This window comes from Diaporthe amygdali, assembly GCF_026229845.1.
Source record: "Diaporthe amygdali strain CAA958 chromosome Unknown NODE_8_length_1307975_cov_65_857355, whole genome shotgun sequence".
NCBI classification, from domain to species: Eukaryota; Fungi; Ascomycota; class Sordariomycetes; order Diaporthales; family Diaporthaceae; genus Diaporthe; species Diaporthe amygdali.
The window spans coordinates 912,308-1,185,547 of record NW_026517028.1 but is presented as its reverse complement, the minus strand read 5'-3'; the positions used below and the strand labels follow the sequence as shown (position 1 = coordinate 1,185,547).

The 273,240-nt window shown below is 54.3% G+C and overlaps 69 protein-coding genes across 69 annotated transcripts in view; 33 read left to right on the top strand and 36 right to left on the bottom strand.

The window, feature by feature from the left end:
- The window catches only part of J7T55_013591 (polyketide synthase 28), a gene marked incomplete at both ends in the record, with an annotated part of 6,675 nt that extends 96 nt beyond the window's left edge, over positions 1-6,579 (top strand). The window contains 4 exons of the mRNA XM_053141400.1: positions 1-197; positions 255-546; positions 602-6,478; positions 6,538-6,579. The exon at positions 1-197 is cut by the window's left edge and continues 96 nt beyond it. Coding sequence (XP_052995930.1) covers positions 1-197; positions 255-546; positions 602-6,478; positions 6,538-6,579 — 6,408 coding nt within the window. The remainder of the gene's footprint in view (positions 198-254; positions 547-601; positions 6,479-6,537) is intronic.
- A 7,267-nt stretch (positions 6,580-13,846) lies between these two features.
- J7T55_013590 (uncharacterized protein) lies at positions 13,847-15,197 on the top strand (the record flags this gene model as incomplete). Its single annotated transcript, XM_053141399.1, has 2 exons — positions 13,847-14,711; positions 14,767-15,197. 2 exons carry the CDS (start codon positions 13,847-13,849, stop codon positions 15,195-15,197), a joined length of 1,296 nt encoding a protein of 431 aa, XP_052995929.1.
- A 3,882-nt stretch (positions 15,198-19,079) lies between these two features.
- J7T55_013589 (uncharacterized protein) lies at positions 19,080-20,557 on the bottom strand (the record flags this gene model as incomplete). Its single annotated transcript, XM_053141398.1, has 3 exons — positions 19,080-19,149; positions 19,473-19,586; positions 19,644-20,557. 3 exons carry the CDS (start codon positions 20,555-20,557, stop codon positions 19,080-19,082), a joined length of 1,098 nt encoding a protein of 365 aa, XP_052995928.1.
- Positions 20,558-22,937: 2,380 nt separating this feature from the next.
- Positions 22,938-23,857, bottom strand: J7T55_013588 (versicolorin reductase; the record flags this gene model as incomplete). Its single annotated transcript, XM_053141397.1, has 2 exons — positions 22,938-22,975; positions 23,053-23,857. 2 exons carry the CDS (start codon positions 23,855-23,857, stop codon positions 22,938-22,940), a joined length of 843 nt encoding a protein of 280 aa, XP_052995927.1.
- Positions 23,858-27,708: 3,851 nt separating this feature from the next.
- J7T55_013587 (uncharacterized protein) lies at positions 27,709-30,295 on the bottom strand (the record flags this gene model as incomplete). The annotated part of the gene is made up of 3 exons (XM_053141396.1): positions 27,709-28,828; positions 28,888-29,003; positions 29,057-30,295. 3 exons carry the CDS (start codon positions 30,293-30,295, stop codon positions 27,709-27,711), a joined length of 2,475 nt encoding a protein of 824 aa, XP_052995926.1.
- An 11,587-nt stretch (positions 30,296-41,882) lies between these two features.
- On the bottom strand, positions 41,883-44,027 carry J7T55_013586 (uncharacterized protein; the record flags this gene model as incomplete). The annotated part of the gene is made up of 1 exon (XM_053141395.1): positions 41,883-44,027. One exon carries the CDS (start codon positions 44,025-44,027, stop codon positions 41,883-41,885), a length of 2,145 nt encoding a protein of 714 aa, XP_052995925.1.
- Positions 44,028-49,312: 5,285 nt separating this feature from the next.
- Positions 49,313-53,366, bottom strand: J7T55_013584 (uncharacterized protein; the record flags this gene model as incomplete). The annotated part of the gene is made up of 7 exons (XM_053141394.1): positions 49,313-50,126; positions 50,186-51,077; positions 51,142-51,376; positions 51,496-52,413; positions 52,471-53,021; positions 53,075-53,145; positions 53,332-53,366. The coding sequence occupies 7 exons, from the start codon at positions 53,364-53,366 to the stop codon at positions 49,313-49,315; spliced, it is 3,516 nt and encodes a 1,171-aa protein (XP_052995924.1).
- A 2,918-nt stretch (positions 53,367-56,284) lies between these two features.
- Positions 56,285-58,993, bottom strand: J7T55_013583 (uncharacterized protein; the record flags this gene model as incomplete). The annotated part of the gene is made up of 1 exon (XM_053141393.1): positions 56,285-58,993. One exon carries the CDS (start codon positions 58,991-58,993, stop codon positions 56,285-56,287), a length of 2,709 nt encoding a protein of 902 aa, XP_052995923.1.
- A 6,344-nt stretch (positions 58,994-65,337) lies between these two features.
- Positions 65,338-67,778, bottom strand: J7T55_013582 (protein kinase-10; the record flags this gene model as incomplete). The annotated part of the gene is made up of 3 exons (XM_053141391.1): positions 65,338-66,278; positions 66,417-67,252; positions 67,342-67,778. The coding sequence occupies 3 exons, from the start codon at positions 67,776-67,778 to the stop codon at positions 65,338-65,340; spliced, it is 2,214 nt and encodes a 737-aa protein (XP_052995922.1).
- Positions 67,779-69,160: 1,382 nt separating this feature from the next.
- Positions 69,161-69,418, top strand: J7T55_013581 (uncharacterized protein; the record flags this gene model as incomplete). The annotated part of the gene is made up of 1 exon (XM_053141390.1): positions 69,161-69,418. The coding sequence occupies one exon, from the start codon at positions 69,161-69,163 to the stop codon at positions 69,416-69,418; it is 258 nt and encodes an 85-aa protein (XP_052995921.1).
- Positions 69,419-69,967: 549 nt separating this feature from the next.
- J7T55_013580 (vacuolar fusion protein ccz1) lies at positions 69,968-72,379 on the bottom strand (the record flags this gene model as incomplete). The annotated part of the gene is made up of 1 exon (XM_053141389.1): positions 69,968-72,379. One exon carries the CDS (start codon positions 72,377-72,379, stop codon positions 69,968-69,970), a length of 2,412 nt encoding a protein of 803 aa, XP_052995920.1.
- An 869-nt stretch (positions 72,380-73,248) lies between these two features.
- J7T55_013579 (MatE family transporter) lies at positions 73,249-74,846 on the bottom strand (the record flags this gene model as incomplete). The annotated part of the gene is made up of 2 exons (XM_053141388.1): positions 73,249-74,177; positions 74,237-74,846. 2 exons carry the CDS (start codon positions 74,844-74,846, stop codon positions 73,249-73,251), a joined length of 1,539 nt encoding a protein of 512 aa, XP_052995919.1.
- A 1,335-nt stretch (positions 74,847-76,181) lies between these two features.
- J7T55_013578 (uncharacterized protein) lies at positions 76,182-79,183 on the bottom strand (the record flags this gene model as incomplete). The annotated part of the gene is made up of 8 exons (XM_053141387.1): positions 76,182-77,553; positions 77,604-77,813; positions 77,948-78,051; positions 78,102-78,190; positions 78,347-78,381; positions 78,489-78,652; positions 78,715-78,797; positions 78,883-79,183. The coding sequence occupies 8 exons, from the start codon at positions 79,181-79,183 to the stop codon at positions 76,182-76,184; spliced, it is 2,358 nt and encodes a 785-aa protein (XP_052995918.1).
- Positions 79,184-82,764: 3,581 nt separating this feature from the next.
- J7T55_013577 (guanine nucleotide-binding protein alpha-2 subunit) lies at positions 82,765-84,133 on the bottom strand (the record flags this gene model as incomplete). Its single annotated transcript, XM_053141386.1, has 5 exons — positions 82,765-83,109; positions 83,163-83,421; positions 83,472-83,629; positions 83,724-83,908; positions 84,016-84,133. 5 exons carry the CDS (start codon positions 84,131-84,133, stop codon positions 82,765-82,767), a joined length of 1,065 nt encoding a protein of 354 aa, XP_052995917.1.
- A 4,969-nt stretch (positions 84,134-89,102) lies between these two features.
- On the top strand, positions 89,103-90,810 carry J7T55_013576 (spermidine synthase; the record flags this gene model as incomplete). The annotated part of the gene is made up of 5 exons (XM_053141385.1): positions 89,103-89,133; positions 89,554-89,589; positions 89,660-89,952; positions 90,030-90,270; positions 90,533-90,810. 5 exons carry the CDS (start codon positions 89,103-89,105, stop codon positions 90,808-90,810), a joined length of 879 nt encoding a protein of 292 aa, XP_052995916.1.
- A 249-nt stretch (positions 90,811-91,059) lies between these two features.
- Positions 91,060-91,992, bottom strand: J7T55_013575 (carbon-nitrogen hydrolase; the record flags this gene model as incomplete). The annotated part of the gene is made up of 1 exon (XM_053141384.1): positions 91,060-91,992. The coding sequence occupies one exon, from the start codon at positions 91,990-91,992 to the stop codon at positions 91,060-91,062; it is 933 nt and encodes a 310-aa protein (XP_052995915.1).
- Positions 91,993-92,640: 648 nt separating this feature from the next.
- Positions 92,641-95,063, top strand: J7T55_013574 (uncharacterized protein; the record flags this gene model as incomplete). The annotated part of the gene is made up of 2 exons (XM_053141383.1): positions 92,641-93,298; positions 93,556-95,063. 2 exons carry the CDS (start codon positions 92,641-92,643, stop codon positions 95,061-95,063), a joined length of 2,166 nt encoding a protein of 721 aa, XP_052995914.1.
- Positions 95,064-95,893: 830 nt separating this feature from the next.
- Positions 95,894-97,804, top strand: J7T55_013573 (transcriptional regulatory protein; the record flags this gene model as incomplete). The annotated part of the gene is made up of 1 exon (XM_053141382.1): positions 95,894-97,804. One exon carries the CDS (start codon positions 95,894-95,896, stop codon positions 97,802-97,804), a length of 1,911 nt encoding a protein of 636 aa, XP_052995913.1.
- Positions 97,805-98,144: 340 nt separating this feature from the next.
- J7T55_013572 (uncharacterized protein) lies at positions 98,145-102,310 on the bottom strand (the record flags this gene model as incomplete). Its single annotated transcript, XM_053141379.1, has 4 exons — positions 98,145-98,171; positions 98,228-100,504; positions 100,588-101,379; positions 101,444-102,310. 4 exons carry the CDS (start codon positions 102,308-102,310, stop codon positions 98,145-98,147), a joined length of 3,963 nt encoding a protein of 1,320 aa, XP_052995912.1.
- Positions 102,311-103,702: 1,392 nt separating this feature from the next.
- On the top strand, positions 103,703-106,010 carry J7T55_013571 (nucleolar protein NOP2; the record flags this gene model as incomplete). The annotated part of the gene is made up of 3 exons (XM_053141378.1): positions 103,703-103,820; positions 103,928-104,250; positions 104,727-106,010. The coding sequence occupies 3 exons, from the start codon at positions 103,703-103,705 to the stop codon at positions 106,008-106,010; spliced, it is 1,725 nt and encodes a 574-aa protein (XP_052995911.1).
- A 413-nt stretch (positions 106,011-106,423) lies between these two features.
- J7T55_013570 (uncharacterized protein) lies at positions 106,424-108,046 on the bottom strand (the record flags this gene model as incomplete). The annotated part of the gene is made up of 3 exons (XM_053141377.1): positions 106,424-107,060; positions 107,415-107,758; positions 107,840-108,046. 3 exons carry the CDS (start codon positions 108,044-108,046, stop codon positions 106,424-106,426), a joined length of 1,188 nt encoding a protein of 395 aa, XP_052995910.1.
- Positions 108,047-108,547: 501 nt separating this feature from the next.
- Positions 108,548-109,937, bottom strand: J7T55_0135695 (uncharacterized protein; the record flags this gene model as incomplete). Its single annotated transcript, XM_053141376.1, has 2 exons — positions 108,548-109,306; positions 109,392-109,937. The coding sequence occupies 2 exons, from the start codon at positions 109,935-109,937 to the stop codon at positions 108,548-108,550; spliced, it is 1,305 nt and encodes a 434-aa protein (XP_052995909.1).
- A 1,413-nt stretch (positions 109,938-111,350) lies between these two features.
- Positions 111,351-111,854, bottom strand: J7T55_013568 (sulfotransferase domain-containing protein; the record flags this gene model as incomplete). The annotated part of the gene is made up of 1 exon (XM_053141375.1): positions 111,351-111,854. The coding sequence occupies one exon, from the start codon at positions 111,852-111,854 to the stop codon at positions 111,351-111,353; it is 504 nt and encodes a 167-aa protein (XP_052995908.1).
- Positions 111,855-113,198: 1,344 nt separating this feature from the next.
- Positions 113,199-116,495, bottom strand: J7T55_013567 (tp-dependent helicase nam7; the record flags this gene model as incomplete). The annotated part of the gene is made up of 1 exon (XM_053141374.1): positions 113,199-116,495. One exon carries the CDS (start codon positions 116,493-116,495, stop codon positions 113,199-113,201), a length of 3,297 nt encoding a protein of 1,098 aa, XP_052995907.1.
- A 653-nt stretch (positions 116,496-117,148) lies between these two features.
- On the top strand, positions 117,149-118,389 carry J7T55_013566 (U3 small nucleolar ribonucleoprotein IMP4; the record flags this gene model as incomplete). The annotated part of the gene is made up of 4 exons (XM_053141373.1): positions 117,149-117,154; positions 117,216-117,432; positions 117,500-117,852; positions 118,078-118,389. 4 exons carry the CDS (start codon positions 117,149-117,151, stop codon positions 118,387-118,389), a joined length of 888 nt encoding a protein of 295 aa, XP_052995906.1.
- A 3,021-nt stretch (positions 118,390-121,410) lies between these two features.
- On the top strand, positions 121,411-122,538 carry J7T55_013565 (syntaxin-like protein psy1; the record flags this gene model as incomplete). The annotated part of the gene is made up of 3 exons (XM_053141372.1): positions 121,411-121,500; positions 121,576-122,088; positions 122,167-122,538. The coding sequence occupies 3 exons, from the start codon at positions 121,411-121,413 to the stop codon at positions 122,536-122,538; spliced, it is 975 nt and encodes a 324-aa protein (XP_052995905.1).
- A 999-nt stretch (positions 122,539-123,537) lies between these two features.
- Positions 123,538-125,652, bottom strand: J7T55_013564 (mitochondrial precursor protein import receptor tom70; the record flags this gene model as incomplete). Its single annotated transcript, XM_053141371.1, has 4 exons — positions 123,538-123,770; positions 123,823-124,296; positions 124,355-125,324; positions 125,458-125,652. The coding sequence occupies 4 exons, from the start codon at positions 125,650-125,652 to the stop codon at positions 123,538-123,540; spliced, it is 1,872 nt and encodes a 623-aa protein (XP_052995904.1).
- Positions 125,653-126,483: 831 nt separating this feature from the next.
- J7T55_013563 (uncharacterized protein) lies at positions 126,484-127,335 on the top strand (the record flags this gene model as incomplete). The annotated part of the gene is made up of 1 exon (XM_053141370.1): positions 126,484-127,335. The coding sequence occupies one exon, from the start codon at positions 126,484-126,486 to the stop codon at positions 127,333-127,335; it is 852 nt and encodes a 283-aa protein (XP_052995903.1).
- A 2,578-nt stretch (positions 127,336-129,913) lies between these two features.
- Positions 129,914-131,295, top strand: J7T55_013562 (spartic endopeptidase; the record flags this gene model as incomplete). The annotated part of the gene is made up of 2 exons (XM_053141368.1): positions 129,914-130,297; positions 130,351-131,295. 2 exons carry the CDS (start codon positions 129,914-129,916, stop codon positions 131,293-131,295), a joined length of 1,329 nt encoding a protein of 442 aa, XP_052995902.1.
- A 3,544-nt stretch (positions 131,296-134,839) lies between these two features.
- On the top strand, positions 134,840-137,067 carry J7T55_013561 (uncharacterized protein; the record flags this gene model as incomplete). Its single annotated transcript, XM_053141367.1, has 2 exons — positions 134,840-135,504; positions 135,570-137,067. The coding sequence occupies 2 exons, from the start codon at positions 134,840-134,842 to the stop codon at positions 137,065-137,067; spliced, it is 2,163 nt and encodes a 720-aa protein (XP_052995901.1).
- A 1,832-nt stretch (positions 137,068-138,899) lies between these two features.
- Positions 138,900-140,544, top strand: J7T55_013560 (lppg:fo 2-phospho-l-lactate transferase; the record flags this gene model as incomplete). Its single annotated transcript, XM_053141366.1, has 4 exons — positions 138,900-139,164; positions 139,223-139,240; positions 139,318-139,600; positions 139,674-140,544. The coding sequence occupies 4 exons, from the start codon at positions 138,900-138,902 to the stop codon at positions 140,542-140,544; spliced, it is 1,437 nt and encodes a 478-aa protein (XP_052995900.1).
- Positions 140,545-143,397: 2,853 nt separating this feature from the next.
- Positions 143,398-146,226, top strand: J7T55_013559 (uncharacterized protein; the record flags this gene model as incomplete). Its single annotated transcript, XM_053141365.1, has 2 exons — positions 143,398-143,520; positions 143,722-146,226. 2 exons carry the CDS (start codon positions 143,398-143,400, stop codon positions 146,224-146,226), a joined length of 2,628 nt encoding a protein of 875 aa, XP_052995899.1.
- Positions 146,227-146,726: 500 nt separating this feature from the next.
- J7T55_013558 (rna-binding protein rnp24-like protein) lies at positions 146,727-148,136 on the bottom strand (the record flags this gene model as incomplete). The annotated part of the gene is made up of 1 exon (XM_053141364.1): positions 146,727-148,136. The coding sequence occupies one exon, from the start codon at positions 148,134-148,136 to the stop codon at positions 146,727-146,729; it is 1,410 nt and encodes a 469-aa protein (XP_052995898.1).
- A 794-nt stretch (positions 148,137-148,930) lies between these two features.
- J7T55_013557 (homoserine kinase) lies at positions 148,931-150,132 on the top strand (the record flags this gene model as incomplete). Its single annotated transcript, XM_053141363.1, has 3 exons — positions 148,931-149,360; positions 149,423-149,721; positions 149,791-150,132. 3 exons carry the CDS (start codon positions 148,931-148,933, stop codon positions 150,130-150,132), a joined length of 1,071 nt encoding a protein of 356 aa, XP_052995897.1.
- A 1,957-nt stretch (positions 150,133-152,089) lies between these two features.
- On the top strand, positions 152,090-152,917 carry J7T55_013556 (tethering factor for nuclear proteasome sts1; the record flags this gene model as incomplete). Its single annotated transcript, XM_053141362.1, has 1 exon — positions 152,090-152,917. One exon carries the CDS (start codon positions 152,090-152,092, stop codon positions 152,915-152,917), a length of 828 nt encoding a protein of 275 aa, XP_052995896.1.
- Positions 152,918-153,918: 1,001 nt separating this feature from the next.
- On the top strand, positions 153,919-155,705 carry J7T55_013555 (recombination protein rad52; the record flags this gene model as incomplete). Its single annotated transcript, XM_053141361.1, has 3 exons — positions 153,919-153,926; positions 154,044-154,669; positions 154,723-155,705. The coding sequence occupies 3 exons, from the start codon at positions 153,919-153,921 to the stop codon at positions 155,703-155,705; spliced, it is 1,617 nt and encodes a 538-aa protein (XP_052995895.1).
- A 7,221-nt stretch (positions 155,706-162,926) lies between these two features.
- On the top strand, positions 162,927-164,132 carry J7T55_013554 (wd-repeat protein pop3; the record flags this gene model as incomplete). The annotated part of the gene is made up of 4 exons (XM_053141360.1): positions 162,927-162,948; positions 163,030-163,051; positions 163,137-163,632; positions 163,710-164,132. 4 exons carry the CDS (start codon positions 162,927-162,929, stop codon positions 164,130-164,132), a joined length of 963 nt encoding a protein of 320 aa, XP_052995894.1.
- A 463-nt stretch (positions 164,133-164,595) lies between these two features.
- J7T55_013553 (uncharacterized protein) lies at positions 164,596-167,268 on the bottom strand (the record flags this gene model as incomplete). Its single annotated transcript, XM_053141359.1, has 7 exons — positions 164,596-165,744; positions 165,928-166,090; positions 166,146-166,516; positions 166,575-166,721; positions 166,780-166,890; positions 166,947-167,084; positions 167,146-167,268. 7 exons carry the CDS (start codon positions 167,266-167,268, stop codon positions 164,596-164,598), a joined length of 2,202 nt encoding a protein of 733 aa, XP_052995893.1.
- A 2,132-nt stretch (positions 167,269-169,400) lies between these two features.
- Positions 169,401-170,966, top strand: J7T55_013552 (uncharacterized protein; the record flags this gene model as incomplete). The annotated part of the gene is made up of 1 exon (XM_053141357.1): positions 169,401-170,966. The coding sequence occupies one exon, from the start codon at positions 169,401-169,403 to the stop codon at positions 170,964-170,966; it is 1,566 nt and encodes a 521-aa protein (XP_052995892.1).
- Positions 170,967-172,180: 1,214 nt separating this feature from the next.
- J7T55_013551 (conitate hydratase) lies at positions 172,181-174,714 on the bottom strand (the record flags this gene model as incomplete). The annotated part of the gene is made up of 3 exons (XM_053141356.1): positions 172,181-173,711; positions 173,769-174,613; positions 174,670-174,714. The coding sequence occupies 3 exons, from the start codon at positions 174,712-174,714 to the stop codon at positions 172,181-172,183; spliced, it is 2,421 nt and encodes an 806-aa protein (XP_052995891.1).
- Positions 174,715-176,978: 2,264 nt separating this feature from the next.
- On the bottom strand, positions 176,979-179,381 carry J7T55_013550 (uncharacterized protein; the record flags this gene model as incomplete). Its single annotated transcript, XM_053141355.1, has 4 exons — positions 176,979-178,719; positions 178,777-178,958; positions 179,012-179,172; positions 179,351-179,381. The coding sequence occupies 4 exons, from the start codon at positions 179,379-179,381 to the stop codon at positions 176,979-176,981; spliced, it is 2,115 nt and encodes a 704-aa protein (XP_052995890.1).
- Positions 179,382-181,408: 2,027 nt separating this feature from the next.
- On the top strand, positions 181,409-182,722 carry J7T55_013549 (ifrd domain-containing protein; the record flags this gene model as incomplete). The annotated part of the gene is made up of 1 exon (XM_053141354.1): positions 181,409-182,722. One exon carries the CDS (start codon positions 181,409-181,411, stop codon positions 182,720-182,722), a length of 1,314 nt encoding a protein of 437 aa, XP_052995889.1.
- A 3,265-nt stretch (positions 182,723-185,987) lies between these two features.
- J7T55_013548 (uncharacterized protein) lies at positions 185,988-191,316 on the top strand (the record flags this gene model as incomplete). The annotated part of the gene is made up of 2 exons (XM_053141353.1): positions 185,988-191,199; positions 191,273-191,316. The coding sequence occupies 2 exons, from the start codon at positions 185,988-185,990 to the stop codon at positions 191,314-191,316; spliced, it is 5,256 nt and encodes a 1,751-aa protein (XP_052995888.1).
- Positions 191,317-192,710: 1,394 nt separating this feature from the next.
- Positions 192,711-193,637, top strand: J7T55_013547 (short-chain dehydrogenase reductase sdr; the record flags this gene model as incomplete). The annotated part of the gene is made up of 2 exons (XM_053141352.1): positions 192,711-193,255; positions 193,478-193,637. The coding sequence occupies 2 exons, from the start codon at positions 192,711-192,713 to the stop codon at positions 193,635-193,637; spliced, it is 705 nt and encodes a 234-aa protein (XP_052995887.1).
- Positions 193,638-196,525: 2,888 nt separating this feature from the next.
- On the top strand, positions 196,526-197,042 carry J7T55_013546 (uncharacterized protein; the record flags this gene model as incomplete). Its single annotated transcript, XM_053141351.1, has 2 exons — positions 196,526-196,596; positions 196,655-197,042. The coding sequence occupies 2 exons, from the start codon at positions 196,526-196,528 to the stop codon at positions 197,040-197,042; spliced, it is 459 nt and encodes a 152-aa protein (XP_052995886.1).
- Positions 197,043-198,159: 1,117 nt separating this feature from the next.
- On the bottom strand, positions 198,160-199,545 carry J7T55_013545 (ropy-4; the record flags this gene model as incomplete). The annotated part of the gene is made up of 4 exons (XM_053141350.1): positions 198,160-198,222; positions 198,287-198,601; positions 198,691-199,146; positions 199,237-199,545. 4 exons carry the CDS (start codon positions 199,543-199,545, stop codon positions 198,160-198,162), a joined length of 1,143 nt encoding a protein of 380 aa, XP_052995885.1.
- A 1,211-nt stretch (positions 199,546-200,756) lies between these two features.
- J7T55_013544 (uncharacterized protein) lies at positions 200,757-201,107 on the bottom strand (the record flags this gene model as incomplete). Its single annotated transcript, XM_053141349.1, has 2 exons — positions 200,757-200,838; positions 200,908-201,107. 2 exons carry the CDS (start codon positions 201,105-201,107, stop codon positions 200,757-200,759), a joined length of 282 nt encoding a protein of 93 aa, XP_052995884.1.
- A 1,504-nt stretch (positions 201,108-202,611) lies between these two features.
- J7T55_013543 (uncharacterized protein) lies at positions 202,612-202,914 on the bottom strand (the record flags this gene model as incomplete). The annotated part of the gene is made up of 1 exon (XM_053141348.1): positions 202,612-202,914. One exon carries the CDS (start codon positions 202,912-202,914, stop codon positions 202,612-202,614), a length of 303 nt encoding a protein of 100 aa, XP_052995883.1.
- A 462-nt stretch (positions 202,915-203,376) lies between these two features.
- On the top strand, positions 203,377-203,823 carry J7T55_013542 (uncharacterized protein; the record flags this gene model as incomplete). The annotated part of the gene is made up of 1 exon (XM_053141346.1): positions 203,377-203,823. The coding sequence occupies one exon, from the start codon at positions 203,377-203,379 to the stop codon at positions 203,821-203,823; it is 447 nt and encodes a 148-aa protein (XP_052995882.1).
- Positions 203,824-205,754: 1,931 nt separating this feature from the next.
- On the bottom strand, positions 205,755-207,587 carry J7T55_013541 (uncharacterized protein; the record flags this gene model as incomplete). The annotated part of the gene is made up of 1 exon (XM_053141345.1): positions 205,755-207,587. The coding sequence occupies one exon, from the start codon at positions 207,585-207,587 to the stop codon at positions 205,755-205,757; it is 1,833 nt and encodes a 610-aa protein (XP_052995881.1).
- Positions 207,588-211,776: 4,189 nt separating this feature from the next.
- On the top strand, positions 211,777-214,572 carry J7T55_013540 (chitin synthase I; the record flags this gene model as incomplete). The annotated part of the gene is made up of 3 exons (XM_053141344.1): positions 211,777-211,953; positions 212,007-213,778; positions 213,834-214,572. The coding sequence occupies 3 exons, from the start codon at positions 211,777-211,779 to the stop codon at positions 214,570-214,572; spliced, it is 2,688 nt and encodes an 895-aa protein (XP_052995880.1).
- Positions 214,573-218,049: 3,477 nt separating this feature from the next.
- On the top strand, positions 218,050-219,480 carry J7T55_013539 (uncharacterized protein; the record flags this gene model as incomplete). The annotated part of the gene is made up of 4 exons (XM_053141343.1): positions 218,050-218,292; positions 218,354-218,699; positions 218,774-218,891; positions 218,958-219,480. 4 exons carry the CDS (start codon positions 218,050-218,052, stop codon positions 219,478-219,480), a joined length of 1,230 nt encoding a protein of 409 aa, XP_052995879.1.
- A 1,155-nt stretch (positions 219,481-220,635) lies between these two features.
- J7T55_013538 (snare docking complex subunit) lies at positions 220,636-222,984 on the bottom strand (the record flags this gene model as incomplete). Its single annotated transcript, XM_053141342.1, has 5 exons — positions 220,636-221,281; positions 221,342-221,565; positions 221,620-222,628; positions 222,692-222,751; positions 222,815-222,984. The coding sequence occupies 5 exons, from the start codon at positions 222,982-222,984 to the stop codon at positions 220,636-220,638; spliced, it is 2,109 nt and encodes a 702-aa protein (XP_052995878.1).
- A 2,732-nt stretch (positions 222,985-225,716) lies between these two features.
- J7T55_013537 (uncharacterized protein) lies at positions 225,717-230,327 on the top strand (the record flags this gene model as incomplete). Its single annotated transcript, XM_053141341.1, has 1 exon — positions 225,717-230,327. The coding sequence occupies one exon, from the start codon at positions 225,717-225,719 to the stop codon at positions 230,325-230,327; it is 4,611 nt and encodes a 1,536-aa protein (XP_052995877.1).
- A 663-nt stretch (positions 230,328-230,990) lies between these two features.
- On the bottom strand, positions 230,991-231,835 carry J7T55_013536 (phosphopantothenoylcysteine decarboxylase; the record flags this gene model as incomplete). The annotated part of the gene is made up of 2 exons (XM_053141340.1): positions 230,991-231,218; positions 231,308-231,835. 2 exons carry the CDS (start codon positions 231,833-231,835, stop codon positions 230,991-230,993), a joined length of 756 nt encoding a protein of 251 aa, XP_052995876.1.
- Positions 231,836-232,608: 773 nt separating this feature from the next.
- On the top strand, positions 232,609-233,246 carry J7T55_013535 (monothiol glutaredoxin-5; the record flags this gene model as incomplete). The annotated part of the gene is made up of 3 exons (XM_053141339.1): positions 232,609-232,635; positions 232,699-233,002; positions 233,074-233,246. 3 exons carry the CDS (start codon positions 232,609-232,611, stop codon positions 233,244-233,246), a joined length of 504 nt encoding a protein of 167 aa, XP_052995875.1.
- Positions 233,247-233,521: 275 nt separating this feature from the next.
- J7T55_013534 (gamma-glutamyltranspeptidase) lies at positions 233,522-235,427 on the bottom strand (the record flags this gene model as incomplete). Its single annotated transcript, XM_053141338.1, has 2 exons — positions 233,522-235,189; positions 235,263-235,427. The coding sequence occupies 2 exons, from the start codon at positions 235,425-235,427 to the stop codon at positions 233,522-233,524; spliced, it is 1,833 nt and encodes a 610-aa protein (XP_052995874.1).
- Positions 235,428-236,475: 1,048 nt separating this feature from the next.
- Positions 236,476-237,912, bottom strand: J7T55_013533 (tryptophanyl-trna synthetase; the record flags this gene model as incomplete). Its single annotated transcript, XM_053141337.1, has 1 exon — positions 236,476-237,912. The coding sequence occupies one exon, from the start codon at positions 237,910-237,912 to the stop codon at positions 236,476-236,478; it is 1,437 nt and encodes a 478-aa protein (XP_052995873.1).
- Positions 237,913-238,471: 559 nt separating this feature from the next.
- J7T55_013532 (peptide chain release factor 1) lies at positions 238,472-239,831 on the top strand (the record flags this gene model as incomplete). The annotated part of the gene is made up of 2 exons (XM_053141335.1): positions 238,472-238,559; positions 238,630-239,831. The coding sequence occupies 2 exons, from the start codon at positions 238,472-238,474 to the stop codon at positions 239,829-239,831; spliced, it is 1,290 nt and encodes a 429-aa protein (XP_052995872.1).
- A 1,147-nt stretch (positions 239,832-240,978) lies between these two features.
- On the bottom strand, positions 240,979-242,068 carry J7T55_013531 (short chain dehydrogenase; the record flags this gene model as incomplete). The annotated part of the gene is made up of 5 exons (XM_053141334.1): positions 240,979-241,169; positions 241,236-241,552; positions 241,632-241,738; positions 241,810-241,968; positions 242,027-242,068. 5 exons carry the CDS (start codon positions 242,066-242,068, stop codon positions 240,979-240,981), a joined length of 816 nt encoding a protein of 271 aa, XP_052995871.1.
- Positions 242,069-246,802: 4,734 nt separating this feature from the next.
- Positions 246,803-248,765, top strand: J7T55_013529 (carboxypeptidase precursor; the record flags this gene model as incomplete). Its single annotated transcript, XM_053141333.1, has 5 exons — positions 246,803-247,010; positions 247,082-247,260; positions 247,323-248,013; positions 248,102-248,330; positions 248,408-248,765. The coding sequence occupies 5 exons, from the start codon at positions 246,803-246,805 to the stop codon at positions 248,763-248,765; spliced, it is 1,665 nt and encodes a 554-aa protein (XP_052995870.1).
- Positions 248,766-249,728: 963 nt separating this feature from the next.
- Positions 249,729-250,409, bottom strand: J7T55_013528 (msf1 domain-containing protein; the record flags this gene model as incomplete). The annotated part of the gene is made up of 1 exon (XM_053141332.1): positions 249,729-250,409. One exon carries the CDS (start codon positions 250,407-250,409, stop codon positions 249,729-249,731), a length of 681 nt encoding a protein of 226 aa, XP_052995869.1.
- A 1,921-nt stretch (positions 250,410-252,330) lies between these two features.
- Positions 252,331-254,293, top strand: J7T55_013527 (retinoblastoma-binding protein; the record flags this gene model as incomplete). Its single annotated transcript, XM_053141331.1, has 2 exons — positions 252,331-252,505; positions 252,558-254,293. The coding sequence occupies 2 exons, from the start codon at positions 252,331-252,333 to the stop codon at positions 254,291-254,293; spliced, it is 1,911 nt and encodes a 636-aa protein (XP_052995868.1).
- Positions 254,294-255,154: 861 nt separating this feature from the next.
- Positions 255,155-256,183, bottom strand: J7T55_013526 (rsenite translocating atpase; the record flags this gene model as incomplete). Its single annotated transcript, XM_053141330.1, has 1 exon — positions 255,155-256,183. The coding sequence occupies one exon, from the start codon at positions 256,181-256,183 to the stop codon at positions 255,155-255,157; it is 1,029 nt and encodes a 342-aa protein (XP_052995867.1).
- A 973-nt stretch (positions 256,184-257,156) lies between these two features.
- On the top strand, positions 257,157-257,621 carry J7T55_013525 (hydroxyisourate hydrolase; the record flags this gene model as incomplete). Its single annotated transcript, XM_053141329.1, has 1 exon — positions 257,157-257,621. The coding sequence occupies one exon, from the start codon at positions 257,157-257,159 to the stop codon at positions 257,619-257,621; it is 465 nt and encodes a 154-aa protein (XP_052995866.1).
- A 671-nt stretch (positions 257,622-258,292) lies between these two features.
- On the bottom strand, positions 258,293-258,955 carry J7T55_013524 (uncharacterized protein; the record flags this gene model as incomplete). Its single annotated transcript, XM_053141328.1, has 2 exons — positions 258,293-258,750; positions 258,808-258,955. 2 exons carry the CDS (start codon positions 258,953-258,955, stop codon positions 258,293-258,295), a joined length of 606 nt encoding a protein of 201 aa, XP_052995865.1.
- Positions 258,956-262,230: 3,275 nt separating this feature from the next.
- On the top strand, positions 262,231-265,482 carry J7T55_013523 (gamma-tocopherol methyltransferase; the record flags this gene model as incomplete). Its single annotated transcript, XM_053141327.1, has 7 exons — positions 262,231-262,376; positions 262,525-263,090; positions 263,190-263,307; positions 263,381-263,509; positions 264,256-264,791; positions 264,870-265,360; positions 265,417-265,482. The coding sequence occupies 7 exons, from the start codon at positions 262,231-262,233 to the stop codon at positions 265,480-265,482; spliced, it is 2,052 nt and encodes a 683-aa protein (XP_052995864.1).
- A 407-nt stretch (positions 265,483-265,889) lies between these two features.
- J7T55_013522 (branched-chain-amino-acid aminotransferase) lies at positions 265,890-267,204 on the bottom strand (the record flags this gene model as incomplete). Its single annotated transcript, XM_053141325.1, has 2 exons — positions 265,890-266,060; positions 266,128-267,204. The coding sequence occupies 2 exons, from the start codon at positions 267,202-267,204 to the stop codon at positions 265,890-265,892; spliced, it is 1,248 nt and encodes a 415-aa protein (XP_052995863.1).
- Positions 267,205-270,881: 3,677 nt separating this feature from the next.
- Positions 270,882-272,253, bottom strand: J7T55_013521 (ethanolamine-phosphate cytidylyltransferase; the record flags this gene model as incomplete). Its single annotated transcript, XM_053141324.1, has 2 exons — positions 270,882-271,974; positions 272,036-272,253. 2 exons carry the CDS (start codon positions 272,251-272,253, stop codon positions 270,882-270,884), a joined length of 1,311 nt encoding a protein of 436 aa, XP_052995862.1.
- Between the last annotated feature and the right edge of the window lie 987 nt (positions 272,254-273,240).

Here is a 273,240-nt window from a genome sequence, read left to right as displayed (position 1 = left end):
CTGGCCAACGCATTCCTCGAGCAAGTCTGGCACGCATTGAGGAAGGAGATCGAGGGCCTGCCTAGGGTGGAGAGATCCAAGTTGCCCAAGTTTCTCAGTATCCAGAACCTCAATGAGAGATATCATGCGCAAGGCTTGAAGCACCCTGGAGTCGACGGAGCCCTACTATGTATTTCTCAGTTGGCTCATTATATCGAGTACGTGCCACACAGGTAGTAGACACACAAAGCGTCTTGAAGCTAATTGGATTATAGCCATGCGGAAAAGCATCATGAAGATATCGTTCACCATGACAACACCTACTTCCTCGGTCTCTGCTCAGGCATGTTTGCTGCAGCTGCCATCAACTCCACACCAACCCTCTCAACTCTTGTCCCCGTTGCTGTCCAAGTTGTCTTGATGGCTTTCCGCACGGGCAGACATGTTGCTGCCTTGGCTGAACGACTATGCCCGCCGGTCGAGCATTCTGAGAGCTGGACCTATATCTTCCCCGGCATCAAGGAAGAGGTGGCCCAGTCAAAAATTGATGAGTTCCACCAGTCCAACGTGAGTTACTTTTTCGTATCATGCAATATAGTCCCGACACTGACACCTCGGAAAGCACATTCCAATTCCTAGTCAAGCCTACATTAGCGCTGTCTCGGTTAGCAACATCGCAATCTCTGGCCCGCCAAGCACGTTGAGGGCGCTCATCGAGTCACACTGTCTGCCGGCAAAGGCGACATCGATACCAGTCTACGGACCCTACCATGCAGCACATCTTCACTCATCAGTCGACATTGCGAGGATTCTGCGGCTAGAAGACCCAGCAGTCAAGGATGTGTTTCACAAGACAAAGCCGAGATCGCCCATCATTTCTTGCAGCACTGGCAAGCCGTTGGCCGAATCCGATACATTCCCGCTTCTTCAGGCAGTTGTTCATGAAATTCTTAATGATACCCTGGTTTTCAGCAAAGTCCTCGATGGATGTCTTGAGACGGCTAAGAGTTTCAACGGCAAGACAGTCCTCATCATGCCGTTTGGCCCAACACAGAACGCCGGCACCTTGGCCAGCCTCCTAAAGTCGACAACCAAGCACGAAATCGTTCTTCGAAACCCGCCACAAATCTCGAGAGAGAGCATCAACTCGTCGATCGGAAACCATGGATCCTCTGGAAGGGGTAAGCTGGCCATAGTTGGAATGGCTGGACGGTTCCCTGATGCCGCAAGCCACGAAAAGCTATGGGAGCTCCTTGAAAAGGGGCTGGATGTCCATCGCGTCGTTCCTGCGGACCGTTTCCCCGTCGCCACCCACGTTGACCCAACGGGGAAGGCTATCAACACCAGCCACACACCGTACGGATGCTGGATCGAGAAGCCTGGTCACTTCGACCCGCGATTCTTCAACATGTCTCCCCGGGAGGCGTTCCAGACAGATCCTATGCAGAGAATGGCGCTGACAACCGCCTACGAGGCTCTGGAGATGTCTGGATATGTGCCAAACAGGACACCCTCCACGAGGTTGGACCGAATCGGTACTTTCTACGGTCAGACCTCGGACGACTGGCGTGAGATCAACGCTGCTCAAGAAGTCGACACCTACTTTATCACTGGTGGTGTTCGAGCCTTTGGACCCGGTAGAATCAACTACCATTTCGGTTTCAGTGGGCCCAGTCTCAATATCGACACTGCATGCTCATCGAGCGCTGCTGCTATGAACGTAGCCTGTTCTTCACTTTGGGCACGCGACTGCGACACCGCCATTGTGGGTGGTCTTTCTTGCATGACCAACTCCGACATTTTTGCCGGCTTGAGTCGAGGACAATTCCTCTCCAAGAAGGGCCCATGCGCTACCTTCGATAATGAGGCAGATGGTTATTGCAGAGGTGATGGCTGCGCCTCGGTTGTTGTCAAGCGCTTAGAGGATGCCGAAGCGGATCAAGATCGTATCCTTGCCGTCATTCTCGGCACTGCGACCAATCACTCGGCCGATGCTATTTCCATCACGCACCCGCACGGCCCTACTCAGTCGATTCTGTCATCCGCCATCCTTGATCAAGCCGGAGTCGACCCCATCGATGTCGATTACGTCGAAATGCATGGCACTGGTACCCAGGCTGGGGACGGAACGGAGATGCTGTCTGTCACGAATGTGTTTGCTCCACCTGCTCGGAAGCGACCTGCAGATCGACCTCTGTATCTTGGCGCGGTAAAGGCGAATGTAGGGCACGGCGAGGCCGCGTCCGGAGTGACTGCCCTTTGCAAAGTCCTCATGATGTTCCAAAAGAACGCCATTCCGCCACACGTTGGTATCAAGGGTGAAATCAACAAGGGCTTCCCCAAGGACCTCTCCGATCGTAACGTTAACGTTGCGTTCCATACCACCCCCTTCAAGAGACGGGACGGCAAGCCCAGAAGGGTCTTTATCAACAACTTCAGCGCAGCTGGTGGAAACACTGGCTTGCTTTTGGAAGACGCTCCAAAGCTGAACCCAGCAACAGAGGATCCCAGGAGCCATCACGTTGTGACGGTCACTGCAAAGTCCAAGGCCGCCATGATTCGCAATGCTGAAAGGCTTGTCGCCTGGATGCAGGAGCACCCGAACACTCCTCTATCTCACGTTGCTTATAGCACAACTGCTCGCAAGATTCAACACTATTGGCGGATGAACGTGGCCGTGTCTGATCTGTCCGAGGCCCAAAGTGCTATCAACAATAGGCTAAAGGAGCAATTCTCCCCTGTCAACACACAACAGCCCAAGGTTGCTTTCTTGTTCACTGGCCAGGGGTCTCACTATGCTGGCCTAGGCAAGGAATTTTACGCGCACTACTCTGTCTTCCGTCAAAACATAGACGAGTTTGATCAGATCGCACGCGTGCACGGCTTCCCCTCATTCATGCCGTTGATTGATGGAAGTGAGCAGGACATGACGAAGCTGTCCCCAGTTGTTATTCAACTCGGACTATGCTCATTCGAGATGGCTCTAGCCAGGCTGTGGGCATCATGGGGAGTCGAGCCTAGTGTTGTGCTTGGACACAGCCTTGGCGAGTACGCTGCGCTCAATATCGCTGGCGTTCTGTCTGCTAGCGACACAATCTACCTTGTCGGTGCTCGTGCTCGTCTCCTCACCGAGAAGTGTACCGCTTATACACATGCCATGCTTGCCATTCAAGGCGCTGTTGACACCGTCAAGGAGGCGCTTGGCGAGAAAGGAAAGTGTGTCACGGTGGCATGCATCAACGGCCCGCGGGAGACTGTCCTAGGCGGTGAAGCCGCACAGATGACTGAGATCTCCTATCAGTTGAGTGCTGCTGGCTTCAAGTGCACTCAATTGAACGTGCCGTACGCCTTCCACTCTGCACAGGTTGATTCAATTCTCCACGATTTTGAGACTTTGGCTCAGTCAGTCACCTTCCACGCCCCTAAGGTTCCCATCATCTCGCCTCTTCTGGGTAAAATAGTCGAGTCTGAGCCCATTGACGCCACATATCTTCGAAATCACGCCCGGGATGCTGTCAACTTCTTGGGTGGCCTGGTTCACGGGCAACAGTCTGGAGTGATTGATGAGCAGACAGTTTGGCTAGAGGTTGGACCTCACCCTGTCTGTGCAAACATGGTCAAAGCTGCTTTTGGGGTGGCAACGATTGCGGTTGCAACCCTGCGTCGCAACGAAACTGCCTACAAGACTCTCAGCTCTTCACTCTGCACGCTGCACTCGGCTGGCTTGAACATGGACTGGAACGAGTTTCACCTTGACTTCCACTCATCGGTGCGCATTCTGGATCTGCCCAGCTACTCGTTCGATGAGAAGAACTACTGGCTGCAGTACACTGGCGACTGGTCTCTCACCAAGAACCGTGGTGCTCTGACTGCCGGCCCCGCTACAGTTGAGCCTGCCAAGCCGAAGCTGTCTACAAGTTCGGTTCATCAAATTCTCAGTGAAGAGGTCAAGGGTGACATTGTCACCATGGAGACTGAATCCAACCTTTCTCGAGATGATTTGCGTCTTGTTGTTACCGGCCACTTGGTCAACGGCGCGCCTCTGTGCCCATCATCTCTCTACGGTGACATGGCCATGACTGTCTGCGACTATGCTTACAAGTTGGCTCGGCCAGACGCGGAGAAGATGAGCTGCAACGTTGCTCACATGGAAGTTCCCAAGAGTCTCATCTTTGACGAGACCCTTGAGAAGCATGTCCTTCGTGTCAAGGCTACAGCTAATGTAGCCGCTGGCTATGCTGATCTTGTCTTCTCCACCGGAGAAGGAGCAAAGAAGACTGATCACGCGATTTGCAAGGTCATCTACGGACGTGCTGAGGAGTGGGCCAATGAGTTCGAGCGTGCTGATTACCTCATTAAAGGCCGCATCGAATCGCTCAAGGCAGCTGAGAAGGTTGGCCAGGCGTCCAAGATTGGGCGAGGCCTCGCTTACAAGCTCTTCGCGGCTCTTGTCGACTATGACCGCCGCTATAGAGGCATGGAAGAGGTTATCCTCGATAGCGATACTTGCGAAGCCACAGCCAAGGTCGTCTTCCAAACATCTGAAAAAGAGGGCTCCTACAACTTCAGTCCCTTCTGGATTGACAGCCTGTGTCACATCTCTGGTTTCATCATCAATGGCACTGATGCCGTTGACTCTAGGGAACAAGTCTTCATTTCCCACGGCTGGGGCTCAATGAGATTCATTGAAACCCCAGTGGCTGGCAAGGAGTATCGCACATACATCCGAATGCAGCCTGTGAAGGGCACCAAGATGATGGCAGGTGACTCGTACGTCTTCGATGGTGAGAGACTGATCGGCATCACTGGCGATATCCGCTTCCAAGCCATCCCTCGCAAGGTCCTCAACATAGTTTTGCCACCCCGTGGGGCCGCGGCCATTGGCGCTCGATCTGCTCCCGTCGCTAAGCCGGCTGCCAGGCCCGTTCCAGTCAAGGAGAAGAAGATGCTTACCCCATCCAACATTTCCCAAGTCAATAAGAAGCTAGCATCCGTCGTCTCTCAGGTGATGGACATCTTGGCGAAGGAGGTTGGTGTCAGCCATGACGAGCTCGCTGACAACATCGCTTTTGCTGACCTGGGTGTCGACTCTCTGATGGGTCTGACCGTGTCTGGTCGTATTCGTGAGGAGTTGGACCTGGACATTGACTCCCACGTGTTTGTGGAACATTCGTCGATCGGCAGCTTCAAGACTTATCTCCAGCAATTCGAGAGGTCTGGTTCCACAGAGATCCACTCATCTGGGGACTCTGCTGATTCCAGCTCCGAGACTGAGACGCCCGAGCTGATGGACTCTGATTCCGATGTGACCACACCTGACGACGAGTCAGAGAGCACCGAAGTCAAACCCGAGACTATTTCCAAGGGCGGCAATGGCAATGCTAGTCTGCGGTCAGCCATCCGGGAGACAATCTCTTCGGAAATGGGTGTTGAGGTTGAGGAGATCATCGCAGCCCCTGACTTGGCAAACCTCGGCATGGACTCTCTGATGAGCCTTTCTATTCTCGGAACGCTGAGAGAAAGGACTGGTCTCGACATTCCATCAGATCTGTTCGTCGCCAACCCCTCTCTCAAAGATGTTGAGCGCTCTCTAGGAATCAGTGAGGCACCAAAGAAGCCGGTTGCCCCAAAGCCTGCTGTGAAGCAGGTCAAGTTTGAGGCCCCGCAGCCGTCTATGTCCCCTAAGTCTTTGCCCCCTTCAATGGTCACCGCCACCATCCCCAAGCCGCCTCGTCCTTCGCGCATTGTTGACGATTTCCCAAACCGCAAGGCGTCCTCTGTGCTATTGCAAGGAAGCCACCGCACTGCCACAAAACACCTCTTCATGGTACCGGATGGTAGCGGGAGTGCAACATCGTACACCGAAATCTCAAATGTCTCACCAAGTTGGGCTGTTTGGGGCCTGTTCTCTCCATTCATGAAGACCCCCGAAGAGTATCATTGTGGTGTTTACGGGATGGCGACCAAATTCATCGAGGAGATGAAGCGTCGGCAGCCTTCAGGCCCCTACAACCTTGCAGGATGGTCAGCAGGAGGTGTGATCGCTTACGAAATCGTTGTGCAGCTGACACAGGCCGGTGAGCGCGTCGACAACCTTGTCATCATCGATGCGCCTTGCCCCGTCACCATCGAGCCACTCCCGGCGGGCTTGCATGCCTGGTTTGCCAGCATTGGTCTTCTCGGCGATGGTGATGAGAAAAAGATCCCCTCATGGCTGCTTCCGCATTTCGCGGCGTCGGTCACCGCCTTGAGCAACTACACCGCGGAGCCAATCCCTAAAGACAGATGCCCCAACGTCATGGCGATCTGGTGCGAGGATGGAGTCTGCCACTTGCCTTCAGACCCAAGACCTGACCCATACCCAACCGGACATGCCTTGTTCTTGCTAGACAACAGGTCAGATTTTGGACCAAATCGGTGGGATGAGTACCTTGATGTAAACAAGATGACCATGAGGCATATGCCTGGGAACCACTTCTCGATGATGCATGGTGATCTGGTGAGTAACATATGCTCCTATTTCTTTGATCCGCAACAGAATGCTAATGTACCTCACAGGCCAAGCAACTAGGCTCGTTCCTCAGGGAAGCTCTCCTGTAGAGTCGTCATGCCATCATTACATCAAATGTATATGTAGACCGTCGGGAAGACAGCGCAAACTCACTGCGAACAAAGCGTTTTCCAACACTGGAGACGCAGACGATTGGCACCACAGAGCCCAACCAATCACGTTCCTTTTTTTGTTATTTGTCTGTATTTTGTCTAGCACAGCGATAAGGATGGGGGAACTTGGTCTTGTTACATTTCCGTATAGATGTCTTCCTCGATTATATTTCTTCGGTGGAATTATGCACTGTCATGGACTGCGATGCTAATGGAGGGGTTTTGAAATTGGTGGCATCATGTCGGTCTTAGTTCCTACACACCAGAATGAAATATTTGCTTAGATTTACAACAAATCGGTTCACTCTTCCACTTGTTTGAGATGCTAATCGTCGGGCGTGTGGTAGCCTCGGAGGCGTGAGTCCAGCCTTCCACACAGTCAACTGAACTGGTGATCACCTCGGGAATCTTTTTAACCTCCAGTAACACTTACCTTCTCGGAGGTACCGAATCAGATCTAGAGATTCCAGAGTGAGTATTGTGAACTGCAGTCTTGGTTTGTGAGATCAGGTCTTCTCTCGGGCAGATCACTCGGAAAGACAGCCCGGCTGAGGATGTCGCTCACGGTGGGCGCCAGCTGGCTGAGTTCTGACACGCGTACTGACCCATTGATGTTGACGATAGCTTCAAAGAGAGACCCATGAAGAATAGTGATGGAATTGTTCTTGAATGAAGCGAGCCTCTTTCGACTGTCTGTTGGTCTTCAAGTGATGTCTGCGTGCATCACAATTGCCACGGGACGACTGCCACGTCTGGGTGACGGTATGACTTTATATTTACATGGCCGAGAAGTCTTTTCCTGACTTTTTATGGATTCAAAATATAATTAGAATAATGAGTAGACAGTCAAAAGCATTCTTGAGGGCTTTTAGGGGCTTTCAGGTCATTTGAAGACCTGGTTCCGAAAGTGTCAACTGCTGGGGGGTGCAGTGTCAGGTTCAGATATGTCGCATTCCGCTCTGTATGTACAAGTAATTCATCTTCGCATCTATACTGGAATCTAGATTGATTTCATTGAATGCTCAAGTTAGGAAGGTGGAAATACTAGGAACCTTGAGAGGCATATATTGTAGAATCACACATCCCCGATGGATTCAGTTCATCACATGGGACTCAAGGGCGGCTATATGCTATGGGGGTGCGACTGCACAATACTATAGCTATGTGGTCTGTCTATATAAAGAGCGGCTGAAAGTGTATAGTAAGACTCACCACTCGACTATAATATATAGAGGCTTCATAGGACAGGCGGCGAGATTCACTAACACTTTGCGACGACATTGACAGCACTTTCTACTGCCAATTTACCTCTTTTAAATCAGAGAAATGTGAAGCACTTTCTCGAATTAAACTTTGAGATACTCTTATACATTGGAATCTTATTTTACATTCGGTTTTATCTCCCGAGCATGTGCAGTGGTGCGCGAGCGGGAGCTCTGAATGCCCTCACTTCAGGACTCATCGGACCCTAACCCACCCAGCCCACCCAGGTCACCAGCCAGTATCGCAGCAATATGTTTCAAGTCAGGAAGAAAGCTAACGCCATCATTTGCAGATGTTTCATTCACATGTTGCTTTCGCACGAGCATCAAGGAGACAGACTCGGTCCGCCAACAGGGGTAAAAAGCCCACGGACTGAGAACTAGGCTCCGGCACCGAGACGGCGAAACAGCCACGAGAACGCCGAGGGGCTTTAGCGCCTAGTCGATCTCATACGTATTAGTTTAGCTCCCCGTTGAAAATAACATGCTCGTTCTTCACTCCATTTGCACAGACTCATGTGCGACGCGAAATACGAGTGGTCCTTCCGCCCATGGCCGCACCGAAGCCGTGAGCGGAACCAGGTACTTTTATCCAAAACACGAGACCGTGAACGTGGCTTCCAACACATCGGGCTGACCATCTTCTTACCTAGACAGCCCGTGTCAAAGTCACAGAATCATGACGCAACCGCGAAGGAAAAGCAGACAGCGCTAGAGGGGGTCGTGAGTCTCAGACTCCCACAGCTTTGCCGCTACACAAGTTGGGTTCCATGGACTATCGAATTGCTGTATTCGTGAGGGGCTACCTTACCCGAGACACCGCTCACCTGAAAGGCTGTTCTGTTGCTCAAACTTTGTATATCCCACCCATCCTGATCATGCAGCGGAGCAAGCGATGAAGAAGAAAAGCAGAGACAGACGCCCCGCACGGCTGGGTCCAAAAGTGACACGGGGCCCAATAATTGGTTTCTCCCAGTCCACGGCTTGCGGCCTCTGTCCAAGATTCCGCGTGCTCACTCATGCATGTCGGGAACGCGGGCGATGCTTTCGCTGGAGCGATAAGGGCGTGGCCACCGCATGGCAGCAAGACAAGATTCCCGCCTGGGGTAGCGCGGGCTTTCGATGATCATGAGACTTATTTTATTTCTTCTCTTCGACTGTGACACGGCGTGCTCAATTGTGGATTTGGTCTCTGCGCTGGCCCTTCTCTCGGCGCCTGCCAGGTTTCCATGTCCATGTTCATGACCCCAGAATCGCAAGGCCAGCGGAGAGCTGCTAATGCAGTCAGAGATGACTCTCAACACGAGAAACAAGGGAGCTAGGAGAGGGAAGGAGCTTGGAGCCTTGGTCTTCTCTCCTCTGGTTGCTATCCTTATTTTGCTATTCGCATTACTGAGCACACCATCTTATCAGGACGTAGGAATCGTGAGCCTGTCGATATTCGGACAGCAGCCCATCTGCACGGCCCTTGATTTAACCCCGATACCAGTATTCTTTCGCGACCTACACGGTAAATTGCGAACACGGCGCGTAGATGGCTCGGGCACAGATACGCAGCGCTTTTGGGCGTTAAATCCTTTGCTGCAGTTGAGCACAGCTCGAGCACGGCCGCCATCGGGTAAACTTCATTCCCTGAAATTTATGGATTATCGGCCTGTCCCACCCGCTCTCTAGATTTCGCCTCGTATACTCCCTCGTATACCAGAGCATAGTGACGTGGGAGAGCGTGTATTTGCCCATGGAATTTCCTGGCCGGAAGGACGGGTATGGAACTGCTAAGTTGGAATTGACTCCCCCTTGGGTACGAATACGGCCTGGTTCGGGGAACTGCATTAGGGAACAAGATTGTGGACTGGATCGAGACGACGGCAGATTCATCCACGGAGATCAAGGGTCCGATTGCCAGTGTCGAGTGGCCACGAGATGGGCGCAGGGAGTGAAACTTCAGGCATATTAGTCGGATGTCGTGATGTCCGAGCTCGCCATCCTGTCTTGGCTGCAGGGACTTTGTCTGTGGTTGTGTTGTGAGGTCGTTGGCCGTCCCGGTTCTGGATCGTGAAGTCGAATTAAGGTTGCTTTTCATTGAAGCAGGGGTCTCATAATGAGTCTGTTAGCCAGCCTCGCCCCTTCACTGCCGTGACATTAACATTTTCAGCGAGTGGGTGCCGTGCCCAGGCTGCTTCCCCACTCCGAGGTGCTATGCATTGTCGACGCGACGAGGACGATTGTTCTGCATCCTCCCTTTTCCCCCTCCTCTTTCGTCCTCGAGCCCTCCGGGCAGCCCAGATCCGACGCACGGTACACCCCACCACGTCGAGCTGCTGCGGCTGAAGATTTCGCGTGTTCAATCCAAGAGCATGGGTTGTCAACTCCACCACCCTAGTGCAACTCTCTGCAGCCTGCGCATGCAAGAAACTGTCGTGCTTCGCGTCGACTTGCCCAGCACACAGCATCCAGACCCAAGGAATGGAGGATCCTTCGCAGTGCCTTGTCCCATAGGGGAAATTGGGCGTTGCGTACGAACCGGAACCGTCGCCAGAACTGCCCTGATCGCGTAGCGGGCCCACTCGCGAAGCCTGCCTGCATGTGCATATGCAGAACGCAGGATAACACGAGCAAGCACGCATCTACAGCACAGCACTCACCTCACTCTCAGCATCGTGGGACATCGACGTCAGCTTACCGGCCTGGGCGGCATCACTCAGTCCACAGCCCAGGTGTCGAGGCGCAAAAGGCCGGCCGCTCGCGCGTCTTATCACTGCTTACACATTAGCAAAGCTGACGCCGGCATCATTAGCAATCCGCCAGCGCCACAGAGCGCTCTCCAGGCCTGCCTCCTGGAACGCAATGCCTCCACTTCCTAGCCCAGCTAGGCCCTGGTGTCGATCACTGCCACTTCTCCACGACCGATAGGTTATGCTTGTGGCCACGAGGCGACTTCAGGTTCGACCAGGCAGGACAATTCAGCTTCACAAGCTGGCCCGCCCTAGTCTACTTCAGCCTTGGGCATTGTTCTTAGTGGGTACCCAGCGCACGGGTACGGGCTGCGGGAACTGAACAGGACCAACCTGGCACTCGAGGGCTATGGAACGTCACCCGCGAGAGGATCGACAATCGGCCAGCCCCAACAGCCTCACAGAGCATCACCCCACCACCAGGCAACCTTTATCCCACGGGACATTTACACCCCTGTCATGCTGTGAAATTAGCCGGCTTGCATTGGTGGGGGAGAAGAGGATGTGTTTTATCTCTATTAACAGTAGCAGCAACATAGGGCATCGGAATTCGGTACCTCAGTCTCGTTCGAGCACTGGTCCTCTGCCCCGTCCAGGTCGAGACACCAAGACTGGCCAGCGCGCTATCACACGAGAGCATTTGTACTTTCCCTCAATGGGCTTGTCGCTCCTTGGCTCACGTCTTACCCGCGCTGAACGGAGACCTCGGCAAGGCAGCTATGCTGCACCGCCCAACCAGCTCCGAATGTGTCATTCGCACGATATCTGGGGTCTCGCAGCCTGTACGGTGGGCTGTCAGCTCGATGAGCTGGAGAAAGATGCAAGGTTATGCACACACGCTCATGTTCCCTCACTCTGGGTTCTTCCTTGAAGGAGCTTCATCGCATGTCCTACACTGCAGGTTCTCCATTGCAGCGCCTTCATTGCAAGACTGAAGCTTGACACCCATCCTGGACTTCAGGGCACTGGAAGACAGGGGTCCGATATGCTGCAGCATGTGGTGGTGGATGCTGACTGCTTACCTGAACAACCTCGACGATTCAAGCCCCGTCATCTTGGGCAATTTGGGCGTGGCAGCTCCCAGGCCACAATAACTGCACTCGGCCAATTGTGGCGCTGATTGGTGAATGCACGCAGAAGACGAGGAAAGCGTCCAGATGCCACCAAGCTCTTAGCACGGGTGCCCGTTCGACGATAACAGCCAAGGGGACTGATAGATAATCTCGGAAAGCATCCGGGACATTGTTGTATTGGCGAAGCGGCAGAGGCACTAGCTCCAGCGGAAGCTCCAAGACCAGCACACCACCGGCCCTCTTCGCGTAGTATTTGGGACCAATTGGGTCCCCGTCCACTTGACCCGATACAGAATGCGGCGACGCGCGCGATAGCGATCGTCGTTGGGGGCGCCCTATTCTGCTTGGACTTCTCAACATCACCCACCGCTCGTTTTACCAGACCTGTGGACGCCTCGCCGCTCAAACCAAAAACCCATCCAAGCGGTGCAGGCTAATGTGCAAAGAACCAATTGCCGAACAACCTGAGACACCTCAATGGTGTCGGCGGCATTTCTGCCGAACTGCTGCGAACCAAGAGAGGTGACTGTCGGGCACCTATGCGACTTCGCGCCCACTGTGACGGGCACAATGCAATCCGGCGGTGGCCGTTGTCCACGCACAGATGTCCCCGAGTCTCATATGCAAACAAGAAGAAAGCCGTTGCAACATGGTCCTGCCCACTGTTCGTTGTTGCATCAAAAGCAATGTGAATCAAAAGACGGGGGTCAGACGTATACCGAATCAAGTAGGGGTCCACCCAGCGCGGCCACTCTGTGGCTTTTTCTTTTAAACCACCTCTTCCAGGGGCAGATCATTCCCTCCTTTGGCATCCAGGAGTCTCGCTCTGGCAGCCACCTTGGGCAGATCTCAATATCATTGGGAGGAGACGACATGGTAGCTAACCGTCAAATTGGTACTATCAAATCGTCCAGACTCCGACCTTGTCTAGGAGATCAAGTTCCTTGCGTCTTTGATGCTCGTGAGGGCCACAGCACTCCGAGGAGAACAAATCGAAAAGTGGAAATACCGGGGGTGGGACAGACTTACATTCTAGCCTCACGCCAGTCTCGAAGTCGGGGCTGATATGGATGACGGGCAGTGCGGAACCGTGGGATGGAGGTACTGGAGCCCGGTGAGTGCTAGTCCTCGTAGTCCGAGGTACTTGCAGTCTGCATCATGTTGTCACACACCTGAGCATGTCAAGTGTCCCCTGCTACACCTCCCTTCCCTGTCACGTATTTTCGACTTAGACCTCGACCTTTTTGCTCGAGGGCCCCTTGCCCGTCTCCCTCGCTTCTCGGATACATGTTCACTTTTCCCCCATGGCACCCAACACGCTTGTCGGATTTCTCAGCACAATTTCCCACGACGGATTGGCCGTTCAGCAGAGCCAAACTCCCGATTTAGTATCAAAATTGACCCTCTCGACCCGCAGTGGCCGATTCGAGACTGCTTCGAGAAGGCGGCTGGCTGTTCACGCAGGGGACGCTCAAGGGACCAAGTTCTGCGACGCATACCCGACCACCCCACAGCGTTGAACACTTCAACGCATAGCTAGCGGTAATACCCCATCTCTTACGTTCGATTCCTCATCCTTCTAGGGTGCCACCTGCGTAGGGGCTGTTCAAAGAGTGTGGCCGAGCGTTAACGTTCGTTGCCTGGGCCCCAGTTCCGACCACCAAGTGGACTAGCCTACCTGGGGTATCCAGATCCTGAATTACAATCATAAGACGGTCTCTGCTCTCAAGTCGGGGTCTGTGTTTCTCTCGCGCTATCTATTCAAGCTTCTTCCTCACTCTTGAGCTACCGGTTCCCATTTAACTTCACTCCTGGTGTTTCTTGCCTGGCTGATAAACTTCTGGGATTCACTCTCGCCACCCGCTTCTATATCTCTCTCGCGCTCGTATCGCAGTTCCACTTGCTCACTGCTGAAGTAGACTTCTCTCGTACATCCACATTTCAACCCGCTTTTGATCCTTCGTCGCTTCGGACACGCAGCAATCTGAACCAGATTTATATTTCGAGGCCTTGCCTTCCACTCCACGTCTTATCTTACTCACGTTGACTCTTACTTCGACTTGGAAAATTGCCCTCACCGTCATCCACAACAGCAACAACCACGATACCTAGTGAGCGGCGACCCGTTCTCACCATGGCTACCGCTACTAAACAACGCCAGCCTCGCCTTCGAGCATCTTGTGACGGATGCTTCCTCGCCAAAGTCAAGTGCTCCAAGGCAAGGCCAATATGTTCCAGATGCCTCACCTGTGGCATAGAATGTCGATACTCGCCATCAAGCAGAGCGGGAAAGCCGAAGGCTTCGGAGAGCTCCAAGGAACAACCAGTACGCCAAGATTCAGCCGGAAGCCCCACAGTCCCCAGCAATAACAACAACAATAACAACATGATGTATGGCATCCCCGCTAGCATGCCGGGCATGTATGAGTTCGAGGGAGGCTGGGTCACCCCACCCACCAGCATTGATGGATCTATGAGCCGTACCCATTCAATATCATCTGGTCTCGCATTCATAGGAGTCGATGGCAGCCCGCCAGCGAATGTGGACCCCAGCATGGCCACTGAAATGTATGGCCCTGGAATACCGTGGACACCACCGAGTGAGATACCTGCTTCATTCACCGACACCACTCTCACAAACAACATTGCGAACGATCACAGCCATCGTCGTTCCCAATCTTACGACATGGGTGGAGGCACTATGGGTTGGGTGGAAGCAAAAGGGACAGAGCTTTTCGCTTTCAACCAGGTTTCGACACCAACAACAAGCATGGCGCCAAACTGCTTTCCCAGCCCGACAGTGACACCTCATCATAGACAAACTTCGCCGAGGTCAAAGTCAACGCCATCCAACTCAGCGGGCGGCTCTTGCACGTGTTTTACAGTGTGTCTGCAGTCGCTGCAGGCTCTACATAATGCATCTTCTCCTGCGGCCCCGCCCTTTGACTTGGTGCTTTCCCTCAACCGGAAAGCAGTTGAGGGGTGCGCAGCTATGCTAGGTATGCCTGTCTCCGCAGAAAGCTCACAAATTCTCAGATACTAACATCCGCCTAGCCTGCACACGATGCATGAGGAGATCAGGTACTCACACAGCTGCCATGCTGCTGGCGACGGTCATAGGCACCATTACATCTTTCTACAAGAATGCCTCACAATCTTATTTCGATCATGAGGGGCCGTCAAACGGCCATATGACGGCGCAGATTCCCATCCCGTCGATGACAACAAGCAACGGTATGACGGGGCTCGGCGTGAGTCTCGGCGCCTACACGGTCAATAGCGAGGACAGCCGCTGGTTGGAGCTCGAGATCCTCGCACGTGAGCTTCGGAAGCTCGAAGAGGTGTATGCGAATTTCCGGGAGGTGTGCTCGGAGTTGTCAGAGGACCCCGAGGTCAGCAAGGCGATGCTCGGGTATCTGGGCCAGAACTTGGGATCTACAATGCAAGTTGTCACGCATCGGAAGGGCGACATTCATTTCTCGTGACGATCCGATCCGGGGTCCTCCCCACCCTTGTCGGGGGTTGGGGTAGAACACTGCACAACCCACGCAAAGCAGTTCTTCAAAACATGGAACTCCGAACTCCGGCATGATACGACACATTGATGTTTTTTCCCTCGCCGACCACAGAATCCTTCGCCGTTCAGCGGGAAAAGAAAGAAATAATTGCTACTCTTTAATTCAGGTCCCCGCCACTTTGTAGGTCGGGAGATGCGGCGCAACGGCTTTCGCTTACTCTTGACCAATCATTTACAGCCACAGCACGGGCAATGTGCTGGGTTCATTTGGTGTACGAAGTCATCACTCTGACAAGGGTCACAAAGACGGAACAAGGTGGAAGAAGCTGTTACGAAAGAACTCACAGGCTGCCATTCAAGGACAGTATCGTTATGCCACGCGATAGGGAAGGCAAGCAGGATGGGAGCAAATGCCCAGGGCTGGCCTTGGGACCAACACAGGATCATGCCAGTCGATCCATCGAACTCTTACTTGGGAGAAGGAGGGAGCGAGCTGGGATAGACATTGCCACCAGGGCCATGAGCGAAAAGACGGAACGGCGTACGGGGCTCGATGGGGTGTCTTTCCTCACACCGGTTCAGTAAGGGGAACAGATAGCGATTCTATAATTGGAATGATACGTTCTATCACCTATCAATGCCACTTCTGTATCTTTGTTCCTGAACTAATCTGCCTTGTGGTGAGTGCGGAAATCTGTGTGGGTTGTTGTACGATATGACTGTATTTCACACTCCTGTCTGGAGAATTTGGCATTGGTCGGAGCCTGACCCTGGTGCTTCTTGTCGCACCTGAGAGGAACGTTCGGGAAGGGAGAGCTGCTGTAGGTGTATGCGAGATTGGTTGGCCAGTCCGTGGGCTCCAGGGCGCACAACATGAGTACCATGTGCTCGACGTACACTGGGTGGGTGTCACGGAGGCTCATCACAAACGTACACCTTATCGGCGTTAAACTCACTGGGCGGTGCTCAACAGCCCTGAGCAGCCATTTTTACCCCAGGCAGGGGACAGGGGACATTCTTCCCAGACGGCCCAGCTGAAACTGCCATTCCCAAGCACCTGGGAAGCCTCCAATAGCCCCGTCAGCCCGGATATAAGGCGCCGGCAGCTGTCTACAGCCCTTCTGTGCTTGCCGAGAAACGGACCGAGTCCAAGGCTAGGGATCTGGTGCAGACAGCGGGTCCTCTGGGATTACATCATGAAGTGGAGATGTCCGAAGCCAGACAGGCAACGGGGTAAGAACTAGGGCTGAACTAGGAGAGGATTTAAGGAATAAGCTTTCGGGAGCCGTCACGGCGGAACCGGCCAATGGGTAAATTTGTATGGAATGTTTGTTTGCCCACGTAGTTTCACATGTGGATGTGTCCGCGGCGGATGGGCCCCCAACCCGCACGACGGTACCTGTGCCCGTGCCACAGGGGTCCTGTCTGTGAGGAGACCTCTCACAACGTTGATCGCTATGCCCTTTTACTGGTGGTCGAGCAAGGCTCGTGTCCATCCAGCCTCCCGCTCCCGCTCCCCGCTCCCCCCCCCCCTCCCCCACTTCACCCACGGAAAGGAGTCTGATGGTAGTCACTAAAAGATGAGACGTGCTAGCAAGTCCATGATGCTTCAGATATCAGCTCGGCCGAGGTGAGAAGCGCTCCTATTTGATAGCGGAAGCCCACGGAGGAGGCGAGGTACTACGCTCGGGATCCCACAGCATCTTGGCACTTGTGACAGCGGGTATCGGAGTCGCCCTCAAAGATACTAGGCTCTCGCTACTTCGCTCAGCGCAGCTAAAAGAGGGCACCCGACACTCTGGTACCACTTTTGCCCGTGGTGGACAAAGTTCAGTCCATCACTCATGCACGGCCACGCACTTGACTTTCAACATGTGTTCTACCACCTCGGTCTCGCGTCAACGGCCCCGGCGCACAGAGATCGGCACAGACCTTCACCAAACTAGGTGACACTATTGTTCCTCCCGGGCAAGCCTTGAGAGTGTTGAAGATATCATTCATCCGAGTTTAAGCCTTTCCTGAAGGCGCGATGCTGTGAATGCAAACAGGCGTCGCCAAGTGTCCCTATCAAACATAATCAACAGCGACGTATGCAGTCCTTGTCAAACCCCTGATCCCTGGACCTATAGCAGAGACCCCAGCCCGTATATGCGCCTGGACATTCGATGCAAGGTGACCTGTCGTATGCAGGACTGGAGGTATTGGAGTGCGAGAGGACATCAGCCACACATGTCAGCGCTTGCCTTCATCGGCTTTGGCGGCGCGACTTCACGCCCCAGTTTACCACTGACCATCGAACAGTACTGGAACAAGTCGCCAAAGGAGCGGACGTAGCGCGCCGGGGCACGCCACGAGGGACCCCCTCCCCCTCTCCTTCAACAGCGCCTTCGCATTGTTCAAGTTTCGGGCGACTGAAAAACGCCCGCGGGTATTTCAACGCTTGCCGCACAGATTCGGCGGGTCTTTCAGGGCGGATTGCACTCCCTGGGCCGCTAGGGCAAGGGAGTAAGACATGCCGGAGACGGTTCGTCCTTAGTTAGGAACGGGCTTGAGTCCCTACATGGTCTTGCATGTCATGTCACCGCACGTACATTCGTACCCCAGGACATAGTGCCGTCGATCATTTTGGTACCCAGGTTCATGGTTCTGCCAACGGGCGACCCTAACAACCTCAGCTACTTAGTAACTCCCTTGCCCATGTCAACGGAAGCTCAGGGCCAGTCTCGATACGGGAAGCCGACGACGCCGTGCGTTACTAATGGGCAGGGCGCAAATGCTCCAAAACATCGGCTGAGTGCTGACGATATGGTTTGGGAGGTCTGAAAGACACCGGAAAATGACCGAGCAAGACGACGGCGAGTATCATACAAATTGCAATGCTTCGGATGGATGGTTGCGCGGGAGTCGGCAAATTAGCTCAGGCCTTGAGGACTGTCCGTGTGTGCCGTACGGACTTCGAGGTCACTTCTGAGATAGAGGGCAGCCTCGGGACAATTTTCCCGCTTGATCCTGCCCACACAGCACCCTTCGGGATGACCAACAGACCTTGGCTCATCTTGATCGCATGCTCGCATAGGTTGGCGAGTCTAGCCCATCGTCAGGGACCTGTGATAGGAGCTGAAGATTAGGCACAGAGCTTCTGCGCGACGCACTCCACTAAGGAAGATCACTGTCCTATTTTGGTGATCCTCTGGCTGCCTTGAGGTTGGTCATTGGTCGTCTCAAGACTCCACAGCCTGCCACACCTAGTGCTCAAGGTTGGCGTGATGGCCGTCTGACAGCATCAAACAAGGATTGAGCCCAGCCAGCCCTTACCCAGCGATCTGTTGCAACCCTTGGCTGAACACAACTGGCAGTTTGTGACTGATCCTTCAGCCTCGAAACCTTGGGCTTCCAAGAGAGACTCCATCAACATCTGGGCGACGTGTCTGAAGACTGGCCATCACACAATCAAGCCACAACTCTGATAGTTGTATGCTGCTGTAAGACGTGCAGAATATCTAATGCAGCCCAGAGCAGAACGACAGTTGCGTTGTGCAACGTGGGCCAATTCCTGTTCTGGCCTCCCTCGAGCCGACTCCCCCGGCCAGTCGGCACATCCACGGCTGAAAAGCATCAGCACTTGTTAGCTTCGACGAAAATCGAAAACCTCTTCTCTCCTCGGAGTGCCGGTGTTGGTCGGTCCCGGCGTGGGACCGGTTCTCACCGCCAAGGCACGTCTTACATTCTGTTATCAAGATCTCCCAAGTCGCTGGAAATACGGGCCCAGGTATAAACTCGCTCAGCTTCTGGTCACTGATGAGCTTACCAGAAGTCAGCCTTACGTCTTGGTCATCGGGGTGCAGCGATGCTAAAGAGTGATATCCAGGTAATCCTTGCGCATGTTGCGAAGTCCCTCATTGGCTATCGTGTAGTCAGAGCTGTGATGTTGCCTCTGTCCACGTATCCGGGTCTCTCGGACGCGAGTGTCCATTTTCGGGCTGCCGCTGCTACTGCTCCTGCTTTTGCTGCTGCCTGCCTGCAGCTACCCTTGAGCCCCAGCCAGATCTTGGCTCATCGGTGAGCTTGTTAAAATGATCAACGTCACACGCGTCAGATCGGCAACCGGAACTAGGACTAATGCGTCCCCATGGGCGACCTTCTGTATCACACATCGTTGTAGAATATCACCCTTGGTGACTGCTCCCCAGAGACCATCCATGACCATGCAGCACTCAGTGCATAGCCTGCAATAGTGGCATACCTATTTCCATAGTCTGCCGGCTCGAACACAGCCCCGTCCTTCTTTCTGATCTCAGCGACAGCCTCTGGCGTCGCCATGGCCAGGAAATGTTGTCTCTCAGGATCACGTAAAGTGCTTGTTTTTCAGTTCAGCTTGGCTTCTGCCGATTTCACTGGTTACGGAACGACTCACAGGGCATTGCCAAATATTCCGTGGCATATGGACGGCTCCTTTCGAAGCAGGCCTTCCTTCCAAACGCAAAGACGGCCCTGTTCAATGCTCGCGTCGATCTCTTGCTGGAGGCCGGGGAAGTAGGGCCGGAGTGAGACTAGAGAATGCAGGAACCCTGGTGCACCGTGGCAGAACTGCACGAGCGAGGCACTTGTCTTGCCAACAGAGGTCGGCCAATTCCCACCAGCCAACTGGAACCCCAACAGCTCCCTCATCTTTCCCTCCAGGCGGCCTGCCAGCGACGGTGTCGTGAGGACAAGCTGTGTGACGATGCCAATGTCACCGTGGACAGCCCCCAGATAACGCGTCCCGTGCCACTTCCACTCTGGGCCTCCCGCCAAGATGGTCGTGGTGACGGCGTCGATTGACCGGTCTAGCAGGACCGCGCTGTCGGGGACCCAGTGGCGGATCATTCGCAGCAAGTAGAGCGTCCCGGCACGACCCTGCAGAAGCTCGTCCGGCCAGCCGCCCGGCCCTAGAATCTCAGGCAGGCTAGAGAGGAAGGCATTGACGTAGGCTATATCCTTGGTGATGCATGCCTGGACCGCCTCGTAGGCCAGCTTCTCACACGATAACCCGCACCTCGAGTTGAGGCCCAGGTCGCCTCTGGCGCCCTCCATGTACCTGCGCGCCCAGGTGAGGGCGTGATGTCCAGCCACCTTCAGGTGTGGATACAGCGAGGAGGCCTCGAGAAACAGGTATGCGAATCCAGTTGGACCTGCCCAGAGGCCTTTGAGCACGTCATTGCTGCCAGTGTAACGGTCTTGAGGAGGCAGGTTGGTGATGATGTTTTCCAGCGCCTCTTTCAAGTGGCGGTCCGGCTCGTCTATTGTCAAGCTCGGTGTATCGCTATTCGGCAGGTACCTAGACTCCATCCTGCACTGTACTTGTCACAGGAAGTCCTTTGAGCTCAATCAATCGTGGTAGGTGATGAGAATTGATCGTTGTTCGCCACGGGCTGGGCAGCACGATGCTGTGACGCAAGCTGACGGCGCGTGATTGCAAGGGGTCGGCGTTTAGTCTCTCCACAGCGCGTTTACGCAATGTCTGTCATACTATTGAGTCAGACTACGTCGTGTTCAAGCGCTGCATACTGGGGCTGCGTTCAGTGGGTATTTCTCACAGGCACATTGTCTTCCACCGCGAACACACACCGGGGGTTACACGGCAAAAACCGAGCCAGCTCTGAAGAACCTCCACGAACAACGCTCACGTGAGATTGGAAACAGTGGGCTATCTCTTACAGCTCCTGTGAGATCGCCCGGTCGTTTATCTTGAAACTCGACGGGCTGCCATCGTCGACCTCGAAAGGTAAGCTGACCACCTCTAGCATCTGAACTCTAAAGGAGCAAATGCGACGATGGTACGATTTCGTGCTGACTGTGTTACACAAGTCTCCATTCCCACCCACACCCACCTTGCATAGCCTCAAGAGCATGTGAACACACAGCTGACATTATACCAGGGCCCCTGGCAGGACGTTGGCAGAATGGAGGCTGCCCGACCTGTTTGGCAGCGCACAGTCTCGAAAGCTGCGCTGTACGTACCACAGGGGGACGGGGAATAGGACTTGGCTTCTTCCTCATGGGGAAACTAGACCTCTGTCTACGGCACGACTTGCCCAATGGTAAGAATTCACGCATGCGACCTGCCTGTCCTACTGTTCGGACGATATCCCGTGGGATGCAGGATGGGCTGGGCACCTCACCTCATACTTCCGGCCGGGTCGTCTTGCTGTGCATAAGGGCTCGCAAGAGAGCAGTATTTTGCGACTTACTCATTTTGAAGTATGTTCTCGAGGACACATACAGGGAGAGGCCCTTGCAGACGGATGTCATGAGATGAGGCCTGCGTGGCTTGTGGCCTGCTTCCAACTGCCGAGACTCCCACCCCCCGTTTCGGCGGAGTGGGTGTGAGAATGCTTCTTCACATAAGTAAAATATTCCAAACAACTGCTACGGAAATATCACGGAAATTGTAGTCTTGCTTCAGCTCTTACAGAAGTCAAGGGCTGAACCTCTCTTCCTAGTGCCAGGTCGTTCGACGTAATCTACTGGCGAAGCAAGGCAAAGGCAGTGCCTCCTATCAGCATAAGCTCACGTCAAAGTGAGAACCACAGCCCTGGAATGGTTCAAGCCCGGGAGGAAGATGCGAGCGTTGATTCGTCCTCGATGGCCCGCTTCTGTCAGCCCCCCCCCTCCCGGCGGGGGATCCTCTGGACATCACAGGAGAATGAGGCAAAGGTCCACCAGACAGGCTAATAAGGGACTGTGTACATTCTCAAAAGGCACTTAGGCTATATTTGGTATCTTTTATTTCGTGCCTAACATCTGAGTCAGTAAGGTACGTGATGATGTACAAGTCCGGGGAGCTGGACGCACCTAGGCATGTAGTCATCCACCTACCTCAACACACCATGAGTCCGAGGCCAGCTACCCATGGAAGCTGTAATCGCTTCATTCTTTACGACACGATCCATGACGCATATATTATTTGTTGAGATCATGGACCTGCCCAGACTCCCGGCGTGACGAGTGTGATGTCGCGTGGGACCGCCAGCTGGCCCAATTTGTATGTACAACGCAGTGGGACGTATCTCGATGCCAATCATGGCTCCACGAAAAGGCGGACTCTCGAGGTGTTCTCTCAGTAAATAGTATGAGTTGTCACATGTGGTCTAGAAGGTGACCACAGACTCGCAGGCTTTGCAGCGGCCAGAGCCCCAGGCATGCAGCTGCGGTCGAGACTGAGTGGCCTCTCGTAAAGAGCGTGCAGGCTTGTGTCGCTTTCCGAAATCAGACTCGAAGAAGCGGTGTCTCTAACAAAGCTTTTCGTGTGTATCGTGTCGTAATGTAGGAGAGCCAAGAGTGCTCCGTGTGCGACAATGTCGTACAACATGCACACTTTGACCAGAACTATACGCGAAGCTATTGGGAACTACATGGTCAACATTCGTTTCTCAACTGAGAGCGTATAAGTTTCGCGTGGGGACAAACAAGTTGTGATAAATGAAGAATTCATGTGGCTTGATTAACTATATGTAAATGTGAAACCTTCTCCACGCCTTGTACTGCACTAGACGCTCGCTATCAATTGATCAGGAGACCCATTCGTCCGAGCAACCGGTTTACATGAGGTTTGTTAAAGAAAATCATGTGTCACGCTCGTTTCCCCCAGGTCAAAATGCAGCCATATGTTGGAAAAGCAAGACAAAGCAATGCTGCTGGCAGTGCAGATCATGGCGTCTGTACTGCCTTACACAGCGTTTCCTCCGGTCAGCTTGATCACTTGACCTACGCCACGAGTTAGCACATCTCGAATCACCAAAGAACATCATGAGGGATATTTAAGTGCGAAATTTCATGCATACCATTGATCCACTCGCCCTCATCACTGCAGAGGGTGAAAACAGCCTTGCCAATGTCGGCGGGGGTACCGACGCGCTTGAGTGGGCACATGTTGGCCAGGCCCTGGTCGATGATGTCCATGGGCATGCCCTTGTAGCCGTTGGGGACGTAGTGCCAGGCGTTCTCGTCGAACATGTCGGTCTTGACGCCGCCGGGGGCAATGGCGTTGACGGTCATGCCCTTCTCGCCACAGTCGACGGCGAAGGCGCGCGTGAAGCCCTCGATGGCGGCCTTGGAGCCGGCGTAAAGGGCGTGGTTGGGGATACCGCCGATGCTGGCGGCGATGGAAGAGGTGAGGATGAGCCTGCCGCCACGCCTGCAGTGCTTGAGCGCCTGCTGCGCGACGAAGAACTGGCCGCGGCAGTTGAGCCCGAACACCTTGTCGAACAGCTCGGGCGTGACGTCCACCTCGGGGCACCAGACCTCCATGCCCGAGTTGGAGATGACAAAGTCGATGTAACCGAAGTGCTCGATGGCCTTCTCGAACAGACCGCTCACTGAGGCCGGGTCGCTGATGTCTGCCTGGAGGGCAACGCCCTTAGAGCCGAGCTTGGCGAGCTCTGAGACGACCTCCTCGGCCGACTTGGCTGAGCTTCCGTAGTTGACAACAATGTTAGCACCGCGGCGGCCGAGCTCGATTGCGATGCCCCTGCCGATTCCACGGCCGGCACCTGTGATCAGTGCAACCTTGCCAGCGAGAGGGCGTGCAGGGTCGAAAGTGGTTGTGGCGGCCTCCGAGGAGGAAACATCTACTGCTGAGGGAGCCATTTTAGATCGGGCTGGTTGTGCTTTTGATGCCGTGACAATGCTATTCAATACAACGAAGGTAAATCTCAGATAAGTCTATCTTCGATAAGATGAAAGATGGAGTATGGCTTCAAAGCTTCCATGTCGTCGGTAGACACGGGAGCCGATGAATATAAAGGCCAGGTCCGGACAAACTTGTTTCTAAAACTTTACCCCCAAAGTCCGTGGCCAGCGAGCTCCGTAGTTGGGGTAAAACGACGGGCAAGGGGCCGCCGGTGCTGAGGCGAGCAAGGGACTCCGTGCCGCAGCTCGGATACCGGCCCTGACATTGCGCGCCATCGGTCCTGTTTCGGTGGCTTCTGGCACGGTCCCAAGAGCCAGTCTTTGGTGGGATTGGGGCCCATGAGCTCGGTGCCCACGAAGCAAACAATGGACCGAACGTGGCAGCCCCAGCCGCAAATAGAAACACGCCAAGATTTGCAGCCCCTTCTAAGGACTGCTATTGAATTGAGGTTCGGGGCGCTCTCAGATCACGAACCGTCTGGCCGGCTGTATCAGGAAGTGTGGTCCCTGCTTGCTTAGTGCTCGTTACCCCATCGGATGTCCGGACACACTACACTGAGTATTTGGGCCACTCTGATTACCATAGCAGTTCAGAACTTCAGTAAACCTCCCAAATTCTGACGATAGGACGATTTTCTCTGCTTCTTATCGTCATGCAGTAAGTCTGTGTATTATCTGAAGATGGTTTTCAGACTGCCCACATAGGCGTACCGCATGAATCTGTCGACAACACATGCGCGACTGGTTCGGATGGTGTTTTCCATCAATTCTTTCGTCTCTCATGTTCTTCGGTTTATTCGAGAATAATCGAGAATTCATCTCGTTCATTCCATCTGGTCCCATCTGTCAATGTTGTGGGGTTTGATGCCTCGTGAACTCCATTTATTTTGAGAGCGCGGATGAGAGCTTTTCTGCAAAGTCAATAAAGTGCTCCAAGCGCGTAGTGCCAGCCGCTGTCGATGCAACACCTGCCTCGCACAAATCAGTCTCCATGAAAATGTCTGTAATACCAGTTGAAGAGGGTAATGGTCTCGTGATGGGCAACGTTCTGGGAATATTCCTAGATGAGAGGCTTGGATTGTGATGTAGGTACAGAGATTAGGTAAGTCGATCATTGCAACTAATTGGTGATCTTCCTGAAGGAGTGGAGGACATCTCATGCTCACCTCAGCCGGCAACACTATCCGTCCGAGACGGGCCATTTCGAACGGGTCGTGCCGCTCAACCACCATGTATGGATCAACATACTACGATCTTTAGACTGAACCTTGGTTGTTTAATAATGCCCTATTTGTCTCCCTATCTTTCTCCCTACCGGCGCTTCCGAGGTGTGGTAGCCTTCAAACCGATTCGAAATCCAATCTCTAACAAGAAATGAAACACCCACGATACGAACATACTCTTATCGAGGGCCGTGTCGACGTGATGCCTTGAATTTTGAGCTTAGCACACACCAATATACGTCTCTCGAGCTGCACCCCTGTGTGTCCCGAGAACTTGGGGCGCCTTACAGTGCCGCAGTTCTGCCGCATTCGTAATGATCCGAGAGAACCATGCAGGTACTCAAAGATAGTCTTTTTGCTGCTACCTTGACCCAAGAAAGGATCTGGGGGCCGAGAAACCCGGCTCATATGCATTGTCAAGATCATCCCGGAGGAGCTGGTTCCTCCCGGGAGGCGGGAACTGTCGGGCTGCCGCACCCCTTTTCTATGCCGAGCAAACCAATCGGCTGCCTTAGCCGAATGATACATTCGTCTACAAGGGGCGTATTTGCTCTGCATATCAAAAGCAAAAAAGTTGGGCGTGAGCACTCGGTGAACTACTCCAAAGCCACAACGTCCCGTCAGCATGGCAAAGGATCGTGGCGAGGTCTCAAAAACAAGAGCACGCAGAGATCCCGACCTGTGTCAGTTCGGTGCGATTCCGCAAGCCAGACGCCGACATTCACAGCGGGGCCAGGCGTTCGGATCGCCGACTGAGAGTGGAAAAAAGCAACTATTGACAAGCCCAGCGGGTTGTCTTGGTGATTCATCAGGCGCAAGAGGTCCGTCTGAGCTTGCCCATGCCATGCACGCGTGGCTCGGAAAGACCACGGCGCCGACGGCGGCGGGGGTTCCAGCCACCGTGTGTGACATAGTTTTTCCCAGATTCTGAATCAAGAGCTCTCGCCCAAACCAGTTGTGGAGATTTGATTACCTTGTGTTTCGCAGCCTTTTCTTTTTTGCCCATTATGGGTTCGCAAGAGGGCCAGGCTGGCGCGGCCCGCATGATGCCGTGCCATTGTGACGCAACCTGTGCTTCCAGAAATTAAGCACGTACGACAGACCTGGGCACACTGGGCCGGCACCGTGCAGGAATCACCGCAGAGTATCATCGATCAGTGGCAAGCTGCTGTGAGAACTCGGTCCCGATGGAGGATGGAGGATGGATGCTGGGTCAAGTGAGAAGGAATCGCGAGCTTGTTTGCTTCCACAGCATAGGCCCGGGCCGCAGCCATAGAACATATAGAGTGGATGTAGAGTGAGTACAGTACGATGCGTACCTAGGCAGAGGTCAAGTACGTACTCTGAGGAGCACATATCCTGGTTGTGTAAGACGAGGCGAGGTACAAAGGTACGGCTAAACACATGTTGTCTTTTTCTATCAGAGCCGCCCCCCTCCCAAGCGGGCTGAATCCAGGCCCTGTACCCTGCAAGCACAACTGCTGCATATGGCAAGTGGGGAACGGGATCGAGGGCTTTGATTCGTTGGGGCGTTTATATGGGGCACCCCAGTCGCTTGGCTTGGGGGTGGGGGGAAGATGAGGAGGAGGGTGGGGACGTGGGTACTCGCTCCACATTCTTATTCTGACCCATCACCAAGACCGTGGCGCGCATAAATCCGACCCAACAAAACCAGCCTGTAGCGTAATTCCACCACATCTCACCACCTCAAACAACTCTTTCCCAGGCACCAGCTTGCACGATCTGATCTGGGCCCCGAATTCTCCGCCATGGCTGTGTGTCGGGAGGGCTCAATCAGTCAGTCAGATAAACCTCATCGAACGGAGCTGCGGCTTGGGGATCCCCACACACATCTCGCCTCCAAGCGGCCGCACATCTCAGCCTTTGCTAGGGCTGAGGGCGCTGCTGCGCGGAGCTGAACTGGCTGTAGATCGCCATCTCGGCCGTGGCTGGTTCATGCGCGGGAGGCAACAGCCCTCCATCGTGAACCAGGGAAGCCAACCGCCACTCTGATTCGCGATCGTGAATGAAGCTTTTATGCGTTGGGCGCTATAATCTGGGTGGTGAGCAGTCAGAAGACCGCCACTGCCTCGTAGGGCGCGCAACTACGCGGCGGGAGCTTGTCAGCGTTACATGTCAAAGTGAAGCTTGGTATTCAACTTAATCACACGATCAATGTTTAAATCCTACTACTGTCTGGTGCGACAGTAGTGGACATTGTCAAGCCACGCCCTGGGGGTAACGACAAGATCTCTCCGATCCGGGTCGAAACAATAGATTCATGAGACCAAACTTGGCGATGGTATATCCAGCAGTGAAATTGTGCGTGAAATATGTACTTCATTGTGTTGCGCCGTATCAAAAGAAAAAAGAAAGGCACCGCCTTCATGAATCATCACGTGTGATGTGCGTCGAGCCCGAATACCCATAAACGCCGAACAATCAGTAGCTCCTGCCCGAAGCCAACCAGCCCCTAAGCCCTGTCTAGATATCCAGTGCAACACCTGGCCTGTGACCCAGCGTGACCAACTGTCTAAGCACCGACAAGAAAAAGAGAATTAAAATAGAAACTCCAGCAATCCGGCATCAAGCAGCCACAGCGCTAATCATATCCGAATTCCAGTTATCCGCCAGCGTGACCAGCTTCCTTCTGATCCCATCACCCATCCGTGTGCTTATCCCATTTTCGATAGTCTTGATTCCCAAGTCCAAGATGTTAGCCGGGCTGTCCAGGCTCACGGGTGTGCCGTTGTCACGCGAGAGCACAGCTATCCCATCGCCGCTCCAGAGGTACGCGATCACCGCAGGGTCCTCGGGGGTCACTCGGTCAACTGCCACCACGGAGCTGCTAGTATTGGTGCCGCTCTCGGGGCTTGAGCCATCGTTCAGTGCCGTCTTGAAGCTCGGGTCGAGCCGCCCGATAGCGTCCGTCCAAAGAATCAGCGTCGCCCTGTATGTTGCTGTGCTCCACCACGGCGGTAGCTTGCCTGCCGGCATGGATCGTAGAAGCCTTAGCACCTGGCCGCAGTGGAAAATGGCCTCCTCTCGCTGGTAGATGCATCTCTTGTGCCTCAGGCTCAGCTCCCAGTAGGTGGGTCCACCGGCCTCGAAGCCCTCCTTACGGGCAAGCCTCTCGATCTCGGGGAAGTTGGTCACGGCGTTCAAAGAGATCAGGTGGTACAAAATGATGTTGCACTGCGTCATTGTGCAGTTCGGGTTGGCCTTGTGCTGGACAATGGCAAGCTCGTACCACTTCTGAAGCAAAGCCTGGACTTCTTCCAGTCGTTGGAAGGTTGAGGCCCTTGTCACAGTGCGGGCTGTCGATCGCCTGGCCCCAAGGATGTCCGAAAAGCAAGAGAGCATCTGACGCAGGTGACAGAGGAGAGACTGAATGGGGTGTAGAAGAAGGCGAAGCTGCTGGGGTGTGAGGCTAGACTGTCGACGGGAAAGATTATCGTGCAAGAAATCTTGGAAGAGGTCGAACAGGGATGGGGTAAGAGAAGGCGGGGTAAGAAGCTGTGGGTTGACATTATTGGTGCAGCCGTAAAGAGACTGAATCCCAGCCAACCATTGCTCAGAATTGGGTGAGAGCCAAAGAAGTTCAGAGCCTGGCAAAGGACAGTGAAGCTCAGAAATAGATAGAATTGGAGCAGTGTCATGGAACAGGCTCAACTCTTGGTCTACCATCACCCAGTTGTAGACAAGTCTGGAAAGTAGAAGTCAGCTTCTGAGGGTTTCGGAATATGAGATTGACGAGGTCCCTACCTGTTTTGTGTCTCGCGATGCATCCATGCCCTCCACTGAAGCTCAGTGCTGGTCGAGTCGTTGAAGGCCGGTATCATCGATGGTTGTGGCTCTAACATGCCAGCATGTTTCAACATCTGAGTTTTGTCAGTGACGGCTCAATATGGGAAATCACTTTTTGGATTCTCACCGTGAGATACATGCCACGTTGGCCCATGGCAATATCCATTTGCCATTTGTCTCCGCTCCATGCGCCCAGTAGTGTGAAAAGCAACGCGCATCGCAACGCAATCGGATCGGCTGACAATTCGACGTCCTTTTCGATAATATCAAACAGTGAAATTCGACACGTCTCTGTGAGGCCGGCAGACAGGTATCTTGCCTCTGCCATCGGCACGGCCGCTGCGCCCCTTGCAATCATGAGTAGAACAAGCAGTGTCGCGGCCTGGGTGTTCTGAACCATCTCATTTGGGTCGAGGCTCATAGCGAAGATCATTGGGTAATATCCGCACAAGCTCCGCACGTAGCTCTTGAGGAAGTACTCTAGGACGCTTGATGGCGGGAGCATTATGAAGTTGCACATGCCGCCTGGGCTGGCGTACCCTGTTTTAGAGTAGCCATTGACACCTGCTCTGTGCACGCCAAGGGCCTTGTGTAAGAATGACTGGGTGATGGCCGTCATCTTATCACGTGTCCGAGAGCTGATCGGAACGACTGCAGGCATGTGAGGTGCTTCGTTGCCAAATTGTCCTAGGTACTTGTCCAGGGCGTCCCATGTGCCTTCTTGCTGGCACTTCTGTTCGAGGGCCTCGAGATGGACGATCGCGGTCCGTGGGCAGTTGCCAGAGAAAGTGGGCGGGTTACATCTCGCCAATGGCCACGAGTTTTCTGAAGCAATGACGACTTCAAATTCTGGGATGCTGGTATCCTTCGGGGTCTGCATTGTCATGTCTATGCACTTTGTGGGATCAAAGCTCGCAGTGGACATGATACTTGTCCCTCTCGTGTGGACCGATGCGCGCGATGAAGTTGCTGTCATGGGCTCAGAATTGGAACACGAGTCGCTGATGTCCGCAAAGGAGGGCATACCATGGCCCAAATCTGGTCGCATAGCCATGGCGCTCGAATAAATGTCCAGCTCCATGGGATACTCAGGCCAGACGAGCAGATCTGAGTAGTTTTGGTCGTGCGTCACGAAGTCTGTGCCAAGCTGCATAAAGTCGTTCATAACATCAAGTTTTGTGTGAGGTGATGAAAATCCGACGGGGCTGAAGTGGTTTTCCTCTTGAGGCGACTTTTGCTGGGGGCTGGAGAGCAATTTCAGGTCGGCGCATGCGACCTCTTCTGGCGGAGAGCCTTTGCTCGGCGAGCCTGACGTAGCGAGGGTCTGATCCATATCCATCATCGAGGATGTGACAGCTGTTGGCATTGCTGGTGTTGGTGCTCCAGGTAAGACCTGGCTACTCATCGCAGCGCTGGCTTGTGCTGCTCTCACAGCAGCCTTGGATGACCTTCGCGCAAATCGAGCAGCGCATGGCAGGTTTTTCTCAGCACATCGACTGCAGGGAACCCTCTTATCACATCCAGTCTTCGCGCTCGCGCAGTTCTGGCACGCTATAGGCGTTCTGCCAGCAACCGTGGGGACTCCGCCAGGAAGAGGCTCCATTGGATCTCTTGCTTCATGGTACGTGGAATGGTGTCTTTGGAGGAGGTCCCTATCATGATGATCGTCAGCGGGAAGACTCAAGCTGCCAGCTCGAATTGGGGTGTCTCACCTGCGAGCGAAGGATAGCTGGCAAGCACTACATCTGTGAGGCTTTACATTGGTGTCTGTGGGGGTGAGTTAGTTAAGAACGCCCCCAGGCGCTGCAGGAAGGAGGCAGAGGCTTACGACTTGGAATGTGCCTCTCCAGGTGTTCTTTGCGGGTGAAGCTCTTCCCGCAATATGCGCAGAAGACCATGGTGCCACGACTTGATCAACAAGTGAGACAATGACGAGCACAGGTAGCGAGACGCGTAATTTGCTTCGAGCGAAGAGACGGACGCGGCTGGAGACAGTGGTAGATGTTGTGATCGGTGTGGTGTAAGTGCTGCTGAAGCTTGTCACCAGGCACAGGCACGCGGAATAGTATCAAGGCAGTGAGGAGAGATGAAAGATGGTTGGAAGGAGGGGTCCAAGCCAGGAAGAAGAAGGAAAAGGAAATTGTTTAATGAACAGACGTGTCCGAGTTGGGAAGCGGAGAACAATAGTTTCCCGATCATGGAAATCTTGCATCAAAACTTGTTCCCTGAACGGCGTTATGAAGAGAGAGGATGAGATGGAACTCGGTCCATGTCACATCGGGAAAATTGAGGAGATACACATACATAGGCCTTACCATTCCTGAGGCGGTGCCTCTGAGCAGGGAGCTCAACAGATAAGGGGAGCCATCCTTGTCTGTGTGGTGATGAGCATGTCTAGGGCGCCTAGCAGGCAAGCTGACATGCCCAGGGGTTGCAATCTCAGCCGCGAGCGAGGACATGGGTCGGGGGATATGAGCCGCGGAGTGGGTCTGTCCTCATAGTCGATGGGAGCCGGTAAGACGGATCAAGGTACATGATCAAGCTCACTTGGGATGGAGGCAGCGAAGGAGACTAGAAAATCCCCATCGTTTCGAATGCGGTCTAACGATGACACAGATAATCCTCGATGTTGGTCAGCGAGCCAGTGCCTGGGTTGGGAACTTGGTCCACAGCATGCACGGCTGTGGGCGTTCGACGTTACGAGTAAGGATACGAGGCGGCTGCTAATGGTGAGGGAGTAGCTACTCGAGCGTTGATCGCACAGACACCCGCGATGACGATGGGCGGACGGTTAGAGAGGCCCACACGGCAACCGGTTGGGCTAGGTCCCGAAGCTTCTTAGAAGGGTGGAAATACTGGGGCGAGATCAGATGCCTCAAGACCTTCCAAGAAGATAGAAGTGCGCCTACGCGTCGAAACCTGTGGACGTTAGCTGACACGAGTTTCAGTAGGGACAAGGCCCAATCACTAGATGACACAGGGTAAATTTACTCTGTCAAATTGTGGGATGAAAGTTTGGTAACGGACGAATGCCACCATGCCAGAGGCTGAGAACCTCGAGGGAGCGCCCGTGCATGCCTTGCGTAACTGCATTGGGGTCCTTCATGTGAAAGATTGGAGCTGTCTGCCCAGCCATCCGCTGGTTGGGACGGCGTGGGAGGAGGAGACCCCCTGGTGGCAGAGACACAGAGAGCGAGCATGGGTCGGTCTGCCCAATCATGGCCCGAATCCAACTGCTCGGAACAGGAAGCACGTCGTTATATTCCCGCCTGGGACATGCTGTGCTCTCGAAGGAGGAGGATAGTCAAGAGGACTGGCTGAACATGCAAGGAGCCCCTCGGATCTCTCGGTTGGGACACAACATACTTGATGCAGGCCTCTGTGCAGGAAAGGCTTATGGTGACTGGATATCCTCGAGCCAGGTGTGGTCGGCGTGGTGGGTCGGCCGGTGCAGGTGAGGGTGATGGGGACTAGGTTCCTGCAAGGCTCGGCGGTCATGCAAGCAAACTGTAAATGATCGTCAGGCCGCAGGGCCAGGCCTTTGGCAGACCGACTAACGCCACGCCTTTCACGATGCCATGTTCTGCGGCGTGTACGCCCCCTCCCTCAGCGGCTACCGCTCAGATTTTTGCCCGTTTGGGCGTAGCCGGGGCCACCAGACGGCGCCACCTGGACCCCTGCCCGTGACTGAAGGGAAGACGGGCTCAGACCATCCCAAGTTGCTGGTTGTTCGCCTTGTAACCTTTCGTCTGAAGTCATCCGTAAAGGGTAGTTGATCAGATATCAGAAACCATATATGGTGGGAAGACCTGGACGTTGAACTTGAGACGCGACCGCAAGGCAGACTCGAGAATCAAATAGCTGTTGACCATACGTGTACTCTATGCAATGGAAGACTCTGGAAATCATCTCAAGGGGCGGCTGGTCGGCCGGTGCAGCGCTCGGACTGGGGCTCGCTGGTCGTGGGCCCACCGTACACAGAAGCAACATTGGCCACGGGTGTACCAGAGACTAGAGTCAGGGATCTGCGATGAGGAGATCTCAGGACCGACATGGCATCTAGGTCCAGCTTGCTGGTCTGCACGTATTGATGATATGTGGTATGCGGATGAGAGGGGGGGGAGGGGCGCAACCTCTCGGAAGGTGAGAGAGGTCGGGTGAGGCTGTGAGATGATGACCGCAGGCGCGCGTTGCGGGTTGGGCTGGGTCGATGGCGATGGCGATGGCGATGGCAATGTGTCGATGTCGATGAGGCCGATTCGCTGATGTTACGGGAGGAATGGACGACGAAGGAACAGCAAAGTTTCACAATAAGGTTCCGTCGCGATAAGCTCGCGGGGATTTTCTCCAGGTTCAAGTTTGGGTGTAGGCGTGTGCCGGTGCCGGTGTAGGCGTGCGGGCGAGTGGGCCTATGGGCCTATGGGGCCTATGTGCCCGCGGCCAAGACTCAAGACTCGGGATGCAAGCACCAGGCTAACACCGAGCACCCGTCAACACCCTGGCAGGCTTGGTTGGCCCTGGACACGCTCGCTTCGGTTTCAAGAAACAGATTTCCCAGACCAGCATCGCGTCACTCTCCACTCCGTCTGATATCAGAGGCAGAAAGAGGGCAGTGTCGTCGTCTGCACGTCGTCCCTTCCGCCATCCCGCGGGTGGCCTCACCTGTACTTGATGCCAAACCTTAAGCTGCACTGCCAGTTCGGTTCGCATGGGAACTGCGTTGTTGGTAGAAGGAGCGCCTGTTGACGGCCGGCCCGGTCGCGAACTTCAACTTGACACATCTCGACTCGCTTGAACCCGAGTCTGTACGAACTCACTTGTACAGACTCGGGTTCATGTTACCCCCCAGGCTGACTTGACTTGACCTGAGTTGAGTTGAATGCTTACGTCCAGCGATAGGGCGCAGGTACGGCACAACAAGCAGCCCAGAAAGTTGGTTCGCCCCAGATCCTTTGTCAAGCACGTCTTGCAGACCCCGCAAGAAGTCACCCCACCACCGGCCGAGAATCGAGTGCAATCTTGGGAATCAATCACCCGCGCGGCCGATTCAGCCTCGGGTGTGACATGACAGCTCTTGGTACAGTAAGCTGAGTGTACACTACAATCTCCCAGCAGACCAGGCTGCTGTTATACGCAGCGTGGTACGTACTCGCCCCGTCTGTAGGATTTAGAGTTTGTCATAGGTCATACCCCCCGACTGTCAGAGGGTCTTGACAGCCACAGCAGCGTATCATATCCCTTCCAGGGTCACCAGCCTCCTGCAAGTCATTCTGGCCCGAGGTGACCGAGACCGAGGCTCCATCAATATCTGGACAAAGCGACTCATCAGCTGCCGAAGCAGGAGATGGGCATTGAATGGGTTGCCAAAAAAAGACCGTTGTCAATAGTTGGACCATATATGAGAGAGGCGTTATTAGTATTCGACATCCCTCGTGGGTGTTGATTCTTCCATCAGCAAATCGGTCGGGAATAATGTCTTAATATCCGCGGCATGGACGCTCGCCCGGTGTGTTTCAGAATCGTGTGGTAGCCTTGTGGCTGAGTAAGGTTGAGCACCTGGTTACTACCTACACAATTGCATTGATCAGCCACGAAAAGATGCTAAATAGGCGAACCAAATGTCAGAGCTAACTTGCAGAACAGAGGAATCCAGCACGTTGGGTAGCATGCATCGACTCGACTGAACGCAAGCGCATGCACGCGCGCACATACATACAAGAGTTTATATATAGGACGCCAATCGCCATGGACGAATCTCAATCTAGCATCAGTTGGGAAGATAGGCTCGGGGCGTTCGGTCGACTGCCTTTCTCATGCCCGAGCAGAAGGGCTCTCTGTACGTCAGTGGCTGCCCCTCCCGGGACGCCGGTGCGTGATGTAGGGACGGTTCGGCGTTGGCGACGCCAAGAGGGCAGATAAACATCAAGAGAAACGTGCAAGCCCAGCCCGTGCCGTGTCTGATGCCTCGTCGGCCCAATAGTCTAGATTGAGTCATTGAGATCGTCAGGAGTCCCAGCTCGCTTCGGTACTTAGTTGAGCACCCCGTGCGTCGCCATCTGTGCACCAAGACGAGTCCTGGTGCCGTCCGATGCGATATCTTGGGGCTTCTACTGTGTCCAGTTCGGGGATCTGCTCGGGACCGGTGGGCAGGGCCTAGGGCCCAGGCACGCCGTGTAGCCAAAGCTTGGCTCGACGGACCGACCGAACCACACACAGAGAGAGCAACTGCCGGGGAGATAGCGCCAACTCTAGGATCTGATCTCATCGTTTGGGCCCCTTCTGTCCTATTTCGAATTTGTTTCAATCACCAAGCCCGTCGCAGCACTGACACTGTTTCGCCCCGTCTTTTGACCGGCCCCTTCAACTGCTTCGGGAAACCCATGGCGACGTGCTTCAAGACGTCAGATCCAAACATCGGCTGAAATTTCTCCGATGCGTTGCGAGGCAGTGTCACCGCGTGATTGGTCTCCCAGCAAGCGGAGCGGGGATTGCCTGCCCGTCTTGGCCGGTGTGGTATGAGTGTAGGAATTGATAGTGTGGTGTTGCCCGACGATGAAGCAACCGGAACACCATCGTCAATATTGTGCACTCTATGTGCCTGCCGTCACCCACTGGATGCTACGTGTGGTAGCAGGCCCCGGCGTTGCGAGACGCGATGCGCAATACGCATCCACCGACCCGCTGTGTCACTCGCCAGAATGCAATGCCAGTGTGAAGCCAGTCGGCGTTCAGAAAACAGTGCGCTGTCTCCACAATCGAGCCTCAGAACACCGCTCAGTCTAAATCCTGCAGATCTTCGTCCAGGCAGATGGCGGCCCGAGAACTGCATACGCATACGCAGCCATCATACGAGTGTATTGGCTGGGGTTGTCGCCCCGAAACCAGCCGCCAAGTGTGGCCCGTCCCACAGCCTTTTTGCCGTGTTGACCGTGGCTGAACGCGTTGTGTTTGGGATTTGATTGGCCTCGAGGTGGATCTTGGTGAGATGCTTTACTTGCAGCCTGTTGAGTGAGCCTGAGTGAGAAGTCTTCAGGCGGCCGCTGCCGGAGCTGCCATGACAGGCTTCAGGGGCAAGCCTGTGTAGGTCGAGGATTCTCTAGAAGTCGAAGAAATGACATGTGGTGATTCCACGTGTTTGTCAGTTTCTCTGGGAAATGATCGCCCGTTATACAGCATCAAGCGAGGCTTGAGCTGTAGGTGAGGCCTTCCCTCTTTTGGATTCACCATCAGCTTTCCCCTCCCCGGTCTGATGAGGCGCTCAGGCTTGACAACCTTTCCAAGCCTTTGTGTTCAGGAGTTGCCGCAAAAAGTTGCAAAATCTCTCACCGTCTTATGCTGTCCTACCATTTCCACCATGTTCTCGTATCCCTCGCACTCGGCACATTCGGTCAACTCAGCAGCCCGATGACCGAGCTTAAGCACAGTCAGAATCGGCAAGCCTCAGCGCTGGTCCGACACTGGTTAGTTCTTGGTACGGTCTTGCATTTCCATACTCATTTTTCCTGGCTCGTATTTAGAGTGGAGATTTGTTAGGTCGTGAACAGAGGGTCCAGAGCCTGGAGAAAGAACAGTCTGTTCCCGTTTCAGTGAACCAACTGGGCTGTGATCACCATGGGCTTTCCTGATGGTCCCTGGCTTGGACTTCGGCGGCTTTCTGCTGTGTTTCTCGGACCTCCAGCTCACAATATGGGCACTAAGTTCACGTACCGTGGATGCTGTCGGCCAATCTCTGGCCAAGAGTCAAGACGTGTGCATTTTGAGAAATATTGGTTGCCTAGCTGGGAAATCTGTCAGCTATTGGCCCGTGGAAGTTGACGTGCAACGGTATGGCACATATCATAACACCCAGTGGTTACTGCCGGAGTGACCAACCTGTTGTGACTGCTGCAAACATATTATGCGAGTCTTTGGGTCCACTACAATTCGTCGGACTGGCAGATTGAGCAAGTGCCGGTCCGCCAGAGCCGCTCAACAGGGTGTGGATCGACGATTCCACATATCAGAGCCTGTGTTGCACGATGCTTTTGAGCCTCGAGGTACATGAACTCGTCCAGCAACGGAATGCTTGCATTACTATGACGTTAGTCCCAGGTGGCATCGAAAGCACCGCATTGCTTCCCTGGCATCTAACAAGCTCGTTGTCAATCATGCATAACAAGCCATTTGTTTATCTCCTGGAATGCGTCGGCAAGGATCATGGTCTAGACCATGTCCGAATGGCTCTTCCAGTGTCCGCAGACGATGTCTTGTTCTTTCACTGTATGAACAAGCTTCTCATGGCCTGAGTTCCGTGTTACTCAACGCAATGACTTTTTCGGTACTGATGGGATGACCGAGGAATGCATATACAGTCTCGTCAGCAGCCATGGTATTCCTTGACTGTAGTTGACGACGAGGCAGACGATACAATGCCCTTGGCCAACGGCTGTGATCTGCGGATTTGTTTCTTCTTTTTCTTTCCCTCGCGTTCTATATCCCTCTCTACTGCGCCATACCTTTATCCGGTCCAAGTGGACATGACTACGGTGTCTCGTTCGGTCCCGAGATAAATTGCTTTCTTCGTGATTTATCTCCGTCGAAGCTGTGTGGCTTCGGGCATCACGTTCGGCGCTTCATCGAAGCACTCTGGAGATGAAAACATCCCCACGGTTGTCCTAGTTTCGCCGGACGCAAACAGCATGTAGCAACTCACGAAGCAAGGCTTCGAGAGTCATCTGATATTGCTGACAGATTTAGGCCAAGGTGTCAGATGCTGCAAGCAGACAGAGACCGGCCAATATCATTGCTCAGATTTACGGCAAGATCTTGGACTCCGGGGCAGGAAGGTGGCCGGATAGACGCTGGGTCCAGTAGGAGACCAGATGAGCATCCACCACTTGCTGTCATTGAATCAATTCGTCAAAGGATAGGCTCTGAGCAACCTTGAGGACAGAAACGGCTCTGTGAGCCCTTCCTCTTTTGGCAGATCCGCCGGAGCCCAACCCTAAGTAGGCGAGACGAAACAGCTGCATGACCGAGATCGAGTCCACCGAGACTATCTTCGGCACCGACGGTACTCCTCCTTGTCCGACAATAGTCAAGCATCATGTGGAATCGCCCAGGCGAGACAAATCGGTTGTATCAGCGCTTTCCTGGACGGATATCACAGAAACAATGATTATTTTGACTTATTTTGCTTCTGTTGGGCAAGGGCGCATGGTCCTTCGGTGGGGTTTCATCCTTGTCCGTTCGAGTGTCCGTCGTTTGAAGCGGTCTTCTGGTCTGAGAAAGAGCTGCCTGACTCAGAATTGGCTCTGAAGATCTCACCGCCGGCGTTCTTCTAGGAAGAGTGGTTCGCGCATGACTTCTTGCTTCTTTAGGTGAGGCTCCACAGTTTCGGGGTTGTCTGTAAGGAGGTCCGTCAGCTCTTTCTGATATAAGATCTTGCCTGACCACACTGCTCCGCTTGCCATCCCACGACTTGAGACCTAGCCGGCTCGACGACAAACACTGCTGCTCATGGCGAAGTACCCCTTAAATGTTTGGCGACGTGCTTGATCTCGGACCCCACCTCGTTGGTATAGTGAGGCCCGTTATGGACGACATCTATGGCACCTAGGGAAGGATTGGCAAGGGAAGATGGAACGACGATGCCTTGATGGGATAAAGCTAGCCACAGACATTGGTCTCCGAATCCGGATCAGTTCAGAGACCATCCCGAAGCACTGAAGAATATCTCGACCATGGTATCAATGGCTATCGACACACATGGCCATAGAGAAGATCCCTCAAAGCAGTTGAAAGAAGGGACGGACAATGGCAGAGAACTGTAGGAGAAGCCTCCAGTGGCAGGGTACTGGTCTGGACTGGAAGAAAACGGCCGAAGACATACGTGGTACTACCGAGACTCAAGTCCGAGGAGGAACAAGCCAACTCGACGGCAACAGAGCAGGTACGGGGACCATTGCGACTTGACCGACCATAAAGATCTCAACCGGTGCGCAAGCGGTGTCATCGAGCTAGAGGACCTCGAAGAAGACACAACGAAGCCGAAAGTCGAAGGAGCGAAAGTGATGGCTGGCCGTCGCACTAAAGGTCGGAATCTTGCAAGATGTAAGCCCGGGGACATTGGATGCATCGCCACGGAAGTCGGGAGTCAGTCTTCTGTCGCGCGGTCTGAGAAGTATGAGCACGGTTCGACTGAATGAAGATACACCTGCCGTTGGGAACGCAGACGACTGCGACAACTGGACCAAGCTCTGCTCCTTCACACCAGGTACGGATAAGTAGATGCTGACCTATGGCGGAGGCACCGTTTTCGCGAAGATTCCATATGAGAAGGACTGACATGCAAAGTAAAAGGAGACTGGGCCTCAGTCGGACAAGGTCATGCTGGTTGTCTCCAAGTACTGAGAGAGCTTGAAGCTTGCCTTGACATTGATGAGAGGGTTCTTGCCTTCGAGAAGAGGGACACAAAAATGAAAACCCCTCAAAAGCTTGGCAGATGCTCAAAGCAGACGTGCTCATTTTGTGTTGCTCAAAGTGAGGAGTTGGTTCCAGCATCGTGGTCAAGGCCCCTAAGGTGAGGTCCTACGCCGCAATTTACTCATTGGCATGCCAACCAACGTATGATATCTGCTTCTTGTACAGAGAAACCGCAACCTATGATGTCAGCAGTTCGTAGCAGCTGCCTTGGTTGAATGTGAACAATGGCGATAATGCTAAACCCAGTAATGCATCGTGGCACGTTGATAGGAGTCGACGCAAGAACACGACAGCAGGTGCAGTTGCCCCTTATGCTGGAGGTCAGCAAATGCTGCACGTTTCGGAAAATGGTGATTCCCAGAGTCAAGCATCACAGCAGTTCGACATTTCAGATGCAAGACTACGGATGAAGGAATACATGTCGTCAAACCACCGTTTGGCCTCAGAAACGGAGGCACCGTATGCCCGATGCCCGGCCCCTTCCTGCTCCTGCAATCTCCATGCAGCCGTGATCCTTCCCTCAGGAGGAGGAGGAAAAGAGAGTGATGTCAGCCCAGTCGCAGGTAAAGTTTATCAGACGTGAAAGCCTTGGAAAGAGTTCGGCCAAAGTGAGCACCAACGCAACGGAAACATCCTCCCGCCAACCCACCACCACCACCACCACCCGCCCGCCCCGAACCCAAGTCCATGATGCCCTCACGACGAACCCTGCCGCTGACAATTATCTCACCGAGCCCCCCACCGACCTGACATATCCTGGTCCGAACTCTCGACTAATCACTGCCGCCTAGACTACGCCACAACCGACCTGATGGCGAAGGCCAGCCCGCCAACCCGCTCCTCCCGCCCACGAAGGACTTAACCTTGACGGCTTCCAGGCCAAGTAAGGGGCCCGAAGCCCATATGAGTCAGACGGACAAGCCTCACACCATTACCTTGCGGCGAGAGGGAGGTCAGCACTTGGTGCCTGCAGATGCGCCACACAGAACCAAGTGCCCCTGCCTAAACACCTTCACCACCACCTCATCAAACACCGGCTCCATATCAACACAAACAGGCACACGATATTGTCCTTCTAGGCCAGAGATGCGGTCCCGCATTCCTCACTCCCCGACCACTCACACAGGACGCGCGCCCGCGCCCGAGCGCGCTTGTCATACACATCTCATTAACTCACTCGCTCACCGGCAGGGCCGGATGTCCGTCTGGGCAAAAGACCACATGGGAAGCAGGATTCAAGTATCAAATCGCGATCGAAAATTGTGACGATTATTATGCTGAATAAGAGAATCCATCCGTCTTCACCCCGGGTCCTTGCTATGGCAGCTTGAGCACTGGCGCCTCCGCCCTCCCCCGGGGGCCAAAATACCTAGGACCACTCTCACCCCTATACGCACATAGTTACATAGAAGGAATACACATAATATCGATGACTGAAGTGGTGTGAAGTGTTGCCTAAGAGTCAAAGTCAAAGGGACTTCTGACCACAGTACGTAGACATGTACCAGATACAATCCTCAGTATCTAGGAGGCTCCCACCTTCCACGCGTTCCACCGCATTAGGACGGACCGGAAACTGCCCAATCAGGGTGTCATAAGGGAAGGTGAACTTGTCCATCCTTCAAGGTGAGCTTCCGGCTCACCCTTCGATTTAGCTGCATAGGCCGGAGGGGCGGGTGGGGGGCCATGAACGACAAGAACAACGTGCTCCCGCATCACATTTCACATGCAAGGGCAAGTTTGTGCCTGGGCTTGGCGGTTTGTAGTGTGGTGTGATGTGGTGTGCCTGCCACGTAATTCCGCGTATACGGCCTGACTTAGAAGGAATTCGTGGTAACGTTGTCTCAGCAGGACACGGCATGCTCATGTCTTGAGGAAGACATGGGCGACTCTCACAATGAGCACCTATCTACGTCCCTCTAGGCCAGGAGTATCACTCAACTCAGTAGAGGAACATGTAGGTCACAGATTTTGAAATTGAACTGAAACAGAATGACATTGCTGTTATTGAGACTTTAACGATGCCGACATCTCATCCTATCTCATTGTTTTTGTAGTTTTCGATTTCTTTACCGTCTTCCTCTCCTTCTTCCAAGGAGATAGCCTGGTTTCCAGCGTAGCCATCATCGTAAAGGCACAATTCATTGCCATCCATTGCTTAGAAACAAAATAAAAATACGAGAAACACCACAGAATCATCAATGTGATAGACGACTGACCTCAGTCCCATCTGTCATCTGTCGATATGTGATAAGTACACCTGGTTCCGAGCTCAAAGGCTGAGTAGCCTGCGAGAGTCGAAATGATGCAGCCATAATTGCTCAATCACTCCCATAAGAACCGGTGCGTGGGACGTTGCTGTCGACCTCTTTTTAGCCCACCACCGCGGTTTTGCCATCCGTTGGTTCTGTAGAAGCGCTGTGTGATTTTTGTGCGCCGTTCGCTTGTTCCTTCTTCCCATCCGGCATGCTCGAACACCCGCCCTTCTCCTAAGACTGGTCCGCCGAGCCACCGCTCTTGTGAACCTGCTGCTTCATGTACCGCTTCTGCTGGTTTTGCTTTGACTTTTGAGCGTATCCGGGCTCAAATGTTCGTCGTAGCTCGTGCCAGTACTCCCAGTACTGCTGACCAGTAGTGTTAGGTACCTTCGGCTTCGGCACATTCTTCCTAAAAAGGGGGTTGACAACGGGAGCTACTGGTGCCATCGGAGGCGTCACGGAAACGCCATGGCCAGGACTGAAGACGGAAGGCGGGGGCGCAGGAGGCGCGAGCTGCGGCGTCGTGGGCGCTTGAAAGCCTTGAGTGGCGCTGAATGCTGGAACGCTCTGGTGTGCTGGGTTGTTGCATGAGGGAAAAGAAGGCAGCTGCTGATGAAAGGCGCCCGCGAACTCTGAGCAAATTGGTCCAGATGCCGGCACAAGTCCTGGTGAATTCGCCAGCCCTGGTAGACCCGTCACGGAGGGGGGTGAAAGAACTGGCAGACCAGGCATGATTCCAGGACGTGGAATTGCCGGAGGGATGTTTGCAGATAGGCCGAAACCAGGTGGAGGCGGCAGGGCAGCGTGAGAAAAAGGATTGGCTTGAGGAAGCATGGCCGGAGACAGCTGTAGCAGCCCTGGCTGTGTAAAACCCAAGTTTGCGAGAGGGCTACTGAGACTGGGTAGGGTAGTAAATCCAACGCCTGGAGCTTGAATGTTTGCGCCAAAATGTGCTTGGGCCTGTGGGGGTGTAAAGAAGGCATGATCGGGAACAGGAGGAGGCGCGATCCCGTCTCGCTTCCTCGAGGGAACACTGTGGGAATTTGTCGATGAGAATTCTTTTGCTGCAGGATTAAGCGCTGAGGATTTCGAGGACCTATCCAGGCTAGAATCTTTGGAGTCGAACTTTTCATGTTGAATAGTAATGGGTTCAGGTCCAACATCATCCGATGTGCCATGTCTGCTCCTCGACTGGGCGCGAGTGCTTGGTCTCGAATGTACCGTGGGAGACGCATAACCAGAATCAGAAGGAGCGTGATGTTTTTTCGTCTGCAGAGATTTCCTCTCTGCAGCATCAGACTGAGCTACAAGATTCTTGCTAGAATAATGCTGGTCGCTCGTCTTGGGTGCAAAAGAGACGATTGCCGGATCGTTCAGGGTGGGCTGGTTCGTTCGACCATCGTCCAACGCCTCAATCTCGCATTGAAGTCTGCCCAGCAAATCCCGAAAGCGTTGTTTATCCTCCGGATCAGACCGACCACGGAGGCGCGGCGATGCATGCTGGGAGTTGATGATCTTGATGGCCTCATCTTGCGCCATGAGCCGGTGAATATCACGTTGCTTGTCATGATTCACTTCCTCGCCTTGGAACAGATCTTCCTCATTGAGTGACTCCCCGCTTTGAGGATGAGTAGGTGACTGACTGTGTATTTGAGGTGGGCTCTGAAAACTCGATTCGTGATTTCCCAGAAATTGATCCTCTGGGTCCAGCTCGAAGGAAAGCTCATCTTCTGCCGTGTTGAGTCGGATTGACGACCTCGTCCTGTGAGTCAGGACGGGCTGGAGGTTGCCAAATACGATGTTCTCGGGGAGAGCAGATCCACAAGACACTGCGGCCGAAATGATGAAGGTATTGCTCGGGCTCTCTGGTATCTCTGAGAAGGGATGGATCCCGACGATGCTCATAGCCTCCCCGTCCTGACTCAGATAAATGCCACTATCAGCATGACGACGACCTTGATTCCGTCGTGTCACGAGGTCAGCGGAGCTTCCATTGCCAATCTTGTGCTCCTCCAATGAGTGGGAATTTCTGTCGTTTTCCAAAATGTATGTCAGAGGACTCGGACTCGGACTCGGATCGTAGGCATCGTGGGAATTCAATGGCTTGTAAGGAGAATCGTCGTCAACAGAACTAAGCCCGGGACGTCGACTGCGCCAAGTTGGCGAATTCATCATCTCGGCAACTTTCGCACAATGTCTATCAACAGCCTGGTGCATGGGCGGAATACCTCTTTCTTGGCGGGTGCCAACTGGTGCGCTCTGGGTGGAATTCTGGTCGATGCCCGGCTTAGGAGGAGCTCGAGTGTCTATGGTGAGCTTGGGCTTCAACGGCCGCGATCTGGCCGTATTGCCGTGAGCTTGTTGCAAGGTAGACATCTTGTTCTCCGCTTAGGGTATGAGTCCGGACTGGCCAGCTGCGCGAATAAAGTCGACTTCGTGGGTATGTCACAGAGGGTGTAAAGTGGCAGCCAATTGAAAGGGCTTTGAGCGAATTTGCTCTGTCGCTGCACATAATCATAACACATCAGTGTCAAGTCTCAATCAACAGGGATGAACAATGGAGACCGATGAGTAAATGACTGTTGGGAAAGAAAAATGGGTATGATGTCCATGATACGTACTCACCTAATGACAAGGTACTGGGATTTCCTACAGCAGACAAGGTAGTTGAATTTCGGCTGCTCTCAGGTGTCAAGCACGAACTTTTCGCCGTCAACAGCAAAAAGTAATGCCTATGCTGAAGCTCGAGGGGAGTACAAGTGGCTGAGAGCAAAGGACGTCTGCAGTCAGGGTGTAGATCTTCTGACAATCCACACGAAGACTTTCTGGAAGGGTGGTCTCCCAGTCGCAAATCACTGCCCGTGAGTGTCGCTGTGCACAAGTATGTCAGTGACAGTGTCATGCATACTGAATGGATGGTGTCGGGGAGGTAGATCGTGACTTGATGAGGAACTTCTCCTTGGCCCTTGCCAGGATGAGATTGCGCGACGCATTCTCCAGTGTAGTAATTGGAAAAAAAATCTTGTAAGTGCATCCACAGCAATCGAGCCTGTGTGGGTGAACTACTTACTGACGACTTCAAACCTGTCAACGTCCTGGCCAGAGAGAACAGATACTCTGTAGGGGATCTCAAGACAGCGAGCCTGTGGGCATGAGAACAGGCGACAATGTTTTGTTGGTAGAAAGGAGTCAAGACAAGTTGTAGAGAGGAGGTGAGGAAGTGAGAAAGTGAGGCGAGTGTGAGATTGAGGCACCAGCCTTAAGAAATTGGAAACTTTCGCTCAAAAACGCTGAAAACGACTTCGGTGTACCCTGAAGAGAAGAAGATACCCTAAACCTGCGCGCGGGCAATAACCAAAACCGAAGGTCGAGTCCTGGAGTGTGGTGAGGTGTCACGAGTTGGGATGGGAATGCAAAGGAGCCGTGTCGACGAGTCGGTCCGAAGCTCGTTGCCCCAGCCAGCGAGGAAGCCGTGACTTGGGACAGGTAGCTTGCTGGGTGGAAGGGAAGCGACGCTGGACCTCAGCTGCATCTTGAGTCTCGAGCCGTCCTATTGCCCTATTGTCCTTGAAAGTGTTCCATTGATCACTAAGGTTTGCAAGGGGCATTCCTTCTTTCGTCCCATGTTTGGCAGTCATACTCTATGTCAGCACGCAGTCACCGTCACCAGCAGCTGCGGATCAACTCTCAAAAAGCACAACCTCGGCCTCGGGTCCCTCGTTACAAGCAAAAATAAGAGAACATAAAGCATGTTGTGAGAATCGTCGCCCAGGCGACGGGGTGATCTAGCGGGAATCACAGTGAGCTCACCACGTTATACTCTCGACAGGTTATCTCACTCAAGGGCAAGCGAGAACGAGAATCAGCCAGCACGTGTGGGCTCCAGATTCCCTGCAGCCGACCAGAGGTAGCTCCCCTCGTGCATTCATGGAAGCCTCCTTCGAGGAGGTAGTGTCTGGCACTTGCCACACGATCAACACTTTGCCCGCATCACATCACAACCGGAAGATTGCCTCCTGTCCTGGCACTGGGACGGTCATCGAGCCCTTCTCACGGCATCACTGATCGCTTCGATGAACATGTGGGCCAGTCTTCCTATTGTGCATATAAAAGATGCCCCGAGTCGACTAGCAATTGCTACCTTGGAGGGTGGGCAATGAGCCAGAACCCAGACGATCTCATCTCGTGTCGGTGAGATGACAGACGTATTACCGCCACCAGAATACGCCGCTTGAAGTGAATTAATATGAACATGTACTCAAGAGAAGAAAACCCGACACCTGATATAGGCAAATCCGAATGATACCGTTGACCATTCCCTCAGTTTGACACAGGCCCTCCATTGCCGGTCATGTATCCAGCGAATGATTTCTGTCAACAAAGAGGTCATATCAGTCAGCTGTTTTCGCCGCAATTTCTGAACTCAGAAGGAATGGTACGAAAAGACTTACCGCGTTCCTCGTCTGGATGAACACCGTCCCCGGCCCAGTGAACTTGCACACCAGGCCTTCCCCGGACGCAAAGCCCGAGATGATGCCACCGGACGCGACGCGCTCCATCACGTACTTTGTGTTCCACGCGACCAAGTGGCCATTGTCAACAATGTACTTTTCGTTCTCCACGAGCTGCCAGAATTTTGTCAGCGTCACGCGCGGTCGGTGGGATGGGTGATTGCCGGTGAAGAAACTTACATCCTTCCTAATAATCGCTCCGAAACTCGTCAGCCACAAAAGACCAGTCCCGCTGACCTTGTAGACCCACAGCCCCTCGCCGCTGAACATGGCCTTGCCCAGCCCCTGGCGCTTGTACTCCTTGATGACGCCCTGCGTGCTGGCCAGGTAGCCGTCGTGGCCGACGCTCCAGCTCTCGCTGCCCGTCAGGCGCAGGCTGGTGACGTCGCCGAGGAAGGGCGGGCCGAGGAGCAGCTCGCCGGGCCCCGTGAAGGTCGAGTGGCCCATCTCGCCGCCGGCGACGAGCTTCTTCATGCTGAACTTGTACGCGCCCTTGAGCGTGATGGTCGGGCTCATGGCGATCATGGTCCCCGGCTTGGCGCTCAGCGGGCACCCCATCGCCAGCTGGATCGTCAGGATCGTGTTGCTGTCGCGGTGGCTGATCCGGTACGACCCGCCGTTGAAGGTGCCCACGTCGTCCACGATCGCCGACGCCCCCACAAAGTGCCCGGCCGGCGGCGCCCCGCTCACCAGGTTCGTCGGGTTGCTCGTGTCCACCGGGGCGTCCTCGTCGTCTCGTTCTGACTGCGGCGGCTTCTCAGGCGGGTAGTCGCCCTCAGGGGGGCCAGCATATTGTGGCGGCTGAGAGGCTTGGTTGTGAGTGAACTGGGGGCCGTTTTGGCTGTGGATGGAACCCGTAGAACTGTGGCGCATGTGAAGGGGTAGGCTCATGTTAGGGGCCGGCTGCTGCTGCTGCTGCTGCTGCGGTGGTGGAGAGAACTGCTGGGGAGGTGGCGGATAAGACATGGGGCTGCCGGTCTTGGGAGGCGGCGTTCCCGCGGCAGCCGGTGGCGGGGGGTAATTCCTCTGCTGCTGCGCTGGAGAAGAGCCATTGGGCGGAGGAGGGTAGAAAGATGTCTTGTTCGCTGGGGGCGACATAGGCCCTCCTCCGATATGCCCAAAGGATGTCTGGTGAGCTGGCGCAGACATGGGCGGCGGTGGGTAATTCTTTTGCGCCGCAGAGGGCGGAGCTGTACCGTGGTCAGCCTTGGCGCTCAGCGCAGTGGCAGAAGACCGGACACTCACGAGGATAATACTGCGACATGTCGCCGGTGAGATCGATGATCCAAATGCAGCTGTGAGCGTGTTAGCGGAGCTCAGATAAATGAGAGAGAGAATCGTCGCCGGTTGCACCGCAGCTGAGGGATCACCGGCTGCCCCGCACTCACCGTGGATGCTCGGCGTGGTCAGGTCTGGCCTGGTTCAAGAAGCTGGACGAGTCTGGGATGTATTCTATAGACTTCTTGCTGTGTCACTGTCCCGGCTGCGGCTAAGACGATGCCGTCGTGAAGTATGGTCGCGGGAATTCAGATTCAGAGATAGGAGGGAGAGGACAGTGAACAGCCGGTGGCAAGCAGACAGAGACGAAGTTGAAAACCAACGAAGACGAAGCTCCAAAGATGCAGTGTTGTGAATGGCCGCGCAGCCTCCCCACACAGGCGGGAGGATTCACCTCGTGGATGGCGCCGTTTGATGTTGCAGCGGGCGGCGGGCTGCAGCCAACAGCTGCACCATTTCAGCCATGTAAGCTCTCCCTGTCTTCCCACATCGTGCCCCGTCTCCTTACCCATTGCATGAGAACCCTCGCCAGGCTTGCTAAATATAATCTGGGCTCCAAGCTCCAGCACGCGCAGAGCAGACGAGGCCCCGTCCAATGGCCGTGCCGCGCAGCTCTGGAGCGTGCAGGGGTGAGCTTCTGATCGACCTCGGAACCTTGCAAACTTCTCTGCTGGGAACAGCTGGGCGCTTAACGCCTGGGCGGCTAGAGATTGCTGATTGGCACGCTCAGGAGACATCGTCCCGACCCCAAGACTCTTGGAAGAGGCGACTTTATCTCTGCGACCACCACCAGTACTCAACCAGCCTTTTCGCCCTTTTCCCTTACTCCGTCAGAGTCTTTCTCCGCGTTTGTGACTATGCTCCTGAATGTTTCATCGCGCTGGCTGTAGTGATGAGGCACAGTTTCAGCTCCTCCATGCCGCCATCAAAACCAAGGCACGGTGCGGGAGGCAAATGTAAGCTGACCAGCTACACCACCACGATAAGGTATCATCGTACACATCTCCAAGTTGCCGGCATTCAAGTAAGATCAAAGCAGGCGTCAATGGTCATTGGGTATTTCCACACCTATTATCCGACAAATATCTCAACAATAGTCAATCGCACTGCCGTCACAGCTGACGGGATACAGCGTCCACCTCAAATGCCCGTATAAATGTTGGCCGGCCGAACAGTTCCCTGCGTTGTACTCATATTCATCCGTCTCACATACTATCCATATACGTTTCTGCCCTTGCCTCGCAAATGTTTTGCCCAAGCCGATCCGCACCCATCAGTCCTGTTTTCCCTTCGCTCAGCATCCCCCGCCCTCCAAAACAAAACAGAAAATGGACAGGCACCAAACGATGCCGAAGTACGCTCAGTAAAATGCCTCCCACACACCCTGATTTTGGTATGCCAGGCAAAAGTCCACCTCGCCCATGTTACAAAAGACCCCATTGCCATGCATGAACGCTCGTATCTCGGCAATAACAATCAACCTCCAAACGCCATAACCCTTGCGTGTTTTTTGGTGTCCCTTGTATCCTCAACACCGATCCTGCAAACTCAATGCATCTCTCATATTATATCTCGACCTCCGCGCGGAGGTCTGCATCATTACAAAATAAATAGCAAATAGACTCCGGCCTTCGATGTCTCCCGGCGACTGGATAGAAATTGTAATTAGTCATGCGTGCGTCGAGCCCAGTCGATCAGTCTTCCGCTTCGGCTGCCGAACAACTTCGTCGACGGACGTGAGGCGCTCTCCCGAAGATACAGTCCTTCCTGGATCGATGAGCGCCTACTCTGGTTCCTTCCTGGTATCTTTGGCGCCAGCGGCCCGATGGATATATCAGGAATCGAGTTCAGTTCTCCAAAGCGGACAGTTCACTACTTCCCCGGTGGAGCCACCCCGTTAGAGTGCTGTTCCTCCGCCTTGGGAGTAAGGTCCGTCGATGAGAGCAGTCCAAGATCCCTCTTTTCCGATGGCGGGTCCGCTGGTGTCGTTGCTTCCGGTGTAGTCTTCTTGGTCAATACGCTCGCCGTCTCCGGCTCCTCTGGGATCGTAGCAAACTTCTGCAGCACCTGCTTCAGAGCCGGCCTGCGGATCGGTTTCGCGAGGAACTCGTTCATGCCCGAATCCATGCAATCTTTGACATTGCTCGCGTCGGAGAATGCCGTCAGGGCAACAATGGGCGCGTTGTAGCCCATCTTGCGGATCAGCCTCGTGCTTTGAAGCCCATCTAGGTTCGGCATCTGGATGTCCATGAAGATGACATCGAACCTCTCGTTCCGCTCAAAGTTTGACTTGACCAGCTCGTATGCCTCCTGCCCGTCCTTGGCGATTGTGACGTCGTACACGTCCTCGAGCTTCAACATTCTGCTGACAACCTCGATATTGGTGTTGTTGTCGTCGGCCACCAAAACGCGCAGTTTCCCTTGCCCCCCTTTCTTTTCAATCGCCTGATTTATCATTGCCATCTTCTCATCATCGCTCTTAGGGGTTTGTGACTTGACGGCCGCGAAGAATGGCTGACTTAGCCCCACAAGCCTAGGCTGTTTGTCCAATGCGGTCGTAGCAGTCGCTTTCGAGCTCTCGGCAGCCGGTACCTCTCCCATTGATTGGCGTCGAGTTTCAGGGTCCCCAGACGCAACGCTTTGCGGTCTCGAGCCACCGATGCTACTGGATGCCGTACTGGAAGGTCTGCAACAATGAAATTAGTCCAATTCGTTCTCGATGGCGAACCGGAGACGTCAACTTACTTTTCTTTGGTATATTTCAGCGGCAGCTGCACTATAAAGGTCGTTCCGACACCCACTGTGCTCCTCAGAGAGACACTCCCGCCCATAAGCGTGGCTAGCTGAGAGCAAATGCTCAGGCCTAGCCCGGTGCCACCATACTTTTTGCTTAGACCCAAGTCTCCTTGCACGAAGGGCTCAAACACTCGCTGTTGCATGTGCTCGGCTATACCAGGGCCAGTATCCTCCACCTCAAATTCGAAGAGATATGTTTTGGCATTGGTTGGCGGCGGAGTTGCAGGCCTGTCCATGGTTGTCTGGTGGCTTCCAGATCTAGGATCCGCTGGGTTGATGGACAAGGCAGTGCCTTTCTGAACCTGTGCCTGCACAATTGACGACGATGCGCCTCTAGAGCTCGTCGAGTTTTGTGAGCCGGATCCGAGGCGACCTCGACCACGGCCGGGGCGGCTCGAGTTCCTTGAGATGGATGACGACGCCCTACTCTCATCGCTTGACTCTATTTCTGCTATGCACCGAATACGTACCATGACCCTGCCACCAGCAGGTGTGAACTTTAAGCTGTTGCTCACCAAGTTAATCAAGACCTGCAATATTCGATGCTGATCGCCCCAGAGGCACATGTCTTTCAGACGGCCCAGACCTTGGGGGCCGACAGCGGGCAGACGCTTCTCTTGATTGGATTGTTCCGGATCGACAGGATAGCCATCGCAGTCGTTACCGACAAAGTCGGCTGTCAGCGTGATGCGGCCCTCCTTTACTTGCTTATCGAAGATGGAAAGAATCTGCGATCGAATGTCCGCCAGCCGAAATTCGCGTTCCTCCAGGTTTACTTGATGACCTATTTGATTCTTTGAGAAGCTTAATAAATCATCGAGAAGATGGAGCAAAAGATCGCCTGGATTTTGATTAGCAGTCATGCGTCATGAAAAGTTGCATCAAGCAATCAGACGCAAACGAACCAGATTTATACAGCGTCTTGAGGGACTGCTTGATCCTGACAATATCGTCCTCTTCCATACACACTGCACACATGCCCATAATGCCGTTCAGTGGCGTCTTGAGTTCGTGGGAGATGTTTGCGATGAATAAAGTCTTGCTTTCGTTCGCTGCTTCGGCTGCCTTCTTACTGATTTCCAGTTCGCGCGTTCGTTCGGCTACCTTTTCATCCAGTGATGTGTACTGCTTAAGCAGTTCCTAAATTGCTTCCAATTAGTGTTTGCTCCCACTGATGGGTTCCATCAAGGACTGTGGGATTGCCTAGAGCTTCCCAAGAGACAATTCGTTGTGAAGGACGGCTTCGGAGTGGAACTCACGTCGCTCATTTCGTTGAAAACTGTCGTTAGTTCCGTCAACTCATCGGTGACTATGTGTTTGTGACTTTCCACTTTGCCCGGAATTTTAAAGACACGTCGGTGTGAGTCGCTTTCGGCGTCTGCCAGGAGGCGTCTACGGTGATGGCGCCCCAACTTCCGGGAGAACCATGCCACCATGCCTTTCACAGATTTCTTAGATGTAGTACCCGAGATCATGCCGTCTTCGTCATATGTGTTGAATCTCGCGAGGTCGTCCTGGTATCCTGGTGGAGCAACAGACTTCTCTGTAGCATCTTTGAGCCGTCGAATCGGCATGACGCTCCAGTGGGCACACGGGAAGACGAGGAGCGCAACAGCGCCAGCAGTACCAAAGACACAACCAAGTAGAATAGTACGCAACGTGCTGATCGGAGCCGTGGCTTCGGAGCGTGCCTGCTCAACAATCACCGCCCAAGTGAAAAGCGTGTTCTGTGGCCGGGCGAACCCGACCGAGACATCGGTATTTTGCTCATTTTTCGTCCACAAATTCGCGCTAGCGTTGTTCACTGAGTCGACCTGTTTTGAGAACTCTGTCATCAAGACTGGGTAGTCCTTCAATCGGAAGGGGCGGTCGTAAGATCCAGAACTGTAGCTGTGCTGATCATGCCGTCTTGCGCCATTGGGCGCTGGTATGGGGGGAAGGACAAATTTCATTGGAGTATTTCCGAAGGCATCCCGGTCAGTCGGCGTGTACGTTGAATTGCTCGGTGGCAGTGTTGGGTCGAATTGATTTGATGCGGCCTCTGGACCGATAATCAGTACGACACCCGTGTTACCCATGCCTTCTCTTGAACTCGCCACGTTCACAAGGGGGCTTCCAGAAGCGACAACGGTCATGTATCCCAAGATAAAACCCGGTTGTGATATGGATCGTATGGGCTAATTGTTGTCAGTCAGGAGTGAGTGACGCGAGCAGGATGGAGTCTCCCAGCTTACTATAGTCAGTGAAATCAGGGCAAATGTCTCGTTGATCATCAGAGGACCCAGCAATAGGCCATTGCCTTGATTGAGCTGAATGCCGGAGAAGGCGTAAGCCGTAAATGTATTTGTGGACGGACTGTTGGTGCTCGGCACGCCCGTGTCATTGTACGTGATGTTGGGATAGAGCGACGGCGGAAAGCCTCCGTCCGCGTCACCGAGGAACGGCCTGTTTCCATCGGACGTCTCATAGGGAAGCTCGATGCGTGGAGTTGTTTTACCAGTGGCGTTGAAGAGGCCATTACTCGGACCCGTGGTGTTTCTGGAGTACACTTTGACTTGGTACAAATTCCCTCCGCCAGAGCCAAGGGCGCTTTGAAAGTCCTCGGTCGCAGAAGCCCAATTACTATCGGTCGTGTTGCCTTCGTAGTATGTCACCAGCGATTGTTGGATCAATATTCTCGTAGATATTGTCGAACAGGTCGTCTGGATCAGCTGGAGCTCAGACGCGATGCGGGTGGCCTTGAGTGAAGCTGTCAAGGCCAAGCCGCTCGACTGGACTTGGATGACTGCATTTGGTCAGTGTTGCTTGAACAGAAGACAGCTGTACTGGGATGCGCACCGAAGTTGTTGACGAAAATCCATGTTGGCACGGATACAATGGCGAGCCCGACTAGTACAACGAGGGTGACACTGTGAATCGAGTCAGTATATATTTTCTAGCCAATCGTCCGAGGAGTCAATGCTAGGACCTATGACCGGCGGTCCTGGCGAGATGCCTAGCACCAGAGCCAGCGCGCCAGTCCCCAACAACAATCGGACCGAGAAGCAGTCAAGCCCAGGGGACAACAGGAACCAGCGGGTTCTCCCAGTACTTACAGTAAAGCCAATTGCTCTCGAATGGCAATCCTCATCTTGCACCTCATGTGTGATATGCCCAGGCTATGAGGGGAAGCCTGTTGGACAACCTCGCACGATCTGCATTCTTTGGAAGTTCGTCAAGAAGAAAAGAAATGCCTTCCAACAAAAACAAAGATAGGAGGTATTTTTGCTTGAGGGCCGAGTTCATGAACGAATGACGAGACGGCGGCGAAGAGGCCTATCGTGCCTGGAAGTAGGTTCAACTCGTGGAAGAGTGGTGCAGTAGGAAGGTCGGTATTATCCAGTCATCTCCTGGGCGCCGGATCTTGTGGGTGTAGTTTAGAACCAAGCCGGCAACGTTGCGCCCTGAGATAGCTCTTCAAGCGAGTGAGGAAGGGGGCAGAGGGCGCAAAGACCCAAGGCCGATCGACCGCGACGGTGAGAACGTTCACGACAACTTCTTCGGCGCAGACAGCTGGGAAGCCGGGGTTGCTGGACGTAGGATGAAATGACAGCGGGTCTCACAGCACGCGAGGTACGGCAAGCTGCAGCGCGATGCAGGGCTCGTGGATGGTGAGCCCAGACGGAACGGCCGGTGCGCGTGTTTGCCTCACTCGGTCCCCAGACAGCCTCGAGGCCGTGGAGAGGTGTCGAAGCGCGTCGATAGATGAAGCCCCCACTGACTCGTAGAATTGTAAGTGGTATCGGACTGGGCTGAAGGCGACAGCGTAGTAAGCGCGAGCGTTCGAATATTGGAAAATTACAGGGGCCCACGAGTAGGTGAATGTGAATGATTATGCTGGTGTCGTCGGGTTCACGGTTGGACGGGATGTCGATCTCTGGAAGTGTGTGGAGTTGGGACGGGCGGCAGTCAATCCGTCAGTCAGTAAGCGCAGTCGGCCCAAGCCCGCGTGCAATGCAATACAGGAACAGGAACGGAACCCCTCTACTGTCGATTGGGGTTGAGGGAGAAGCAACGCCGGCTGCCGTGTCACGGACTGAACGGCCTCTAAGAAGGCAGGATGCTCTCTTGGTTTGGTGCGAGGTTGGCGCGGATCTAGGACAGAGGGCCAAGGACAACAAGTGGATGGGACGAAGGGACGAAAGATGCAATTGCATCCAAAACTCGAAAGCCGACCTTGCAATTGGATTTGATAGCTGCAGGCCCTCCCCCGGGGCCTTGGGGAGAAGGCGAAGATGAGGGCTGGGGTGCCCCAGTCTCCAAGACTGGGGCGCCCAAGTAGGCACACGGTAGGATCAGTGCAAGTCCGTGGGCCTTTTGGCCTTGGGGGAAGCACGGGTGGGCAGGTGGACCGCGGGAGATCAGACCCAGCATGAAGCACGAGGCTGCTCCCTCCGGGTCCGAGAGAGAGCGACAGTGACACTCGTCTAATCTATCTGGGTACTCTCTGTCCGTGATTCCGCAGCCTTGTCTACTGACTATCTCCCTCTTTATTCCATCTCCTCTAACTAACTCTCTCGCTCTGTGTGTGTCACTCTCCACGCTGCGAATCCATTCTCCCCTAGCCCCTAGGGCCCAAGTCGAGGGAACAAAACACAGATCGGGAATTGCTGACGACGATCGGCCCAATGTTCCATTTCTCCCTCGCCGCAGGCTTTCGCAGAGTCTGGAGGAGAGTCTAGACCACTTCCACGTCCCACCCCAGCCCATAATACGCTAACCACCATTGGGAATATGGCCCAAGACATCCAAGCGTCGTGTTCTGCTGGCTCTGCTCTGCTGGCTCTCCTGGCTCTTTGCTGCCTCCGGCGCCCGCTTCTGTCCGTCTGCCCTGTCTGCCCTGTCAGGGTCCCCATCATCTCTAGTCTATCTAGTTCCAAGCTTGACGGCAAAGACAGATCACGTCTCACGAGATTTCTGGTCGAGTTTCAACCAGCATCGCCATCAGGCACATCGCAGGCGCATCACAGGCGCATCACACTCGGCGCATCACATCGCACCACAACCGTGGCGAACAAGGCCGGATGCAGTCTCACCCACACCCGCGCTTTGCTGTACTCAGACGACCATTCCCACACAAACAGCAGCAGCATCGCTCTTCCTCCCATGCGGGTAAACCACATTAGCTAGCCTGCAGGGGCAGCACCTCAGAAGAGGAAAGGTGTTTTCCCTCAACCGAGATGTGCAATGCGCACAACGGCTGCTAATAATTAGGACAACACGCTAACAGGGCCCTGGGACATCACTCGGGTGAGGACGTACGCGCCCGCTGATTGCATATTTATCCATCCGTCCAGCCAGGCTTGAACGTTTGATGATTTTTGCCCACAAGCGTGAAATGTGTCACGGGGTGAGACTTATTACACTCATTTTCTTCCCAGGCAGGTTTGTCAGGCGACAAGGACCGGGATTTTCCCCGAATGCACAAGGTGTGGTGGAGAGAAACACAGGCAAGGGGTTTTTGGGGTTACTCAGCGAGAATATCTCCAGGCCCCTGGGCGGCAGTCATTGAGGCGAAAAGGGCCGAGAGGAGCCACGCGTATTCAACTACCGTCACTACTTCAAAATTTAAGATGACATTGACTGCCAACGGACACTCGATCACAGGCAGTTATAATGCTCGTTGCTGAAGCTGATCTCTTGCCGGGTAGCTAGCTCAAGGCGCGGAATCACTGAGACCAGAATGCGAAAGGGACGTCGAGAGAGTTTTGTGTGTTTTGTATATATATATACAAAGAAATCTGTATTGAAAAAATAGATATTCGTGTTTCGTAATAATCATTAAGCCGCACCTAAGGCCTCTCTGAGCACTTCAAGCCCCGGTTTCAAACGGCGATCCCATCCCATCCCAATGATGTTCCCATTCCCATCCCATGTAACCCCTTCTCCCAAAATAGACAATGAAGCCTCCCCCAACCCCCTCGAATTCGTCTGTGTGTTTGTCTGTTGATGACTCTTCCTTTCCCTGGGTGCTGTTAAGATCCCCTCTTCCCTCAGTAATCTAACACTTCAGTTGCCGCTAAACACCAGTGGCACGAGCAGGGAGCTGCTCGACTCGATGGTCTTGTACGTCTCGGCACTGTTCTGCCTCACGCCGGCGCCGAGGAGCTCCCGGATGCGCAGGTGCGTCTTGCTGTTGTTGTCGGGCGGCGGCCCGGTGGGGGCGCGCTCCTGCCCGCTGTTGGTCCGCACCAGCGCCGGGTGCTGTTCCAGCCGCGGGCCCTCGTCGATCTTGTTCATGGCGTTGGCCGCGTTGAGCTTGCCCAGCTTGCGCAGCACCGCGTCGCGCGCCTTCTGCAGCGCGTTGGCCCGCGCCTCGGCGTCCTCGGCGAACCGCAGCTGCATCTCCTCCTGCTCCAGGTTGCGCTGCACCGCCGACAGCCCGTCGTTGACGTTGTGGCCCTGCCCGTTTCCGTGCATCAGCGGCGCGCTGATCGAGTTGCTGCTGTCGCCGCTACCCCTTGAGCCTGGAGGCATCGGGATCGACGTCGTCGATGCCTGCGGGTTGTACACCGCTGGCTGCAGCAGGACGGGGAGTTGCTCTGCTGGCATTGGTGCCGAGATGTTGAGTGGCACCGGGGGCAAGGGGTGAGATGGTGCCCTGGGCAGTCGAGTCTGACTCTGGCTGGGGGCGTTGTATGGCTTGATAGTAATCTGACTCTGGCTGGCATTGCTTGACTTCAGAGTGGTCTGGCTCTGGCTAGCAATGCTTGACTTCAGAGTGGTCTGACTCTGGCTCGCGTTGCTTGACCTCAGGGTGAGAGTATCATCATCAGAGCCAATCACCTCTGGCAGCTGGATCTCGTACGTGTTCGGGTCCAAGATCTGGCAGGAAGAATATGGTCCCGGGTCCGATGACTGGCGCGCACGGCGGAGCACGTTCCTGTTCTTGCTCGAATGCGAAGATGAGCCAGAGCGCTTGTGGTGGAGGAAGCTGGCGAGTGAGTGCTTCTCCTTGATCTCCTCATTTGCACGAGGAGGGTAATAGTTGGGGTCGTCCTCGTCCTCGGACTGCTCACCATCCTCGCGCTTGGGGTGCCAGGGCTTACGGATCCTCCTGCGCACGCGCTTCTTCCTCAGCTTGCCGCTAAAGGCCTCCTCAGCGCCCAGAGTGTCCAGGCTGGCCTGGCTAGTAGCAGCTGTGACGGGCAGGTGAGCCTCGTCACTGGCGGTGAGTGTCCTTTGGAGGCTGAGCTCTTCGCTGAGATCCTCATCCAGCTCGACAATAATCTCCTCTTTGTTGTCGAAGTAGCAAACATCCGCCTTGGACGTGTTGCGGCTGAGACCCACAAAGGCCTCCATCTCGTCTTCGATCTCATCAAGCAAGTCCCTGCCAACAGCTTCCACAGCAGCGCTAGGGTGACGGACCGAGACCTCGTCATCCTGGGCAACACTGCTTCTTGGGGTCCTTGGTGTCCTTGGACTCCTAGGAGTCTTGGGAGTCCTCGGTGCCACTGTCCTGACGCTCTCGACAGGACTGGGGGGAGGCATGTTGTCGTTGCCTTCCATTCCGACCGAGTATCTCGACCAAGTATCGCTCCGCTCTCTGCCGGTCTTCTCAGCGGGCGCCATCAAAGGCGCAAGTGCCTCATCCCAATTGCCACCATTGAGAAGCACCACATTCTCAAAGTCAAACTCCTTCACCGTCGCCTTGTGGCCTTCGACGAGCCTCCTCAATTGCGCCTCACTCATGGACGCGTTTCTGACTTGCATGTATTTCAGGCGAGTAAAGCGCATGGGCTGTCTCACACCAGGAGTGGCTGGAAGCGGGCTCATGGGGCTTGTGACCTCATTGAAAAGCTTCTTGCACTCCCTTGGCGGGTCAAACAGCGCGTCTTCCGCAAGCGCCAAGGGGCAAGGGCCCTTTGCGCCGGTCCAAGTGAAAGAGAGCTTCTCAACACAGTCGGAGAAGTTGCGCAGGTAGTCGTCAATGATCTTGAGCTGGTCCAGGCCTGGGCCGCCGGGGCCATAGAAATCCCATGCTTCGACTGAAACATGCAACTTGCGGATCTGGCGCCATCGCTTAGGCCCACGTGGAGAGCAGCCGAAGCCAGGGCCGCCTTCAGACTTCAGATACAAGAATGCTGCCGGGTGCACACCGGACAATGAAAGCTTTGTTAGTTTGGTCAATTGAGGTGTGCGCTCGATGGCGATCCTCAGACTGATGAGGGCGTAGTCGACAATATCTCTCCTATACCGTTCCCTGGCGTCCTGTCCAGGTGTCTTGATAGTCAGGTGTCTCATATTTGGCAAGTTCTTCATCGCGTGGATGAAGCTGGGAACATTTGTCGAAGCATGAAAGAGAGGCGGGTATTGCTGCGTGAGAATGTCACCCAATTCCGAGTTTCCATACTTGGGTCTCGTGAGTGTGCTGGTCATAGATGTGTGCGGTGTGTAAAGGTATGAGATCTCAGATCCTGTCTGCGGGTGGATGAGCGGCGGAAGGAATGTGGTTTCCGAGTGAGGGAGGTAGAAAATAAGGTGCTCGACATGGTGTCCGATTCTGCCCAGGGCCTGTATGCGGGACTGTTTGGTGAAGCTGTTGGGCGTGAAGCTGAGATGCACGCGTTGGAAGAGCCGGCGCGTGACCAGATTGCAGCAGGCTGAATTGGCCAGCCGGACTGAGCAGATATCCGACTTGCTCAGATTCGCGAACAACCGCTCACGGATCGACTCAGACGCCCAGATGCTGTAGAAAGGGTGGTTTTCGGAAGCCATTGTGTTTGCATCTCTCCCCCAAACTCAAATTGTTGTTGTGCGAGCTCCTCTCTGAATTGTTTTGTTTTCAAATCTGTCGGGTGTTGGTGTTTTGGTGTAAGTCGTGCGTTGGTTTGTTCGATGGTAGAATTCCGTGTTACTTGATTCGCCTGACACCGTCCCAATGCGAGAATCGAACTGCGATTAAGATATTTCAACTAATATGAGTAGGTCGACGGGCAATCAAGCCAGCCATGAATAGAAAGTGTTGCACAAGAGCCGCAAGGCAAACAATGGTCTCGGTCTGCGAGCAGGAGGTGGGATACGTTCGTCCCACTGAAGCTATTCGCTTCCCGTGGGCACGAACGGTTCGCAGCAGTTCGCACTAGTAGGTTGGCCTTCGATCTTAAGGTTCGTGATAATGGTATTGGGCACCAATTCGCTCGCAAACAGGTTGTCAAGCGCGGGATGTGATTCAATGATCTCGATGAAGAGTTCGTGAGATAGAGCAGTAGTGTGTGTGGACTAATGACCGTTGTGATGTGGGAGGCGACCTGGCGGTGAGCGCACACAAAGGGTTCAAGAGGCAATTCAAGATGGACGACGGATTAAGGTTGATTCCAACTCTGAGGAATTGGGTCATCAAGGTGGGTGATAGGGTGGATGGTCTATAATACCCACTTGGGCATCCAAAATGGCTCAACCCAGGCGGATTCGATTGTTTGCCCCCTCATCTGTATGTAGAGCGAGGACCGTAGACTGTTGATCTCGTTTCCCACCACAATCCCACTTCGCCGGTGTCCTCGAAATCCCATGTACTGCATCGCGCAGCGCCGCATGTACCTGTGGCCCCCTGCTTGGGTTACCCTCGTCGAGGGGTAGGCCGTCGGTGTCGCTCTTCACTCGAGGAGGCTGGAAACGAGTGGATGGCGGTGACTGAATGACTCACCTCGGCTTGCAGCAAAGCCCTGCAGTAGCACCACTGGTAGCAGTGGGAGCCATGCATGATGACCCGCTTTCGCGCATCGAGAGTTTTTCGCTTGTCTCTCTGGAAGCCATTTTGGCCAGTCTGGCGACAGGGAGAGACAAACAGGGTACCTTGCAGCCTGCATGAGGGGTGGCGGCTGTCCCGTCAATCGAGGACCAGAAGGGAAGAAGTCCTGGGGGGGTGGACGGCAGCGGATGGGGGTAAGGCTCGCGTGCGCGAGCATGGAGGTTGGCCGCGCCGCATCTTCTCACTGGCCCGAGCTCGGCCACTTGCAGCAAAGCACTTGTCAAGCCTATCAAGCCGGTCCTCGGGTAATATGCCGGTCTCATCGGACATGCGGTCTGGGCCAGTCAAACGGGGTGGCATCGTGGGCCCATGCTGCGAGTTCAAGGAGGGAAGCTCTTGGACGACGCCATCGACGCGAAAGGAGTGTGGCTGGGCCATGGTTCTCGAAGAACCAGACGGAAGCCAGACAGGCAAGACAGGCCAATCAAGCTGCCACAACGCGAAACTAACGCGCCTTTGACGCGCAGACGCGGGTTAAGGCTGGATAACCTCGAACTATAAAGACACAAGCGCTCCCGCTGCCGGCATGCTGCGTTTCGTTTCGTTTTGGTGTGGTCTGGTTAGGGTTGTCGATCAGATCTGCGACAGTGACAGCCGGACTGCCGGGCAGGCGAATTTGACTTCACGTCGTGTACAATGGCGGCATTGAATGCTACTGCCAACACCCTGGTTGTCGAGTAATTGCATGACGTTGAGGATGTCGGGAAGCTCCTCAATGGTCCTATGGCGCAAGAAACAAGGCTGCAGTACAGTAGAGGAGGAGGGCAGATGTGGCAGACAACAGGAGATGGGAGGACGAGAGGGTCCAGTCGATTCCGAATCCAGTCCAATGCAGTCCAGTCCAGTCCAATCCAATTCGAATGGACAATAATGGGGATGGAAGGTTGAGAATTCGATTGGGAGGGGACGGGAGACAGGACCCAGCCAACCAAACCGCCAGAGTGGCAAGGCGAGCCAGACTGCCAGACTGACTGACCACCACCCCATCACCCCATCCACAAGCTGCCAGCCAGCCTGCCACAGCCGACCTCGTCCTCGTGCCAGTAGGCAAGCACTGCAAGCAAGCGACACGGCATCCATCATGCCACGATCCCCCCCGCCCTCGACCCCCAAAACCCCATCTGCTACTATCCACGCCGCACCTTTCCACGAGAAGATCAGTCACCCAACAGCCAGGCTGCCAGGCTGTGCTAGGCGTAGATAGTCTGCTCTTCTTGTCGCTCCATCCACAGGACCCAGGAAGGCAATCCTCATCCGATCAATGCCCTCACCTCAGTCTGCCACGCTTCACGTTTCCCCACGCGCCCATCACATTCCCGTCATCAAATCGCGATAGGATCACCCAGAAGCCCACCTTGTGTGTGCGAAGTTCCGGGGGATCGCCAATGAACCCTGATGACAGCCCAGGCGGACCCTCCCTGCCCCTTCCCAAGGCTTCGGCCTGGCTCCGCGTTGTCCCGCTGTCCCTCGTCTCTTCCTGCGGTATTATTTTCTTGCCTGTTGTACTACTGTACTATCTAGTCACCTAGTTTACTGCATCATGCATCCTTGGCATTCTGTCCGCAGTACCTTGTCCCCTACCTTGTCCTCCTCCCCACATCTGCTGCGAGGTGATACCGCACTACCCCTGCTGGCGTGCTGTACCCATCTGATGTTTCTCTGCTGTTTCTCTTGCGGTCTGGTTTGCTCCCAGAACCGGCTCCTATTCGACGGCCCGGGTCCACAGGATCTGTGGTTTGGTTTCGAAACGGGCCATCTTGTGGGAAACAAATTCAGACAGGTCAAATTTTGGGTGCCGAATCTTGGGGGAATAGGCTTGCTGACCTCTTGACTCTCCACGCTATGTGTCGCTATCTACTAGACTATGTCCATGGTAAATATCAGGATCACCAGCGGCTCGAGGAGGATACACAGCAGACCCTCTTCAACCGGAGACCATGCTCCTGTCCCAACCAGGGCCGTCAGGCACTGGCTGGAGACACTATGGGCCATGCCCCAGTCAGGCATTTTCGAGATGGAAAGCTAGCGGTTGCGTATTTCTCCTAGGTTCCCTTAGTGTTTGCCGTTGCTTTCCACTTTGGGACGCGGGCGCAGGAACCCTTTGTTAGACTGCCACCCTCCATCAGCTTGACATGGTTCTGCCCGTGGCGCAATGCCGCTGCGGCCAGGCCTTCAGGCTGGACTGGTTCCATCCGTATTCCGTAGCTTGCCTTGCTGTACACGCAGGCAGGCAGGACGAGACCAATTGCTCCAGTAGACTAGTCTGGTTGGTTGGTGGGATGGCTGCTCAGACGACAGAACCTATCGTCCTCGGAATACACGGACACAGCTTTCCCCAGTCACGTGTCAGCACGAGAAGGTTGTGACACCATGCCGGTGCTGCCCAAAGTGTCGGCGCTCAAAGCAATTGGACAACACAATGACGACCAACGAATCCCCCGAGTCATCAATTGGACAATTCCCCGACTCCAGTCGATCGGCTCGGCGCTGGTTCAACAGACGGGGTGATGCGGCGCGAGGTAGATCGCGAGCCAAGCCCGCGAGCAAACAACTCCCTCTCCCCTTCCCCCTCCATCTATTCCCCTTTCTCTCAGCGTCTCCATCTTGAGCTGGCATGACTGTGGGACCTGTCAGAAAAGGGACCAACGCCTTTTGTTCGTTTCCTTCCATGCCTATCCACGGGCTTCCAAAGAAAGGAAAGTACCGACTGCTTTGCTGCAGCAGAGAGGGACCCTCGGCGAATTTCCCACCCCTGACGGGTGCATCATGAAATCTTCACCGCCTCGAGCGGCAACCCTCGCACATCAACCCCCTCCCCCGGCCCCCTGGGCGCGGATCGGACGGGGTTGCGGACCTCGACAATCTGGCAATCAGTAAATCAATCAATCCGATCAATCAATCAATTTTTTGTCCGCCGACTCCGTAGAGTGCCAGCAGTGCTGCTGCGTGGCTTCCCTCCAATCTACTGAACCCGGGAGACGAGAAAGTGGGTCCTTTCTCCATCGCCAGCAAAGGAGCGGCAGTTCAAGCTGTCCAGACCGGCGCGCGAAGGAAATATTATCCGTGCCGCAGAGTTGTCCTGCCAACAGATAGGCGTCCACGTCGGCTACTGACCCAGCACTGACCCAGCAGGGAGTGGGCACGCCAGCTTGCGCCGAGGTGGGAATATCTCGTCCCTGGGGACTGATCGTCTTTGCTACGAGGAGAAGAGGGGGAGGGGGGCCAGATGGCCGGCGGCAGTGGGCGGGCGGCAAGACGGGCAGGACCACGAGTGCGACGGTGCCGAGTTGTTAGGCCGAGTTGCCAGGCCGAGTTGTCCACGTCGCTTATCGGCCGCCGCGCCAGGCAAAGCAGAGGTGCCCAGTGTGGATCCGAGGATCATGACATGACACTATCGTCAACTCGAACAAGTGCGCTGATGGAGGATGAGCAGGGGGGGTGAAGTCTGGCGGGTAGAGAGAAAGAAGGGGGGAAAGACAGACGGCCACGGCTGCCACGCCAGATAGACGGAGACGGAGACGGAGAGTCAGGAGAGTAAGAGTCACGGGCTGGGGTCAGGCTTCGATCTGTGCCTGTGCCCGAGTCGAAGAAGCTTCCACGTTGATTCTGCTCCGTACAATGGGATGTACACACTGCATAGTACATGCATTGGTCCCATCACGTGGTGGGTATCGGCGCGAGGGAAGGCAGGGCCACTGGGTTGGGCTCCGCAACATCGCGAGATACTTTGAGGCGATCGAGGGGAAAGCAGGAGGAATGGGTCCTCGAGGAATTGGCGGGTTTGCACTTGACCCTCACACGTAGAGCACCACCCACGTCCTCCTGTGCTCCGAACGTACCACTGCTCCGGATCCAGCTAGAGGGGCAGAGGGGGTCCAGAGGGGCACCACCTGCTCCTCTCCTTTGCACTAGTATCGTGAGACATTAGGGAAGACGAGAGGGGGAGGAACAAATGGATACTGCCGTGTTATCCTAGCCTCCTCAACTCCTCGAGGTATGTCCACGTCTATCCGTATCAAAAATAGCTACCAGTAAGAAGGCACTGGGCCCTCCGTATCGTGAGATCGAGAGCGAGGGGTTAGATTGAAGGTTCCCACGCAGATGGGGCGCTGCAGCTGTTCCGAGGTCGTGTCTTGGTCCCATCGTTGTTTAATGTCTCTCATCTCACAGGTATCCACGTCTATCTGCATTAGGTGGGTGGTGGTCACGCGTGCGGCGGGTATGCACAAAGGGCCGAGGCTGACAACGATGATGATGGTTGTGGTTGTTATGACGACGAAACCTCTAATGCACGGGGAAAACGTGGCCCAAGATGACAAATTGGTGCGACTGAGAGTGACACCACGAGAGTGTGTTGTTGCCGCCGGTGTACGGAGCTTCGCACTTGAGTCTTGGCACGCATTCTCGTCGGGGAGTCATTGAGCCCAATGCTCTGGTGAGAGTATCTTCGGGCAATAGACAGTGTCTTGTCAGTGCCCCCCAGCATGACCGAATCATTCCCTCGATTCCGATCCGGAGAGCTCTGCCACATCAAAAAGTTTGAACCATAGGCCACCGTCATTTGACCAGACACAATGATAATTTAGACTGAATATGCGGGCAGCCTCCTTTTCGCATTGAAAGCGATTGTGGTGGTAGCCGACAGCATGCTGGTCCCAGTCGTGGCAAACAAGCCAGCCATTACAATTGCAATAGATACTCGATACAAATTAGCATATGCAGCCAGGCTTCTCACTCAGGCTTCTTGCATGACGCAAAACCTTCCAACCAGCCTCCGGGGCCTCGCCACCCAATAGCCGGCGCCGCACTCTTGCATAATGGCTGCCACACCGCGCCGGCCGAGATGAAGTCGTGCCCGCCACGGCGGGAAGACGACGCGTCGTCCCAAGGCAGACGCGCCTCCGCGCCCGTGTTCAGCCCGTGTTAGCCCGGGCCCGTAAGCGTGTCCCCGGCGCGACGCTTGTCCCGTAGTACGGAGCCAATTCTTGGCTTCGCCCCCATGCTGATCCCCTTCAGCTCAAGGCTTCCCCAACGCCAACGCTCTTCCAATCAATCCTGCCAGTGTGCCTCCAAATCTAAACACAGAAACCAATTTGTCTTGGACTAGCCGCTGCAAATGACGAACATCGGCAAGTCTGGATTCATGCTCGACGTATGAAGTTCGGCTTGCCCTTCTGGGCAGTCTGAGTCACAAGGCGCAACAGATGTGTGCGCGACTTTCATAGAACTGCATCCGAGATGCAACCGCAGAGCTGAGAGCCCCGGATACACCCACGGTATCCTATCCCAAGGAAACGTAAAATTACCTGCTTCACTCCGCATCCGCCAGTTGCATGATAAGTCTTGCCGCGAGATCTAGGAAGGGGAAGGGGCTCGTAACCTGCTTCTCCTCCAGGATCCTGCCGTCAGGCGTCTCGTAACCGTCACATTTGAAGTCAACGAGATACGAGCCCGGCTCTGCCATCTCGTAGATTTGAATGTCCAAGCGCATCGCCACAACCTGGTATTCGTCGTCGCCGTTTTTGACGACAGCGGGGTCCTGCACGATGTCTTCAGGCACGTGCGGACCCTTGCGCAGCTTTTCTGTTTCCCAGCGCACCTGGAGATGCCATGGGTCCGCTGGGAGCTTGTAGATCTTGGTGGGGTCAGTCGACCGGCTGCTTGCTGAGCGACGGTGAGATCGTGACTCGCCGCCGTTTTGGTCATCTTCGGAGCCATGAACTTTTTCGTAGTCCTCATCTGGGACCCAGCTGCAGCCCAATTTAGAGAGTGACTTATAGATGACACCCAAAGCCTCCCATGGCGCATTGCGCGAACGAATGCCGAATTGCCACCTAGTTGCCTTCGGCTTCTTTGGAGGGTTCACAGGAGTCATGCCTTGCGGTCTTTTGGCAGAATCTGAACTACGGGCATGGGGCTTCAACCGACGCAATGTCTCTTGGCGCTCGTCCTCCGACCGAGGATGACCAGGTTCTGGCAAAGCAGGAGGTGCTGGTGGGTCCTCGAAGCCAGCCTTCTCCCGCTCCATAAAATCTTTATGATATGCGGTCAGACTACTCGGTAGGATACCGACCTTCGACACGTACGGCCGCGGTGAAGCTGTGGTGCTGTTGGATGTGATCGACCTCGCAGAACTCGCAAGAGGGCTTGCGCCTCGGTCCATCTCTGTGTTCAGCGACTCCATGCCTGAAGTAACCTCATTAACACTCGGTGGCGACGATGGGAAATAAGGATTGTTTTCTCCGAGCAGGGCTAGCAAGCACAACAGCGGTCAGCTTCAAGCAAAGCGCAAGCCGGTATAGCCATGGGAATAGAGCATATACTTGGGAAACAAGACCAGCCAGGCAAGGGCGGGGACAACCAAATTTGTGGGGGTGCTGCGGCACTTACGATTAACCTGCATCAGCTTGTTCTCGCGCACAATCATGTACGCATCCTTGATTGCAGACGGCTCAGCAGCCTCGAGCGCTTCCTGGACATCCTTCTTGCCGTAGCCCATCGTCTTGGAGATCTTCTCCGTCACTTCATTATGGAGCTTTTCTTGCACCTTGGTGGGGGCGTTGGGGGCGATATCTGAAGGCTTGATGGCTTTGTCAGGGTCGATACCGGTGTTGTAGAAGGGCTCGACTGGCGGCGCCAGATATTCGGGCAGGTTCTTCATGAACCAAGGGTCCTGTCGGATTTCGGGAATGGTTGCACGCTGTACCGGGTTGACTTGGAGCATCCGGTTAATCATGCTGGCAGCACCAGCGCTCATCCACTTTGGCACCGCATATGTCCCTCTTGCGATCTTTGCGAACAGGCTGGGGATGTGCTCATCATCGAATGGTAGTCGGCCGACCAACAGCACGTAGAGGATAACGCCACAGCTCCATACGTCAACCTCTGGACCGGCATAAAGCTTGCCTCCAATCACTTCTGGCGCAGCGTAGTTCGGACTACCACAACTCGTCTTAAGGAAGTTACCGTCCGTCATGATGTTGCTGAGACCAAAGTCGGCAATCTTGACGTTCAGTTGGTCGTCCAGCAACAGGTTCTCGGGCTTGAGGTCTCGGTGTACAATCTTGTGCCTGTGGCAGTATTCGACGGCGCAGAGCATCTGTTGGAAGAAACGCCGTGCCTCATCTTCCTCCATACGGCCGTGTTGCACGATGTAGTCGAACAGTTCTCCGCCGGCATACTCGAGTACCATAATAATCTCGTTGGACGTCTTGATCACGGTATACCTGGTTACGACGGTCAGCAGGCGGCGCGATCGCAAAGGCGACAAAGGAGGATGTCGACGTCAGGGGTAGGGGGGGTGTCCTCCACTCACAGCTTGATGATGTGTGGGTGCCGCAGCAATTGCAGATACTCAATCTCGCGCTCGACGCGGCCGGCCATGTCACGGCTGATGAGCTTCTTGCGGGAGATGATCTTGAGGGCGACCTGCTGGCCGGTGCTCCGGTGCACGGCCAGCTTGACCTTGCCGAAGGAGCCCTCGCCGAGTGTCTTGACGATGTTGTACTGGCCGATGCGCTGGTCTGTCCTGACCTTATCAGGGATGGGCCCCGCAGTCGCCGTGGCCGCGGAGGCCATGTTGGAGGAGGGCTTCTGGGGGTCGACGAAGTCTTGGTGAGCGGGATTGGTGTTGTCGGGGGTCTTGAGGGGGCTGTTGACATTGATGCGGCTGCCTCGTCGCATCTGGGAGGAGCTTAGGGAGATGGAGAGTTCCCCGTCGTCGATGGCGTAGGAGGGGCGCGGAGGAGCCATTTCTTTTGTGGCCTCTCTGACAGGAGCAGCAGCAACAGTAGCAGCAGCAGACAGTACTGTGGTACTGTTAACAAGTGGCAGCGCAGCGCAGTACACACGGCACTCGAGTCGTAAATTGTGGTGCCAGTTTCCTGTTGGCTGTGGCCAAGTTTGGGTGGAGGGGGGATGGGGAAAGGGTGGGATCGCTGACAAGGGTGCCTGATGTCCTAAACGAGGCCCACCTAATAAGCTGCACAGAAGCAGGGACAGAAGACCTCGGGAGGGCTGGAGGCTGGGCCTGTCCGCTTGTGTCTGTGTGTGTTTTTTGTCGGCAGTGGGTGTCAGCGTCAGAGCCAAAGCCAGAGTTGGTGGCAGTGACAGTGATAGTGACTGTGGTGGGTGGATTGATTGATTGACTGATTGATTAATTGATGTGCCTGCCTGCCTGTTTCCTTGCTTTGTTGGTTGATTGATTGATATCACATGCCTGCTGTGGTCAGGAAATGTGCACCTGGACCACAATCTACATAGAAAGTCAGCCTAGTGGGTAGACAGACAAACTGACACCGACACTGACACCACCACCATCTCATCCCAATCTCAACCTGCCGGGAAGCAGGACTGGTCCAGCTGGGGCATGACTCACTATGTGGGAGAAAGCACCAGTCAGTGGCCAGGGTGATGGCCACGCTCGTCTCTCAACCTTGCTCCTCTGATCATAGGCCAAGCAAGATATGAAGGTGGTTGTGGTTTTGGTTGTGGCCGTTGTGGTTGCGTCCTAGGCTATTATTGATTTGTCCTGTCACCACCGTCCGTCACAAATGACGGATTGCTGCTGGTGGCACCGTACTGTCTAGTGGTAGGGGCAGATGATGACGCTCCCTGCACATCCGGAGGAGAATGCGGGGCAGACGACCAGGGAGGTGCAGTACCGTTCCTGGGAAGGCGGGCTGGAGTGGAGGGGCTAACCAAGACTCAGGACCACAGGCCGATGTCATAAAGTGGTACTGTAGCTATCAAATCGTTACCTCATTGAAGAGCAAGAAAAGAAGTGTCGACGACGAGGGCAGCAAACACTTGGAGTATTATAAGTATCTGTTGGAACAATTATTCATTCTTGAAGGGGCGGCCCATTACTATATCAGCTGGTGCTATATCAGGTGCAGACAAGTCCGGCCAGCAAATATCCTCCTCACAGTTGATCAATGCATCGATCTACCTGTAGCTCTGTCCGCGAGTCTCTACTGCACCGTATCATATTACAAAACCAGTAACATTCGGTCAACCAGTTTAGATGCGTCGCAATCCAGCCTGCAGGGTTGCATCATGCTGCGAATATCGAGTCGTGGCGCAGGCGAGGCAGACACCTCACCCGTCGTGGCGAGCTGCGCAAGAGAGTCGACATGGTCGTTCATCACAGCCAACAGGACAGAGAGTCTCACCAGCAGATGGGGGGTAGCATGGCCAGGCTCTGCATAATGTCGTCGTACCTCCTGCTAGACGTGGACAACCCACCGCCTACCGATCGGCACCAAGCAGCGAGTGAGCGCGCCGGACCCTCGGATGGTCGGGTGCCTCAGCCCCAGAGAGTCCTCACGATCGACCACCCTTCGGCGGTTTGGACGGGCTCGGATGCTCTTGGCCTGTCCGCCCTCCGTTGACGACGGGTGAGTGACCGAATCGATCTTTTCCCTCCCCTTCCCCTCGGCCCGTGCCGAGTGACAGTGCATGCTGCTGTCCTGCCTTGTGACCAGCCTGTCTGGTCAGCCATCTGGACATGCCGCAGCGTCTCTTCTGTTATACAGAGGCGGGGCGACACGTCAGCACAAACTTGCGAATTGATTGTATCTCTTCGACAGGTGGTAAGCCCAGTAGTCCCGTCCGATAATTGGGCTCGGGCTTTTCAAGCCCGCCTTGCTCGGTACCGATGCAAGGAATATTGTCATCTTTAAAGGCATTGCGCATAAGGTTTACTTCGTCAGCTATATCCACGACAACTGATACACAGAGGCTTCCACATTTTCCATGTCGCGAGGTTTTCCCGCGTATTGCTAAATCAATGGGAGCCCATATATCCGTCACCAAGACGGGCCCGTTCCAACCCGTAGCCATCCATTGGTATGCTTCCAAATCATCGGTGATGATAATTGCGTACGTAGGTCACTGCCCCGCAAACGCCGATCAGACGCTCAAAATCCCCATTGTGCTGTTTACCGGTTCATGCTGAGCAACCCTTCGATATACTTCCTGGTATCAACGCCGATCCCTTGCGCCAGCCGACTCGCCCCATCCGCCCAGCCCCCGCCGGCCGCAACCCCGGTGAGGCTCACGCTCCTACCGTGCCCGGCGTGGTCACTAGCCTTTCTGATGAGGAAGATCTCCTTGCTGACAGACATGAGCGGCAGCTCCTTGACAGTCGATGTCTGTGACGACGAGTGTGTCGCCTCGTCACTTGTGCCTTCATTGCTCTCCTCATCCCTGCTGTCAGAATCCTTGGAAGATGCTCTGTCGAATTCAAATGACGACGATGCCTCCGGCTTCCTCTCCAGGATACGGCTCCAGACGATCCACCAGCCACGGCTGGTCTTGCCCGTCCGCTCCAGCTCGGACAGATCGGCCCTGGTTGCCTTGTATAAGTTTAGGATCTGCATGTGCGTGTTCAGTGCTTCAACGCGCGACCAGGGCGGCTGGTCTCCACTGCTATACATCTCTGCCGCGTCAGGGATGTTGGGTATCGTAGAATGCACAGTCTTGTCCTTCGGGTCCCACACAAGATCATAGATCGCCGCGGACGCGCTACCTGCACTCGGTTTCTCCGGCCTGTAAGCTGTCGAGTTCCCGAGTGCCTTCCGCAGCGGTGAGATCTGGTGATGTAATGAGCGGTAGAGCGACTCAAAAGCCAGCGACTCTGTCCGGAGCTCGAACAAGAATGTGAAGATGAATGGCTTGATGACGTAGACCACCACGCGAAGCTTGTGAGTTTTGTTTCTGTCCTGATTGTCGAACGATGTGCCTGTCGCAGCGTCTGTAGAGGAGAGCTCAGTGTCATGACTGCCGAGAACTTTTGACATGTATGTTTCTGATTTCTCGGAAACATTAGTCTCCAGTTCCACAGTCACTGTCCTGAGGACAGTACGTGGGTTTGAGTCTCCATCCCAAGGGCGGTCCGCTAATCGCCTTTGCTCGGGATCAGTAACCCAGCCTTCCTCGACCTCGCCCGTAAGACCGATGAGAAAGTGTCCAACAGAGTCATCACCCTTAGAAGGCTGGCTTGCCGGGGAGCTTGGGCTGTCCTTGGTCCCATCCTTGCTTTCAGAATCTCCTCCGAGGCTCCAGTACTTGCCGTAGCCCAGCTTCAGGTAGTCCATGTATTTCTCAATCCCGCCGGTTTCCTCTTCAGCCGCGGCAGATGGCGTCTCCGAACTTGCCTTAGAGCCCGCTGGCGCGTTACGTTGTTGAGGTGGAGGACTGGCGACTGCAGGTTTCGAGCGCCGTTTGGGGTTTATAAGACTCGGAGGTGGCTGCATAGGCCGTTCTGAGGTAGACTTCCTCGGACGTTCTTCCGACACGCGGGACTCCCTCCTTGATCGGCGGTTGGCTTTCGGACTGTCGAGAACTCCATACGCATCTTCACCCCACGTGTATATGTCTTCCACCCAATGCGTAATGTCGCGTACGGAATTTCTGGACAGAGATCCCACTCCCAAGAATACCGCGCCGTCCTCGGCTCCGGGCTCCTTCGTAGCACCCAACCATTGCGGGGAGGGTTGCTGACCTTGTTTCGTTCTCTCCCATGATTTGGGAGATTCCTCGGGCTTGTTGTCGCCAAACTTGGACACGATGATATCGACAAGTCCTTCTGTCCTCTCAACAAAGCCCTCAAGAACCTCTCGCTCGCCGCTTCCGCGCTCTTCCTCGCCGACTCCTATGCCCAACTCGCCACTGGCAGCAATTTTGATGCCCCCAAAGATGTTCTGGACAGGGTTTCCATGAAGCAAAACGTTCCAAGTAGAGAGAAATAGGTCCCAATACCGCGACAGAGTTGCTGTGAATTTGGCCCTTTTGAGCCTCATGAACAATGAACTCAGAGAAGAATCGTGATGAAGCAAAAAGACAGAGTGCGCCCTGAGCATGTCCTGGAGCAGCAGGGTCGCGGGTTTGACCTCTCGCGAGGAGTGTTCATACTGCTCCTCCGCAGAACCTACAGCGTCGCCTTGCTTTTTCGCAGACTTCGGTGGCGGAAGTGGTAGGCGCGTCAAGTCAATACTGGCCAAGATCCACCAGCCAGGCTCCAACTCGTGGAGAACTACCCTCGTCTTCTCCGTTTCAATCGAGTCTACGGCCTGGTCGTCTGAAAAGTCCTTGCTGAAGCTAACCATGCCCTGGGCGAGGCCAATTTGCCTCAGCCTCTCGTTGCGCTCCGCCTGGGACACATTCTCGGTGGGGCGTGCTTTTCGATGACGTTTCCGTTTTTGAGTCTGGGTGTCCACGGACGCATAGTAGACGATCTGGTCGTCAAGAGTCTCGTCTGTGTTACCCAGGCTGGGGTTGAAAATGGCCAGGAAGCCGACCTGGGCAGGTATTATCACTGCCGGTGAGTCCGCAGCAGTCGAGGCCGCCATCTGAAGGGGGTGCAATACAATGAGCCTGGACCGTCTTCAAAAGATACATGAGCATGCAAGTCTAGGCTTGGGGGTGAAGAGACGGCTCCCAGAACTCTAGGTCTGGTCTGCACTGTAGGCTTGACTACAGAAGCAGCAGTTGTCAACTTGGAGTTGGTGCATCCATGAGGAGAGTATAAAGAAGTCAAGGTCCCAATTCAGCCTCGAGTTTTTGAGTTGTAACCGCGTGGCAGAACCGACTTCCCTACGATTTCAGTAGGGCCGCTAATGGCGTCACACTGGCCAGGGTGTGGTCCCCACCACAGGGGGTGGTCCAGAATGGCTCTCGGCCCCGCTGACGTCCGGGAACATTGACCCAGGCACCACATCGATCCCGTTCACAGATTCGATAGCCATGATCGTGGTCGCCCGCTTCACAAACTCACTTGCGCTTGTCACATCATGTTACCATCGACTCGGGTTCACCATCTCGATTTCATGCAGTAGTCGGAACTACTGGTAACAGCGCTCCCTCTGTACCCCCATGATCCCTTGGGCCATGATCCCATGGGCACTAGGTCTCCTGTGTGCTTTGTCTCAGACCGTCGACAGAAACAAGATCTGGACACACTGTACACCGCCTAAGGGAGACCTGGGAAACATCAAGATGCAAGGCAGAATGTCAGAAAGAGGCCTCGATATGACAGTGTTGAGCTTGCCAACGTAATGAAAAGTGCGAAAATGGGCATTTTCCCTCCAAGGTCAACGCCTGGTCTAAGATATCTTTTTCTATCCGACTTTTCTCTCTGCAGGTTTTTCCTAAACCCCATTTTGGTCGCAAAAGTAATCATGAGCACACTTCTCTCTCACGTCTCTTCTTTTCTTCTCATTCAAGCACCACCGTCGTCTTCGTCTTGATCTCTGCGGGTGCCGACTCCCCCGGCCTCTAACCTGTCGCTGGCCCTCTTGACCTCCTTTTCCCAGTTGCTCATACCAACAATAACCCACTCTAGTATGCCCACCAAGTACAACGCAACACACTGCCCAATCCAGAGACCTGCGAGGCCCCAGCCGTGGAAGGCAAGGTAAATTCCACCGGGCAGCGCACCGCAGTAGTAACTAACAATGTTTACCAACGCGCCAACCCACTGCCGGCCCATCCCCCTGAGGACGCCGCCACACGAGCCGTTCAGCCCGTCCGCGATCTGGAACAGGGCCACGAACGGCATCACCTCCGAGACCAGCTCGACGACCCTGTCGTCGTCGTTGAAGATCCGGCCGAAGACGTCCTTGGTCCCCATGAGAACGGCGAGGATGAGCGCTCCCAGAATCGTGCTGAGGACGGCGGCGCAGTGGGCGGCGCGCCGCGTGTCGGCCGGCCTCGCAGCGCCGAGGAGGTTGCCGATGCGCGCCGAGGCGGCGACGCCGAGCCCGAAGGGCACCGTATTGATGACCTGGTCCGCCGTCATGATGACGCTCTGCGCCGCGAGCGGGATCGTCCCCAGCCGCCCGGCCGCGAGGGCGACGATCTCGAACGCCCACCACTCGGTGCCGACGTGGACGACGCCCAGGGCCGCGAGCCGTGCGAATGGCCCCAGGTGCTGGAGCGCTTTGCGCGGTGCGAGGCCTCCCCAGCACTCGTGGCCCTTGACAAAGACCGTGTAGGCCACGAGCAGGAGGAAGGACAGCCAGTAGGATATGCCTGTGGCGATTGGCGCGCCGTAGAGGCCAATGCCGAGGACGTGAACGAAGAGATAGTTCAGCAAGGCATTGAGGGGGGAAGTGATAATCAGAACGTAGGTGCCAGGGCGGTAGATTTCTAACCGGGTTAGCTCCAACGATGCAGTGGACCAAGAAGCGCATGGCTTTACCACTCACCTTGTGCCTGAAGATATTTCTTCATTGCTTCAAACCATACATATCCCAACCCACCTGGGATCAGGCAGCGCAGGAACATAGCACTCTGCACGCAGATGTACTCCTCCTGCCCCAGGGCACGGAAGATGTGCTCGGAGAAAGACCAAATCACCGCAACGATAACGTAGAAAAGCGACAGCACGAAGAGGCCCCTCTGCAGGAGGATACCCAGGTCATGCTTGTTGGTTGACCCCGTAAAACTGCTGGACGCCAGAGTGTCCAGCGCTGTGGTGCCACCCAGCGCGATGAGCCATGCCGTCGACATGGCGAACATGTAAGAGAAGGCAGCGGTGGCCAGCGCCTCTGGGGACAGACGGCCGACGACGAGGACTGATATTGTCTGCAGCGAGTTCTGCAGCATGTACGCCAAAATCACCGGGACCGACGCCTTGGTCAGCAGCCATATCTCGGACAGCCATGACCGCCATGGTGGGAGGCCGGGCTTCACCGTCTCGGCAGCGACATCTGTCTCTGCCGGGTCAGTGGACGAGGGTTTTGGGAGAAGCGCCGAGGTCTCTGTGGGTAGACTCTCGGTCGGGGTCACCGTCTCGGAAGACGACCCGCTTGGCATATTGTATAATAGTCTCTATGCCCGGGGTGTATCTTGTCGCTGAGGTCTGCAGTCTAAATTTGTCTAGACTATGATTCTCGGGCACGCAGGGAAACGATTGAGGGGCATTGGACGTTATTCCGTGAATATTGTGTCCACGACCTGTCCCAATGGTGCCAATTCCAAGATCTTAAGCAGGCAAGTTATAGAGAAAGCGAGGAATTGAGACGCATTGAAAACACGAGTGCGAAGGAGGGGTTAAATTGAGTGAACAAGGCTCTTTTCAGCATTGCCATGACCAAGATAGTCGATGTCAGTGACGAGCAGGACCCACGTAGGGAAATCATGATAGCACTGGTTGCTGACAAGCAGGACCACTGGCAAGATAAGAAGAGCCCACACAGGTCTGCTTGCGCCAGTTGAAGAGGCAAAAGGGCGTCTGGCCAGTGACGGGCAAGCTACTTACCCGCGATGAGGGGGAGATAGTCCAGATAGGTATGCATTGAAATGACGGCGGCCCTGGCATTTGTCGAATGCATCACATAACGGCCAGAGATCCGACAAGCGGTGGTACAAGTGCCGGTGCAGCAGACTAGGGGGGCTCCTAGACCGGCGCTGCCGCCGCCGCCGCCATCTTCGCCAGCCGTTTCGCCGTGTCTGGCCGTTGTGGCTAAGCCATGGCGGCTAGCATCCGACGATTAGTCTTCGTTGGATGCACGGCGAGAGTCAGCTTTATATCAACAAGAGGCACCAGTTGCGGTGTAAGCCTTGCAGTGTGCATCTCGGCTGGGCACTCCGAGTCAACGAATCTGCACACCCAACTCAGGGGCGCCAGATAGATTGGGTTCAAGATAGGGCCCGGCGATGAAATGCTGTACCTGCTGGGAGTTTGGACGAAGATGAGGCTTATTTGCCAGCTAGTTCGCGAGAGCAAGTAGGAGGGGCAGAGAGGCCGTTGGAACTATGTCCCGCGTGTGATGACGTCGAAGGTCTGTATGATCCCAAATCCCTGCACACCATCGAGCCATGGCACCCATTTCGGAAATGTCGTCGATAAACATAAGACAAACTGAGCGGTGTGGATATTACCACTTGAATTCTTGTACTATGGACGACCTCTTCAATCTATGCACAGGACGGCCCTGCTTGCCTCTGCAGAGCCTTACTCATTAAAAGCATCCAGAATCAATGTCATGACCCTCGCCATGAGCCAGCCAGAAGATTAGCTATCTAAAGTCCATCCAAACTTAGCTCGAAGCCAGCAAATTACCTCCCCCAGGGATGTCCGTCACGCCAAACGCCAATTTTTAATTTTCTATGCGCAAAATCGACCATGTTTCACCTCGATTGGCTCTTTCAGAAGTTGAATGTCCCGTTCAGCGGCAGATTTCGGCTACTCGAGCCCACGAAGACAGTGTACTGCCCTCTCTGGAGCAGCCACTTCTGGGCTGTCGTGTCCCACACACTCAGATCCCGGCGCGTGAGGCCAAACGAGACCGTGACAGTCTGCCCCTGATTGAGCAGCGGCTTATCGAAGCCTCGCAGCACCCGAGGTCTATTCGTCCCTGGCGTCTGAACATACAGCTGAGGAACCTCAGTCCCGTTGACAGTCCCCGTGTTCTGGATTTCAGTTGTGATAGACACCAGGTTGTCCCAAAGGTCGGACTGGCCACCCACCTCGATAGGACCGCTGGGGTATTCGGTTGTGTTCGAGGTGGAGTTTTGGTTTATAACAAGGTTCGCATACGCGAAAGTCGTATATGACAAACCATACCCGAACTCGTATCGGGGCTCGATGTTATTGGCGTCAAAATGCCGGTAATCAATGTAGACACCCTCGGTGAAGTTCGCCTGTGGGAAGAGCTCGAAGTCGCCCTCTGCCTTGGCTGGGTGCAACAGCTCGCCGTAGTCAGACTCATTTTTCGCCACTGTATAGGGTAGCTTCCCCCACGCATTGGACTGCCCGTACAGCAGAGACACCAGGGCGCGCCCAGATTCCTGGCCTGGAAGGTGGGCAAAAATGAGAGCTGTAACGTTCTCGTTGTCCACGAATTGGTCGACAAGTCTTACACCTGCATTGTGGAAGACGACGATGGTATTGTTGCATGTGGAAGCAACGTGCTTAATCAGGCCATCAGTGTAGTTGTCGTAAAGGCCCGGCCGATCAGAGCCTTCGCTCGCCCACGCATTCCCAAACACTAAGCAGGCATCCGAGGCGCCATTCACCTTAGGGGTAGCCGACCTGAAATCCCAGAAGAGGGCTGTGTCGTCACTATTGGCTTGCTGTTGGAGGGAGTCCATAGGCGAATTGCCCAACGATGCTGAATTTGCTCCTGATCCGCCACCGCAAAATAATGTGCCATTTGGAGCGATCTGATCATAAGGGTATGTCAGATTTCCGAGGAAGCCTTGAAGAACGCTGAGAGGGTCGGCAGCCTCAGCACCAAAAGTCCATACGGTTCCTCCAGGAGGTTCGATGTTGTATTGGCCAGGCTGAGTGGCAGAGTAGCCAAAAACAGAGAGCATCCTCGGCTTGTTCAACGGTAGAGTGTTCTTTGTATTCTTTACGAGGACGTGTCCTTCCACTGCTCCATCAAACAGTGTTGACTTGAAAGAGGAGTTTCGAGCGTCTACGATTGTGTGCGGCTCAGCGAGGTTCTGCGGTATTCCTACTCCAGGGGTAGGGAAGCCTTGATCTTGGCCCAACTGGTACCACGATGCCAGGAGACTTGGCTTGGTCAGTGAATTATCATGAAAAGTGTGCTTTAGTCAACTCACCGTGTGACTTGATCGTCGATCCTTGATTCAGCCAAACTCCCATTCGTGACAGCTTGTTTTAGCTTCGGTCCCCAATAGACGCCAGCGTTGGGCATTGCGACATCAAGTCCGGCCAAAGAGGTTGCAACTCCTGTGTACTGGGCGTTCCAATCCGAAACGACAAAGCCCTGAAAGCCTAGCTCTGTCTTCAAGAGCCCGTTCAGGGTATAGCTGTTGGCACAACCGTAAGAGTTGTTGATCCGCTGGTATGAACACATAATATTCGCACTGCCAGCGTGAATGGCGTCTTGAAATGGCCTGTCGAACTCAGTATGCGCGCTCTGGTCGCGGGAAATGCTGCTTACCACAGGTAGAGTTCATGCATTGTCTGGTCGTCAATATTGGAAGATACTGATTGCACGCCTCCATTTGGCATTCGATGAGCCTCTTGTTCGTTGGCAATAAAATGCTAGAGAGACATCAGAAACGACGGCGCGAGGCTGGAAAATCCTAAAATACCTTTGTAGATGTAATAACGCCGGCTGACTGAACTCCTTGGACCGTCTCGAATACTAAGGCACCGGACAGGTAAGGGTCTGCTGAGATGCCTGGGAATGTAAAATTAGCAAATTGGATTCTTATGTGAGGTTTGCGAACTCCATTACCTTCCCAGTTTCTACCACTAGTTACTGTTCGTCCCAAAGGGCTCACGACAGGCCCAAGAAAGACGTTGGCTCCCTTGGTTCGAAACTCGCCGCCCATACCAAGGGCTCGCTCTCGCGACAAGTTTCGGTTCCAACTGTGGTTTCTGTCAGCCTTATCCTTGAGAAAGTCATACACAAATTAGGTCACAAGATGTAGGATACTGCAAAGTGTTTTCCCTACGCAGAAGAGAGTTCTCCATACCTCGCGCCCATGTGAATGCCAGCAGGCCATGCCGACACAAAGTCAGTGGCTCTGACTCCCTGGCCTGCATCTTGAAAGCACATGCCAGGAAACTGCAGGCGCTCGATCGGGTTCAAGTAGCCGACGCATCCCGTATCGCTACTCGACCCTGCTGTCAAACTGATCTGTACATAGCAGGAGGCATGAGTAGGTGTACAGACACGTCAGGCGAGGGATGGAGATTCACCTTTTCATCCAGGGTCATGTTTGAAACCATCGCCTGTGCCCGTGAGAGAGAATTGGCCCAAGTCCCAATTCCACTAATATTGGCTGCGTCCACATGAGTTGTCAGCGAGACGCAACTCCTTTGCAATGAAAGACATGTAGCACTCTTTCACCGTCCAGGGGTACTCACGTGAGGGCTCCACGGCCGGGGATTGTCCATAGAAGTAGGTGTCGCTCTGGACAGCATTTGGGTTATTTCCAGTCCCACCCCCAGAGCCTGCGTTGCCAGAGGAGGATCCTGATCGGTTGCGCAAGGCAGCCAAGCCAGCAAGACCTCCACCAATGATTACAAGAATCGCTATCACCACGATAGCGACGCCCCGTTTGCGCTGGAGGAACGGAAAGCGGTTGGTGATCCTGGTCCAAAGTCCGGGGCGACTGGAAGAGGCCGCCGTCGCCGTCGCGCCTTGCTTGCCTGCGGTGTCAGCCATGACGGGATGGTAAGTCGTAGAATCGGACATGCTGAAGCAGTTGGGTTGTTGGCGTTCGTAATGTCCTCAGGAAAGGCCGTCGAAGTCGATTGCGGGGTCGGGCGGTCTCATGTTCCGTTTGCGAGCCTGCTATGCTGCGACTGTCTTCCTGACGTCAACAAGGAAATCGAGGTAAACAAAGCCCAAGGCGACCTCGGAACCTTCAACATGTAAACAATGCAGTGTAAGTTGCGCAATTTGGTTGATGGACTTGTTCAACGATCTGCGTGCTTGATTGAACAGGATGAAGATGAGGCCGGATAAAAAGCGAAATGAAACTCGCGCGGTTTGCTAATATCAACACGAGATTCTAAGTTCGAGGGGTGTCGCTCCTCCTGTTGCTACGAGCGACGCTACCGCGCGATCGACAGGGCACAACTCAGAGCTGCCAATGCGACACCCGCATTCGCTGCCAGGCCCACCCCCGGCCTCCAAGCTGCCCAGGTGGTTTTCCATTGGCGTCTTCACCTGGAGAACCCCTGTCCTACCCGTGCATCTCCGCAGTGGCTCCACGAGCTTAAATATGGTTTGGATGAACGTGCCCGTGATTGCAAAACCCAAAACCTATGTGTGATCTTTCTGGAAAACACGGCGATGCGGATCTTTAACGATATTCTCAATAAGAAAAAAGAAAAGAAAATCTCACGAGAAACCCACCTTTCGCGCGTCTTACAGCCGGAAGCCCAGGTCCAAAATGTCTCTCAAAACCCACCGCCCCAGCACCAGCAATGGACGATACGACGGACGCGAGGACGAATTCACCTCGAGAACAGACCTTATAACCACGTTGAATGGAATACAACATTAGATGCGAACACCCGGACCTGGCATATGTGGCTTGACTTGTCCCACAAGTAACACAACTCTCGCATGGGCCCTGAACCTGCCACGGCATCGGCCCGCCTCTGCGGGTGGCTCCCAGAACACCGGGACGGACCCGACGAGAAAGGGAACCATGTTACAACCATGGAATGCCATACAAACACAAATAATACGACCATGTGATAAGCTTCATTTATGACATGTGAAAGAAGAAATCGCGATCTTCTAGAGGAGCTTTGTTGCGTCTTCAGACATCACCTAGACACTCACGTATCAACGTCACCATCATGAGCCATCTTAGAGACACAGACATATCCGCTTGAGCTCACTGACCGTATTGAAATGAAGTTAGGTGCAAATATCAGGGTTCCTGTGTTTGGAGGCATGTATTGATCAATTCATCATCTCGATTTAAACTGGGAATGTGCAGCCTTAGAGGATGAGTATGTTGACGTCGATTTGTTCACCAGATGACGACTCGGAGACATGACATTGAACAGATGATCGGCATTAATCGGCCACTCTTTAATTCAAAACTGTGAAACTTCCTCATGGCTGCAGGCTGCTGATGAGGTTGATATAGTGCCAGCTAAAAGACAGCCGAGGAAACAAATCGAAGTGGCCGTCACGATGGTAGTGACTTGGCAGGCGAGCTCACAGAAGCTGTCGACTTTCCGCACAAGGCTGCCACGTATATTACATAGCTGTAATTTTTCAACCTACGTTGAACTCTCGATAGTGTCCCCGGTGTCTTACATAATTTCTTCAGCTAACATAATTATGTCCCGATTATTTCTTAGCTGCAGTCTGTCGGAGTATATATATGTTTTCCTGCAAAGCGTCGATATCTACCTTCCGTAATGGGAAGTCCCATAAATTCTATTTAACAGATTTCGCTCGAAGGGTGCCAGTCAGACCCATGGATTGCTGGAGTTGGTCAGCTATACGGAGGCCACTGCTGTGGACGTGTCATTGAAAAGCTCTCTTTCATTTGGCTCCACCACCCCTCTTATTTCGGTCCTTGAGCCCTGACACACACCGGCAAGAAAAACCCTTTACTTCACCTTGCAGCCTTTACTCGGGCACTGTGGCTTTGGCTAGCTGATTTCCATGTCTTTCTAGGTCGTAGACACCTTCCACACTCACTGCCCAATAGTTCCTCGTATTACTGGTCTTGGGGCAAAATCGGGCATATGTCCGGCTGAAATTCCTTCTAGAACCTCTCGCTACCAGATATGGTCATTGTAGACTGTACCGGTGATAAGAGGTCTCAAAACCCGACCCCAAAAGAGCGAGCGAGGAGGGTGTCCACAGGAGGAATACGTACTCTTCGTTCCGGGGTGCATGCTGAGGTGAGCGCACGTTTTCAGCATGTGTGGACGACGGACGTGATGTCCGTCTGCCAATGAGCACGCAGAAACAAGGTCTGGACAACATGTCACAAAGTACACATGTGAGAGTGACAACGCCCAACCGCAGCGGCAGCGACAGGTGAGAGGTCAAAGTTCTTATTCCATCAAATGCGGCGCGGACAGGACACCAAACCCAGACAGGAAACCTGGCATGCCGTCCCGCCTGACAGATCACAACTAGTCGAATAAAAATAGAACATCGGTGTGAAGACAGGAAGCCCAGCCATTCAGCCTTGGGAGGTGGGAGAATACAAGGTAGAAGGGGGGAGGGCAGCGCGCACTGAGCCACGGCTGCCGATAGCGCCCAGCACTGACTGTACAGTACATGTAGAAGGATGCAGCCTACTGCATGCACGCTCCAATCGTGGTGGAAGCTCGGAGTAAGGTTGCAGCTTTGCAAAGGGCGTGATATTCAGGCTGATCACTGTCAGTGTCACCACAGACCTCGCCTGCACCAGTCAACTGACAAGTGCACATAGTCTGAGTCTCTCATCCCGAATTCGCTCGTCGAGTGCTTCTTCCTCAGAGGTAACCTTCCAATGGCTCTAGAGCGCCAACAAAGATAAGTTAAATCGGACGAAGATACAAAGTATGTTAAGTGTCGGGTATCTGAAAAATTCAAGTAACGTATTATATATGTGTCCAGGCCCTCGTCCCTGGCTCGGCAGTGACTAATGTCCAACCTCAACTGCTCACGGCCGGGCTTGATGTCCAAAATGCCGTTCGTAAAACCCTTTCAATTTCCAACGTTCCACCGCTCTGCTCTGAACGGCCAAGTGCCGGACGAAATGCACCCCAAAACTTGTCCCATATGATCTTATCACTCAAGATCACTCCCCATATGCACAATGCTCCGAAAAATGCTTAATCGAGCTTTCTAACCAATCGGTTCTGGCCATGTGATATTGGGGCGACAACGGAAGTGAACGTCTCTCTGCCCCGTCCTGTCGGGAAACAGGGGGTGGCTTGCCCTGCTTGCGCATCGTTGTGTGCTTGCAGCTGGGCGTTTCGTTAAGTATACTAGTGTTGGTGAGGCAATGCGACGTTGGGCCCAAAACACCATGTTCCCAGGTCAGAGAAACCTCGTGACGGGAAGCTCGTGAAAACCGTCAACGTCGTCATGTGTACTTCGTGTGGCCGCTGGGCGGCCTATCATAAAACAGCGGCGCTGATCGACTGCGATTCGTGAGAGATTCGCGCGCAATGAATGTCTCCAGGCTCTGCAGATTCCTGGGGGGAGGATATGTCCCGTGAAAGGAAACTCGCGAGAGCCTGGTGACTCCCAAGCTCGTCGGACCGCGCTCAATTTCAAAGGATCAGCTGCTTCAAGTTCCGTTGTATGATCATGTCCTGGACAGATCCCATCGTAATCTTAAGGAGGTTCGTGTCTGTGGCGTTCGTGAAGTGACCGTAAATTTCCTTCTCGGGATTCCGGTTGAGTGCGCGGAACTTGTCCATGAAGTACTTGCTCGCTTGCTTCCAGTCATCGGGTTGTCCGTGGTAGTCCGTAAATCCGTGCTGGGTGATGGGGCTTTTCGCCAGCTTCTCCTTGAACAGATCCATCTTGTTGAGGAACAGAATCAGCGCTGACTTGAGGAACCAGTGTGAGTTTGCGATTGACTCCCACAGCATCAGAGCCTCGTTCATTTGGTTCTTTTGATCAAGTTAGCACGTCAGCTCTTCGTTTCGGAATTAAGATTACTTACGCCATCCTTGTCTTCCACAAGACATTGGTCATAACCGGAGATCGCAACCAGGAACAACAGGCAGTTGACGTTCTCGAAACAGTGTATCCACTTCTTTCGCTCTGACCGCTGGCCGCCAACGTCGAACATGCGATATGTCAGTTGGCCGAGATCGAACACAGTCTCGGTTATACCCGTCGTCCGTAGCCGTGATCGCAGGAGATCCTGGTCGGTCGGAACATAATTCTTGTCCCAGAATCGTTCGAGGTCGTCGCAGAAGCTTCGAAGATCAGCCGTGCCCTTTCCATAGATCGCACGGTGTCTACTTACTATTCTAGATTGTCGTGAAGTGCATACTCGTTACCCTTGGCGATAGCCTTCTTCACGCCCTCGTCGGTCCAGAGATTCTTAATCGGTTCGAGGAACTCGGTCGGGAAGTGATCGTTCGGGCTAAGCTCGTGGTCCACCAATACTTGCTCCATGTATTTCTAATTTGGATGTCAGTCCAATCCAGCAGGGCTCCGCAGAGGGGGGGGGGGGGGGTTGGGATGATCGTCACCCGGTGGGCTGTGAAAAACGTACCTCGCTCTCGGGTTGCTCGAAGGCGATGTTCAGCTCGGTCATGGCATCGTAGATCAGGCGGAATGACTGGACGATGTTGTTGAAGACGACGGGCTTCCATTCTAGCTTCTCGTTCTTGCTGAATCCCGTGGCGTAGATGAGTTTCATCTGTTTCAACACGGTTGATTTTCCGGACTCTCCGGCACCTGTGAACACAGCGTTGATCAATTAGCGTCGTCGATGGTTGGCCCGAATTGGGACCCGAGTGGCCTGGAAGGGCGGGAAAGGCGGGAGGGGCGAGGTGCAGCCATACCGAGCAAAAGTAATTTGACCTCCTTTTGCATCCTCTTCTCGTCCGCCTTGAGGATCTTGTCCAGCTCGCGCGACCGTGTCGCATCGGCCTCATCTTTGTTTCGCCTCCCGAAGCACATGGTGTCGTGTGCCCTGACAGGGTATGTACGCCCGGGAAGAATATGGAGCTCCTTTTTACAGATGTGCCGTGACTGCAGCCAGGGCGGAGATGGGAACAGCCCCGATGCGGAAGGACTGCAGGAGTTGTGAGGATTGTCCTCGTGAGAATTGGAGGGCGGATTGTCGTCGATGAGGACGGTAGGAGGGAAGAGACAAGCAGATTAAGGGGATGTTCCCTCGCTGGGCTGGGGAGGCTGTTAGGAAGATGAGGGTGGAGGTTCGAAAGCGCCAGCTGCAGCGGCGGGTCCAAGCTCAGATAGCAGTGGAAGCGACTTCTTCTGTATTAGGACCGGACACGAATCAGGAACTATGACAGAGCAGCGGTAATCAGCATCGACGGCCAGCCGGTCGGTGAGTCTTGTCTCTGTCCGTCTGACTGTGCGTATCTCGAGGGCGAGGATCTGGGGCGTCGAAGGATGTGTCGGGTATCGTGTATCATGAGGAGAAGAAGTACAGCAGGGTATGGTCGGGAGAAGAGAGACCCAGTCCAGCCAAACAGTGTACTGTAGGGCAAACACACCTTGATGACTATGCCCGGCGCTGGCCCTCTGGTGCTGGTGCTGCAGAAAGGGTCCGGATGCTGCGCAGGCAAATGCAGAGCAGCAGCAGTCGAGGTCTGTGTGTGGGGTGGAATGGAAGGCGGAGGAAGTGAAATGAGAAGGTTGCAACAAAGGGGATGTTAGAGCGTTTGGACGGAGCTATTCGGCTACTACAGTACCAGCAGAATGGCCAAAGGATCTTCATTAGGGATTTGTTACCCACTCTTCAATCGGGCCTCATTTCTTAGCGACCTTGCCCTCGCCTTTTTGGTGGTGATGGTGCTGCTGCTGCCACTGCCACTGCCACTGCCGTGGTCGCTGTTCAAGCTTACTCTCCTCCTGCGTACTGCGTAGAGACAGGCTGCCCTCTCGCTCTCTCTTTCACCCACCCTGGGCCAAAAGAGACGCTGCATGCACGTTGCTGGGAAGAGCCAGGTGCCCCGTCCCACCCGTCGCCCCATCGCCGTGGCGCTGCGAGGTAGCGGGTACAAGAGCTGACGGGCACTGATGGGTGGTAGTGGGACCAGGGAAGCCAGCTCAGTACATGGTACATGCGGCGGCGGTTTGCCAGCAGGGGAGCGAGCCGGTACCTCGGTACCAAAGAAGCGCATGAAGGTTGCAGTCTGGGGTCTTGGGTCTGCGGTTTTGCGCGCCCTTTCCTCCCCCCGCATCCTTGCGGGCGTTGCTGCGCGATCATTACCATTACACGGAGGTACCCAGACTGCCTGCTACCCTGCCAGGCCTGCTACCCTCGCTTGCTTACACACATACACAATCGGTAGTATTTTGCCTTGGGAGGGGTGCACGACATGTCGCTGCTGATGAGGACTGGCGAATCTCGCCGCTCAGGCGCTGCTCAGGCGCTGTCTTGACTAATTAACCACGGCTGACATGAGATGCCACCCCCCATCCGTTTCCTGTTTCTGGCTCAGAGCATCCCCTCACCGGTCGTCGTCGTGACCTTGGTTGCATGGCCGATCACAGCCGGCTGGATGGGCGTGGGCGTCGGGGTCGCATGGCTAGGGTCGTACATACAGTACAGTATATTACAGTATATACGTAGGTCACAACATACGTTGCTTCCAAATTGTTAGTAGCGCTGGCCGAGCCCGGTTATTGCCAATGCTACTTAGGCTCGCCCTTGCTCGGAGCTTGGGGCGTTTCGTAGTCTTTAAAAGCTTCCCAAGCTGGAGCCTACAAACTCTGGGCGACCAGTCAGTCCGCTTGTCGGGCCCAGGCTGGACGGGATGCCCTTGGAAGACACGGCCGTCTGAGCGTCCCCATCTCCAGATCTGTAGTGGCCTGGTAAGATTGCCGGCACGCGCCCGACCGATCAGCAGTGACATTTGACAGGCGCTCGGAGAGGGCCTTGGCCTGGGAGCTGGGAACTGGGAGCTGGGAGCTGGGAACTGGGAGCTGGGAGCTGGGAAGCTGGGAGCTGGGGCCCGGTGGTGTACACTGTACCGTATATCTGGAAAATATGAGAAACAAAGAGAGACGGGTGCTATGTCATGCTAATATCGTTCGCCGACCCCGTGTCTGGGTCAGCCACACATTCGGCATATTGCCCAGCGAGCAGGCATCCTTCCAGGCTAGATCTCACGTTACAGAATCGCCCAAACAACGTGTGCAATGCGAGGGAGACTTACCTGCATTGCTTTTTTGCCCTATATTCTCCTGCTGCTCGCTTAATAAGATTACAACGGCCAACGGAGAAAAAAAGAAAAGAGAAGAAAAGGAAGGGGAAAAACTGTCACGCCGCGTGTAGGAGCCAGCCACTGGGAGCCCGCCGCCCCTTTCCGTCTCTAAAAGTCTTCTTTTTGAGGCAATGAGGCAACCGAAATAGCCTGACAGTGGAGAACCCACGCCGCAATGTACACGGTACGAAGCAGCGTCTCAATGGGCCGGCGGGGACGGGGATTCGACCTTCAGGGCCCGCCGCAAATGGAGAGACGTGATTAGTCAATGGCCGGGTCCTGAAACCTCCTTGGGAATTCACCCCCGGCACGCTGGCACGTTGGCTCGTGGCAACCCAAAGGGCCGGCCAGCAGGCCAGCACAGGGCCGTTGCATGGGTTCCATGGCGATGCTTTATTCCATATCGCGTGTTCTCGTGCCTGGACGGGACCGACAGCCAACACCCCAAACCCTTCCACATGGCTCCAGCCCGCTCTTTCTTGGACGCAAGTCCAGCTTGCACAGCACAAAGACATTCGCCCTCGGCTGCTGTTGAAGTGAGGAGAACCTCAAAGCCAGCTCAAGGGCATCGAGGCCGTGTTGGTCCCTGCCGACCTCTTTCGGGGAAATAATCGGCGTAGTAGTAGTGGTAACATGCCGTCGCCCCCTCCTTGATTAGCACTACTAGGAAGCTTGGTTTGCTCACGAACTAGCGACTAGGGCAGTCGTTTTGAAGGCTCGAGGTCGGGTAGCTTGGCCTTTCAGGGTTCACAGGGAGCCAAGGCATACTTCAAGTGACTGTGCGCTTTCTTTGTCGTGCCTCATCCGTCATGGGAATTCGGGATCGTCATGTCGTCAGCGACCGGAAAGCCTCTCCGGCCAGCTGCCCTGACCACCTCGAGAGGCACGCGAACTTCCCCGGGCGGGCTGGCGGGTAACATGGCTCAGCATGGCTGCGAGCGACTTTCAGCATCCGCCCACACCTGTTCGTCCGGCACTTCCACTTATATTCCCGGAATTAGGACGTCACATCGTTTGCCGATCCGCACCTTCTCCTGGTTCCCAAACCCCCCAAACTACAGTCTTTTCCCTCGATGCCTCGCAAGCACCACGCCCAGGAACGAAATTTCAGCCCGGGCGATTTTCCGGAAACGGAAGCACAAGGCTGAGCAATTGGGCGCCGTCAGCACTTTAATAACAACAACCCAGCAGACCACCTGGTAATTGCTTAAACACGTGCCGTATGGTGGAGTAGCCCCGGCATCTCAGTGACGGTTGGGCTTCAACTTCGAATTGCGAGGAACAACGCCTCCAGGAACATCATCCGGTGGGATGTTCATTACATCGCAACCGGCACTGCTGCCATCCTGCTGGGCGAATGTTCTCCCACCACTTTACAGGTGGTTACAGTCACGTGTGGTTGCTATGTCGGTATTTCCCAATGGAGTATCGGACCTAGCCCCTGGAGACCTTGGCCCCTAAGCCATGCAATGGCGGTGCACACGCTCATGGAAGCTATTGTGTTCCAAGAGCGCCACATCGTCAATAATGTCCCGTTGTTTAAGGTAATCAGAGACCACTGGCAAGGACTGCACCTCAGACATTTCGATTCCTTCGCCCATTCGCCCCCACGCTAAGCATTCAATGCTTAGCAAACTGAGCAGAAGTGCCTTTGCCATGTTGATTTTCGGCGGGCCACGGCTCACGATCCACGATTTTGCGGGATACCTTCATCGCTGGAAAATTTGGCCTCTCACCGGGCGAGATCGAATTTGCGCAGCCCGGTGGTGGGCACTTCTTGACGCTTGAAAAATACAGGCTGGAGAAGATCGATGGCCTTCAGAACGTGCTCGAAATGAGGCGTTTCTATGTCTCACATTGCTCACAGAAGGATGCTCTTCAGAGCGCAAGTTGCCTGGGGCCAAAGCTCAACCTCGCTTATCATAAGGATCATCCTGTGAATCGGAAATCGCCTCCATCAACACGCTCCCTGGCTAGTTGGTCGCAATGTGGTGGACCACTAAGTCGATCCCGTCAGCTGTTGTAGCACATCGAGATGCCCTGGAGATACACTTAGGCCGCTACTCCCTTCACAGCCGTTACTCACTATCACCGAGACCGGCAGCATGGTCTCAATGATGCTATAAGCGGAAGAGTGATACGCATGCGATATTGTTGTCACGAAAGTCATCTACCTTGCTGAATTGCGAGTTTGCAGTACTGTGTTTGCCCAGGGATGCTCATGATTGTGCTAAGGCGGCGAGTAGCGGCAGAACATAGCACGAACGTCCGTTGCGCGCCAGCTCTTGTGCAACCAATGTAGAAGCAAATTGGGGTTCGATAGGGCGGGTGAAGCCAACGTCTGGCTGTCTCAATGCCTTGTCTTGCCATATTGTGCTAGACGGTAGCCATTGACTTTTAACTGTCACAACAATTCTATTAGGAAGATCCCGGTTACTTGGACAACATTCTACATTTTGAGCTTGCAATTCGCGGTAGATTTGTTTGCTTTGGGCATGGGAAAATTTTTCTTTGCCCAATCGAGGAATAGCAGCCTGAGACTTCTCCGCAACTTCACCCCAAGAACTTGCTTTGCGAACGAGAGCTTGTTCAACTACTGTTCTTCAACCCACTCAACGACATTCTCATCTTTTCAAGCCTCACTGTCTTCCCTTGCTTGTCAACGTTTCTGTCATACCTTCTCCCTTTCCAAGATGACTGAAATTACCCACCAGACCATCAAAGGTACTTCGATCAATTCTCTCTGCGTCTCTCTACCCCTCCATCGCAACCCCACCATGAATTTCTGCCCCCTGTCGAGATTCTTCAGACGGGCGGGCGTCTGATAAGAATGTTGGCACACCGCATGGAAAGCAACACTGATCTCATTGTTCTTGAGCCCTCTGGACATCTTTCCTGCTACAGCTCCATTTTTGCTTCTCATGCCTTCATGCTGTCACATCCAGATGAATGTATATCCAACGGGTGCTTGTACGCACTTGGCGTGCGCAAGAAGCAATTTGAGGGATAGTGGCATGTGAAGGAAAACAGCATCAAGTGGTGCTAAGCGATGCCCGCATATCCTTCCCTGCCTTTTCCCCGCCAACGCGACGGCCGGGACCGTCAACCCGTTCTGGCATGTGGCTAACGAATTATCTGTCTTAGATGGATGGTTCCGCGAGATCTCAGACATGTGGCCCGGTAAGTCAAGGCAAGGTCCTGCCCAAAAAAGGGCACGGGAAGGGTGGCGTCTGACAGGACAGCAAATCAGGCCAGGCCATGACTCTGAAGGTCAAGAAGGTTCTGCACCACGAGAAGAGCAAGTACCAGGATGTTCTCATCTTTGAGTCTACCGACTACGGCACCGTCCTGGTCCTGGACAACGTCATCCAATGCACTGAGCGGGATGAGTTCTCCTACCAGGAGATGATCACCCACCTGGCCATGAACTCCCACCCTGACCCCAAGAAGGTCCTGGTCATTGGTGGCGGCGATGGCGGTGTCCTCCGTGAAGTTGTCAAGCACGAGGGCATCGAGGAGGCAGTTCTGTGTGACATTGATGAGGTGATTAGTGGTCCTTTCTCAGCTTCCGATGCGTCCCCTGCTCTCCCTGGACAGCCCTTCCGCTAACCACGTTCAAGGCCGTCATTCGCCTCTCCAAGCAGTACCTTCCCGGCATGGCTGCCGGCTACAACCACCCCAAGGTCAAGGTCCACGTCGGCGACGGCTTCAAGTTCTTGGACGACTACAAGAACTCGTTCGATGTCATCATCACCGACTCTTCTGACCCAGAGGGTCCAGCTGAAAGCCTGTTCCAGAAGCCTTACTTCAAGTTGCTTCACGATGCCCTGCGGGATGGCGGCGTCATCACTACGCAAGGTTGTACGTTTCCTTTATCCTTCAGCCCTAGGAAGATGCTCACGCAGGCGAACAGCGTGCCTGGTCCTTTCCGAGCATTTTGCTTGGTGCCTCGAATGCACTTGAAATCTCTCGTGGACATAATGATGCTCCAACCCCCCTCCCCCTCCTTCTCCCCCAGAAAATCCAAAACAGCCAGCTTCTGTGCCTGCCTGTGCTCCTTGTTTTATTAATGTCTAGCTCACACCCCTTTGCACTGTCCTGAAAGCTGACTTGTCTCAAATAGCTGAGAACCAATGGCTCCACCTGCCTCTCATTACCAAGCTGAAGCAGGACTGCAAGGAGATCTTCCCTGTTGCCGAGTACGCTTACACCACCATCCCAACCTACCCTTCGGGACAGATTGGCTTCATGGTCTGTTGCAAGGACCCCAACCGCAACGTCAAGGTGCCTGTTCGGTCCTGGACTCCTGAGGAGGAGGAGAAGTTGTGCAGATACTACAACTCCGAGATCCACAAGGCTTCTTTCATCCTGCCCACATTTGCTGCTAAAGCCCTGCAATAAGTGGCAGTGATCAGGCTTGCTGTGAGATCGTGGTACGGGGGCAGCCTGCGAGCACTCTAGACCAGGGCAATGACCTCAAGATCCAGAGCCAGGCCCATCCGTCACGATGATTGGAGTGGACTACGAAAAGGGCCGATCACCAGGCGGCGATCATGATTGCTAGGGAAAGCAAGCATTCAAGGCTTGCCAATAGATTTGATATACCCTTTTGAGCCCATAAATCTTGGCAACTTCAGATGCTTGGTCCAATTACTTCTGTCCCGGGTCGGTAAATTGTATCTTGCCCTGACTTATGTCGGGATACACATCGAACCGCCTTTGGTCCCTCAACGGGATTCCTTTTCTCGTCTCCTCGATCTTCTCCCCAGTCAGCTCTGCGGTCACTATTGTCTCTTTCTCTTCAGCCTCGACCAGCACTTGCGCCATCGGGTCTACTACAAGACTATGGCCCCACGCATGATACGTCGCGCTCATGTCTCGGGCGGGTGAGCACAGCGCGACGTATACTTGATTGTCCATAGCCCTAGCCTGTCCCTGCAAACTCCAGTGCAACGGGCCGGTGGTAGTGTTGAAAGCACCAGGGTATATCAGCGCAAAGCAGCCTTTGCGGGCGGCTATTGTCCCAAGCTCGGGGAACCGGATGTCGTAGCAGATTGCCACAGCAATCTTTCCGTACTCAGGAAGATCGACGATGGTCACCTTATTGCCCGGGGAGAGGACGTCAGACTCTTTGAACTTGATCTTGCCGGGGATGTCGATGTCAAACAGGTGCACCTTTCGGTGCGTGGCCAGAAGGTCCCCGCTCGGCCCGAACACCAGCGACGTGTTGTAGTAGCGCTTTTTCTCCTCTTTGCCATGTTGCTCCGACTCCGGTATCGAGCCTCCGACCAGATACGTGCCGGTCTCCTTGGCCATGTCAGACAGTGCGTGGTAGCTGGGGCTCTGCTCCTTGGTCGGCGGCGACGGGAGCAGCTCCTCGGCGTACGAGGGGAAGTAGTCGCAGCCGTAGGGCGAGTTGAAGCATTCCGGAAGGACGATGATCTTCGCGCCCGTCTTGGCGGCCTCTTGGACCTTCTCGCGAGCGTGTGCGAGGTTCGCATTCTTGTCGGCGCCGCTGGCGAGCTGAATGCACGCCAGCTTGACCGGCTTCTTCAGCACCAGGGAGGGGCTCGCGGTCGCCATGGTTCTTTGGAGCCACTTTATCGTCATGAGACGGGATTGGGGGGATCTTGGGCTGCGAGTGATGGAGACAAGTGTCCTCCAGGCTGTTCGCATGTTTAGTGCCAGGGGAACAAGCGGTGATATTAACGGGCGAGGTTATAGAGCGTGCCGGAGCCGGATGTCGACATCGAGGTCTAGAGCTCCGATAAGGAGCTCCCCGCGTCCTGAGGAGGGGCAGGCTCCCAGTGCCCAGGTACGGCCGTAGGTACCTAAGTAGCTCCTGAACCCCTGAACCCTGACCGTTGGCCTTGTCGCTGGACCCTTTCTACAACACTGCTTGCGCCTTCCTCATGAGCAGTCCAAGTTGACGAACGCACTTTCCAAAATCCAAAGCTACTGGAGCAGGCATCTCAACATTGGAGACTGCTTTACTGGTGTTGCCACATCTTGCTACCTCCACTTCTGCTAGCTAACACACTTAGCATCATCATCTCCGGTGATTGGATCCACATCTCGTTGCCTGTACGGCATCGCCTCCATTGTTGGAGGCGATATCACAGTGTTTTCTTTCCTTCTAACCACTGCCTTGTTCAAGTCCAACTGGTTCTCTTTCTCGTGCATATTGAACGCCCCTGCCACTGCTATCTGCGATTGATTCCAGCCTCTATCATGAATTGGACTGAGGGCAACCTCAATCGCCACTCTCGTGCCCGCAAAGGCAAGGAGATCCTTCTCCGGCAGAAGGAGCACTTCGCAAAGGCTCGCGCTGGCCGTCTTGATGCCAATGTCAACATCAGCCCACCCCTTCTTTCTTTTCTTGCAACTCAAGCGCAGTCACCTGTCCGTCATGATGCCCTGAAGTCGTCGTCCTCAAGAACACACCCGAGTGGCGGTAGGCTTCTATCCAGTCGCTACTTCTCTGAAGCCAGTGTCAAATTGCCGACACCGGCTGCTTTCCCAGAGCAGCAATCGGAAGAGGAGGCTATGCGTCAGAAAAGGCGCAGGCTCTTGCTGAAAGGTGACTGGGTGGGTACTAATATGCAGAAACCCATTGAGATGGAGTTCATGAAGCCACGAGGATCTCCAAGCAACCCATGGAGCCTGAAGAAGTCGCGTCGTCAAGCCTCAAAACAAAAGTTGCGCCGGCTTCTTGGAGTGACACATGAGGGCGGACGCAGCAAAGCCCGTGGGAGCGCGGCGACCGTCTCGCCCACCTCTCTCAGAAGGATGAAGATCCGAGTTGGAAGCCATGAGAGAGCACTAGGAGACAGCTCCAACGCCAGCCCCAAAAGTAATGGTCGTCAAGGCGAGCTTACGGGCATTTGTGGTAGGTTGTCTCGCGAAGGTAGATCCCGCAGGAAACTATTCGAGATTTGGCTGAACAATGACCGCTAGGCCAGCCCAGGTACGACCATCGGACGGAATACCGTCAAGATCGAGCCAAATTTTCCATCTCCGGTTCCGATGCAAGCCATCGATCAAATAGTACTGCCAGTCAAACGCCACTGCTGACGACCTCGCCATTGTTGTTCCATCCTGTTCCCACCCGCCCGGCTTTGCTCCAGTTAATTCACTCGCCGTCAGCCGACTCGGACAACGCGGCCAGCACTTTGGCTCAGGTTGGAGTCGAGCTCCCGCCGGTTCCTCTGTCCCAAGCCGAAGAAAACGATGTGTGGAGAACTTTTGTTGCGGCCCCTGACGATAGCTCTGCCTTGGACGAAAAGGAAACTTCTGGTCACCAAGAAGACGCCACTCAGAGACTGATTTCACCAGGAATCAGTCAAGTCGGAACTTCGAGACATCGTGATGATACTTCCAAAAGAGCGGCTTCTGTTCGCCTAGGAACACGGTATACCAACACTGTCGGCGAGGACAAGACTCCGAACATGCCACCTAGTCTATTTGTAGGCATATTGCCGTCAGATCCGTCAGATCAACGGAGCAGCGAGGCTTTGTCAACTGATGAACAGATCACTGCGGATGCGGACGATGATAGCACTTCAAGGCTCGAGTCTGACCTTCCAATTCCTTCAGAAAGTCCCGAACTAATCGATAATGGCGCAAGCGAAGAGCAGCCCAAGATGGTCAGCAACTCTGATGAAATGTCTTTGCTCGTGGTCTCAAGCTCAACAGAGCCTTCGTCTTCACTTGAGATGGTGGGTGAAGCTACACCTTTCCAAACGGATCAATCAGGAGACATCACAACTAGAATGGACACAAAATTCACGCAGCCAGCTATGCTTCAGTACGAGGGGCAAGACCCAGCGTCCCGAGATGACTTGTCTGCTGTAGTACAGAAGCAGCTGCCCAACGAGTGCACACAGGATGAGGATGACATGTGGAGGCAATTCGTGTTCGGAGACTCACTGGAGGACCTCGACCAGGTTCTGAACAACGCGAGAAGAGACACTGTGAGAAGTCTCCGGCCATCTCTTCCATCCACGAGCACTTCCTCATGTGATGAATCTCAACAAGATTTTGCCACGTCTTCACTTGGTCTTGGTTCAACCGACAGACGTGACTTCGCCGACAGGCCCAACCCACTTGACGCCGAAGCGTTGACCACGGTCTCAGCAAGCCACGTAGCCACTGCAGGAGCATCCTCGCCAGATGCAAGTTCGGAAACTGTGTCAGGGTCGCTGGAAACAGCCATACGTACCGACCAAGCGACTGTTGGCTCTTCCAATTCCTCGTCAGCGGATGATAACCACACGAGCGGACTGCTCTTCCCCAATGACTCGGCTTCTTCCATTCGCGAGACAGGTGCTGGCTCGTTGACCATCAATCCAAGACAACTTGAGAAGCATGGTGAACCAGACGGTTGCTTCAAATTCGCGCGTCCAAAGCTGTTTCTGGGGAAGAAGACCGGGCACGTCGATGAACAGCGACAGATCGCTTTGTCAGCGCCCCAAATCAGAGGCACAACTATGACACATCGGCAGCGGAGGCGGACGACCGACGGGAGAGCTAACATCAGGGAATTGCCCAATTATGGTAGTGATCCGATCGAGGAGTTCGACGGGGATAGCCGGTCGGATAGAGCAGAGAAGGGATCGCTGTTCGGCTCACTTGAGACGGAAGATGGCTTTTGAAGTCTGGTCTGGGTCATTTTGCTGAAGAGCCTGTTCCATCCGCGTATGCTGTCGATGTGCAACATGTGTCGTAGCAAAAACACTGCACCGGTAGCTTGAGATCAGGGATACCGGGTCCATGTTGCACGGAATCATTGTAGCTAAGCTCACGAGACGCAAAAGTCAAAGGGATTCTAGTAGCTGGTATTAATTTATTACTCCTGCTTAGACCTGCTCCTGCTAAGACCTGGATGGTGGACTACCAGAGCCCCGATCCGAAGCCGCCAGGAGCAGAAGTACTTATTATTAGAACTATTCCTTTGAAGAGGAAGACTTTCTACTATTTCGTTATTCACCTACCTAAAGTTTACATTTTTCGAAACGTGTCAATCCTTGGGAACCTCGTCATGAACTTGGGGTAGCCCTATGTGGTCTGTACATGCCTTGGCGTTCCGCCTTACCCAATGTTGTCACTCTCAATCACACTGGAAACTCATGATATGAAAAAGCAATGGATCAAATATAGGCCTTGCGATGGATCTGATTTTCAATTAGCCTATTCCCATTCAAATCCACATATGTCTCGGTCCCCCATGCAAGACGCTGCGTGGTTGCGTCCCGCCAGCCTTCCGAGACTGCTGAGATAAACGCAGCATTGAAAGCACGTTCGTCAGCACTGCGCGACCACTTGGCCTCCGACATCTTAATCATTTTCGCACCCAACAGACATTGACTGTCGAAAGGCATCAACTACGTGATCTTCTTTACCTGGATGTATCTCTCTGGGGCGAACCATGCCCATCTCGTACCGCAGCTGGTGATACCGCGGCGCCAGGACTGCGATGCCCGAGATGGAAGGCAGGAAGACTCCCAGTGACAGCAATCAGGCCCCAAAGCTCACGCGCGCGAGCACTCACAAGGCGCGGACAGGTTGTATCACCTGCAAGCGGCGTCACATCAAATGCGACGAGGCCAGGCCGCATTGCCTCAACTGCCGCAATGGCAAGAGAGAGTGCGAGGGCTATGCCACCACGGCGGCCAAGAGGGCGCGGGTTCCCGGTGCTATGCAGACCTGCTGGAATTCGCGGCCGGCCAGAGGTGCAAGGGATTCAAGACCGTCCTCACCGATCCAGTCTACGCCTCTCCAAGAGACCAAGTTGATCCCTACGACACCTGACTTCCGAGATGGCAGGTCAAGGCTCTACTTCTACGAGTTCGTCAGCCTGGTGCGAGGGCCATGGATGACTGCATCCGCCGCCTCTGGGGCTGAGTTGTGGGAGGTCACCTTGCCGCAGCTCGCGCGCAGCAACGAGACGCTCCGGCACGCCGCCATAGCCGTTGGCGCAATGTCTCTTTGGAATCGTCAGTCCAGGCTGGACGGGAGAAACCCTCGTGCGCCCTCTCCGCCCACGGCATCCACCGTTGGGTCGACAACAGAGCCGGCGTCAGCAGATGCGCGTTACTTTGATGGCGTGGGCTACTACTGCCATTCTCTCAAACTACAGAGCCGAAGCGGGTCGCTTCAGGATGCCGTCTTGCTATCGGTCCTCCTCCTCACCTTCGAAACGCTGCGGGCAGATCGGCGGGCCGCCTTACATCACGTCAACCACGGCCTGGCCCTGCTCCTCGCCATCGCCACGGACCACGATGGGGGACGGCTGGACCACTTGGCACCGAACCCAAGGCCGATTCTCGAATCAGTCGCCAGCGTGTTCACACATCTAGCACCCCAGGCCCGCTCTATTCTCAACGGCCGGATCGGCCAGTGTCGGCCCCTGCCAAACTTTGCAGAGGCGCTGAGGGCCCAGAAGCAGACCATGCATTCGTTCACGGAGCTCGTCAGCCGGATACCGCGCTGTTCTGCGGCCGTGGAGAACATCCCCGCTGCCTTCAGCAGCCTCGAGGAATTCGAGGAGCACTGGATCGCAGCCCAGCACCGCCAAGCTGCCATGGAGGCGATGCTGGTTGAAACAGTGCAGACCTCAGGCGTGCTCAACACGACGAGCGACGCCGAGACTTTTAAGTTCTGGATCGAGCTTATGGAGAGCCCGAAATTGTCGCAGTTCTGTGACCACACGTCGAAGCTGATAGAGGCACTCGCGCCCGCATTCGAGCCCCTCTTCAACAGCATCATCATGTCTGACGAGGTCGGTTCCCGGAGATACCTACGAGCTATCCACCTCCGCCTGCAGTACCTGGGCACCTACGCGTTCGGGAGCCCCTCCAAATACCTGGACTTTGAAGCACTGAAGGCACGGACGCCGCTGTTCAGGGAGTACCTGTCCCTCGTGGACCTGGCTCTGCGCGCGGCCAGGGGGGGATCAGATGAGCCGCCCGCGCACCAGCTGTCTTTCCACTGCGACCTGGCGTGGAACGTGTTCGTCATAACCATATTCTGCCGCGACCCGCTGGTGCGCGACGAGGCCCTGTGCAGGCTGCGAGACTACCCCGGCCACGACGGGCTGTGGGATGTCCGCGCCCTCTACACCCTGGCGAGGCGGAACCGGGACGTCGAGCTGGCGAATTCCGTGGAGGGCACGCCGTTGCAGCAGTGGTGGCGGCTGTGGCGCCGCGAGTACGTCTTCGAGGATGCCGGCGGCCGCGTCGTGTTTCGACACTTGGAGCGAGACGCGTCAACAGGGGAATGGCAGCTGGTCGAGGAAGCGGCCGAGATACGGGCAGATTCTGACGATGTTCGCTGGGAACGTCAGCCTTTGACGGGCGACGGCAAGCTACTCATGGGCAGTCTAGTCACGTTTTGAGCAGCGCAGGCCAGTGTGCAACAGGATATCCGCCTCCATTTGGAGAGGCGATTTAAGACAGACAAGCCTGGAACATGTACTTGTACCAATGGCTCTTGAGTGCTGGCAATCGATGTGGGTTCACTTGATTATATGTGTATTTGAGAGTCTACGCTAACAGGATAGTCTATAGCTTACGCAAACAGAAATCAAATAGAAAGCAGAAGAGGAAAAAAAGACAGAAAGGCCAAAGCTACGTCTGTCGTATCGAATCTCGGTATATGACCGAATAACCTGCCTTGAGGCATCTAAACCAACGATGTGCTCTATCATCATTCTCATGAATTGGGTACACAGCCTCCTACATGTCCAGCGCCTGAGCTTGACACTAGAAGGATCGATTAGCACTTTGAAAGTTCATTTAAGGACGAGAGAACCACTTACCATTCCCCAATAGATACCTCGCTTCTGGACCAGCTGCTCGTGAGTGCCCTTCTCCACCACCCTTCCCTCCTCAAACACAAAGATGACGTCCGCATTCTGGATCGTCGACAGGCGATGCGCTACGGCAACCATGGTTCGCCCATCGCGCGCCCTCTCCAGCGCAGCCTGGACCATCTTCTCCGACTCCGAGTCAAGCGCTGACGTCGCCTCGTCCAGCAGGAGGACCTTGGGGTTGCGGATGAGCGCCCGCGCCACGGCGATGCGTTGCTTCTGCCCGCCTGACAATGAGACACCTTTGGCGCTGACGTAGGTGTCGTATCCCTCGGGGAGGGAGATGATGAAGTCGTGGATGAAGGCGTCACGGCAGACCTCTGCTATCCTCTCCTCGGAGATGGAGCTGGGGTTCTCGATGCCGAGGAGGATGTTGTCGCGGATGGTACCACGGAACATAATTGGCTCTTGGGCTACGAGCGAGATGTTCTTGCGGTACTTGTAGACGTTCGAGTCGTTGATGTTGGCCCCGTTGCACAAGACTGAGCCTTGTTGTGGTCCGAGTTCGTAGAACCTCTCCAAGAGGGACAATATGGTTGACTTACCGCAGCCGGATGGCCCCACAAATGCTGCATACTGTCCCCTCTCGATTTTGAGGCTCAAATGGTCGAATATGGGGATGTCTCGCGTGGGATACTTGAAAGATACATCCTGAAACTCAATCTCCATGCCGTTACAGATGTCACCCAAGACCGGGGCCTCCGCCAGGTTCTCAGAAGCACCAGGTCGGTCAGTATCCGCGGAGGCGTGGACGTCAAGTATGCGATTTGCAGCGACCGTAGCCTGAGACGCATTGGGAGCGACGGCGAGAGACTGACCAGCTGCCTCTGCGCCTTGAATAATTGCCATAAAGCAGACAAAGAAAGCCTCCAGGCTGTATTCACCAGTCACGAGGCGCCTGCCGCCGTACCAGAACACCAGAGCCTGACATCCAATACCAATGCTATCGGCAAAGCCGTACAGCGTAGACGTCCACCGTGCTTTTCGGAGTGCTGACTTGACGCGATTGTCCAAAAGTTGTCGGTACCGATTCCCGATGGACCCTTCCATTGTGAGCGAGGAGACTGTTCGAATGGCCCCAATAGCTTCGGTGGCAAACTGTGATGACTCCTGGAACACCGCCGAGTTCAACTGCTCATAGCTCACCTCTTGTTTGAACTTCCAGTACCCTGACGCCAGCATAATAGGCATCGTGACGAAGGCGGCGATCAAGCCCAGCTTCCAAGCGAAGACAATCGCAATGGTGACGCTGCCCAGGGCCGTGAAGACGCCAGAGAAGAGAAACGCGAGATTCAAGCCCAGGAGCTCTTCCAGCTGCTTAGCATCGCTAGCAACGCGAGCGCTTAACGTTCCGTGGGAGTTGGCATCCTGGTCGAAGAAGGAGAGCTTCTGGTACAGCATGTCGGTAAAATACTGCTCTTTGTACACGGCGCTGATGTTGTACTGAACCGTGAGGCCAATCCAACCTACAGCCAGGTACGCTAAGCCAACACCCAAGGCAAGATATAGCCATGCCAGACCCCAAAAGCTGCTTGCCGTCTTGAGCTCGTCTCCCGTCAGAAGGAAGACGCTGATGACTTTGGAGAATAGCCAGGCTTGGATCGGGGTACCGGCAGCGACAGCCATGGAGGACAAAACGATTCCCACATAGTATGGCCACTGCCCCTGCTGATTATACAGAAGCGTACCGAAACTGCGGATCAGACCTCGCGACTTTTTACCCTTTGCCAGGTTTTCTGTGCCCTCTTCGTGCAGTAATTTCTCTGGATCCTCTGGATCCTGCTTGCGCTTCACCATGATTTCTTCGGCCTCAAAGCCTGGATCTTGTGTCTTGTCGTCGGATACCAGTGTCTCATCATCGGAGGTCCGGGACTGAGACAGACCTAAGGACTGAGCACGCACCAAGGCTGTGTAAACACCTAACTCGGAAGCAAGCAGCTCTTGATGCGTGCCTTCTTCCACCACACGGCCCTTCTGCATAACGATTATGTTATCGGCCTTTCTGATCGTGGAGAGACGATGTGCAATGGTGATGGTTGTACGGTTTTGTGTTGCTCTGTCCAGTGCAGCTTGAACGATTCTTTCGCTCCTTGCATCAATTGCACTGGTTGCCTCGTCAAGGATGATGATTGACGGCTTCTTTATGATGCTCCTCGCAATGGCCAAGCGCTGCTTTTGGCCTCCCGAGAGCTTTGCGCCACCATCACCCACGGGGGTATCGTAACCCTGGAGAGAAAGAGACACATTTTTAGCAATGAATCCGGAACAGCTGAGGAACTATTGGGGTGCGCGGTGGTTTTCATGCTTACCTGAGGCAATCGACTGATGAACTCATGGGCGTAGGCTTCGTGGCAGGCCGTCTCAACCAGCCGTCGTTTTACTTCTTCCGGCTCGTCCTCCCACTCAGTTCCTATTAGGCCGTGGGTAACGTTTCCGTAAATTGTATCGTTAAAGAGAAAGGGCTCTTGTTGCACTAGGCCTATTCGTGACCGCCACCACTTCAAGTCCAGATCTCCCAGGTCGTGGCCGCCGAAGGAAATTGACCCGGAGGCCTTCGCCTTAACCTCGCTAAGCTGTTTGAGCTTGTGACCGCGTATATCCTCTTGTTCCGGCTCCACAGCTTTGTCCTGAGAAGATTGTGTGTCTTTCACGACTTCGGGTATGACATGTTGGTCCTGAAGGGAGTACCACCTTTCCAACAGGCCGACGATGGTGCTCTTTCCCGACCCGGATGGACCAACCAATGCGGTGTTCTGGCCCGATCGAATGCGAAGACTCAGGTTATCGAGGATTGTAGCATCCGGACGACTAGGATATGCAAAGGTGACAGTGTCAAGGATGATATCATGCGACATGTCATCCAGCTTCGTCGATCCTGAGGTGAATTTTGGCATGTCGATAACGGTAAAGAATTCGCAAGCGGCGACCATGGCCTTGGTGACAGCGATGAGCGGAGTGGAAATGCGCTCCAAGGAATTGAGGACGAGTGTGACGTTGAAGAGAACAACAATGACCACCCCAGCATCGCTCACGGCGCCGGCGATAAATCGCTGGGTGCCATACCAGAATGCCAGCCCAAATGCGCCAAAGACACCGAAGAACTGGATGTTTTGTCAGGCATCTATTGGAAGTCATAAAAGAGGAGGTAGTTATGTGTAAACTCACGAGCAGACCAAATTGTACACCCATGTAAGGGGCCACCTTCATAGCTCGTCTCTTGGCCTCATCTACCCATTTCTGATAACCGGACAAGATATGGGCTTGTGCTCCACTTGCAATGATCAGTCGGATCCCACCGAGTGCCTCACTGGCGATGGCATTAGCCTCTGTGTCGGCCGCTGCCGTCTCTGTCTGACCCTTAACAATGGGTGGCAGCACCACCGATATGACAACGAATGTGTAAAGGATGAGTGACATCATGACCAAGGTGAGATCCCAGCTCCAGATGAAGGATACGACGAATGCAGTCACGATTGTGCTCATGTACTGCAGGAATGTCCCCAGCCTGTCCGAGATTCCAATTTGCAGGGTATTGGATGTCGCGGTGATCGCGGTTGCGGGTGCCCCCGGGGGCATGGAGTCGATGACCTGGATGGGCTGTGCGAAGAGGGCTTCGAGGTAATTCAGGCGGATCTCAGAGGAGAGGCGGATACCGATCATCTGAAAACAGAATTTAGTGATGCTATTAAGAGCCCAACGGGCCAGGAAGAGCGCCATGATGTACAGCGCTTGTCGGTCCAAGACACTGCCAAAGGTATCCGGGGTTATGCCGGAGGAGTCTCCAAAGTATCCGGTGAACTGTTTGACAAGTTGTCCGAAGATGATGTTCATGAATGGGAGCGTAGCGCCACCTGCTATCGATGCGAAACATGCCATGGCGTACATGCAGAAGTCCCATTTTGTAGCGTACGAGAAAACCCTGAAGTAGTCAGCCATGGTCGGTTTCCTGGCCGGGACAGAAGATTTTGTCGGATGCGTGTCGTGGCCAGCTCCATTGTCGGGGGATATAAGGTGGTCTTCATCGTTGGCCATCTTGAGGTGACTGTCGAGGCTTGGCTCGAAGTGGACATGTGGATGAAGGAAGCAATTGAAAGTTTGAAGAGTGGAAGGTTGGAAGGGGTTTGGAAGAATTGCGAGCCTACCATGTATGTCATAATGAAAAGGGCAGGGAGAGTCAAACGGTTGCTCTGGAACTTATAGCAGCATTCCTGCGAAAGTGAAGGTGGTCTGGTGTAAGTCAGGGAGGAGCAGCCCTGCCACCTTCCAAGTCGTACATTGCCCGATTAGGAAACTTACGAGACTCCACCCAGTTTTGACAGGGGTGCCTACACTAGGGCCACATGGCAAAGAAGGAGGAGAAAGGGGGCGTACAATTGAACAATTAAGGCTCTGTATTACATCTGCCTGGTTTGGGAGATATCGGGGAATATCTAGGCATCTGGGAAACGTACTATCCGTGTAGGTAGCCATGGTGCGTGGTGGAGTCATCGCCTTGCCCTGAAAGTGCTGTGCGACGCCAGCCTACCTGCAAACTCAAGACGACGGTTTTCGAAGACGTAGACTCTGTCGATCCCGGACTATACCTAATGGACAATTAATCATCAAACATCTTCTCTGGCCTTAACGTATCTAGAGGTTTCCAGCCCCCCTCCACCCTTAAAGGACGTGGTCATATCTGTCGGCGCATCGGCTGCATGTATTGGGTTGCGCCACGGTGTTGCCGTCGTCAGGCACGTAGTTCGGCGGGGGAGCTAGATGGAGCCGGCACCTAGGAGACGGAAGACTTGTGGCTGCGATTGTATGAAACAATCGAGGCCCTGCGAGACTTCGAGCTTGGTTGTCCAGTCAGGTTTATTTGCTCTGTTCCTGCAAGGGCCAAGCTTCCAACTTTTGCTTATGCCTGGTGCTAGCGGGAGTCAACAAGGAGTTTGATGCATCCGCCGAAGCAAGGGCGAATATTCTGTAGCTGCGCGATTGCAGGAGAGAACAGTGCGGTGTTGTCTGGTGGACCAGGATGCTAGCAACCTTGGCCGCACATTGAGACAAACTCAATCGTGTGACGAGTATAGTACCGCTCGGACACCAAGCTGTGACCACTCAAAGCCGATTTTGGAGATATGTTTACAACGCGTCAAACCTGCGAACCAAATATTTCTGCGCGGTTCATAATGGTTGACGCCGCCGCCATGCGTCTTTTCTTTGATGCGTGTCTCGCACGAGACTCTGCAGTCTGGTCACAGCTCAACGTGCATGTATACCTTGATAAAGAAGGCAGCGCCTCTTCTCTTCTTCACCCTGACTAGGTTTCCTGAGTTCGATGAAATACCTGCTGTTGAAGCTGAGGCTGAGAGCCTTGCGTGCAACTGCTTATCTCCGTCGCAAATACACCTCAGAAACAGTTTCTGCCACCACTTGGTTGTCGTAATGGATTTCATCTTCCACGTCGATCTATCCACAGCTTACATCGTCCTCCGTCGGGATTTTCTCACATCGCAGGATGCAAACGGGTCCCTGTCCTCCCCGGTCGGCGCGGGTTTCTACTGTACGCAACATCCCAATGCCATCTCCATCCTCAGTCTGGTCCCTGGAATTATTTTGACAACGGTTCAAAAGAGACGAGCGTCTGTTACTGACCCCAGCATTGGACAGACTCGGCCGAGGCTGCCAACGAGGCGGCGAGGGCATATTGCTCCAAAGAAGCCTCCAAGAATCGGAGTTTCATGAGCGAAAGGGCCGTACATTTTGAGAAGAACGGGCTTTACATTGGCGGATGTGTCATGCGTGCCGAGGACAGGCACAGATTCGAGGTCAAAGTCAGGAAGCTCAGGGCGAGGGGTAGCTGGGGCGGGGGTGGGAGTGAGGTGGGGTTCGGCGACAGGAGAAATGGTGGCTTGAAGGCCGTCGAAGAGGAAGGTGAGAGAGACAGGGAAAGAGAAAGGGAGAGCGAGAGATCCGAGACGCCAATGAGTTCTGTGAGTAGGTCGACAGGTAGGAGCATCAGCCGGCTCTGGTCGACTTTGGGACGGTTTGAGACCTCCCTGCGTAAACGGACACAGGGTTAAACCCTTAAAATGAGAATGTAATTTTGATTTTGGCACCGATATCTGCGAATTGCCCTCTTTCATCAATTACCTGCATGAGAACTGTGAACAACGTGATTCAATCTAGCGACAGCATATGAGCAGACTTTGAATATTTTGAACTCATTGGAACGATTTATTTTCTAGCTTTTCAAAGGTCGTGTTGGCAACAGTTGGCAGACCCTGCACTACTCAAAAGTCCGCCACCAAATCTGCATCAACTGGCTACTATTTGCTAATATCACTATTAGTCTGTCAGCCAGATCTCATAAACAACGGCTAGGGCACAGTGCCCTGGGATACAGAAAGCTCCCAAGCGCCTGGAAATCATATAAGCACCTTTGAGATCGGGAGCATCTCCCGGACAGTTCACGTCGGAGCCAGTCCCAGACAAGACCATGCCGACCAAGGCTGATCGCAAGCACTTGGACGCAACAGTCTCAGCATTCCACTCGCAGTATGCTTCGGTTTGGGGCGATGAGAGATGGCAGAAGTCGTTGTATCCTGCGCTCGCGAAGCCAACCCGTTACGCAGCGCTGGTGAATCAATATGTTCCGTCGTCCGAGGTTGATAAGGTTCTCTCGACGGGGTCAGAAGGCGAACTGCGCCGAATACAATTTCCAGAATTCCCCTTAGGGGAGGAGGTCGAAATGACAATAAGGCCCAGTATCGTGGCTCTAGAAAATATCTCACCAGACGCACCGCAAGCAACAGGAGAATCTGAATCCAGAGAGGCAGACGCCAGCGAGAAGCCTAACAAGCAGCAAGACACCTTCCTTTTCCCTCCACCAAAGGCCATCCATACACAGCCAAGTTCCGGCAAAGAGCTACAGTCGCATTGGAACCTGGACGCGGCCTCGGCGCTCTGCGCCCACATGCTCAATGTCCAACCTAACGACCGCGTGCTGGACCTCTGCGCCGCGCCAGGCGGTAAGTCCGTTGCCCTGGCCCAGCTGATATTTCCACACCTCCACGCCGGCTCAACGGCCCCTGCGCCGTCAAATATGGGCTGCCTGCACTCCAACGAGGTCGACCACGCCCGCAACAAGCGCCTGACCGCCAATCTGCGTGCGTACCTCCCTGAGTCGCTCTTCGAGAGCAACGCTGTCAGGGTCCTACGGCTGGACGGCTCCGACGCGCGGGCCGTGACCCAGCTTCCATGCAGGCCTGGCGGGTACGACCGAGTCCTGTTGGATGCGCCGTGCTCGTCGGAGCGGCACATCATCCACGCGCACGTGAGGGCTGCTGCGGGCGGGAGGGTAGCAGACGAGATGGCGCGGTGGAGGAGGGGAGGGTCCAAGACACTGGCTAAGCTGCAGACGGAGCTGCTCATGACGGCTCTCAAGGCGGTCAAGGTCGGGGGCAGGGTGGTGTACTCTACGTGCTCGATCGAGACTGGTGAGAACGACGGTGTGATCGAGAAGATGTTGGCGGCGGTCGAGAAGGACAAGAAGAAGTTTGGTCTGTCCTGGGGCGTTACATTCGAGCTGGGCAGTAAGTTGAAGAAGAAGGCAGGGCCGATGGACGAGGCTCTCGAGAACTTCACGGAGGAGACAAAGTATGGCAGGATCGCGGTCCCGGATCATAAGGATGGGAAACAGTGGGGTCCATTGTTCTTCTGTGTTATCACAAAGACCTCTGGAAAGTCTTGACCTGAATTCTGGGCACTGTTCTCATACCGTAGAGGTATAGCCAGACAGACTATCGAAATTCTACTGCGTCAAGGCTGCTAAAAGAAAATGAGTACTTCTTGCTGGGCGAAATGGCCACAGAGAGGTGTCTTTCAAACAGTTTCTACCCTCCTTCATCACATATCTGACCCGCCATTCCCTCCACGCTAAGATACTTAACCCACACTCCCATTCTATATAACATAGTCCTGATGAACCCATCGAACATGCTACATCACTCGAAAATGATCGCCGAGACTAGCGAGGTGTAATGATATTGAAAATCGCTGCGTGCCCGGTAGCCTAAATGCTCACTTCATTCATTAAACGCAATGCTCCTCTCTGAGTACTCGATCACGACAGACTTTGATGTCTAATGAGTGAAAAGGTATTTTTCACAATCGCATGTAACCCTCACCGCCGACAGGAGAGTCTTGATTCCTACCATGTGAGGAAGCCGGCGTCGGCGCCGGTGGTGGGGGTGGCTCCGGTGAAATGTGGCCAAGGTTATCATCCAGGGGCGGCACCTCGTCGCCAACGTAGTCACCATAGTAAGCATAATAATAATTTGATGGCATACCGTAATAACCCGAAGCAGGAGGAGCAGAGAAACCACCAAATGACGCCAACGGTGTTGGCACCGTCAGCTCTGAAAGGCCAAAAAGATCGGGATATGCATCCATGAAATCCGCAGATGTTCGTGAGGTTCTCCGGGAGCGGCGACGACGACGGTATGAAGAGCGCCTCTGCCTGTCTGAAAGGTTCCTCTTTCTGGGGGGAAGGCTTCTGTTTTGGATGTTGTTGTCTCCACCATTCCCGTCTGGACCTGTGATCCATACGCACACGCACCGTAGGAGATACGCACCAGTGAGCGCAGGCGGGATGATTTGCGCGGAAGAGTTCAAATCGTTTGCGACTGTAATTTTGTTCCAAGAGATCACGAGCTCGATGGCCAGGGTGACAATGCTGGCTACGATGAGGTCACAGATAGTTCGAAAGTGTTGGAGGGACAAGATACGGTTCTTGGTTATTCTGGGTAGGCAACACCAGTTAGCGAGTGCTCTCTGGATAGCATAGCACGCTGATGAAGTAGACCAGCAGGGAGCGTGGCAATACCTCCACGTGCGCCACTTTTGGCTCCGGCTCCAAAAGCATTCCTCACACATTCCCATGTGGCTCGCAGAGATCCAAGTTCCGACTAAAAGAAAGATGAAATGAATGATAATATTTATCGCGACCATGCCAGGGCCGTCTAGCCTGACCTGAGAGAATAAGAAACCAAACTGCTCGCATTTCGTGCCTGAACTCAGGTCCGTCTCAACGTTCCGTCGATCGTGGACGCCCACACACCAAAACCAAACATGTAGGCTGAGCAGAGCTCCATACATCGAGTACGTCAACACCCGGAAGAGCCATCCGGTCTTGATCCTTGTCCACCTGTCCGGGTCCCACCACGGCCGGCAGCTGGTCACCAGTCTCCAGAGGTAAATCGGTACTGTGAAGTACAGTGTGCCGCATGCAAGCAGCAGAACGATGTATATTTCGACTGGCTGAAGCCTTTCCAGATTCAGAACCAGGCCGATGGACATCGCAGCGGTGGTGACGGCGTTGATAAAGTGCAGATTGATAGCGTCGGACTCGAACAACCACGAGGTGATGATCATGCCGAACCATTGAAGGTAGAACGCAATCCGGATCCCGACACCGTAATTGCCAGCGTCCACATGTATCTGGCAAACTGTCATCGTGGATAATCGGTAGGCTGTAGGTCAGTGTGGCCTATTCGCATGTTCATGGTAAGGATTACAGACAGCTCTGTTCGCAAACGAAACAGACAGGCCGGAAACCTGGCCGTTGGCCGCATCGTCACAGGAGGAAGAAACTCGTTCGTCTGTCATGACTCCCAGCGCAACTGCCAGCAGCAGCTCCACCCTGTGCAATGTGAAGCCGAGGCCAGCTTCTCGAGCCACGTTTAAGGTCCGTCGCTCGGTGACCCTAGAACTGGCGTTACGCAGCATGTTGCTGTCTCGCGGCTGGCGACTGATAGACGGCAGATAATTTGGCTTCTCTCTGGCCCAAATTCACAATGACAGATGCTGTGTTCGGCAGATTGTCTTGTCATCTGCTGGTCCATCTGCTGGTCAACATTGTCGAGTCCCAAAGAACAGGGATGAAGCATGACAAACGTTACTGCCTGAACCAAGACCACTGTCACTGACCGTGAGGAAACGAGTGGCCTCTTATGGAAGGATACGAAGACGTATTTCGTTTAGGTATCGAACATCGATTGTATCGCGCTGTGTCGGACCACCCGATATTCATATTGCCCAGCGTGACAGTATGCCAGTGCTTGCTCCCGGCCACCAGGACCGCTTGTATTGACAAGGTATCATTTCCCAGATATGTATCGCATGTGCTATTATGAACACCCAAAGCCCAAATTGAATCGCTTTGTGACGCATGCCATAAGAATCAGACCGTCCAGTTCGCCCACCTGAATTAAAACCACTACACACCCTTCATATCCCGTCGTCGACTTTGTGCTGGCTCATTTGGCTCATCCGGTGCGCCAGGCTTAGCCCCGTGCCCTTTCTCGAGTCCAATGCCTTCGACCACCTCTTCTGGTCCTTGATAGGCTTCCCGTGCCCAGTCAAGCCCAGTACTTCCATTAATTCTGGGATCTCGGCGTGGTCCCTTGTTGTCCTCATCCGGTGGCACCAGGTCACCTTCTTGTCCTCAACCAGGCTGGGTTCCTCCTCTTCATCATTATCGTTATCAGTCACCACGCTTGTCGCCCTGCTCCTCTTCTCAGCCTCAGCGACGCGCTCCTCATCCGTCTTCTCTGGCTTCTTATCGTCCAGCTCCAGCTTCCGGTCGAACTCGTGCTTTGGGCTCTCGACCTCGGGGCTCTTGATGTCGACAGGCTCGAAGAGGAACTCGCCGCCGATCTGCCTCTGGTCGCCGGCCTTGAGCACCAGCCCCTTCTTGATCTGCTTGACGCCTTGGACGATGCTGTCCAGCGACGACTTGAATAGGCTCTTGTTCATGTACGCGGGCCGTGCACCCAGCGCCAGCGTCTTGATCATGCCCAGCTCCTGATACAGCTTGCGCGTCGGGTCCGCATAGATGGGGAACGGGCAGCCCGTCTCCGAGGCGTACATGTCGATTAGGTGCGGGTCGCCGCAGCCCACGACGGCGATGAAGGTCGGGATTGGCAGCTGGAGGAGCGACTCGGCCGTGATCGAGGCCGAGAGGCTGCGGAGGTACTCCTGGCAGTTCTGCGCACATACCCATAGTCAGCTTTCACCCGCTCAGATACCAAATCCCCATGGATTGGTTGCGCCGGGGTTGGGCAAGACTTACACCGCAGAAGAAGTGGCGCACGAATATGATCAGCACCCGCCTCGCGACGCTGCGCCCCGTGTACAAGCTCCTGAACGTGTGTGTCTTGCCATGCCTGTCTAGCACGATGTAGTTCTCGATCCTACGGATCGTCTCTGCCGACGGGAGCTCGTCGTTGGTCACGACCTCGCCCTGAAAGTCCGCCTGGTACACATCGTCGTCAAGGTCCGTCTGGACGCTCGGCCTTGGGGAGGGCCCGGTCTCCTTCTTCTCTGCCCCTGCCCCTTCTAGTGCTGCTGCTGATGCGGCGATCTCGGCTTCTCGTGGCTTCGATGTACTGCCCCCGGGTGCGACCTTCTCTTCGTCTGCCGCCACACCTGCTTCGAGAGCCTTGTCTGAAGAGTCTTTTGTGTTTGTCGTCGCTGTGGGTACCGGGGTCTGTGTTGAAGTCTCGTCTGCGGCCCGGTTCTTCTCCTCTACGTGGTTTGGCGACTGTGGTGCGGAAGGTTCTTGGCTAGGCTTGGCTTCTGCGGTGGCTTCAGCCGTCGAGGGGTTTGAGGCAGCCATTGGAATGTGTATATTAAGTGTGAATGTCTTAGATAGGTCTTAGAGTAGAACCAAACAAGTTTATGGGTATATATGGTGCGACTAAGCAAGCAGACAGGCAGTCAGGCAAGAAAGATATTGATATTCAGATCAGATCCCGGAGGCGCTGGCCGAGGTTTGGAGGATTTGCTCGGGAGATGCGCTGCCCGTAAATCGTAATTCAAAGGGCACGTGCAGTGTGGCTTGGCCACTGACGTCGACGCATGTGAGGTTTACGAGAGCTCAGAAAAAGTCAAAATTAGCAGCAAAGGAGATTGAGAGAGGAGTCCCAAAGGTGGCTTTGAGCAAGAGCAGTATGGAGTGAGAGTGTGCATAGCCCGGACGAGACGGAGTCGCGCAGCAGCTTGCTTCCCCCCCACGCATTTATGTAGCCTCCAGCACTTTAGCGGCGGAACTGCACCAAGACCGGCGTTCGATTGTCCAGGGTCCAATTCAAGATTCGGGTCGCCCAGGGGGTGCGCCTTTGTTGCGCCGGAACCCAGTCCCGCCCGTGGATGCGACGCTTCAACCTGCTTGGACGACTCTCGCCACCGTTGTTAGCTTGAAAGAGAAAGCCATGTTTCATGAGCATCTGAACTCCGGGCCCTGTTTCGTTCCCGGCCATCGATCTCTAAGCGCGTCTGCCGGGGCCTCTGCCAGTCTGCATGCGCCGTGACCCATCAATTGCTGGGCTCTGGGCCAACAAACTGTGGGCCCTGGGTTGGCAGAGAGTTGATTATCGACTACTTGTGCCGAATTGCCATTGCCTGCGAGCCTCACGATCGGAGCGGGCGGGCAGCATGTATTACAAACGAATATACGACCGGACATTGTGACCTCTCTTAGAACACACCAATGATCAAATCCCCTTGTATGATGAGAACTCGCTGTCAAATCTCTCTCTGTGCACATGCTGCAGTCTTGTTGCAACTACATACCAAAAGCCCTTCGCGTGAACGGCTCAGTCAAGACGACTACTTGTATGAAGTTGAATGTCAACATCAGAGCCTCAGAAACAATTCATCATTTCCATCGCCCCGAGAACGGTGCTGGCTGTTCTGATAAGTGCCCGGTTGCCCTCGCCGAGTCTGATGGGATATGCTGGTTCAGGGGGACACGAGGACGATCACAGGCCGGGCACCAGAAAGGGTAGCCAGAGCGATAGAGGCCTTCGAAACAACCACGGGACGCTTCATGCTCAGTCGTCCTATAGATGAGAAGACTACAATTGAGGCATCTTGAACTTCGAGTGCGAATGCAGGCGTTGTTGAAAGGCTATGTGCCTACAACTAGATGCTCTACACAAAGGCTGATATACAGGTCCCGAAGAGTTCTGTATTTATCTGGGCTCCTGTGTCTTCTACATTCCAACTTCAGTTCCGTCCCTGTTAATGGTCACAGATGCAATTCGGCCAGGAAATGGCGGAAGACGTGCCGCCTGTCCAAGTGCTCGCGTCGAGGCCGATCAACGATCCAAACAGATGTGCAATTTTTCTGGAAGACGGCGCGGGGGTAGCGGACGTCCTCTACATCGATCGTGCGCCCGTAGTCAAACGACTTAGCTGGATTCAACTGACGAGGAAGCTGTCGGGCACTGGTGTCCTCGACGCCCAGCAACCGATACACCTGGCCGAGGACCTGCCTCGGGTCGTCGTTCAGCGCCTGGGAGAGGAGTAGTAGGATCGGCTCGCGTGGGAAGGGCCTGTAAGCACACTCCACCTGCTTGCCGTAGAAGCCGTCCTCGACGTTGCTGAAGACGCGGTGGTGGCCGGGCATCTTGGTGTCGTCGTGCGAGAAGCGCCGCCGGCCCTCGCGGATGGCACGCGCGAACGGCATCGTCTCCCAGCCACGTTCGTATTCCATCTTCCAGTGCGACCAGGCACGCGTGACCGAGTCCATGAAAAGAGGATGAGACACATGTCTTGGCGGTATAGTCAAATACGAGCCAGGCTTGGAAGTCAGTAGATGTAAGCCGAGGATGCTTCGCCACGAAGCCTACCATCCCATGGCTCGAACAAGCAGTGATAGACGCCGTAATCCGGCTCTGCCCGTTCGACGGCTGCACCCTCGTGGTCGAAGAAGTGCGTTTCCTTGCAGGCCAACATTTGAGCCTGAGGATTATCTCCGAGGGGGCTGAAGAAGGTGGTTGTGTCGCCCCTCTGCACACTTGCTATCATGAGTTGAACTCAGTCGTCGGCCATTAGAACGGATGTAAACCTCGGCGCTATTAGGGCAGCTTCTCCATTTCGTAGCAAGATTGTGCTTGAGTCATTCTAGGTAGGCTTAGAGGGAAAGAAAATGCTACTGTACGATGAGAAGCACTTAAGACCAAGATTCGCCTTTTCCGAATACTCTCCGAGTAGGAAAGACACAAGTTTATTGAATGAAGTCAATCTCGACCACTCGAAGAGCTAGCATCTTTGGCCCGACCAAAAGTCTCTCACAATCAAGACTTGCCGAGGAAGCACTTATGTGCATGAGTTCGCGGGAGCATCGTGACTAGGATCGTGATGAATGCGCATACCAAATGAGTGACTTGTGATTAACTGACTGAATGAACGACTAGGTAAAAGAATGACCTGGACCACTGAGTGTCCTCTTCCCTCTTCTCTCTGCTCTCCACTTCGTTTCTTTCAAATGAGCATGATTCCACAACAAAAAATTGACCTTAGAGCTGCCACCGAAGAATGACAATTGAATTTGCCAGCAGACCACGGCCCTGCAACACCCTCTGCATCGCCCGGCTAAGCTGACAGCTTTGCTGATCTCATTCCGGCTACGACAATTCTAATTGCAATGATTCAACTCATTTGATCTTTCTTTGGCCAGCACTGGGAAGCCCAGAGGACTGTCCCTCTGGTGTGCTTGGATCTAATCCCCAGCACTCTGTCCATCGTGACATCTTCCTCCTCGCTGACACCATGAACGGGCTTGCCAGACTTGTTCGTGCGGACGTGGCTACCTCAGGCTGATGCTTTGTAAGCGATCAAGGCCGATGTCACAATTTGACCGGTTTCCGGGACCGGGCAACTGCGCTTGAGGTGACCCGTCGCCTAACAAACAAGATGTTTGCAGGCAATTCGACACGAGGCTTGGTCTAACCTCGTGAGGGTGCCCGTCGATGACTCCGGGCGACACGGGGCTGGGCGAATGCGTGCTGCGAGGCAGGCGAATGCCATTGCGGATGTTTTCTGACGACAAAGTAACTGCAGTCAATGTAAATCTGCATTCCTCTAGGTCTGATCAAATCCCGTCGAATCCTGCACCGCCAAGCTGGCTGTGAAAGGCTGTACTGATGCTCTTCTCATCATCATCACGGCGACCGAAGCCGTTGATTGGTCCCAGACGGCTGCCGCCCATGCCCTCAACATACTGCCTGAGACGATCGCTCTGGCTGTACGAGGTAGGGCGAGAAGCACCAATGGCATCATGCAGACCGGCTCCTAGACTGGCGCCACCTTGGCCGATACCCTTGCCACCGATGACACTGGCGCTGGCATCCGTGTATTCGGAGTTGGCCACGCTCTCACCGGCAACGCTCTCAGTTGCTCGGCCCCGGCTCTTGCCGTTCGATCGACCAGGCGGAGTTACACCAGGAAGACCTGGCCACTGGTCGGGGCTGAAACTGGAGAACATATGAGGGTAGGCTGAGTTTAGGCCGGCACCACCGAGCGCAGAACCGTGGATCGATGAGACGTCATCGGGGATAAAGGACATCATGGACGCAGAGTCAAAGTCTCGTGTTGAACCATTCATCCCACCAAATCGACCATTCGCATAGCCTGCTGCTGGCTGCTGACCAACGGGCCCGAAACGCTGCGGGCGGTAAGCCGTCTTGGGTCGACCAAATTGCAGTAGAGATGTCTGCAAGTTGGTGAGGGGTCCCTCAACCAGGCATTTGCGGTCCTTGAAGTGCACCAGGAGATGATGCCAGAGCTCATGCTTGGACAAGACCTTGGGGTTTCCAATGATGACGAGACCGTATTTCGCACGAGTCAAAGCTACGTTGAGCCGCCGAGGGTCCGAAAGGAAGCCAATGCCTTGGGTGTCGTTGGAGCGAACGCAAGAGAGAACAATGAAGTCTTTCTCACGACCCTGGAAGGCGTCAACTGACGCGACCTCCACCTCCTTGTAGCTCTCCTTCTTGAAAGTTCCCGTGTTCTGCAGGGTGCTAACAACATAACTCCTCTGACCTTCGTACGGAGTGATGACACCGATATCGACTGGCTTGACACCAGCCTTAAGGAATCGAGTGACTACCTTCTCAACATTTGAGGCTTCGGTCCGGTTGAGATATGAAGTTCCTGACGCAGAAATTTCCTCGTTGCCCAGGTTAGACCAGAACATCATGGGGGTCTCAGCAACAGGCCAGGGAAAGTCGACGTCCTTGCGAAGCCGCTCCTGGATGGTCACGCCATTCTGAAGAGAACCTTCGTAGAACATGTTCGAAGGAAACTCAGAAAGGCATGGGTGCATGCGGTACTGAACGTTGAGACGGATCGGAACGTGGTTGAGCTTCACCAGACGCTCGAATAGAGACTGGTTGAGGCCGGCCTTGGCAGCCTTCTTGTTCATGATCACTGGACCAAGCTGCTTGTGGTCACCAACCAGCACAATCTGTTTGCAGCCCAAGACAAGAGGAATCATGCATTCTGGCTCCGCCGATTGAGTCGACTCGTCAATGAGAACACTTCGGAACTGCATCTTTGCAAGCCGGGGATCGCCAGCACCGACACAGGTGCAGCACACAACATCAGCATGACTTAGGATCTCCTTTTCGGCAGCCTTTGTGAGCTGCTTGAATTTCTTCTCGTCATGACTGGCCAGTTCACCATATTCATTCTTGAGTGTCGTGAGCTTGCCCAATTCGGAGCCCATGTCGGATGCGAGTGAGCGCACTTGCTCGTGCAGCGCAAGGAACTTGACGGAGGACTCGACGTCCTCACGAGACTTGGCTGTCAATCGTACGACTTTGAGGCCGGTGCGGTGGATGCGCTCACAAAGCTGGTCTACGGCGACGTTGGAAGGGGCGCAGACCAGCACCTGACCGCTGTTCATCTTCGCCAAGTGGTAGATGATAGTAGCTGAGGTAACAGTCTTGCCAGTTCCTGGGGGGCCTTGAATAAGACTAAGAGGCTGCGAAAGAACGGCTTTGATAGCGTTGATCTGGCTGTTGTTCAAGTCAGGCAATTGGGGCGCAGTGAACTTCCTGGGTATCTGCGGTCTCGTTGGCGCGACTTGAACTTCGTGGCCCAGCAACTTGTGGAACAAGAAGCCAGAAACACTCTTCTCATCCAGGGCAAATGTCTTCATGGCGAGCTGCATGCGATCGTAAGAAGTGGCCTTCCAGACGTACTCGGCAGAGAAGTTGTGGGTGCAGTCAGTTGGGACAGACTTATCACTTCCGGTCTTACGGAGTTCCAATATGACCTCGTCGTTCTGGTTGTTTGGGATCTTGATGACATAGCCCACGCCCTCCCAAGGGGGACGAAGCTCTCCCTTGTACTTCAGGCGCATCTCATCTCCGACAGCGAGCTTGACATCGCCTGACTCCATCTTCGGAAGAACGAAGCTGGCCATGTGCTTGTTGTTCAATCCCATGGTCCAGCTCACGACCAAGCCATCCTCGGACTGTGCCTCCTTGAGCTTCTTATCGAAGTCGGATTCCATCTTGACGAGAGGACCGAATATGTTCTGGTAGTGGTAGGGATCGTCGTATCTGAGAAGTACAGGGTGCGGGTCATCGTCGGCATTGGCGGCCTTTTCCAGATCAGCAACAGTAGCATTGGTATCTTCCTTCCACATCTCCTCGAGCTTGGCAATCGTGGGCGGCGTGAGCTGTCGGGCACGGAGCTGTTCGGCGTCGGAGGGTGGATGGACAAGCCAGTCCAAGAAGGAACGGTTTTCGATGAGTGGCTGCCATCGAGACACGTCCCAGCTCATATCCTTGGACGATGTACTGGCGGCGCAGGGCTGACGGCAGAGCAGGACGACCACGGTATCAGACTTGGCTGGGATGAACCCAAGCAGGAAGACATTGCGAGTGCCGCAATTGTAGCATTCCAAGATAGTATCTTGCATAGGTGACTGAGGGTGCAACTGTACTTCCTTGTGTCGGGCGCGGACAAGATGGTTCACAATGTGGGAAGTGTTGGCAGTTCCGCGACCGCTGCAAAACCACTTGTTGCACGACAGACACTTGACCACCGAGGAAGGCGAGTGGATTCCACAGTAGGCGCAAGCATGCGCCGGCAGTTCCTTTTCCTCTTCAGGTTCGTTGAGGCTCACGCCCTTCATAGCGCCCACGGCAACACTGGCAAGGCTCTCGTCATCGTCGTCGTCGCCGATTGTTTCGGTTTCGCCATCTTCGTCGTCGGTTCGTCGGCGACCGTTCCCGATCCCCCTGCGCCCACCGGTCTTGCTGTAGAGCAGGCTCTCATCAGGATCGATGTTGGATAGCTCGTCGGAGCCACCAGCCTTGATGGCTTCAGCGGAGTCGGAGATCAGGTGGTTGCCAACATGGTTGAAAGCAGCGTCCATGCTTGCTCGACACGCACTGTCGTGTCGCAAAGTCGGCCTTTTGCTGTTGAAGGGACTGGAGCCCAGGTTAGCCTCGAAAACCACGCCGAATCGTGGACGTAACGGCGGGGAACGGTGGGAGAGGCGCCAGAATGTGCCGAGGGAGGGGGACGGGACGGAGCCACAGACAATGGTGCACACACCTTTCCAGCAGCTGTAGAATGAAAGGATCACAGCCACGACTTGGATGAGAATGATATGGGTAGAAACAGCTTGGAATGATTATCACATCCTAACTTCCCCCCAAAAGACTAGACTCCCCCAGGCTGGCGATCGCGAGTGGCGTTGTGGTTTGTCCTCGCAAATGGTATGGTGGGTTGTCGAGTCGGGCCTCAGATGGTGGTTTCTCGAGAAATTCCCCGTCCAAATTCCACACCCAACTTCACCGTGATAAAATGCCTGCCGGCCAGGAACTGATGGCGGGGACGCATGGGTACCTGGGTACAGGCTGCATGATGGCTCGTGCGTCCTGGGACAAGGATGGCGATAAGTGCGATAAGGATTTTTTGAAGGGACGAAGCTCTGCACACTTTCTGCCGGCCAAAGTTAAGTTTGTCTGCTTCACTTCCCACTCCAGGGGCGAAGATTCACCAAGAGTCACACAAGCTGAAGCCATGATTGTGAGTTAGTACCTGAGGATTTCAAAGAAAAAAGGCAGTACTGACAGTTCTTGTTCAATAGCGAAGACAAAATAGACAACGGAGGGACTACCTCTACCGCAGGGCGCTCCTGCTGCGAGACGCCGAAATTAGCGAAAAACGGGCCAAGTTGAGGGAGAGTCTTGCGACTGGCAAGCCTTTGGACCGATCCATCGCCAATGACGAGCAGCTAAGGAAGGACTTTCAATATGACGAGGCACGACCCGACCAGAAGGACCAGTTGGATCTCGACGACGAGTGTACGTCCAATCCCGCCCGACCGGCAAAATACATCCTTTCTCTCTCCATGCTGACATTCGGGAACAGATGCGGCGCTATCCGGTATTGTCGATCCTCGAGTTCTAGTGACTACCTCTCGATCACCCTCTAGCCGACTGGCCGCCTTTTCTAAGGAGATACGCCTGCTGATGCCTACGGCGATCCGTCTAAATCGAGGCAACACCATTCTACCGGAGCTGGTTCGTTCCTGTAACAGTCGCGGCCTGTCAGACGTGATCCTGCTCCATGAGCATCGAGGTACACCGACAGCAATGACAGTATCCCACCTGCCTCATGGGCCGACGGTCTCGTTCTCTCTGCACAACGTTGTCCTGAGACAAGATCTCCCAAACAGTCTCCGTGGTACTGTCTCCGAAAGCTACCCACACCTGATCTTTGAGGTAGGTAATCGATCCTCATACTTTCGCTCGCTCGGATATGGTTCCCAAGATGTCAACAGCAAGGGCGAGTCCCGCCAATGCACACTCTATTACGGTTGAGCGCACGCAACGGCACAAGCCCGCAGGACTTCGGAAGCCTGGCAAAAGATCGATGCGGCACTCGAGCTCGAGTGGGACGTCTTGTTTATCCTGTACAAGAACAGTTGCTGATGTTTCGTCATTTAGGGTTTCACCACGCCAGTTGGCCAGAGAGTCGTGAAGGTTCTCAAGCACCTCTTTCCCCCTCTGCCAGCGGCAGAAAGCAAACCGAAGAGTGGTAGAGTCGTCACTTTCAAGAATGTGGATGACATAATAGAGGTCAGGCATCACGTGTTTGTCCGGACTTCTTATGATTCCTGCGAACTCAGTGAGGTAGGGCCGCGTATGAGCCTTCGGCCCTTCGAGATCCGCGGTGGTTCTCTCGAAAACAAAGATGGCGACGTTGAGTGGCATCTCAACTCATACACTCGCACAAGTCGGAAGAAGAACTTTCTCTGAGCGAACGATGCCGGACCGTGGGAGCGGATCAGACTCACCGAGCGGCTATCATGCCGCTTTCGTGAAGAACAGGTTGAGGATCGACCCACCTTGGGTCCCCTCGAGGAACTCACACCTGACGTATCTGCCAGGAGCCAGTCGAAACACACCTCGTTCACTAGTCGAAATGTCTATCTAGAGATCCTCTGGCGGGATCGCTTACACAGCTGATCTACAAAGTCAACCATCTCGCGGAAGCAGCAGCTCTAACGGACTCGTCACAAGCGCATCAGCGAGCGAGATAGCCGAAAGTCGTACTCCAACATGGAATACGACGATAAGATGCGCACCTAAGGCGAACCCAGAAGCTATCGACAGTGCTGCCAGCACATCGGCTCAGACGTAAAGTTGGACGTTGTGGCATATGTAGATGCTACTTCAATAACCCAACACGTCTACGGAACTTGTACAGGAAGTGATTGCTGTTTGGACCATTGTGGCGTGAGCTTGAAAATGCCAGGAGATCGGCGAGGTTTCCAAAACAAGGATCATTGAGGTTGCCTGTTTTAGGACATTCTTCACGCAGAGGTACCTAATACCGCGAGCACCGACATGGTGCGCGGCGTTGGATGGAACCAACACAACATGCTACTATTGTAAGAGAAGAGATTCGAGCAGTCGTCCCGCATTTTTCCGGTCAAGGTTGGCGAAAGCACTAAGGGAGGATATCACGATATCAGTTCTGGTAGCAAAGTCCGCCTGCCTAAATCACATGCGCACTTCAGAGCATTAGAGGGGCGGTCCTTCTCCAATGAGCTACAGCTTCCATGTTGATATGTGTCGCTGCCTGCGTCGAAATGTGATGGGGAGTGCGCGACTTGTTGCACCCGTAACCTGGAGCCTAAACCACTAGATATGTTCAAGGCCAATCTTTGAGCCCGGCAACTGCTCTGTTGCCATGGCGAATAGTGCATTTTTGTACTCAAGTGTACCACATCTGAGAGTGTTTTACAGTAGATGCCACCAGGTGAAGGTATCCAAACAATACCAAACATATCGCCCAGACAACCTTCTGTTCAAGCTCACCACGGTAAATAAGTATTTCATCGCCACAAAATTCATATGTAGTAAAAATACCACTAAACTTTTCAGTAGCAGTGACCCAAGACGGCAGCAAATGGTCGAGGTGAAGCAGGCTGCCACATAGTCCTCCTCACTCCTTGACCCGCGAGAGCTGCACGCTTCAGGCAGGGACCCGAGAACACTCGTAAAAATGGGTTTCCAGCTAGTAAGTTTGAACTCGCACATGATCTGGATGCCTGGGCTCGTTGGCTCATGGCTTCTGTACAAGTGCTAGCATCAATGTCGGATTCAGGCCGTGGAGTGGAATGGCTGTATTGACAATGCGAATGGGACCGTATCCGTATCCCGTATTTGCTGTTACTGGCGGTCGTCTTATTGATTTGAAGATAGTCAGTCATTCCTCCACTCCACCTCGGACTGGTCCCACATCAAGCACAAGCCATACCGTACCACTATAGTATGCATATCAAGTGAACTTGCCCTTTTAAAGAAACAACTGGGGCCAGCGAGTCGTACGCAGCAACCTCAGCCCCGAGCATTGAACAGCTGCTGCAGGCGCGGGTTGACATATCCACCAGTGCTCCAGCCGCCTCCTGGACATCTCAATCCCGAAGGCGGTCATGCCTTGACGGTCCCTTTGGACTCTCTCGCAGAGATGAGGGCTGCAATGGCATCCGTCCAACAACATTCTGGTTCAAGCCGGAGTTACACAGTACGGTCAGGCTACGCCGTCAAGCCGCAGCCTGCAGCCTGCAGTGTGATGTTCCAACCTCCTCCAACATGGACCAACATGTAGGCATGAAAGATTACGCTGTTGCAACGATGGTCTCTATCCCATCAGGCGCAGAGGCCGGCCGCAGACAATAGGCGTGCACGGCGGACGCGCCGGGACAATGTGCTCGGCTGCTCGGGAAGGAGGACTGAGCCCCGCGGGTGGATAGGTCTCCGTACATGGAGTCCGAATCCGACGGAACGGTTCAGAGTCTGACGCGACACGCAAAGGCAAAGCCTCACTGCTGACGCCGTTGTTGGATGAGTGAGGGTTCCAAGGTTCGCCGCTGTAGGGTGTCTTAGGTACCTAGATATACCTCATGGAGTAGAGGTGTACCCGCATGGCTACTATGTTGCATATGGCAGGTGTTGGGTCTGGATGTATTACAACAATTTCCCTGCCAGGGAGCTTCCAAGCAGTTGTTGGTGCCTTGAGCACACACACACAAACTTGATGTCGCTTTTCTTTTTTCTTTTTTTGCGTGTATATATGAACTGCAGAGTGATCTGATCTTGCTCAGAGTCCGTTGCCCAGCCTCCAAATACTCAGTTATACGCAAGTCATTTACTCCTTCACCGCTGCTCCATTCAACGGTTTTTGTGACCCGGAGTTTCCAGGGTCTAAGTGAGACATCATTGCCATATCCATCAGCAGCATCGGCCGGGCTTCTTCTCAAATTTAGCATCCCCCGCCCCACTCAGCAGCAGGCCACCCCTGCCTGGCGTGCGAGCTTAAACGTCATACTCGCTGGGCTGTGTGGGTGTTGGTGTGCTCAACCGGCTCACTGTGAGCAGGCTCAGCGCGCGACGGCTCACCTGCCCATCTGCCATCTGCCATCAGCAATCCAATCCAAACCTGCCCAAGCCCGCTCCAGCCCAGCTCCAGCTGCCAGCTCCCAGCTCCATCTCCCTCGTACAAGGGCAGGGTTCTCGTCTGATTTTCCCTCGACAGCCGCCGCCGCCAACAACTACCTTGGAACCCTACCTGCGAACCTTTTTTCCCCAATCCACCCTCTTCCGCCTTAATCATCATCTCCTTCTGTAGCACCTAGACAATATAACCCGTGTGGACCGTCAAACTACCAACTACTCACTCATTTGTGCTCTCACCCACTCCATCACTCAGTCAATCGGTCAATTGCATTGGCAACCCGCAGTATCCGACCGGGTCAATCATCCTGCTCCAACATGTCGCATTCCCAGTATTCCGGAAACCCGTATCAATCGGGCCCCGCGCAAGAGTCAGGGTACGGGAACTCAAATCCCTACGGCGCTCCAGTATGTGCTCACTCTCCGTCGTGGCTCATGGCTCGTGGCTCGAATGCGATACATTTGACTAACACCGCCGCTCAGGAACAACATGAATTGCAGCAAATAAGTCCGGGCCAGAACCCTTACGGCTCCCCGCAGTCCGCCAACGTCCTGTCGCAACAAGACTTCCTCCAGCGCGTCTCCCACGTCCGCAATGAGATCCGCTCCCTCACCGCGGACGTCCAGCGCATTGCCGGCCTACACCATGACGCCCTGGTCGGCTCAGACGACACTGCCCAGCGCCGCCTCGACGACTTGGTCGCCTCTACTCAGCTCAAGAACACCGGAATTCGCGACCAGATCAAGTCCCTCAAGTCCGACGTCGAGCGGACCACCGACGGCAGCGCCCCCATGAAGAAGAGACAATTCGAGGCCCTCAACGGCGATTTCAAGAAGGAGCTCCAGAACTACCTGCAGGAGGAGCAGCAGTACCGCGAGAGGTACCGCGACCAGATCGCCCGCCAGTACAGGATCGTCAACCCCGAGGCTTCCGAGGACGAGGTGCGCCAGGCCGCCGACGCCGACTGGGGTAATGAGGGTGTGTTCCAAACAGCGGTAAGTCTCTCGCAGCTCCCAATTCCCCTCTCCCACCCAAGATTCCTGCCTTGATACTGACGGCATTATTCTCCACAGCTCAGGACAAACCGGTCAGGCCAGGCTTCCGCGGTGCTCGGCAACGTGCGCGCGCGGCACAATGAGCTACTGCGGATCGAGCAGTCTATCACGGAGCTCGCGGGGATTTTCCAGGATCTCGACACCCTCGTCATACAGCAGGAGGCCATCGTGGAGCGCGCCGAGGAGCAGACAGAGCAGGCCAACCAGCACCTCCAGGAGGGCAACAAACAGGTCGACGTCGGCATTACGCACGCCCGCCGCACCCGCAAGCTCAAGTGGTGGTGCGCCCTCGTTGTCTTCCTCATCTGCTTGGCCATCGGGCTGGGCGTCGGGTTGGGTGTTTACTTTAGTAATAAGGCTAAGAATACGGCAACCAATGCGACCCAGTAGAGAAGCCAGAGAACGGAGGGACGTTGACGAACGACGAAGTTGCGCGGCACAACACTGGCTGACACTGCCTCGTTGATCCTACCTCCATTGGCCACATGCATTCCGGCTGGTTTCCCGCAGCCAACTTGGCGCCTTTTTGGAATAAAATAAAACAACGATACGAACAGCAATGACAGCACGCACGCACGCAGAGGATGGATGGGTGGATGTATGAACGGGCGGGCCGGATCCAGCAAAAAATGACCTTAGGATTGATGAACAGGACGGACTACTCTTCTATATAATGTTTTTTGCCCCGCCCCTGGGCTTTCTACCAGGACGCTCAAGGGGCCTTCTTCACGCCTTCATGTATATATGTCTACGTCCGTCCAGCGGGTTTAACGCAGAGATCGATGAAAGGATTGGATCCGGTTGTAAGAGAGAGGAGGGGCCGGTGGAAGAGGCGCTTTATAGCCTCGCTGGAGTATGTGCGATAATATACAATTCTTTACCTATAGAGCGTAAGACTGTGCCCCCCAATGGGCTGGAATAGGTGATTTTCTCATAACAGCCTGGCATAGACTCCATACCTCTTCGCCTGGATACAAAAGTGTGTGGCAATATGTATGTAGTAACTATGCTCATGTAGTCGACACCTTAAGGTAAGGAATTGTTGAGGGAAGAATTACTTCTGTATTCAGTACAAGCCCAGAGCCTATCGCCTTATGCTAGACTCCGTGGAAATGAGTCGGTCCGTTCAACTGGTCTCGCCTGGGACGCCAATTTCAAAGCCGCGGGCCGGTTTGGTTGGAACGGCACCCGCTCACTCGCGGCACCTGCATGGACCACAACAAAAGACCTGCACTTCAACCGCCCCCTCACCAACACCCAACCTGCACCCACCAACAACGAACGCGCCTTCACCATCCCCATAGACACCAGCGCGCACACCTCTGCGTGCCACAGTAGCAGCAGCAGCACCATCACCAGCTTCCTCGGCTTGTTCCGGCCTCCAGCTCTCTATCGGAGGCCGGGCCCAGCCGCCTGTAGCTTCGCAGCCAGGGCAGGGTATTTCTCCTGAACCTGGATCTGCGTCCTCGTAGCTTCTGCGTAAGACAGCGCATTCACCAGCTCTCCTTCAGTGCGTGCAAGATCGGCCGCCCGCTCAAAGTACTTGAGCGCTTCTGTCACCTTGCCCTGCTGCAGGAGAAGCTGGGCCATCGTGGCGACAGCAATGTCGCACTCGGGGTCGACTGGCGGACGTTAGCGTTGGTTTGGAAGCAAGGGGAGGTCGGATCAACTTACTGATCAGTGCCTTTTGGCACAGCTTCTCGGCCTCAGCGAAGTCTGACTTTTCTTGGAAGATGGCAAGGGCCTTGTTGATGAGGGGGAGCACATTCATGCTCGTGGGCTTCTCCTGCTTCTCCATCTCGATCGCCGACTCGAACTTCTCGATAGCTTCTTGGTACTTGCCCTGGTCCAGGAGTAGTTCTCCGTAGTAGTTGTACACATCAGGCACCTTATCAAAGTTCTTCATACATCGTCGGAAGGTTGCCATACTAGAAGCAATCGATCCCATCTTGTACTGTGTCACTCCGAGCTGGATATGAGAGAAAATGAACTCCGGGTCGAGGTCAATGGACTTCTGGTAGTCCTTGGCTGCCTCCGCAAACTCGCCCTTGATGAAGTGCAGCTGAGCTCGGTGGTAGTAAATATCAGGATCGTCGGCGTTCTGCTGCAAGGCAAGCTCAAAGTCTGTCTCGGCCTTTTCAGGGTCACCTACGGTCGAAGGTCAGCTGTTTCTGTAATGCTCCTTGACAGGTCATGAGTAGCTTACCGAGTTCAAGACTCATGCTAGCTCGCTTAATGTAGCTTTGTGTCATAGACGGGTCCAGCTCGACGCTCTTGGTCAGATCAAGCAGTGCCTGCTCGTGCTTCCCGCGCAGACATGTGAATGTTCCCCGCATGTTGTACGCGAACGCCTCGAGCGAGCCAAGATCGTTAAGCTCGATAGCCTTGTCAAAAGCCGTCGCAGCTTCCTCGTAGCCCTCGCCTGTCTTGGACTCCATTGCTCGCAGACCAAGTTGCAGCTGTCCCTTGCCAGTGTCGGCTGGGATCTCAACCGAGTCTTCGAGACCCTCGGGCCGCTCCTTCGATCGGAAGCTCTGTAGGTAGTTGCTGACAAAAGTCGGGCTGGGCAGCTTGCTAGGCTTGTTTGCCATGATCTCCTTGGCTTTGGATTCAGCGAACTTCTTCAAGAGTCTCTCGACAGCCTCTGCGCTCGAAGCGTTCTTGAAACCGTCGATGATGCAGCTGGCCGTGTAGTCGAGAAGAGACTCGGAGTACTTGCCGAGCTTGTCGTAGGCGTTCGCCCGTCGGTTCATGGCCTTGACGTACTCGGGGTCCAGGGTGATGGCAGCCGTGGTGTCCTCGACTACCTTGTCCCAGTCAGCGAGGGCGTTAAAACAAGCTGCACGGTTGGAGTAGTAGACGGCTTCAGGCTTGCAAAGAATCGCTTTCGAGTAGAGGTCGATGGCATTGTTGAAGTCCTTAGAGCCGTACGAGTGGTTGCCAGCCTCCTTCAACTTGACGGCCCAATGTTTGCGGTCGTCGATTGACATGGCCTGGACGGTAGCCTCGGTTATCTCAGGAATCTCGTCGGCGCTGTCCACAGTGGGGGCTTGTGAGGCAGCGGGTGCCTCTCTCGGAGCAGCAGCATTCTTCTGGGCCTCTGCCTTCTTCTCGGCTTCCTTTCGCTTCCTTCTTTCCTTCTTGCTAAGTTTTGGCGGTGCATCTGTTTTTGGCTTCTAGATTCAATCACACAAGCAGTCAGTACCGTATGTCTCACAGCAAATCTGTGTCGAGATAGAGCTTGCAGCGCTGCGAAACACAGCTGGACGAGAAGCGCCGGAGCTCTAAGCCAGAGATTAGATGACGCACCGAGTTGTCTGATGTGTAGTAGAAGACCCCGGCGCCGGCGACGACGACTACTGTGACGCCAGCAATTGTGTAGACGACAGCCTTGTTCTCAGAAACCCAGTTCGATATGCGGTCCCAGACTGAGGATTCTGCAGGCAGTGGAACCGGGATGCCTGTGGAGGGTGGCGGGAATGACGGTTGATGCTGTTGAGACATGATGTCGTTCGAGGATGTGGATCTATGGCGAATGCCCCAGGACGACGATGCACAGATGAATCAAATCGAATCGAAAACCCGATGGCGGGAGCAATTGGCGGATACCGAGGTCTGGGCGACGACAACAGAGCTGTGGACTCGAGGTGAAGAGGAATCGTGCAGCCAAAGTCCAAACGGCCAAAGCTTCGTCTTTCCTGTGCAGTCGGCTAACTGCTCGATGCTGGACGCGAAAAAAATCGGTCGCGCGCAATTGGAGGTGCTGCCATTAGGATTGGAAAGCAGCACAAGCAAGGATGGACACCAGATAGCAAGTGAGCGGGCTCGATAACGGAGCACGGGCCACTAGAACAGCGTCATCAACGTTGGAAACGGGGCCACAAGCTGCCCGCAGGTGGGCACCTGCAGCTCCATTTCTGCCAACTCGAACAGCTATTCGTCCTACTGCACCTCAGTATCTGTAGGCCCCTTAGGCATTGGCCTTGCCAGACGTGCAGATGGGCTTCGGCTTTTCTAAGTGCTGCACAAGAAGATTTTCAAAATTGTCAGGAACTGGCCTCTCACATTATGGTGCTCGAGAAAACCACCTCTGGCCCCTTGTAGTCGTGCCTTTCCGAATGGAATCGAACCGCCCGAGTCCTGCTTCCGGCGTCGGAACCTCCTGTCAGCCGGCAGGACCTCATGTTTGGGTGGGTTCATTTGCATGACTCCTCCATGGCATAAGATTCCCATCTTGATTTGCACCGATTTACTCTTGGCCTCTCCATGAGTCCGTTCGATTTCAACAAGCGGTTTTCAAGCTACATTGAGAAGTAATCCCACAAAAGATACAAAATGGGTGAGCACTTCGAGTTGTTTACGTCTCTACGTTTTGACCCCACGCTGCTTCAGCTCGGGGAAGGCCAGCCCATTGACGGTGGCTGGAATACAACCAAGTCGTCTCCTTACTACATGCTGGACTACCACCGAGATCGCATGCTGAGGGCAGCATCTTACTGGGGATGGAGCAAAGCAATTGCGGCTATCGAGGGGCCCGAGGGCCTGGCAAGATTGGAGTCCTTCATACAGAGCCAACTCGGCCAAGACCCAAGCAGCCAGCCCAGGAGAGCCAAGATTCTGCTGTCAAAAGAAGGGCAGCTGGGACTTGAGTCCTCGATTGTCCCGGAAACGTCCCTGGCGAATCTTTTCCCGCAAAGGCTTGTCACGCCAGACAACAACAATACTGCTGACCGTGAAGAACCACCGCTTGGTCATCTTCGACTGTCGCCCCCGTATGTGATCCACCTTGACGACCATCCCACACGCCGCTCTGAATACACCCATTACAAAACCACGAAGCGCGACATGTACGACCAAGCTCGAGCGCGTGCCGGCCTCAAGCCTACTGATGCGACTCAGGAAGTGCTCATTGTCAACGAGGCAACCGGCTCTATCATGGAGGGCAGCTTAACGACCCCCTACTTTCTGCGAAGGGGGAGGTGGGTCACACCGCCTGTTGCCGAGAAGTTCAGTACGGACGATGGCAGCGGTGGGCAGGATGGTACGACGAGGCGATGGGCTTTAGAGCGGGGCTTGGCTGTGGAGGAAGAGGTCAAGGCAGAGGACATCGCTGATGGTGAGGCCGTTTGGCTTAGCAATGGTGTTAGGGGCTTTGTCTTTGGCAGGATACAGAGAACAGAGGCTTAGCCACTACCTAGTGACGATCGTAAATATGGTAGAGAGTGGTTAAAAAGTGAGACCTCCAAATGATGTTTATCATTACTAAAGAAGACGTTCGTATTTATCTAGTGAGCGACTGACGCGTGTCCCTCAAAGAGAAAGAAGTTGTCTTGTTAAGGTGCTTACTGTAGTTCAGGGAGCAAGGAATGTCACGAGTGGTTGGCCTGCCCGAACAACAGGCACACAAAAAGCCTCATGTTAGTTGTACATTTCGGCTACTCTTCAAATACGAAATAGTTCCCAAGACTAGGGCAAGTAACAACGAGCCGGCGATATTGTGTATCATGAGAACGCCACAATGCAAGTCGCATGTTCTGTACGAAACATTGTATGCACTCCAACTGTTAGAAACCCAGCCTTGTAAGCATAAGTATCACAGGGGAATACTTCCGATATCGACCTGGTATTTAACACTGCGACCGTTGCATAAGCCATGCGTCTTGTTGCGTTTGGGCTAACTACCAGGCGCCGGCTGAGTATACAACCCCGTTCAAGGAGTAGGCCCGCATAATAAGAGTACACAGTATAGCCTTGTCATGTCTACAATATGTCGACATCGGTACCTTGTCAAAAGTAGGCTATGGAAGAAACGGAAGAAGTTGCCCCAATTACACGCCACTTATACATGACAAACCATTGAGAAGGGCAATAAGGCAAGAGGAGGCTTAGGTGGTCTGGAACACGGGCAAAGACCTCTAAGCTTGGCACTCGGGCTGGCCCGTTCGGCGCGGATGGATTAACACAGACAACTGGGGCGGGTCGCTGCGATAAGACAGCTTGACATCTGCTTTAGTTCTTGCGTCATGGAAACACCCCAGCAAGGGTTGTCATCTGCTGGACGCGCAAGATGAGGTAAAGCAAACAAGACCAGTTGAGCAGCAGCGGGTGTCACAGGATAAGGCTGTGAAAGAAACGAGATGATCAGCTGTGCAACCATTGAAGAAGCAGCGAACATGGCAAAGATCGGCCTCTTACGACGGTGGCTCGGAGCTCAATCGTCAGAATGGTCACCCGTGGTGTCGAAGTGGTGTGGAAGCGAGACACCGACAACCAGCAAGATGGTAATCATATGTCGTTGAAAACAAGCTTTCGATAAGCCGCGTACTGCGACCCAAGAAGCTGTCCTACAGGGGTGTGATAGCACGAGGATTCACGAGAGACGGGATCAGCGATACACGGTCAACAACCAAAACCGGATGCAGGAACCGTGTGGCCAAGACAGATCAAGATCTCTGGGCATTGAAAGGCCGCCTCCTGGAACACACGGTAGATGCTGTACAAAGCAGACAACTGGTTGTCGTTCTCGTTCTCTCCAGCTCTCGTTTGAATCACCAAGGAGACTTGGATGGAGATCACAGCCGCCCCGCGACTCGCTTTGCATGGTTCCCCCCCACTTGCCATCGATGCCGGACTGGGGTTTGGGAGGCCTACTGTGTATCTCTCCATGCTTCGTACTCCTGGTGCCCGTTCAGGATTAATGACATGGCTATGCCATTCGCTTTGCTCTGGTTGTCCCCGTTGCAACCCTGCGCTACGTGCCATGCCTGTTCAAGCAGCAGCAGAGACAAGCTATTGAAAACTATGACGCCAGTTTCAAATCGCTGAGAACCACAGGAAGCAGAAGCAAGTGACGCAAGCTTGCCTCACATGTGCCAACCTCCTCACCACGGCGACGAAGCTCGCAATGCCATTTGCCTCATGCGCAACCCATGAACCCTCCACTGTTCTCATCAACAAGCAACTTGTCCTTGTTTTCAAGCTGATCAAACAGGACATTGATCAGTACAGCTGCTTCCACCAAACTGATTTGCTGGTTTGTGGCCCTATGCATGAAGTGATCCATTGCTCTGCAGCATTGCCCAACGAAGCCTGTGCGAGACTGTACCCACATGGAGTCAACTTTGTACCATGCCATCTGTCAAAGTACCACAAGCGAAGCGCATGAGCTCGTCCAGCAAGTCGTAATGGATCAATCCGTGGATCCTCAGATAGACTCCTCTGATAAGAGGTCTCGCACGCCGTCCCCCCCTTTTCATGACGCTGATGGCGGCGGCATCACCATCACCGCCATATCAGAGACATGGCTAGAGGTGGGCAGGTCAGCAGGTCAATAGATCAACAGTCACACTCCGAGTCACCGTCACCATTTGTCTGGAATGCGTTTATCTCCAGCCATCAAATCCAAAAATAGCTGATAATCGGTGTGTTGTGCTCGTTGTGGTTATGACACCTCGGTACCTGACTGGGTACTTGGACTAATACATCAGGGGCCCGACACGATCGATCGGGATCAAGCTTTCTAGTGACAACGCGTCCCTCCCTAACGAGGCACACGCCTTCCAGCATATAAGAACACCTTCCTGCTCCAGCAATTACCTCCACTTCTTCATTCCACATTCTTGACATAAACATACCTCATCCTTCCACTTGCCCGCCAAGAACTCTCCACAGCACTCCACCAAGCACTACTGACAACTTGTCACTGAATAACTCCTTCCCCACTCATCGTCCATTTCACACAGCAATCGTGGCTACCAGATCAATCATGGAGGCCGCCTTCAAGACACAGTCCGAACTCAGACATAAACTAGGACTGCGCAAGGTCCATGCCATACCCAACCAGAATTACAAGGCCCATGGCACCAAGTCCTATGTCTACCTGATCAACAAGTTTGGCTTCCAGCCCACTCAACCTGGTCCCTACCGCCATGCCACCACGATCCAGCAGCGTGGGCTTGCTCACTCGAACGTCGCCAGAGGAGGACGTGTTCGTCGTGTGGACAAGTTCGTCAAGGCCACCGGTGACCAAACTGGTGATGTCACCGCCGAAGATCAGCAGAATGACTCCATGTACCTGTGTGAGGTCGACATCGGCACTCCTCCACAGAAACTCAAGCTTGACTTCGATACTGGATCGTCTGACCTCTGGGTGAGTGACTCCAAGGGTGGCCTTTTTCTCATGACCATAGCTGACGACTTCAGGTCTTCTCCACTGAGCTCTCTGCGAGCGCCCAGAAAGGACACAATATCTTTGACCCGTCCAAGTCGTCTACTTGGAAGGCAGCGTCGGGCGAGGCGTGGAAGATCTCCTATGGTGACGGCAGCTCGGCATCTGGCGATGTCGGAACCGACACTGTCACAATTGGCGGTCTAGCCGTCGAGAACCAGGCCGTCGAGTTGGCCAAGACCGCCGCGGACCAGTTTACGTCTGGAACTGGCGATGGGCTGCTCGGTCTGGCCTGGCCATCTATCAACACAATCACGAAGAATGGCCAGTCATCCCCACAGAACACCCCTGTTGCGAACATGATCTCGCAGGGCGACATCCCCAAGGACGCTCAGCTCTTCACATCCGCCTTTTACAGCTCCCGTGACGACCAGGCCAAGTCCTTCTACACCTTTGGCTACATCGACCAGGATCTGGTTGGCAGCAACGAGATCTCCTACGTCGACATTGACAACTCCCAGGGCTTCTGGATGTTCCCCTCGGCGAGTGCTACGGTTGCCGGCAAGAAGATCAGCCTTTCCAGCAACACTGCCATCGCTGACACTGGCACCACTCTTGCCCTTGTCTCTGACGAGGTCTGTGAGGCTTTGTACAAGGCCATCCCTGGCTCCAAGTACGATGACCAGCAGCAGGGCTGGTTGTTCCCCACTTCCACCACAGCTGATCAGCTGCCGGACTTCAGTGTTGCGGTAGGCGACAAGGAGTTCACCATCCAGAAGGAGGACCTTGCCTTCGCGGTTGCGTCGGAAGGATACTGGTACGGTGGAGTCCAGTCCCGTGGCGACAACCCCTTTGACATTCTGGGTGACACGTTCCTGAAGAGCGTCTACGCTATTTGGGACCAGGGCAACACTCGCTTCGGTGTTGTTCCGAAGATCGAGAAAACCCAGAACCTGGAGCCTCCTTCCACCAGCTCGTAGATGAGCCGCGGAGTCTGCTTTGCTGGGGCAGGCCTGGATGAACAAACACATATCACGGGTTTATGATGATAGTTATGATCTGTTCGGGGAAAGGAATGGCATCGACTACTTCGAGGAAATTCTTGGGAGATTAAGTAGCTAGTGAGTCTCAATACAAAGCCTTTCTTTCGAATAATGCTGCTCTAGTGTATATTTCCTGGGATGGTCGGCCGAACACGGTCATGAAAAATACTCATTTTGAGGCACGCTTGCATAGTTAAAGGCCAGAAGCGGACCATGCACTGACCTCCGCCCTCTCCCAGGTGTCCCTTCTGGGCATCACCACATGGCCTCGCGGCCTGAAATGATCTCGCCGTGACACCAGTCAATTTCCTACTTTGTACTTGATCATGAGAGAAGCCAGCAGAGTTCCCGTAGTGTCATGAAGAAGTAAAAAGAGCAATCATACATCTGATATACTGTTCAAGCGTACACCTGCCAGACGGACCGTGTAAAATGATTGGCCCGCTCGCTCTGGCGAGGCTTACGACCTGCATGCCCGCCCTCTACTTGTTACCCCCCGTCAAGTTCGGTGACCGCGTCCATTATGTCACGCTGCCTCTCGTAACGGTCCCGCCAGGGCGAACCCGACGTTGCCGACATGGAACCGGCTTGCAGTAGCCCGAGGCTTGCTCGCTTGCTACGCTCGACCTGGGCCGAGGGCTGGCGTGCCTCGTCTGGTTTACGATCCTGCCCTGCCATGCCCTCCCCGCCTTGCTCTGCCTTGCACCCTCCTGACCAGTGCCGTGCCGCCGTGCCGCTTTCTGGTGGTTGGGATCTGGTCGCACAGCGCCGGCCTGACAGATGGCGGCCTGGTTGGCGGGCGTGGCGTCTGTACTGCAAGGTGATTGTGTGTAGTGTAGTATACCGACCCTACCGAACGATAGGGATGGCCAATCAGACCTGCCCCCTATCGCTTGGCGAGAGAGAGACGAAGTGGTGTCCTGTAGGTGTTATCATGTGAAGATCGATCGTCTCCAGAAAGGATGAGACAAGAGCCGCCTATGACGCCTTTCACTGTGAGCTTGATATCGGGGTTGTATTCACGGGAAAGGCAACCGATTTCTCCTAGGGAGTATATTGGAATTTGTAAGGCCGAGGCGCGTCATTTACAATCTGCCCATTCGACTTGTGGTGGATCTACTGTAGGAGCTCCCCAACATGCCCAGGTAGGCAAGGTAGCTAGGTAGGATATGCATCGTAATCACGAAAGGTCCGACACATCGGCGCCGATCGAGGACCTTCTGGTCAGCCATTTTGGGGGGGACAGCATCCTGGCAAGGTTGGGGTAGCTTCTTACCTACCGCTGATCCTTGCCAATTGGGAATGTGCTGTGGGAAATACTCCGACGGCGAGTCTCTCTGGAGCTGGGCTGGAGAGAGACGGCAGTAAGACGCTCGATATCCGAAGTCCGTTTTATGGTTTGAGCATGACGAGGGATCGCGGGCAGCTGTGGAGGGAGTCGAGCCGTGTTCGCAGTCCCAAGCTTTGGTGGATGCCACACTGACACGACACGACACAGCAGGACGGGCTCGTGCAGGCGAGGTGAGGTAGTGGACTGTTCTGGATGGATCTATGCCGTCAAGCTTGTAGATCTAAGATTGCTCAGGTGTTTCGCGATGGGGGATGCAACACCATGCCTGCTGACTCGGATGACAGACCAGACGGCGGGCTACTGACTGAGTACCTGGGCTGCTGGGTAGAAGGGACACCTGGCTGGTATCTCTCTGTCTGTCTGCATGGGTGCCTCCTTCTGCGTGGTACAGTAGATGCTGCTTGTCGTAGCTGCATTGGCCGACAGCCACTGACGAGGCCCTGCTTGCTGCCGTGCTGAGGAAGCAGAAGCAGCAGCAGCAGCACAAGCAGAAGCAACGCCCAAGTGGCTTGGCTCCTTCTTATCCTACCATTTGCCCTGGGGGTTCTGGGGTTGGGTACGGACCCGGAGCTTCCTGAGGCTCCATTTCTCCATGTCTCCATTGTCTCCAGGGCCTTCCAAGGCCCTCCTTCCAAGGTTGCTTGCACACCACAGATACAGTTTGCTTGCTCGACGAGGTGGCTGGGCGGGCAGGCAGCCTGGTACACCGTATGGTACACCGTAGGCAGTAGGCAGTAGGCAGTAGGCATTAGGCACGACAGGCAGGCATCGCTGTCGAGGTTGCTGTAGACAGTTCAAGGTTATCCCCGACGGTATTGGTGTTGATGATTAGACTATACAGACCAACATTGGGACGAAGGGACCTTGACCTGACCCCGACCGCGGACTTGGTTGCGGCTGACCTTTGGAGTACCTGGGATACCTTGGGCAGGTACCTTTGGAAAGTACCTCTTGATTCTGCGGTATACTCGCAGTCTGAGACGGACCATTCATAGTCAGTCAATTGTGAGTTTCACAGGCAATTGAGTCTCCACAGCCAACGGCCCAGGCCCCAGGGCCCAGGCTTGACCTCCCTCCCGCGTCCAGAAGCTACTCTGCTCCTGGGCGTTGCAGGCCGTCTGCTGCGTGGATGCGTGGATTTGAACCCTGGACGGGTACCTGGGGTGTCCTGCCTGCCTGCCAGCCTGCGCGGGAAAAATACGATACGACACAACAACACCACCCTTGGGCTAACCAGTGCCAGCAACCACCACTCGAGCCACTTGAGTGGCAGGGTGGGAAGGCCAAAGCTTGGGGACCCAGATTTCCACCGCCAGCTCCAGCCCAGCTCCAGCTCTGCTCTCCGTCATCCCGGCCGCCTGCTGCTGCTGCTGCTGCCGCTGCCGCCGTTGCTGTTGCTTTGTTGCTGCTGTCGTTCCCAACAACAGAAAAAAACATCATCCTATCAAACCCCGTCCGTCATCACCACCGCCGCCGTCGAAGCCGCCGTCCCCTCCCTGGGTTGGTGAATGCCGACGAGACTCTTGGGCAGCAGCTAGTTGTTCCCCCTTTTCTGCCACCAGCCAGTCTCATGCAATCAGCCTCAAAGCGTTCACTCGCCTTTGACCCTCCCAACCCCCCTCGTCTGCGTCTGCGTCTGCACCGCTCCGCTCCCACGCCTCCTCGCCTCGCATCACGTCGACCTTGAAGCCAATCTCCCCGGACTTATGGTCCAAACCCGCAGTCGCTGCGCCTCAACTGCACCTGCACCTGCAACTGCAACTGCAGCCGCCTTCACCCGGCTGTCACTGTCACAGTCGTTGTCTGGCATCATCGTCTTTTGTTGATTGCCCGCCTTTCTGTCCCGGGCCCTCGTGTCCTGCAAGAGCTCGTTCCAGTTTCAACAGTCACTCCCACGCCAACGCTTCCCTGCATTGCCGCAGCGCGGTTTCTTCCAAACTCCATCCACCTATTCGTCCTAGCCTGCCCTCGCTGGTCTGGCAATCAAACATTTCCCGGCAACAATCATCTCTCGACGCCCGATACCGCATGTCGTTCCTCGACACAATCTGAAAGCGCTGCAAGTACAGCTCGCGCTGCAGTCAATCCCCCGCCATCCTGTCCCCACGACCGCCGATCCCCACACACAAGATGGCTGCCAATCCCAAACGCAGCAGCAGGAGAGCCCTCGGCCACCGGCGCCGCGTCGACGACGATGGTGATGACGAGGGTGGCCCCGAGACCCTCGACGCTCTCGATGATGACTCCATGACAGAGGGATCCGTCATCAGCGACGAGAACAACCATGCGGATGATAGCGACACCAGCAACGTTGACGAGGCATCACCTATATCCCCGGCTCTGAAGAAGACCTCAGGCCGCGGGTCGGCGAAAGCCGGTGATCGTCGCCCTGCCGCCGCCGTACCTGATGCCACCGATGCCGACGGCCATGCTGCTGAGGCTGTCGCCGAGACCGAATCACGTCTCCACGAGCTGAGCATCTCGGACTCGCCCAAGACTGCGCATGCCGACGACGCTGCCGCTGCACCCTCCAAGCCGGGCGGTCCAGTCGTTGTGAGCTCAACATCGGTGCCGTCACAGGAACCTCCCTTCGAGCGCCGGCGACGTGAACATGAAGAGTATCGCAAGAAGAGGGACGAGGACCCGGCATTCGTGCCGAATCGAGGAGCATTCTTCATGCATGACCACCGCCATGCGGGACCTGCCGCGAATGGCTTCCGCCCTTTCGGCAGAGGAGCATTGAGCAGAGGTCGAGGAAGGGGCCGTGGTTTTGGTGGCCCCTTCGCACCGGTTCAGTATGGACTCACCTGCCCTAGTTGTTCTAATTTGCCAAAACAAGCTGCTAACTCAAAGCCCACAGATCGTTTCAATCGCCTTTCGATCCCACGACGAGCGCTCCTTGGTCCCACGATATGCATGAGACCGTCGCTGACCCTGTGCCTCCTCGACAACCAAGGCAATCTGTTCAACCTTCCGAGGGTCTTCCCAATGGTGACGGACATATTCCCACTTGTCCCCCAAGCAACACTCCGATCAACAGAACGTTATCGACCGAGAAGACGCTGGGCAACGTGGAGATTCGCGTATTTTTCCCCGGGCTTAAGGAGCCTAAGTCGTTCTCTGGCATCGCGATCAAACGGTACACGAAACTACCTGACCACAGGCCCCCGCTGCGACGTGACAAGCCTGTCCGGATCTCGCTGCCAGACAACCCACCTCGGTACATATTCCCTGCTGTTGACAGGTCCTTCATCTTCATTCCTCGGGCTCTACGACCAAACCAGCAGCGGATGCGCGGCAAGCCACGCCCAGGTCTGGGCTCAGTGGGAGGCTACTCGCGCCGTACGAGTGTCTATGGGGGAAGTTATTATGGTGGCAGTGTTTACACGCCAAGTGTTGATATGAGTCGGCGGTCATCCATTGCTCCAGCAGACTTCATTTCCCCGACCGGATCCGCCATGTCGCGTCCCATCGTCCGGCTGCCGCCCATGGCTCGACCAGACATGCCAATGCCTGTGCCTGTGCCTGTGCCTGCGCCGGCTCCAATGACAGCAGTCTTTCCCCAGCCTCTTCCGGTTGGCGATGTCACGGACGCTCCTGCACCGGCACCGGCGCCGGAGGAGCCCGCGGCCTACGAGCCCTCGATCAGCGATCTGCCGCACCCTCAAACGCACCCTCTCCCTCAGAAGCCCATCTTCCAAGAGAACCGTCCGGGCTCCATCCCCATGCACCAACCTCGGCCACAGAAGGCCGTGTCAGTGGAGAACATCGAGTCGCCTACGCGGCAAATTAACCCTCCGCAGCAATATCAGCAAGCTTTCCATCAGCAGGTACCTCCTCAGGTGGCCAACAGCTTGTCTCAGGACACACACGCTCGCAATTCATCTTACCCATCTCAGTTCTCCACGGGCACGCCTCTGTCTCAGATCCCCGAGAGGGCTATTCATGCCGCGCCGTTCCAGCCCTCTGCCTTCACGCAGCCTCAGCCTCAGCCTCAGCCTACTTATTATAATCAGCCATATCAGATGATGCCACCTCAGCAAGGTTATTACTACCCTCCGCCATACGGCAATAATATGGCGCCTTCGGCGGCAGCTCCGCCTTTCTACCCTGGGACGCAGCAGCCTCAACAGGTGAACTACAACCAGAGTGGACAAGGCGACCCTTCAGGTGCGTCGCAAGCATTGGTGGCCCAAGAGAGCGGGGGCTGCGTCTATTACTACGACGCATCACAAATACCCACATACCCCAATTATCCGGCGTACGCAGCACCCGGGTACGGCATGGGTATGTCACCCGGACCTGATGGCTTCTACTACAATCAGGCGGCTCCAGGAATGGCTCCTTATCCCGGGTAGATCCTGGATACCTTGTATGGGGACGCCTCAGGATATCAGCCCGCATAATCCATCAGAGGCTCCTCAGCTGCGCTCACTGTCAGGCTCCATCTTTGCCTGCTCGTCATTGCAACCATTTGCTTCTATAAAGATTTCTTAGGGGTGGGGGATTACCCGGGTGCGGCCGAAGCGCTGCTACTCGAGGCAAAACGCTGGGATGATGATTTGATGCGTGAATACTGGAGGAAGAGGCACTCTTGAAGTCCTCTGCACGCTACACAATAACCCGTCGGACGTGAGACCCGCAGGGATCTATCGGCTATCGCATCACCAAACCTACGACATAAACAAAACGCGATACTTCCACGATAGCGACCGTCCGACAAAGCACAGCGGCAAGACATAAAAAGCGTCTTGGATGCGTTGATATGAGGGCCGTCCTGTTACTATGCGACACTTCATCAATTAAAGGGATTCGTAATGCGGCAGTCTTATGTTTCGTGGTCATGTTCTTGCCCCTGTTTCCTAACGTGCTTTTCCTTCTCTTTGCTTGGCGTCGGCCGAGGGATGTTCTCGATCTATGTTTTCGACGTGCAAAAAAAGAGGGCGGAGGTTTCGGAAACGGCGTTTTGGTGCCCATGTCTTCATTGATTGATATAGCATCTGGTTTGTCTATCAAGCGTGGCTGAGTTGGATCGCTTTGCTCTCTCATTGTAAGGTGACTGCTGGTGTGGTAGGTTGCAGGACTTGTTTCGATAATCGATCAATGGCGACCACGACACTCCTTTGAGCCTGGGAGGAAAAGATTTCCAGCGCCCCCTACTAAAATCATTCCTCTCCTGTCTGTGCACCTGCAATTGCGGACAGGGATTGCTTCGCGTCTCCGGGGAATGGGGTGTGAAAAGAAGAAAGGCGAGGTGAGGGGAGAGCGGTGGCACAGGCGCCGGCCCGAGGACGAAGCGTTGACAATTATTTGGTCGTCGGTCTTGAGAGATAGACTTGGCTAGAAGGCTCGCACAACATGATTACTTCCTGGTTGTGGTGATGGTGGTCTCTGCTTGCGGCAGTGCTTTGGGAGGGTGATGAGACGACGTTGCGGTGGCTTATAGGTACCTAGGTAGCTGTATGGAATACTCGCTGTTGAAAAGTAGGGTTATACGGCTCTAGCCCAATGCCTTGTGCCATCTGTCATGACGAGTGTATTTGAAAGGAGTGGTAGGCTTGAGATCCCCGGTTCGTCACATGCCTGCTGCCTCTGGACATCGCGTCTCCACTTGCTACCAACGAGACGCATACAGTATACTCCCATCTACGAACATTTGATTGGTTACAAATTTGTGCGACTTGTTGAGTGCAGCCTGTGGTGCAATTGCAAATCCAACGTCAATAATACACGAGATCAAAGTGCTGACATGACACAGAGTTGTCGTGGAATTTGGTGCTACTTACCCAAGATGACGCCCCGCCCTGTGCTCGAAAGAAGACAGATCATGTAGGATGCGCGGGACACACTGCCCAGAAGTGTCAGGTTATTACAAATCCACCATGAATCCTTCTAATAAGAGTCATATTTTTAAGTCTGGGGATATCAAGAACACGATGATGCCACGTTTTGGTTGCTGTCGCACCTAGGTCAGACTGGAATTGGCCATGGCTCAGCCGCGATGGCCCAGGGATGTCGTCAACCGAGCGTAGCCCAGCTCACAATATTTGAGAACAATTCCACCACCCAGCAGCTGTAGAGGCCAAGATAGCAAAGGGCCGCGATAATCGTGGGCAGAGCCCTCAAGATTTACGTTCACTATTCAATTGACGTGTAGCGCATCAACAACCCCAGAACAACGTTAACGGCCATGTCGAACACTCCACACTCACTTAATCCTCCGACCTCAACTCCGAGGCCCCTGACTCCTCCTCCCGCGAGCCCATACCCGCCGACGCGTCGCCACCCTGAACGGGGTGGCATAGCTGTTTTCTCTGGCGGGACGGCGGCGAATTTCCTAGTTGACGTGTTCGACAGGATCACCACGAAAAAGAAGTGTCCCCTGCGCTACATCATTCCCATCAGCGACAATGGCGGCAGCTCGTCTGAGCTCATCAGGGTGTTTGGAGGGCCTAGTAAGATACAGCCTCATCTGCTCTCTGCATATTGTTCATGATTACTGACTTGCCGTAGGTGTTGGTGACGTGCGAAGTGAGTTCTTTGAGCACCTTTCCTGAGGACTACCCAGTTTCTACAGATTACTGATGGGGGCCCGTCCATGAATCAAGGCCGTCTCGTCCGTCTGATTCCGAACCACAACGGCGACGAGGAAAGGACAGCTCTTAAGACCCTTTTTGAATACCGTTTGTCTGCGGATCCAATGACAGCGCGATCAGAATGGCTCGACATCGTGGAGGCACGGCACATCTTGTGGACGTTCATCCCGAGCCAGCAGAGGGAGCTTATACGCTCAGTCTTCAACAACTTGAACCTTGAGATAGTGAAGAGGAACAGGCCTACGAGTGTTTTCAACTTTGCCGAGGCCAGTGTCGGCAATCTGTTCTTGACAGGGTGGGTTTTCTCAGATGGGCATACAGGGCCACACAATGCTTTCACATGTACACCATACTGATCCTGACTACAGAGCTCGACTCTTCTCTGGCTCCTTCGAGTCGGCGATATATCTCCTCTCGCTGATCTGCGCCATCCCCGAGTCCACCGCCGTTCTGCCAGCTATCAACTCTAATTTCACTCACCACATCTCGGCCGGCCTCGTCGACGGGTCTGTGCTCGCGGGCCAGGTCGCCATCTCCCACCCCTCCGGCCCCACCGCCGTGCCGGACGACACCTTCCAGCCCACGGGGAACAAGCACCTCGACCTGGACCGCGTCGAGGACGCGAACCTGCCCGGGTCCCTGCCGGTGCTGCGCGGCCACCACGCCTTCTCCAAGGACGAGGAGGAGGACCTGGCGTGCCGGATCGGGCGGGTGTGGTACATCAACCCGTACGGGCACGAGATCTGGCCGGTGGCCAACCCCAAGGTGCTGGAGGCGCTCGAGGACAGCGAGACGGTCGTGTACAGCATCGGCAGCCTGTACACGAGCATCATCCCCTCCGTCATCCTCCGGGGCGTCGGGGCCGCCGTGGCCGGCGGCGGCGTCAAGAACAAGGTGCTCATCCTCAACAGCAAGACGGACCGCGAGACGGGCCCCGCGGCGAGCCCCATGACCGCGGCGGACTTTGCCCGGGCCGTCGCGAAGGCGGCCAAGGAGAGCCAGACGGACTTTGGTAGCCTGGGCGAGGGCGAGATCAGCAGATATGTCACGCACATTGTCTACCTCGAGGGGGCCGAGGTGGGCGCCCCTGGCATGCCGAGGGTCAACGTCGACGAGCTGGCTAGGCTCGGTATCAAGTGTGTCAAGGTCAAGGGGCTGGTGGAGGGTGAGGGCAAGCGGAGGATTGTGAGATACGAGGAGACAGGCCTCGTCGAGGCGCTTGAGGGCATCATTGGATGAGTGCGAGTTGAGCCTGGTGGTTTTTGCTATTCACATTTAAATAAGGACAGCATGGAGAATACGGGGGTTTGACATGCTGAGGTTCCTTGAAACTCGAATTGCGAGCGGTCGCGACCGTGATAGTTAATTAGAATTATTATCGCCTTTTCCATTGGAGGAAGTCATCACCAAATGGAAATGCTGCTAACCCCACGGCCAAATTAAGCATAAATCAACGGGACGGTTACAACTCGGCACTTTGGCCTTAGTGGTGCTAATTTAAGAGGTTTTTCTTTGTTTGTGATACTGCATTCACCATCTCTTGGCCAGGGCAAACAATGACACCACCAATGCATGAGACACACACTCACGGCCGGTAGTTGATAGCCGCGCAACGCATTCATCATTGAAGATGACTTGCATGACGGGGGAAGATCACTGAGCTTACGGACGGATATAAGGTCCGGGCACGACGCGACGGGCAAGAGGGGCAGACAGTTCAGGCCAAGGGCGGAGCTCCTGAGCTTATGCTAGGCAGCTCTCCCCAACCCGGCCGTGTGCAGCCGTGGACCAGCTTGTGATTCGTTGTCGTCACCACCTGCATTCGTACGAGCGTACGTGTTGGTGGCCGCTTTGGCGGGCTGGGTCGAGGCCTTTTGCCCATCATCATCATCATCCATGATCCCTTGTTCGCACTGGTAGTTTGGTCCGGAAGCTTGACGGGTTATGGGGTGCTGCTCCACAGGAGCAGCCAGGAGCAGTACAGGATGCAGGGGAGAAGAGGCAGTGAGACTCACATGTCGAAAAGGAGATGATACTTATCTTGTCTTGCTGGAAAAGAGCGGTATGAAGACGAGCACGCGTGTTGTGCAGATACTGGATAGGACTGGCCCGGTCCAGGGTCCGTCCAATCTGTCCACCTAGCGGACACTCCCCTTGGCACAAAGGCAAACGGGCTGGACACCGCTTGGCGCTTGCCCATAGACTGACTGAGTGACTGAGTGACTGAGTGATTGAGTGACTGACTGACATGACGGAACTATAAACCATATGAGACGGCGGCAAAGGGGGCGTGTTTCTGATGTATCATGAATGCCACCGCAGCACTTGTGGTCTCAAGTAAAGGAGGCGAATCATGCGTAGTCAGGTCAGACGAGGGAAATGCTCCTGCTCCTGCTCCTGATCCTACTCCTGCTTCTTACTCCTGCGCCTGCACCTGCACGAGCACGACCTCTCTTTCAGACCTCTATGCTGCGGCACAGGGAATGAGTTCTTGGACGGCGATGACGATGGCGATCGTGTTTCAAACGCAGGACATGCTCATGCTTGTGGACGTCGAAAAGGAGACTAGTCTGTTGTGCCTGGGGCAATTGTAGCAATACCCAAGCATGCTGCAGCCTCGCTGGCCACGGGTCTGGAGCAGCTGGGTACTAACTGTATGCAGTAATCTACCTAGGTAGACAGGCAAGGCAGGCAATACAGGCCAGGCAGGCGAGGCCTACGTAGGCCTCCCCCCTCCTCCTTCGCCTGCCGCATCGTTGCGATGCCAGAGGCTGCCTTGCATGTGGCTTCTGTTAACGCTGGTGCTGGACGCGCCAGACTCGAGCGTAACACGAATGAATGTCTCTGAGGTGCCGCCACCGTTTGCGACGGCGTGCCCAGCCAGCCCAGCCAGCCAGCTCTGTCACAACTTCTGCCAGTTTCCAAGTTTGCGCGAGGCTGCTTTATCAGAAGATCGCCCCCTCTTCGCTGGCATTCCAGACATTCTAGACAAGCGAGGTGTTGCGAGTCCCCGCTCTCTGCCTGCTGCCTCCTGCAGTACTTAACGTGCCAGCTCCAGCTCCAGCTCCAGCTGTTCGCTTGATTCCCTGTGCATGCTGTAGTACCCCGGACTTAAGCCCTGCTTTCGTAGTGCATTTTGCCCGAGCAAGCCGGCCGAGGTAAGCCAACCGAACCTACACCGACCGACCCGATCGACGTGGGATTGAGACCGTTTGTCCCAACCCGCCTGCCACTTTAAGTGAACCGGTACGTACCCACCCGCCTCGCCTCGCGTACAGTAGGCCACAGCGCAGTGCAGTGCCAGCCAGTACCCAGACACCCAGACCACTCTACTTCACTTAGACCACCACACGCACGCGATACATTAGCACTCGCAGTGCCCGCCTCCGCACCAACACTAACACGGCGCAAGCCCATTCATTCATCGCTGAGCGCCGTCACGTCTTGGGCTGCCAATCAACCGCAGGTCCCAGCTCCCCCAGCTTGTGTCAGGTGTGCGCTGCAGTAGGTAAGCTTGAGCCATTCACTCACGCACTCACTCCCCTCTCTGCCTCTGCCTCTGCCTCTAACCACGGATCCCTCCCTTTTACCTCTCTGATCGGCTTGCTTTTCGTCTTCCTTCCCCTCCTTTCTTCTCTTCCTCAACCAGCACGGCATCCTACCCGTCGTTGTGTCTGTGATTCACCACCCCTATCTCCATCATCATCGCCTTCCTGCCCTAGGAAATCTTGTGTCTTTCCTGTCCCGCCATTGACCTGACCAGTTCAAAGACGTCTCCGACCGATCCACCTGGTTTGTACGTACTGCCCATCTCGGCCGCCTACTTCCCCAAGCACTATCACCCTGCACTCCCATCACATCATTTCCCCTTCCACGGACCAAAAGGGAAATACTGCAGACTTCACCGCCCGTTTCCAGACTTACTCGCGTGTTCTACCTGCTACAACTGTGCAGTGGCGTGCCCGAGATCCAGAACCCCAACAGAACAAACCCCAAGAAGGACACCACGCCTTCACCTACATCATCACCTCCCTACCAACCTACCACCTGCTAACACCTTCAAATCACAAACAGCAGCGGTCCTCATTCATCATGGCTTCGTCTGCACCGGCGACCCCTGACACTCTTGTCACCTTGAAGGTCAACTTCCAGGGCAGCACTCGCCGCTTTAAGCTGCCCCTTCGTGACCTCGGTGCTAGCACACTTGAAGATAAGGTACGTCATGCTATCTATCGGCGCCCTCGCCATCTGCACTGCCGATTTCGCCTTATCGTACCCACACCCAATCCCCATCCCCCAGGGCGACATCAAAGGGAGGCCATTGTTACAGGATACAGCAACACGGAATTTGGCTCTACTTTCTGCAACCAAATTATTCAAGATCGAGTCGGCCGGCATACTGACAGCTCTGCTTAGATCCGAGCGAGCCTATGCATCGCCCCGGGAGCCCACGCCACCTTTGAGCGGTACTCCGACTCTGCTTCTTCATATGTCGTTCTCGACCACAGCAACATCTCCGTCTGGAAACAGCTCTATCGTGCGGCCAAGGCGAAGCAAAAGCTCAAGCTCCGAGTAACCCTTAGGGACCTCGACGAGGAGGATAAGGGCCCCAAGCCCGTCACAGTCGAGGACGAGCCCGAGCCACAGCCTGAAACCGAGAACCACGATTTTGCTCAGAGCAAGCCCGAGGCTCCTCTGATCTCCACGGCCCCATCCGAGGCTGCCGAACCTTCGAAGGCAGCACCAGAGTCTCCTGCGGCACCGGCCTCCGTGTTCCCTACGTTGAGGGACCTGGCAACTTCGGACATGTCGAATCTCGACAAGATTAAGGCTTTGGACCAGCGTCTGGAGAAGGCCATGAGCCAGTTGCAGTTGGGCATGGACAAGTTCGAGCAGACTTCTCCGACTCTTCAGACTCAATCACAGGCCAGCCAGCCTACTGAGCCAGCCACGTCCGTCTACGTCGCGCCCAAGTCGGCCAACTTTGCGGTCTGCTGTAACAACTGTGACCGCACCATACCCGATTCTCACTATCACTGCTCGACGTGCGACAACGGCGATTTCGACCTTTGCTCGGAATGTGTCGAGCAAGGTATCACTTGCTACAGTGCTGAGCATTGGCTGATCAAGAGGTTCGTACGGGGTGACTCGATCCTGGTCAGCACCACCGAGAGGATCGCACCCAAGCCAAAGGCCAAGGAAGCGGAGCCTGCGTGGGCTCCCTGCGTCCCTGTGCATGAGCGACCTCTGCCAAGGTTCAGCCACTTCCCTTCCAGAACATGCAACTCTTGTGTGCAGGAGCTACCAGATAAGGAGTTCCTACACTGCACTTCTTGCGAGGACTTTGACCTCTGCAAGGCTTGCTTCAAGAGCGATCAGCACGGCCACCATCCCAAGCATGGCTTTACCGCGGCCGTGGAGGGCACGCCTCTGCCTTCAGATATTTCCAAGCGTCTTTCCCCTGGCCGCAACCAGCGACATCATGCCATCTGTGACGGCTGCGAGAAGTTTATCTTCGGAATTCGTCACAAGTGCCTCGACTGCCCTGACTGGGACTACTGCGCAGACTGCGTTGTGAACGCCGGATTTATTCATCCCAACCACCGCTTTGTCCCCATCTACGAGCAGTTGGTCGACACTCGCGTGCGCACTGCGACTCGTCCAGTTCACTATGGCATCTGCTGCGACGGACCCCTTTGCAACGGCACTCGCAAGGCTTACATCGTTGGTGAGAGGTACAAGTGCACTGTGTGCCACGACACGGACTTCTGTGCCAGCTGTGAAGCCACTCCGGCCAACACCCACAACAAGACGCACCCTCTCATCAAGTTCAAGACACCTGTCAGGCGTGTTGAGGTCACCACGAAGGGTGAGGATGAGAATGGTCAGAAGATGCCTGTGATGGGCGACCGCCTGGTACGCCACCGCAAGTCTACGACCTCTCAGGCAACCGAGACCACCCAATCCAGCAACATTGCAGCCAGCTCTGTGCAGACCGTCGTTGATGTGAAGCCTACTCTCGGAGACGCAGATTCTCACCTGGAGACGCTGAAGAAGTGGGAGCGCACACACGCCGAACAACGCGAGAACGCACTTTTGCTGGCTCGAGCCCGAAAGGCTGCTGCGGACACTCAGAGGGCCAAGGCAATGGAGGCTCAGAAGCCTGCCACGCCAGCTCCCAAGCCCTCTCCGGAGAGCCAAGGAAGCAACAGCGACGACGTTGAGAAGCTTGTTGCTGTGTTCGAGCGGGACACCGTTGTTGACGGCACCGTCTTGCCTCAGAACCATGTCTTCGAGCAGACTTGGGTGCTCCGTAACGCTGGTGAGGTTGCCTGGCCTGCTGGATGCTCAGTCAAGTTTGTGGGTGGCGACTACATGGGCCACATCGACCCCAACCACCCCGCCCGCCTGCATGATCTCGTTTCCGCGTCTGAGTCGACTGTCTGCTACAACACGCTGGCACCGGGACAGGAATTCTCCTTCACCGTTCTCCTCCGAACACCGGCTCGCGAAGGCAAGGTCATCTCATACTGGCGTCTGACCACCAGTGACGGTCACAAGTTCGGCCACCGTCTGTGGTGCGACGTGACTGTGGAGGCACCAAAGGCAGTCGAGGAGCCGAAGAAAGAGACCACTACTGTTATTGAGAAGCAGGTTGAGCCTGTTTCGGAGAGCAGCAGCCAAATGATCTTCCCCAAGCTGGAGAAGGAGTCACCCGAGGCGAGCACCCACGAAGACATCAAGTCTGAGACCGCCGAGGTTGTCGACGAAGATGCGGATGACTTTGAGGATTGCGGTGATGTCGACGACTGGGCAGAGGATGACGACGATGCATTCTTGACTGATGAGGAGTACGACATCCTTGATGCGTCCGACGAGGAGTACCTCAGCGATCAACAGAGAAGGGCGCAGAGGAACTGAGCGCGGAAAGTCTTTGATCTTCTGGGGTTTCATTCGTAAGAATGAACCCTTATAAAAGACATTGCGTGTAGGATGGCGATTGTTTACGAGTTTAGCTGAGGTCTTTTTTCCCCGGGTCGACGATTTGTCTCCTTGTTTTGTATCTGGTACTTTTCGCAGGTCTTTCCTCTCTTCCTTCCCTTATGATTTCGATGATTTTAGCCCGATCGGCAGATTACTTCTACTCTTCGCGGCTCCCTAAACCACCACCTCCTCAACGGAATCATTAGCAAGAACAGAATGTCACTACGGTCTCAAGTCTTAGGTTTTAGGATGAAAAATCAACTTTGAACAGGAATCTTCGAGACGCCTTGATTTGTGTTGCATGTGATTATAGCTCTTAATTGGTATAAAGTAGAACTTCCCACCCCATCTTCAAACTGTGAACATTGTCTGGGCTAGATTTGACTGCGAATATCCTCAGGTCACTTCGACCTGCTTTATCCCCGTTCACTCCTCGATCACTCAAAAGTAATCTTCTTGCCCTCAGGCTTCACCGGAGCTCCCGTCAATCTCGCCACGCTGATGTCCTGTCGGAAGTTGCTAACCTCTGCCTCCTTTGGCGCAGCTGCATTGGCGTCGGTATTCCTCTCGCCGCCCTCATCGTGGTCCCGCCTCTTCTTGATATTGTTGTGCCTGTGGTTGTGGGTTTGTGGACGTTGCCTGTCGCCACCGGCCTCACGCTTGGAGTTCTCCTTCTGACCGCCGGCGGCGGCAGCGGCGCCCTTACCGCCGTACCTCTTCTTGTATCTCGTCTGATCATCCTCTGCTGCCTCGATCTTCAAGCGCCGGCCGTGCAGGGTGTTGACCCACCACTTGCGGGTCTTGACCTTGCGCTCCTCCTTTTGTGGTTTTGTCTTCTTTGTTGTCTTCTTTTTCTTCTCGCTTTCGTCGTCATCATCGTCCTCCTCTTTCCCTTCTCCCCCTTCCTCTTTGGTTTCCTCGCCTTCTTGCTCCTCGTCGTCAACGTCCATGAAGTCCTCCTCCGTCTCCTCAACCTCCTTGATCTTGACGAAACCCTTCACGGCCCAGTCTGCGGCCTCGGCCTCCTTGAACTTGACCCACGCGTAGCCCTTGCATTTGCCCGAGTCTTCGAACTGCGCGACCTTGAGCCACTCGATCTCGCCGCAGGTCCCGAAGAGCTCGTGCAGGTCGTCCTCGGTGGTCTGGAAGCTCAGGTTGCCGACGAAGATCTTCTTGGTCGTGGACTTGGGCGCGGCGCTGGCCTCGGCCGCAGCCGCCGCCGCCTTGCCGCCCGCCTCACCGGCCCCGGCCTCGTCGGCGTCGGCCTTGGGCTTGGCGGGCCGGCCCTCGAAGCTCTTGGCGTCCTTGATCAGGAGCCTCCGGCGGTGCCACTCGGTCTCGGACAGGGCGATGGCGGCGATGGTGGCGTCGTAGGTGGAGAAGTCGACGTAGGCGTAGCCCTTGTTCTCGAAGGCCTCGCCCTCGGCGCGGCGGGCGCCGCCCTTGGGCCGCGACGAGGGCAGCTTGATGCGCGTGATGTGCTCGGCGGTGATGCTGCCGCCCGAGTTCTCGAGCAGCCAGTCGCGCAGGTCGTGCTTGGTGACGCTGAAGCGCAGGTTGCCGATCCAGACGCCGTAGGGCGACCGCTCCTTCTTCTTGCCGTCCTTGTCCTTCTTGTCGCCGTCGCCGCCCTCCTCCTTGTCGCTGGCCTCGTCGTCCGAGTCCTTCTTGACGGGGAGGGGCTTGCCCTTCTTCAGGAGACGCTTGGCCTTCTTGGATGGGGGCTCGGGCAGGGAGAGGTCGACTTCGATCTCGTCGGCGTCGTTCTTGCGCTTCTTGGATTTTTTCGAGGGCTCGCTGACGGCCTCGGGGCTTTCCCGCGGCGGGGTTTCTGTTTCTGTTGACATGGCTGCAGGTGGTGGTCTGAAAATGGGAACCGGGCCGGGACTGAGAAATGCTCGAGTGTGCACCGGAAGTAAAACGCTGGTAAGGAAGCCAATGTCAGGATCGAATTCAATTGATCTGAAATTTTTCCCAGGCGATAAGAGAGGAGCGAGTCCGATAAGGAAGGCGGTGGAGACATCCGCGCTATGCTGATCCCCCGCCGTAAGGGTTCGCTTCATTCAAAGCAATCCCAGGTCCAATGGGCTTAGGGGCCAGGGCATCATCGATGGCGGGCCTGGACGCTCACCTGCATCTGCATATGCCTACGGCGATACTGTAACAGTTCAAGCACGCAATATAGCAGCTGTACCACAACTGTGTCGAGCTCACTGTCCAATTTCGTGATCTTGATTGCCTTCACCCAGACACCAATATTTAGATGTTGAGTCTAATTGTAGAGCTGAAAGTTGTCTTGAATCATGCTATCTGCTTGGGCGGAATAGTACGATAGGGTCCACTGCGGCAGAGGAGGCCCTTGAGAATGCGTGGTCCGTCATCGGGACAGCTAGGAGAATCTCATTGTCGAGTCACACCAGCCCATACATGCAGACTTATACGTGGAAAAAACCCACCGAAGTTGCAGGAAGTTGCAGAATCAAACTCCCACAGAGTCTGAATATCTGCTGAGAGCATAATCAAATCAAGTAGTCCCTGTCGAATTCCTGAGGTTCAACACCTCTTCTTCTGGGCTCTTGACCGACCACCGACACCAATTCAGTTTGTGTGAGCTGCGGTACCACCACATCTTGCAGCAGCCATGGCCTCTGAAGCCTTCGTCATCAAGGTGCCATGTTCCTCCGCGAACATTGGCCCGGGCTTTGACGTTATAGGCCTCGCCCTGTCCATGTACCTGGAGCTGCACGTCACCATCGACCGGTCCAAGTCCAAGTCCGAGTATCCTCTCAACTGCCGCGTCACCTATGAGGGCCAGGGAGAAGACTCGGGCGAGATCAGCCTCGACCCTGATGCGAATTTGTTGACTCGAGTGGCCCTCTACGTCCTGCGGTGCCACGAGCAGCGGTCTTTCCCGGTGGAGACCCATGTGCACATCAAGAACCCAATCCCTCTGGGCCGTGGTCTGGGGTCCTCAGGCGCTGCTGTCGTGGCCGGTGTACTGCTGGGCAAGCAGTGTGGTGGATTAGATCACCTCGATAACGACCGCCTATTTGACTACTGTCTCATGATCGGTGAGTCTTGACCAGATTCTAGCGTACCAGGGAACACATCTTGTTGACATTCACAATCACAGAGCGGCACCCCGACAATGTGGGCGCAGCACTGTACGGAGGCTTTGTGGGGACCTACTTGAAGCCACTGGCACCAGAGGACGTGGCACGTATCGAGATTCCCCTTGCTGAGGTCCTCCCTTCGCCGGCGGGCGGAGTTGATACCGGAGCCAGGCCCCCTGATCCGCCACGGGGCATCGGGCATCACATCAAGTTCCCCTGGGCAAAGGAAATCAAGGCTGTGGCCATCATCCCCGATTTCGAGGTTGCTACGGCAAAGGCGAGGGCTGTGCTGCCCGCACAGTATCCCCGTCCGGATGTGGTGAGTTTTGAGACAGCTACGATGGAGAGAGTTTGTGTTGCTAGCTGTGGATGCTGACTTCTAAACTAGACATTCAACCTGCAAAGAATAGCCCTACTGCCGGTGGCACTTGGCCAGTCGCCTCCGGACCCTGACCTGATCTACCTGGCGATGCAGGACAAGCTACACCAGCCCTACCGACAGACCCTGATTCCCGGGCTGACGGACATTGTCGAGTCCATGACACCAAGCTCGCAGCCCGGACTGCTCGGAGTGTGTCTGTCGGGCGCAGGGCCAACCATCCTGGCCCTGGCCACCAACAACTTCGAAGAAATCGCCGAGAGCATCATATCCCGCTTCAGGTCACAAAACATTCAGTGCACTTGGAAGTTGTTGGAGCCGGCCGAGGGCAGCCATGTCATCCGGAAGTAGCTTTTTGGAGACACTGGAAGGAAAGTAGGTTCGGAGGATTGGGCACTAGGCATTGGCAAGCGGGGCACATTTATCACTACGTGCCCCTGGTTGCTTTCATCAGCGGAGCAGTATTGGCTCAGCCTGATGGAATTTGAGCCGCCGCCGCCTGATCGAGACTTTGCCTAGAGCCAGTCAATACACGTAAGGTGAATATGAGAGGTTCCCAAAGCAGTAGTCGGCCAAATCGGAAGGCTTAACGGATTCGACCGCAGTCGAACTCGTCTGCCTGAGTGGCAGAGAGGTTAGGTAGTGAACCCAAGGGCCACGCAACTACGACACTGCATCCCTACCATGCGGTAGACTCGGAGTCGATAATACATACTAGTCTGTGTGCTTAGACTGGTGCGTACTGCATACCTGCTACTGTAGTTGGAGGGTCGTGACCACTCTCTTTGCATCTGATTGGTCGGGCACAGCTCCCACGGGGACCTGTGTGTGTGTGCTATTCATGTGCCCAGAATAAGCCGATGGCTATACCTGGCCAGACATATGGCTCTGAGCTCCGAGGCCCGGCTGTAAACAGACGTACAGGGCGACGGTAGCTATTAGACTATGTATACTATCCAAATATCCGAGCGTCTGGGGTATCTCGTTGGCTCTTCTCTCAGTGGGTGGCGAATGGTTCATGTTGCTGGTGGGTTACCTGGGTGTTTGTTTGTTGGCATTGCAGCTTGTTCGTGCGGTCCGGTCCACTCGAACGACGGCGCCGACGCAATGCAGGCACTGGGGTTCTAGGACGGTCGTCGTCTCCCTTGACCGCCTTTGTCGTCGAGGCCGAGAGACTTGGGGCGCCAGTGCTCAGCTGCCGGCGCTGAAAGTACCGGCCCAGCTCCCTGCCTGGGTCCCTAGGCCTTGAGTGGTCTGGCGTCTGGGTGGCTCCCTGGACCGGCAGGCAGGCGTAATTACAAGGAGCCGCCACACTCTAGGAGCGAGACTTGGAAGAGGGGCACGCCAAAGCACGCCAAACCCGGGAGAGTTGCTTGGAGGTGCTTGGACCAGCTCGGACCAGCTGGAACATCGCCAGCGGCATGCTGCAGCTGGGTATCCCTCCCTCCGCTGCCCGTACCGTTTGCCCCCTGCCTGCACTCTAGCTGCACTGCAAAACCTGGACTGCCCAACCTGACTCTTGTGTGTCTCGTCCAACTGCCATTTGATGCATGGGCAATGCACCCCATCCGTCCATCCACATTCACCCGTCGCCTTCTCCTCCGTCCATCCATCAGCCGCATACTCCATAATCCCTCCCACAACAACAAAGCGAAGAGGCACCACTCACAGCTGCGTGTCGCCGCTCCCTGCCTACCTAAGGTGGTAACCTGGTAGCCAAGTTCCGCCTGTCCACTCCACACTTCCATCATTGGGCCTTTACCCTCGAGCCCACCTCTGACCTGCGAGCGAAACTTCTCCGCTTCCGCCCTTCACCACTTTCCCTCGTCCCAACCTTCACGGCGGACCCGCTCAGCATCAGAATTCGCTCGTCCCCCGTCCTCGTCCTCGCCCTTGTCCTCGACGTCGACTCCCTCTCATCGACCAGCAAAACCTTCGCCATCTGATCAGCCATTTGTCTCATCTGCAGCAGAACCGGCATCACGACTTAAATTTACCCACCACAAATTCACATCAAGAGGCGGCTCGCCTGCGTCATCGGCAAGATGAACGTGCTGTTGCCGCAGCCACCTGTCTTCCCTCACCAACACGAAAACAACCGCCTCTCCCCTTCTCGATCTAGTATGTTGCCCTCCACTACTTGCTCAAACCGGTCCTTGCGGCTATGTCTCGAGTGGGAGTCGTTTGAGTCTCCATGACTCAAGTGGCATCTCCTCGAGACGGAAGGACTGAACTGCTGTTCAAACTCGTACATGACTACGCTCTTGGCGCTGACATTTAGCTCTTACTAGTGTCCCCCTTCGCCAACATGGCCTCCGCATCACGAAAGCGAAAGGCTTCTGATGAAGACGGTGATGAGATGAGCGTTTCGCCTCTCAGCTCTCCTGCCCCTCACCAGAGACAGCTCGCAAGACCGTCCAAGAAGAGCAGACTCCCCGAACCTCCCTCCCGGGCTCTGCCGTTACCACGACTTCTCGAGACCCTCGACAACAACCAGCTGCGGACCGTTCTCCAGAGGATATGCGAGCGACGGGCAGACATACAGGAGGAGGTCCTCAGCGGTGCTCCGCGCCCCTCTGCGGCGTCCACACTACAGGTCCTGGAGTCCTACCAACAAAAGCTCGCCGAGTCGATGCCATACGGCCACTCTAGCTCCGACTACGCATACTACCGGGTGAAGCAGCCACTGGCCGCTCTCGTCAGTGCCATCATGGATTTCACACCACAATACCTACCCCCAATCGAGAACCAGGCCGACGTATCACTCATGTACCTGGATGGTGTCACCAAGGTCGCACACTCGATGCCGAACTGGGACAGCCAAACATACAGACATCACAAAGACCACGTATACGACGAGATAGCCAAGGCGTGGGCACTGGTGATCACCGAGGCGGCGAAGCGTGGTGGCGGATTCGCTCTTCATAGGGACGGATGGGACCAGGTCCTGGCCAAGCACAACGAGCAGGCTGGCGGACGATTGCAACCAGCAGTGAACGCCCTGGCGAGCAATGTCGGATGGTCTGGCACGACTCAGAATCAGAACGCCCAGCCGGGCCCCTCGGATCAAAACTCGATCCTGGACCAGCTGTTGAATGGGTCCTACGGAGCTCCTGTTCGTGTCGGACCCTTCTAGTGGCGGAGGGCGATCCACTAGGGCCTGAAGCATGCAACCAAAGAAGCACCTTGGGCTGGCTAAAGATCCGACAAGAGCGAGGGGCGCAGCGTACGTGCTCGTAATCACTGTGCAGGAAGGGAGTATCATTTCATTTTGGCGTTAAGAGGGGTGGCATAGACACGGGGATCACACATCACGGCGGCGTTATTCATATGGTCTCCGCGTCATTTTGATATCCATTTCTTTCCTCAGTTGCCCGGCACGGGACTGATTCTGTACATCCGGTGGAAAGCATCATCGAGGAAGATATTTGACTGTTTTTCCTTTGTTGTAATCAACGAGGCATGGTAGTGAACAGTGCCGTCTGTCGGCATGCTGAATACAAATGCCCTGAAGACAAGCTGGAATTAGAATACGTGGTTATGGTCTGCGTAGACAGGACGGCCTACTGCAGAAAGAAAATAATTGGCCATAAGCACTTACGCGCGTACCTTACCATGTAGTTGAAGATGACGACTCTCTTCATCGTAGGATCATAAGTCATCACTGACCAAGCGGCCAGCGCCAGCTGACCAAGTCTGATCTATCATTGGCAGCGAGGTTATTGCTGTTTGATCAGCACGTGAGAGTTTGGAACATGTATCACGCAGGAGGCGAGCAGTCTTGTGGAAGAATGTTCGCCATGGAAAATCGCTATGAAAAGAAAATGCCCAGGATTTTGTTTGTTACTACGTGTTGCAGCGTATTGTAGCTTAACGATTGCAAAGAGAGAGGGGACCTCGGCTTAAGGATGTAGTCTAGTCTAACAAGAAAAAACCGGGTCACGTGCAGACGCGGTACCAGGCCATTACTGGGACAGGCAGCCAGGCACGTCTCTAGGCAGAGGGCGCGTCAACAACCAAGAGACAACTCTTGTGGCGTGAGAGTCACCCGTCCGCGAAACATCCCATTCTCCACCCAGACCAAGCCGATAGTAGTGGTTTGATCAGTGTGCATGTTGATTCAAAAAGTCCACCACGATGCCTGCGTAAGTATTCATCTACCACAACAGCTCGGAGCGCTGCCCGACGCGCCTCGCATGCCGCACGCGTCTCCGGTCTCGCGAGTTCCAACTGACTGACGCTTCCAACTTCTCGCCATGTAGCCCAGGCGACCAACACACCATAATCGCCAACCCTTTCGAGGAAGCCAAGCCTCGCGTCTCAGAATACACAGCTCAGGAAATAGCGACGCTGCAGTCCCGCCTCGAGAAACAACTCGGGCCCGAGTACCTGTCAGCACGCACGGGGCCTTCGGGGCAGAAGGTCCACTACATCGCCGCCGAGAAATGCATCGCCCTCGCCAATGAGGTCTTTGGATTCAATGGCTGGTCATCCATGATCAAGGAAGTGCAGGTGGACTTTGTTGACGAGCACCCCCAGACGCTCAAGATCTCCCTGGGATTGTCCGTCATTGTCCGCGTAACGCTTCGCGATGGAACATTCCATGAGGACATTGGCTACGGCCACATCGAGAACTGCAAAGGCAAGGCGGCGGCTTTCGAAAAGGCGAAGAAGGAGGGAACCACAGATGCCTTGAAGAGGGCGCTGAGGAATTTTGGCAACGTGCTGGGGAACTGCATTTACGACAAGGACTACCTGAAGAAGGTCACAAAGCTGAAGCTCGAGCCCAGCAAGGGTTGGGATGAGAGTGAGCTGCATCGACATGCAGATTTTACCAAGAAGGTTGAGATCAAGAAAGAGCCGTCTGCCCGAGATCTCGGTAGCGCAGGTTTGTTTAAAACCATCTACGTCGAAATCAACGCCGTCACTGACTCTACCTAGCATCTGCCGCTATCGAATCATTTGATGAGGACCTTCTTGGAGAGTTCGATGAGGTCGATTTCAACATGGTGGATGACGACCATCCTGACGAGGTTTCACTACCAGAAAGCGCGAAGCCCACTCCTCAGACCAACAACAGACCCAACCCACAAGCCATGCAGCCGCCTTCGAGACCTCTGTCAAGGTCACAATCAGCCGGTAACCCACCACGGCCACCCCAAACTCCCGTCCAAGGTCAACAGCATTCACGACCGGCGGCGCCGAACCACCCTGCTCAGAATGCTCCGCGACCACAACAACAAAACCAGCCCCGGCCTCAGGCCGGCGGCACTGTGCAAACCAACAAGTCAAGCAATAACGGCCCTCTTCAGACACCACCACAGGCGCCGAATGAGAGCTCAGGCAACGTGCAAGCAGTGGGATTCTTTTCCGCTCGCGCGGTCAAACAACTGGCTGGTCATAAAGACGACGAAGTAAAGCTGCCCACCGCACCCTCAGTCGCGCAGGTCTTCAATCCCCACGCGGAAACCCCCAATGTCCTCAAGACACCTGGGATCGATTACAGCCAAACGAAGCCCCTCGGCAGAGACTTGAAGCCCCAGCCACCAGTCCAGCGTGACGAGAACGGTAACATTATTGGAGGCGAAGACTCTGGCCCGCCGCCCTCTACCCCTAGCATGAACAACGGCTTCAACCGGGCCGGGCCTGCGCAGAGGGGCAACGTCGTCAACCCGCAGCTCAACCAGACGAGACGCATCGGGGCTCCGTTGGGCCCGGGCAGTCCCTTGGGCAACAGAGGTCAGTACCGCCCGCCGACGTTCAAGAGGCCCCCGCCCGGTGAGGGCAACAACGGTGGTGCCGGTGGAGGTGGTGCGAGACCCGCGCTGGCTGAGGTTTCGACGAATGGCACGGCCAGTGTCGCTGCCGCGGGAGGAGGGGTTGGTGGCATTGGCGGTGATCCCAAGAGGCAGAAGATTGGCTGATTATCGCGAGCGCCAGGCTAAAATTGTGTTGTGTTTTTGCTGATGGGCGTTGATAAATACAAGGAATGCCCGTGTGAGCAGAGATGTTACAGGGCATCACGAGAAGACCTCACGTATTTGGGCGCTTCGGAGTTTGTCAGCGGGACCGGCACGAAATTGAGTGTCCGAGGAGAAATGTCGTTAGGCTCACTGGACGCAGGCTGCTTGATGCTTGCTACTCGTTTATAGGATCACGACTATGAGACTAGAATCCTTGAATCTTGACAGTATACCCTCCTTTGTGCTGGCTAGTGGAGCTGGTGGAAGGAATATTGCTCTCCCTTGTCCTGCAGACTTGATTCTTCACTGCTGTCCTTGCCTGGTTGCCTGTACTCCCCTTTCGTCAGATTGTCTGAAGAATGATAAGGATGGCGGTAGTGAGTGCCTGCTTGGGTTTTCCTGCTTTATTCCCATGGCCCAACATGATACATGAAGTGTAACGGGTATCGCCCAAGGTTGGCTTTACTCGAGCAACATGTGATGCTCTGCAGACATATGCTATGGTCGTTTAGTGTGTATGCTCAGGTCCTTTCCATGGCCATGACCAGCCTGCTATTGTTCGGTTTGTGTGTCTTCTTTCAATCATGCTGGTATTGCACAGTCAACAGACCTTTGCAGACACGGTCTTTCTCTTGAGAGCTACAAATATTGTTTAACGAACAGTGTGCACAAACGACCGAAGCTTATATGGCCTTGCAAACAATTGAGCTCTAAGGCAATGGGAAAGTAGCTTAGCTGGGTAGAGCGGCTTGCAAGGCCCCGGGGGGTCTGGTCCTTGAGGCTGGGCCGGTGCGGCCTTGTGAGTTGGCCTGCGTTCGAATCGCAGCTTTCCCACATTTCTTTTTTCTGCTTTTTGTGCCGGTTTGCTATAAAGTGTGTAGCGATCCAGGATCGGGATGGGCTTGATTTGTGTGTCTTGATTTGTTGAATGCTTCGAGACCTTTTCACATCGAAGTAAGTCAACAAACTGTTTCCACAAGTACATTCAATCTAATGTAGGATCAACAGTCGCTCCCAAAAGCAGGGTGAAAATCAGGAAAACGAAGAATGATAGAGAAAAGAGTCTGAACATGCACTCTGGTCTACATGACACGTACAGCTCGAGGTATGGAGTGTTGGGAGCACTGAGACGCCGGAATGCTTTCATTCCCCGCTTGTCACCATCTCAGACTCGGGGACGCAACCCTGAGAGTCACAAGACCTGTCATAACCCGCGTATGACTTTTTGTCTTTGTTTCTGTTCGAAGAATCTCAAATTGTGAGTCTCCTACCTCGTCACTGGCAATCTGGACTTTTGCCCATTCTGAGGAGTCCTCTTCACATACACTATTGGAACAAAATCGCCACACTCTCACAAATCGCAAAACTTCATTGCGAACTCCCCTATGGCTCCTACCTCCCTAAATAAACCAAGAGCGTATCCTAGAACATATCTGAAAACTTCTCCCACAGAAGGACATCCTACAGAAGGTTACCCTTGAAGAGGGTATCTCAAAAGAGGTTGTCCCAAAGGGATCTTCCGTTACGGGTGGTGATGCTATAAGAGAATCTTCTAGAGTTGGCATCCCCTAAGAGACTTTTTTTTAATAACGCACTCCTTTGATTCACCTTATTCTGTATGAATATTTTGGTTGTAAAACGGACACCCGAGATTAAGCTCGTGGTCATTATTGAAGGTTTTGAGCCACTCGCATGTGCACAATTCTTAAATTTGTTTGCGTTGGGGGGGCCGGGGACGAAGAACAGTTATAAAACAGAGTTAGAGCTGTTAATCAGAGCGAGCAAAAGGTTGACAGAGTGTTTCGGTAGATTTAGTTACACTACAGTCAGCTATTGGGAGTGTCCATTCTCAGCTGTGGCTTCCGGTTCCTCAAGGATGTAGATCTATAGGTCCCTTAGGAGCTCAGTATACAGCCTTTCATTTTCCCTCACATAGAGGTCGAAGATGCTGCCAGAAAGAGGGCCGTGGCATCAACATGATCCTCGGTATTGGTGATGTGTAGAGAGGACACTCTAATAAGAAAATGAACAGATGACTGAAGTTCAATAGATCAGTTGACTCCCAGGATTTACAATACCAATCATCCCGCGTTTCTTGTCCTCATGTCGGGGAATGGGCGACTTACCGCATCACTACGTAGCACACATCACACAATTGCTCACGCAAAGTAGTCTTTCACTCGTAGATTTTCCCCTTTCGGTTCGGGCGACTATTCGAGGATGATTCCGATATCAACTTGCTTCTTATCGGTTATGCGCGCACGCCATGCTGACTGCCAGCCGAGACATGCATGAGGTTCTGGGCCAGCTTCGGCAACCTGTCCCTTCAGTCTATTCATCTGTTCCCTGCAAGATCACCGCAGGAGAGCCTTGACGCCAAGCATCTCCCTCGCAACTTTTGCTCCGTCCCTCAGCTCGCTTAAGTCACACAATCAATCAAGCGACCTCTTTTTCGCCGATCAGGAAAGCACGACGTCAACACATCCTCTTGAAGACCTGTTATACAGCTGTCTTCGAACGACTTCCTTGGCTACCCTCAATCTCGGCGTGAGCAGATTCCAACCACAATAATTATATCATCACGGGGCATAGCACATGACGACTAGCTAATGCTGTCCACGGTTGAACCCTTCGTTGCCAGCGTTGCACATGACCAAGCAGCCGACGGGCGTCAGCTAGAGTGAAAGTCGTGTAGCAAACGAAAAGGAATGCTACCTCTGCATTAAGCAGAAGGGCTGGTGTGGGACATATAGATGGTTGCACTGCATCTGCAGAAGCCGCGAGCGTGTGCAAAAGCAAGGTCGCGAGGCTTACCGGACGGGTGATCGGAGAAGCATTCCCTGCTCCCGGTGGGTGCTTCAAAGAAGGCGATTGCACGAAAGTGTGGTGTGAAACGGCAACCTCTTGTACCGAGGATCCTTCGGCAGTGACATTCTAGAACAAGAACAAGCCGCGGTGAATCGACCCGCCGGGAGGAGCAAGGATGGTGGGACGCTTAACTCACGCGTCTGGGATGCTCGCTTCGACCAACATTGAAGGATACACAATTCAAGCGAGCCGGGCCGGCACATTGAAGGCATCGTTGAACAGGGCCGGTTCCGCTCGTCTTATCCGAATCCATTGGGGACACAGGCGTCCAGGATCTGTTGTTCTCAGTGCCGTTTATACTCATCCTTTCCGTCAAACCCCTGCCTCAGCGAAGGGAGTCTTGACTTTCTCCCGTGTGGACTGTTCTACGCCATCATTTTCAATGACAGGCTGACCTCTTGCCTCGAACCAGGAGACGGTAGACAACCGAGTCCCGCGGTACCACTGTGATTTACACCGCTTTAGGGCAAACTGTTCCACAGCATATTCACAGAGCTAAAGAATGCGTGGTGCGCATGCAAGCACCCACGTATTCTCTTACCGATAGTCAAATTGGCAGACAGAACTTGGAAGTTGGCGGGCGGGGCTCTGTTTCGACGTGTCAGAGTTTCGAGCCCTTCCGTTGGCTTCGGCGGGTGCTTCCAACATGCGGCTTGTGCCTCGGCGCGGATAGCTGCAGGAACCCCCAGGTAGCGCGCTGCACCTGATCGACTTTTCGATGCTGCGAGATAGAGGCATGCGCACTTCTACTAGACTGGAGTGCATGGGCCTGCCCGAGCGGGCCATCGCTGGGGACAGTCTGGGACGTAGCCATCACGTGGGTGAGCTCGAGTAGAAACAAGGCATCCGAGACATCTCGGAAGGCATCTTGGATAGCGTTGACACGTCTCGAGATTTGTGGTGTTTGAGGTGCTGCTCAACATTCCGACCCGGGCAGCCTAGATTGAAGGTCTATTAAGATCTGATGAGATTTATTGCTCTTCATCTCCCGCATATCATGACATCTGCACATTGTGTCCCACAGACTTGATGCCAGAAGACCTTCTTCATACTTATAATTCGACGCGGAGGGCATCCATAAAGTGTGCCTCATTTTGTCGCCGCCTGATAACCTGCCGTGTGAGGCAGCCTCAGCCCAAGTGCAATTGACTCGGATATGCGGTCACTTGAACAATTTATGGTACCACCTTGGCCCTTGTATGGTGGGTAGCTGTGTGAGGTTGTGACAAATCACCAGCTAGATGGGGCACAATGAAGATGTTTATTTAAGGAGCTGCTCCTTATAAAAATCAATCCCTTGCTTTTGTAATCAGCAAGTAGCCGTCTGGGCTTCTCGGTAATCGAGTGTGACTTGACACTTCTATTTAAACGGACCAAATTCCTCATATTACCCCAGGTAGACGAGATCCTCGCAGACTCTCCTTGAAGATCGAAAAGTCCAGCTACGCCGAATCCCATATAAGAGCTGTTCCTGCTCATTTGTATTGAAAACAACAACATCTTACTCCCTGGCCTGCCGAGAATGTCCGACGAATATTTTGCTGGCAACGCCCCAAAGCTTCCATCCACCGGAGATTACACCTGCGGATGCGTTGGTGGAAATCATCCTGTGGAGTGCTCGAATTGCCGGGGAAGTGTTTGGACATACGGGAAATTGGGCGGAAAGTAGGTTGCTGCTTATAATCCTTTTCATAGCTGCTCGTCTAACGTTGAGGTCGTCCTAGACCGTGTCCTACCTGTAATGGGAGTGGCACACAAGTAAGCAAGAGTCCTAGGCACATGAGCTCTTTTGGACTATTTCAAAGGCCGAACCGCTGGTCATAGCCTTTCGAAACAACACCGCATAGCCTTTCGCCTGTTGATGGCCCTGATCAGAGGGAGTTGCAGTTAATTTGAGGCATTGCAGTGGGTCAGATGCCCAAACGGATGTGCCCAGGTCGGCACTGTCACCACCTCTTCGAGAGCCTACCGCGGACAGCCAACGTCTGGCAGTAGCTCATCGACAAGGCCGTCGAGGGAACACCATACGGCTTCGCGTCGGGAATAGAAACATCCAAGCAGAGGAAGATGTCTCTGATGAGGTGGACGAGCAGTCAGAACGTCAAGTTCCAGGGTGGAAATGGCTGTGTTGTCTACAAGCGATACATGTGAGACGGATGCGATGTGACATCCGAGTTTCCTCTTTCGCACCCGTGAATCTTTCAGCCCACGCCACAGTGCTACGTGGTTGCTCGCTTCGAGGACTCGCTTCGAGAACAGTTGGTTGGAAGCGTGGTCTCACCCCTCTCCTTCATCGCCATGTTTTGTGAAGCGGATTCCTGTCTGCACTAAGCACCCGAGGTCCCATGTATTCAAGTTTCGTGGAGGATTCTTGTGAAATGAACAGAAGAAGATCTTAGATATCTATACGGTCCCGTGAGCTACGAATGTACTGGAACAATGCAAGTCTTTGTATTCGTGAAGCGAAGGCCATGAAAGATTTTCGATCGAGACAACGACTGCCGATCTTTTGAGTATTCTGAGTTAGAATAGAACATGGTCGCCGAACTGGGCGCCGTTAATTGCTCGCCGACACACACTTCCTAGATAATTCAGGTCACCTGGTTCTGCAGGACCAGTGCCAACCGGCTGATTACGAATGGTATGCGTCTAGATGTGCACTTGTGCTGTGGGCTGCATCGTGTTGTGCCGACGTATGCATAGATTTTACCAGCAGACTGGATCCCATGCAATTACCCATTCCTCCCTTGCCAAAGTGACCACATTCTCGAGCATTTGCGGACCATTTTTGGATGGAGACGCATGCAGAATACGAGCGCAACGCACCCTCCTTCACGGGGATGTCGGAAGAATGGTCATGCACTGCTGTCAATCACTGCGTTGTGTGACAAACAAGTCCCGTCCTGCCGCCCTTCATAGTACATGTGAAGTCACAAGCATCTTTTGCGGAAGATCAGCAGCAGGCCCGCACTGAACTCTGACTATTGCCAATGCAGTTGCATTAATCAGAGGGTAGGGCGCGAAAGGCAGAAAAGGAAACCAAATAAGAGAGAAACTCTGGAAGGGGCCTAATGGCATAGTTCAGACAGAAGCTACAGAGGGCACAAGGTCGGTTTAGTCTGAAGCCGTCATATTCGAGCAGATGGAGTAGCGAAGGCAGAGCCACTCAGCGTGACAGCTCCACATAATGACTTGCATACGTGTACTGCAATTCTTGTCGGGGAAACGCGATTTGCGCAATGGCGCTACAGCGTGGTCAACCAAATTCGGGAGAATGGTCATCGTTCAGGAATACAGTAAGCCTATTGTCGCCTGTCGAGGCTCATTCCATGAAATGTACCAAGAATTTAGCCGCCGCTATCTTCCTTGCGCAAACTCGCAAAACATTAGTTGACGCAATCTCGGGTAGAAACCAGAAGTCCTGAAGGATCCAGCTAGGAAGATCATCTCCAACGTTGAGCACATGGCACAGAGTCCTTTACAAACGCGACAAATGCGCTATTGACGCAAAGAGTACAAGCAAGCAATCCCGTCTCAGCCGACGCATACATCAAAGAAAATACTAAGATGTATTGAGTCGGTCTCTGAGGTCAAATCAAGCGCCAAAGATGGATAAATGTGCCAACAGATCAGTTCAAGTGACTACAATGCATGGCAATACCTCCGTACGTAAGCGTGCAAAGATTCCAAAAGCTTTAATTCTCTGGGTCACGAAAGCAGTGACTCGACCGAGCCGTGACCCTTTGGCTGTACAAATTATAAGTTTCCGAGTAAAAATGTAAGATGTTGATACTTCTTGTGCTAAGGGTCCAGATCAAGCGCCAGGATGCTGGCTCGTTTGAAATTCGAATGCTGCTTCTATCAATGTAAGGCTTGAGCGATTGAGGAGTTACAATTCGAGTCACTATAGCCAATTTGAACATACGCAAGTAACAATCAGAGTAGGAGTAGGTACATAGCAGTAACTTGTTCAATTGGTAGCATACAAATCCCTAAAGAGATCTAGATCCGAAGCTATGGTCAAGACGAAGACGTTAGGCTGAGGTGAATACTATCAATGGACTTAAACTACCTGTGCGCACAATACAAAGTAGACTTGCCCAGAATTGTAAGAGCTGTAGCTGAGCCCAGCTGGTGGGACGGTCCCCGCTGAAACGTCACTAGGGGCCGACCTGGGGTTGAGCCTCACAAACGACATTGCCCCACTAAGGCTTCATCCGACCTGAAGCTCCGACAAGCTGCAGGCACATTTAACAGTCCCTTCGCCGAGGTTGTCTCGAGCCCATGATGGACAGACAGTGTCCTTGAGACAACATGTCGGTCATTCTCTGCACTGGTAAGCAATTCCTGCGCCCCGCTTGGGCTTCCGCCTCTCACTCAATGGCGCGACCGTTAGGCTGACCTGCCGCCTTTCTAGCTGGCTACGACCATACCATACGGTAAGCCCACCACCGACTTCACGCCCGCCTCTCTCTCCGCCTCGGCACCGGAGCGCTGGCTGACTGTTGCGACTGATCCCTTTAGGTTCTGGGAGGCCCTCTCAGGCATCTGTTCGCGCACGATCCAGCACCCCGACTCGCAGGTCAACCGCCTGTGCATCTCGCCCGACAAGCGCTTCCTCGCCGCCGCCGGCCACCACACGGTCAAGCTCTTCGACATCAAGTCGACCAACCCGAACCCGTTGCTCACCTTCGAGGGCCACACAGGCAACATCACCGGCGTCGCCTTCCACTGCGAGGGCAAATGGATGGTCACTAGCTCTGAGGACGGCACCGTCAAGATCTGGGAGACGCGCAGCGGCACCATCCAGCGCAGCTACAACCACGGCAGCCCGGCCAACGACGTCGTCATACACCCCAACCAGGGCGAGATCATCAGCTGCGACAGGTCCGGCAGCGTCAGGGTCTGGGACCTCGCCGAGAACAGCTGCTCCCACCAGCTGATACCCGAGGAGGACGTGTCCGTGTCGAGCGTCACGGTCGCGACCGACGGCACCCTGCTGTGCGCCGCCAACAACAATGTATGTCGTACCCCACCCGCCACCTTTTCTCGACAACCGAGCTCTCTAGATTTTTACTTGCTAACCTCGGACTTCAGGGCAACGTCTTCGTCTGGTCCCTGATCCAGACCTTCGACCGAACCGAGCTGCAGCCCATCACGCAGTTCTCGGCGCACAAGGAGTACATCACGCGCATCCTGCTGTCGCCCGACGTCAAGAAGCTGGCGACCTGCTCCGCCGACCACACCGCCAAGATCTGGGAGGTCGACATCGACGAGGCCGCCCGCCCGGACGAGAGCGGCTTCCCGCGCGCCTTCCCCCTCGAGGCCACCCTGACCGGCCACCAGAGGTGGGTCTGGGACTGCGCCTTCAGCGCCGACTCGGCCTACCTGGTGACGGCCTGCTCCGACCACTACGCGCGCCTGTGGGAGCTGCACAGCCAGCAGATCATCCGGCAGTATAACGGACATCACCGGGGTGCGGTATGTGTGGCTCTGAATGATTATTCGGAGGCGAGGTAGGAGGGTTTTCGGAGTCAACTGAATGGGTGCAGTACGTCTTGAAAGGAAGCGCAGGTTGATCAATGGCCCCGTTAAATGGAAGGGCCCATCTAGAGGACCTGTGAGCCGAAGCTCACTCTCTGAGCTTGGAGGTTTGGTGCTATGTGCAAGGTTCGGGTTGAACCATCGCATGGGACGGTTAGGACGGCGTTGGTAATGGGCATATTTGGCCAAGGTATTTTCGTTGTTGGGGCCCATTCGTATAGTGTGCACCAATTCACTTTTTCGGTCACTTAATTGCGTGTAAACGGTGCTATTCCTATCCATCCTATATCCAGTGCGGGACAGCTAGTCCAATTCTAAAGCCCGCGGCACTGCTTCCCAAACCAGCGTCCTGAACTCCTTACTACACGTATGCCGAAAAGAACGCTAGTCCACCCGTATACAAACCGGGCCAACAATAAATATACATTACCATCTATGTTTACCACCCATCCCCCCATCCGTCCTCATCGTCATCTGTTTGTTTCGGCTTCAGATCAATCTTCTTGGCCGGCGCCGGCTTCGCGGCAGGTTTGGATATTGGTTTCTTGCTTGTCGCTGACTTGCCGTTCGCCGGGCTTGCTTTGTTGAGCCCCTTTGGCAACGGCTTGCTGCTACCCTTGGACTTCTGTTGTGCGGCTAGCCACCCGGCAAAGTCCGGCTCCGCATCCTCGCCGAATGGTTGTGCGCTCCCGCTGCCACTGCTGCTGATATTTCTTGTTGATTCTTTCTTTGCTGCAGGAAAGGTGGCCGATGAGGCCATGGAATCATTTGCAGCTGTTGATCCATCTGCGAGATTATCGTCGTCGTCCATGTCGCCCATGTCGCCCCAAGCATCTCCTTCGTCCTCTGCCGTCTCGACATCTGCAAAGAAGGACTCAGCGCCGGAGTTGCTCGCCGGAGCTTTTGCGATGGTCGACGAGGCAGGTTGCGGCGACTTCATAGCCTGCCGGTGTAATGTTGACGCTGACGAGGTGGTTCCTAGCACAGGACGCTTCACCTCTGCGACTGGGGTTGAGCCGTTTGACGCAGATGGCTCAATTTCACCCGCAGCTGTGGATATCTTGTTGGTGAATGATGAAATAGCCCAACCAGCCCATGAAGCTGCGGCAGACTCCGTTGGTTGCGGAGTACCCATGCGCGGTGCTCCTGCGTGCTCACCAGTCTGTTGAGGGGGAAGAACGGTGTCAGGCATGTTTTCAGCGGCCTTCTTTATCTTCTGCACGTAAATATCCATGGTCTTCGTTGCCTGGTCCCGAACGATCTTCTCCTTGTCAATCAGAGAAGGGCAGATGGCAGGGAGAATTTTCAGCGCGATGTCTTCGTCAGAGAAACAGTCTCCTGTGACAGCAAGTGCCATAAGTGCGGCATTCCTTCCGTGAACAAAAGGGTCTCTGAGAGAGCGCGTGAATGCTGCAATCAAGACCTTGCTCCTCGATGAAGTTCCCAAGTTTTTAGCAATCTTCCCCAAGCAAATAGTCGTATTTGTGCGAATACCAGGCTGCTCGTCATTCGCAGTCTTGGCAAGACACTTCAGCAGCTCCCCATTTATAGTGCGATCAGAGAGCTTGCCGATGATGGTGAGAACAGACTTTAATGTTTGTTCTCTGACAACTGGTGCTAAATCCGAAAACCCTGATACCAGGTTCGGAAATATTTTGTCGTTTACTATCTTTTGCGATAGTCTATCGATCATCAGAGGCAGATTGTCCAGCAAGCATACTCGAATGGCTCTGTCCGGGTTTTGAAAGAGCCGTATTATTACAGGCGTTACTCTCGAGTCGAAGTCGTCACTTGAAAGTTTCGTCGCAATTTTCATTACGAGGCTGAAGGCTTTTGGCCCTCCGCCGCCAAATTCGACTGATTTGAGCAGTTCAGGCAGGACTTTCATTTTGAAGAAGTCTTCGGGAAAGTCGTCTGTAAGTTGGTCGAGATCACTGTAACTCTGTCAATATAAAGCACGCTTAAAGATAAAGAATTGAAATGACGCACTTGAGGAATGCTTCTCGCTCTTCGGCAGATTTGACGCCCAGGTTGTCGACTCCGTCAGTTAACTTGATGAGCGCTGTGTCGAAGAATGCACCGCGACGAAGGCCCTGTTCGATGAAATGGCCGATGCTGAGTCTAGCTTTCGGGTTGTTGTTGACAAGCCGCTTGTAGCTCGCATGCATGCTGGGAGGTATGTTCTTGGTTTGGCCAGCCTGACTCCCGCCGGAATAGTCACCATTGAATGCCTCAAAAATCAATGTGCCCAAATTGAAAGAATCAACGGCGGAATGAGGAGCCTTTTTAATGGCATCCCAGCCGGATTGTAGCTCTGGAGGCGCATACCTCGCCGAATCGGGTACCATGCTTCCATAAGTCTATCGTGGTAACGGTCAGTATTGGTGGCATGAGAGATAATTCCTCGAGAGCACGCACATATATGATGGCATCATCGCCTTTAACATTGCTCAAGACCTCGAAGCCTCCGACTTTCCACTCTCCGCTTTCTGAGGTGTATATGGACCCGACTCTCAGGTTTCCGTGGATCGAAGAGGCTTCATCGTTGATGAATTTGAGCGTCCGCTGGGAAGTTGTCAGCTGATGGGCCTGTGGATCCACGGCGAAAAATGTCTTGCCATACCGCTACGCTATATATGCCCCATTTCATGGTCTCGGGGCTGAGGCTCTTCCGTTTGACGTGCCAGCGCAAAGGAACCAAGCGCTCTGTCGCAATGTAGATGTACGTGTCGGTCTAACAGCCGGTCGATCAGTCGCGAGTGTCTACCGATAGGCGGTATGGAGATGTACCTCGACTGTATCCAAAACCTTGATCACACCGGGGTGCCGCAAGGTGCGGAGCTTCTTCAGCGCATTCTTCGCAAGCGGTAGTCGGGACCTGTTTGCGGTGATGTCGAAGGAGAAAATGCTGCAGTTTGATCCGTCCTCCTGTAGTACTTGTCAGGCGCTTGTTCAGCTCGTGCCTAGATAGTCTACCTTGTGTGCGTACACGTTTCGTGCCATTGTGCAGGGTCCATATGGACTGGTCGACATCGACGATGTCGCCGAACGAGTAGGGGAAGGCAGGGCCCTTGGCAATTGCAGATGCGACGGCGGACTTTAGGAAATCCATGGTGGCAAGGCACCCTGCTTGGACAGGTGTGCTGGCTGGCTACCCATAGAAGAAGGATGCGTGAGAGAAAGGCAAGTTCGCAGAGGTAGGGATGTAAAGATATTCTGGAAGCAGAGGACACAATAGCAACTTGGATAGCAGATGTGTGTCTCTTTGGGGTCCTTACGTTCCTCCAAGCTCAGGGTTGAGGACAAGGTCGCGCCCATTTACGGCCAGCAATTGGCGCGACGGGCTCGAAGCGCTAGACCCAATGGGGGCAGGGCCTGGGCGGTGGTGAGGGGCAGAAGGCTAGTCAAGGTGATCAATGCCCGCGGGTCCACCTGGCTCTTCTCTCGCGCGCGCGCAGGGCTGACAATTTAATAGGCAAGCATTGGCTTTCTCAAACATTCACGTCTTCTCTCTTCACTCCAGGTCTGCCCTCCCCTTCCTCGCGGATGCGACATCGGTTGCCAGACCCGAATTAACTCAGGTTGAGACCTCAAAGCAAGCAGCTGTGCTGGAGGCTTCTCAGGCGGCCGTGTCCACGTTTGTGTGAGTTGGACTCGATGATACCAGCCATCGAGGCGTCTTGAGTATATTCGCACTTGATCCGTACAGATCTCCTTACCCTGCCTCCCCGGCTCTGGGCTCTGGGATTTATACTAGTCCTGCTGTATCAAACCCAGGTTGATTCGACAGACTCGCTCGCTTCCTGACTCGAGTCACGGCTGCTCACCCTCAATTATCTCACACAAACCTGCAACTTTGCATACATACATACAACCAACATACTAGTCTATCCATCCCATCACATTCCATCCTTCTACCTTTCCCACTCATACAAACACACAAACACGCACACTCACACGGTATGTACTGAGCATCTCCTAAAGTCTAATGCACTTTGTTATTCCCCACCTGTTTTTTGGAGTCCCTGCGGGCCTTGTCAATGATGCGCAATGGTAAAAGGTCGGACTGCAATGCTCTTCTGGTTTCGTCGGTTGCTTCAGCCCTACCCGTTTTTTAAATCCTGTCCCTCACGTTGTCCTCGTGCTCCCAGTGCATTTTTCTGCCTGTCTGCAAGAGGTCATCGTCATCCTGCAGAGCCCCAGATACCCGCTTTGCTGGTGTCAGGTTGGATGTACATCAACACACTCTCTACCGCTTATCGGAGCCCAGCCTTCCACTGCTTCCATGAGGCCGGGCCAAAGGCTGCGCGTAAACAATCTGCCCGCCACCACACTACACTCTACTCCTTCACCCACCTCACTTCCTTTGACTCGGGCAACTCCACGAAACCGTCGCCGCACGCAGGGTGACGACTACTTCAAGACTGAAAAGATCTGAGACGCCTGCCTGCCTGGACTGGCATCTCAACCCTGTTCAATCTCAACCCATGGATTCTTTCGCTAATTGAGGTCATGGCTAGCCGTCGCGTCCATCCCGACCCGACCTCAGGGTCCCGATGCCCGATCTGCGGCGGTCCTGAGCAGGTCGACAAGACTACTGTTCGATGCATCGAATGCAGGCGACACTATCATTTTGCGTGTCTTCGTCCATTTCCGCAGGATCCTTCATGGTGAGTTGCCACCCCGGAGCCCTTCTTGTGAGCAAGTACACGCATTTGGCTTGGCCTTGTGCCTGTGTGGTTTGGCGCCAAAACATACCCCTCATCACACATCTCGATCACTACCTCGCTCTAGTCATGTGCTTCCAAACCAGCGATCATTACACAATGCTCCTGCCATGAGAGGGAGACAGAAAATCGCATATCATTTCTTATCCCCCTGGTCAAGTCTCAGCTACGGCGGGCAGCATCACTAAACAGTGCGCCAGTGCGTCAGGGGGGGAAAAGGCCATGCCTGACCGCCCTATTATCTGAATGGGATGGGCATGGACTCATCTGTTCAGCCCCTCGTTTCTACTTTGCAATCTATCGATAGTTGCACCTGCCTACTTGACTCCGCAGCATCATTCCTACCACAATCCTAGCAAACGACCCAGTAGATCGACTGGGAACGAAAAGCTAATGAACCTCCCACAGCTTCACCTGTGCGCGTTGTCTCCATAGGAACAATGGGATTCAGGCAAGGCGTCCCTCAGAAGCCCAGAGTAGAACACCGTCTTTCCCACCTAACAGATCGACCGCAACTATGTTCGGTTTTCCCAGCAATCCGTTCTTGCCGACGGCTGAAGACAGCCCACCGGTGACAAGATCAAGGTGCACTGCTCCGGGCTGCCAAGAATTCGTTCCAAATGGCTACCCAGCATGTCCCTTTCACATGCGTCCTGTCTCCCCCAAAGTGTCCAAAAGCATCGAGAAGCAGCATTGGCCAAGTCTATCGCAAATAGTTGGGCGCCTCCCAGAACCAAATTTGCACAATCGGAAGCAATTGGACGCGAAGGTCACCGCGAGGAAGTCCATTGCATCTAAGCCAGCCTTCCTGCTTACTGCTTCGAAAACGAACGGCATAAGAACCAATGGTAGCAGCCAGTCTGCAGCCAGTCGAGTAACTGCCAACGGCTCTCATATCTCACCAAAGTCATCTCTTCTGCGACAGATACGTCCAGAGCCTCCAAAGTCGCCAGAGACCCCTTCAAGGAAGAGACAGCGCATATCCTCACCAGGAAATGACGAGTCTAGTCCAAGAGTCTCGCAGCGGAATTTTGATTTACCATCAAGAGATCGGAGTCCTTCGTACGGCAATCTACCTGCGCGGAACTTCGGCTCGCCCTTGCCAAATGGCAGCACCGGTTTCCTGTACTCAGACAGGGACAAAGGGAAGATAGCAGGGCATGCTCCTCGATTCGATGCGAACCAGAATCAAAGCCAACTTAATGGTATTGGCTTCAATTTCGAACCTACTATAAACCCACTTAGAAACGGCAGTAGCAACGATACGCGAAAAGCTTCATTTGGGGGCTCGCACGCGGAGCCGACTATCCTGAGCCATACTGACTGGCGCTCTCCAAGCGCACGCAACAGCATAGCCCCTGAGAGACAGGGCCGCGGACCCGCCCCCGTCAAGGCGAAGAAGAGCCAAAAGATCTCCAAATCTGCCTATGGAGGGCTGAAGTCGGTCATACGAACTCCGCCGCTCGAGAAGCAGCGGCAGCGCCTGACGGAGGTCCATGACATTTCGGCTTTAGACAGATTCATTTATGGACAGGAGGGGTCTTCTCAGCCACCTCCAGGAGTTGCGGCGCCAGTGGAGCAGGAGCCAGGGAAGCGAGAATACGTCTTCTACGGACATATAGACCCGCGGACACACTGGACGCGGCCTCACTCAGATGCATGGTATGAGAGGAAGGATGAGGAGATCAAAGCTCGCGGAGGACGCAAAGCCAATCTTGGAAAAGCAGCGCAACGAATGAGAGAGCAGAGACTGAAGGAGAGTCCCGATGAATGGGAAGAGAGCTTGCCAGAACGCGTCCGCAACGATGAGGCTTGGCTCAGCGCGATGCGATATCATCACAGCCGAAACTACGGTGCCCGGCCTAATGAAACCCCCCAGGCCAGTGAACAACCATCGCCTGTCAGAAAGAAGAGGCCGTATAGGAGACGAAACCAGGGTACGGCACAAGTGGTGCCAGAACCGTCTGGCGCGGCAGCCCGCACGAACTCGGAAATTCCCAATGTTGCGCCGGGAGTGCAGCCTGTGGCAGGCTTGAATGGCAACCACAGGTTGTTGAAGAGGTATACAGAACCTTCCATATGAGATGAGCTCGACTGCAATTGCTACAAACATTCGGGGTGAGGATGTTTGTTTCCTTTCAAGGAACATGATGTACATTAATCTGGCGCTAGGCTGTGGTGGGGTGAACATTATAGTTGTGCATGAGGGGAAGCTCATTTACGATGACCTCGGGCTGTTCCTCTTGACCTCAAGGCTGTCGTGACCACCATAAAGATGGCAAACGATAGCGCGATCTAAAGAAGAAATCCCTGCCATTTGCACGACGCAGAGCTTGAAAAGGGAGGATTGTGGTTGCGTGGGCTGAAAGAGCAGCAATCAAATTCGCGCAGCTTTGGAAGGCTGGAAGGCTGCAATTGAATTAATGAGAGCGGGCCCAGCCGATGTCTCTCAAAGGCGCAAGCTCGGTCTCCTCCAGCATAGCATTCAATCAGAACATACACAATGAAGCAGAAATTAGTCTAGCATATTATAGACTAATCGAGATTTCTCAAAGCAGATTCTGCTGGTGAGGCTGGCTGCCTACTCATATACACGCGCATGTACCACTCCTAACCCTGTTCCTGCGGGCTGGCTAATAGGTGCGAGGAGGCACAGAGCGCGACTATCTAAGTCGCGAGGCTGTTAAGCCAGGCGGACAAACCATCACAGGAAACAAACAGTGGTGTCTCGATTTCTACACCTGCTCACATCGGGACCAGGATATCCCACCATCACTCGGCCCTTTGGAATGCTTTCGTCCGAATATTGTACTTTTACCGCTGAATAATACCTTTCGTGGCTCATGGTCAGGCCTGGCGTGAGGCTCTAGATCTTAAAACAATCTGTGTACACGGCGCGATCTACCATGAAGAATTGTCCACAAACAAATGCCTGGCAAATAGCACATCTGCACCCAATATCTGCGATGAATACGAAATTTACAATCGATGTTTTTGTCAGGGACCTATGCCATCGATGTCACAGTGGCAAGCCGTTTATTTCAATCACACAAACAATGTCGCAGCGAGACGTCACCAATTCAAATCGCTTGGATCGCGTTCCGACAGGCAGGCCTCAAAACCACTAGAATCTTTTTCCATTGTTAAAAGCCAGCAACGCCCAAGCTGTCAGATACATGCGCCATTTCATATACACATTTCGATGTTTCGCAAAGCACACAAGCCTTCCCTGGTATCCTGACCGAATCTCTTTTGGTACGCTTTTTGTTTCTCACCACCCCATCCAAAGAGGCTTACTCAGATTCCCTTTGAGAGGAGGTTCAAAGCACTTCCCGCCAGTATGAAGCCCGCCTGGTCCTTGCTGACCGCGTGCCTGACGGGGACCAGGAACTCCTCGCCGCTGTCCCTCTTCGTCACCTTGAGCTGCACGTCGCCGCGGCCCTGGTTCTGCAGCATCTCGTACAGCCCCACCGTCGCGACCTCGTCGCACGCGTCGATCCTGTCGTAGTCCGCCTCGTTCTCGAACGTCAGCGGCACGACGCCCTGCTTCTTCAGGTTCGTCTCGTGGATGCGCGCGAAGCTCTTGCAGACGATTATCCTGGCGCCCAGGTACCTCGGCTGCAGGGCCGCGTGTTCTCTTGCGGACCCTTCGCCGTAGTTGTGCTCTGCGACGACGAGCCACTCTCGCTTCTCCTCCTTCCACTTCTTCATAAGGTCTGGAATGGTGTGCTTGCTGCCGTCGAAATCGTACGCCGCGTTCACTTCGTCAGTGGCCGCGTTCACGGCTGTGTTGAGGGTGTTGGTGGAGATGTTGGGCAGGTGGCCCTTGTACTTGAGCCACGGGCCTGCTGCAGAGATGGTGTCGGTCGTGCATTTCCCCTTGACCTTGACGAGGACCTGCAGACCGGTGAGGTCGTGGTTAGGGAATGGCTCGAACGGGTCGAGAAGGGCAAGACGCTCTGAGGTGGGAGAGATGGCGACTGGGACGTTCGGGTCCGGCGCTTGTGACGCAACCTTGAATGTCTCGTTGCCGAACTCAAAGGGCGTTTTGGGGTCTTCCATTCCCTTTGGTGCTGGGAAGCGGAAATCCTTGCCGTCTGGCGTCTTCAGCGTATCTGTCATGGGGTTGAAGGTGGTAGAGCCGGCAAACGCCATTGCAGTGACTATTTCAGGGGAGGCGAGGAAGTTCATGGTGTCGAGATTGCCGTCATTGCGGCCTCGGAAGTTCCGGTTGTAGGACGTAAATATCGCGTTTGGCGTGCCCTTCTCAACACCGTCACGTCGCTTCCATTGTCCAATGCAAGGCCCGCATGCATTTGACAGTACGATACCGCCCGCGCCCGTAAAGGATTCCAAAACGCCGTCGCGCTCTAGAGTTGCTCGAATCTGCTCACTACCGGGCGTAACGTAGAAATCTGTCGCAGGCTTCAGCCCAGCTTCCTCGGCAGCCTTGACTATGCTCTCCACCCTGGTCATGTCCTCATACGAGCTGTTTGTGCAGCTGCCAATGAGACCTGCGGAGACCTTTTCAGGCCACTGCTCCTCTTGCACTGTCTTCTTGAATTGGGACAGAGGCGTTGACAGGTCTGGTGTGTGCGGTCCATTGATGTGCGGCTCCAGCTCCGAAAGGTTGATCTCAATAAGCTGGTCGTATTCCGCACCCTCGTCGGCCTTGAATTTGAAGTACGCGTCTTCCGAGTTGCCGACCCCAGGGAAGCTCTGGAAGATCTTTGCCGCACTGGCCAAATCACCTCTCCTGGTGGCTTCGAGATACCTCGCGGAAGCCTCTGTAAAGGGGAATACCGAAGTTGTTGCGCCGACCTCAGCACTAGAACATGTTAATAACCTAGACACGACTCAGAGTAACGGTGAACCTTGTACTCACCCCATATTAGTCACTGTAGCCATTCCAGTTAAGCTGAGGGTCTCGACTCCGGGACCAAAATATTCCACAATGAAACCAGTTCCACCACGGACGGTCAACTTGCCAGCCAGATGCAGAATAATGTCCTTGGGAGAGACCCATTCGTTGAGTTTGCCCGTCAGGCGTACGCCCAGGATCTTGGGGGCCTTGAGCTCCCAAGGTGCTCCAACAAGGGCCTCGACGGCATCGGCACCGCCAACACCGATAGCAATGGTACAGAGACCACCGGCATTGGGAGTGTGGCTGTCAGTGCCCAGCATCATCAGTCCCGGTCGAGCATAGTTCTCCAGCACAGTCTGGTGTATGATACCGGCTCCAGGTGGCCAGAAATCGATTCCAAACTTCTTTCCCGCAGACTCGAGGAAGTCAAAAACCTCTTGGTTTGCGCTTAGGCCGGCAGACAGGTCCTTGTCGGCGCCCTTCTCGCCAACAATCAAGTGGTCGCAGTGAATGCTCGCAGGGATCGCGGTCTGGGGGAGGTTGCACGCCATGAACTGCAGCAGAGCCATCTGTGCGGAAGCGTCCTGCATGTTCACCCGGTCGGGCTTGAGCGGCAGGTTCGCTTTCCCTCGGATGTCACGGCCATTGTTGGTGTTGGTCATTAGGTTCTCTTCGACATTGTTGAGATGGCTGTAGAGGATCTTCTCAGCCAGCGTGAGCCTCTGTGAGCCCAGCACTCGCCTGACTTCGGCATATTTAGTGTAGAGCGTCTCGTACGCAGGAGGCAGGGCAGGACCAGTCGAAAGAAGGCGGCGAGTCGGCGTGTAAGTTGGGGCGCAACGGAGTTGTTGTCGTTGGAGGACGCCCTGTCAAGAATTGTCAGTCTCGGGCTGCTATTCAGGGTCTCGTGGGCATGGCTTACCCTCGCCAACGCTCCTGAGCGTCTGGCGACTTCAATTGACCTCATTGTGACCGGGAATACATGTGGTTGTGTCGAGAATGACTCTTCTGCGTTTTCTCAAGAGGAAAAAAATTGGCCCCAAAAAATGGCGAGCGAACCCTGGGGCCGCCGAGTGCGGAGCCGGTTCCCGTCTGCACCCCAGATACCCGAGCAGGGGTTTTGACCAATCACTAGCACATCTATAGTCAGCATCTGGCCTACCCTTGCGAAGAATCCGTCTTGCGTCAGAATTGAGAAAGCACTCGCGGTGAGTTTGAGACTTTTACTTCTTTTCAGTCGACTGAAAGACTTGTAGAGCAGTTGCTTGGTGGAATCTCTGGCGGTTCTCGGTGCTCAGCACTAAAGTGGCTTCGAGCGAGAGCTGGGATATTAACCATCACAATGTGGAGGGGCGCCAACTGGTAATGATTAACTAGGCGGTTGAGCGGCAACTAGATCCAGGGCTCCAGGCATATTCATAGTTAACAGCCCACGCATTCTCCGTGACTTTTCATGCTAGAGAGGGGAACCATTCTGTAGTGCATCAATAGGCGCAATACATTCAAGTTGAGCATCAATGTATTCTGACAGCGCTGCTTACCTACCGAGGTCGTTAGGGCTCAGCTCCCTAGCTTTGCAAGCATCGCAAGATCTCAACATAGAACTCAGTACTTAAGCACAGTTTGTAAAGTGATACATATCAGTGAGCCTAAGCTCGGGTGTCCGCTTCGCAGCCACAGTATCTCTTTTCATTTCAGAATTAATAAGTTAAAGAAAAATGGAGAGCTGGCGAATAGCCAGCTGTAGAATAACCTTTTATGAAATAGCCTCTCTTAGGATAACCTTCCTTGGGATAACCTCTTGTATGGTGCTTTTCGGTTGTATGACCTTCTATACAGGGAAGTTAGCAAGTCACAGGGGTTCCCGCAATGATGTGTCGTGAATTCTGAGAACGTGGCGGTGTTGTTCCAATAGTGTATGTGATGCCCCTCATCTGCGTGGATTATGGTAGCAATTAGACCTCGGAGCCTGGTTTGCTGTCAAAGCCGGCTGGCAACTTACCTTTCTTGATATCAAGACAAATACTTTGCAGTCTACCATGTAGTATGAACTCAATGGGACCAACTCAGTTAGGAACATCGTCCTACATTCAAAGGACGTTGTGAGTGATGAGGGGCGAAGCTATTTAGGTTCCGATTTACTTTCTGCGGATGCTTGACCTGCCAAGATTTTTTATTTTCCGCATCAACACGGCTTCTGCGACACAACAATTTTCCTCCATCGGGTCATGTTATTTATTATGTCCATCTTATTGTGAATGCCTAGGTCCGCTGAAACATAAAAAGTCGTCTCGTATCATCCGGAACTGGAAGACAAATACGTTGAAGGAAAGTTGGGTATAGTCTCTGCCGCACCCCCCCCCCCAACAAAAAAGAGAAAACACTCCAAAACGCTTAGTGGCCCATAGAACAGTACTGTACTTCAGTCTGCCATGAGGGATCATGCAACCTTATGAAGCTTCAACCATTCAAGTTTCTGAATATTTTACAACCGTGATTTTATTCTTATGGATATTTATGTTGACTTCTCAATGGACGGTGCATGATCCATCAATAGCTGCAAGTATCTCTGTCTCAGTCCCGCGCATCGGTTGAATGCACTCAGGGGCTGATCAAATGGCTCCGAAACTGTGTTCGTGCCTTAATAAGCCCGCTGGTCTGACTGAGCATAGCTATGTGATGAATGCATCCTAGGGGCATCTTCGGCCTTGGCATGCTGGTGCGAAGATGCATTTTCTTAATATAATTTTGTGGCAAGCCGGTATTTATACAGCTTCCCGGGAGCTGTGAATAGAATGGCGGCAAGCAAATCATCAAACTCAGCAAGTGGCAATCGGTTCATGATGAGCATCGTGGCATTGAGCTTGAAAGCTATCTCCCTAACACCTGGAAAGAAAACAGACAAAGTTGTTCATAATCATCTGTTGCGGTCGGAATAGAGGCCGGAAAATTCGCCCCACCCACTCATAGGAAACCTTGTCCTTTCTTCTGGAGACAATCCTGAGAACGGAAGAATATCACGCGGCCTTGCTCGAGCCCAGAGCCAATCGAAGCTACCACAAAGTCAACCATTAGGGGGAAAAGTGTTTAGTCAGTCAACGCCATTCCTGCTTATCCTCAAACACAAAAACAAAGAAAAAAGAAATAATCCCTCTCTCAACCTGATCAACGACCATGAAAGCAGACGTTTCAACAAGGCGGAAGGGAATGGATGCGCATGCCAACATTCGCTCAGGCAAAGTTCGGCGCAGTGTAGATTAACGACGTCAGAACCATCGCACCGACAGTGGCGCCACCAAGGGCAGCGTACCCCATCCTCTCAGCAATTTTCCTCATCTTTGTTGGCCTTGCCGCAGTGGGTTCCTGCTCTGGTGTGGCGTGGAACGAGAGTTTCGACAAGTCGGTCTCGATCTCTGGCTCCGCGATGGAAGGGGTTCTAGGCGCGAGCTCATGGGTGGCAGGCGATTGCTCATGCCACAATAGTTCCTGGTCAGTCGCCTCCGAAATGTCGACAGCCCTGCGTTTGCGCTTGTTGATATACCCACTTGCCTCCTTTGTGCGTTCGGTAATGACAGGTGCATCCTGAGGATTCGAAGACCCCGACGCCTTGTCTGGTCGAATCTGGGCCAACTGCTTCATTTGGAACAATTCCTCGGCAGAAGCTGCTGTCCATCCAAGATCGACGGCTTCCGGAGATTTGAGGTTCACCTCGAAAGTCTCCTCGAGAGGTGCGTTCAAGAAGGCCTCACCGGAATTCAGTAAAGCGTGGCCGTAGGGACTCCTCAAATCTTCTGATCCTCGGCTGCCTTGACTCTCCTCGGGTCCCTTAGAAATATGTGATACGGAAGCAAGATAAGCTGCAGGCTGTGGGCTTGCTGTTGGGAAAGCATCCTTGAATGGTGCAGAATCAGATGGCTTTCCAACCTCTGTGGATGAAGATGCAGGGCAAGGGCATAGATTCTCGGTCAGAGGACGGAATGTGCTCTCCTCAATAGCCGTCTTTGAGGATGCTTCTACAACCGAGTTAGGTTCCGTAGCGAGTAACGCGCTAGAACGAGCCATGCTGATTTTGTTTTCTTCCCGGGCTTCGAAGACATCAGCTTTTTCGCTCTTGCGTCCCGAGCTCTCCACCGTGACGCCACAATCGTCCTCGGACCCGTGGTGACGACGGCTGACCGGCAGAACGGCATCCGACGGGCTTGGGTGACGCGGCGCTTGCTGCATTACTGGGGCGAGTTGATAACCAAACGGCGTCTCCGGGATGTACGGCAAAGAGAAGACCGCTGTGGAGATTGATGGTAGGACGGGATGACCTGAAGGACCTGGGTGCGACAGATGAATTGGATGTGATGGCACAAACTGGCCTTGATTGTTGGCTGGTTCCGAGCAAGAATCGAAGTCAACATCGATGGGATCAACTTCATCCATCTCCTCGGACTCCGAGTCATATAGGAAGACGCCTTGCTCATCTTCGGAATTATGGTCTGATTGAGGTGGCTCTTCCGCATGTTCACTATATGAATCCGTGGACACACTATTCCAGGATGGCGAGCGAGGTATCTTTTTCATCGGTGGACCAGGGCTGTCAAGATCGATAGAGTCCATGAGACTGGCCGGTGCAGTGCTTCCTTGCTCATCATCCGTCAAGCTTATTGACTCGTCATCGTCCTGATATCCCATTGTCAGGTCCGCGACATCCGCAGTGAAGTGATCATCATCGCTTGAGGTAATGGAGATGCAGTCATGTAGAGGAGCATCGGACTCGGACTCAGAATCAATTTCGATGACACCATCAACTTGGCGCACCTCTGGATGATCTTCGTCCATCTCTTCCCGCCAAGGATTAATCTCCTGCTCAGAAATGTAGGTAGGGATTTTCTGAGGTGCGTTATCATCCAAAGGCTCATTCTCGTCAGTCGAGCAGTCGTCCGGAACGGTGAAGACTCGGCTTGGGGAGTGATCCGCTTGCCCACTACAACGCAACATTAGCAATTTTCTTGCTTGGATTTATATAGCGAGGAGGACTCACGCATTTTGGAATTCCATGCCAACTGTCACGATAGCAGGCTGGAAGGTCTTCTGGTTTCGGTAGACCGGCACGCCAAAGGTGACCTTATCACCGGCAACAAGAGGCCGGCCATCCTCGGACTCGAGTGGTTCGTTGTTGAGATATGTCCCATGCATAGAGCCTGCGTCACGAATTCTGATGACCTGGGACTGGTTAGCTACTTGGCAGGCAACCTCTCCAGGAATATGTTACCAACATGAGCGGGAATGTCTGCTATGATTTCGGCGTGGTCTCGACTCATGACGGGGGAGTCGAAGTATCCGTTGTTGAGCATTGGGGTCAGGCCCAAGGAAGAACGATTGCTTGAGCGTCCGATCTTCAGTACTGGTCGAGACTGGGTGAGGACGACTCGGCGCTCTGGGTGCGTCACACTTGAGGGGGTTCTGGTTGACAGAATGATGAGGACTGTCCACATTGCAACATTTAGAACGTGTCTCTAGAGAATACAGCCCGACATAGGCTTTGTTGCCAAAGGACGATGCAGTGGGTGACAGCGGGAAGGGGTAGAAAGAGGAAACAAAGATGTTGGACTTACCAGATTCCTCGTCCCCGACGTTCACGGCCATTGTATGTGGGATTATGTAGTAAAGTTGCGGTGATGAGTGAGGTGCAAGGAAGAAGGCAATGGTAATGGCCCGAAGGATAGTCTAACAAGGCTCCGGTGAAGTTGTTTGTCGGGTCTAACACAAGCGGTTTGTCAGGCTAGATAAGGAGGCCCGAGGTTGGCGAGGTCATGGACTCGAAGACTTGGAGACGGTCACCTCCAAAAAGAGCAGTAGCGGAGGTGACACTCGACTGCAGTGATGGAGAAGAGAGACGATGACGAGCTAGGAGTCGAGGAGATTGACGGCGTCAACAAGGTCGAAGTCGAGGTAAGGCCAGGCAGGAGGACGGCGGCGGTGGTTTGGAGATGGAGGTGGTCAAGTAGAGAGGTGCGGGTGGAAGGTGGGGCAGGGAGGTGACGGATCCACTCAAGCTGCCTTCCTCGTGTGCAGTGCCGTGCTGTTGTTGGCTGAGTGCTTGAAAGAGCGGTCGTGCACGGCTAGGCAGGCAGCGACTGCGGACGGCCTGATAAGAGGAGAAGGCCCGTCCAGCTATACAGTATACCTAGATACCTAGGGGCGCAGGCGGGCAACTCGTCCTTCAGCACGTCAGCTGCTCATGTGCTGCGGATCTCCCCCGCGCTGAGGCTCTCAAAAGGCGGAAGATGTCTTGGAGTTGGCAGAGTGGGGAGATGCTGATTTCACAGTTCACTAACAATCGATCACTCCCTTGTTGTTGCCACGAGCACTCTCGCCCTGTTTGCGTGGGTTGGTCGACTTGCCGCAGTCAAGAGTATGAGGGGTGGCTGATGCTCAGTTCACCAATCTACGTTATACCACCGGGTGCTGGCAAGCGGGGTCGTTTCAAGAGCTCCCAAATACTGTGCCTAGGCAGCTATCACATTTGCCCGCGGATTTGGTGGAGTCATACGATAACTAAGTTCACGGATGGGCAAACGTGCTTATCATTTGTACTGTGAGCTGGGCTGCAAATACCTCCTGGGATACGCCACCAACTTAAAGCCTTGGGGGCCGGATAATCTCGACATAGCTGTTAATTATCCTCGTGCCTCGAATTCTACCTGTTCACTCATCCTCGACATTACGGAGGCGGTGACTGCGGTCCAAAGAGCAGGACGAAACAGTGTCCACCTCGGACGGGCACAAGCCAAACGAGTCGATTTCCAGCTTAGCGCCTCTGCAATCACTTAAGACCCCTGTTGTTGCACTGGCCAGCTCCCTACACGGGAACACGGCTGCCCCGCCATAGTACTGTATATCAGTGACCCACAGTGCTGTCCAGGAGGTGGGCCGACAGAAAAGGTGGGGGGCAGTGACTGATGAAAGCCTGACTGGATGTCGTCACTAGGAGACGCTTTATAAACAGAGATTATTGCCACTGCTGCGAAGATGAGTCGGACAGGAGCAGTCTTTCTGGCAAATCAAGAGACCGAGAAACTAACAATCATGCGAAACACTAGGCATCCTGACTGTACTAGACCTTATGAGTCTGAGGCGGGCAGGTGACTTGGTCCTGTCGGACTGAAGCGGCAGACACGGGTCACACCGTATGTCACAGTAGCCTTACCACAACTGTGCAGATTTGATCGCTTTCGGCGCGGATCTGAGTGGCCCAACGCTGCGGAGGTAACCAGGTTTTCTTCCGTCACCACCCAAAATGTGCGCTTCTCAAAATCCCCCCGCTCATTTCACTCTCGAGATATATTTTCCCCCTTTCCCATACTAAACAGGCGCATAGTCTCTACAGTAGCTTCGCAGCTTTTTAAAACCATAACACCCGCAATCAACACCCATGGATTTTGTTCTGAGCACCATTCTACCTACAAACCTTGTTTCCGCTTCCGTCTTTGCATCGCAACACCACAGAGCATTTGATCGTTCCCATACTTAGCACACACCGTACCGTGCCGCCTCTACTTTGTTTGAGGACAACAACAGCACATAGCTGACCCCACGAGCCACCCTTTCGTCCGCTTTTGTATCATCGCAAGAGTATTTAAGACCACAATACACGGTTCACCGCTGCCAACATGCACGACCTCCGAAAGAAGGCCCTCCTTGAGAGTGGCAAGACCATGTCCCGCAAAGCGCGCTCACGTCCCGATTCAAAGTCCGCGACGCCAATCACGTCCCCTGGACACTCCCCCGCCGGCTCACGCGCACCTAGCCGCTACGCCTCCGAGGACGAAGGGTCTAGCGACTCTGACTTCGACGACATGATGACCATGAGCACCACCTCAGGGGCTTCCGACCATGGCGACGACGACGGCACCGGCCGTGCCTGGGTTGACCGCGTGAATGCGCGAGTGTCGCAAATTGCCCTTGGTGGCCGCTCTGGCGAGCGCAAGAAAATAAGCAACCAAGAGAGGGAGGATATGCTGAAGTCGTATCTGCATCTGGCGCGACATTACTACACCCGGTCAGAGATAGAGGCGCCTATGAAAGACCTGGTTCTTGGCCTTGTCAGAGCGGTCAAGTCGGGCGTCAGCGCCACCGAACGCACGCTTGCGCTCAAGGCTCTCGCGGTGACGATCCTCACGAACCCTACCAACACAGTCCTCGACCAGTATGTCACAAGCCTCAAGTCTGCTTGCGAGGAGGATGATGCCGAAGAAGTCAAGACGGCTGCGCTCTATGCCCTTGCCGTAGCGGCCATGTACGGCGACGGTTCGACAGAGGCCGCGGAGGACATGATGCAGTACATGATCGAAATCATCGAGAGCGATGGGCACACCGTGGGTGCACCCGACGCCGCAGACGTGGTTGTCGCCGCTCTTCGGAGCTGGGGCTTCATGGCCGCGCACCTCGAGGACCTGTCCGATCAGAGTGAGCAAGCCATGGACGCATTCGTGGAGCAGCTTGACAGCACAGACGCCTACGTGCAGACCAGCGCCGGCAACAACATCGCACTGCTATTCGAGAGCGCGAACGAGTTCGAGGAGTCCTCAGGAGAGAAAATGAACTTCAAATACGACCCCAAGAGACTGGCACAGCAGATGCGGGAGGCCTCGAGAGGCTCAAAATCCATGTCCAAGCGCGACAGACGGCACCTCAAGTCGGACTTCAACAGCATCGCGACCGGGCTCGAACGAGGCAAGGGACCAGGCTACTCGACCGCTGGATGGGCTGCGTCGAACCCGCACACGGGCGGCAACGCCGTCGTCAGTTCGCATGGCGGTGACGTTACCGAGTTTGGATACAGGCAGACCATCAGCGTCGGCAAGGACAAGCTGACAATCGACAGCTGGGCGCTGTCGGCCAAGGTCGACTTTCTGAGAACCGTCCTGGCTGGAGGCTTCCCTACTCATCTCGCCAAGAACGAGATTGTGCAGGAGATGATCTGATCAGTGGGTGAGGACTACAGTGACCGCGGCAACATGAGCTGCATTTTCCCTAATATGCATTATCTTTCAGGCGTTGTGTGGAAAATTGATATCCAAGGAGTCAGAAGGGCGACAGCGCTGTGCTAGAGGAGGGTAATTATTGGCGGGAAAAACACGACAACAGGGCCACGCTGCCCTAGATTAAAATTTCCTAGCAGTGATTTTTGCATGAGGTAGATATACACGCATCGGCAATCAACCGTTTTGACTATACTTTTATTGGTTCTCTCGTAGTGAATGCGCTGGCTGTGTGACTCGAATTGGCGGTATGTGGGGAGGTCTCTCTCACTGCCCCAGCAAATGCATGCAGCAAGAGGGCGAAGGCGCCTCTCCGAGGTCCATGGCGCTGCAGGTTTCTCCTTACGACAGTTGCGTGCCGATTCGAGACATCTGCCTGCCCATCATCCTCAATTGCCCATGTTGCGGAAGCACGCTGCAGGTTGCCGACATTTCAAGTCACACGAAGTCTTTCTCGCAAGAGGGGAAAGACGGGTCGGCGGGAGGAGAGGGCAGGTGGGAAAGAAGGAAATCCGCTAGTTAGGGAATATCTTCTCGAGTGCTGGAGGCTCTAGACCGAGGCGGTGCTTCCTGACTTACAGACAGGGAAGAATTGCAAATCTCATTTATGGACGTCTAGACAGACCCGGTCTCACAAGACGGGAGTCACGGGACGGTCCACTGGAGTGCCCGGACGGAGGCGAAACTGGATCTATCTTCCTTACCACCTGCTTGAAACTTCTTTTTGGTCGAGTGGTGCCCCCGTGTGCCCGAACGGGGCGATCCGAGAGGCCAACCGAGGGTGGATGAAGGGAAAGGCCCTGCAGCGGGCGGGCGCCGCGTGGGATGTGGGACCCCAGGAAAAATGTCCAGAGCCGGCAGACCATATGTCTCTACCGCTCAGTGACAATCTGCTGGCCGGTACGACCGTCTTGCACCACGCAAGTGACAACCACCATTTTGCCACTGGTGTGCTCTGTAGTCTAGATCGTCCGTCTGCCTGTACCGCCTATCTGTTGGGACGTTAGCTTGGCAGCTTGGGACAGAGCGAGTAGTTGGTATGGCGTTGGGCTCTACTCGAAGTAGTCTGCTGGCCCATGTACACAGTAGCGGTTTGTATTTAGCTCTCGAGGTGAGGCAGCGGATCTGGAGAAGGCCCGCTTGACAGATGTGATATACCTGGGTTATCCTTAACTGGATGGTCTTATGGTGCTGTGCGGTGATCTTCTGAGGCTTGTCAGGGTGAGAGCCATTTGGTACCGACCAGTCGGACTCGACATGTCAGGTCTGGCCGTCTGCCGCAGGCCCAGATGACCCGTCTCTGTTTGCCCATTCCGAGCTGTTGGAGCTGGTGGGTGACGGTTGTCAGGTTTAGGCGGACGGGGCGGACTGGGGGCTCCATGTCGGGAGCCGACGGTCGCCGGGTCAGAAGTCGAGATTGCAAGGTGTGCTCGAGCCGTGAGGAGGCTTTGCGGTGCGGGCCTGGGGCGGGGAGGTGGGCCTGCTCTTCCCCAGGATGACGACTGGTCGAGTTGTTTGTTTACAGGGCGAGCTTTTGAAACGGCCTCAAGAGTCAGTGAAAGGCAAAGGCGGTGTTCGCCGGCCAGAGACTTTGCGAGCGATGCTACTCAAGGACGGGAGGAAAGCTTTTTTTTCTCTGTCTCTCCATTTCCCTACCTCGCACGGCAGTAGGAATGTCGAGCCGGTACTGTATACTGTCGACTGTATACGCAAGCGACTCGGTGCATGCTGTAACAAGTGGGTAACAAAGATCACCGATTTAGGTTGTCGGGACTGGACTTGGAGGTGCGCAGAGAGTGTGCCTGCGCCCCTTGTCCTTGCAGCAAGCCGCACCCACTCGTTGCGCGGGAGACGGTGCTCCAAGACCAATTGGTCGGCCCAAGAAGCACGGCCGGCCCTGCCAGCTCATCAAGCCACCCTTTACCACCGGCATCCCATCCAGCCATCCCAGCCCAGTCTGCCCAACTTGCCCTCCTGCCCTCCCGCCCTCGCATCTTCCCTGTCCATCCTGTCCATCCTGTCCTATCTGCTGCGACCTGACCTGGGCATCCGAACGGAGGAACACGACAGAGAGAGCATGGTGCTGTGGTAATCCTCATTCTAATCCTGGCGTGACAGGCTGTGCGCTCATGTGCGCTCATGGGACACACTGTATCTAAATACCCAAGTACTGTATCTAGACTAGGTAGTCCACTGTACAGTAGACAGACGAGGTCGGAGAGGAGGGCCTCCCGTCCGAGAGACCTTTTTTTTTGAGTTCTGGGCACAGCTGCGGGAGATACGTACCTGCAGCTGCAGCGCAGAGGAGAGCGGAACAGAGCTGGTCTGGTCTGGCCTCGACACTGCCCTTCACTCAACTTCGCCCGTCCCACCCCCCACCACTCTGCCCACTCCAAACCAACCTCACTCCTCGACTCGCATCGCCCTTTTTCGCTACTTTTAATCGCCCTGTGTAAAAGAAGAAGAAAAAAAGAACGTCGGCTCATTACCTTAAATAGGCAGCCTGCTCGCTTAACTGCAGGCCGTTGCGATCCAAGCGCGTCGCTTCACATCGATTCGCTTCTCATTGGGACCTTGCCCACTTTCGCGGCCGGGGGCAGTTATTACGAAGGCTGGGAGAAACAGCTGAACCTGGACTGGCCCAAAGCTCCTCCACCGCCGCCACCAACTTCGTCTTGACCATTGCAACCTGCCTACCTTTTGCCTACCTTTCTTCCCAGCGCCTCTCAGGATTCTCCCAGCGTGCAGTAATCTTCCTGCGCTGCGGCATAGTCAATCTCCCTCTTTCCCTCCCTCCCACCTGTCCTCGGTCGTCCGACCGTCGTACTTCGCCCGAGACTGTTTCGGTTGCACTTTTCCTCTTGCTGTAAGTGCGACCTGCATCTGTCTGTCAGAGCTCCATAAACAAGGCTCCCGACCGCTCACTCTGCCTTCAGCAGCACACCCCGGTTCCTATTTCCTGCACCTCATGTCTTGACCAAAAACAAAGCAGCCCCAAGTCCGAGGCTCGCCTTGCCACAAGCCCACCGCCGCCTCTGCTCTGGCCCCATCTCAATTGTCCCTCCCCGCCTGCATGGTGCAGTGGTCCTGCACCCGGGGACTTGGCCAGGACTGGGAATAGAGCGGGTTTCCAGCACGGCTCTCGAGTGGCACATTACCTCATCCTGCAAGTCCAACAAGCCCACGCCCAGTGGGATCGCTGCACGCCATGGGTATCGATTCGAAGAAGGCACCTCCACTCCCAGCCCCCACAGAAGAGTCCGAGTCGACTGTGACCCAGACAGAGCTCGCGCCCTCTGACGTCTCCAAGCCAGGCGACGACAAGTCTTCTTACTCCCTTCCAGAGGACGGCACTCCCGTCACCATCAAGACCCGCGGCCACATGCCTAATCGCTCTCAGACTTCCTTGCTCATTGAGTACTTCGAGGCTGGCAAGCCCTCCTCGCCGAGCAAGACCACCGACCGCAAACCGAGCGTGCGGGTTCGCCTCACCCCATCAAAGAATCGGAAGACCGATCGCATCCAAATCACAGAAACAAAGTCGTCTAGCGGCCGCAAGGCCTCACTGACTCGTCGCCAGGAGCGAGCTGCTCCTCTGACTCCGACCGCCCTCAAGTCCAACGAGGCGCTGTCCGCTGTCAGCGGGGACCAGGAAGACGCAAAGAGCATGCATTCGTACACGTCTGCCACCGAGGAGTCTAATGTGTCTCGCAACCCCATAGAGGTCGAGATCGACCGCAGTGGTCATCGTCGACGCCGGCCAGCAAGTCCATTAATACCAAGCGTCGACAGCAAGGCCTCCTACCAGCCGGGAAACATGTCCGATATTTCGGCTATCCCCACTGACAGCTTTCTGGACGGCTCAGGCCCCTCAACGAGGCTTACCGAGAAGCGCAGCAAGAGCCCTTCGCGGGCAAGAGAGGTCATAGGTGGTGCAGCTGCGGGACTTGCTGCTGCCGCCGTCGCCGACAAGATGCGCAGCAAGAGCCGCTCCGAGCTCAGTGAGAAGGAGAGGTCGACCCTGTCTAAGTCCAAGGACCGGGATGGGTCCGAGCGGAGACACAAGTCCAAGAGCCGCAAGAGCAGTGGTGAACACAAATCCGAGTCTGGCAAGTCGTCGCGGAAGAGATCTAGCAAGCCGAACGAGGAGTCAATTTTATCTGGCGCGGACTCTAGTGTGGTGTCCTCAGCCATTTCGCACAGCTCTATGCGTTCTGGTGCTTCAAGGTCCTCGATCAATAACCCCAAGCTTCTAGAGACTGTTGAAGATGCTATCCGGCGGCTGATTTTGCCTGAGCTCACGGCTATCAAGAGGGAACAGAGCAAACGGGAAGCTCGTCGAAGCTCTGCATCCAGCGGGACAACGATTTCGCGAGACGATCTTGGTAGTGAACGCCGTCAGTCAGGATACTCGAGCAAGTCCAGAGAGAACCTCGCCAGAGGCAAGGACCGGAGAGGTAGAGAAGCTCGTCATGACTTGGTCGAGAGCCCCGCTCCAAGTGTGGACCACGACTCTGTCGACGAGTCACTTCACGAGATCTCGGAGGTGTCGCGCAGCAACGACAAGCTGAAAGGTACTGCTGGAGGAGCCGTTGCTGCTGCTATGGCTGCAGCCGCATTGAACGAGAAGTCGCCGGCTATTGCCAGGGAGCAGCGCCGTCGCCGCAGAGCGGAAGCCAAGAGCCGCGCGGCCGAGATATACGATGAAGAGCAGGAGAGGCTCAGTGAGCCCGCTGCGCCGATGCCATTGATGAGCGAACTCAACCCATCAGAGCTGACAAGGACATCAATTTTATCTGCCGATACAGAGCGGCCGCACTCGGCCAGCGAGGAGCTCACACCAGTGCAGCAAGTTGCCAGAGGAACCCCATCTATTGATTCCAGGTCTACCGTGACTGATAGTCCTACACCAACCAGGACTCCTATTTCCCTCCAAGCTCTTGGAGCCCAGCATGCCAATATATCTCACGGGGATCTGAAGACTCTGTCTCAAAAGAGAACAGGGGTGTTGGAGGAAGAGGATGATTACGAAGAGCGACAGTACGGTCGACGGGCTCCAATCAGCCAGGTAGAGGCCTATGACGAAGACGAGGACGAGTACGATGATGGCGCTTACAACGACTATTACAACACCCAGGACGTGCCTCCACCTCTGAAGTACGTGCCATATCAGCCTGAACGCCGTGGTCTCAGTCCTATCCCCAGTGTCTCGGGCTACACGGAGGGTGGAAGCGAAATCCACAATCGGGATTCACGGCTCACTCATAGGACATCTGGATCATTTTCATCCCCCGACAAGTCGCTTCATCACGGAGCAGAATCTCCCAGTGTCTTGAGTCGAGGATCGTATCAGGACGATCGTAGTGTGCAGAGCTCAAGATTGGGTTACAGAAACACTGCGTATACCGATGATAGCGAACTTGACCGTATCACGTCGGGTCAAGCTGTACGTGCGGTTGGTGCCAACCCAGACCTGGTGAATTCGCCCACCGGAGTCCAGTCTCATGTTGCATCTTTGGTCGAGGGCTCAGCTCTGGACGAGTCTGTGCTCACGGGTGAATCAGGCCGCAGTGGCCGCCAATACGATGCTCGTGACTCCGACGTGATTAGCGAGGAAGATGTCACAGATCAAACAGCATTTCGTCACAAGCACTCCCTCGAGAGTCGTCGCACAGCTGAGGAGGAGGCTGCATCACAGGATTCTGACCGACCACATGAATTCGAGTACGAACTTGATGAGTATGGTCGCAAGGTTCCGAAAACAAAATACCGACACTCTCCAACGGCCTCAGAGGCTGCCATCACTGGTGCTGCTGTAGGTGCTGCGGCGGCTGCCCTCAGGGCTGCTGCTAAGGGCAAGGGCAGACAGGATGCTGGATACGACGAGTTTGAGCGCATCTTTGCCGGCGAAGGCGTCCAGCGAAACAAGTCGTTCAAGGACCGAACTAATGAAGGGTACCTGCCAGCCAGCACTCCTACGCATAGTGTCGACCGCCTGGTAGGTGAATACGAGAAGCCCACCGTCGGCCACAGCGGTTTACCAGACCTCAACGACCCATTGCCGGAGATAGGCTACTTTGGCCCTGACGACGATTCGAGGACCAATCCGTCACGTATGAGTGATAGATTCAGCGCCACTCACGAAGCCAGACACGACCATTGGGAGGACGACCAAGAACCAATGACGCCCACGCAAGAAAGTGTAAACGGACACCGGGGACTTCATGAATCTGTCAGTGGACATTCTTTGACCCTCGACGAGGCCGCCGGTGCGGCTGCGGTCGCAACCGCGGCTGCCATGGCACACTCGCACAGCCGACAGACGAGTCAAGACATTGACGACGAGTGGCATCGCACGTCTGAGGACCGCAAGCGAGATACTATCGTCACAAACCCCTATGAGGGCACGAGTCCTCTCGCCAATGCGCCTGGACTCGACATTGATCTTGGTCAAGCGCCTCGCTTTGACCCAGATGGGTATGTCACGGGCTATGGTGCCCGAAGCCCGTTCGGACCAAAGATCGATGAAGGCTACATCTCACAGGGTCCTAATAGGACGCCCGACTTCCAAGGCAAGGGCAAAGGCATCGACTACGACGAGCATCCGCCTATGCCTGGAACGATGGATCCATTTTACAACCCACAGGACTCGAAACACATGAGCGGTCTCTCCCAAGGTATGGGATCTCCCTTGTATGATGCTGCCACAGGTGCGGGCATCGACCGCATCGAGTCCAACGACATCATTGCACTCATGCAACACCTCATGGTTCGTGATGCTCAACGCAGTGCACGTGACACTGAGATTTTGGTCACTCTGGTTCGCACTGCTGCTGAGATGCGGAACTCGTTTGACGACATTAAGAAGATGCTCGCGGACACGGAAGACGTCATCATTACAGAGGTCAAGGACAACACCGACAAGACTGTACAGCGCCATCTTGGCGGTCCGCGGCCGTTCCCGGGCAGCGCAGCGCGGTCGGTCCAAGGCTCGCAAGCTGGCACGGATAATGAGAAAAAGACGCGAAATCTTTGGCGAAGAGCACTTAAGGGACTCGGCGCCAAAGGTACGAACGACCTGACTAGAATCGAGGACATGCTGATGCAGCTCCTCGGGGAGGTTGATGTTTTGAAATCGCAGACTGCTCCCGGAGGCATCCCCCAAGACAGTGGACCTTCCCTTGACAACATCCAGCCAGCAGTTCAGTATGAGCAGGACCGTGGCTATGAGCCTGAGGGCCATGCAGGCACTTCGACTGCGAGCTACGGTAGTCAATCCGGTCATCTTTCTATTCCCCGAAATGCCTCCTACGGCTACGAGCGGAAAGTCTCAGGCCACCGGATTAGTACCGTCCCGGAGGGAGACGAGGATAATTTCAACGAGGACTCGAATGTTCTAATTCACAATCACAGCAACACAGACATGCTCAGTCCAGATCAAGAGCCTGAGCGTGGCAGCTCTGTTCCTCTGGGTACCCCGCCACAATTGCCTCAAGGTGCTCAAGCATCCTTAAGCAACGAGAACACTCCTCGCACTAATTATCAGAAGAAGCACAAGTCCAGCGGTTCCTCAAGCTGGTTCCCCAAAATCTCACGTTGGTCTGAGACCACTGCGTCGAGCGTTGGCAAGGCTTTCAGGAAGTCCAAGGACACGGAAGCTGGTTCATTGCGCGGAGGCCCTTCTCGGTCAGGTTCTGACTTTGCAATATACGAGAACTACCCAGTGACGGACCCCTATGGTGAGGATCACCTCCCTTCTGGTTTCTCGGAAGACAATCTCAATGGATCTCAACGCCACGACCCCAACCAGATCGAGCCCGATATGCAATTCACCATGGCCGGTGTGAGTCGTACTCCGGTCCCAACTTCTCAGAGCCCTGCGCCGCCTCAGGCCCTACAACATTTCCCTATGAACTACGCAACACCAGAGGATCCCAAATACAAGGCTCACCGCAACTCACTGAACTTGCAGCACCCCCAACCACGTCCGGGCCAGACTGAGCAGTTCCGCAACGCCCTCGAGAACTCCGCCCAGGATTTCGACACTCCCATGTCACCAAAGTCTGCAGACTTTGGCTCGGTCACTAGCCTGGGCCGTTACGCAGGGCACCAGCCAAGATACAGCAACGGCTCCGCAACTGGTGAGCAGGGCCAGTATACATGGACGGGCGATTCACCTGCCCAGTCAGGTCCACCACGACCTCCAAAGGAGCCCTTGGAAGAGCCTGGCCCGCGAACTACGACGCCCACCAGGAGTCGGATCTCAGCCCTGGCATACAAGCCTGCTGGCAGCCCCAAGCCAGAGAATCGCAACCTGCAGAATGTCCTTGGTGCGCCTGCCCGGAGGCCCAGTGGACCTCGTGCAATGGGCACAAAGAGCCCCGCTCCGACTGCGGATGAGGAGAGGAGGAGGAAGAGAGGTATGTGATTTTCTGCGTAGCTAAATATTCTCGAGATAAATGCGGAGTGGCTGACAGCGATCAATTGACACAGATACATTCGGTTCTGTCGTATCGCAGGAGTCAGACACCTTTTAGAGGAAGGGCTCTCCTTATGACGGCTGGCTGCGTGCTGTCCACAATGGCCTCGGCCGGTAGAAACGACGGGCATGTGTTTCCGGAGCTCCTATTCTGCGCAAAACGCGCCGCCGTGTGAGAGTCCGGGCTGGCTGGCCTGCCCGGTACATCAACGCACTGGACTCTTACCGCTCGCCCGGACAAACCAGAAATTAATAATTCTTTTCGTCCCCTTTGGATCGGGGAATGGCTCCAGACATCCTCTGCATGTGGCCTCGTTTGATCACATCAGAGGCATACCGCCGTATCAGCGTGCGTTTATAGAATTCGTTTCGACACATATTTTGAAAAGAAAAAGGCATGAAAAAAACGGCATTTCGGGGGAAGCTTGCTGCGTTGATAGACGAATGGCGTGTCGAGGTTGAGGGAAGATGGCAATTGCACAATTACGAGGACATGACCATCATTGGGGTTATGGCGGCAGCAGGCTGAAGAAACGAGAGGAGCAGCGTGTTGACTTCTTGAATTCAGCGGGCCAAGCTGGCGACGGTGACGATGAACAAGGGCTTGAACGAGAAGCGTTCGAAGGAAGGGGGACACGTCACGTCTCGTCTTCTCACTCAAATTCGGCCTCGGTTAAGCATATGTTGAACATCATGTTAGATACCCTTGGAAACTGTTTTAATGCATGCTTCTATTCCAGCATAGCTTGTGGGCTTTTGTAGAACAAGTGCGTGAACATATGGAGACATAGCGCAATGTGTATAAAATAGCCCTTTGCCTAACAAATAAGTATGCCAACTAGTGCCCTGGTGTCAACAGCGATTGCCGCGAGTACGACATTGCTGACCGAAAGCACATCACCGTGAAAATCGGAATAGGGATCGAAGGCATGCTGTTCGGCCGAAATCTTAATAGCAGGCAGCCAGGCAAACGCGAGAGCTCTCGCTCGTAGATAGTCCTCCCCGCATTGCCGGCTACGACCATTGGCTGGCGGGACCAACCGCGCGGTACGACGGGAGGGTTCTCACTAAGCTCTGCTCCCTGATCGGGTTGGGCTGCCCGTCCGTGTGCGACATGAACGCCAGCATGCGGGCTGCGATGGCGCCCCGACTTGTCCGACTGTCCGGTGCTTCCAAATCAAGTGCTGCGCGGCGCGAGGGCATTAGTAATGGCCGGTTCGCGTTTGCTTGCGTGGAAGCGAGGGGGCTGTTGTTGCGTATTGTAGCACATCGGTCTCGATGCCTTGGCTTCCAGTGGCCCACGACAAAGGATAAAAGGGAGGAGCATGTCTTGTGATACAGGCTACCTTGAAGAAGTCGGTCTTCTTCTCATCACAAAGGCAGCAACAATACCAAGAAAGTCCTGACAGAAAGAGAGCCTCGTCATCCTAGACCTACCAATTAGAAACCAAAATGGGGACCTCGGAAGTAGCTATCATTTTCGGCGTCGGCTCCAATATCGGCACGGCGGTTGCAAAGGGCTTTGTCGACGCCGGGTACCGCGTGGCGACCGTCTCGCGCTCCAGCCCGTCGTCGGCCGACTCCTCCTCCAACCCGTATCACATCCAGGCGGACCTCTCCGACCCGGCGGCCGTCACCGGCGTGTTCGACAAGGTCAAGTCGGCCGGGCTGGACTTCCCGTCTGTTGTGGTCTGGAATGCAGCATCCCTCACCCCACCACCAGAGCCGGAGAACCCGCTGTCTCTCGCGGATGCGGACCTGGACAAGGACATAAGCGTCATGATCAAGTCGCCCTACGCCGCCGCCAGGGCAGCGGTCAAGGTGTGGCAGGGCCAGAGCGGAAAGGACGGGAGGAAGGGCACATTTATAATGACAGGGAACTTGCTTCCGAAGCAGATTCCCCCTGTTGCATTGTATACATCGCTCGGGATCGGGAAGTCCGGTGCGAATTTTTGGGTGGGCATAGCCGATGGTGTGCTTAAGAACAAGGGAATCCGGTATGTTCTCTTCCTTCCCTTTGTGCTGTTGTCTAGTCTTTCTTGGTCTGTCACGTTGGGTTGTCACAAGCCGCCGCGCAGCGTAGGGAATACGCATTTCCTCTGCCCATGATGTTCTCCTCGGCCACCAACTGTTCTTCACGTGTTCACCTGCCCGAATCGCACAGGCTAGCACAGCGGCACTAGTTTTCCCCAGCACTTGCTGATCATAGAGCACGCTAGATTCTTCTTTGCCGACGAGCGAACCAAGGACGGGGCCCCTGTTGGCAAAACTCCAGATGGTGCAGGGCACTCTTCGATTTTCCTCAGCATGGTAGAGGGAAAAGAAGACCTGCCTTATTATGTCACATTTGTCGATGGAAAGTACCGTAAATTTGACTAGGACGTTGTTGGTCTGAGTGTACTGACGGCCGTTGCGAGGGAGGACTCTGCATGAGACCAACTATGGCTATCGACTTCTCGAAAGCTCGTTCTCCGCAGTAGTCAGGTAGCACGCTCAAGCTACGTGGCTAGCATGCTGTGTGAGGGCCTGGAGGGCCGGGCGTGTCTCTGTGCGTCGCGTGGTATGTGGCGAGTGTACTTAGTTTGAAGTCATCGAATCAAGGACTAGTCTTCCCCATCTTCTGAGATTGGCATTAGTCTAGGGCTGTTCTAAGCTCCCTAGAAATGGCCCCAAGTACATGAGCCGGTCTTAGATTTCCCGGCGAATGGCAGTTGTGGTGTCTCGGCCGAACATTTGTGATAGTCTGGTCCATGTTGAACTGGTGTTACCCGGAAGCTGCAAAGCGCGTGAAGCCTCGCACAGAGCCACTAGTTAAGTGTAGCATCTCCGCGGTCCGTCTCGAAATTCGATGCCCAACGCTCATGTCAAAAATTACGAAGGCAGTAGACCTGTAGCCAGTCGGTAAGTCCTTGGAGGATAATGAATGACGTGCCGTGGTGGAGAGTGAGTCATGGAAGGTAGAGGCAAACAAGAAGGAAAAAAAAACAGAAAAAAAATCATTTTTTCACACCATGTTCCAAGGCATTCCCAGGGGGCACCCGGGGCCAAAACCGGCCATTTCGCGCTTCCCCAGATTCCGGACCGAGATCATCAGCCCTGGAAAGATCCACTTGGACCGCGAACAGCCGAGGCCCCACTGTAGGGAATGAATGATGAAGTCGTGCTAAAAACAAAACAGAAAAAAATCTGCCGGGCGAGGTGACCCTCCTGGGGCGATGTCTGCTAGTGCGCTGTCAAAACCGCAGCTCCCCTACCGGCCTCCTGGGCCTGGAGCTCCAGAAATGAATTGTCATGACACCACGGGCTGCGCGACTTTGCGTCATCAGTGGAGTGTCGAGCTGGCACAGACTGGCTGTAAGGCAGACATGAGGAGCTCACACGATTCAAGGAGCTTGCTCTCCTCGCGTTGGCTCTCGAGCTTGGCTGACAACACCGCAACGGTGGGCCCTCTCCAGGCTTTTTCAACACGTAAGTGCTGCGCATAGTGTGGTAGCTTGGGGAGGTGGTGTTGCTGTGGTGTCGCATGCAGCTGCCTGGTTGGACGTGAGATCTGCAGCGATCAGTTCCCCCTGGCATCTTCACCAATCCACGCCAGCCCTAAAATCCGGGGTTGGGGAGCCTCCTCCCTTCACCGACTTCAGGGGTACATGCCTGGGAGGGAGGTAAATACTACCACCATGCGTGGTATGTAAATTTGGACACGTTCGTCACATAGATTGGCCCACCCACAGTCCTTGGAGAAAGGTGGGAGCTCGACTACCGTAGTTGACAAGAGGAAAACCTCCTCTAAGCAGTTGGGAATGCCTGTAAAAATACACACAGCGGCACACAGTACTGCCATATAGTCAAACTGGTGAGCCACCGCAACGGGTTTCATGAAGCTACGGAGCAGGGACAGCTTTTGGAGGTGGGCGATTGCGACAGTCGATTGCGACAGCTCGCAGCTCAAGCAAGAGCTTCTGGTGCTGCTCTGCTGCTCGCCTGCTCGCCTTCCCGCGTTGAACGCAATCTTGTCCACAAATTGCAAATGTATCGTCACGGAGGGACGAAGGAACCCGCGGTCGAATCACAATCTCGCGAGGCAGTGCATGGGCATCGTCTTGTTGTCGACTCGAGCCAACGGTTCGCAGCCGCTTGGCGAACCCCGGATCTCAGTGACCCTATGTACCGTGACCACTGCGGGCTTGTGTGGGACGGGAGACCAAAACAAGCGAAACAAGATGGTGGAAGGGTAATTAGAGATGATTTTCATGCCAGCTTCGTGGTCTGGCGAGGGGGTGACTGAAGGAGTGACCGAAGGGAGATGGAGACAGAAGAGAGACAGAAGTACCGTGGCGCGCCAAAGACGGCGGGCGAGGTACAAAGGGGGCCGAGGCAGGGCATGACTAAAAAGTGTCGCAGGGAGGAATCGATGGGGTAATGGTTACCCCATCGAAAGCCAGGCCGCCAGGTCTTGTGACAAGAGTCGAGACGCCATTTCGTAACTGAATGGTCATCCGGCATCACGAGCCACCTGTGCCGCCCCTGGCCACCCCTGGGCACCCCCTGAAGGCCCTGCGAGTAACTGCCGTTAACTGCTAAGCGCCAGCGCGGCCAGGCCTGAGTCCTCACGGCTGCCAGCGGCCAGGTCCATTGTCTGCCCATGTGTTTTTGCAGTCCTTTCAGCGGCCTCTCACTGCCAAGCGAGATGGCGTTGCAAAGACTTTTCCACCCTCTACCACACAGTAATGCCATTTTTGCCGCTCTCCCCCATAGGGTAGGGCCATAGCCCACGGCCCCAGTCGCCTGCTCATCCGTTCCCAAAGCAAACCTGGCACGTTTCCTCATTCCTTGGTCGTGACACACCATCCTCTCTGGTGAAATTTTCTTCACAACTGTCATAGCTTGATGAGCAATTAAGCCGCTATTATTGTCATGCCCATGCCCATGCCCATGGTCACACGGTTGGTTGCCACGGGGGTTCTAGTGGAATCCCCGGCTCTGTGTAAATTTCTGCCCCCAAGAGGTACTATGTACTCCCTCTCCCATATGAGTCCCACCTCTCTTATATCAAGTCCCCCCTCCTCACCACGCCCTCAGACCACACATCGTGGGCCCCTCTCTTGAAAGTCTAATCAAGTGATACATACTCTACTACCCATTACATTGCTGTCAAAGCTCCTGAAGCCTCAGTTCGAATATTGTCTGCAAGCTGTCTCTACGCACATACACATACACCTACAAACATATACAGACACATACACAAACACACACATATACATATCAACATGCCCAACTACTCGATCACCGAGCCCCACCCAACAGTGGCAGCATCGACCTGGTGCCATGCCGGTCGTGGGTATGTTCTTCCCCGCTCACCAGATTCCACACGGACCTTTCACTAACCCGAGCAACAGAGGCGCCGGCAACTTCTTCAAGGCTCCCAAGGCGGTGACATCGCCCTCAGGCGTGCCCACCCCCATCACACAGACCATCAGCAACTCGACCACGGCCACGAACAAGTTCCACTCTGGCCGTGGTGGCGCCGGCAACGCCCACTCCAGCATCGAGCGGCCCGTCATGTCCTTCGAGGCCGAGTACGAGCGCAAGGAGCGCACCGAGTCGGTCACGAGGCCCGCCTTCACCGGCCGTGGCGGCGCCGGCAACTTCAAGTCCGCCTCCAGCAAGCAGTCCCGCAAGGGCAGCGACGCGTCCACCATCAGCAACGCCTCCACCAAGAGCGGCAGCAGCACGCGGTCGGGCTTCATGGGCAGGCTGAGTGCATCGCTGTCGAACAGACAATAGGTTCCTGAGACCCTTGTGAATCTGTGTCGACTCCGTGGGCAATGGTTGTCTTCCCATCGGTCACGACTTGCGGGAAACAGGTCCTAATTAGTGATCTGGGTTACGGTCATTCTCGCATTCACACATGCACACACACAACATACCCACTCATGTTTCGGCGTTAAAACGGTTACCCTAAAAAAGTTCGGTTGAGGAATTAGCGATTATTGTTATGTTTTGGGCAATTGCGAATTTCGGGGGCCTCAGTGCAGACAGGAAGCTCAAAAGAGAGATGGACCTGGATCTGGTTCGACAGGAGAACTCGATCACCCCTTGGCTGGCAGACTCCAGGGCGGGAAAGGGAATCATTGCGGGCGGCGTTTGTTCTGGTGAAACAGAAACCATTCTGGTGTATCATATACCCCTCAAAGCGATTTGTGTTTTTTGCGAGACATTTCCGCAACGTACAGCATGTATTGCACTTGCCATATCTATTCCAACATGAATTGTCATGAGAAAATGCGTTCGATGAAAATATCAGTAATTCAGACTCCAGTGGCCGGTGCTTGCTATGAAGTTCAATGTTCGAAAGTGAAGATGGAAGTTGCGACATAGTTCGAGTGGGTGACATCGCAAATCTTACAGGTTTGCCTGGGCTGTGTGGCAGTTCATGCCATGTCGTGAAGATGAGCCGCTGTGGGGAGGTCGTTTCGCGGCTAGAACAACAACGCCTCGCCATACTCCAAAGTTTCAAAGGGAACTAGCCAGGCTGCTAGGTTACCATCGGGATCTAACCCAAATTAAGATAGTGCCAGAAATAGCACTAATGCGAAATAATTGAGCAGCAAGATGTACTCAGAACCTCTCAATCAAGTGGCATGGCTTCTTCGTCATCCGTGGGTATCATTTCTCCATCTATATGAGATCGCAACTCCGGATACAGCAGCAATGATTGCCTCTAGTTGAGTCGCTACCCATCAACTACTACTCGCACGGTCCAAGGACCACCCCCGCCACCAGGCAACATGAGTACGCGCTCGCTCGCTCTTTCGTTGGTGTTCACTTCATTCCTCACATTGTAGAACCTTCCTGTATGGAATTTAATCTGTCCTTCCAGCAACATATAATCTGCCCTGGCTTATGTGAACTTGGTGTGGATTATGTCAGGGTTCTCGTGCCAGTCGTCAATGCTGACCCACATCTATTCACCACATCAGTCAGTCATTGCAGAAGTGAAAGTCCCCCCCACGGGATTCTCGACTCACCTTTCTAAATGTGCTGAGGCCAGCCAAGATACTGCCACCGATCCAGGTGGAGTACTTCCTCTCGGGCGGCGCAAAGATCTTTATCCGCATGTCCTTGACGGCCAGCCTCTGCACCTCGGTCAGCAGGCGGTCGCCAAAGCCCTTTGTGAGCGTGCTGCCGCCGGACAGCACAATGTTGGAGTACAACGCCTTCCGCAGGTCCAGGTCCGTCCTGTTAATCGAGTCAACCACGATCTGGTGCACGCCCGGGTACTCGAGACCGATGATCTCCGGGTCGAACAGGATCTCCGGTGCTCGGAACCGTTCAGCGCCAATCTGTAGCACGTGTTAATAGGCCAGCTAGTTCCCCTCGTGTGGTTGCAATGGGTAGCGCAGGTGAGGGGACCTCCGTTCCATGGACGCACCTTCATCTTGTTCCCGTCGGGCAGCGTGTACTCGACCACCTTGTTCTGGTCCAGCTTTATCTGCGCCCAGTCCTTCTCCTCCTTCCTGGGGTCGTGCGCCACATACGTGACCGCCTCCTTGATGTGCCTGACGACCTCCTTCTCGGCGCTGGTGTGGAACACGTAGCCGCTCTTCCGCAGCAGCGTCTGCAGGTACTCGGTGATGTCGCGGCCGGCGACGTCGATGCGCTGGATGCTGTTGGTGATGGCGAAGCCCTCGTACACGGGCACCGCGTGCGACACGCCGTCGCCCGCGTCAAGCACGATGCCCGTCGTCCGCCCCGACGCGTACAGCGACAGCACGGCTTGTATGGATGTGTAGAGCGCGGGCACGTTGAACGTCTCGAACAGGATCTGCGCCGCCGTGTCGCGGTTGCTCCGCGGGTTGAGCGGCGGTTCTGTCAGGAGCACGGGGTGCTATGGCAAGGTCCTCGTGATCAGCTTGGGTCCCCCGGGAACGAAGCCTCCTGCCGAGGCAAGACAGGGTGTGTATGTGTGCAATCTCACCTCCTCACTCAGCGTCTTCAACCCCTCGTCGTAGACATATCCCCAGATCTTCTCCATGTCGTCCCAGTCCGTGACAATGCCGTGCTCCAGGGGGTACCTAATCTTCAGCAGGCCCCTGAGCTCTGTTGCCGCCTTCTGCCCAATAAACACCTCGCCCTCCAGCGCGCCTGCGAGGACTCTGAGGTGCTTGGGCCGTCCCACGAAGGAAGGGAAATAGCATTTTGGCAGGTCGTCGCCAGCGAAGCCGGCTCGTATCGTGCCGGACCCATTGTCCAGCACTATGGGCGCGTTGTGCAGGGAGTCTGCCATGTTATACCCGCTTCAACCGTCTTCCCCTCCCAGTTTCACGATATGGAGGATAGCTAGCAATCGTAGATACACCTTGCCCCGGTGTGGGCGTGCGTGGGGGGCGCAGGCTGGTCACCGCTTTGCCTAGGGGGCCGGCTCTATCGCGTCGTTTGGCGGCTCTCTCTTGGGGCGAATCACCTCGGGCCTCTCGTCATGACGCGTTTCAATGAGTTCTGGAGCTTTTCGTCAAGGTGGGTCGCGCTCCGAGGTCGAGCCGTCCTGGTGGTGTCGCTGTGGTGGTCGCTATGGGCCTCTTCTTTGGGTGGCAGAACGTCAACTGGCACGAGCCGCAGAGGACGCGATTCAAACAACGTTCCGCCAAACAGATCAACAGGGGTCCCTTAGCTAGCGTGACTGGATTGGCTTCCGCGGAAGCGTGGACCACATGCTGCCCCATGTTTCAGCTGTCAAGCTTGCCTCGCATTCCTTCACCTCTACATAGCCGAAAGAAGAAGAAACGACAAAAAGTAGAAAAGCAATTGGAGAACGGAACTTGCCAAATACTTGGTCGTTAAAAATTGACTACCGCATTTAGAGCCTCAGGACCGGAAGCTGACTGCATAGCCGGAGCTGAACCCTAAATGTATGTGTCCGATCTAGTTCATTCTCCAAGGTAGTTGTAGTTGTGTCCGTCTAGACTCTTTTTTTTAAGTGATCTCAACAGCAGCATCAAATATTATCCAGAATTCCGTAAATAATGTGGATTCTGAGAGTATTTCCGCATGGCTTAGATTGTAATCCGCAGTGCATCAATATATATCATGGTCCTCCGACATGACAAATACACTCTGTCTTGAAACTATGCATGTTCAATGAAAACCATCACGTCGACTCACTAATCCCCTATCAATTATTCAATATCGTGACCAAAAATAAGCCATGTGATTTCATGTAGTGGGACGAATCTACTTTGCCCTCACTTCGGACACACATCAGAGCACCTAGAACATAAAACGAGACATTCATTTCGAACAAAGTAAATTATACTCGATAGAGTACTTGAAACTATTGTGGTATTCTAATCCCAACCCAAAATTGACCACATATACCAGAACGCCGAAAACTATGCAAGATCCGCGATGGGCAGAGCGCTATGCAGATATAATGCTTTGGTCCCCGTCACGTCCATTACTCCATGTGAAATTTCCTCTCAGTGGAAGCCAAGACACCATCTAAAGGGCGCCGATACGGCCGTCCAGAACCTGAGCGGCGGCGTATGGCCAGCCCAGGATGATACCGAAGCCAGTGGTGTAACTGGAGAGGAAACGTTAGTACAAATGCTTCCCTCTGTGAATGTAAGGAAGTTTAAGGTTAAGTACTTACATGACAGCCTGGGATCCGACCCGCTTGACCTGCTTTCCCCAGCTGGCACCCTGTGTTGAGCTGTTGATGGGCAGGCGCTGGAAGGGGTGAGGCTCAAAGGACCGTGCCATGTTGCGCATTGTGCGCATCACGGAGAATTGCCTGGTTGCCTGGGCCTGGGTGGAGGCACGGATGGCGGCGCGGGCGACGATGGGAGACATATTGATTGGTGATTGCTTTTGTTAAAGACAGGGAGTGTCCTTGTATGATTTGTGAGTTGAGTCTGTGTGCGACTTGAACCACAGTGGTGTCACTGGCGTGTCTCTGATTCGATGAGTGGAGAGAGAGTCGTGCGAGCTGTGCGAGTGTGCGAAGTTTGGTTGCTGCAGGTACGGTGTGATTCGTGTGGAGAGGAGAGCTTGTGTTCCCAAACTAGGTTTGTGTGGAGATTGGTCTCAGGTGTTGATACACTAGGTAAAAAGAGGTTGATTGGAGATGTTTCTCTTTAGGGCTTGAGCCTTAGATGTTGTGGACTGGTGATGATGATGATGAGGGAGCACAAAAGCATTGTTACAGTGGTTTCCCGTCCGGGCCTTATAAACCCATGACCTCCATAGCTGTACTCAGCCGGACGAGCCTTACCTTTCCGATCTATCAAAAATTTCCCCAGGAAGGCGTTCTCGTATGGGCAGATGGCCAGATTGCCCGGCGAAGATTTATCGTGGCCATCCCCGCAGAGACGGATTTAGCAGTGTTTGGCAGGGCAGGTGAGGACCAGGCCCAAATTCGGCGCGAGGCCATCATGCCATTCCGACAAGTGAATGAGCAGATGCGCAGGCAGATGACGGCCTAAAGGGGCAGGGGCAGCGCCGGTCGGTGCTGGCCATTGCTGGCTATTGCTGGTCGAAATGACGGGCGTGGACGGGGTCGGCGCAGCATAGAAAATAGAAGGATGAAATGGCCAGACCACAGGCGGAAATGGAGTGACCAGACGTTCATCATGGGCTGATCGGGCCCCGCCGAGAGCCAGCAGGGCCAATCGAGAGCGATGGAGCCTTCCCCAGAGGTTCGCATGGCCCAAAACAGCCTAACGCACAGCCTCTGTCGCTCCAGTACCGCGTCCTCGGGACAAGCTGGCCATGCTTATGCATTTCGGTAATGCTACAGTAATGAACAATGCACTCACTCCTATTTCGGGCTTTGCTTGTCAAAACGTGCTTGCTTGTTGGCCAGGGTATCGCCCTGGAAGCGGACCCTCAATGTCCATACCCCTAACAAGTTTTCCTGCATTTGCCGACCATCTGGCGATTAGTCGCTCCTAGTCTTCCCGCAGCCAAAGTCTTCAAGTACCGTGCCACCGGAGTATGCCGAGAGCCTAGCCAATGTCTACTGTCTAATTCGCCTGGCTTATACAGCTTTGCTTCCGTCTGAACACAACTGCAGTTTGACAGCTTGGCGTCTGAAGACATCTATGCACTAGCGGTATTCTTCCGCGAAACGCGATAAAACCCGAAGAGGCGACATCTGTGTTGTTGTATTGTCTCCATCGCTTTCTGTGGAGGTACAACGTCTCCACAAGTCTTTTCCTACCTAGTTTCAATACAGGCTATTTTGCGACCGCTTTTGTGAGAACAGTACCTCTTCATCGACAAAATATCTGAGACACTTGAAAATTGATTTGGTTCCATGCATTGAATCTTACGAGGAGACAACCCGCGCATGCAGTTACTTTGCTACTTTCGCAGATTCTACGTCCTTCAAAGCTACCATTGTCGTTGACGTCTTTCTGATTCCTCGTTTTGCTAGCATAGGGGCCCGGTCGTCGATGACTCCTGCACGCGTGTTGTTATCGCTCGTTCCAACGCTCGTGCTTATGACGCTGCGCCGAGTCCCGAGATCCCTCAGCTGCTGCAGGGTTCTTGCTCTGTCGTTTTGCTCTTTACCACTTGCGTTGAGCGCACGCTTGCAGGCCGTCTCAACCGTGGTGCCAAACCAGCCACGTTGCGTCGGCATCTTGGACCAGATCATTTTCTCATGCGAGAAATAGTGATGCCAAGCTGACTACTTCTCGAATAGGCGTTTTAATCCCAGCTGCTGCCCCAAGTACCCGTCTGGAAAGAGGCTGCATGGTAGGAAGGCTCCCGGCGACGATCCTTGTGTTGAGCTTGATAGCATGCCATACCGAGATATCGAGTGAATCCCACAGCCAGTCGAAAGAACTTCCGAGATTGTACAAAAAGACCGTCTTGATTCTGAACGCGATGGACCCGAAGACTCCCAAACTAAGCACCGCGATGAGCGATATGCGTGTCCGGCGGTTCACGTTCAGATTCCAAAAGATAGGAGTTGGGATTTCTCACCGCGGATAAGACGGCCATGGCAATTTCCAGTACCACGGTGGTATATCTCAAGCCTCGAATGCAACTCTGAGTCCATTAAGTGCCCTTAATACTACTGTCTCACCGCATAGCCGGATTGCTGCATTGGAATATGACGGTCAGGTGCGAGAAGAAAGTCAGCATCAAAGATTTCTCACTAGAACCCCACGGTGTCACAAAAAGGAAGAAGTGGGTTTGGTTGATGACTGCGGTAGCCATCTTGCTGGCCGTCGTTGAAGAACTGCGGTCTGGCAGACTACTCAGACACCTTGGTGGATATCGCCCTGATATCGAGTGCTCTATCACCCCCGGAACCTTGGTGGCACCATGGATCAAGCGGTCTGTCAGCTCACAAAGATACTGCAAAAAGCCCAGGCCCGTAATGACAACCATTGCAGTCGCGATAAGGCATTTGTACGCAGTGTGTCTCCCGATCCTCAGCAAAGCCAGCCCAACAAAGACTCTCACGGTTGCGATAGCGAAAACGTATATCGGCCCCGAAATCACGTTCATCATCATGCCCTTCGGTTACCTCGCGAGGAGAACATCTCCAGCATGACGTGTTATTCCATGAAGGGGGGGGGGGTGGCGCTCGGACGAGAGAATAGCCAGGCACATAGGTACATTCTGAAAGAACTTCGCGTCAGACTTCTTTTTCACGGGATCAATGGGTTAAACGGGGGAGGTCAAAGTACGTCCAACCCGAATTTCTGGACGATCTTGATGCGAAGAAACACTCGCAGGGACATAACGACTAGGGCTGGTAGTGTGCACACTAGGGTGGCTGCGGTTATTATGCCTGTCTAAACGATGGCTGAATGGTGGTGGTGATGCACGTCGGACGGCCAGGCGATGACTGTTCAGTGTGACGGACTGCTGCTCAATAGGAGTAATGGCGTCGTCCTGATCCACGCGCTCACATCACCAAAGTGTCACTCGAGGTTGATCCGAGCATCCGAGCCAGTTGTCACCGAGCGGCTAATGATGGGTGTAAAGCAGTGATTGATCCAATTTGTTTCTCTTCTATATTTTGTCTAGATCCCATTTTTTCAGTAAATGCTCAAAATTCTTGACTCCCTCCCGAAATTCGGCTTCGTTCACAGAGTCTGCACCACCGTCAAACTGGTTCCAACCATTCAAATTGGCTCCCTGGATGCGTCTGCCCGGATTGCCGAGTCCGGGACGTCTGGTAAAGGGGGTAGGCAGAGCCCTTTCAACCCAGGCCTTGACAGGCAAGGGAATATCGTCCCACTCCGTGGTTCCTGCCATCCTGGTATTGGCGTTTGATAACGGTTATGGTAGGATGGGCAAGACAGCCGGACCCAACCAAGTTCTGAATTTCGGAGATGGCTGTGGTGGCTGTGGTAGATGCAGGACTCCGAGCCACGTGTTTAGGAGAGACAAAAGCATTGTTAGGCCTAGGCGTGTGCAATTCCTGAAAGACCCGGCCATCCCTACGGTTGAGGACTATCTGCAGTGTGGTTATGCTGTGGTACGCCGAAGAAGATAAATGAATTGTTGAGTACGAGACCGTTTTTCTATATATATGAGAAGCGGACCGAGGCCGTGGGCAACTTGATAATACCAAAATTACATCCAAAACCCTCAGAAACATGGCTGGATATCTGGACAGGTTGCCAGCTCTAATTTTCACAAGCACGGAAGACGGAGATGCGAGTGTCCGGCGTTGGACGCCGTTAGCTAGTCACAAATCGGTCAGCTAATTTGTTCCAGATATCTCTCAACATCGAGATATCAGAATAGACCGGTGGGAGTCACGATGAGAGCATTAAGACTGGAATGTCCTTCGACCAACACTTTGCCCTTAACGGTCAATTGGAGTGAATCTCATCCCGCAAACGGCCCAATCACTTGGATCTTGAGACCTAAACAAGAAATTTTACTAGACTAAGACGGATTTCCAAAAGCGATTGTTGGAACTAGTAAATTCGCAAGACAGGAAACATGCCGATTTGAGCAGTTTTTGGGGATGACTAAAACGTAATTTCTCATTCACGGCAGCTTGTTGGCTACTTGGGCTCATCACACAGCTGCATTTTTCATAGCAAATGACTATTTTTGTGAGTTTCTGGTCTATTCATCTCCAAACCCATCCAATCTCGTCAATGATTTGGCTGAGTGAGTGTGATTTCCTTCCATCAGCAATAGCCTCAATGATGCAGAAGTCGTGTTGCCTGCTTGTAATCTCGCAATAACGCCATCGTCCCGAGACTCCCACACCTACTCCTCCATTTTATCGTCCAACTTCTCATGAATGTCTCCATGCACAGTTTGTAAGGTATGGCATGACTTCCATCGTCCTGCAAGCGGCTAATTGCATCGTCCTCCTCGAAAGACAGGGAGTCGCCAGAAACATTGAGTCGTCATGCGCGGGTCTCCTTGCCTATTGAAGGCAAGGCTGCACAAAGGAGGAAATATTGCGCTGTGTTACAATAGCTCCGAATCCCGACCCCCCGGAGCCTGTTGAACTCAACTCTGCGACTTTCTGTTTGCATCGCTGCAATTCTCAGCAACATGGCCAGTCTTCCCACAGAAGCCGCAAGACTTCAGCTCAACCACGCGAACGGTGATTTGCTCACTGACGCGCACAGGAGAGGCCGCCATGGCTCCATATAGACCGTCATGGGTTGCGAAGTCGACATGAGCGGTGCCGCTCTTTTTGTTTATGAATCTCAAAGACCTCACGGCTCCAAATTTCTCCATAGCCTGACGGAGCATACTCATTGTTGCCCTTTGGTTTGAGGATCGAATGTAACCGCTAGTTGTGCCTGGCGTAGGTCTGCGAACTCGTCCTGAGGGATCCTGTTGACGAGTTGGGCCGGTGCGAGACGTTGAATTCTCCGGCTTGACAGTCGCATCCTTCGTGGTCTTGTTGAACATGCCCACGGTAGACAAGTTCTGAGAAGATGAATCCCGCAAGCTCGGGTGTGTCGTCATTTGTTGAGTGTTAGATGCTGCGTTGGCCGTTTTTGTCTTGACAGCAGCAATAACATCAGTAGCACATTTGTCCTTGTCGGCTGGTTTGACATTCTCCTTTTCGCTCTCCTTGTTGGCAACTTTCTTGTTCTTCCTCTTCTTTGACTGAACAGCCTTGGCAGAAGTTGGCTCTTCATTGGCACTATTGACACCATCTGGGTGGGCGGGAGAGAGGGGAGCGGTGCTCGAAGCAAGTGTGCTAGCATCTAGTCCAGACTTCTCGGGCTTAGGAGTGGTGGCCTCCTCGTTACCCGCAAGAATGTCGTACGGGTTATTAGAAGCGAACTTTCCTCCCGAAGGATGTGCTCCCTTGTCTTCATCCGTTTCACTGCAGTAGTCAGAGTCACACTCCACGCTGGCCTTGTTCGTGTTACCGCTCTTGCCAGAGATGGACTCATTCGATGCCTGTTTGGTGGAACTCGCTGTCGCGCCTTTCTTGGTCTTGAGTTTCTTGGTTCTGGTATTTCCGGTGTTGGACTTGCTTGCATTAGACTTGTCGACGGTGAGCTTCTCACTCTGGGTCTGAGGCACACCAGAAGCCTCCATCTGCTCTTGCATCTCCATTTTCTTGCGCCTGTTAGATGACTTGGTGAGACACAACTGGCAAAGAAGAGCCGAGCAACAGGGACATTCAAAAGCGGTCATGCCGCGCCTCGCCGAACAAGCGGTACACTTGAACTTCTTGGTGTGCTGGACCTTGTCACACAGGTCTGAGTGAAGGCAAGTACGGAGTCTCTCGTCATTCGAAACGGTGCCGTTGTCTTTCCATCGCTTCTCTTGTTTCTCCCTCTCCGCATCTTGTAAGCGACGCCGGGCCAAAGCCTTGCTTACTTCCGCTTCCTTTCTGCGAGCTTCCTCGGCTTCTCGGCGCAGGCGTTGCTCCTTCTCGCGCAGTTCTCTGGCTTCCTCTCGCAGCTTGCTCTCCCGAGCTCGGCGCTCATTTGCTGATTTCGCATCCTCGTAGGCTGACTTGCTTTGCGAGGAACCACGACGAGGTGAAGAGCGAGACGAGAAGAAGAAAACAAAGGGGAACCTGAAAACGAAGACATCATCTTCATCAACCTCCCAGTAGTCGTTGTCATCTTGATTCAAGATCGAGGATTGCGGAGGATTGTCATATCGCGCGCGTTTGGCAGGATCGGAAAGAGTTTCGTGGGCCAGCTGCAGTCGTTGGAAGATTGTCGTGGCTTCTTCCTGATTGTCGGGGTTCTTGTCAGGATGATGAATGCGGGCAAGTCGTCGATATGCTGAGGTGATCTCGGCTGGGGAAGCTGTTTGCTCAACCTGGAGCTCAGCATAGTAGTCGAAGGACGGTGGAGGAGGCATCTTGACCAGGTGGAGAGGTGAGGGCAGAGATGTGGTGCGATTTTGTCCACTGATGTGCAAGATGACAGACTCAGTTATGCGAGTGACACTGGTCTTGGACTGTCCACTTTACGAAGCTGGGACAAAGTCCAAAATCGAAATGCCAGTCTCTGAAAGTTACGAATTGGAAAGGCAAACGGAGCAGGCTGAAGGCAGACAGGGCTCATGTCGACCAGGGCAGAGAGCGGCCTTGCGCGCCTGGCCAATTTTTCTTTCTATCCAATGGCCATGGAACTAATTCTGCAGGTACCCATTGAGAACTCTGAAAATTCTCTGTACTACCGAGGTAGGTATTGCCCAATCTTTCAATTGCAGTGAGTCTACAGCTCGTTTGCAGGCAGTCCGCTTTGATAGAAAATTGTCGGTGCCGTTTCGGCGACGTGTAGGTGGGTCTGGGGTAGCTGCAGGTACGGACAGGGGTCCCGGTGGTCCAAGCCATGGACATGTACTAAAGTGCCCAAGGTTGCATGAGGGTGAGCCCGACTACGCAGTCGGTACAGAGTTGCGATAGTAGCCATTGGGCAACTATATGGCTATGGTAACACCGGACGTCACACGGAAGTCTCCAGGTGCTATAAAATGTAGGAACAAATGCCTATAAACCTTCAAGATGGCCACTGCAGAACAATCTGGCAACACGCTGGACTCCCAACGTTGCAGGGCTTTTGAAGAATGTGTGGATAAAACCTTACACTCTGCTGGCCTTCAGCTTTTATCTACACAGGCTGTTCAAAATTCAGTGTGCAGGAGAGCCTCCTGCAAGTCAAATTTTTCAAAGAAGATAGCAACGAAGGGAGACTCCTTAAACAGACAATAATTGAAAGGGCCATTCGCGCTTATGGTATCATCACAAGACTGTCAAGTCTAGCATCACCACAGCCAGGAAGTCGACAGACAACTGCTCGGCAAACCGCACTCACGGCCAAAAGCAGCCTAAGTTATTCTTGCAAATGGTGATCCTTTGCGCGGGTACACTGGTACTGTTGCAAATTCCACAAAGAGACAGTGGGACATGCGGATCAAGCAAGACAGGTAAAAATAGTTGCTAGAGTATCTAGCGATTGTTGAAGGACTTCAATTGAAGCTCCAACAAGCTCCAGGTTGCGTCTAGGCCACGCTAAGTCACGAGTAAGCCGACGGGCCTCGACCAAGGAGATGGCCACCAGCCCTCTTGAAAGGCCACAGATATAAACATGTTTTAAGCCAGGTGGCCGAGGCCACGGAACTAAGACCGGCCTCTGCTCGCTTACCTTTATGGGCCAATTGGCCGCCACGGCAAATACTGGCTAGCAATTCGCTCTTTAAGGCCAGCCACAGTGCTGTAAACTCCTATGAGGATAACATAGGTTGAACATGTCACCTATGTTACGCAGAACGGAGTAGATGAGAAAGAGGGAACGGAAGCTAATGCACTGCCTGAGAATTACAGATCGCCGCCGAGACATAAGAAGACAATTCCTGCAAGAGCCTTTTACAGCCGACCTGAGACTATATGAGCCTTGTTGAACACTCGTTCCAAGGGATCCGGCGGCCCTGCGACAATTCAAACTGTTCCTGCGCACCCGGAGAGACCAAGCAGGCTGGGGGCCGAGTCGAAAGGGCACGCCTGTAAGCATTGACTTGGGGCCAACCTCGTCGGACTGATGGTAGTCCGATCTCAACAAACCGAGTGAGGCCATGGGTTTGTCCAAGAGGGAACCCAGCGAGACGGAGAATCACGGCATGTTTGCCGACAGCGCATGGCGTAGTAGATATGCAAGTGGTTGCCGTTAAGCTGGCAAATGTGGGAAGCAAGTGAGGCACAGTGAATATATTGTGGGGTGCATTCTGTGACGACGACGCGGCAAGCTTGTTGAGTGGATTGGCATCTGCTCTGGATCCCGGACCCCTGGGGCCGGAATCCTGGAGGTGCCGAAGGTGGCGGCGAGCTTCTTGCAGCTCTGCTCTGCCGGCATTGATGGTGTGGCGAGTTGGTGTTGCTATTTTGGTAGCTGACGTTCTTTTGCCTGTGACACTCGGAGAGCCGTGGCGGGATCTGCTTTTAGTTCGGCCGGATTGGAACATGTTGCCAGGGGCGATGATGCACTTTTCCGAGCTGGTCCGGTCTGTCAGTCTGTTGGATGGGTGCCCGTGCAGGTGGCAGGTGGCTAGTATGAGCTCCCTCTTGCAGGGCGATGAAGCACCGACGACCGCGCCACAGCCAGCCAGCGGCACCATCCCAGCATCCTCGACAAGCTGATGCCGTGCCTACCCAACCCACTGTGGGGAGCGCCACTGCTGCTCAGGCGCCTGCATCCTGTGGGCGTTCTGCGAAGTGGGCGAGTGGGCTTGTGGAGTCTGCGATATTGAGCACAGCCGAAATCTGGGAATCGGTTTAATTCCGATGTCTGTGTGAGACGCAGTTGGTCACTCACAGCCCTGGCTTGTGGCGGTCTCCACCTTGTAATCCTTGGTTGCTCACCCAACCGCCCGTCAACAGTTGGTTTTTTTTCTCCTTCCGAGTGACTCCATCGTGACAGCGCTCTCCGCCTATGGTGACTCGATACACAACACAGCAGAGGAACTAATTTGTTGCTGCGAATTGCGTATTCGGGATCGGGTGGGTACTACGTCAGAGGCCGACAGGAAAATAAATTAGGAGGCCGCTCGCATGAGAGTGACGAAACAGGGTAGCAGCGATTCAATCACCCAAGACAGCTTGGGACAGCCTGGGGGTGCTGTCGGCACGGTATCAGGATAATCAGTGCAATCAGCACACGCACGCTGAACCACGGGCAACTGGAGATTGTGACGTGCGTACTCCCAGTCTCGCAGCTGTTCGCAACGGTCGCAGTGGTATACTAAGCAGGTAGGGAATTTATTACCACCCATCGATCGTCACCTCCCAAGGCCCCCCAGGCCCATTGCAACCCCTGCACCACCCCCACAAGGCCTCTGCACAGGCCAATGAGGCGCCCCAGCGGGCCTGGGTGACCCCGGGCTAATTCCCTCCAAGGCGACGTCACGGGTAGCTTACTGCGCCTCCCCTGTGAGCCTGAAACGACTCCTTCTCCCCAGCCAGTGCCGTGCCCGCGTTGATCTCAAGCGCCCCCTTCATCATCCAGACGGCAGGACGGCCACACAGCCAGACAACGGACTCCCAACCTCCAAGCCTCGGCCTAAGCCCTCGAAGCTCTTGGGCGTCGTAGCCAACCAACTCGACATCACCGTTGCGAGATTTGCCCGGAACTCTGTCTTTTCCTCTTGCCAGATTGCCGCACCGAGTTCCAGCCAGTCGTCGTCCGAACCAGCGTCGCATCCACAACTGCCCCGTCTCTATTTGCATTCTGCCAGAACTCTCAAAGTTCAAGCGAAGCAAGCAGAGCAAGCATCGCGCCCTCTCGCATGACCCCAGGTGCAGAAAGGTACCGCACGGAATAGGGGTTCAAACCACCACAGCCCGCCGCAGCACCTTTTTCGAAACCGCCGTCAGTGCCCATCGACTTCAGTCTCTCCCACAGTACTCTTGCTCCACTACACACCCTTGGCACATTCCCAAGGGGTACTATCGGGGGCAGTGACCAAAGACAACCTCTGACACAGGTCATCACTTCACGACAACTGTGGGCTACCAACTTGGTTCGTGGCCCAATATACGTCCCAGGTTGTGACCCCTGGACGAGTGACGGAACGACTCCAATAACCATCCTCTGCTGCGCATTGCCAGAACACAACAACCATGTCGTATAATCGATTAGGCAAGTATCCTACCTGCCCCCCTCCTCCCCTACTACTCTCTTGCCCACTCCCGTCCCCTCGCTTCGCGTCATAGGTAGATCAAGACATTCCTCCCCTCTCCCTGAAAACCCACACTTCTCTTCACCCTGCCCTACCTTACTCCATACCTCCATTCGCGGTGTGACATATCTTGCCTACCCGCCCCGCGCGACCTCCTCTCAAAGCACAAAGCCAGGAGCTTGCACCTTTGTCCACAACGACGTACAGACCGTGGCGCAGCTCCCTTGGTCCAGCTGCAAGCCACTGCTCTGAGGGACTATTCAGATTCTCCGGCGGCGACTCTATATTGCCTGCCTCGCACTTTACTTCGTAGCCGAGACAAGTATCTAATCGCAAGAACCACATAGACGACGACTACTACGACCATCACACGATGGACCCTCATGCCCACAGGACGCCTTCGCCGGGCCACCCGCTCCAGCATGGCTACCAACTCGACGACAATCCCTATGGCCAGAACCCATCCTCGTCGCACCTTCAAATGCCCTTGGGTCCGCCCGGTACTGGCAGGACGTACACCCCTGCAGATTCCCTACACATGCAAACAGCTGTGAGTACGCCTGTAGAGCTGCATACTGTGATTCCCACTAATCTGTGAGGCAGCAATCAATGGAGAACATCGGGGGCCGTAACTACGACCAGCACGTTGGATACCAAGACTATGCTGTTAACCCCGAGGCCCACCACGACGGCTACTACAACCAACCTTACGAACCCCAGCCGCAGGCAGCGCAACCGGGCTTTGAGCAAGGTTTCGAGTATGATGATAGACGACCAATGCTGCAACACCAAGATTCTAGTATTAGCGCAGCCTACAGCGACCAGCCTCAGCAGCAACAACAGGGAGGAGGGCTCAAGCGCTGGAAGACCGTGAAAGAAGTGTTGTTATATCGAGGCAACTTGGTGTTGGACTGCCCTGTTCCGCCGAGGCTGCTGAATCAGGTCCCCCACGGCGACCGAGACGAGTTCACCCACATGCGATACACAGCAGCAACTTGCGATCCAAACAATTTCTACGACGAGAACTTCACCTTGCGACAGAAGCTGTTCAGCAAGACCAGACACACGGAATTATTCATTGTCGTCACAATGTACAACGAAGATGAGATCCTTTTCGCCAGGACCATGATCGGTGTGCTCAAGAACGTGGAGTACATGTGCAAGCGAACCGAGAGCAAGACCTGGGGCAAGGACGCTTGGAAGAAGATCGTGGTTTGCATTGTCAGTGACGGTCGTGCCAAGATCAACCCCAGGACGAGGGCCCTCCTCGCTGGTATGGGCGTGTACCAGGAGGGCATTGCCAAGCAACAGGTCAACAAGAAAGATGTGACGGCTCATATCTACGAATACACGTCACAGGTTGGCATGCAGATCAAGAACGATGTCGTCCAGTTGGTGCCGAAGCAGCAGCCGGTCCAATTGCTGTTTTGTTTGAAGGAAAAGAACCAGAAGAAGATCAACTCCCACCGATGGTTCTTCAACGCTTTCGGTCGTGTTCTGGACCCCAACATTTGCGTTCTGATTGACGCAGGAACAAAGCCTGGCGGTAACTCAATTTACCACCTTTGGAAGGCTTTTGACCTAGAACCAATGTGTGCTGGTGCTTGTGGAGAGATTAAGGCTATGTTGGGTACTGGTGGCAAGAACCTTGTCAACCCACTGGTTGCTGCCCAGAATTTCGAGTACAAGATGAGCAACATCCTCGACAAGCCACTTGAGTCCGCGTTCGGCTTCATATCGGTGTTGCCGGGTGCCTTCTCAGCATATCGATATGTTGCTCTCCAAAATGACAAGAATGGTCTGGGTCCTCTGGAGAAGTACTTCGCCGGCGAGAAGCTCGAGGGTGCTGGTGCGGGTATCTTCACTGCGAACATGTATCTCGCTGAAGACCGTATTCTGTGCTTCGAGCTTGTCACTAAGCGGAATTGCCATTGGATCCTCCAGTACGTCAAGTCGGCCACTGGTGAGACTGATGTTCCCGATACCGTTACCGAGCTCATTCTGCAACGACGTCGGTGGCTGAACGGGTCTTTCTTCGCTGCCATCTATGCTATTGCACACTTCTACCAGTTTTTCCGCTCGGATCACTCCCTGATGCGGAAGCTGGCCTTCTTTGCTGAGTTCACGTTCAACACTATCAACATGATCTTCGCGTGGTTCGCTATTGGCAACTTCTTCCTGGTCTTCAAGATATTGACAACCAGTCTGGGCGACGACACACTCCTGGGCACCGCTGGCAGTATTCTCGGCGTCGTATTTGAATGGCTATATGGCATCTCGCTCATGACTTGTTTTGTTCTCTCAATGGGTAATCGACCAGCTGGTTCGGGGCCATACTACATGGCAATGGTCGTCTTCTGGGCAATCATCTTTATGTAAGTCTAATCCTATCTGAGCTTGTGAATATGTGCTGACCAAGCTGTGATCTAGCTACCTGATGTTTGCGGCCATTTACATCTCTGTGGTAGCCATCCAGACGGACATCAACGACGCCGACGGTTTCAATGTTACCGATCTCTTCAAGAACCAAGTCTTCTACACGTTGATTGTCTCGGTTATGTCGACCTACGGAATCTGGCTGATTGCCTCGCTTCTCATGTTCGACCCTTGGCACATGATTACGTCTCTTGTGCAGTACATGCTGCTGACCCCGACCTTCACCAACATTCTCAACGTTTACGCCTTCTGCAATACCCATGATATTTCGTGGGGAACTAAAGGTGATGACAAACCGGAAAAGCTGCCGTCAATCGATCTCAAGGACGGCCAAGGCAAGACGGATCTTCCCGATGAGGGCGATCTGAACGCCCAGTATGACCGCGAACTGCAGGTCTTCAGTCGTAAGCCTGTTAAGGATTCCAAACCCCCCACGGCTGCTCAGCTCGACGAAAAGCAACAGGACTACTACCGTGGTGTTCGTACAGTGGTCGTCCTGGCATGGATGATTTCCAACTTTGCGCTGGTCGCGGTCGTATTGAGTGCTGCTGGTTTGGAAAAGATCGGGACGTCAGCAAGTACCACTCAAGACTCAGATGCGGCGGACAAGGCAGAAACGACTAGGACGACCATCTACATGGCCGTGGTGCTTTATTCCGTGGCTGTGCTCTCGGGTTTCAAATTCCTCGGCGCAATGTGGTTCCTCGTGGTCAGGATGTTTAGGGGTGTCTGATGACGAAAAGAGGAGCGACGACTTTGATGAACAGCTTCTTGGTTTTCTTTTACATTTCATGTTCTCCTTTTATCATTTCACGCGTTGCATTTTTACTGCTGCGTGGTCTTCTGGGGCCCTTCTGGCGTGCTTTACGTTACATACCCATGTTTTTCTTACTTTGGAATGAATTTCGCACGGTGAACGAATTACAAGGCTCTCTCAAAAATGCGTTACGATGCGTTTCATGTCATTGGAAAACTTCACAATTTCTTTTGGCCTTACCCTCATGGTCAATTTCGTGTTTCTTCTCGCTGCCTTGTTTATCCTACACCGACTGGATCGATGTTTTTGCATGCCATTTCAATGATTCAATAACCAGGACTTGTTCAAGTGTTTTACTGTGTGTGTACTTGGCTGGACTTATTCTCTTGGTCGAGGTACTCTCTTGGGGGAGTTGCTTGAATTCAAAATACCATCGGACTTTCATGGCCATTGCGGGCACAGTCTGGCATTGGCCTGAGAACCCGGCACGGATATGAGAGCCAGTGAAGGAAAGGACTTGAAGTCCGCCTAATTTCAGGGATGGCGCAGTACATAAGATCCCTCAGATAAATGATTAGAGGATTGTTAAATTACCTGCGGCTAGTATCAATCGTGCGCTGTATTAGGAAGCCCCGTCCAGGTGAAGTTCAACAAATACCTTCTCCCATGGAACCTATGTTGAGACAAATGGGGATTCCAGTAGATTTCACGAATGACCGAGAACTATGCTTTCTCGTTGCGCCCATCAGCAAGCACATGCATGGATGACCTAGATTCCGGCCGCGAAACGAATTGCGAGAGACTAATGGGAGGGTTGCAGAGCGGGAGGCGACCTCACCACGTGAGAACATGGTCCTTTGAACGGACATTTTTATCAATCAACGACCCAGGAGACTGGCACGTCTGTTCTCCTGGTGCAGTTCGATCCCGGCACGGACATCCTCCCCAGTCCATCGCGTGTTGGCAGGGTTAAGGTGAAGACTAAGGCCCGAATCACCTCGGCTGCAAGCTCGCCTAAGCACCTTCCAAAACCAACCCTTCCCGGCCACGACGGTCCATGAGCTCCGTTGGTCGGTACCACGATTCGTTGACTACCTCGGCGGTGTGAGCCATGGGGCCATTTGGGTAGCGAGGTTTCGACAACGTTGGTGATGAATGTGTGAGATGAGTGGATTCTTCCCTCCTTGAAGGAAAAAAGAAAGGTGAGCCTCGCTCAGTGATATCGAGAGGAATTATAGCTGGCCCCCTCTTTCCTCGGCCGAAAAACCCCTGGCCACCTGGCTTGCTCACCTGAAGCCTGGACTTCCGCGGACAGCAGCAGCAGCATGGGTAAAAAAAATAGGCAAAATATTTCCGAGCTGGTGCCACTGGGGCGCCTCAGAGGGGCATATCCACTGTGCCTATGAGCTGATGTGCCAGGCCTGGCTGAGACGACCACGTACGCACATCTGCAGTGCTCGGCCTGCCAAGCTACAGGGTGGTGGTACCTACGGTGTCCGATTGAGGGGGCCCTAGGGGCCTGCCGATCCGCCGAAGAGCCAATCTCATTCTCACTGAAGTTTCCGTTTTTGATGGATTGTGTGGTCCTCCGGCTTGGGACCTTCTGACGCCCCCGCGGCGGCGGCTGCGACAGCGACAACGACGGCGTCGAAGGTGTGCCAGTGGTTGTTGCCATTCATCTCCGACGAACCTCAAATCTGAGGTCTGGCCGGCCAGCATAGAGAAATCCCTAGGTGGACCCGCTCACCGCTACGGCCTTTACGTGTACTGGCGCTTGCGGACCGTCGCGGCTGGGCGAATCCTTCCCTCCTATGCGAGGTTGTGCACGGCACAAGCGAATCTCCACCACGCCTCTGTTTCACGATGCAGATGAGCAATGAAAGCACTGTTCGGCAGGCGGCGCCTTACGGGCACCCGGCGTCGCGATCAGTTTGAGGCCATGGGCCCAGCCACACGGACACAAACACGGACACGGACGCGGCCATCCTGGCTGTCCATCACCTCGTGGCCATCGTTCACCTCGTGGCCAGGAGGTGCGCACGGATTGATGGCTGGGCTGACTTGTGGTCCTTTTTTTGGCCCTTTGCTGCCTCTTTCTCCAGGTGATCACCTTTTGTAAGCTCGCTTTCGGATGGGGGAGGGAGGGAGGGGGCGCCACATGACTGCTTTTGGTGTTTCGTTTCGCACAGGTGATGTGCGGTGGGGCAGGCGCTGTGTGCTGGGTGGAGCATGAACCCAAGTTTGTCTGTCTTCCCGCATCAGAGGAGGGGAGGGGGGTTCCTCGGGCTTTTTACTTTCTTCTGGCATCGACAAGTACCGATCAGGAAGGTGAAATGGATCCCTCTCGCGACGTGCAAGGCAGCGATCCTGGCTGCCAATTTAGGCGCCCGTGAATCACTCCTCATCACGGTGCGCTGTGCTGCGTCGGCTTTGCTTTGCGTGATGCGCGGTGCGTGATAGGAATGCGGGTCCCCCTCGAGTCACCAACCGGGTCTTTTTGGTTGGTGCGATAGTTGATCCTTCTGCCAACTCGAATGGCTGTGGTATTTTCCGTACCTCTACGCTATAGCCTGCAGAGACCTCTCGTCCTGATTGATGCCAGCATTCACGACCTCGGAAAACTCTTCATGGCCGGTCCATCTCATACAGATTACATGGAGCAGTGGGTTGAGTGTTTCGTGGGGGATGGACATTGTCATAGGCGTATGGCTTGTGGATCTCTTGGTCCCATGTACGGCCCCGGTTGACGAACGGCACTCAACCGGCCCACGCGGAAACCCGAGGCTAACACTCCGGGGAACTTCACGACAGCGTCCTTAGGTGGGCTGGTCATTACACAGTCAAGTCAGACATGATGAGTGCCGGCCCCCTGACGAGGCTCAACGGGTCCCGATGCCAATCTCACTGCTAGCCATCTGGACGATGGAAATTCTCCGAATAGAAGCAGTCGGGCACTCACGACAGGTGGGTTTCCAAGAAGTTTTTTTGTCAACATCCGGTTCCGCGGCCAGGAGAAAACGTGCAACAGGGCGGGAGTACTTAGGGGCCTTGAGGCGCCAGATAAATTGAAGTTGTGGAGTCTCCATTGTCACAGCCCCCGAGGTTCGCCCTGGCGAGACTGGACCCGCAGCGGTAGATCATTTCCCGTTCGTATCATCACCGACCGACCCTCAGCCCGGTAGGGGGGGAAGGAATAAATAAGAATCCCACGCGGACCCAGCACTCGGGTGCGCCACGAGAGAGAGAGAGGCTTCTGGCTTTTCCATCCCCGGCCTGTCATTTCCTACTCCGATCCGATCATCACATCACGATCATGCCGCCATCCCGTTACATGTGCGGCTAGCCTTTCTTTTCTCCGGAATCTTACCTACCTTCCTCTCGTTTAACGGTAGATAGCAGCACGGCCTTGCCTCCGCCCTCACGTTCTTTTCCTATTGTTATTGTTATTATATTATGAACTTCCTCCCCAGGGACGAGCCTGTGAGTACCGGCTCTGCGACCACCTCCGGCTCCGCCAGTGTTGGAAATATCCGGGCTGGGCCCGACATGAAGTTCGTGAATCCGGAGAAAGAGGTCAATTGGGGGATATGGACACTCTTCGTTGGCGCCACAGCATTCCTGACGCTTCGGATATGGAGCAAGATACATCGCCGCCATGGGCTGTGGTGGGATGATCACGTACTGGTGGCCTCTTGGGTAAGATATCATCACGCCGTCTTTCCAACGTCCCACTCGGCGATGCTGATTACTGTACCAGATCGTGCTCCTGGTGACCAACATCTTCATAACTATCGAGCTCGCCACGGGCTATGTTTCCTCAACTTGGGACGATCGCATGCTCATCCTCGTTTCGATATCGTCATGCCTCATCACCGTCGGCCAGACCCTATCAAAAACAGCATTCGCCGTGACTCTGTTGAGAATCACCGAGTCGTGGCAGAGATGGACATTATGGTTCATCATCGTGACACTGAACCTTTACCTCGTCATCCTGCTCTTCCTCAACTGGGTCAACTATTGTGGACAGAAGGCGTATTGGTGGAAAATGCCAACCGTGTGCGCCCCGTACGAAACGATCTTCCAGATCAAAATCGGGCAAAATGGTGAGTCCCGACACGGCGTGGTACCGCGATGAAACTTGGTTATTGATCTGGCGCTGACATGTTTTTGTGCACAGTGTACAACATCATCATAGACTTTGTCCTATCTCTCTTCCCATGGCTGGTCACATGGAAGCTGAGGATCGAGAGATACGAGAAGGTCGGCCTCTGCGTGGCCATGAGCTTGGGCACAATGTGAGCATCTCCTGAGCCTACGTCAATGGTAATCTCCTGGCTGCCTGCTGACTCGAACGACCTTAGAATTGCCATTTTCACAAGCGTGCGTACGTGGTACATGCTGGACCCGAATCTCAACACGTATGACTCGTGGTATGTCTGGAGACAAGGACATACAGAAATCTGGTATCAGGCCGAAGTGGCGGGCACCATCATCGTGCAGACGCTGCCGGTGATTCGCCTCCTTGTCCAGGACCTGCAGATCTCGCTCATGTCGACGAAGCTGAACGAGACGGCTCCCCAGATCGCCACCGTGGGCACGGGCACAAACAAAACCGCGAGGAACAGCCGGGCGTGGGCGGCCGCCAACAACCCGCACTCGCTGTCGGACGTGAGTGTGAGCGACGCCGGGAGCAGGAGGAGCAGCACCGCATCGGCGCACGACAACGACGGGGGCGAGGCGGGCCTGGGGGTCAGGACGGTGGAGCACTTCGAGCTGAAGGATCTCGAAAAGTTGAGCACCGAGGAAGCCTCGGCACAGAGGGAGTCGAGGTCCACCTTCAGCAACGGCGACGAGCGCGTGGTGCAGATCGGTTCAGCCCTCTGAGGGCCAGATCTTGCTTTCCTGTACATACTTTGTTCCGAGCGATGATTTTCCCAGAAAAAAAGTGCGATACCCTGTTCTTACCCACCGGCCGTCCCCGTATCCATCCTCTGCAGCGTTCTGGGCCCCGGCAGGGCTGTAGCCGAGTTTGTGGCGCACATGCAGGCGCTGCCGCGGCTAGTATGTGACGAAGGGAAGTTCCCGTGATATCAGCATCTCACCATCGATGTGGGTTGCGGGCTCCTTCATTACGGCAGGCGGGGGTTTCACCCAAACAACCGAATGCTAAGCCCGACTCAATCGTGATCGCCCGGCCAAGACCATGGACCCTGGGTCTGCGAGGGTAAATAAGCGGGGCGAGATCATCGAGGAAAAAAGAAACCACGATGCTTTTGTCAAGCTCTCCTCACGGCGACGTGAACCTGACTGACCACGCGACAAGGGGCTCGGCCCGTGGAGCACCGTTTCCTGCCATTCATTCCTCAAGGCCGGGGTAGCCATGCGAGGAAGAGGCTTATTAGTCATGACTCGAAGTTGAGGCGTTGCTTTTTATATATATATCATCTCGGGGCTCTGGACGCCCGGTTCAGGACTAATACAGGTTTGGTTGACATACATATCTTGTTGACGCGTTAGTATGTAGATTGCGCACCGCACAAATTCCCTAAAATAGAGGCCTGATGGATGCGACGAAATGACTATAATTCCCCAATGACGGCCCGGTCGGCGCCCAACAAAACCTCGGAGCTTCCCGCACTTCGGCTCCGCGACGTAAAGGAAAAGGGGCCGAGAGAGGGGGGGGGGGGATCACGACCAATCTGTACTTGCCTCACTGCCGACAAAACTGAAGTCTATTTCGAATCCACTCAGGACACATCATTGGCGCAGAAGCAGTTTTGGTGCAGCAAATTAGCAATACACTCGAGGCCAAGCGCGATCTAATGTGTATGTGAACAGATCGCTACCTTATCCCTCAGGTGTGGACTCGTTCGAATGTCAGGAGCTGCGGCTCATGGTGAAAATTCTGACAGTAGCGTTGGGGATGACTGGACAAATGAAATGGCTTCAAATTATGTTCAATTTCTGTGAGAAGATATGGCCCCGACATCTGAGCGTCGCCCGCGACCAAACCTCCATCGCCCGGGGCGAGCTGCCAGTCTACTGTACCTCGCGGCCTAGCCTCTCCAACTCCTCCTTGATGAAGTCGGCAGCATTGACGAGCTCCGTGCTGCCATAGACGATTCTTCGCTTCGTTCGGTCTCCACTGCCTGCCGTGCGCTTTATCCATTCTTGCAAGTTGCCATACTCATCCATACTTCCACCGCCCACTGTGAATACAACCGCCTCCGAGAATCCTTGTCTCCTCTGCCCGAAAGATGCCCCTGATCCTGGTCCGAGGTTTGTGCTGCCCGGCATCGCACCTGGTGCAGCACCTCCGGCACGCAACGTTGAAGGCGGCGGCAAAGTGCCCCTTGCGCGGTCACTTCGCGGATCGAAATACAGATAGTTCTCTGTCTTAGCGATGGCCGATGAGGCGGCACTCGACGGGTCCATGATGGACTCGACGATTTTGGTGATGGTAAGATCTTGGTTGGCGGGAAGGAAATTCTTGAGTCCGCCGACGATAGAGTCGAAGTTGGCTGAAAGAGCGCCTGTTGGAACGCCAGTCTCCTTGAGACGGTCTGTGAGCCTCGAGGATATATTTGAGAAGCGGTTAAAGAGATCTGAGGATGCAGATGGCTGCTGTTGGGCTGTCGAGGAATCCATGGTTGTGAGTTGTGTCATCTTCGTCGTAGCACGGACTCTGCGTCTCAAAATTAGTATATGTTTTTTGGTCAGGCTGAGTGAAGAAGGCTATCCTCACTGTCTTATATACGGCAGACAGGTCCCGTCGACCCCCGCCGTTGTAAGAGCTTCCTCAAACTGCTGCCACTCTGCTCTGCCGATATCTGTTTCTGTGCTGAGGAACCAGACGACGAAGAGACGCAGTTTATCCAACGCTGTGTCTCCCTTTTCCTTGTCCTTGATCAGGTCCAGTACCTGCGCTTTTGTTTGTTTCATCACATTCGACTCTATTGAGTAGTATTCCTGGTGCCATGTTAGCCGCCAACATCGATCCTCCGCCGGCCAAGGACTACTTACATTCAAAGCTCGTTTTTGAATTGCGCTCAAGATGGCTGCCAGGATGTTCATGTGCATGTCCAAGACTGCTTTCCGCTCCCTGAGCTCCGGAAGTACTGTGAGCGCAGCCTTCAAATGTTGCGCACTGGCACTTGTGTCCATCTCCAGATTTTCGAGGTCTGATATGCCGGTCTTTTTCGTGATAGCGGCTGACTCCTCTTTGTAACGATTTAATTCAGCATCGATGTCTTCTGCCACTTCCTGAAAAGGCAGACCCGAGTTCTTGGACCAAAAGAAATCGTTGGCCGTCAGGTCATACGCTTTCTTCGTAACACCCTTCTCGGGCTTAGACTCGTCGACAGGCGTCTCAATCGTGATGCGATTCAGCTTCATATTGAGAACGTCATGTACCAGATGTTGGTATGTCCAGCCATGTGAAAGCATCGGTGTGAGATCAACGTTTCGGTCCAGGAGGACGAGGACAGGCCGAGATGTTGGGGTTCCAGCCGATGAACTTGGTCGGTTTGAGAAAAGACCGTCCTTGGAGCCAGAGTTCAGGATGTGATCTCGAAGTTTCCGGTCAAGCTTCTGTGCTATCATCTCGGCAGCCGCACCACGACTGGCGCGTATGATTGGTATGACCCCCATGGTGACAATGACAGAGAACAGCCCACTGACGATCTTGTCAACGACGTGGTCAAGCTCTTCGTCTTTGGTTTTTGCGCTGTTCAATGCCCAATACACGTGGTCCTTCTCCATGCCCAAGGAGAATAGATCTGGCTCAGCAACGATGAAGTTCAGGTATTGGTCATAGACGTGCGCAATCTGCTCAGACGTCTCTGCCGTGGCGGTCATTGTCGCAAAATCTTCGAGCAGTGGCCGAGGGATCGAGGACAGGAAATTTATGTATGCGGGGGTGTATAGTCCTTTCTGAAGGTCATCGGTGATTCTTTGGAGGTTCTGTGCATTCGGCTCCAGCAAGTAGACGACTGGCACGTCGGGTATTGGTGCGCGCTGAGCTGTGATTTTCCTGCCCGTCTCCCAGATCAGCTCCGACCCCCTCAACATTGGCAAGAACACGCGCATATCTCACAGATGTATCGTAACCCCCAGGCTGCGGAGATCGCTGACCCTCAAAACGGAGCTGATGACACTGTAGTTCCCGAGCATCAGCACACAGAGCTCTCACTATCTTGGGGAAGATCAAGGTCCGTACTCTTGTCCGAGATCGTCGAAGACAAGCACCTTCCAGGCGATTGGCGAAGTTGCGAGGCCATTGGCCTGTGAGTCGTCGTTATCACCGGCTTCGACGTCTTCGTTCAGGTTCAGGATCTTCTTCAGCGACGCGACCTGCTTGTCGCGCAACGAAGATCCTCGCGCTGCCATCTTGGCGTTTTGGAGCAGCTATTGACTGCTGTGAGGGTGATGGTGTTCTTCGAGGTGGGAGCTCGGCATGGGCGGTTTGGCGGCGCAGAGACACGTTTCCAGGCGGCGACTGAGTCGATAAGAAGTGCCCAGTAAGTGGACAAATGGGCTTTCAATAACACCAGCCGGGCTGACGACTGTTACTGGCACAGGTTGCGCTTTTGTCGACAGCTGTCCTCTGTGGAATGTCAAGAATGACCGAATAGCTGGCCTCCAGCAGTATCCTGGGGATGTCTGGAGCTGTTGCGACTTACACAATACGTAGCTGTAAGTCTGTCTTCCTGCCTGCCGTTCTGAAGGCTGACATAATTTGGGCAAGCCGGCCACTCGGGACCTGCTCCAATGTCATAGGATGGACCACACCTAGCCGAGGGGCTTCTCCCACCCAGGTACTGCCAGGTCAGGTCTCCCTTGGGGCTGGCCTCTGCTGGGCTTCGCACTCTCTGGCCCTGGAAGTTGTGACCGTGCACCTCTAGTGCGTTTGCTTGATTTCGTCCCCTGCACCTACCAGGTACACTAAGCTTGTACCTTAACCTGCTGTGGCTGGCACGGCCGCTAGCCGATTTGACTGAGCTGGCCAGGCGACCTCCATTTTTGGGCAGCTGGGCGCTGGGTGCTGATGAAACAATGACCAGCTAGCCCTTTTCCCTTTTCCCTGCGGTGTCCCATCCACCGTCTCTTTTCCCTCCCAACCTCTCTCTTTCTCTCAACCATCAACACAACCGCGACGACATCCGTCTTCCACGTAGAGACTATCAAAGTCCATCATCTGGAGCGGGATCGCGCCCTCCCCTGTTGATAGATCTCGGAACTCATTAACATCCGTGGCTCTGGCGCTCCACCTTTACTTTAAAAAGTCGTTGATTCAGCTGTTCTTTCACTGCGGTCAAGTTTAAGCCAAGCCAAGTCAATCCTTTCAGATAGACAGAACGCGCCTCGCCGTCTCTCAGGTTATCAGAGAGGGAGAGCGATGTTGTAACGTGCCTCAGCTTGTCTTGATGGAGGATAGAGCCTCCAAGGCGCGATCAAGCGGCGTAGGAAGGATCTCTGGGCTGGCTTTGGACCTCTGAAAACAACCAAAGCAAGCCGACGGACGGACGCAGGGTATGCAATCTACACTCTCCAAGCCCCTTACTACATCTTCCCCCCATCACAGTCAATCACCACATACTCAGACCACAGCACTATCGTATGTTATTATCATCTATACTTGAATGTTGTTTCGCGTGCCTGTCGAGGTCCAGCTGCAGCGTTTAAATGCGTGCTGGATCCTCAGGGGTGCATGGGACTACCAGGGAAATTCTGTGAACAGCAGCACACTTCCAGATGGTAACGACTAAGAAATTGCCCACCTCCATCCTGAGGGAGATGCAACTGCAACACGACTCAAGTGCGGCGAGCTTGCGACACAGACACTGCGAGCGTCAGAGGCTGTTGCAAGGCTCTTGTTTTTAAAATAATGAGTGCGTGTACCTCTGGGTTCCAGGTGCTCCTCGTCCGAGCTAGGGATCGGAGGTGCTGCAGCAGCAGGCGCAGAAAAAAAAAAGCTCATCAATCAGCTTCTGGCCTTGATTCATGCAGATCCGGCCACGCGTCGGGCAGACAGAGAGACAGACAGACAGACAGGCACACACATACACACACGCCCAGCAGCGAAACGACAGCGATAGTCAGAATTGGCAATTGGCACTTCTAAAAATCCGGGCAGGGGCCTGAGGTGAGAGCAGCCTGCCTTGACTGAGCGGCTTCATCTCTTAAGGCTGCACGTACTGCCCGTCATTCTTTGTTTGACTGCTTCGTCTCTACGACGAACCTGGAAACAGGATACGGATTTAGTGGGAGCCGGACAGAGAGAATGGTGAATGTTGGTGTTTGCTGTTAAGCAGCCCGGCCGGGCAAGCCTGCACCCCACGATCTCTCATCGCCCCGATACCAGGATTTTCTGCACCCATCCCGAGCAGCCTCCGATTCCACCCACAGCCTCGTCCATGGACAAGGGCGGGTATAGTTGTGTCTGATGGTCACACACCTGCCCAGAACACTATCAATCAAGGCCAGCTCAACCAGAATGGGGTCGTGAAGACTGGCTTTGCTGAGCTGAACAGTACAGAACCAGAACCTGGGGTCCTCATCCTCGCCAAGGCTTAAGCTCCGACCAGCCGCTGCAAACCCGCCCGACTGCCTGTCAAACTGTCTGCTGTGCTCTCTGCTGTCCGGGATGCGAACCCGATGAGTGCTGTCTGCTTGATTGCTTGCCCCAAGTGGCGGTTGCCAGCTACCACGGACGCATCAGTGCTGCCCGTTCCCTGTCTCGTCAGGCTTTTCTCCTCCTGTTTTCCAGCACTTTCGGGATCGTCATATGCACACACACTCTCATTCCCTTGGTGTGTTCCCTGCCGCTAACTCTCAACTGGTCTTAGGCCCCAAATCTTACCCCACCTTGCCTTTCTGGGACTAGTGCAGATCTCAGATCCTTGTTCATCAACCGTCTCTGGCCACCCGTCGGTCCACCTCTCCCGAAACGCTCATTTCTCCGTTAATTGCATGCCGCCATCCGCACGCTCCTTCAGCACCCCGATACTCTAAATATTTCATCACGGTTCGCACGTGACAACCCTTCCACCGGCTTGCAGAGTGCAGACCGCGGCCAAGGCCCATCATCAGCTGGCAGGTGGGAAAGGGAGATAGTTACCATGGCCAGTGGTGATAACCATCAGGCATGGGGCTTCTCCCACTTTAATCAGAATGGCCCTGAGCCGGGCCAGGGCACCTTTGTGAACTCAACCTTTGGTGCTCCTGCTGGCGGTGGCATGGACGACAACCCCTTTTCTGTTGCTCATGCTCACCAATGGCAACCACATGACAGCCATTTCCTGCAGGAGAATGGCTATCCCTCATACCAATCCCAGCACCATTCCCAACATCAACCCCAGCATCAGCCCCAGCATCAGAATCAGCATCAACACCAGCACCAGTCCCAGACCCAGGATCAAGGCCAAGCATACCAAGTTCAAGGTTTCTCTGGGCCAAACTCTCATATTCAAAGTCATCAGCATCCTCAAACGTACTCACATCCGGCCCCTATAACACTGGATGGCCAGCAAGAATTGACATGGGATTATGATTTTGCCTTCGAGTCAAACCCCTTGACGAACATGTCGTATGGAAGTGGCCTGCAACATGCCTCTCATGCCAATGGCTTGCCCGGTACCTTCGCGCAGGAAATGCCCAATACGCTGTCACAGCAGCATCAATTCCTTGCAGAGCCTTCCGGTGGCCGTATGTACTCGCCAGCCCAACAAGTCTCATCAAATGCCAGGAGCCCGCAGCAACACCCGCCGCAGCCAGTGGCCCAACAGATGAATCAGAGACATCCGATGGAATATCATCAATCCAGCATGAGTCAGCAGCAGCAGCAGCAGCAGCAACAGCAACAGCAACAGCAACAACAACAACAACCTGCAATAAATCAACACCAGCAGGTCAACCAGTTGCAAAACGGAAGTTCGCAGCAAACTCAGCCTCAGACGATGACCTTTCAACAGCAGGTACCTAGAGTAGGCACGCCTCAGTCGCTTGGTGCAAGCCCGCAGCTTCGCCAGTCTCCATTCAATGGTCACCAGGTACCTCCCGTCCCTGTGCAACAGGTACAATTTGGAATTCAAAATGGTCGTGGTAGTCCAGCAGTGCCGTTCTCGGCTCCTCAGCAGATGAATACCGCAAAGGCGCAGCAAAATCTATCGAACCCCCCCACGACGCAGAGTCGATTCATGCCCCAACAGGGTATGCCCCCCCAGGTTATGCCCTCGCAGACTGTGCCTGCGCCTCGGCCGACTGCTAGCCCAGTATCCATGAGCAACACGACTGCATTGCAGAGCATAAAACCAAAGACTCAACAAACTATCCAGCAATATGTCCATCCTGTCCAGCCGAACGCCCAGCCGAACGTCCAGCCAAATACCCAACCGAACACCCAGTCAAATGCTCAACCGAACGCACAGCCAGTCCTACAACCAAGAGCCAATTTGTCGACTCAATCATCAGCTTCCTTTCAACAAACTACGGTAGGTGGTCTTGCACCGCCCCGCGTAACGAGACGGGATGACAACGCAATACCAAGCGTTGGGTCGCGATATGTCGGGTTTTCACTCGTGCCTCCGGCAGAACTCGAGGATAGCACGGAACAAGAAGCACCTATCGGTGACCTCAGAGACCCAGATGAGATCACCGGTGGACCACTTGATTATCGTTTTCCAGCACAGAACAATCTTTTCCGCCCTCTTGCGTCTTCAATCTTACAAGAATGGTCTAAGGCGATCGACAAAGACGACAGCGCTGGACAGAATGATCAGGAGCAGCGTCTCAAGCAGCATTTTGGAGGCTTCGTGCCCAACTACTATGCAGATACGCTGAAAGAGACTGTAGCTGCAAAGGAGAAAGCCTCTCGCAAGCCAGGCCCCAAACGAAGCAAGACTCGACCGGCAGACGAGGCCGACGCGGCTGAATGGGACTCGATTGGCGTGGTCTATCTGACGAAGTCAAATCCTTCGGGGGCAGAAATTGGGGCCGCAGTGGCTGCGTACGGTAAGCTGATTCGTGGGCTCACTGGCGAGTTCCAGACGACGAAGCAAAAACTCAAGACAGCAAAAGAGGCGGATGCTGCCGCCTTGAAAGACAAGGTTGCGCGCAGGCTAGAGATCATCTGTCGGGCAGTGGAAGGAGCGAACAAGTGGGGCGATCATCAGGTTTTGGCAAATTTGGGTGGTAATCAGAAGCTCATCAGCGACTTCGTGACATGCCTGATCCACGCCAACAATTCCGCTGACCACAATGGTAAAGCTGCAAAAGCCGTGCTGCGGCTGATGTCCGAAGTGACAACCATGGAAAAGGAATTTCTCATGACAAACCTCCAATTTTCCAAGATCAGCAAAAAGTTTGAGTCCAAAGGTGACGCAGATGTGAAGGAGCTGGTGAAGAAAATCAAAGAGAATTTGAAGACCAGGGAGGAGGTCTTGAAGGATGGCCAGCTGGAAGGTGTAGAAGGCACTTCGACCCCAGACCCTCCTAACGCACCTCCAAAGGGCGTGCCTGCGTCCACCTCTGCCACTGCCGACGCCTCCAAAAAGAAGACAACGAGCACGGCGATGGCGAAGGCAGCGCCAACTGTGTCATCTGCGAAACGGCCTCGTGATGAGGAAAGCGACACCAAGTCTGTGAAGAGGGTCGCGGCTGAGCCGTCCACCGCACCAGCAAATCTTCCCGGCCACAAGGCTGCACCGTCCAAGGTAGCGGTCCCTGCTCCCAATACTACCGCTTCTCAGTCCAAGCTGTTCTCTGGGAGTGGTATGCTGGGGGCGAAGGCCAAACTTGTCTCAAAAGCCGTAACGAAAGCCACGCCAGTGAAGCCGGAAAGTGGTGTGAGTAAGACGGAGGTTAAGAAGGAGGCTGGATTGCCAAGGTCAGAAGTTTCAAAGGCAAGAAAGACAGAGTCAGCCAAAGACGATGCACCAGTTACTTCCAAGTTTGGTGGTATTGGTTCTTTACTTGATGAGATTTCGAAACCGAAGCCAGCCGGTCGCACAACGCCTGAAAAGGAGTCCAAAGTTAAGAAGGATGAAACCCCCGAGGAGAAAGCCCGGCGCTTACGGAAGGAAAAGCGGCGACATCTGAGGGTGACTTGGAAGGAAGACGACGCACTCACAGAGGTCAGAGTCTTCCATAGAGAGAGTCTCGAGGATGAGGGCAGGGCCAGCAACATGATACGCGACGCACGTGATGACAGATCTGAAGGCATGGTGCTCAAGCAGGGATTGCAGGGCGGCACGCACCCCGAAGATGAAGACGAAGAAGACGAGCTGCCTTATCGACCGTGGTTCCAGCCCCCGGGCATTGACTTTGCCCTGATTGCCCAGGATCGGAGGGACAAACAATTCGTCACTCGCGGTGGTCTGGTGAATTTCGAAACCGAACAACAAAAAGCCATTGCGGAACGTGAAAGCAAGGAATTAATGGTTATCTACACCGATCCATCCGACATCCCTCCCACGCCTAAGTCACCGCACACGCAATCCCAAGAGGACACAGACATGCAGTCAGGCACTGTCGCATCCTTGCCACAAGACGAACCACAGCTGGCTGAGATCCATCTCCGTTGGAACGAAGCGACCTCGCGTGGCCTGTCTTGGGCGCGATTGAACGCGTTGCGCAGAGCACAGAAGGGACAGGCTTCGCTGTCTGGTGCCACGAGTCAACTCAGTATGCACTCCAACGCCTCAGCAGCTATTGATCCGACCCCGACCAGCCTCCATAACATGTCCAAAGAAGATCAGGTCTTCTCGCTCCTCACCTCCGAACGCGTCAGGAATTGGAGGGATCCTGATCCCTACGATCCAGCAAACCCCCGAACGCGCCGTCGGTACGACTACACGGACCCTGGGACTCAACCAGCGGCCGACTTGATTGAGGATGTAGCAGAGACGCTGAAGGGTAAACCTGCGCCTCCCACTGAACCTCCTGAGTGGATGAGACATGACTCTGCAAAGGTAGCGGAATGGTGGCACGGTTACAATAAAGACAGACAACGGGTGGAGCAGCGAGCGCAACAACAGCGGGCTGCACAGCCTCTTCCAGCTGCACAGCAACACCAGGTTCCTTCGGCTGCTCAAAGCTCCGCCGATCAACAAGCAGCAGCTTGGGCCGCGTACTACGCGCAGCTTCAGCAATATCAAGCTCATCAGGCTCAATCTACTTCGCAAACGTATTCGCAGGCCTACGACCCTTATCAACAGGCCGCACCGCCAGTCCAACAGCAGGCAGCTCCATTGCAAGGTGGCGGAGAATCCAATGCGCAGCTTCAAGCTGTTCTTGCAGCCCTGAGCGCCACGCCCGCCCAAAGCCATCCACAGCCTGCTCAGGCTTCAGCAGACACTCAGCTTCAAGCCCTGCTCGCAAGCCTCGGTGGCACCTCGACTGCCCCACCACAAGTACAGCAGCCTGCTCCCAATCCCGCCGACCCCGACTATATGGCATATATCATGTCCCTAGCTGCAGGTCAAGCGCCAGATCAATCTCAACGGGCGCAGCAGCCAACGAATAGCAGTCAACAGGCCGATGACGATCGCGATTACGACAGAGATCGAGATGCGGATCACTCAAAAAGCCGGGACAAGGGCCGCGGGGGGAAACATGTTAACAACAGTGTGCCCCGTGGCATCAACCCTAATAAGATTGGTACCAAGCCTTGCACATTCTGGGCCAAGGGAATGTGCAGCAAAGGTGATTCTTGTACGTTCCGACATGACTAGATTAAGATTGCGTTGATAGACGTCACCTTGCGCACCACAAAACGACCAGTCGGGAAAGGACACAGTGTCGATGAGCAACTAGCTGAGCGAAGTCGGCACCCATGGGATTTACGAATCTACAAAAACACTGCTCTAGCAAGAGGCATGGCCTGACTTGCTATTCTTTTCTCCAGCACGGCAACGCTGCTTATTTTTGGCATCATCAATTGGACGATTTCTCTTGAAGCTGTGATGACCAGGACTGATAGTGGGCCTTTGCCTGTCTCCATGGCACTTTACGTTTTTCTGGAAGATTCTAAGCAGGAGCGCTACCTGCAGAATAGGGGTGGGATCAAATTCTGGGTCTCGAGGCGCCTTATGTAGTTGGCTGTGGCGTTTGGGTCGCATGAACTGGTTGGTATTGCCAAAGGGAAAGGCACGCATGAAAAAGAAAGGGAACAATTGGCGGGGAGACACATCTGAAGACCTCCTCTGCCAGTGACGATAACTTTTTAGTAATGTAATATTACGCTGTAGAACCCAACAAATACTGAGTCTCTCTGTAGTTTAAGGGTTACAGCCTGCCAGTGAATGCGCTCGATGCGGTTGAAAAAGTGATATATGCTTGCAAGTCCGACGTACTAAATCCGGCCCCTTTTATGAGGCATTCGCACACTGCCATGGTCATTGATTCGATCCCAAACCCAGCCTCGCCTCTATTATCCCAACAACCTCAGTCCACTCCTTCATGGCACCATCCCCAACGTCCCCACAGGCAAGACTCTTCTCCTGTGGCCGTAAGACCTCGAACCAGCCCGACTCTATCGTCCCGTCTGCGGCCTCGATTACACCCCAGTCCTCGGTGAGCACGCGGATCTGCTTTGCTGTAATGGGGTGGAGCCACATGGCCGTCTAGTCTCCGGGTCAGTCAAGCTTCTTTGAGTGAGAGGTCAATCTCCACCAATGAGGCCCCAGGCGGGAGAGTATCTGGAACCACTCACATTCATGGCCGGGGCCACCAGGATCCTCTTCCTCCGGCCGTCGACACGCCCGTCCGCGTCCCACGCCCGCACGACGCTCGTCAGGAGGTTGTCGCAGATGCCGCCCACGACCTTGGCCAGGGTGTTTGCGCTCAGGGGCACCACGGCGAGGACGTCGGCCCAGCGGCGCAGCTCGATGTGCAGGATGGGCGCGCCGCGGCGCCACACGCCCTCCTCGGGGCCGACGGACGGCCCGCGGCCCCACTCGTCGCCGTCGTGGTAGATGCCGTCCAGCCCCGGGATGGCGAGCAGGGACTCCAGGGGCGGCTGCTCGGCGGACTGGCCGGCGAGGAAGTTGGAGGCCGACGAGGTGAGGATCAGCCGGATGGAGAGGGTGGATGGCGGGTGGGCACGGGTCAGCGCGGTGATGATGTTTGGGATCTTGATGGTTGCCACGGAGCCGGATGCTGCGAGGAGCAGGTGGGCCTTGCCGTCGTTCCGCGAGGCCACGAGCTCGGCCAGGGCATTGGTTGTCGTGGTGTTTGCCATGGCTGAGAGAACGACAGGATGAGATGAGACTGCAGCTTTCGGGAGTCTTGAAGCTGTAGATGAGGCCCCGGGTTTGGTAGAGAGCGAGGAGTTTGTGAGAATCCGGTATTATTTGGGTTTAACAAGATGGATGGCTATTAACACTTAGTATCCTGCTGGTCTATACCTCGCGAGCATGCCAACGGATCGAAGGGGGACTCAAGAATACATTAAGAGCGAAACTGGCCAAGAAAAGACCTACCTGCTTGGGCACAGGTGCTTGGTTTGTTCTACGAATGTGCTGTTTAGGTTGTGAATAACATCCATGATCCGCAGTGTCTATGTCTTGTATTTCCACGAAGATTATCGTATGCGGATGAGAAATCAAGGCGCTTACAAAACAGGGAGACGGTGCCGAAGTCGGTTCAGGATCAGACTTGAGTTGGGACTGGGATGGTTGGGCTCGAGGAAGGCATAGAGCCGTCAAGCCATTGTGTCAAATTATATGATGAATTACGACCTCAATCCTACGTCTGATAGGATCTACACTAGCTTTGGTTGAAGACTACACAGCTCTCTGTAAGTGGTGGCGACGAAAGTGAGGTTGTCTGTTGATCACCGTCCCCCAAGTACCTGCGTACCCAGGATTACCTATCGGGCCTAGGCATTGGTCAAACTTTCTAGGCCCACCTACCAACGACTGACGCCATCAGATCTTGGGGCCGATGCAATTGCTCTCTCTCACTTCGCCTCTTGTTCAACCTTTTCGTCTTTCTCACATCAAGACGCCCAAGATGTTCATGCGGCCAGTACTAACACCAGTGAGTTCTATGTGTCTCTCTCAAGCTAAGAAAACACCATTTGCTGACGACCTTCTCTAATAGTTGCTCCGGCAAGCTGCCCGACCCGCGGCCTCGTCCCTCGCGGCGCAAAGCTCAAGACGGGCGCCCGCCTTCCTGCGATCGCCCATGCTGTCACTCGCACAACAACGCCTCCTCTCCGATGCCACAAGACAAGCGATCGACAAGGCTGTCGCCTCCGCACCGGTCGTGCTCTTCATGAAGGGCACGCCAGAGACCCCACAATGCGGATTCTCGAGGGCAAGCATCCAGATCCTGGGGCTGCAGGGCGTCGACCCCAACAAGTTCGCCGCCTTCAACGTCCTGGAGGATTCTGAGCTGCGCGCAGGTGGGTGAACCACATGTGATTGACTGGCTGTCCTGGCTAGTGGCGTGGGGCTAACACGAGATGGGTGGCAGGCATCAAGGAGTACTCGGACTGGCCGACCATCCCCCAGCTATACGTCGACAAGGAGTTCGTCGGCGGCTGCGACATTCTAATCTCGATGCACCAGAACGGCGAGCTTGCGAAGCTGCTCGAGGACAAGACGGTCTTGGCAGCACCCGAAGCCACCGAGGGCGAGGAGAAGTAGAAGAGGCGTCGTGGCGACTTCTGTCACTTGGCGCAGGCTCACCGCATAGATGGCAAGGGAATTGTTGGTGTATGCTAGAGCGCGATTGTACCGGATTTCAGGCTCTCAGGTGAGAGCCATGTTGTACATTACTACTGACGAAACGTATCTACAACAAGTACAGTCAATGCTTCCCACGATCAAACCAGCCTTCACGGGTCGTGTTGAACAGCCAGCCCCGGAATATAAATGCGCAACCGCCAAATCCAACCTGCACAGTCATGCGAAATATCATCTTACGCAGGGTAGGCGGCTCCATCACCCCTTTGATCACTGCCAGCAGACCAAACCCCACTCCCCTCCACCGGATCGACCGTCCATCTGATGATTTGCCCCTTCCCGAAATGCACTCTTTTAGTTCCGCGCAGGATCTGGACATCGTGACCCAATTCTTTCAGCCCTTGGATCGTGTCCTCCGGCATGCCATCTTCAACACTGACAGTCATGCCGGTGCCATCGGTATTCGGACCAATGCATATCCTCGGGGCGTCCAGCGCCTGCTGCGGGCTCAGCTTGGCGACGACCTGCCCCAGGAGCACCTGCAGGTGGCCCTGCGGCTGCATGAATCCGCCCATGACACCGAACACGCTGTGCAGCGAGTTGTCGCTCACATTGGTCACTAGGCCCGGGATGATGGTATGGTAGGGCCTCTTGCGCGGCGCGTAGAGGTTGGGGTGGTCGGCCGGCCGCAGGTCGAAGTTGGCCCCGCGGTTCTGCAGGGTGAAGCCGCAGCCCTTGGGGATGATGCATGTCCCGAACCCTTCGTAGTTGGAGTTGATGAAAGAGATAGCGTTGCCCTCCGCGTCCGACACGGCAAAGTAGACCGTGTCGCTGCTGCGCAACGCTGGCGAACCGTGGGCGATAACGCCATTCGAGGCCTTGTTCGGGTCAAACAGGCTCGCGCGCTTGGCGAGGTAGGCTGGGGAGATGAGCCCAGCGCTGGGGACCTGGACGACATTGGGGTCGGCGACGAACCAGTTGGCGTCGGCGAAGGCGATGCGCAGCGACTCGATGATGGCATGCAAGTAGGGCGTCGAGTTGTGCTGCGCCGCCGTGAAGGTCGGGATCTTGCCCTGGTTCTCAAGCTCCTGCATGATGCCCAGCGCCATGAGCGCGACGATGCCCTGGCCGTTGGGAGGGTGCTCCCAGAGCTCGAGGCCCTTGTCGCCGTCGTCCACGTCGCTGTCCTTGACTTCGCCGTTTGCCTGCCGTTTCTTGCCCCTCTGCAGGCCCTGGCCCCTGAACTTGAGCGAGATGGGCTCCACAGGCTCGCTGCCTCGATCAAGGTGGTCGGCTAGGTCTTCCAGATCCAGGTAGCCGCCGAGGTCCTGCACAACCTTCACGAACGCCTCTGCAATGCGTCCCGTGTAGAAACCCTTCTTCCCCTCCGTGGCGATCGCCCGGAAAGTCCTTGCCAGCGTCGGGTTTTTCATGATCTCGCCTGCCTTCGGCGCCCGGAAAAACCCCTCGCTTTCCGGGTCTGCCTTCAGCATCTCCTTTCCATTGGGACTGGCCGTCTTGATCATGTTCTCCGCGTTGCCCCAGGACTCAGCCGTCAGCTCGCTCACGGGGAAGCCGGCCTCGCCCAGCCTGATGGCCGGCGCGAGGATCTGCTCCAGGGTGAACCTGCCGGAGCCGAACCGCTCGACAGTGTCCACCCACCCGGCCGCGGCGCCGGGCACCGTCACGGCATGCACGCTGCGAGCGGGGATGGATCCGGCGTCGGGGCCCAGGTCGTGGCGGAGCTGGTCCAAGGTGCACTTACCGCCCGACCGCCCGGAGCCGTTGAGCGCGCTGACCTTGGAGGTCCTGGCGTCGTAGAACAGGCAGAACATGTCACCACCGATACCAGTCGAGCAGGGCTCCGTCATGTTCATACCGGCCGCGACTGCGACCGCAGCGTCCTAGAAAGGGGGACGGGGCTCGTCAGACTTGGGGTTCAAGACTGCGCGCCGGGCACAGAGGCTTGGGACTCACAGCTGCGTTCCCGCCGGCGTCGAGGATCTCGATGCCGCATTTCGCTGCCAATGGCTGGGTGCAAGAGACGATGCCCTTGGTGCTGTGCACGACGCTTCGCCTGCTGTTGAACTTGGCGAATGAGAGTTTTCCTTCAGGGAAGAGGTCCTTCGTTGGGAGGGGCATCTTGAGAGACTTTCTGCTGGCCACTCGTCTTCAAGGCGGACTGGAAAATGTACAATTGTACAACTGTCGGGGAGCAACGGAAGCTATAATGTGTCTATTCTCGACAGCGTCACTAATGGATATATTAGTGCAAGTGGCTCTACTGTAGGTAACTCTGAGGCTCAAAAGGTAGAGTCTCACAAAAAGGACAACACAAACTGTCGCACTAGAGGCAAAGCGACTCAATCAACGGTGGGAGAGACCGAGAAGACAAGTAGACGTCATGCATGTATGGTCGGTCATGTCCAAGACCAAGCACCTCGGGAGGGTGCGCGGGCTTTGTATTCGCCTCCGATTAAAGCTAACCTCCCTATTTTACACGCCCCTAGTGGGCTCCTCCTCGCCCTCCTAGTCATTCAACGGCTGCTAAGATAGTATGGCTCATCAACCCCTCCCCAGCCAGGAGTCAGGACTAGCCAAGCATCCCATCGGATGGGGACAGGGAGGGAGAGAGCTACATCGGCCGGGTTTCGCTCGGAGGGAACCTCAGAAACAAAAACGGTGTGGAGCACCGGCAGCCCGAACCGGCAACCATGCAGCCGGGGCCGCTCACCCGGGTTACGATTGGCCAAATGGGCGGGTTTCGTCTAGTCTCTCATAGTTGGGGCCTGGGGTCAATTCGGGTAGCCATCTGCATTGTCGATTGGGCGGTGCGCAACATGGGACGAGAGACAAAGATGGGACCAAAGTTAACTGGTGCCTAGCGTTGGCTGATATTCGCATCACTTTCTGAGGAGAAGTGCGCAGGGAGGTAGAAAGGGTTCGTGAGTATCATGGCATTACAGAGGGACTAGTTCACGAGACGATCCGGCATCCCCCCGCCATGACGAGACTGCAACAAACGCAGGGCAGCCAATATCAAAGCAAGCTTTGAGGTGATATTCTTGGTATCTGGGTTCAAAATGGAGCTCCTTTTCCTGTGATATCGTGATGCGACAGGTCCTTGGAGCAAACCTAAGCTGTCTGGCGTGACGGGAGCATGCCTGACAAACGGCTTAGTCTTTTTCGACTACTCTTTCGTCTTGCCCTCCTTCTCTTGCGCCTTGGCCGCCTTCTTGGCCTCGATCTGCTTCTGCTTCTCAAGCTTCTTCAGCTGGTTCTTGGTCAACTTCCCATCCCCAGCATTCTCCTCGCCGGCCCCTTCCCCACTAGCGACTACCTTTGTTCTGAGAGGCAGCTCAACCGGGGCCTTGGGGTTGCCCTTGGCCTCGAGTGGCCGGATAGCCATGAATTCATCTCGAACCTCGTCTGTTACCTTCGCCCGGGTGTCTTGGAACTCCTTGACGTATTCTTGCAGGTACTTGATACACAGCGCCTTGAGCTCGCCCGTCAGCATCTCGCCCTTCTTGTACGAGTCGTAGACCTTCTGCAGCTCCTCGTCATCCTCCATAAAGTACTTCAGGTACTGGTAGCTGACATCGATGTCGGGCTGACCGCCCTTCTCTCGGTGCTCCTCCACGGTCTCCCTGCCGCCGCTGAAGGCGTACTTGTTGATCTTGTTCTTGATTTGGTTGGGCGTGTCCTTCATGAAGATAGCGGAGGAGTCTATGGATGCTGACATCTTGGAGCCCGGACCCTGCAAGGCGTCCAGGAATCGCGCGTGGATCATGCAAGGCTTGGCCCAGTGAAGACGAGCCGCAACATCTCTGGTCATACGGAAGTATGGGTCCTGGTCGATGGCGCACGGGATGAGGCAGGGGATCTGGTTGGTGAGTTTGTCGTCTGTGCCAAAAATGTGAGGGAATGTAGATGCGAAAGCCGTCGAGCCCTGAATAGCACCGAAGAAAGCCCTGCCGACATTCGTGCTGCCATCACCACCGAATATGGCCTTGCTTTGGTTCCAGGTGATCAGTTTGGCCACTTGTGTGACGTTCTCCCAGAAGGCGCCGCCCATGTATTTGTAGTCGGAGAAGATGAATGTCTTCTTGGGGTCAAACCCGCATGCAATGATATCTTTCGCGTTCTGCTGGGCGTACTCTTTCACCTCCTTGATCGTTCTCTTCTCGCTGAATAGGAACTTCTCGTCATCGGTCAACATGATGACCAGCGGGACATCGAATACGTCGGACAGCCACTTTGTGAAGGCGAAGGGGATCGTGTGGCCGATGTGCATGCTGTCGGAACTTGGCCCGCGGCCAGTGTACAGGAAGAACGGCTCGCCCTTCTCATAGCGGTCAAGGATAACCTCGAGGTCTCGGTGGCTGAATACGATGCCTCGGCGCATGAAGCGATGTGGTTTCTGGCCCGTGGCCCGCTCGAACCGGTCGAGGAGCGCCTGGTCGATGAGCTTGGTCCCGAACTCCTCGGTCAACTTGTTGTAGTCAATAGCCTTGACATTGCCATGCTCATCAATTTCTCCTTTGACATTGTACGGATCCACAGACTGCTTGCCTGTGTGGGCTGGGATAGGAGACTCAGAGAGAGCCTCGGCGTTATTGACGCTCATGCTGGTGCGAGGACGAGAGGAGGTCGGGAAGCAGCAGGAAGGAACTAAAGTAGAATGCCGCAGGTCCTCGACAAGATCTGTAGGAGCAGAAAATGCTGCAGGAAAGAGCGTCGAGGAGTTGAATGTTCACCGGAATTGACGGGCTTCGAGGGGGTGGTGGATTTGGGAAACTTCAATGACAGTAAAGTTTGGAGGGGTCAATATCGACAGCGGTTGGCGGGGCAGTCCGCCTTGAGTGTCCTTTCACTTTATTGTGAGTCAACAACACTCTCGCAACGGCATTTAGCTATGCACTGCCTAGGTACCCTCTGAGCCAATTGCATCTAGAAAATATGACTCTTTTCATCTTGGTGCATCTCTTTCATTGGTGGGAAGCCGTCAAATGCCTTCAATTGAGTGACTCTAAGCCGGTACCCCATGGGGCAGGGGTGTCATGCCACAGCGACGATCATCTCGTCGGCAGGCAATACTTTTATGATCGACATAGCCCTCCCAATTGATCCCGAATTTTGGCTGGAAGTATCCCGTCTATTCTCAACATCCTTACTGATGTGAGACTATGTTGGCAGCATCATGGGTGTCTCTGCGCTGTCTGAGGTCGCAAACGCCCTCGATATCGCGTCAATTCCTGAGGAGGGCTAGTACAGGTACGCTGCAGCAGATCGCCACTCTCTGAGGCCTTGATTTTCGCCAGCATCTAACCAGCTGCACGCGCAGACTCTCCGTACAATCTTCCGACCGTCCTTCTCGAGCGCGCCCGCAAGCTCGCAGTCGAACATGGCCAACTAAGTCAGCAGCTTGCCGATTCTTTCGACTCCAAAATCTCAAAGCGCGCTGGCGAGATAGCTGGCGTCGCAACGGCCCTGAGAGAATGGGAGGCGGCACAGTCCTCCTTGTCTGAGCTGAGCGGCCTTCTGCAGTCCAAAGACGCTGAGATGCGTGAAATGGCACAAGAAGAGCTCCAGGCGACTCACGAGCATCTGGGCACTCTTGGCCACAAGCTCTCAGCGAGCCTGACACCCAAGGACCCCTACGCAGACTTGCCCTGCATTCTCGAGTTCCGGCCTGGCCCTGGCGGTGTAGAAGGGCGATTCTTCACAGATACTCTGTTCAAAATGTACCAGCTGTATTGCCAGCGCAAGGGTTTCCGTACAAAGGTCGTCAAGTACGAGACAGCAGAAGGCGCGGGGGATATGAAAGGCTCTGATGGGGAGTTACCCCTACAAGAGGCGGTGTTGGAGGTCCAGGACATGGGCGCCTACGATATCTTCCGTGCTGAAGCAGGAATACATCGGGTGCAGCGTGTGCCCGTGACGGAGAACAAGGGCCGAACGCACACCAGCGCGGTGGCCGTGTGGGTCTTGCCATCTTTCCCCGAGAATGGTGCCGGTGCAGGCGATTACAACAACCCGGAAAGCGATTTCTACATCGATTCGACCGAGGTCAGGACTGAGACTATGAGGGCGAGAGGAGCAGGTGGCCAGCACGTCAACAAGACGGAGTCAGCTATCCGTTTGACGCACACTCCAACCGGCATCACGGTCAGCATGCAGGATCAGCGGTCGCAACAGGCCAATAGGGACGCGGCTTGGAAGATTTTGCGGTCAAGAATAGCTATCGCTCGCCGTGAGGCCAGGGAGGAAGAGGCGAAGAGCTTGAGGGACAGCGTCCTGTCCAAAGACAAGATCACGCGTGGTGACAAGATACGGACGTACAACTACAGTCAGGATCGATGCTCGGACCACAGGAGTGGGCTTGATGTCAACAACCTCCCAGATGTGCTCGAGGGTGGCAGGACCCTTGACAGGGTCCTGGATAGTGTCAAGGAGTGGCGTTTGGGCAAGGACATCGAAGCTGTCATCGAGGAAGAGGAGGCTGCTGTCGCTTCAGACGCGAAGAAAGCGGCCAAAAAGAAATAGAGCTGTTTATAATGCTGTACTATACTGATCTTCAACACATAGATGATACCTCAACCCTTTCGGGGCCCTAGAAATTCAAAACACCACTTCCTCAAGTGTCCGGAGTCCTTGCTTTAGAACAAGAGCCCCCTCGCAGTGCGTTATCGCATTAAGAGCATCAACCAAGACGCACCTCATATTGCATCGATGTATGTAGAATGGTTGGGAGAACGAAACAGAATCAAGATTCAGAAGTGGCATGGTGAATTCCATTTGAGCAGATTCGGGCTGCACCTCCCAATTGCATCCACCAATGAAATTGTTATAGCTGCCGGGTCTTTGAAGGCAGTCCATAAAAAAACTCAATTATCATGATGTAATCCGTAGATATCTGGATTGTCAACTGGTTGCACCCAATAGCCATAGGTGAGGTAGCACGTACTCTAGTAGTTCCTATATCTCAGCTTTAATTATGTTGTGTGAGAAACTCACTTGGTTGTTGTTCTTCTCTGTAATCTTGACTGGGGACAAAATGCGTATAAAACTTTGAGACGAAATGAGATATATCAAATGCAAGTACGTCGACGTTCCCAGCTAGCAAGGCCGAGACGGATCTATTCTGCCTGTGATCATGAACTCCGACTAACCTGGTGTGATAAATTCAATATTTGCTGCAAAATCTATCCTCTCCCACCAGTAATTGTGAGATCTGTTGATTGGCTGAAATCGAGGCTAGAAAACAAGACCTATAGGTATTGATTATCAGTTTGCTACAAATAGGCATATACAGGCGTCGTAATTGGAGTCTACCGACAAGATAGAATGTAGCAAGCCTCAAGACAAGAGACACTTTTGTGCTGGTAGTTTATTATTCTCTTACTGGGTCAAATATCGAGCAGTGGCGATTTTGTGTAATCATTTCATGTACTGGATCCTTGAAACCCGACTGCTCAGCATACAAGAGCAAAAAGCAGTTCGCTACGAAAGAAATTGTTCTTTGAACAATGGATAGCAACAACGGTGTGATTGTCAAAAATAGAAGAATTGTTTCTATGTTCAGCTAGATCTCAACCATCTCACCTCGTGCCATAGACCCGACTGAACACCTCGCTCCAGAAGCTAGCCACACATTCATCACCCGGGGTCATAAGCGGACGTTTTGAACGGCTCACACCCATCTCTTGTTGCCAAAGTGGGAGAGATAAGCACCAGCTGCTCCATTCTCAATGGAGGAGTTGTTGACAACCGACATGACAGCCTTAATCGACTCTGGAGGAGAGTCTGCTCCCTTAAAAGTTGGTGAGTACCTCTTGAACTTTTCCACGAACTTTTGCAACCCTTCCTGCTTATCTGGGGTTACTGTGAAGAATGCAAGGTCAGCTAGGTGGGTTCGAGCGCTCAAACAAACAAAGGAATAACTCTTACTGTTATCAAAGTGCCCAACCTCAACCATGCCAGGGCAAATTGCGAGGAAGAGGACGCCTTGCTCCTTGTACTGGGCACTGAACTTGGCAGAGATCATATTCATAGCCGCTTTACTTGTGGAGTACAAGGGGGCTTCTAAGACGTCGTAATCCTTTGTGAAGTCCATATCGCCCATGCCGCTTGAGATAGTTACCACCTTTTTCACCTGGCCCTTGAGGATCTGGGGCATGAACAGGTTGAACAGGTGGATGTTGGCAAGAGCATTTGTACGCAAATACTTGATGAAATACTCATCAAGCTCCATAGGGTTCTGGTCCCTGAATTACATCCGACGTAAGCATATATTTCTCGAATAATTAACGTGCGTGTCGAAGAGGGCGTAGTTGCTATACTCACAAGACATCGAATCCACCAAATGAGTCCCATGTCGATACGAAGCCCGCATTCGCGATGAGATAGTCGACTTTGCCACCGGTGACCGCCACAGAGCTTTCGGCGGCTTTCTGCAGTTAATGTTAGCGACTTGTGTGTTTTCTTCAAGATCGTCACACGAGCATTTCGTGCGGGCTAATACCTTCACGGCGTCGTAATCGGTAACGTCAGCTTCCAAAACGGTGACATTAGACCGTCCACTCAGTTCTTCAGCCACTCTCTTGTCCGTTCTTGGCTTGTCTCGAACAAGTCCGACAACAGTGTTGGCAGGATTGCTGGACATTTGATTCAGGAACTCCCACTATTTGGCATAATTAGACAATACTCGGGCCCAATGGTGTTCTCAGGACAATACTTACACCAAGGCCCCTTGAAACACCAGTAATAACGTATGTAGCCATTTTAGATAGGGCAAGAAAATTTCTCAAGTGATTTGAATCGTTCAAAAAGTCTCGGAATTATATATGGCTGTAGATAGTTACTTATGAAGGCTCGGATTGCTTGGTCTTAAAGCACCTGGGCATGGCGGACATTGAGCGACTTTATATACGTGTAAGCCTCTCATGTCCAACAAGCTGAAAGGTGTGAGTTGCGAGCGATTATAAGTCTCTCGCCATTGGTATTTCTAAGATATCACCCCGCGAACTATATTTCGGCAGTGGACATGTTAAGATCGACTACCAGGTGATTCGCCCATAGTTGCCAAACATTTGGGTCTTGGCCTGACATGCAGGAGTCCATCCCTGAGCACGAATTTGGATGGGTGCTAGTCAGGTTACATTGAAAAGGGATGCGCAAAGTTGCCAGTTTCTCGCTTTCCAAGCTTACTTGCGTGTTACGTCCGTCTGGTTCGTGCATCTTATGGCTTGGTAAGCATGAATTGGACCCTACATCTTACGGTGTCACAGTGCCAAAGTAGCGGCGGATTCAGAACACCCTAGTCACGGAACGGAGCGTTATGATGTGGATTATCAATCAATCCTGGAGACAAGACGAAGTTCGATCCGCTTACTGTCTGAAATGGAATCCTAAATTAATGGAAAAGTTGGGCAACTTTTCGCGAATGCGAGTACTGTACAATATCTCTGTCGACCGAGTACCCCCAATTTCTGGCCGAGTCCTCAACAGCACAAACGCGCTGGCGATCTCGGATACATCAAACCTGAAGGCGACTGCCGAACCTCCAACTCCCTGATTCGCTGTAGACCAAAGCTAAGAAATGCCGATTGCGAAACGAAGCTGCAAAACATGCAGAGGTATGTCAGAGTCGTATCAAATTTATGAAGACGAGACTGAAGAAATTGGCCAAAGAGCGTCGGATTCACTGTGATCGTGCTACTCCGACATGCTTACAGTGCTCTCGATCAAGACGTTCATGCCAGGGATATGATTTGCGCTTGTCATGGCCAAAAGAGGGAGATGAGAGACGTGCTAAAGTTGTGAAAACCTCATTCCGGAAGCCGAATCGCCAGATATCTGGCGCGAGCCTTGTCCACACTTCTTCCTGGGACATTGAGATGCACTATCAGTTGACAGCTTCATCCACAAGAGGCAAGGCCCCATAGATTTACCCCTGGGGCAATCACAATAATATAATGAGTTGCTGACACGCCTCTGCAGAGCGCGCCCAGCTAATCCTTCGCGTGCCCATGCGATGGAATCCGTCTGTTTTATCTGATAGTGACAAGGATCTTTTGCAGTATTGTGAGTCTATATTCTTTTGCCTTCTGTAATGATTAGACTGACCAAGCAAAGTCCAGCACAGCGCTTCTAAGTCTCTGACCAGTTTCGGCCGCAAGCCTTCTGATTTGGGAAATGTTCTCATGCGCGTGGCTCTCACAAACAATTCAAGTTCCGCGACTGCCGTGCTCCGGTCTCTCCTTGCCTTGTCCTCGCTTCATCGATATGGTGTTCAGTCGCAGGCAATTGAGTTGAAGATATTAAGCCTGGAAGCATTGGCTCAAGCATCTTGTTCGAAGAGTAGCCTCAGTTCGTCTGAAGTGATTCAACATATCGCTGCCGGCATGTTGCTGTGTTCTTTCGAGGTCAGGATCTGAATCAGCGACCACGTATTTATCATTCGCTAATGAAGTATTCCGTTAGGTCCATCAGTCTTCTTGTACTTCAGGCCAATGGGCATATTACATTGCTGGTGTCAAGAAGTTGCTCAGCGTATGCTCCCTCGAAAGACCTCACGAAAATGATGACTTTGCTGCCTTGATGGATTGGCTTTACTACCACGACGTGATGACCCGGTTTACTCTAAGACACTGGCACGGGGACGTCATTCCGAGCCCTTCGACCCTGTGGAGAGAAGTGTACATTCTACAACCCCCAGCATTATCTTTGAGACGAAGTTGCATTTCCCATCAACCATCTTCTGCTTCAGCTCTTCCGGAGTTGCTATCGGAATTCTGTGAGGCATTGCCGGGACCCTCGTCAGAAATAGCAACCAAAGAAGGTTTTGAGGACCACAAAGGTTTCTTGAGGGTTCTTGACTGGAGGACCAGGACAGTTCCAGTCTTTCTTGAACCCGACGAGAACCCGGAGATGGCGACCATCATAGAACTGTATCGGCTGGCTATTCTCGTCTATATAAACCGAGTCAGTGAAAACCTTCTCGACCAGGCAGCCAGAATCCAGAGATATATCGACCAGGCGTTCGCGCTCTTTTCTCAACTGACCTCGTGCGAGCGACAATTTCCCATTTTCATCCTAGGTTGCGAGGCCCGAACTGATGACCAACGAGCGACCATCATGGGGCTTATCTCGAGGACGGAGAATAAAATCTCGTCGCGATCGTTCAACCACATCACGCTGTTATTGCATGCTGTTTGGGCTCAGGACGACCTCGCAGATGGGGAGCTCAACTACTCCAGGAAGCTCACATCCATAATCAGCCTTTGCAACATCGCGCCTAGTCTAGTCTGAATATCGGCCATTCGACAATGGTCGGGCCTGGTGGAAGAGTTCGGCAACCGTGCGGAAGACACACGTTTAAATACAACACGTGGTCACATGTGCATTTTGATTTGTGCACTAGTGTCCTCGTGAAATTCTGATGGGCTGGTACTGTTCCCAACACTTAATCAAAGGCCACCTCTGCCTTGTTCTATGCATAGAGTCGTGAGAAGTTTTCCGAAGATTTCCCCAGTCCATTTAGCTGGAATACTTTACAGAATCCTGGTCACCTCTTCACACGCCAACTTGAGAGACAATGCAATTAAAATTGATCGTGCTGCCGTAAGTAACACGAGATTGGCGTCAATTATTCTGTCAATATCTATCAAGGGGTTAAAGACACGGTGCTCAGCAGGCTCAAATTGATCCACGCTCCGTTCGAGCATGTTGACTTCGGTCCTCCGTGTCAGCGAATGTCTGAGGCAAAGGTGTTCCGTTTCATTCATCTCAGCCCTATAGCAATGTACATGAGAGTAAGATCGATGAGCCAAAGGCGACGGGTCGATCGGTCTGGGTTTGCCGACCTGCGTCGTCGTGACTCGAGATCCGCAGATCTACATCTTCACATGGATCCCAAACACTATTTGTTGACTTTCCTACCGAAAGTCAATTCGACCGCCGTACCAGACAGAATGCAACCTGGTGGGTCTAAAACTGCCGACGGAAAATGTTCAGGGGCAGTTAACCTTCGGGATCTTAGCGGAGGTGCATGGTGCTTGGCGGTTCCCGTCTGGATGGTAACAAATCAGGGGTGATGCATATTGCATAGTAACGACATACGAAAACTAATACATTTTAGTCAGGTCCATGAGAGGCAATGCCTCACAGAATTACATCTTGCCCTCACATGAAGAGAGGGAGGAGAGAATATCGGGAATTCTTAAAGCTGGATTGCAAAGGATCGTTGTTCAGGTACCTAGGGCAATATGTGTATACCTTCAAGATCACTGAATATCCCTAGGTGATCGTTACTAAATCATGAGCGCTTAGCTGGGCGTTCCGGCAGAGTTGCTGTTTTAGATATTATGGACGATCTTGAGAGTGAAGGTTTGCTGACGGGAGCTTTGACTTTGTCAACGTGAGCCAATTGAACTGCGGAAACATTTTCTGTTGCACCCATGTCATTGATCAACATCATCTGATGTTGCGTTTCTACTGAACACCACAGCTTCTCCAAGACATACCACGAGCATTCAATTACAATAATAATTTCACAAACCTCATCTTCAGTCACTTCCTCTTGCCTGCAGTACCTTACCGTAACGCAGGATCTCCAATGTGCTCTTCGGGTATGACAGCTTGGGTGGAACAATATCAAAATATTTCCGTGCGGTCTCAGGCGGACATTTAACCTACGCCTACACTTGCTCTGTTCCTGGGCACGTGCTAGAGAGTCAAAGGTACTCTCATGGAATCTTTTTTTTTCCCACTGGACCTGGACATCAGATCACTCTTCCTTGCGATGACGAATTTGTCAAGCATATCCATGTCCGTCGCCTCGCGTTCCTGATTTACCTTCCGGATCGGGCCAAGGTCATTTGTGGATCCCGCCGTCGCTCATGCACGATTGCATCGCTACTGTACACCGTTGCACTCGGTGGGGCGTTGTCTCCTCTTTGAGCATCATGGCCGACTCGTTCATCACCGACATGACAAGTACTGATCGCAGGTGCTCCTGATCACAGCAACACACAATGACAACTGGCTCCTTGCTAACCACCCCTCTTGGCCAGCAGGTGGTAGCTGGCTGTATGAGTTGGTAGCATGTCGTCTGAATGTTCAACTTAGATATTCCCCTCAGTGACCACAAGTTCACTTTTCCACGAGAAGCGGGTGCGCCTTGGACCGGCCGAGCTACCGAGCTACATATCCACATCTCCATTTCTCCAGGGGCAGAAGCAAGCCATTCCATCCATCATCAGATAGCCTGGATGATAAGCTGTGATTCGCTGCTTATCGTCACCTTCCATTGGTTTATTACATTACGAGGTAGTTACAAGTAGCGACAAAGTAATGTTCATTCACTCGGGGTCTACTGTTCTATCCCAGTCCCGCAGGGGTAAGGTAGTGATATAACCTGAAGATCGCCCTCCTCTTCTCCTCCGGGCTGCTTCTGGTTCTTGTCTCCAGAGTGCCACTGTCAAACGTCGATTCTCTGCACGTCAGCCTCCAAAATGTACTTGACGCAGCTGCTCTCGGCCCTTGCGCTCGGCGGCGTTGCCGCGGCCGGACGATCTACCCGTCATGTCGGTGGATTCGCAGACAGGCTGCAAAACTCGGGACGAAACATTGCAGCGGACCTGCCTCTGATGCCGCGCGATTTCCAAGCGTCCGCCAAGCGCGCTACTGCGGCATCTCAGTTCCTCACCAATACAACCTCAAGTAAGCAAACCCACTGGAAAGCTTGACCTTTCTTAGCTTCACAACCTTGCTGAACGGATCCTCTTATACAGAATTCGTTGTAAACGGTACCGCCATACCTGACGTCGACTTCGACGTCGGTGAGTCGTATGCTGGCTTGATCCCCCTGGACACTGGCGCCAATAGCAGCGACAGCGAGCTGTATTTCTGGTTCTTTCCCTCGGAGAACCCGGCAGCTAATAAGGAAATCCTCATCTGGCTCAACGGAGGGGTAAGAAACAGTACCCACGATAATTCATGATCCAGCTTGAAAAGATGCTAACGCGAGAATAGCCTGGATGTTCATCCCTTGAAGGCTTCCTGCAAGAAAACGGCCCGTTTCTGTGGCAATATGGCACTTACAAGCCGGTTGCCAACCCTTACAGCTGGCACAAGCTCACGAACGTTGTCTGGGTAGAGCAGCCTGTCGGCACCGGCTTCTCTCAAGGCATTCCTACGGCGACCTCGGAGGAGGATGTCGCCAAGCAGTTCATGAGTTGGTTCAAGAACTTCGTGGACGCGTTCGGCATGCAGGGCTACAGCGTCTACATCACGGGCGAGTCGTACGCTGGCCAATACGTGCCTTACATTGCCAGCGCCATGCTGGATGCCAACGACACGACCTACTACAACGTCTCAGGAATCATGATCTACGATCCCAGCATCGCTTATGACTACCTGCAGAGCGCGGTCACTGTCCTGCCTTTCGTCGAGTCTAACGCTGCCGTCTTCCCCTTCAACGACACCTTCTGGGCCGACATTCGAGCCCGCGATGCCGCCTGCGGCTACGCTGACTTCCGCGACAAATTCCTGTCCTTCCCGCCGCCTAGCCTTCTTCCCGGGCCCGATGATCTCCCAAGTGTGAACAATGATTCATGCCAGAATCTGTACTGGGATATCTACGATGCTGTGATGGCCGTGAACCCTTGCTTCGACATTTATGCTGTCGCAACGACATGTCCATTGCTGTGGGATGTTCTAGGATGTGAGTCCACACTTGTCTCGAGCTAGACAGCTTGGAGACCTCGTTACCCTCTTGTTGGCTGGAATAAATTGTGCTGATAGATTTACAGTCCCCGGGTCTTTCGGATATCAGCCGGAGGGCGCTTCGATCTACTTCAACCGCACGGATGTGCAGGCGGCCATCAACGCCCCGAAGATTGAGTGGGAAGAATGCGCTAGCGGGGACGTCTTCGTCGGTGGAGGTGACTCTTCGCTGCCTTCCTCGGTGACTGTCCTCCCTGGCGTCATCGAGCGCACGCAGAACGTGATCGTTGGCCACGGAGCTCTGGACATGGTCCTGTAAGTCGCTTTCTTGCCCCAAACCCTGTGCACTCTTACTCTTTTACGCGATCAATAGCTGACTCAATTTTTCAAAGGATCGCAAACGGAACCCTGCTGTCCATCCAGAACATGACCTGGGGCGGAGCTCAAGGCTTCCAGACCGCCCCCAAGGACCCCTTCTACGTGCCGAACCACGACGAGCCATCCTTGAGCACTATCGCCGCATCTGGCGTCATGGGCACAACGCATACGGAGCGCGGGCTGACCTACGTCGGCATTGTCCTGTCGGGCCACATGGTCCCCCAATATCAGCCGACAGCGGCGTACAGGCAACTCGAGGTCTTGCTGGGCCGCGTGAGCAGCTTGAGCTCCGTAGACCCATTCACCACAGACGCCAACGTCACGCAGGTGACTGCTTCGGAATTGGCGGCTGAGGGCGGTAACTTCCCTTAAGTCTTTCATCAGATTTCTTGTCTATCTTGATCTTTCTCAGTCTCTTAATTCTTTGGGAGGAAATAATCGTTGTCTTTGAAGAGGACTGGTCTGAAAAATTCCTTCTTGCTTGTCATATTGGCAGACTCCGAGATAGCAGATACGCAAGACAATTATGTGAGGAGATATAATGGACAGACACTCAACACGGATGATTCGTAGAGACCCATGGAGTAAGAAACTGATCGCTGTATGTGTGTGGGCGAGTGTGTGAGTGCGAGTGCGTGCGTGCGAAAGCTGGTCGCCCCCACCTCCTTTGACTATGGATAATAGAGGTAGTTCGGACAGTACCATCATAGAGGTGATATGCAGGTCAGTGGATCAGTCGAGTAAAGCTGATAATCCAATGGTATGAGCCCGATGACTACTTCGCAAAGCATCGAGCTTTGTAAGACCTGCGCCTTAAGGTTGGAAAAGACTGGATGTGCCAGTGATCCTCACGGAAGTTGAAGCAAGGTGGCCAAGATTTCCAGTGCCACAAGGAGCTCATTAGCATTCCAAAATGCTTCGACATGGATAAAAATGAATAAAATATACATTTTAAAACTATCCATATTCATTCGTGGAGGCTTCGTCTTCTCGCCTTCAGGCCTTCATATTTTGCGCAGCCTTGTTCCCCCCCCCCCCCCTCTGCGCTACCTATCCATTTTGACCTTTGTTGTACAAGGAGAGGGGAAGCATTGAAAACGAAACGCCAGCGTAGCCTCGAGCGAGAGTGTTCCCTCCAACAGTAGCCAGCTTCCCAGATTGTGTCTCAAAAAGACAAATTTCCCGCGGCCGAGACTCCGATGGTCCCGAGTCAACCCAAATAGAACGCCATGCTTTGAAATGATTGGTGATGGTATACAGAAAATGCCAGACGTGTCTCAACGGAGCGACGTCCTGTCGTCTCCCGTCAAATTTCCAGAGTCGGGGTGGGTCGGCTTACAGGCCTTCTTCCCTCGTTCTGCGGGTCAGGTCCATGATGCCTTTAACTCCGTTGTTGCGAAGGCGCTCCAAGACAACTCGCATACCCTCGCGACTCTTGCCTAGTTGATCCTGTGTCTTCCGGCTCGCAATGTTCTCGATGCTGCGTTGGATGATCGTCTTGGCCAGCCAGCCTCCTTGAGCGCTGGCCTCCTCGGACTTTTGTCCAATACGTTCCCGGATTCGTTCGCCCACTCTCGACCGGAAAATGGTCGTTGTGGCGACATCAGTGCTGGTAGTATTGGCCGCCGGTAGAGTGGGCGCCGTGTACTCCTGCTTCTCCACCACGGACAGCACGCCCACGAAGTCCAGGTTGCGGCTTTCAGTCTTCATCCATCCATCCTTGATGTCGACAACGCTCGTCTCAAGAATATATGACTTCTTGTCCCCGCCTCCTCCAGTGATAGAAGCAGGAAGTAGCTTGACGATTGCGGAGGGGATACGGGACTTTTTCAAGTGGATGCGGGTGGTGTGCAGCCGACCCGTGGCCGGGTCAATGTGGCTGGAGATGGTATCGGTGCTGAGAACGTGGGCAGCAAAGGGGTTGATTTGCGGAGAGCAGTATCGAAGGAAGTAGGCGAGGGTGACGGTTGGGAAGGGGTGAGCATAGGTGTGATTCTGGGTGTGGGTGAGGACCATTTTGGCGGATGGATCGGAGCTTTAGGAATTGGGAGGGGTAGAACGTGGTGGTGAAAATCCGGTGCCGAGGTCAATCGGAATTTTGAGGAATGATGAGCGTCCTCAAGATGTTTGGTTCGCACCCAGTCGTCGTGGAATCGTGAGGTCGTGAGGCACGTGAAGCTGGACAGGGAGGAGCTCGAAGGTGGGGAGGAGAAGGATTGGGCTTTTTTGTTTCCTGTGCCAATTCAGATGGAGGTTGCTCGCTCCATTCGGAGCCGAAGCGTTTAGATGTCGGCCAATGCAGATAAGGTTTCAGGACGAGACGCGAGGGCTTGGGAGACGAATGTGGTTGTGAGGTGGTGATGAGGTCAGGTCAGTCGAGGAGGGGAGGCAAAGTTGCGGAGATGGTATGGCATCGAACGATGCACTGACAATCTGACAATCTGGGGTAGCGGGAGCTTGGGCGTTGTTTTGCCGTGCGGCAGGGGATCGCTCAGGCTGCCAGCCAAATCAAAAGAGGCGAATTGTCACACGAGTCGGCCGACTGCCAGAGGAGCCGTCGGAGCTTGCCATAGCTGATCCGACTGGCAGCAGATCGGAACGGCGGGATTGATCATCTGTTAGCGCGCTAGTGCCATGGTCTAGAGTGACAGCTGTACTGCAGCTGCTTGGCTAACAGACCTGCAGACTCACAGCGTTTGCCCAGCGTTTGCCCAGCGTTTGCCCACGGTCACACAGTGGAATACCTAGCTCGCTTGTGACGGTGTCTTCTCACAAGTCGTGGAAGCTCGACTCACAATACATCGTATATCTAACCCTGGCCTAGGTATCCGATATGCTTATCTCATCTGGAAAAGGCATCACCTGTTGGTAGACTGCTCGCACGGGCAGCAGTGACCACGGGAACGGGCCAGAGGCAAAGGAACGGTAGAATGAAAATTGACCGAAATCTGCTGATATAAGCAGCCAGCCTAGAATCTGGAAGGCCCCAATTTATCAGCCTGGGCTCTTGCTGCACCCTGCACCTGCCTCTCCCTCTCGCCCTCGTTCGCTCTTTCAAACCTTCTTCCTCTGACACTCCACCTCCCCCGTCAATCACCACATCCTTTGACCACCTTCTTTCATCACAACGGCCATCACAGCCCACGCCCACTATCGAGTGGCCGTAATTCTTTGATTGCGATCGCTCATTTGACGTTGAACTAGGGCATCTACCTGACATCACGACCTGCGCGCGTTTGCACTCACGCCCTGCTCAATTCGACTCACTTACCCACAGCCTTCTGCACCCGTGACAAGACGAGACAAGACAAGACGGTCCAGTCCAGCTCCGTTCCTGCGCCCGCCTCGCATGAGAGGATCCTTTTGCTGCTAGAGATTTCGCCTGGGGCATTCTGGCAAACGGGAGGGCTTGGCCTTCGAGGAACTTGACACTTTGGGCGACTGTTGAGGGAGGGTTTTGCTATTCAGCCACTTCGTTTCCATTGATTCGAAGATCTGGGCGAATAGGCGGCCTGCTGGCAGATTGTAATAATTTTTCTACTCGTTATCCGCTGGGCTCCCCATTCAACAAGTATTGTCCTTTCGAGTACAATCAGAATTGATATTTTCCCCGCTTTGCAAGTCTGGTCAAGTTGAAGCAAAAAGAAGCGATTTTGAGAAGCCTGTCGTCTTGAAAAAAGAGATCAGAAAAAAAGAAACAAGATCAAGAACACACTTCAACTACCTTTACTAAGTTCTCCCTTGTCGTGCGACCATCATCAAGACTCTCAACCGACAACGCTAGTCTACACAGCATCTAACCTCCAGTGACCTTGCGTCTCCTGCGCTGTTGTCGCTCCCCTGTGGACCCGCACACACTGTTGTTCAATACCGCCAATCCCCCTCGGGAACTTTTCAAACGACCCTCCCTTATCTGAAAAAGTAATCACAGGCCAAGATGACGTCCTCAGTCTTCGTCAAGTTTATGTCGCAGAAGGAGCCGCGGCGAATAGAATTCGATGGCACCGGCATATCTGTTTTTGAGCTGAAGCGCGACATTATTGTCAAGAATGGCCTCGACAGGAGCGGAACTGATTTCGACCTTGCCCTTTACAACGAAGACGGAACTGAAGGTGAGTACAGTGGTAGGCTATTGACATGAACAACCTTAACTGACGTACGTAGAATACGATGATGACACTTCTGTCATTCCCCGTTCGACCACAGTCCTTGCCAGGCGTCTCCCTGCCATGCGGCCTGGCGCTGGACGGGCAGCACGCTATGTCTCTGGAAAAATGCCCGCGAATGCGAAGAATGCTTCTAGGCGAGAGCAGGCTACCAAAGCAGCAGCAGCAGCCAAGTCCCAATCCGATGCCATCGCCAAGATGGCCTCCGCTATGACCGAAGAGGAGAAGATGATGGCCATGTTTGCAGCGCAGGGAGCGGAATGGACTGCTCAACAGGAAGAGATGTCCCACCAGACACCTGTCTACAAGCCAGGCTCCAAGAAACCTGCCAACGTCCCCGATCACGAGCCTCCTAATGGTTACGTCTGCCATCGATGCGGCGAGAAGGGTCATTGGATTCAGCAGTGCCCGACCAATGACAACCCCGAGTATGACAACCGTCCCCGCGTCAAGCGAACTACTGGCATTCCCAAGTCATTCCTGAAGACCGTGGATAAGGCAACCGTCCTTGCTCAAGGGGCGGACGGTGACGAATCCAAGACGCCTGCTGGGATCATGGTGAATGCGGATGGAGAGTTCGTGATCGCGGAGCCCGATAAGGCATCGTGGCAAAAGTTTCAGGCCAAAGCGCAGGGCTCTGCCGAGGCAAAGAAGATTGCTGCCCAGGGTGAGAAAGAGCTACAGGAGAGGGGCTTGGAATGCGACATCGACAACAAAATGTTCATAGACCCAATGAAGACACCCTGTTGTGCGAAGACGTATTGCAATGACTGCATTACTAATGCGCTCATCGAGGGCGACCTGGTTTGCCCATCATGTCAGACGGAAGGCGTTCTTATCGACGATCTGAAGCCTGACGAGGAGGCGACAGCTAAGATTGAAGAGTACCTCAAGGAAAAGGAGTTGGCCAAGAAAGAGCGGTCCAAGACTCCCGAGGCAGCCAAGTCACCTGTTGCCGAGCCCCAAGAGATCAAGAAGTCTGAAGAGCCCGTCGATGGCACAGACGGCGCGATAAAGGCTGAAAAGACAAAGTCACCGACGCCCCCTCCCTCCGTCAAGTCACCAGGGGCGGACGCATCCTCCAAGTCAATACCAGTCAAGAAGGAGGATTCGCCCGCTGTCAATGGCAACCTACCGAACTCAAAGAAGCGGCCAGCGGATGAGCCCGCCGAGAACCAGCCGGACATCAAAATTCCCAAGGGCCCAAAGGCTATGATGCAGAAGCAAACCCAGATTCAACCACAACAGCAGATGAATGGCATGATGCCCGATTTCATGGGAATGAATGGAATGAACGGCTTCCCGCCTATGGGTATGCCTATGGGCATGATGAACCCGATGATGAACCCGATGATGATGAACGGCGGGTTCAATATGAACAACTTCAATCCCATGATGAACCCCATGATGAATCCAATGATGATGAATGGTGGCTTCAACAACAACAATGGTCCCGGTATGAACGGCGGCGGCTTTCCTACTGGACCTAGTGCTATGAACGGTGCCAACAACTTCAACGGCCCCATGAACGGCGGCGGTGGCCCAATGAATGGTGGCGGCCCCGGATTTAGTCGCGTTCCACCCACCGGGCCTAGACAGCCGAATTTCTCTCAGGTGCCCAATAACAACAACAACAACAATGACGAAGACGCGTATTTTCGCAAGCCGGTGAACCCTCATCGTCATCAGAATCGTCAGCGCCGGGTTAGGCCTAGTGACTACCGCGAGCTCTAGGCGGGCGGCGTGAAGGCCACACCTCCATTCCGGGGTTACCAACCACGTTAGGACGTCACGACAACCACGACCGGCTGCACAGCATCTCAATTAATCATGTTCGCGACTGAGGCATGCATTTCTCTGGCTCGTCATAACGGAACGGCTACGGCGTTGATTAGGTGTGTAGCATGACAGGCGTGCTACATTCATCATGCGGGAGGGAGGACAACATAACCTCCAAACTAAAACGACTTGCATTCGGAGTGGCGTTGGCGTTTCGGTCTCAGCAGGAGCACTTCACGTGCATCTTTGCGGAAGGAAAGGAAGAAAAGGGCTAATGCCCGCCCACTGATTTGACTTTTTACGACACGGACTTTTAGGAACGTCACGGCTTGTCATCAGAATGGCGAGCTGGCATTGGACAGGACTCCCTCGATCATGATCGTCAGGGCAGGGTAAATGGAAGAATAAGAGAACCCAGGCTATTCAGATAGACGAGTACGCTCGACTTGTGTTAGGCTTCATGAATGCAATGACGGTTCCACAAAGCTGGTTATGCTCCTCAAGTGACTTGTTTGTTTCGGTTGATGTGTTTTTTGTTTCTTATTTCTCTCTTCCTACATGCTGCTAGTTACTGGCTACCATCACTGTGATTCTGTCAAAGTCATCCTCGTCTGATTACGCAATGCTAGTATGTATTACACCCAAGTGTCTGAAGGAACTGAGGCATGTCACCACAACAAAGGAATTGTTTTTTTGGTTGTCAACGCTCATTAATACAGCTGTCGAGCGCTCGTGTTCTACCTATGCTACGCCCAGTTGGCCGTCTATAATACATCCCACAGGCCGAACAGCACCCATCCACCCACGAACACCACCTTATGAGGGCGGCACATACGGCTTGACAAGCATCTCGGAGAAGCGCTCTAGCTTCTCCTTACCCCTGACCTCCTCGACCAGGAGGGGCATCTTGACGACGTTGAACTCGTCGTAAAGCTCCTCGATCTGGTCGAGGTACTTCTTCTGCATCTTGCGGCGGGCGTTGCACTGCTCGCACTCGCTGCCAGGGCGTGGGAAGAGCAGCTGGTTGACGACGATGGAGTGGGTGTCGATGCCGTACGAGGCGAGCTCCTGGATCATGCGCTCCGTCTCGTAGAGCGAGAGGAACTCGGGGATGCAGACGCACACGAAGGTGGTGAGGGCCTCGTCCTTGAACTGGGTGTTGACCTCGGAGATGGTGGCGCGCAGCGACTCGAGCTTCTCCATCATCTCGCCCAGGTTCTGGCCGTTGGGCAGGGCACCGCCTTGCGAGCCCAGGAAGCCGTTGAGCAGTGGGCCGTACTGCGACGACAGCTGCGACACCTTGGCCAGGGCCTTCTCCAGCACCGAGGGGAACTGCAGGAAGCGCAGCGTGTGGCCCGTCGGCGCCGTGTCGAAGATGATGGTCTCGTACGAGAGGCTCTTGACCTGCTTGAGCACCTCGGCGAAGCTCATGGCCTCGTCGATGCCCGGGATGGCGAAGGCCAGGTCCTGCATCATGCCGCCCATGCCGCCCATCGCATCTTGATTTGTGTCGCCTTCGCCCTGCCCCGCCAGGAGATCCTGGATGCTGCCGTTGGGGTCGATCTCCATGGCTGACAGGTTCGTGAAGCCGTCGATCAGGCGGGCCTCCTTGCCGAACTTTTGCGAGAAGGCATCGGACAAGTTGTGGGCTGGGTCGGTCGAGATGAGCAGGACGCTACGGCGCACTTTTGCGAGCTGGATGGCGAGGGAGCACGACGTGGTGGTCTTTCCCACACCTCCCTTCCCGCCAACAAAGATCCAGCGGAGGGAGCGCTGGTCCAGGATGGACTGGAGGGTGGGCTCCAACGCGTCGTCGTCGACGTCAATCAGGGCGGTGGACGACATGTCGAGCTGTGTAGCGCGTGGCTCGTGGGGTGGGCGAAGGGGTGCGTTTCTGTTGACGTTTGACCGCCTGGACAGTGGGGTCTCTGAATGACAGGTCTCTCTCGTATCTGGTAATGGGACAGTTGTCGCTGCAATAGTGGGGAGCTTCGGGTGAGTCGACGGTGGTTGGGAGAGGTAGAGCAGGAGGCCTAGTTGGAGCTGTGGTGCCTTCTCGTGGCTTCTGGACTGGGAAAGAACCTTGTTCAGTGCGTGAGATGAGCTGGAAGGAGACCCTTGGCAACGTCACCGGCGGCGTGTCGTGGATGGTGGGGTGGCGGGATGAGGCCGCTTCGGCTCCGAGACATGGTGACGCTGAATTGGCACATGTTCGATCATTTTGGGGCAACTAAGGTTAGAAATAAAATATCCAACCCATCCAAGAAGAAGCTCGTCTACATGAGAATCCATCAGTTAGTCTAGTGTATATACCGTAGGCAGCATACACTGCTTTTGTTGACAGAGTCGCCTTCACCACGGATGGCCGGCAGGTTCCTTCTGGCGATCGGCGGACAGCGGCGCAAGCCTGGTACAAAGTCGACAGTCGGTAGATCTGCTCCGTAGTTGGTGCCAATGAGTATAGATCAGAGTCGAAGCACATAGCCCACCACCACACCAGTCAATTCATCTCGACTTCAAACAGGCCCCGTGATTCACTCGCCCGGCACATCAATATCAAGGCCCAAGCCTTACCGGCAAACCCCAGCCCGAATTTGGAACACTTGCAATCCAAGCATCAGCAAACAACCAAGCCGGCCTTCTCTACTCTGCTCTCTGCTCTCTGCCCTCTACCCCGCTGGAGCTGAATCCTTCGACCGCCCCTATCCATCCCACTTACACCTAAGTTCACGAGGGCCTCCAACCACCATCACCAAACGACAGAAGCCCCCCCCCTCAACTCTGAAGCTTTATCGTCTACACATACGAGAATTCCACAATGGCGTCGGCCACCAAAGCCCCAATCACCTGCCACATCCTCGACACAACAGTCGGCGCCCCAGCCCGGAACGTGGGCGTGCGGCTGCAGCTGACCTCGGACACGACCACCGCCTCGCCCAGCAACAGCAACGGCGCGGGGGTCGCCAACAAGCACCCGTCGGGCCTGCCCATCGTCTTCGAGTCGTCGACCGACGACGACGGCCGCGTGCGCACCTGGCTGCCCTACAGCAGCCCGGACACGCCCGGCGAGGTGCCCGTGTACAGCCTCGAGGACGTGCTGGGCGACATCCGGGGCCCCAGCCGCTGGACCCTGCGCTTCGACACCGAGGGCTACTTCGCCGCCCAGGGCAAGGACACCTTCTTTCCCGAGGTCACCGTCGTCTTCGAGGTCAAGGAGGGCCAGCACTACCACGTGCCCCTGCTGCTGGCCCCCTTCAGCTACAGCACCTACCGTGGGAGCTGATTGGGGGCTTTGTGGGGAGGGGTTCGCAAAGGGGGGTGGGGACCGGGTGTGGGTGCGTGGCAGAATAGCGTGGGCTCAAGTCGGGAACCACCAGAGAGGAGGCATCGTGGTCCATAGCATAGCAGTCACACTCCTCTACTTCACACTGGGGTAATAGCATCAGACGAGGCCAGCATACAGCCACGTACATACAATCAATACCAGCGTTGGCTTTTGGTTGTCTTGGTCCTAATTAACAAATAAAAGCTAGGCTATGCAGCGAGTGTGAAGAATAGCTAGGTAGTGCTGTGTAGACATCTGTATGTGGTTGTCTCTTGGCTTAGGGGTAGGTCTCTGACTTCGCCCTTTGCCTATTTTTCCTCTTTCCTCCACGATGTTCCGTATTTTGTTTTGTGTGTACGAGGTTCTGTTTATCCCAACCGACAAAGGAACATCGTCAACTTCCTCGTCCAACCCAACCAAACCCAATCCGATCCTTTCCTGACCAGTCCCATTTCCAGAATTTCAAATACCAAACTCCGTGCTATCGCTATAGGAAGTATCAATTTGCCGAGTCCTCGGTCTAATGGCGGTGATGGCCAAATGTTCTGTAAGAAGAGCTTCTTGTTTTCCACCTCTCATTCTCCAACTGTGCGTGAGCGGGCGGTGGCATCGCAAGTACTGCCGCTGCACTATGATTTGTGGTGTGAGATGCCCAGCCTCTGCATGAAACCCTTCTTCCTCGACTTGGCCGAGGAGCCGTCACTCGACAATCGTGAACGGAACTTGCTTTGATCGTGTTCCATCGACTTTCGGTTGTCGCCCGTCGAGGTGGATGCGAGACTAACGCCGCCGTCCTTGGAGGGCGGCCTCGCCATGTGTCCCACGGCTGGCGTGCCCGGGATGGTAGGCAGCCTTTCCAAGTCCTCCCTTGTGGGTGAGGAATCCGAATCACTGGTTACAGCAACCAGTTCACTGTACATCTGCTCCATCTCGGGCGTGATGAGACCGTGGCTGATAGTTCGCTTGTGCTTGGCGCGGAATGAGCGTCGTTGTCGGGACTCGACGCGGCTGAGGGAGATGTCATCTTGCGAGATGCAGGCGTTTGGTGATGTGTCTGCATCGGGATGCGGCAGAGTGGTGTTGCGACCTATGACAAGGTCAATACAATTGCTCAAAGACCATACCGTGGGGGACCGAGACTTACTGCCGCAGAAAGGCTCAGGGAAGCCCGTCTCTCGGCTCCGAGGCCGTGAGGATGTGTCGCTGTGGGGCATCGAAGTCATGCTGCTGGTCTCCAAGGTACTCCAGCTGGAGTAGCGAGGAGATCGACGAGGTCTGCGGACGGAAACCATATTGTTCAGCTTGATGCCCAGGCTGCAGTTTTTTAGAAGCAAGACACGAAAGCGAGTAAGCAGTAATGCGTGTCCCTTCGCCACGAGAGGTCGGGTCCGTGATATGTTTTCGACGGAAGACCGGAAAGAGGTACCACTCGGCTCTTATTGTCCCCTGACTGTTGATTGCAATTGCGACCTGCGCACTTGAAGAGCAGGGTAATAAATAGAGTTGTTCTTAGAAATGCGAAGGCAGCTAAAGAAAGGATAGGGTGGGTATTCTCATTTCACCACCACTCGGCAACACAAGGAGGTGAGCAAATGGAGGACTTATGCCACCAACAAGTGAGAAAGGCTGTAAGTGCCACCGAACAAATATGAGACAGGACGGTGATGTTGTCAGAGGCCCGAAGTTTCTGGAACACTTGTCCAGTCTTACGAGGAAGGAAGCTCAGTGGGACAAGAGGCCCTATTATCAGAGAGGCTGCCGTTGAGGCTGCCGTGAGCCGTGTAGCCGTGAGCCGATCTCATTGTTGGGACCCATGCCAAACAATTTCGAGCACCCATGGTGAAATTTGAGAGGCGAGCATCGGCCGACTGGGCCTCAATTCCCACCCTCAGGCGCCGCCTGCATAGTGCCCAGTGCACTAGGGAAGCAGAGTTGAGTTACAGGCCTGCTTGTGTGGCCGTCACAGGCCTTTGGAGCCATCCGCTTGGGTGGGAGGGCGCGTCTCCAGAGGTCTGCGCCGCAGGGGAAACGAGTGGTGTAGAGAAGAGGCCAGGAAGTGTCGGAAGGCTGAGGCTCACCTAAAATGGTATAGCGACAATTCAATGGTGGAGCCGCTGGGGATATGAACAGCGAGTGGCGTGGAGGCCGTTTAACTGGGGCCACTTCGGGGCTTGGCAGACGGTGCAACGGCTGAACGGCACGGATGTCTCTTGGTGTGTCTTGGGTGGTCTGTCTGGTCTCTGGAACCGGCTTCGCACACGTCGACCTGGGTCTTGACCCACCCGGACTGTTTCTGGCCTGTAACAGAGAGGATATGGACTTTTTGTCGGTCAAGACGTCTGCAATGACTGGTTGTCTTCTTGGTCGAGAATCGGGTTACGTGGTGTGGCCAGACGGCTGGTCCGGCACGATGAGCAAAAAAGTCGAGATGTTACCTAGCGCTGACTCGTCTTTTGTGAGGTCAAGTTTGAGAAGCCTGGGAAATGTTGAAGATCAGGCACAGGTCCGGCGGTCAGGCAGTCTTATAAGAACCAAGGTGTCGAGTCGGCACGCGGGCTTAGGGCGATCTAAGGCAACCCAAAAGTAGGAGGAAGCTTGGGAAGGATGGCTGCGATCCGGGGAAAGCTCATAGGCTGGAGCGGAAGAGAGTATGCAGCCTCTTGCAAGGTTGAGGGGACCTTGGGGGACTAATAAATCAAGACACGACCGGAATGTAGTTGCAGCTGCCAGAGGGGTAAAAGGGCAACCCAAGACAGTCGGTCAGCAACGGGGTGATGGCAGGTGGCTCTTGACTTGCTTATGAAGTCAAACAAGCCAACGTGGATGGAGTTCGCCCGTGAGTGTCCAGTTTGCAAGCTTGACCCCTTCTAGCAAATCAGGCAGAGCAAGAGAAAGTGTGTGAGCTTGATTCAATGCGTTTCTTGTTTCCTCTGGCCAAGAATTACCGCAGTGCCTGTGCACCACAGCAATTGTTGCGTCAACCTCTGGCCCCCAGCATCTGACTTGCCCAGGTCTGACGGCAGTGGCAAAGGCGAGGGAGGGGTGGGAGGGTATTTCTGGGATAATCGGCCACTTCGAGACCTGCAGAGGCCAGCCACCTGCGCTGTGGGAGCCGAGATGCCGTGCAGCAGTACAGTACGCGGGGCAACCATTCTTATCAGCGCTGAGTGTTGTTACATGGGATACATATTGGCAGCAATGTACACCGGCACTCCTGTCCAATATGTGCTCTTGCTTCTCGCATGCCCCCGTCGTGCAGCGACGCTTTAGGCGGGCGATTCGCGCGCCGCCTCGGGGCGGATTGGAGCCAGGTGACTTTCGGATGGATGGTTCCATGGGATGAATGGGCTGCAGTGACGCAATTGGTCCAGGACAACTAGTGCCTTGCACTGCCCTTTCTGCCTTTTTTCCTCACCGGCTCGCCCTGTTTCCGCCAAGACGAAACTGTCACTGTGGAGAGAGAGCCACGAGGTGTTGGGATATGCGGACTTACGCTGCACTTTAGCCCGGCCCCAGTCCTGACGACCACCTGTAAGCGGGCCAGCGTGGAGGGAACCAAGGAACTCAATAGTTTTGATCTGGACTGATCCATGGGCCTCTTGACAGGCCAGGCCAGACCGCTCACACGTCTGACCAAATCTGTATCTGTACCCAAGCATTTTGTCCCGGTCAGCTGCCGGCCTCGTCGTGGTTTGTTGTCGTGGAATGCTCTCTTGCAATCTGCCTCAAGATAAGACCTTGCGACAAGACCAGCCAAGGAACGAGACGCGTGCGTCGGGCTGGGTCCTATGCACACAGTATAGAGGACACGGCAGTCGGACCCTGCGCATCAGTGCCAGCTGTCTCAGGTTTGTTGAACGCACGCGAAGTTTGTCATCCCGAACTCCCCGCTGTATAGTATCGCTGTCGGCATCACTGCCGACTGTTGTCGCAGCCCCACGAGACGGAGGCATATGCTCTGGACGGAATATCTCGACGGTCGACGGTTGACGAGAGTTGCCAAGGGCCGACCTGGGTGCAGCTGTGCAGTCGGGCACATCCGATCAGGTCGGAGCTGTCATGCAGACTGGCAAAGTTTCGTCGACGAACGCCGTGACGCCCCACCAAAGTTTCAAGCCACAGAGCTGTTGGGCAAGCAAGCACCCTGCTTCTTCCTGCCGCTGCCAGCTTCGTCTTTGTGGCGGTGCCCTTGCCCGTAGACTCGCAAACTCAGAGCTGTTGAGGCCACTGCTGAGACTGCTGAGAGCCTGAGACAAACAAGGTGGGGAAACGAGCTCCAGAGCTCTGGTCCCTCACCTGTCACAAGCAAGGAAGCGGCTGTCCGGCCAAAGCAAGCCGAGCTTCGTGCTTCAAGCCCCTGGGCGGGCCAATCACGACCCCCAATTCAGCTTCAAACTTCAGATGAGGCAGGCATGAACGTCTGCGGGAATGAGCTCAACCAACGCTCCAAAATGGTAATTCTAAGTAGAAGCTTGAATGATTGACAAAACACAGCTCCCTCACTGCGTCTACGTGCACTCATAATCGACACAGTTGTACTCGCAAACTCAACCTAATCTGATTCACAATGGCCGCGACCACGGTAGAAGACAACACTGCGCTTAGCAAACAATATGAGACCCCACTTGGCCTCGCGCATGACACCATGCAAGCTCTCAAGGATAGGATCAAAACACATTATGATCTGGCCAGCGAGTATTACTTGAGCCTGTGGTACGTCAATGACGTGGATACTCGAGATGCCACTGTCCAGGCTCTTCTGTTCCATTAACGGTCAAGAGAGGCCTATCTCGGCTCCCACGACTTTGTGCTTTGAACGACCATGGCACCGCGCTTGCTAACGATGCGCTCCTCTCCACAGGGGCACCCACATCCACCACGGCTACTGGCCCACGCCAGAGTCAAAGGCTAGTGAGACCAAGGAGCAAGCACAGATTAATCTCATCCGCCTGCTGCTGGAGACCTCGCAAATAAGCGAAGGGAGCAAGGTCCTGGACGTGGGATGCGGGATCGGTGGCACTTCGCGATACCTTGCCTCACAGCTGGGCTGCACGGTGACCGGCATCACCATCTCTACAAAGCAGGTCGAGATGGCGACACGCCTTACCAAATCTGAGGCCGCCAAGGAAGACGCCAGCCTGTCAGACCAGGAGGCAGACCAGGAGGGTTTCCTCAAGATCGGCAAGGGCAAGGTCAAGTTCATAGAGCTCGACGCCGAGAAGATGGGAGACGTCTTCGCCGCACAGTCCGAGTCGTTTGACGCCGTCTGGATCTGCGAGGCATTGAGCCATTTCCCGAATAAATCCCTGTTCTTCCAGAATGCCCACAAGTCTTTGAAGAAGGGCGGCAAGCTCGCCCTGGCCGACTGGTTCAAAGCGGAGGGCCTGGGCGACAAGGAATTCACCGATGATATAAAACCCATTGAAGGTGCGTCGATCCCAGATGAAGTCGCCGACCATCTTTGTTTGCTTAGCCCCAGTTAGAGGATCCCGAGGCAAACACTCAACAATGTTAACATGACCATAGATGGAATGCTTCTGCCGCCATTGTGCGCACAGGCTGACTACGTCAATTACGCAAAGGAGGCTGGTCTGAGTGTCTTTGGGGGGCCAAAGGACATATCGAATGATGTCAAGGCGACCTGGTAGGTCACTCCTGAACGGAACCTCTCAAGCAACGTTTAATAGGGCCCATGCTAACAAGGGGCTGCGCCTCAGGGACATCTCGTGGTCATTGGTCCAGAACCCGTCCCTGTGGGCCTTCGCGCTCAGCCAGGGCAGGGATGGAATCGCTTTCCTGCAGGCGTTCCGTGCTATGCGAAGGGGATATGCCAATGGCAGCTTTCGGTATGCCGTTGTGTCGTTCCAGAAATGATAGGGGGAGATGTGCCGGCGGTAAGCAACCAGGTTGGCAGCAACATGTCTTGATGACAGAATTTGGGTGGACAACGTCTCGAGCAAAACCACAGACGCATCGCGCCGCAAGGCATGGTCTTAGGCACCTCCTCAGCTGAGAATTGAGACATAAGGGTCGTCAAAGGTCTGACGTGAGACAGCAAGCGTGGTTGATTGACCCTGCGGCACTGAGACAACGATGTAGGACTCGTTCCCAGCTATAGAAATGTTCGTTTTCCCCATACCTCTTCCCACCAATTCCCATTTCTCGATAACGGGTGTTGCACCATTTCTCACACGGGTCTCTGCGGATAATCTTGTCCTACTGCGAAACCCTTGATTGGGGTGGGAGCAGCTGCGCACTTCGGGAGGGCCTCCTTCCCAACTTCAATGGAATATGTAGGACTTGCTAAATCAAGACATGCTGAGCATCAGGCGTCTGCAAATAATCTATGCAGGCTTGAGATGAGAAAGCCATACCATTGGACGCTCGTGTTGAATGTCCTCGCAGTCGGCGAGTGCCAGAACGAACATTGGGTTGTTGCACACTTGGGCAACCGCAGCCCTTGGACCAGCGTGCCTTCCTCAACCGACAGACCACCAGCGCTCTGTATCTGGCTGGCAGTGGTCACTTCTGTAGTTCGTCACCCTTCGACACACATAATACCCTGGTCACTGTTTGTTTGAACCATCAGCAGTCGCAAGCATCTCGTCATACACAAGCCCCTGTTCCACTCTTTGGGGCGTTGGACCCTTGCGACTGGTTCGGGCATCACCTTGGTCGACAACACAAGGCATGAGCCATCAGAAACCTTCGCCCGCGATTCAAGCGTATCAATAGATTATTGGTACAACATGTATGCTAGCAACACTGACTGGGGCCGAAATGGCGTCAAGCGAGTCCGTCTGGAACCCGTGAACTCTTCCCTCCAACAGAACGGCAGTCATAACAGCTTGCTCGAACGTCTCAAGTCAGACGACGGAGAGGTCTCGACCGCGCACACATCTATATCTCCTAAAGAACCTCAGTACGTCGATATAACAGCCGCTTTCTTCGGCAAACAGAGACGCCCTGCGCAGCATTCCAAGGGCCAGATGGGGCCTCCACCTCGTCCACTGCAACAGCAGAATCGCCCACAGCCGCGCAACCAAGATGTACAACATCGCGAGACCCAGCATAAATATGCTACTATTGGGCTGGCAGAGGCCAAAGACTTGAGAGACGAGCTCGCAGGTGCGACTGCACTTCTGTTTTTTCATTCTTGCGTACCCTGAACCATGCCATACGGACTGACGCCCTATTTCTGAGCAGGCAACATTGCGGCTGAGTCCAACAATCTCTACAGCAATGGTCTCACTCAGCTCAAAGACCTTCATGAAGCCTTAAAGGGAATCATGACCGACACGGATGCCGAAGATGATCGTGTTCTCGCTCTTGTGGAATCTAATCACAAGAGAATGGCCGGATCACCCTCTGAGACGACTATCAACGAAACCTTCACCCATGACGACGGCAACATAACTCGCCGCGAAGTTCACATTGGTCAGGAAGTTGCGTCGCTGGGTGACTGTCTAAAGATTCTTGAATCGCAAGTGAAGCGCCTGTGGGATGATTGGGAGGCTGCTGACCGGGATGTCCAAACCAAAATCGCGGAAATGACCGGCAGTACTCATCTTCAAATGAGCCAGAGTGACTGCATCAAAGACGTGCGAGAGTCACTCGCGCGAGAAATGAAGGCTTTTGACGCAGAAGCAGAAGGCATCATCGAAGACTCGCACGAGGAAGCTCGGACATGTGAGAAGGTAAGCTTCGACCTGAGACCCTGAAATTTCTTGATGAATGCTCACACTATCTACAGGAATTCGGCAGGAAGATCCATGGTGCCATGTCTGCTCTACTGCAACAGTTTCTGTTGGAAGACTGAGGAAAGGTCGAGGACGTTCCAAAACCTCATTCTTCCCATCGTCAATGGAGACTCCTCCAGTGGTAGCTCCTTCTATCTAGCCTCCGAAGCGGCATGGTTGGTGCGTGCTGCTTTCTCTTGCTGAGCTCATATGGGGCATGCTTCTTCCTGCTGTCCCCAACAGACCAAGATCTGGGATTTCAAGATGTGGGTTGAAGGAAGACGGGGGCTGTTTCTAAGGAAATTTGAGATTCCATGTGCACAAGGTGTTTCTAGCCGACATTGCTCAATTCAGCTCGAAATTTCGTAGACTACTCGTCTTTGACAGTCGTCTCTATCAGAAATACAAACGCCCCCTAGCCCCAAAGACCGTAACGCCTACCTGCGATGCTTTACTGACAAAAAGAAAACCACCAAGGTTCAGACGCTTATGCCTGCTCTTGCACAACGACGCCCCATGCGTGGTCATCACCGCCATACATGATATCTTTCATCCACTTCTTAATGATCTGGGTATACTTTGCTCCCTCGCCGTTGCCCATGTCGAAAGTAACTTCCTTTCCTCTGTGGTGAATCATAGAAACAGGGCAGACGAAGAACTAGAGGTTGGAACGATTAGCAAAGTTACAGATGGCGGAGTTGAAAGCAAGGGGCAAGGAGACTTACAGCCGTGCCAGCCGCGAATGACTCGACCATTCGCCCTTCCCTTTCAGCCTCAAGAACCTCATCGATTGTGTACTTCCTCTCCACGACGTCCACCTCATCGCCCAACCTCTCCCGTACAAGCTGCACGATGCTCCTCCTGGTGACGCCGTCGAGGATGAGTCTGTCGTCCAGCGGCGCCGTGACAAGCTGCGTCCTGCCGGTCTCCTTGCACTTCCACACGACGAAGAAGTTCGACGCGCCCGCCTCGGTACAGTAGCCCTCGGGGCCATACAACCAGAGGATCTGTCCGAAACCTCTGTTTCGTGCCTCCTGGGTGGCAAGCAGGCTGGGCCCATAGTTGGCGCCCACCTTTGCGTATCCGAACCCGCCGACCCAGGCGCGCACCATATCCTCCGGGCTGGTGTGCAGCTTCATGCCGCCCTGCGGCGCGTCCATGCGGGGCATGAAGGACACGGTGATGAACAGCAGGGCCTCCCTGGGCGCCTGCACGCCCAGCTGCTGGTGCGTGCCGATCAGGGCGGGGCGGATGTAAAGGAAGCTGCCGGGGCGGTCGCGGGGCAGCCACTTGGGCCCGTCGACCTCCATCAGCGCCACGACGAGGCGCTCGAGCTCGGCGGGCGCGAAGCCCGGGAGGCTGATGCGGAGGCTGGACATGAGGAGGCGCTTGGCGTTGCAGTCCGGCCGGAACAGCCTCAGCTTGCCGTCGAAGCCCCGGTACGCCTTGAGGCCCTCGAAGCACTCGGTGGCGTAGTGCAGGACCGAGGCCGTGGGCATCAGGCTTAGGGGCCCGTAGGGCTTGAGCTCAGGGGCGGCCCAGCCGTGGGAGGCGGACCACCCCACGGTGATCATGTGGTCTGAGCATATCGTCTCGTTGCCACTGGTGGCTGTTACCTCGTCCGGGACGGGGCGTGGGTTCTTGGTGAGGGTGTATGTGAGCTTGGAGGCGTCCAACTCGGCCAGCTTGGAGGGTGCGTCCGTGCTGGTGCCATTGATCTTCTCCAGTTTGTGTTCGATGGCCTTGGAGGTGAGGTCCACATCCGATGCGGAGGTGGTGGGAGTGATCAAGCCGGGAGCCATGGTGGATATTGTGGGCGACTACGTGCCCCAGTGAAAAGAGGCGTGTGGTTGGGGTATCAAGGGGTCAACGATGGGGACTGGTCTGGTCAAGGGCAACACACAAAGAAAGGTTGGATGGAAATTTACAGGACTCTCAAGGTTTACCACAGGAAAGAGCGGGTAGGTTAGAGACAAAGGACCAGTCTAGAAAACTTCTAGCGAGGTTTCAATTGCTCTTATAAGAAGACGTTGGCTTCGAGAAAGTGACCTTGGAACCCAGGTGGACCAACAAGTTCGTCCCGATCCAGGGGGCAAGTGACTCATTGGCCAATGGCTGCTTGATTCATGATGGACAACAGACGGTGTATTAGTTTGATAATGCAAACATCCATACTAACAGGCTCCGTGTTCCGGACCGGTCGTTGCCCCTGCGCATGTGCGCATGGAGGGAGTCGGGGGGGTTGCTCAATGCAGTGCCGCTGAGACCTTTAGACTCGGCCTCTCGCTCTTGTGCTGCGATGGACGTTGTATGCCGGATCTAGGCGTGCTTAGTCTAATCTCTCCCCTTTCCTACCGCCTTCCTCATCTTGACAAGTTTGCCGCTGTCTCTTTGTTAGGACCTTGCATCGCCCTGCCATGCTTCTCAACATCCCAAAGCGCTGGGCGTCTGGGCGTTGAAGACGTCCGGCTATCTGCAGCTCCGGTTGTCGTTCTCTGATATCCAGACACGAGTTGCCAGCGGCCATCGCGCCCGGAGAATAATCCGCATTTCAAGGCATTTGAGTCAGATTCGGTTCGACTTAAGTCAGATTTCGATATGATTTAAAGCCAGATACGGTTTGATCGTCTTCTAAGCTTTCCGATAAACTTAGGTATTGTGCTCGTCTGACAAGTGACTTATGCATATCGAGAGTCAGTCCTCCTGCGTATAGGCATCATGTCCCGTCCCTTCGGCCGCCCACCTACCGCGCGTCGATATCAGAGCACTGCGGCGACACGTGTCGGCCTGCACTACGGCTGCACCGCGGCCCTGCGAAAGCTTATCAGTGGAAATATGGATCTTTTCGCTCGGTCAGACCGTGTTCGAACCGGATTTTGTTTGAGATTTTCCTGCGGCAGAATATCAGAGGGCGTCATGTCGTCGCGAGGCGAAAGATCTTGGAAATCGGACTAGTGAGGTGGGAAATTGAGATGTGATGCCGCATTTAACCGCTGGTAGACGCCAATTGCCGACGGCCCTTGGATTTATTTCTTATCACGGGGCACTTTTCTTGCGTGGCTTGCGTGCCCCGTCTCTGCTATTGTCATCACCCGCACATCACAACGCCCTTCTTGTGCCCATTTTGTGGATATGCATTGCCGTGATCGGAAGACAGAATTTCGTGGGCTGCACGTATGCCAAGCTTCAGCTCAATCCTCTCATGCGTACAAAATACAGAAACAGCACTTGATCTTGTTCAGTGTAGACAGTATGCAATTTGGAGGGTCTGCCTACTCCACATTTGGCAACTAACACGACAGTTACCCTGAAAGAGGAAGGACCATGGCAGATACGGGCATTCGTTGCTTGTGTACAAATTAATGTGATTATCAATATATTGCGGTAGCATTAGTTTGACAGTAAGTACGTCCGCCATTTATGGATATCAGCAGACAATGAAGGCTCATAAGTTTGCTTTTTGGCATGACGAACTCGAAGTTTGGGCGCTGGTGACTGATGCCTGTTTATAATTCAAGACGTTTGCGTCACAGACTCACTGAGGCACCAGGAAAAAAAGGTCAGATATGCCGGCGGTGAAGAAATCCTGTAAACAAGGACTCAGCGCCCCGTTGTGATGGTCGTAGCTTGGCAAGATCTCAGGAAGGTGCCGGGAAATTGGAAGAACCATGGTAATTGCGTATTGGCTTGACAGAAAGATTAGCTCTGTGCTGTGATACACGAGTATGCATTGTCTATGACTTAATGTTGCCCCTTTGTACTACACCACCCTCGTATCGGATACAGATCCAATGCAATAAGCACATAGAAAAAAAATGAACAATCATCTAGAAGTGAGAGGAAGAATTTGGCTGTACTAAGTCTTCGATTCGGTTAGTCCAAAAAGGGTTTCTTCCTCTGCTCTTGCCACCGTTGTACTCGCCAGGCCTGTCGGCATGGTCAAGTTGGGCAAGATTGGTGTGCTCGATTAAGAGACTGATGGCTGAGGACCTCGACCATACGCGAAAATAGAGCATCAATGAACAACTGGTCCAGGAGCAAAAAATAATCATCAACGTTAAGAAAATTTGATCTTGCAGTATCATTCAAATTCGGCAGGTTTCTGCGCGATTGATATGCGTACAAAATATTATCCGAATGATACCTGCCCACCGCGCCTACGCCTTCTGTTCCACTTCAAGTATTCCTGTCGCCGTCCTCACTACCACTGTGATCAATGTTATCAATAGATGTAGAGGGCTAATTGCGGGTAAAGATATAGAAGGTCAAGCAAGCAAAGAGCTCTGGGCAAGCGCCCGCTGGGTTGCGTTGCAGCTGAAGCTGGCTGTCCTTATAGTTTCGCAGGGAGGCCACACTGTACCGGCGAGGCTGAGGGTGTTGATACAAAAGTTGAGGTTCAATTCCATCTGGTGGTCAAGTTTTTGATTGGTGATCGGGGTCCGTTTGTTTGTCTGTACGATGCAATTGTCTATCCATTTTTGCACAATCAAACATGTTCGATGGCATTCCTAAACGCTGTATCTTTGAGAGTGTCTCTGGGGAGTACTAAACATCGAGAACCGAGTAGACCAAGGCGTTTTTTCAAGGCAACAAGGGATGGCCATCCTTCTAGCTGCCTATGTGATACCAAATAGACCATCAACAGGCCTGCTTTCTGCATACCGTTCCTCTCGTGAGTTGACTTTTTGCCGAAAATTCACTCGTGTACTACTGAGTGGTACGACACCCTCGCACTGGCCAGCTAATATGGGAGGGCACCTCAGGGCGAGCGGCTTCGACTTGTTCAACTCATCAGGTCAGGTTCGTATGGGAGGCTGGGCGGCCATGATCTGATCCACAGGAATTCATCGTCAGAGCAACAGTATTTGTTCTCAACGATACTTGGGTCCAAGGGCATTGCAAGGTGGGATTAAAACACAGCCACCTGCTACCAAATTATGGGTCACCCAAGGTCTCAACAGCACAATTTTGTGTGTTTACCAGGCATTACCTTCTCCTACGGGGCCATCCCAGGAATGTAAAATAGGGCAACAGTGTGCTCATGGATTATTAATTATCAGTAATAGTTATCTCAGACACCACCTTCAGCCTGAAGCCCAACCATCATGCCCGTGCATGAACGACAGGTCTACCACGAAGAACTGCTCGTATATGACCGGGGCCTTGAAATGAGCTTCAGGGGATTTATAAGAAGCAATGACTTTTCACCATTTTATGAATCGCTGCTAGGTTCCGTCAAGATTCTGTTGAAGATCGTGCCACGCTCTATGATGTGATGAAACCAGCATCTTCAAGGCTCTCGGGGGGCCCCGTAATTCGCCGAGGCCATCCAAAGATTCGTAGCTTGGACATAATACCACCTGGTTTCCATAGATGGGTAAAGCAGAGAAGTTAAGGTAGACCTAGGAGCTGCCGATGAGACGTTTTCCCAGATGATATCTTGCTAGTCTGTGGTCAATTATGGCCAGAGAGAACCCAGCTATGCTGAGCTTTGTGCTTCTTTCTTCCTCTGCTCCTCCTCCAATTGTTCCCTCAGCTTAGCAGCTGCCTCGACATCGGCCTTCTCGCCCTTCCTCCTCTGCCTCTCCTCGTACTGTTTCCGACTCTTCATGATACGGTCTACGATGTTGCCTGCGTTGACATCCTGGAAGCTATGCTGCCCGATCTCCTGGTAGATACCGAGGGCCTTTGCTTCCGAGTAGGGGTCGTAGGTGAGAGGCATAAAGGAGGTGGGACCGTGGTAGACGGCATCTGGGGCGCCCCAGGACCAGGATGTGAGGTAGTTCTTTGTGGGCGTGAACGGGGCCCCGAAGATGACGCAATTGACGTACCGGCATTGGAGCACACAAAGGCCTCTCTCGTAGATGTTCATGATGGGATAGTTGACCCCCTTCCAGTGGTTGATGACCTCGTCGTCGTGCACGCCCGCAACGACGTATACAGGCGAATAGTCCTTATCCCACCCCTTCTCCGCAGCCTTCTTCTCCTCCACCTCGACGACCAGGCGCAGAAACTCGATGTGGCCACTCGAGAACAGGTCAAAACCGCCATCGACGTACACTACCCTCTGGCCAGGCTTCGGTGTCGGTCCTTCAAACAGCTGCGTGAAGGTCCCCTTGTCGTCGATGTCGTCGTGCCCAGTTTTGGCATGCAGCGAGCTCGTCTCCCAGAACCATACGCTTGCGCCGGGCTTCAGAGCCGTCTCATCGGTGGCATACTGTCTCATTCGCTCCGTCATGGCCGCACCCTCGGCCTTGCGCTCTGAATCACTCCCATAGCCATCACTGCCCGCCAGCGTTCGCCGCAAAGACTTGATGAAGTGGGTGCGGGTGCAAAGCAGCATGCGGCCGACGAGGTCGGTGGTGGAAATAGAGGGTGTGCGCTTGACGACCTTGAAGCGGCCAGCCTCCTTCACAAAGCGGTAGCAGTCCTCACCGCTGCTGTCAGAGGTGATGTCATCGCCGTGCACGACGTAACGGCAACCGTAGTGGGTGATCCAGTCGAGCTGGGTGACATAGGGGGCGTGAGAGACTGAGCGGGTCACCCAGCGGCAGGCATCCACGGCAGCGAGCCTGTGTAGGTGTCAGAAAAAAATTCAGAGGAACAGAAGAGTCTCAAGATGGGTTGTCTCACCTCTCTTGGAGGTTCATGACTGTAGGACCCTTGTTCTCCAGGATGGATTCGTCCGAATGAACGCCGACATACAGCTCGTCGCCGAGCTGGCGGGCCTGCAGCATGGCGCCGGCATGGCCGTGGTGGAAGAAATCCCAGCAGCCGTCGACCCAGATGCGACCATCAAGGACCTCTGGCGCAGGGTCCCCTGGGGGAGATATGGGATCTGTCGCCGACATGGTCCAGGTTGGATGGCGAATAGGCCAGACCGAACAGGTGTGGGTGTGGGAGCGTCGTCGGTCGACTGAATGATTAAGCTTCCTTTGGGCTGTTTCGAGTGCCTCAGGCCTGATAGAGGAATGTGCCTGGACGCAGGATCACGAGACAATCAACCAGTCAAACTCGGTGAGTGTGGTCGTCGGTCTACTGTGTAGCAGAGTGGCCAGACTGCTGCATTGTCTGGGTGGGATCAACTGGATGAGTGTTTGATCTCCCGGGAGCTGTCAATTAGATTAATTCCAGCAGAGGAGACCCGGGCCCCTCAGTGGGCAATCAATCGCCAGGGGATGCACGACCCTTGTGCCCCTGAAAATGCGACTCCCCATCTGCATCTGCTCCAGATCTGGAGCGCTGAGGGAGAAAAGCGGCGACAACATAAACTTCCAAGGTTTGCATGGGGACTACCACGTTTCCGACAAATCCAATCTGATGGGTTTTCCCCCTCGCCGTCCGAGCAGCAGATTGACATAGTACAACCCTGGGGACGCATGAACCTTGTGGCCAATCGCAAATGCAGGGTGTCTGCGCGGAGACGGGATCGGGGCAAATGCTACGACAATTCCATCTCCATCTCGGTGCTCGCTGCCCACAGACTGTGTGTGCAGTGTGGTTCTATTCGGGTATTCAGCTCGGCTCTGGAACACCACACACCACGGGCCGTTTCAGACAGGACAGCCTGCCAGACAGGCATTCTCTTGTGGGATAGGGTCGCACGAGAGCTACATCGTGCGAGGGGTTCGCGGTGCGTGGTGCTGGCTTGTCGTGCTTGTCTCCATGTCCTGACGGTCGATCATGCCACGATAAACAAACCAAGGTCGTGCGCTTTGATACCGAGGGTGCAGTTCCAAACATGGCCACACCAATGGCCGTCGGCAAGGCGCGAGGACGAGACCCGGGCCAGGGCTCCTCGCCCAGCATCAGCAGTCCACGGTCCCAAGGCTGGCATG